The 244,896-nt window shown below is 54.5% G+C and overlaps 10 protein-coding genes, 1 non-coding gene and 1 pseudogene across 12 annotated transcripts; 6 read left to right on the plus strand and 6 right to left on the minus strand.

The window, feature by feature from the left end:
- The first annotated feature begins 7,970 nt into the window (after window positions 1-7,970).
- On the plus strand, window positions 7,971-42,170 carry DTX1 (deltex E3 ubiquitin ligase 1). 2 transcript variants are annotated; one of them, XM_049788803.1, is made up of 10 exons: window positions 7,971-8,127; window positions 8,687-9,580; window positions 26,184-26,865; window positions 37,437-37,498; window positions 37,834-37,995; window positions 38,203-38,264; window positions 38,609-38,767; window positions 38,851-39,027; window positions 39,125-39,214; window positions 40,933-42,170. In XM_049788803.1, the coding sequence occupies exons 2-10, from the start codon at window positions 9,322-9,324 to the stop codon at window positions 41,158-41,160; spliced, it is 1,881 nt and encodes a 626-aa protein (XP_049644760.1). In that variant the 5' UTR covers window positions 7,971-8,127; window positions 8,687-9,321; the 3' UTR covers window positions 41,161-42,170. The 2 variants fall into 2 exon arrangements, with proteins under 2 accessions (XP_049644760.1, XP_049644761.1); XM_049788804.1 differs by having other exon boundaries at window positions 38,866-39,027.
- Window positions 42,171-44,339: 2,169 nt separating this feature from the next.
- RASAL1 (RAS protein activator like 1) lies at window positions 44,340-70,564 on the minus strand. The gene is made up of 22 exons (XM_049787772.1): window positions 70,485-70,564; window positions 67,068-67,124; window positions 64,597-64,710; window positions 64,424-64,485; window positions 60,274-60,403; window positions 58,139-58,220; window positions 57,925-58,056; window positions 56,311-56,393; window positions 56,080-56,197; window positions 55,794-55,947; window positions 55,408-55,472; window positions 55,218-55,330; window positions 54,239-54,431; window positions 52,775-52,777; window positions 50,026-50,163; window positions 49,225-49,369; window positions 48,199-48,371; window positions 47,057-47,194; window positions 46,825-46,960; window positions 45,183-45,303; window positions 44,674-44,738; window positions 44,340-44,485 (listed from the first exon to the last, which is right to left on the minus strand). The coding sequence occupies exons 1-22, from the start codon at window positions 70,547-70,549 to the stop codon at window positions 44,340-44,342; spliced, it is 2,433 nt and encodes an 810-aa protein (XP_049643729.1). The 5' UTR covers window positions 70,550-70,564.
- Window positions 70,565-81,172: 10,608 nt separating this feature from the next.
- Window positions 81,173-87,202, plus strand: CFAP73 (cilia and flagella associated protein 73). The gene is made up of 7 exons (XM_049787773.1): window positions 81,173-81,351; window positions 81,820-81,934; window positions 82,876-82,980; window positions 83,743-83,943; window positions 84,459-84,705; window positions 85,801-85,961; window positions 87,113-87,202. The coding sequence occupies exons 1-7, from the start codon at window positions 81,173-81,175 to the stop codon at window positions 87,188-87,190; spliced, it is 1,086 nt and encodes a 361-aa protein (XP_049643730.1). The 3' UTR covers window positions 87,191-87,202.
- Window positions 87,203-87,865: 663 nt separating this feature from the next.
- DDX54 (DEAD-box helicase 54) lies at window positions 87,866-103,356 on the minus strand. Its single transcript, XM_049788777.1, has 20 exons — window positions 103,174-103,356; window positions 100,439-100,568; window positions 100,156-100,226; window positions 99,193-99,381; window positions 99,026-99,075; window positions 98,201-98,242; window positions 97,965-98,060; window positions 96,569-96,690; window positions 96,422-96,483; window positions 96,200-96,331; window positions 94,824-95,034; window positions 92,711-92,845; window positions 91,900-92,127; window positions 91,735-91,808; window positions 90,947-91,186; window positions 90,692-90,834; window positions 90,487-90,600; window positions 89,912-90,016; window positions 89,576-89,688; window positions 87,866-88,398 (listed from the first exon to the last, which is right to left on the minus strand). The coding sequence occupies exons 1-20, from the start codon at window positions 103,354-103,356 to the stop codon at window positions 88,166-88,168; spliced, it is 2,673 nt and encodes an 890-aa protein (XP_049644734.1). The 3' UTR covers window positions 87,866-88,165.
- A 1,017-nt stretch (window positions 103,357-104,373) lies between these two features.
- Window positions 104,374-108,779, plus strand: RITA1 (RBPJ interacting and tubulin associated 1; the record flags this gene model as incomplete). Its single annotated transcript, XM_049787774.1, has 3 exons — window positions 104,374-104,556; window positions 105,316-105,638; window positions 107,995-108,779. Coding segments are annotated over 3 exons (987 nt in total), but the record flags the coding sequence as incomplete, so codon positions are not given.
- A 628-nt stretch (window positions 108,780-109,407) lies between these two features.
- Window positions 109,408-113,900, minus strand: IQCD (IQ motif containing D). Its single transcript, XM_049787775.1, has 4 exons — window positions 113,093-113,900; window positions 111,477-111,710; window positions 111,214-111,285; window positions 109,408-109,848 (listed from the first exon to the last, which is right to left on the minus strand). The coding sequence occupies exons 1-4, from the start codon at window positions 113,822-113,824 to the stop codon at window positions 109,408-109,410; spliced, it is 1,479 nt and encodes a 492-aa protein (XP_049643732.1). The 5' UTR covers window positions 113,825-113,900.
- A 17,814-nt stretch (window positions 113,901-131,714) lies between these two features.
- TPCN1 (two pore segment channel 1) lies at window positions 131,715-170,263 on the plus strand. The gene is made up of 28 exons (XM_049788781.1): window positions 131,715-131,811; window positions 135,460-135,693; window positions 152,140-152,267; window positions 153,546-153,722; window positions 154,146-154,259; window positions 154,894-155,024; window positions 155,358-155,446; window positions 157,413-157,447; window positions 157,699-157,757; window positions 157,874-157,973; window positions 160,000-160,116; window positions 160,357-160,481; window positions 161,747-161,795; window positions 162,163-162,226; window positions 162,822-162,866; window positions 163,524-163,580; window positions 163,836-163,889; window positions 164,299-164,371; window positions 164,637-164,744; window positions 165,304-165,375; window positions 165,603-165,692; window positions 165,964-166,079; window positions 166,442-166,488; window positions 166,587-166,655; window positions 166,745-166,829; window positions 168,320-168,456; window positions 168,552-168,632; window positions 169,678-170,263. The coding sequence occupies exons 2-28, from the start codon at window positions 135,588-135,590 to the stop codon at window positions 169,786-169,788; spliced, it is 2,439 nt and encodes an 812-aa protein (XP_049644738.1). The 5' UTR covers window positions 131,715-131,811; window positions 135,460-135,587; the 3' UTR covers window positions 169,789-170,263.
- A 1,193-nt stretch (window positions 170,264-171,456) lies between these two features.
- SLC8B1 (solute carrier family 8 member B1) lies at window positions 171,457-184,716 on the minus strand. Its single transcript, XM_049788901.1, has 16 exons — window positions 184,520-184,716; window positions 182,840-183,035; window positions 181,233-181,385; window positions 181,080-181,132; window positions 180,373-180,429; window positions 180,182-180,288; window positions 179,934-180,101; window positions 179,611-179,718; window positions 176,295-176,357; window positions 176,064-176,194; window positions 175,795-175,936; window positions 175,232-175,353; window positions 174,894-175,047; window positions 173,912-173,992; window positions 173,599-173,663; window positions 171,457-171,943 (listed from the first exon to the last, which is right to left on the minus strand). The coding sequence occupies exons 2-16, from the start codon at window positions 182,987-182,989 to the stop codon at window positions 171,746-171,748; spliced, it is 1,752 nt and encodes a 583-aa protein (XP_049644858.1). The 5' UTR covers window positions 182,990-183,035; window positions 184,520-184,716; the 3' UTR covers window positions 171,457-171,745.
- Window positions 184,717-192,465: 7,749 nt separating this feature from the next.
- Window positions 192,466-205,097, plus strand: PLBD2 (phospholipase B domain containing 2). Its single transcript, XM_049788811.1, has 12 exons — window positions 192,466-192,764; window positions 195,271-195,364; window positions 196,477-196,635; window positions 198,096-198,196; window positions 198,304-198,518; window positions 201,086-201,183; window positions 202,770-202,930; window positions 203,217-203,312; window positions 203,445-203,516; window positions 203,974-204,126; window positions 204,377-204,539; window positions 204,654-205,097. The coding sequence occupies exons 1-12, from the start codon at window positions 192,472-192,474 to the stop codon at window positions 204,819-204,821; spliced, it is 1,773 nt and encodes a 590-aa protein (XP_049644768.1). The 5' UTR covers window positions 192,466-192,471; the 3' UTR covers window positions 204,822-205,097.
- Window positions 205,098-206,891: 1,794 nt separating this feature from the next.
- LOC126030691 (L-serine dehydratase/L-threonine deaminase) lies at window positions 206,892-211,852 on the minus strand. The gene is made up of 7 exons (XM_049788904.1): window positions 211,686-211,852; window positions 211,401-211,440; window positions 211,105-211,244; window positions 210,934-211,025; window positions 210,340-210,567; window positions 208,159-208,283; window positions 206,892-207,445 (listed from the first exon to the last, which is right to left on the minus strand). Exons 1-7 carry the CDS (start codon window positions 211,839-211,841, stop codon window positions 207,237-207,239), a joined length of 990 nt encoding a protein of 329 aa, XP_049644861.1. The 5' UTR covers window positions 211,842-211,852; the 3' UTR covers window positions 206,892-207,236.
- Window positions 211,853-220,092: 8,240 nt separating this feature from the next.
- LOC126031648 (U6 spliceosomal RNA) lies at window positions 220,093-220,199 on the minus strand. The gene has a single exon (XR_007503480.1). It is a non-coding gene; the product is annotated as a U6 spliceosomal RNA (small nuclear RNA).
- A 5,789-nt stretch (window positions 220,200-225,988) lies between these two features.
- LOC126030694 (serine dehydratase-like) lies at window positions 225,989-237,212 on the plus strand (annotated as a pseudogene).
- Window positions 237,213-244,896: the final 7,684 nt, after the last annotated feature.

The raw sequence follows: 244,896 nt of genomic DNA on the forward strand, positions 1-244,896 counted from the left end.
TCTGGATTACTAGATCTCCACCCTCCAGGTTTGGGGGAATGGGTTTGAATAAAGAAAGGAGTCTACCTTTGGGTGCGAGAGAGGCAGCACATGGCAGAGAGAGCTGACTCCAATGAATATCTTTCTGACTGCTTATTATTATTTCTCCTCCGCTACCCTGCTTCATTAAACCCGTCCACCAAAGGGGTTAGAAACACAGTACTTGGGGTGAGCTCATTCAACTCGTGGATTTATATTTTTATTTTACATCATATCATTGTAGGGATCAATCAGAGTAGCAATAGTCACGGAATCAGAAAGTTCAGCCAGTGCTGGGATGGGAACTGGGGGTCAATGGGTACTGTTTAATGAGGGAGTGAGGGAGGAGAGAGTTTTGCAAAGAAAAAAAAAATCCTGCAGGTTGGTTGAATGACAGTGAATCAACTCAACATCACAGAACTGGACCCTAGAGGATGGTTAAGATGGAACATTCGGGGGCCAGAGAGATAGCACAGCAGTAGGGCATTTGCCTTGCACTCAGCCAATCCAGGATGGACAAATCCCGGCATCCCATATGGTCCCCTGAGCCTGCTAGGAGCGATTTCTGAGTGCAGAGTCAGGAGAAACTACTGATCCAAAAAAAAAAAAAAGAAGAAGAAGAAAAGAAAAGGGGTCGGTGAGATGGTGCTAGAGGTAAGGTGTCTGCCTTGCAAGCGCTAGCCAAGGTAGGACCGCGGTTCTATTCCCCCGGCATTCCATATGGTCCCCGCAAGCCAGGGGCAATTTCTGAGCGCTTAGCCAGGAGTAACCCCTGAGCATCAAATGGGTGTGGACCAAAAAACCAAAAGAGAAAAAGAAAGAAAGAAAGAAGAAAGAAAGAAAGAAAGAAAGAAAGAAAGAAAGAAAGAAAGAAAGAAAGAAAGAAAGAAAGAAAGAAAGAAAGAAAAGAAAAAGAAAGAAAGAAAGAAGAAAAGAAAGAAAGAGAAGAAAGAAAAAAAGAAAGAAAGAAAGAAAGAAAGAAAGAAAGAAAGAAAGAAAGAGAAGAAAGAAAGAAAAGAAAGAAAGAAAGAAAGAAAGAAAAGAAAGAAGAAAGAAAGAAAAAGAAAGAAAGAAAGAAAGAAAGAAAGAAAAGAAGAAAGAAAGAAAGAAAGAAGAAAGAAAGAAAGAAAGAGGGCCGGGCGGTGGCGCTAAAGGTTAAGGTGCCTGCCTTGCCTGCGCTAGCCTTGGACGGACCGCGGTTCGATCCCCCGGTGTCCCATATGGTCCCCCAAGCCAGGAGCAACTTCTGAGCACATAGCCAGGAGTAACCCCTGAGCATTACCGGGTGTGGCCCAAAAAACCAAAAAAAAAAAAGAAAGAAAGAAAAGAAAGAAAGAAAGAAAAGTAAGGAAGAGTGATAGCACAGTGGTAGGGCGTTTACCTTTCACATGGCTGACCCAGGATGGACTTGGGTTTGATCCCTGGCGTCCCACTGGTCCCCCAAAGCCAGGAGCTATTTCTTTTTTTTTTTTTTTTTTTTTTTTTTTTGGTTTTTGGGCCACACCCGGTAATGCTCAGGGGTTACTCCTGGCTATGTGCTCAGAAGTTGCTCCTGGCTTGGGGGACCATATGGGACACAGGGGGATCGAACCACGGTTCGTCCAAGGCTAGCGCAGGCAAGGCAGGCACCTTACCTTTAGCGCCACCGCCCGGCTCCAACCAGGAGCTATTTCTAAGCACATAGTCAGGAGTAACCCCTGAGCGTCACCGGGTATGGCCCCAAAACAAACAAACAAGCAATAAATTAATTAAATTAAAAAGGCAGGAAAACGGGGCCGGGAAGGTGGCGCTAGAGGTAAGGTGTCTGCCTTACAAGCGTGCCAAGGAACGGACCGACCGCGGTTCGATCCCCCGGCGTCCCATATGGTCCCCCCAAGCCAGGGGCGATTTCTGAGCACATAGCCAGGAGTAACCCCTGAGAGTCAAACGGATGTGGCCCAAAAACCAAAAAAAAAAAAAAAAAAAAAAGGCAGGAAAACAAGTTACTAGGAAATCCTTCCAAAGCACAGGAAATAGCCCCAAATGACCACTGGGGGGCGGTGCACGCATGCTTTCTTCTTCCTTCACTAGTCCCTAAATTTGGGGAGCTGGAGGGGCGGTTTCCCTGGGCTATCGGGTCCTGCATGAGGGGCATCCGCAGCGCTTAGCAGACCCCCTGCCCCAGTCTCCAGATCACCCCAGGTCTGGGAACAAGAGAGAGAGCAAGGACAACTCCCCCCCACAGTACCAGAGAAAACTTACTCCAGGCCAAGGATTTATTTGGGGGGAAGGTGTCTGGGTCACACCTGGAGGTGATAAGAGGTCACTCCTGGCCCTTCATTCAAGAATCGCTCCTGGCTGGCTTGGGGAACCATATGAGATGCCGGGGATCGAACTTGAGTCGGTCCCAGGTCAGTCGCATGCAAAGCAAACGCCCTAGCCGCTGTGCTATCTCTCCAGCCTAGGCTAAGGGTTTAAGCTCAAGCAGATCTACTTGTCTTCACGAGCATCATGACCTCCCTGGGCCTCAGTTTCCCCATCTTTGTAGTCTGTAGCAGCCTGGGCGGCTCAGAAAGAGATGAATAATCTGGACCCAGGAGACAGTTCTAGAGCTAGAATGCCTTCCTTGCAGACGTGAAGCCTTGAGTCTGATCCCCAGAGCTGCCCACATGCTGCATATTCTGAGGCCCCTGAGGCCACTAAAGAGGGTGCTACCCCTAGGGGTATGTATGTAAGCACCATGTCACCCCATTATCTCACCAACCAGAAAGTGTGTGAAACCCATCACAGCAGCACAGAGAAAGGAAGATGGGACTTTCCTACATGGCAGCTCTGGAGACTGAGCACAGCTTTGCATGTGGGAGGCCCAGGCTGGATCCCCAATACCACAGGGACACACACACACACACACACACACACACACACACACACACACACACACACTCCCCAAGCACCACCTGGAGCAATGCCCAAAGCTGAGAGTCACCCCCAGCACCTCCAAATGAGGCCCTGAACCCCTAAAAATAAAATGTAAAAGTCCCTGGTGCCTGTGGAAACCAGTAACTGGTATCCTTCCCCAGCTACCCTCAGTACCCCTACTGTTCTCTGTACCCCACAGGCAAATTCTGCACAAAGTCTGCTTCACAGATATACAGAGTAAGAAACAGACCCTAACGGGGGGGGGGGGGGGAGGGCTCTTCTCGCCCCTAGATACCCAAGCCCCGCACAAATCCTGCTAAATCTGCCCCTAAACCCTGCACCCTCAGAGTCAGGCATTTCCCCAAAACCAGCATGGGATCTGTCATGCCCCCTCATTCTCAGTCAGCAACAAAACTTTCCACCTCAGCCACAGTTCCCGGGACCTTCTCTGGCTCCACAGAACCTAGGCCTGCCCCCATGCCTCCCAGACAAGTGTTCTAAAAACCTCTTTCCCCTCCAGCTGAGCAGAACGAGGTCAGCAAAGCTTTCATTTGCAGCTCCTCCAGGGGGCGCTGTGGTGCTGTCTGCCTCAGGGCTGTGTCCCAGGCAGGCCCCAGTCTAGATGGTCTTCGAGCCACTCACCCTGTCTAGGGACCCCTCAGAAAAGCTTCCACATTTCCATCTCCCACTGCTGGCCCCAGAAAGCCCTGCCCAGGGAAGGGAGTACAATAGGTGCTCAATAAAGTCTAGCTACTTTCAGGTTCTTGCAGAGGCAAATCTGTCATTCTGTCCCCCCAGATCTCCCCAAGGCTCTCAAGATTAAAGGCCCAAAGTCCGGCCAGAACTCACAAGGGCTCCCACAGTCACCTTCCACATGCCCACTCCACGCTCAGGGGCCATTCCGTCTCCTCTCTATTGTTTTATCCTGCCCCCAGACCTTTCTTTGCATGTGCTTTTTCCTTGCCTAGATGCTGCTTCTCCTACCCACTGAGTCATGTAAAGATGGTGAGTCCCTTAGGAAGTGTAGAAATGTCCCCCCTAGGAGAGAAACTCCCTGTCTCCTGAGACCTGGTGGGACCCCTGAAGAGGCCCTCAGCTCCTCCAGGGGTCCTGCAGAATTCTCTGGTCTATGTGACACTTGGGTCCATGTCTCCCTCTCCCACTAGACTCAGTACAAGACAACAAGAATCACAACACTTTCCTTTTCATGGTACCATGGCTCAGAGCACAAATTCTGGCACAGTGGCATGGCTGAATTTTTATGGATAAATGGATGATGAAAAGATAGATAGGTAGATGGATGGATGGTTGGTGGATGGATGACAGATGGATGGGTGGGTGGGTGTGTGAATAGGTGGATAAATGGATGGATAACAGATGGATGGATGGATGGATGGATGGATTGATGGGTAGATAGATGATGGATGAATGATGGATAGGTAGGTGATGAATGGATGATGGATAGATGATGGATGGGTATATGGATGAATAGATGGATGGATGGTTGGGTAGGTGGATGACAGATGGATAGGTGGGTAGATTGATGGGTGGGTGGATGGATGGATGATAGGTGGGTGGGTGGATAGATGGGTAAATGGATAATGATGGATGAATAGATGAATAGATAGGTGAGTGGACAGGGGTGGATGGATGGGTGGATGGTGAGAGGGACAGAAGAAGGTAAGAAGAGAAGAAGAAAAAACTTATTGGTACATGAATGTACATATAAAAAGATAGAAATGGATGAATGAATGTATGGTGGATGGGTGGATGACTAGAGGGGTGGGTAGATGGATAGGTGGGAGGGTGGATGAATGGTAGTGCATAGATGGATGAATAAATGATGGTGGGTAGGTGACAAATGGGTGGATAGATGGGTGGAAAAATGAATGGATGAGTGGGTAGCTGGGAGGGTCAGATGGAAAGAGGAAGTACCTACTTTGATGAATTACAGAAGATAAGGAGAGGGATGAATAGATGATAATGGATGGGTGAATGGATGGATGCTGAGTGGATAGATGGAGATAGACAGATGGATAAATATGTAGATGAATGGATGAATAAATTAAGATGTGTGGGTGGATGTTTGAGTAGTTGGACTGTAGATGGTTGCATGGGTGGATGGATGAGGGATAAGAGAACAAATAAAATGAGTTCATCTAGTTCCACTTTTCCCTGTCACCCAATGGTTCTCAAGAAGGTCCTGGCCTATGCTCTCAAGAGCATCAACAACTGTTTTGAAGTGAAGCAAACCCTGGGCTCAATTTCTTTCTGGTGGTGATGCTATATTTTAACTGAGACCACTGAGGATCACAACACTGAGAAAATCTGTGTGACCCTCACGTGCAGCTTAAATCCATGTGTCCAGTCTCAGAGATCTCAAAAATTATCAGCATCATTTTCCATGTCTCATGAGTTGGATTTTACTGGACTAACAACCTCAGCCAGTCTCATGGCCACACAGGAACAAGACAGGAACATATGCAGAGAGAAACACGGGGTGCTATCTCTCAGACTATCAGATTTACATGCAAACTCAGGAAACAAAGTTCATGATGGATTGATTTTTATCTTATTGGTTTTCCACTGAGGCATTTCCCTAGTGCATTGTAGTTTCCTTGAAGGTTAAATTTCCTCCCTCTCCTGGAATTCCTTTCTTCCAGTATACTTGGGCGCAAACCCTGGTGCCTCCATATTAGCCTGACACAGTTAACAGGACCCATAAAAGTCCCACTTTTGGATGTGTTCATTAGTGACTGAGCAGACAGAGACAGTGTGATGGTAGAGGAAGTTCAGAAGGGCTTATAATTCAAACCCCAGCCCTGACACCTACTCCCTGTGGGATCATGGGCAAGTTACTTAACCTATTTGTAAAGTGAAGCTGGCCAGCCAGATGGATGGATGGATCAACGGATTGTGGGTGGATGGATGGATGGAGGGATGAAAAATGGGTGGATGGTTAGAATTATGGATGGTTAGATGGATGATGGTGGACAGTGATTGAATCAGCAAAATGAGAGATGAATGGTCAGACGGATGAATTGGTTGATGGATATCTGGGTATAGAGTTGAAGGATGGCTGGCATGACAAGTGGTTAGATGGATGACAGGTGAGTGGATGGTCAGTGGATAGCTGGGTGGATGGATGGTGGATAGATAGATGGAAAATGACAGTTGGAATGATGGATGGTTAGATCATGGATGGATGGATAATTGGATGGGTGAATTGATCAATGGACAGATTGTGAGTGGATGGGGGCAATTGTGAAAAACAATATTTTGTAAGTGACTTTGTAAGGTCCCTAACAGAAACTCCAAACAAATGATGACCATTATAGTGTGATATGTAGCAGCCATACCAAACAAAGACGAATAAGACCAAGTCTCTGACCTCATGAATGTCTTATTCTCATGGAAACAGAGTTGTTGACATAGTTAATTGTGATACAGGCGTCACAGCAAGACAAATGGGAAGGAACATAGGCAAAAGATAAGTTCAGGGAAGTCTTTCTGGAGGAAGGACCATATAGGGAGACCCGAAATAGCATTAGACAGTACCAGGAATATAGTTCTGCATCAACAGAGCATGTGATTTGCTTAGATAAGACCTGAGAATTGATCCCTGGCACCTGTGTAATAAATAATAATTAGATTTATACAATCTAGAAATTTGGAATCTTCTTAACTTGCTGGGAAATTCCCATATGCTCCCAAGACCTCCTTCTGGAACCTTTTTGTGGACACTGGCTCTGAATCTCTCAGCTCACAGCCTCCCCTGAAAAGAATCTGCAGAAAGTCAGCAGTCGCCTCCCCAGAAAAATACCCAAAATCATAACTTTGTCTGCACTGGGGAAGGAAAATCAGCTAGACATTGCTGAGAGTTGCCATCACAGGGGCCACCATCACTGGAGGCTGCCGTCTTGGGGGGGGGGGGTCACCATGATTCTGGAAGACCAGCCCTCTCTGCCATGGTCTTTGCCTATGCAGGCAACAACAGACCTCACTGACTCATTCTAGAAAGTTCTTCAGGCCTGTCTCCAGAACATAGAGGGATGGGAGGGAGTGGTCACTGCAGCTGACTGGGGAATTAGAGCAATTCTGGGAAAAGGCCTCTGGGCAGCCTGGCCCTGACCTCCCAGAGTTTATCTCAGCTGCCCTGGCCTGGAGAACATGGTGTGTCTCTGCTCGGGGCAGGCCCCCACTTGCTGGCCAGGTTGAAGTTCCCAGAAGTATCTTTCATCTCCCCCAAACTAAAGGCCCACAAACCTTGGGTATCTGTGGTGCTTTCCAAGTCTGTGTGTGTGTGTCTTCAGTTGCCACCAGTCAGCTGGAGGAGAGGGACCCCTGGGTGCCTCAGCACCTACCTTGTCCAGGCCCCTCTCCCATCAGTGAGCACCCACTGTCCCCCCATCAGAAGCACTGAGTCTCCCCGTTAGTGAAACCCACTCACCCACTGTCCCGTCCCCCACCCCAATCAGTGAACACTGTTTGCAGCAATAGGGGAGTCAGAGTTCTGTCCTCCCCACATGATCCCCGCCTCCAGGTCTGCTCCAGTCCTCACTCACTGCCCTGGGAAGAGGGGTGAGTGAGCTGTGCCAGTGATGTCTGGGCTGGTCAGCTGGGTCCTGAGGCCCAAGAAAGGGTGTTGATTATAAGCTGCAAGGTGGTGCCTGGCATGCTTCCAAACTGCTGTGTGACCTAAGGGACCATTTCTTGGTCTCTCTGGGCCTCAATCTTTCCTCTGCTCCCCAGCCCTCCTCTGCCCGCCCCCCACTAGTCCACAATGGGAGTGGACAGCCGGCTGCTGTCTGTCAACCCTCAGCAAACGTTTACTGAGCACCTACTGAGTGCCAGGCCAGACCTGGACTCGGGGGTGGGTGCGGGACCGTAGCAATCCGTGCGCCCTGGCCACTCCGCTGAGGGGTTCCCAGGCGGGTGCAGGGAGGATCTGGGGCGCCGGGGACCCGCGTGTCGGCAGCGCCAGCGCCTCGGAGGGCCCATCTGTCTCCTCCCCTTCCTCCCTCCCTCCCCGCGCCCTCCTCCTTCCCCCGCCGAGCGCGGCCGCGGCCGCCTCCCACCCGCGGGAGCCGCGCGTCCGTCGGTCGGTCGGTCGGTCTGTCTGCGCGCCGGCGACACCGCTGGGTGACACCCACCCGGGGGAGCCGAGGACGCGGGGTGACAGCGGGGAAAGAAGAAGGAGGCGGAGAAGCGGTGAGGCAGGCGGGACCCCAAAACCCCGGCTCCGGCTCCGGTGGGCTGCGGGCCCGGCCCGGGGACCCGCGCGCGCTTTGGGGAGGTCTGGCCGGGGACGCAGGGCGGGAGGGCAGGCTGCACCCCCAAAGGCGCGAGGTGGCACCCACTCCCCACTCGGGGCTTCGCCTCTCTGGGGGAGGGAGACTCGACCCCAGACTCCAGGGCCCCTGGGCCTCTCCAAGGCGCAGCCACCACCCCGCGCACCCCCGCGCGCAACGCATCCATCCCCGCGCGCCCTGCACCCCCGGGCCTTGGTGCGGGCCCCGCGGGCTGGAGAGCGCCCGGTGGCTGAGATGGGGGTGCAGTGAGCCCGAAGGGGAGGCTGGGGACCTCGGGGGCTCGGTACTCTGTTGCACCGGCCCCAGGGAACGGCAGCCCCGCGACCCCCGCCAACCCCCCTGGCTGCCACCCCCCAGTGGCTCCCCATTGTTCTCCAAATCTCGCTCTCCCGGGAACGGGGGAGGGGTGCTGCGCTCTCCTCTTAAAGGGGCCCTCTCCCCTGCTTGTCTCCACGCAGGTCGCGAACACGAGTGGGGTGGGGCGTGCCCACGGCCCCCGCCCCTCTCGGCACCCCCGCCGGGGCGCAGAGCCGCAAACCTCGCGCGCCAGAGGCCCCGGGGTCCGCGCCGCACCCCTCCCCTCCCCTTGGCCTTCTGCAGCCACCCAGGCCCTCCAGAACCTGGTGGAACCCGGCCCCCCGCGGCAGGGCCCAGGGCCAGCCCCATTGGGCCCGAGGAGCCGTCGGGGGTGGGGACGATTGTCGCCCCTGGAAGCCGACTAGGCGCAAGGTCTGGAACGCAGCGGGGGCACCCGGGGCGCAGGGCTGCCACCGGCGCAGAGAGCCGCAGCAGCGTGGCCTGAAAGGAGGACAGGAGCCAGCGGAGACTGAGGCCAGGGGGACCCCACTGCTGTCCTGATTAGGGACCCCAGCAGTGCACCGGCTGCACATCTGCTCACCTCTCCATTCTGAGACTTAGCTGCCAGACCCAGGAGCCTGCTTGGAAGGAGTGGAAGGAGGCCACGCTGTCCTCGGACCCTGGTGACAAGGGCCCAGGACCTGCCCTCCCTTCCTCCAGCCACCAGGCCCAGAAGCCACCACCGCCGCTGGGCCCTTCTCGGAAGGCTGCGCTGGCCCCTGAGGCCTCAGCGACTATGTCTCGGCCTGGCCAGGGCGTGATGGTGCCGGGGAGCGGCCTGGGCTTCCCCCCGCAGAACGTGGCCCGCGTGGTGGTGTGGGAGTGGCTCAACGAGCACAGCCGCTGGCGGCCCTACACGGCCACCGTGTGTCACCACATCGAGAACGTGCTCAAGGAGGACGCGCGCGGCTCCGTGGTCCTGGGGCAGGTGGACACCCAGCTTGTGCCCTACATAATCGACCTGCAGTCCATGCACCAGTTCCGCCAGGACACCGGTGAGTCTCTGCCTGGCTGGCCCGGAGAGCCCAGTGGGGTGAATCTGGTGCCACCTCTGGGGCCAGTGGCAGCATCTCCGAGGGCCTCTGTAGGCTCCTCTGTGCCAGGGGCTGAATCTATGTCATACAAGCTCCAGAAACTGGGTACACAGAGCCTGTTGGGCAGTGGCCCTCTCCCCATCCCCAGGAGGGCAGAAGGCGACTTTTGTCCCCAAAGTTGGCGGCGCTGGGTTTGTTCCTAGCAAACCCATTAGGCGGGTGGAGAAGTCGAGGGTGCTGATCTGGAGGGGCTATGGACTCAGCTCCTCGTGCTAGAGCCCAGGCCCTGATCTGGGTTCTGGCTGGGTGAGGTGTGGGTGGGGACAGCGGAGGACGGAGGAGACTGTTGGTTGACATGGCGGTATTGACTGGATGGTGAAGGCGATGCTGGTGGCCAGGGCAGAGTTGCTGAAGGCCATGGGGGAGTGTGTTCGGGAGAAGGTGCTGCTGAGAGGTGTGGTGGCTGTGTGGCTGCCAATGATAGTGACACAGAACAGTGGGGTCCCTCCCTGCAGTTCTAGATCCCCGTGGGGGCCATGTAGAGTTGATCTTGCCCAGTGGCTTCAGGGAGAAACGCATAGGGTGATGCCAAGTGCAACCTAAACCACTTAAGCGGGTCTCCTGCAGATTCCACCCCAGAACCAGCTGCGAGGTGAGGAGGGACAGTCCCTCTGAACCCCCAGGACAGCCTTGAGATGGTGGACGCCTACCTGGCCTCCAGCTCCCTGTACATACGTGGCTATTGAATTTTACATTCATGGAAATCACGTAAAGCGGACCTCCGTGCGTCTCGGCATCCCTTGCCACCTTGTTTTTTGGTTTTTGGGCCACACTCGGTGATGCTCAGGGGTTACTCCTGGCTATGTGCTCAGAAGTCGCTCCTGGCTTGGGGGACCATATGGGATGCTGGGGGATCGAACCTCGGTTCATCCTAGGCTAGCGCTGGCAAGGCAGACACCTTACTTCTAGCGCCACCACACTGGCCTCAAAAATAGCTCCTGGAAGGCACGGGGGACCATATGGGACAATGGGATCGAACCAACCACCTTAGGTCCTGGATCGGCTGCTTGCAAGGCAAACGCCACTGTGCTATCTCTCCAGCCCCTCGCCACCTTGTAAAGCTCACCTGTGACTCCAGGTGAAGGTGCTTGGCTTCAGCCGACCTTGCTGCCATGACAGAAGCTTCTGGAGGGTGGCACCATGCCAGAGCTTTGCATGACTCCCATGGAGAGGTCCCGGGATCAGGAAACACAAGCAAGTCAATCCCACAAGTCTCTCAAAGTCTTTTCTGGCCTCGTGCATATAGGATGGTCATGCATAAACTTCCTGTGGGGCCAGGCCAAAGGAGGGGACATATGTGTCCTCGGTAGAGGTCTAGCCTCTCTCTCTCTCTCTCTCTCTCTCTCTCTCTCTCTCTCTCTCTCTCTCTCTCTCTCTCGCTCTCTCTCTCTCTCTCCTCTCTCTTCTCTCTTCCCTCTCTCTCCTCTCTTTCTCTCTCTCTCTCTCTTCTCTCTCTCTCCTCTCTCTCTCTCTCTGTCACACACACACACACACACACACACACACACACACACACACACACCTCATCAGCTGTAAATCTCAGAATCAAAAACCAGCCATTCAGGGATGGGCATCGATGTGGTTTCTAAACACAGATCCCAAAATCTGGGGGGTAGCATTTGTCAGGCAGTGGTGCTGCTATGCTAAGGCCCTGTGCTCTGCAAAACCAGAGTTCCCACAAGTTTACCGGGCCAGAGAGAGAGAGAGTACAGCAGCAGGGTGGGCGCTTGCCTTGCATGCAGCTAACCCGGGTTCAAACCCTGGCATCCCATATGGTCTTTCCCAACCCTGCCTGGAGTGATTTCTGAGGGCAGAACACTCACTGCCAGCTGTGACCCCAAAATCAACATCAAAAACACTGGGACCAGAGTGATAGCACAGCGGTAGGGCGTTTACAGGTGGCCAGCCCAGGGTAGATCTGGGTTCGATTCCTGGCATCCCACACGGTTCCCGAAGCTGCCAGGAGCAATTTCTGAGTATAGAGCCAGAAGTAACCCCTGAGCACCGCCGTTGTGGCCCAAAAACAAAAAATAAAAAACCAACGAGAGTCCCTCCAAGTTCCCTAAGTTTGGGTGAATGTCAGGGAAGGGACCCGCCAGCCACAGAAAGGAACTTTCTTTTTTCTTTTTTCTTTTTTTTTTTTTTGGGGGGGGGTCACACCCGCAGTGCTCTTGGCTCCACGCTCAAAAATCGCTCCTGGCAGGCTCGGGGAATGCTGGGATTCGAACCACCGTCTTTCTGCATGAAAGGCAAATGCCTTACCTTCATGCTATCTCTCTGGCCCAGAAAGGACCTTTCTTCTTTTATGTGGAGATAGGGGGGCACAACAAGGTCCCTCTGGAGGTTTGAGACCCTACCCCAATCCCACCTTCTCCCTGGTCCTTCTTTTTTTTTTTTTTTTTTTTTGTTTGGTTTTTGGGCCACACCTGGCGGTGCTCAGGGGTTACTCCTGGCTGTCTGCTCAGAAATAGCTCCTGGCAGGCACGGGGGACCGTATGGGACACCGGGATTCGAACCAACCACCTTTGGTCCTGGATCGGCTGCTTGCAAGGCAAATGCCGATGCGCTATCTCTCCAGGCCCTCCCTGGTCCTTCTTAAGTATGACCTCCCCAGGCAGCCCTAGCTCTCTGTCTGGGGTGGATGTGTGATGAAGACACCAGGCAGGAGCCCTGACTTGGGGTCCTCACTCCCAACAGCTTCCGCCTCTGCCCTGACCCCTTCCCCGAGAATCACTCCACACCTTTCTCTGTTTGCAGGAAAAGGGAAAAAAACACCCAATTCCTCAGCTGGGCCACTGGGAGCTGGCCAGGACCCCCCAGCGAGAGGGCGGCCTGGAAACCCGAGTGCTGGCCCAAGCCCCAGATGTCCGGAAGGCTTCAGAGGGAGGGGCTCACTCAGACCCAGTCCCAGAACTGCCAGAGAGGGGCCCCTAGGGGACTGGGGGGGGCAATACAAGGGGAAGCAAAGGAGGTACCTCAGGTTGTGCTCACACCTCTCCAGGCCTCAGTTTCCTTTCCTGGGAGATCAGTCTGTGGTCTGGCATGTTATGACAATGGACGAAGGAGACATGGAGGAAGCCCCAAATCTCCGTCTCTCTCTCTCTCTCTCTCTCTCTCTCTCTCTCTCTCTCTCTCTCTCTCTCTCTCTCTCTCTCTCTCTCTCTCCCTCTCTCTCTCTCACTCTCTCTCTCCCTCTCTCCCTCTCCCCCACCCACCCCCACCCACAGTAAAACATTATGAAGCTGTAAAACCAAAAGTTCGCGTCTATATACTGAAACGAACACAGCTTCTACCAAGATAATCCTCTTTGCAAAAATCTTGCTAAACTCATTGAACCTGAACCCTAAGCTGGGGGGAGGCAACCATGTGCCCCCCTGTACTTGCACTTTCACTAGGCACCTGCAGGCTTTCTAATTGACCCCCCCCCCCCAATAGCTGTTTCAGCTGCCTCTTGTACGGCTTAGCCACAGGATGCACTTTGGCAGCATGTAAATTGCTGGACGGGACATCTTCCAACATAACTCGCCCGGGAGGATGAAATTTGAATTTCCTGTCGTTTTTCACAGGTCACGAATGACTGTATTGGGGCTCAGCCATTTCAAAATGCCCAAAGCTTCCTCTGCTGGTGAGCTGTGTGTGAATTCAGCTCAAGGGGCCGGTTCTTTCCCTTCCGTCTGAGTGGGTCGGTGCACACACTGGCAGGCGGGCTCTGCATTCCTTGACCTCTGTGCTCCGGCCTCTCTCTTGCAGCTGGGCAGGGGGAGGACAGGCAGGCAGGTGGAGCAGGGGGGGCACGAGGGGTGAGGGCTGCTGTTTATTCAGGCTGTGCCCCTTCACCTCTCCTGCGGGTGGTTTGCATGGCTACCCCATGGGGGCAGGGCCCTCTGTGAAGCCCAGAAGCTGAAAAAGCAGCACATCGTGTGCCCTGTGTCCTCTGAGTCCTCCCAGTGCTTCGTATTGGGCCGAGATGCCTGTAGGCATGCCTGGGGTAGGAGCAGGCAGTCATGGAAAGAAACGGAGTCTCTCTCTCCCCCTGTCCTCGCACTGAGGGGAGCAGCTTGCATGCCACGAGCTCTGTCCTCTATTTTTCCCTTCACTCCAGCTGCCCTGACTGCGTGCAGGATTTCAGGCATGGGGAACCATAGGGGCCCCCAGAAGCAGGGCAAGCTGCTGCGCCCCCACCCCGGCCCAGGTAGGCCACAAGTAGTGGGGGCAGGGCTGGACCTATTTTCTGTTCCCTCGTGATAGCCCCACAGGCTGGAGGGTCATGTGGTTGCTGCTTGTTGAGGGGAGAAGCATGGGGAGAAGCACGGAACCCCTGAGTGCATTGAACCCAGCCTCTACAGCAGGCCAGTCACGGGGCTTGAGGCCGGCCCCTCGGGCCACTTCTAGGCTCTTGGTGGGAGCTGCTCATGGTTCTGCTGTTGGTCAAGCACAGGCTTTGCTTACAGGAGCCCTGGGTTCGATCCCCAGCTCCCCTGCATCTCCAAACCCCATCCAGAGTGACCCCCCCCCACTCCAGTTGGAAGGACCAATGAGCACAACACAGTGTGTCCCCAAAATCCAAACCAAGATTTTTACCTGCACTCACCTGGAGGGCATCCACGGCAGGCTCCTCTCTGGGAGTTTCCAAGCAGGACAGGACCCCCTGTGAAGTCAAGCTCAGAGTTCAGAGAAGTTGATTCAGTGGCCAACTTGGAGCCTCTGCCCCAAAGGCCCGAGACATTCTGAGTCTTGGATCTTGTTTATTTTGGGGGCTATACCTGGGGGTGCTCAGGACTTTGCACTGGCTCTGTATTCAAGGATCCCTCAGGTTTGGGGTGGGGGGGCATTGGGGTGTTGTGGATTGAACCAGAGTCAGCCAACATGCAAAGCAAGCACCCTCCCTGCTGTCCTATCGCTCCAGCCTCTGAGCTGGATGTTTGGATTCTGCAAAACATAAATGAAAATCAGTCCCAGCTGGGAGGGACCGCAGGAAAGGCACCAAGAATGCGGCCTGCGTGGGAAAGAGACTCGAAGGCCTTACACCGGGCTCCTTTGGCTGGAAGAAAGGGCAGTGCAGGGCTGGAGCGGTAGCACAGCGGCAGGGCGTTTGCCTTGCACGCAGCTGACCCAGGACTAACTCGGGTTCAATCCCCCGCATCCCATATGATATCCCAAGCCAGGAGTAATTTCTGAGCGCCGAGCCAGGAGTAACCCCTGAGTGCCACCGACTGTGGCCCCCCAAAAAAGGGGGGGCAGTGCACTGTCGAACAGGGAGGACTTCTGGAGGAAGGGACCTCCTTAGGCAGCAAGGCTCAGACAAAACACACAAGCAAGCAGTGGGCAGAACACTTGGAGCCGGGGTTGGGGGGACAGCAAGAGAGGCAGACCCAGAGCTTGGGTGGCAAAACACAGCCATCCTTGGCTGGGCAGGGAGGCAGGGCTGCAGGGGGAGCGGCTGGGCCAGGCCACCAGCTGGCACTCTTTAACGGCCAGGCCCCTGGGGAGTCAGTCCCAGAGGCCAGGTGGAGGCTGCGGCTGGCCTGACTGCTCAGAGGATCAGAAATGGGCAACTACAGGCCCAACTGGGAGACATCAGGCCAGGGAATCTGTGCCCAGGAGCTGCGCCCTCCTGCCCCTCCTTTCCTGTGTCCCCCCACCCCCATCTTTTCAGGGGAGACCCCGGTTGGCTAATCTAGAAGCAGGAAGGCTGAGAGGGGAGGTGGGAAGCCAGAATGGGTGGTGACAGACAAGGTGGAAGAGCAGGGACCTTAAGGGAGGGGTAGGAGGCACTGCAGGTAGTGGAGTGAGGAGGGCAGGGTGCCCCCAGGACAGTCCAGGCCCCACAGATGCCACCTACAACCAGACGTAGGCACTGAGCGTGTGCCCGAGACCCAGCACTGGCTCCTTTCTGCAGTTGTCTGTGATATACAAGCCCCCTTTGGAGCCTCAGTTTCCCCCTCTGGGTTACAACCCAGCAGCTCCTTTTTTGGGGAGTGGGTGGGAGAGGTGACGGCTGAGATGCAAGTGGCTGAGAAGCAAGATGTGAGACTAGCCCTGACTCAGTATGTGTGTGTGTGTGTGGGGGGGGGGGGGAGGATGGTGCAGGACCTGCCAGACGTTGTCCCCGCCCTCTCCCTGCACCCTGTGGCCCTGTCCTTGCAAAGCCACTCCAGAGAGCTAGCGCCTTTCCCTCCCTTGTGCCCTGGAGCTGCTCCAGGCTGCCACCTCTCCACCTGCGCGGCAATCACTGGCTGTTGCTGTCACTGTCCTGGCAGGCCGGTGGCAGGTCCAGGAGGGTCTGGCCCTGGGCCCAGGCACTGCACAGCCTGAAATGCAGAACAAAGGACGACGCGATCTGAGGGGCCGTGTCTCCCCTCTGCCAGATGGGCTCGCTCACCAAGCCTTTGTCCCTGCCCCCCCCAGCAAGTGGGTGCCAAGGGAAGTGAGGGTTCACCTGACTGACACCATCATCCCCCACACACACACCCAATGGCCTCTCCTGGGGGGGGAAAGACGCTTCCTTTGTGCCAGTGAGCTGCCCCCAGAGTATCTCTCAGAGCCAGCAGCTGTGGGTCCAACTCTGCCTCCTTATCCCTTCTCTGGGGCCGGGGTGCCCTGTCTCCCCATCAGACAGAGGCTGGAAGTCCAGATGTTCACAGGTAGCAAGCCTGTGCAGTGGGTGAGATGCAAGAAAGTTAGTGCTCTGCAGTGCTCTGTACACACTTGGGGCTCCATAAGTGAACAAAAGCTTTTCTGCTAGACCGGGACTCACTTTGGTGAGGACAGTTCTTATGGCCCATCTTTGGCTATTTGGGGGAGGTTTGATTTTCGGGGGAACCTCCATCCAGCAATGCTCAGGGGAACAAATGGGATGCTGGGAATTGAACCTGGGTTGACTGCTCTCAAGTCAAGTGCCCTCCCCGATGTACTGTTTTTGGCCCCAGTTTTGGGAGATTTGAAATGCAGATTTGCCGAAGTTCACCCTTATAAATGTTGCTCATTCATACATTTGTTTGGGGACCACATGTACAAGAGCTCAAAGACAACTTGCAATTCTGTGCTCAGGGTTGCTCCTAGCAGTGTTTGGGCTTTGGTTTTGGTTTTTGTTTATGGGTCATACCCAGTGGCGCTCAGGGGTTACTCCTGGCTCTGTGCTTAGAAACCGCTCCTGGCTGGCTTGGGGGACCATACGGGATGCCGAGATTCGAACCACAGTCTGTCTTGAATCAGCTATGTGCAAGGAAAACTCCCTACCTCTGTGTTATCTCTCCGGCCCTCCCAGCAGTGTTTGGAGAAGCATGTGATATTGGAGATTAAACTCAGAGCACCCACAAGCAAAGCAGTCCTTTGAGCCATCCCCTCTATTATTTGGGGGACATGGGAGCCCTCCAAAGCAGTCTTGGGAACCAGGACTGTCCAGCAATGCTCTGGGGACAGTGTAGTGTCACAGGCGGGACAGGGGGAAGAAGCCAGCAAGGCCAACACCTGGACCTCTGTGCTATCTCCCCCAGCCCTCAATATTATTATTGGGGTAGGGAGACACCCTTGCAGTGCTCAGGGCTTACTTTCGGCTCTGCATTCAGGAATCACACCTGGCAATGTTTGGGAAACCATATGCCATGAAACCTGGGTCCATGGAGGCAAACACCCTTCCTGCTGTGCTATTGATCCGACCCCGTATTTATTTATTTTTTTAAGACAGTGTGCACCTGAACAAATCTTTCCACCACCATTTTTTCCCCCTCCAGCCCATCATCTGTGACATTCCACTAGGCTCAGCCTGGTGCCCTCAGCTACTCACCTCTGCATGCCTGCAGCCAGCCTTTGCCAAGTTCCTTTCTCTGCGCTGCCAGCTTGGGCGAAGGTGTTAAGATGGCTGAGAGCCAGCTCTGGCGCTGGGAGGTTCTCAGGCTGGAGACATCACGCACACACACACATACACAGATGTCGCACATGTTTGCACACACACATGTGCTGTGCTGTGCACACATCGCCACCCTGCGTGAGTCCTGGGCTGCATGGGGAAGGGGAGCCCAGGTGCGGAGAGCCCACCAAAGATGCCAGAGAAAACAGAACTTGGGCTGAGCTCAGAGATGGCTGAACCAAGACTCTGGGCCAGGAGGAGACGAGGTAGGGTGAGATGGTGGGTCTGGCACTGCCCAGGCACGGAGCTGGAACCGGGTGGCCCCCCAAAAGAGGACAGATTCCAACAGTCCCCTCAGGAGAGAATAGGAGCTGTGTAACTTTAGGCCAATCACTTCCCCTCTGTGTTCTGCCACTGAGGTAAAGCCACTGTGGCACATGCCCTGCCCTCAGCAGGCTTTTGCGTTTAGGAGCTCCAGGATTGGATTGCATCCATGTCATGGGGAGGAGTAGGAGCTCGGAGACGGAAGGTCAGTTCTCCAAGGTCATATCGGGTCTCAGGAGATGGAGGAGACAGAGCCAGTGAACTCCTCGCCCATGCACCCCCCCCAGACCCCAATCTCAAGCTTCCATGCCTAGGATCTGATCCTGCAAATAAGAGGACTCAAGGGGGCCTGGCACCCCTTTCTCCAGCCCAGAAAGTAGGACACAGATACACACACACACACACACCAGCACCTCCAGGGCAAAACTGTTTGGGAACCAGCTCATAGCTGGTCACCTGTCTCAGTGCTGGCCTGGCAGTCACCCCCCACTACCTTCCCGACAGGCCTGGGGTCCCCCATAGGCCTCCACCTCTGCATGCTCCTGCTGGCCACAGACTCTGGGGAGCCCAGGCCGCCTTCCAACATGCAGGAACCACTAATGGCTGAGGCTTCACTTGAGGAGCCCCCCGGGAGAGTTTGGGGGAAACTGAACACGGAGGTTATCGATCGCAGAGGGGAGGGGGCATGTAGGCCACACTGCCAGCCTCAACCACACTTCCATGCCTTCCCAAGGGCCTCAGTTTCTCCAGCTGCCCGTGAGGCTTATCAGTTGTGGCACTCAGAAACCCTCAGATTGGGAAGGGGTCACACGGGCCCCGGAAGGCCTTGGCAATGTAGAGCAGCATACCCAGTGGGCTGATCACTGATGCCGTTGGCAGGGGTCCATTTTCCCTGAAGATAGCAGGGATGGAGGCGGTGGCAGAAGGTACGAGAATTGTCTGGGTTTGGTGGAAGTGCCAGTCCTGTCCCTTCCTCGCTGAGAAACCTGGTGCCTCAGTGTCCCCGTCCCGAGCATAGGCACAGAGCTACCACAGGAAGAGACGGGATCCAGGCCAAGGTGAGGGGACAGGTCCAGCAGGCTCCAGGCTCTTGCACTCTGCATCCCCTCACCTCCAAATAGGGTGCATGGGGTGACCCCAGGTCACAGGAGGACCTGTGAGTGAGAAAAGTTCTTCCACGAAGGCTGTGGGCAGATGAGGGTTCAGTCAAGTTACCCCGGGGCCCTGGCACCCCTCACCCCCACTCTGGACACTCAAGCCTGATCCAGTCACGCGACTCAGCCACAACCTGGCTCCAGCTGACAGGAAGTCCCATGATCGTCTCCCACGCTGCCCCCCTTTCCTTCAGGGTTTAGGTACCCCCAACTGAGATTGGCTTTGCCGATCTCAGAGAGAGGGTCCTTGCAGAGCGCAGGGCCTGGCCAGACCAAAGGGAGACCCCTCTAGAGGCTGAACAGCACATAGGGAAACTCGGCCACCCACCCCTTCTCCAAGGATTCAACTTCTTCATGAAGCCACATCAAAAAAAAAAAAATCTGTGGACTGTGATGCCCACATTCCTGCCTCCTTCCAGAGACAGCAGATTAAGACCATGGTGAGGGGCAGTAACCTCACTTTGAGAAAAAAAAAACAAAAACAAAAAAAAACAGGTAGTGAGTTTCCCATCACTGGAGGCATCCTAGGACAGGTCACTCTGAGGCTGAGTTTGAACCCTTAGTCAGTCCTTCCTGTGAATGGAGCCTCATGCCCAGCCTTCTGCCTCTGCCCTTTGGGGTTTCACTTCTCCAGGCCTCAGTTCCTCCATCTACAAACTGGGTATACATAACTCAGCCCCCACCTTCAGGCAACAGCTGAGGAAGGATTAAATGAGTCAGAGTGAGGGGTACACCGAGTGCAGCCGACCTTGGCATCCCGGGCCCCGCTGCTCTGCCTTCCTGTCTGCCTATCCTCGCTCTGCTCTGTCGCTCCCTCTTCCCTCCTGGGCTTTGTTTGAATCAGGCCACAGCGACCCTTCTGCTTCTCTCTCCCCTCTCTAACTTCCCCATACGCCTGCCTCTGTGTGACCCAGGCATGAACCCATCACCCCTACACCCTATTTCAGCCCCCCACCGATTCAGCGGCCATTTGTCCAGAATCCCCATCTCTCCATTCAAGCTAGATCCAAAATCAGAATTTTGCAATCAAATATTCTTTTTTTTGTTGTTGTTATTTTTTTGGGGGGTCACACCTGGTGGAGCTCAGGGGTTACTCCTGTCTGCACTCAGAAATCGCCCCTGGCAGGCTCAGGGGACCATATGGGATGCTGGGAAACGAACCGGGGTCAGTGCTGTGTTGGCCACATGCAAGTCAAACGCCCTACTGCTGTACTATCTTTCTGACCTGCAATCAAATATTCTTAAGGAGGGGCCGGAGAGATAGCATGGAGATAAGGTGTTTGCCTTGCATGCAGAAGGTTAGTGGTTCAAATCCCAGCATCCCATATGGTCCCCCAAGCCTGCCAGGAGTAATTTCTGAGCATAGAGCCAGGAGTAGCCCCTAAGCACTGCCGGGTGTGACCCAAAAACAAAAAACAAAAAAACTTAAAGAATGGAAACATGGGGCTGGTGGCGGCATGGGGAGGGGGGGTATAAAAAAATAAACCGGGGGCCGGAGAGATAGCATGGAGGTAAGGCGTTTGCCTTTCATGCAGAAGGTCATCAGTTCAAATCCCGGCGTCCCATATGGTCCCCCGTGCCTGCCAGGAGCAATTTCTGAGCATGGAGCCAGGAATAACCCCTGAGCACCGCCGGGTGTGACCCAAAAACTAAAAAAAAAATAAATAAATAAAAAATAAACGGGCCCCAAGATGGTCCCTGCTGGACAGTCTCCCGAGACCAGGGACTCACTCAGCTGCTCCCAGCCAGCACCGTAGGGTGCCTGAGATCCCCTAGGGTGCCAGCTGCCAAGGACACCCGCCCAGTGAGATGCAAGAGAGCTGAGACGCCTCCCCAGAAGGCCCCGCTCCCAGCCCTGTCTTAGAGCCATTGTTCTAGCCGCAAATCCAGGCCAAGGCCACAGAGCCCCGAGAAGGAGCGTTTCCGCCCAGCTCCTAGGAAATCTCCAGATCTGAGCCCAGTTGGGTCACCCGGGAACCAGCGGCCCCACTCGGCCTGGTCCTCTGCCAGTGTGAGCTGAGCCTTGGGCCGGGCCGGGCGGGGATAACAGCCGTTGTCCTAATTACTTCGGCTCTCCAGGTTCCAATCTCGTTTGAAAAGGACTCCAGGGACGAAGCCTTTAATAACTACCAGTAAACAGGCAGGAAAATCGATTCCTGGGAGAGCGCCTGGAGAGGGAGGTCGGTCGGGGCTGTGGGCTCCGGCCCTGCCAGGAGGCGCTTCCAGCATCCTTTGCTGCAACATTGGCCAGAGATGCTGATCTCTGGCACCCTGTCCTGCCACTCTGCTGCCCCCGAGTCCCACCTCAGGCCCGCTCCTTTCATTTCAGCAGCACATCTGACAATACAGATGTGGGTCTGAGCTGGTCCTCCTCCCCTTGGAAGTCGTTAATCAACGAGGGAGAGCAAGTGAGGTGATGGCAGTGTAGGAGCAGAAAATAAATAAATTTTGTCTCATATAGTAGCAGCATGAAAAAGTACTTCCTGGAGGAGGTGGGGGACGTGTAGGGTTTTGCTGGGTGAATAGGAGTTTGTCATGCATGGATAGCCTGGGAAAGGGTAATCGTGGGTGACATGTTATAATAACAGCTGTCTTGGTTAGCGTTTCTTGAGGACATACTATAACTGGGTGTCTCTGCTAAACACCTCTGAGATGCTCTGTTTTGCTTTGCCCCATTGCAATTCTCCGGGGCAGGTACTAATTTTCCCTTTTATGGATAAGGACACAGTCTCTGTATGGAACCGGGCTTTGCAGATGGTCTGTGAGCCTGTGAGGCTTCTGAGCTGTTTTTTTCTTTTTCTTTTTCTTTTTCTTTTTGTGGGGCAAAGGGCCATATCCATGGTTTTCAGGGAACATTCCTGACTGTCCTCAGAAGAGACCCCTGGCAGGGCCAGAGTGATAGCAGAGAAGGAGGGCACTTGCCTTGCATGTAGTCAATCTGGGTTTGATCTCCAGCACCCTACATGGTCCCTGAGCACTGCCAGAAGTAACTCCTGAGGGGCCAGAGCAGTGGCACAAGCGGTAAGGCATCTGCCTTGCCCCCTTGCTAACCTAGGATGGACTGCAGTTTGATGCCCCAGTGTCCCATATGGTCCCCCAAGCCAGGAGCGATTTCTGAGCGAATAGCCAGGAGTAACCCCTGAGCGTCACCGGGTGTGGCCTTAAAACAAAAACAACAAAAAAGAAGTAACTCCTGAGTCCAGAGCCCTGAGTACTGCTGGGTATATCCCGCCCACCCCCCCAAAAAAAAAGAGATGACCCCAGCAGTGTTTGGGGTACTCTATGTGATGTTGAAACTGGCATCAATATGTTATAAAACAAACACCTTAACCCTGTTCTGTCTTTCTGGCCTGAGATGGGTTTTGTTGTTGTTGTTGATATTGTTGTTTGGTTTTGGGGCCACACCCAGCGGCACTCAGGAGTTATTCCTGACTCTGTACTCAGAAATCGTTCCTGGCAGGCTTGGGGGACTATATGGGATGCTGGGAATTGAACCCGGGTTCGTCCCAGGTTGGCCACATGCAAAGCAAACCCTCTGCCGCAAAACAACTCAGGACTTTGAGTTTCACACACTTAGGCCAGGACCCTCTCCTAGAAGACTGCATGCCCTCCAAGGCCAGTTGGGGCTGGTGATAGCTTCAGGGCTGAAGTCCTACCTGACAGTGTGAGGCCTCGTATTGCATCCTTCGGCATCTCCTGCTCCTAAACCTACCTTCAGAATCCTGATGGGCCCAACACTGCAAGGTCTGAACCTTGAACCTTTCTGCCCATAAAGCTGAGCCAAGTCTTCCTGGAAGAGGTCCCCAGGCCCTCGTGCACTACTGGGGAGACAAGCCGCCCTGAAATAAAAAAAAACAAGTTCCCTTTCCCACCAGATAACACCATGTCCGAACTTGACTCAGCACATTGACTGGCCTGGCGTTGGTTTTTAGTGTGAATTCTGGGGTACATACAGGCTGTTGATGGGGAGCAGGGGTAAGGCTCCTGGGATTCCCATGGGGAGCAGCCAGGGATTGGTTCTTTGACCCCCTGAAAGAACCCAGAGGGGCCTATGGATCCAGGTGATGGAGTGAACCTTGGCAGGCACAGGTGGAAGTACCTGGATGCCCCCATCCCAGGCATCAATGCCAGTGACACTGCAGGAACCCTCCCCGATGTATGCCAGTGCTATGCCAGGTGCCAGGCAAGCTCCCTGAGCTCTGGGTGTCCACCATAGGTGAGGAGAAGGGGGAAGGAGAGCAGAGCCCATTAGAGCCAGGGCGGGCCCTAGGGAAGAGGCCCTGGTGTGCAAGAGGCCCTAAGTTTGATCCCTACACTAAAAACAGATTTTCCTAGGGGTCAGAGTGATAACACAATGGTAGGGCATTTGCCTTGCATGCTTCTGACCTGGGACGGACGCGAGTTTGATCCCCAGCATCCCAATGGTCCCCTGAGCCTGCCAGGAGTGATTTCTGAGCTTAGAGCCAGGAGTAACCCCTGAGTGACCCAAAAAACAAAAACAAAGATTTTTCTCTCTAATACACCCTGATTGCCAGAAAGGATGCCAAAGGCAGAGAAAGGATGGGGGGGGGGGGTTGCTTGCTGGAAGCATCTGGAAAATTCTCCCCCAAAAAGGAGTGATGGAAGAGAGGCCTTGAAAGAAGGGAGAGGAGAGGCTCAGAATGAAATACTCTTATCTGAGAGAGGCTTAGTTGTCCCAGCCTGAGGCAGAGCCAATGCCAAGAGCTTGGGATGTTTGGGAACCAGCGAGGAGGCAGAGGCCTGATTGGAGTGAATTGGGGATTTTGCTGACAAGGGGGTGTCCTGGGCACTGGGAGGACCTGGAGCAGAAGGATGTGGTCTGTTATGCAGCGAAAGGATCCTGGGCTGCCTGGGGGTGAGGGTAGATAGAGCGAAAGGGTCCAGTCAGAAGAGGTACGTGGCTAGACAGGCGGAGACAGTGAACGTAGGTAGGAGGGAAGAGACAGAGGTTCAGGGGCCTAAACGGTGGTGCAGTGCAAGGGCGTTTGTCTTGCATGTGGCTAACCCAGGACAAACCCCGGTTCTATTCCCGGCATCCCATATGGTCCCCAGAGCCTGCCAGGAGCAATTTCTGAGTGCAGAGCCAGGAGGAACCCTTGAGCGCCACTATATGTGACCCAAATACCAAAACAAACAAACAAACAAATAAATAAATAAATAAATAAATAAATAAATAAATAAATAAATAAATAAATAAATAAATAAATAAATAAATAAATAAAAAGACAGGATTCTTCCTAATTGTACTTAACTCCTTACTGGGACATTTCTTCTTGAGCTCATTTTGGAGGTGAAAAATCAAAGCTAGGAAGTATAAAACTTCTAGCTAGAGGAGCAGGCAGATAGGGCCCCCCCAAATGAACTCTGTGCCTCCAGTCCTGGATCCTGCCACTGCACTCTATGACTGCCAGGAGAGGCGGGGGTGGGGGGGAGAAAATGGGGGTGCTAGCCAGTTCCTCCTACCTAGAGAGATAGACCAGGGTGTTTTGGTGGGCACAGACACTGCAGAGTGAAACATGCCACAGAGGCAGCAAGGAAGCAAACATACCAGCCAAAGTGCTAAGAACTCGGAGAAGGCCTGTGACCAGATCTTACTTACTTTTCCTCCTTCCGGTCTCCTGTGCCTGGGGCTCACTCTTGGAGATTCCCAGCACCCTGAGGAGCCCTGAGTCTCACAGGCCTTGCCTTCCTGTCCACCCACTGGGTTGTCCTGCGGCTTTGATGCTCACTTCTTCTGGTTTGGGCTGTGTTTAGCGATGCTCTTTTTGAGCGAGCGTTCAGCAAGGAACCATCCAAAGGCGCAGGCCGCCAGCACATGTTCGTTAGGGAAGGAACAAGCAAGGAACAGATGAATGGAAAAACAAATACGGGACGGAGGAATGGACCCATGTGCAGATGCAAAGAAAGGGGAGGGATCCGTCCCTGAACCCCCAGACGCATCAAGGTCTGAGACAGTGTCTCACCCAGATGTTAGGAAGAGCTAAGGTGCATTTACTGGGCCTGGGTAGGGAAGATGGCAGGAGTTGGGTGGCAGTGAGTGACATTTCAGAGGGAGGACACAGAAAAGAGGAAGCAGTGACCTAGAAGAGAATAGCTGGAGAGAAGAGAGCAGGGAAGGGGTGTGGAGGGCCGAATATATTGTACAGGGCAGGAGAAATGAGGGCGCAGATTGGGAGGAGAAAAAAGACTAGAACAAAAAAGTAGGGGCCTGCGTGATAACACAGTGGTAGAGCATTTGCCTTGCATGCTGTTGATCTAGGATGGACCAAGTTTGATTCCCGGCATCCCATATGGTCTTCCAAGACTGCCAGGAGCCATTTCTGAACACAAAGCCAGGAGTAACCCCTGAGCACAGCTGGGTATAGCCCACCCCCCCCCCAAAAGAACAAAACCACGTAGCCTGCTGGTTGTAAGCAAGCATGAAGGAATGATGAGTGAATGAATTAATTAATTAAAAGCAAAGGCAGGAATGACTGACTAAGGAAGGAAGAATTATGAGGATGAATGTGCCATGGATGGATGGATGAGTGGGTGGGTGGGTGGATGGCCAGATAGATGATGGACTGAAGATGAACGGGTGGGTGTATAAACAAAGAAAGGGTGACAAACTAATGAAGGCCTGACTGCAAACTGCCTCCCCACCCAAACATCCCTCTGTCAGTCCCTGCCCTTCCTTCAGGATGAACACTCCTGTACTCTCCTTCCTTGACCTCAAAGACCCTTTCTTGGGGCCGGAGAGATAGCATGGAGGTAAGGCGTTTGCCTTTCATGCAGAAGGTCATCGGTTCAAATCCCGGCGTCCCATATGGTCCCCCGTGCCTGCCAGGAGCAATTTCTGAGTATGGAGCCAGGAATAACCCCTGAGCACTGCCGGGTGTGACCCAAAAATCACAAAAAAAAAAAAAAAAAAAAAAAGACCCTTTCTTAACTCAAAGGGGCGTCTTGGGTGGGGGGACTTGCCTGTCCTGTCCATCTGCTTGGACAACACGTCTGCTTTGCAGGCCTACCTGGCCTGCCTCACCCTTCCAACAGACTGACCCTGGCAGTCTGTCCCTTCTCCAGAGGGCGCATGGGAATGAATGGGGTGGTGGGGTGGACAGGTCAACCTGTCCCCTGGTCCTCTGATCCCCTGACCGCTCCCTCCTGCTGTGCATAGGTACCATGAGGCCAGTTCGGCGCAACTTCTACGACCCATCGTCGGCGCCCGGCAAGGGCATCGTGTGGGAGTGGGAGAACGATGCGGGAGCGTGGACAGCCTACGACATGGACATCTGCATCACTATCCAGAACGCCTACGAGAAGCAGCACCCGTGGCTGGACCTGTCGTCGCTGGGCTTCTGCTACCTCATCTACTTCAACAGCATGTCCCAGATGAACCGCCAGACCCGCCGGCGCCGCCGCCTGCGCCGCCGCCTGGACCTCGCCTACCCACTCACGGTGGGCACCATCCCCAAGTCCCAGTCCTGGCCCGTGGGTGCCAGCTCGGGCCAGCCCTGCTCCTGCCAGCAGTGCCTGCTGGTCAACAGCACCCGGGCGGCCTCCAACGCCATCCTGGCCTCCCAGCGCCGCAAGGCCACTCTGCCACCTCCACCACCGCCTCCGGGAGGACCTCCGGGGGTGCCCCCCACCGTGCGCCCCAGCGCCACCTTCGCGGGCCCCGCGCTCTGGGCCACCTCACCTGCCATCAATGGCACCACCGAGCCCGGGCCCGGTCCTGGAGCGCCTCCGAGGAGCCCCAGTGCCCCTAACAGTGCGCCCACCCCAGGACAGAACAACCTCAACCGACCCGGACCCCAGCGCACCACCAGTGTGGGCACACGCGCAGCTGTCCCGCCTGGGTAAGAGGGGACCCACCCGGGAAGGTGGGCACAGGAGGTAGCCCATGGGACTGGGAATGGGTGACGAGGACCAGACCAAGCAACAACAGCTCCATCAGCATCTATTAAGTGTTCCCCACTTTTTGGAAGGAGCTTTATTCTGGGTCACACATGGCGAGGCTCAAGGGATATTCCTGGCACTGGGCTTGGGGGACCATAGTGGGTTCTGGGGATCCATTCTGGTTGGCCATTTGCAAGGCAAGAGCCCTATCTCCTTGGACTCTTGCTGCAGCCCCTATTGAATGTTTTACATTTGTGCTTCCTCCTGGCTCTGCTCTCAGAAATCGTTCCTGGCAGGCTTGGGGGACCATATGGGATGCTGGGGATCGAGCCCAGGTCTGCCACATGCAAGGCAAATGCCCTGCTGCTGTGGGATAGAGCAATTACAGTGGATATTTTGGGAGCAGAAAGTCCCAGTTCTGCACAGAACTGTTCCATCAATCATGGGGACAATTTCATCCAGCATAGATTGCCATAGGGAAGGTTGGGTATCTTCTAGGGACACCCCTGGATATGGCAGGGATGGGAGCCTGTGTATAGCATTTTTGTATCTACGCATGGTTGCTGGGGAAGGTTTAGTCCAGCTAACTCCAGAGTAAGGTGATACCAGAACAGCCACCAACACTTGGGGTGCATCTTACAGTTTCTATTTGACTCAGTTTGGCAGCCACACTGGCTATGCTCAGGGCTTCCTCCTGCTCTCTCTCTCTCTCTCTCTCTCTCTCTCTCTCTCTCTCTCTCTCTCTCTCTCTCTCTCTCCTCTCTCTCCTCTCTCTTAGGGCTCCCCTCCTGCTGCTTGGAGATTGAATTGGGGTCAGCTGCATGCAAGGCAAGCGCCCTCCCTGCTTTGCTGTCTCCCTGGTCCCTCTCTGTGATTTTCAGATTCAGCTCTAGGGATGCCTGGGGTCACCCCAGAAAGGGACAAGAAGAAGGGAGAAGGGAGTGCAAGAGAGTCAGCTATTTTGTTTTGTTTTGTTGTTTTGGTTTGGTTTGTTTGGGGCCACACCCAGCAGTGCTCAAGAGTCACTCTTGGCTCTGCATTCAGAAATCACTACCAGCAGTGCTTGGGGGACCATATGAGATGCTGAAGATCAAACTCAGAGCAGTCTTGTGCAAGGCAAGGCCCTACCTCCTGTGCTATGGCTCTGCGCCCGAGAGCCAGCCTTTTTAATATGAACAGAACACCCTTTAAGAGGCTTCTTAGAGGGGATAGGGAGCCCCATTGCAGCAGTGCTCTGGGGTGTCCTGGTTCTGCGCTCTGATACTGGGTAGTATCAGGGATCTAATCTGATCCTTCAATGGGCAAAGCCTGCTCTCAGCCTGCACAATCTTAAGGGCCCAAGTTTCTTTCAAGGATGGGTTTTCCCTATGGGGTTGTATTAAGGAGAGGAAGTTCAGAATTTGCAGCGTCCAGATTTGGTGAACCCCGTTAGGTGAACAGGGGACAGGAAGCAAAGCTTGGCTCTCCAAGGCTGTGATAGCTGTCATGCTGGGACCCAGAGACTAGACTACCAAAGTCACCCACCCTAACCTTCCCTTTCATGAGGGAAACTGAGGCCTGAGGCAGGGGGGAATGTGGGCCACCTCCAGTTTGCCTTGTCTCATTAGGAATCTTGATTGTGTGGCACTAAGTCATCCCTCGGCCATTTCTAAGCTGGGACATCTGGAGCAAGTCTGTCCCCCTTGGTGGGGACCCAACTTGTCACCCGTCCAACTGCAGGAGACCCCATGTGCCTCTGAACCCACATATATAGCACCACGTTCCACTAACTCAGGTTCTTGGGAGGAGGGTTGGGAATGGAGCTGGGAGAGCTGGAATTTTCCAGGGGAAGGAGAGAGGTCCTATGCCCCCTCCCCGCAGGGCCCCTTCCCCTCCCGGAGCTCACAGGCAGGCCCCGAGCCAAGGGACAGGACACCTGAGGTTGGGGGACTCTCCTGTCTCACTATTTGGGGTGTCATTTGGACTCCATAGAGAGGTTGGTTCAGAAAAGGAGGTCTAGGCCCCAAATGACCAGGAAAGAATTTGGAGAAACGGGAATGCTCTGGGGAAATCTCTGGAGCACAGTTCTAGAACCTTCTCTCAGAACTTCTATTATTGTAGCGCATGCATGGATGATGAAATCAGTGCTGGAAGCAGAAATTTCTTGGAACGGGATGGGATGGGCTGGAATGGACAGGCGGGAACGGAGGAGCAAACATTGGCAGGTGGTGTCGTGGGAACTGGGGGGCTGAGAGAGGAGCTCTGTGACCTCTGAACTCAGTTTTTTTCCACCTGTATGAAGTGATTGTCCCATCAAATCCGGGAAAGTCCCGTATTCGGGCAGCCTGGGAACAAGAGCATGGCCAAACTGTCTCCAGGCTCCCCAGGGATGCGGGTGCCAGATTTTTACAAGGGGGGCAGACCTGCAGGCAGGCTGATAGACAGACAGCTTGTGAATGGGTAATGGGGTACAGAGGCTGAAAGGAGAACAGTGTGGGGAGGTGGGGGAACAAAGTGCCTTGGCCCTGGGGGAAGGTCAGGGTGAAGACAGAACAGGGTTCCAAGGACAAGGTGCTATGGGGGTGCTTGAGGTAGTGTAGGGGGAGGGGACACATGGCCCCTCTCACTGCTCATACCCCCACCTACTCCCCACACAGCTGCTTCTGACCATGGGTCCAGGCAGAGGCAAGGGAATAGGGTTCCCTCACCCCTCCCCAGCTGCAAAGACCCCACTTTGTCTCACCTCCACAGAAACATCCCCCCTAGACTTCTAAGGAGCCTTGAAACAGTCAGTCCCTTGGTGGGGACTAGCTTCATTCCAGGGGGGAGGTGCCTGGCTGGGTTAGGGGCAAGAGGGATGGGGTGACCCACCCTGACTCTGACAGCTGGTTTGGGAGCAGAGCCTAGAGGGCAGGTGGTGGGTTTTGTGGAGTCAGGGAATACCCCAAGTACAGCTCGACCTGTCCCCCTTGTTCCCTTGTGGGTCCCCCTGCTTTCTTCTGTCTGTTGTGACCAGTGAGGGTCCCCCTGAGCTTAGAGATGGTGCCTTGTTATGTTCTCAATGGCTTCCCCTTTGCTCTAGGTGGCCAGGGGGACAGGAGGAATGGAGCCTCTGCCCAGCTGTGTGCTCAGGCTCTGTGCTCAGGGAACCATATGGAATGTGGATGGTCGAATCCACATTGGCCACTTGCAAAGCAAGAGTTTTAGACCCTGAACTCTCCTCCAGTCCCTCAATGTCCATCGGCCGGACCTAACCGCTCACCTCCTTTTACCCCACTTGCCTCTCCATAGCCGTGAGGACTATGGTGGTCCAGAACAGGCGAATATGGGACCTGGCTCAGCCGCCCAGCCTGTATCTGCAGTTGTCACCTCCTCAACTCTGTCCCTGTCTCTCAGCCTCCCTGTCCCTATTCCCGGCTCTGTCCCTGGTTCTGTCCCTATCTCTTTCTTCTTTCTCTCTTGTAGCCCTCCATCCCTTCCCTGTGCCTTCTCTCTCTCTCTCTCTCTCTCTCTCTCTCTCTCTCTCTCTCTCTCTCTCTCTCTCTCTCTCTCTCTCTCTCTCTCTCTCTCTCCCAAACAGCCCTCAAAATCCTAGAAACAATCCTTTGCCGGCTGGGCAAACTGGAGGACGTGAGGAATAGAACTTGACTTCCCTAACCTCAGTTTCCCCATCTACCATGCCGGGCCACACCCACTAGCAGTCACTGGTGCAGAGAGGGTTGTGCTAGGAAGAAGTGGACTCTTCAGAGAGTGTTTCCCTCTGATCTGCAGCACTCCAGCCCATAGGAGAGGCCACAGAGGTGCCAACATGCCCGAGCTCACAGCCTGGGCACCAGCATAAGCCACCCTGTGATACATCTCCGGGGCCCCAAGATCCAGCCTGATTCCTACAGGTGCTCAGCAGGTGGGAGGGGCAGTCCTGCAAAGACTGAGCTGGGTGCTTTACCCTCTAAGCTTCCCACCTGCCCCGCTAATCCCTGGGACCTGGTGACGAGGTCAGACGTCCCAAGCTACACCCTCCACCCACCCTAGCTGGCCAAGTGCACGCCCAGGTCACGGCCCAGATGCCTGCGTGTCTGCAGAATCCCTGACACCCACGTCCCACTTCCTGACCACCAGGTGCAATCTTTTTTTTTTTTTTTTTGGTTTTTGGTTTTTGGGTCACACCCGGCGGTGCTCAGGGGTTATCCTGGCTGTCTGCTCAGAAATAGCTCCTGGCAGGCACGGGGGACCATATGGGACACCGGGATTCGAACCAACCACCTTTGGTCCTGGATCGGCTGCTTGCAAGGCAAACGCCGCTGTGCTATCTCTCCGGGCCCACCGGGTGCAATCTTGGTACTGACAGGCTCACTACACCTTCTGGGATGCCTGGCCCCTTCCCCTGGTCTGCAGCTGCTCTTCCTGCCCTGAGAGTGTTAACCCTTCTCTGTCCTCTCCCACATCTGCTGCTGCTGGATTTTTTCTGTTGTTATTTTTTGTTTTGTTTTTGTTTTGTTTTGTTTTTCACCTTCTCTTCAGCCTAAACAGTTTCTCAGTCAAGTAATCTGTTTCTATGAAGCCACAATTGTGTGCTAGGCATCGGTGAGGGGATGGCAGGGAGCCCCAAAGACAGAGTCTGCCCTTTGCCCTTGCCACCCACTCTGCCCCAGCCCACCTTCTTGCCCCAGACAGACACGAAGGAAATAGAAGCAAATCCCATCTGTGGCTTCAGAGGGGACCCAAACGGAGAAGAAAGTAGGGCTCGGGCTCCATTATTTACAGACAGGAGGGGTGAGAAGGCCTCAGAGAGGCCCAGGACAAGGAGAAGGGCTGGACACAGCCCCAGTGGGGAGCAGAGCCCAGGGCAGGAGGCAGAAGATTTCATCTCCTTCTGGGTCTCCAGAACCCAAACTGCGCCTATGCACTCTCCCTGCGGGGACTTTCCTTCTCAGGCTTCTTCATAGCTGCGATTTTATCTTGTAGGGTGGATTTTATCTTGTAGGGTGGATGGGTTTGGGGATCACACCTGGAGGTGCGCAGGCTCTGCCACTTTGGCTTAGTAGTTAGAGAAACTTGTGGTGCCGGGGATTGAACCAGGGCCCTGATCTTTGGTCACCTCCTCGCCCATCTAGGTGATTTCAGGTTTGCCCCATCTGGTCTGCTAGTCTATTTAAAGACCCCCAAAACTGGCCGATGGCGAGCAGATGTCCCTCTTCCTCCCCGCCTTTCCTGACCAAGCCCCTGTGTCACCAAGGGCGCCAGAGTTACCTGCCCACAAGGTCAGACCCAGCCTTTGAAGCACTTCCTGCCTGTCTCTGGGGGTGGGGCTGCATTCTCCTGAGGGCCCTGGGAAAGTGGGGGTGCTGGCCTGCCCACAATGGGGGGAAGTGGGAGAACAACAAGCCCTGAAAGACAACCAGCTCTCTGCATGCCTCTCTGGGGACCTTGCACCCCAGGCAGAGGTGACGATCCCTTTAGACTAAGAAGTAACCTTTTGACCGACAGGTGGGAGCACTGGAGCAGGGAGCAAGCACCCCTGAGAGCAGCTCCTGGGGTCTGTGGGGTTTGTGAAATGGGGTGAGGGAGAAGAGTCCCCCCCTTGCTGTATCCTCTCCAGAATCTGCAGGGAAATTCAGGCCCCATTGGGCACTGAGCAGGCTGGAGCTGAACCCTCAAGAGCCTGCTGCCCACTTCCTGCTCCCCAAAACCTGCTTATCCCTTCTGCCCCTTCTCACCCGAAGGGACCACAGTGACTGAGGCTGGAGCTGCCTTGATTTCTCAGGGGGTGCTAAAGAGGTGCCAGGTGGCTGAAGTGGTGTGTCTTCCTTGGTGCCTGAGACCTGCTGGGCCTCGTGGGATCAGGGAAACAGGGTGCAGTTTGCCCTCCTGACTCCCTAGGGCCCCTGTGGCCTAGACCGAGGCTGGCATGTATGCCCCCTCATGGCACTTTGAGCAGCCCACCCTGGGCTGCATCAACTGCATACGCAGGTCCAAGGCTTTGGGGCACTGAGGACTGGGAGGCTACTTTGGCCCCCCCAGAACCCCACAGCGGGCACCTGCTGATCCAGAAGCTCCCACCCCTGGTGCCAGCTGCACCATAACCAGCCAGGCGACCTGCGTGAAGACACTTACCCTCTCTGGACTTGGGTCCCATCCCCTGCCAACTCTTGGCAAATAAACCTCTCCTCTCCATCTTGGCTGGAAAGAAGAGTTGAGGGTCCTACCCCTGCACAGGGGTGAGGGGTGAAGGGATTGAGGGGTGATGCCCTGTTCTGGCTTTGCTAGGGTGGGGGGACACTGGTGTTAAGGGACCCTGGAGTGGGGGCTCTGCAGAGACCTCAAATGCCAACCCTGTATGAGCTTCCTTCTCTATCTTGGCAATCACACAGCTGCTCGAACCCTGCTCTAGGGCTCCCAGGCTGGAGAGAAACAACAACTCTCAGCAGAGCTTGAGCTCCTGAGGCTCTCAGAGATCTGTATGGCCCCTTGGGAAAAGGGGGGTTCTTTGAATTCTCCCCAGGGAGACATATTAGGCTGAGCACACAGGGTAGTGTGGCTGGAGAAGAGACAGGTGAACTGGCCGGGGAGGATTTGGTGGCCTGTACTCCTGGATGGGAAAGGGCAGGAAACAGTGGGAGGGACACCAACCCCAAAACCCTCCCCACATCCTCTCTGCCACCAGAGAAGGGAATGTATTTTGGGCGACCCTCTGAGAAAAGGTATTCATTCAGGCTTTCCACAGGGGACCCTGAGCATGCTCACTTTAGGATAATCATTGGTAGAGAATCTTGGGGGACAAGAGGGGCAGCAGAGTTTTCTCTGTGACATTTGCCTGCATGCTATGAGGTGACATTTCAGCTAAAATGGCTCTGGAGCAGGGGGAGTGATCCTCAGGGCTTGATAAGTGCAGGAGTCTTGAGTGGGAACTCGGGCTTCTCAAGAGCAAAGTGGGGATACAGCAGTTATAGCAGGTAAGGACCTTGCCTTACATGCAACTGACTCAATCCACCTGGGTTCGATCCACGGCATCCCCTGTGATCCCTTGAGCACCGCTAGGAATGATTCCTGAGCACAGAGCCGGGAGTCACCCCTGAGCATTGCCAGGTGTGGCCCCAAAACAAACAAGAACAACATGGCAGGAAGTTCCTGGGTCAACTAGGGGAGATTTTAGGAGCAAGACCGAACATGCAAATGGCCTGGGGTGGACCTGCAACTTGAGTTTCAGGTGCTGGGATGAGCTCTGGGGAAACTGAGTCCTCCTAAGGGACAGGCAGAGACTGGCTTTCTCCCGCAGTGGAAAAAAGTCAAGCTTGACGGGGTCAGAGGGAAACAGGGATCTGATACAGGGGTGAGGCCAGCACAGCACTGCCACCCAAGCCTGTCCCGGAGCAACAAGACGTGCATCTGAACAGAGCAGTTGACAAGGGGCCCTCAGCCCCATTGCAAGGACCAGGAGGCCCCGTGAAAGCCAGGCCGAGAGAGGAAGAGGGAGACAAAGAGGGCCACCCCACTTCCGGGAGGTTTGCGGCCAGGCACCCCGGTACAAGGAGGAGGATGCGCTCAGTCACGAGGAAGCAGTGCCCCCACATCAAAGGGGGCCTGGTGGCTCCCACGCTCGGGCCTCGTGGGAAGCCTGCTCCCCTGTGTTCTCGCAGGGGACCTGTGCATTAAGAAGGGCTGAGGCCGCTTCGGGACTGTCCCTCCGCTCACTGGCAGGGAAATGAAAAAACAATGCTTTGTCACGCCCCACTGCTCTCCCCCCCAGCTTAGAAACCAGACACATTTGTGACTTGGGATTCTGTGGTTTATCAGGAGCATCAGGGCAGCTGAGAGCCAAAACTTTCTCCCTCTCTGTTCACACCCCTACTCACACCCCTAATTCCCAGGCCAAGGGCTCTCAGCATGATGAGCATTGGAAACTAGACCCAATGTGGGGCTTTGGTTTTTGGTTTTTGGGTTACACCTGGTGGCTTTCAGGGGTTAGTTCTGGCTACCTGGTGGCTTTCAGAGGTTACTTCTGGCTCTGCGCTCAGAAATCGCCCCTGGCAGGCTCAGGGGACCATGTGGAATGCTGGGAATTGAACCACCACCTGAGGGGTCCTAGGTCGGCCGCATACAAGGCAAATGCCCCAGCGCTGTGCGATCTCTCCAACCCCTGATGTGGGGCTCTAAATAATCTCGGGGACAGCCTCTGGCCTTAACGAGGCGGCTGCTCTGTGTTGGAGTGTGCTGTGATGGATGTGTCATGTCTGCCACCGGAGGAGCTTGGGAGTAGGGGTTTGCTTGCTGAAGAGTTTTTCTTTCCACCCACTTTGCAGGCATCCAGGAAGAGAAGCGAGGACAGGAAAGACATTCTCTTCTCAAAAGGCAGAAGGGAAGGAGAGATGCGGGGGAGACCTAGACGGATTGAGGGCCTCTCAGCAGCACGTCTACCCTGGAAGTGTTTGGAGGGACAGGGCAGGAGAAGGGAGACATTGGAGGGTCATTCAGGAGTGGTGACAGAGGGTGTTGGTACCCCAAGACCAGGCTGATCATCACTCGGAGGATTGTCACACGTATGAAAAGGGAGATAGTCCCACAGGAGCACACATCAGGACACTTCCACACACAATGCTGCACCAGACTATGAGCTCTTAGAATTTGCCCATAGGGGGCTGAAGCAATAGCACAGTGGTGGGGCATTTGACTTGCACTTAGCCAACCCTAGACGGACCTTGGTTCGATTCCCAGCATCCCATATGGTCTCCTGAGCCTGCCAGGAGCAATTTTTGAGTGCAAAGCCAGGAGTAACCCCTGAGCGCCGATGGGTGTGATCCAACCCCCCACCCCACAAAAAAAGAATCCACCCATGGCCTTCTTCACTACAGATGGAGAAACTGAGCCAGATCTTGGTTCCATGCCTTCCTGTTGTACCCCCAGAAGTCCAGTGACCCCATATTTGCCTCACCCCATAATCCAACCCCAGCAGATCTGTTGGGACTCAGGGTGCTGAGCAGAGGGGCTGCATTCCTTGCAGGAACATGGGCAAGAAGGGTTCTGAATCACTGAGTCTTCTATGGCCCTAAGTGAGCCTTGATGGGTTGATGGGCATTTTTGTGTCTTCATGGGTATGCTCATGAGTGGCCCATGCCCTGGTACATGGATGTGCTCGTGTGCAGTTCATGTGCAGGCTATGTGCAGTAGCCAGGATGGGTTCCTGCAGGCTGTGGTGCTGGGTGCTTTTGTGGGAGATGGGTTTCCTCCCCAAACTTACTCTCTGCTCCCCCACAGCAGCCATATTCTGGCAGAGGAGCCCGAGCCAGGGTTCCCCTCTCTGCCAGGACCAGTTTCTAACCCATTTGAGCGTCTTTGAGTGTGTATTTGTGAATCTCTGCAGCATGTTTTGTCCCTGGGATCTGTGAGTTTTCATGCAAATATCTGTGGTGTGGCCCCTAACACACGTGTTGTCTGTGTGTATGGGGCTGAGTCCTCCTGGCTGTGTGTGTGCCCACTCCTCTATGCACACACATGTTTGGGGAAAGGGAGATGTGTCTCTCCTGATTGTTCTCACTAGAACATCCTTCCAGGGTCCCAGGCCCATCTACAGCAAACACACAGGTCCTTCCACATAGCCAGCTGGAATTCCAGAAACCTGAGCAGGCCCCTGGACAGGTCACATCAGGCTTCCCCAGTCAGCCCTACTGACAGCCCCCATCAACACCACCTCATGACCCTGATTCTTTAGGCCTGGAAGCTCACACAGCTCATGTCACAGAGCTTCCAGGGATGGCCTGAGCCTAGCGCGCCCGTCCTGGCATAACTCCTTTCCAAGAGGGAGAGAAGAAACGCTGCGGTTTTGTGAGCCGAAGAGCAGCAGGGCGTGAGGGCCCTCTGCCAGCCCCACATGCTGACAGTCACGCTAAGGCCATGGAGTCTCTCCCAGGCCCTGGGAACCATGTGGTCCTTGTGTGGAATTTCCCAAAGTCTCACAGTCAGCAGAAGGTGCCAGCAGATCCCCACTTTACAGATGGGAAAGAGGCATGATGGGGTGGCCTTGTTACCCTGCCAGTTCGGCTGAGCTGAGATGTGAGAACAGTTTTGGCTGAATCCCCAAACCAGAGGACTTCGGGGAAGGCTACTAGGGGTCCATTTTTCGAAGACCTGGGTCTTAGGAAAACCTGGCTTTCCCTTACTTCGTGCTTGCATTCTTTCACAGAACTATCATCACCTAAATATGTTTGCCATGTGGATTTCCGAGAAACCCAGAGAAGTGTTTCATCATTATTCCATCCCTGATTACTTTCCCAGAACCTCTTCTGAGGTTCAGAGCCCCATGGCTTTGGGGTACGAGGATGGTGAAATCACTGATGTTTGGGCTCCCGGCCAGTGGCCAGTGATAGGGAACAGCTGGACACTCAGTGAAGTGGTCAGCCAAGGAGCAGGGAAGGGTTGGGCCTGGGGATCCATCCAGCTTCCGCAACCAGAAACAAACATGCATCATTATTTACCCAGAAGGCCAAACAGGACACCCTTAAACTCCTAGAGAGCTGGAGTCCAGCTACTGCCTTTTTCTCCTCTCCCCTCCCTTCAGGGTCCCTGCACTCCCCGTGAAGAACTTGAACGGCACTGGGCCCGTCCATCCAGCCCTGGCAGGTGAGATGGGGCTCAAGACCCTGCAGAAAGCTAGAACTCCAGGAATCAGCACTATTTCTGGACCCCGTGACCTCATGAACCCCTTGATGAAAATAGTGGGTGGCCAGGACATGGGATGGGATGAGCCATCGAAGGCAAACCATTGGGCTTCAAGATAAGTGTTGAGTAGGAGGGACCCAAGGAAAACACTCCTTTACCATTGTACCAGGACATGGGTGGGCGAGGCCCTAAGGGGCAGACCACTGGGTGAGTAGGGCTGAGTGAAAGGACATGTGTTGGGGTGGTTGAGGCCTAGAGGAACCCCACTCCTAACTGCCCTCTTCATATACACCCAGGGATGACTGGGATCCTGCTATGTGCTGCTGGCCTGCCTGTATGCCTGACTCGGGCCCCCAAGCCCATCCTGCACCCGCCGCCTGTCAGCAAGAGCGACGTGAAGCCGGTGCCTGGCGTGCCCGGGGTGTGCCGAAAGACCAAGAAGAAGCACCTGAAGAAGAGTAGGGTTCCGCTCCCCAGCCTGACACCCACCCCCAGTTGACCTGACAGCTTGGCTAGCAACCCACCCCCTTCATCCCTTCACTTGGATTTGTTCTTAGGCTTCCATCACTTCCCTCCCTATGGCATCCCACCTCCAGCACCACAGTTCCCTCACCCTGTAAACCTGCCCTGCCCTGAGCCCAGCCACCCCAATTGTGCCCCTACAGGTAAGAACCCCGAGGATGTGGTGCGGAGGTACACACACAAAGTGAAGAGCCCACCGGATGAGGTGAGCTTCAGGGAGGGCGCCCAAGTCTTCCTCTGCCTGGGCTGAAGCGCTGCTCCCCCATTTGCCCCTGGCTTCTGGCTGCCTCCCTTCATGGGAGAACCTAGCTGTCAGTCACAGATGCTTGGCAGAACTGCCTTGCACCTGTAGTCTCACTGCTGCACGGCTCTGCAGGCCTCAATGCCTCTCCTGGGGATCCCAAGTCAGCATCTGGGGTGTCTAGGATACTGAAAACTAGGGGTATTATTTCCTTTGATGAGTGGACACCAGAGGGTGGGATGGGGGTGCTGCGCTCTCTGGGCGGTTCCAGTGCTTCCCGGCCTTGGGTCTCCCCTCTGCACCCCCAGGACTGCACCATCTGCATGGAGCGGCTGGTCACGGCCTCCGGCTATGAGGGCGTGCTGCGGCACAAGGGCATGCGGCCGGAGCTGGTGGGTCGCCTGGGCCGCTGCGGCCATGTGTACCACCTGCTGTGCCTTCTGGCAATGTACTCCAACGGTAACAAGGTGGGCTGCGAGGGGCGCCGGAAGGGGAACAGGCAGGGGTGGCGGGTGGGCAGGGGTGGGACGCTGGGGGCCCTCACTGCCAGCCCTCCCCACCCCAGGATGGCAGCCTGCAGTGCCCCACCTGCAAGGCCATCTACGGAGAGAAGACGGGCACCCAGCCGCCTGGGAAGATGGCATTCCATCTCATCCCACACTCGTTGCCCGGCTTTGCCGATACCCAGACCATCCGCATCGTCTATGACATCCCCACAGGCATCCAGGTGGGCGCTCCTGACCCCAAACCCCAGTGAGCCTTTAGGTCCCCACCTAAATCCCCACATGCCTGTGACTCAAGCCCCCTGCTCTGCCTCTGCACAGGGCCCAGAACATCCTAACCCGGGCAAGAAGTTCACCGCAAGAGGGTTCCCGCGTCATTGCTACCTGCCCAACAATGAGAAAGGCCGGAAGGTGGGTGCCACTCAGCAAGGTGATAAGGGTGTGGACTTCTGCCACTGGCCCCCTATCACTCCTCTTCCTCCCCGGTCCAGGCCCTGCTGAGAGGCGGGTCTCCTGCCAAGGCACAGATAAGCTGGTCATTGCATGCAGTCAGAGTGGGCAAGGAACTCCCCCAGGTCACAGAGCTAGTGAGTGCACAGAGCCCAGGTTGGAGTCCCTGCCAGCCAAGTTTGCCACCACCATGCTAGAGAGTTTGCTTTCTTTTCTGCTTTCCCATGAAAAGCCAAAAACTCCTGTTTAGGGGGCAAAGTTGTAGCACAGCAGTAGTGTATTTGCCTTGCATGCTGCTAACCTGGCACGGACACAGGTTTGATCCCCGGCAACCTGTATGGTCCCCTGAGCCTGCCAGGAGCAACTTCTGAGTGCAGAGCCAGGAGTAACCACTGAGTGCCACTGCCGGGTGTAGCCCAAAAACGAGAGAGAGAGAGAGAGAGAGAGAGAGAGAGAGAGAGAGAGAGAGAGAGAGAGAGAGACCAGCGCGATAGCATAGTGATAGGGCTTTGGCCTTGCACACAGTCGACACAGGACAGACCTGGATTCAATTCCCGGCATCCCATAGGGTCCCTCAAGTCTGCTAGAAGCAATTTCTGAGTGCAAAGCCAGGAGTAACCCCTGAGCACTGCCAGGTGTGGCTCTAAAACACAAAAATATAAACTCCCATTTAAGGGTAAAATCACCAGGTTTTTGAATCTCACCAAACCAGCCCAGGGCGATCAGTTGGGACCCCACAAGAAACAGACAGAGGACTTGGAATGGGGTTTTCATTTTTCGGTTTTTGGCCCACACCCAGTGCAGAGCCAGGGATAACCTGGGTGTGCCAGAAAAATAGAGGGAGGGAGGGAGGGAGGGAGGGAGGGAGGGAGGGAGGGAGGGAGGGAGGGAGGGAGAAGGAAGGAAGGAAGGAAGGAAGGAAGGAAGGAAGGAAGGAAGGAAGGAAGGAAGGAAGGAAGGAAGGAAGGAAGGAAGGAAGGAAGGAAGGAAGGAAGGAAGGAAGGAAGGAAGGAAGGAAGGAGAAAGAGAAAGAAAGAGAGAAAGAAAGAAAGAAAGAAAGAAAGAAAGAAAGAAAGAAAGAAAGAAAGAAAGAAAGAAAGAAAGAAAGAAAGAAAGAAAGAAGGGAGGGAGGGAGGGAGGGAGGGAGGGAGGGAGGGAGGGGAGAGAAGGAAGGAAGGAAGGAAGGAAGGAAGGAAGGAAGGAAGGAAGGAAGGAAGGAAGAAAGAAAGAAAGAAAGAAAGAAAGAAAGAAAGAAAGAAAGAAAGAAAGAAAGAAAGAAAGAAAGAAAGAAAGAAAGAAAGAAAGAAAGAAAGAAAGAAAGAAAGAAAGAAAGAAAGGGAAAGGAAAGGAAAGGAAAGGAAAGGAAAGGAAAGGAAAGGAAAGGAAAGGAAAGGAAAGAAAAGAAAAGAAAAGAAAAGAAAAGAAAAGAAAAGAAAAGAAAAGAAAAGAATCACTCCTGGCAGGTTATATGGGATGCTGGTATGGGATGCTGGGGATCAAACCTGGGGCAGCACTTGCAAGGCAAGTGCCCTACCTGCTGTGCTATAGCTCTGGGGGGGGGGGGGAGATATGGGGAAGTACAGGGCCTGGCCCCTCAGGCCTCTCAGCTTCAGGAGGCCCCTGGAGGGAGACAGAACCCAAAAAACTGGCCCGGCAGCCCATGTCCCCATCCACTGCAGGTGCTGCGGCTGCTTATCACCGCCTGGGAGCGGAGACTCATCTTCACCATCGGCACGTCCAACACCACGGGGGAGTCGGACACCGTGGTGTGGAACGAGATCCATCACAAGACCGAGTTTGGCTCCAACCTCACGGGCCACGGCTACCCGGACGCCAGCTACCTGGACAACGTGCTGGCCGAGCTCACGGCCCAGGGCGTGTCCGAGGCTGTGGGGACCAAGGCCTGATCCCCAGGGTGCCCACGTCCCCTCCTGCTTTGCCCCTGATGCGCGGAGCACTGCGCCTCCTTCTGCCAGGTGTGTCCTGGTGCCCGGGTTGTGTGCTGGGAAGGAGCCTGCCTGGGAAGTGGCTGGTGGCCGGATGGGTGACAGGCGGCCAGGGTGCCCAGCAGCTCTGCCCAGAGCTCCGGAGAAGGTGAAGAGAGAGTATCGAGTACCTAGTACCGGAAGCCACCACGAAGGCATTCCCACCCACCCTTGGGTCCTGATGAACACATGCACGCGTACCCAACGTGCCTCTATTTGCCCCCAAAACTGGGGGGAGACAGAAAGACCCTGCAAATCCCCAATGGTGGATTTCCATCAGCGTCCTTGCACCGGCTGGCCTCTGTAGCAGCAGAATTCAGGTCAAATGCTTCGGAGCCAGTGGGGGAGCCCAAAACGGGGGGGTGCACCTGGAAGCTTCCATCCTCCATCTCTACCAGCTACTGAGGGGCATTTGTGGGCGCTTGGGGGGGTGAGTGCCCACCAGAGCATCCAGCAGCTTTGCAAAAGGGGTGGGCCAGGGAGAGGGAGACCCACTCCCTCTGGACCCCCAATTCTCTTATTTTTGTGCTTGTCTCTTTCTCCTTTTGGGACCTGGATCTTTTTCCCCCCTTCTTTCATTCCAGGCCTTATGTCTGTCCCAGATCAAGGCAGAGTCCTCTGTGCCAACCTATCCCCTTTTTCCCCCATGTCCCCATCCATCCAGGAGGCCTGACTGAGGCCAGAGGGGTTAAGAGCATAACAGGCAGGAAAGAGTCCTTGCCCTGGGAGTGGGCTGTGGGGTGGCTGACCGGCTAGGCCAACCAGGGGCCTGTTGCCCAGGCAACACACCAGCTCCGCCTCTGTTGATTGGCTGCTGCGGGTGGATGTCAGCCAAGATTTAAAGGCAAGCCAGCGCCAGGGACTGCTCTTTTGAAAACCTACCATTCCCACTGAGGTTGGTGAATAAACGGCCTTTCTCCTCCTCACCCATATATACATATATATATATATATATATTTATAATATATATTATTTTTTTACCTGCTAAGATGCAGAGAAGAGTTAGGGACTGGAGAAAGTGGGGAACCTTCATTCTGCACCAATGACAAGCTTGGCCATCAAAGGAAGCCAGGTCACTGGGCCCTCTCCACTTTGGGCAAGTGGAGATGGAGATGTAGGCACCCCCATCATTCTCTGCTGCTGGAAAAGACGGTGGTGTTGGAGGCCAAAACCGAGGCAGACCTCTTAAACCTAGTGTGTCTTCAAGAGGGCAGAGGCAGAAAGTGATTTGCAGGCCTGGGCACAAGGCAGAGAGCAATGTGGACCCTGGGAGACCAACAAGGAGGGAACTCAGCTTAGAACTGGGCCCTTGGGAGAGTCTGGGAGGCACTGGGGTCGCTTCAGCAGGCCCATTCCATCTACAAACAAGAGAAACTGGCCCCAAAGAAGCTGCAAGAAACCAACCTCTTAACATCGCTGCAGCATCCCTGGATACGGCGGCACGGCGCCCCCTACCGACCATTTGCAGAATGGCGCCTCTTCGTTCTAGGCCCACTTTGTTTTCAGCCAGGCTGGGAAGGTGGGTTCCAGTTGGGGTCCCACTCACCACCCTAGTCACACAAAACCTTGGTCTCAAAGGGTCAGGTCAAACCAGAGCCCTCGGAGGTCCTTCCAATTTACCGCTTGGAGTTTCCGAACATTCTACCCTCCCAAATTCCTTCTTAGACAACGCTGTCGCCTCAATTTCTCATCTACAAAATCGCCACACACACACACTCATAATCGTTCAAAGTTTGTGTTCACATATAAACCTCCTGAAGATTGGGTTAAAATGTGCAGATTCCAGGAATTGGAAAGATGGTGCAGTGGGTAGGGGACTCGCCTTGCACACAAGCCTGGGTTCAGTCCCCAGCACCCCCATAGGTATCCCTGAGCCCTGAGTACCAACTGGAGTAAACCCCGAGCACAAAGAATGGAGCCCAAATTGCTCCTGAGTGCTGGTTCCAGGACCAAAGAGAGAGAGCTCAATGGGTCAAGCACAGGCTTTGGATGCAAGAAATATGAGACATGGCTTCCATCCCTGGCAGAAGACTGTCCCCCTGAGAACCACCAGGCTGTGTCCCCAAAACAACAAATATTGAGTCCTGAGCAGGCAAGACCCCACAGACTAGTATAGACCTTGTCTGAGAGAGGCCTGGATTCAGGGGCAAACTCAGGACACAGAATCAGGACTAGCCCCTGAGAACTGCTAGGTGTGGCTCCAAAACCAAAAAGGGGGAAAAGAAGGAAGACATTAATTCATGTGTGACTTTCCCTGCCATTCTGATGCAGGTGGGTCCTGGGCATCTATTTCTAGAAGATACCACTGGTTGGGGTGGTCGGGAGGTCATAGGCTGACCTTTCAACCCTGCTCCCCAAAGGCACGCTTTGGAAGGCAATTTGAAAACCACACGGGGCCAGAGAGATAGCACAGCGGTAGGGCTTCTGCCTTGCATGCAGCCGTTCCAGGACAGACAGTGGTTCAAATCCCGGCATCCCATATGGTCCCCTGAGCATCACCGGTTGTGACCCACACCCCCAAAAAAGAAAACCACACATCTCTCACTCTTTGTTTTATACAGGGGAGACAGGCCCAGCAAGCGGGGAAGGCTTCTGGCCTACATAAGGCCCTTCAAAATCCAAAAATCTGGGTGTGGCCTCCTGGACTCCCAGCCTCAGTTCTTCCTATTGGTGTCCGATTTCTTTCACCAGAGGTTTGTGGCAGGGCCCAGAAGACATGAGAACAGAAAGGGCTGGGCCAGTTTAGTGTCTGGGGAAATACCACAACCACATGAGGAATGCAGATACTGCTGTATCCAGCTGCTCCAGACCAGGCCGACCATGTGGGTAGGAGTTGAGGCCTATCCAGAGAGACAGAGACCTTAGGCTGAGCCCAATGGGTCGGGCGCCTTATTCCATCCGCTCTGGGGTGCCTCGGTCCAGACCCTCTGCTTGGGAGTGGAGCCAGCAAGCTTCCAAGTTCTGGGGGGCGCGTCCAGGACCCTAGAAACCTCCGGATCTCCATATCTGCAGCCTCCATAGTGCTCTGCACGCCCACCCGATGACTCATACGCCCGCACGAGGGTCATCTGCTCCTTCTTCCGAGCTAACTCCAGCAGTGCTCAGGACCCCAAGAAGCTGAGGGTCGCCGTCACTCGTTCCTGTTCCCGTTGCTGAAATTCCTCATGGGCTCGATCCAGGTCTGCAAGTACCTCTAGCAGGCGGGCGGCCGCCTCTCTCTGCCTGCCCAGGGCATCAGGGTGGGCCCCTGGGAGGGAAGGAGAATCTAATGAGCTCAGCCATGCCAGTCTCATACCCCAAATGCAGCGAGCATGGCCCCCAACAATTGCTCAGCTGTACAAGGATGGAGGGAGGAAGACGGGGAGGACAGGGGAGAGGGGCAAGGGAAGGAGAGAGGGAAGGGAGAGTGGGGAGGGGAGGGGAGCCCACACACACCCTGGTCCTCGCCAGGTTCCGAGTCCTCCCGGTTCTCCAGGCTGGGATCCGCCAGGAACTTCATCCTGGAAGTTGAGAGGGAGAAAAATTTCCTCTGCTCTTACTGGTGACAATCAGAGTTAATGCGGTCCCCCGGCGGTCACTGCGGCCTTTCCTCTGTGCCCACAAACACTTCTTCTAGGGCTGTTTCCATGTCTGAGGGCATTTAACGATCACACACACACACACACACACACACACACACACACACACAAATAAAGCAGCCTTGTTAGCTAACTCCACTGAATAGAGAGCTAGTGACGCAGAGAGGGATGGCAATTGCCCCAAGGCTTCACAGCAAAGCTGGCATTCCGTCGGGCTGAATGCAACGACCTGTAGCATCTCCCAGGACCCACAGGACCACCCTGGAGCTACTGTCCCAGGATACTAGAGATGCGACCATCCCCGAATCCCACCCAGGTCCCAGCTCACCCACGAGGTTTCCCGCCCCAGACCCGGGGGACACCCACCTGAGCTGGTCGCGCCCCAGGAGCAGCTGCCGATAAACCATCTGGGTCTCCGCGTCCGGGTCCAGGGGGTCACTCCAGTCTCCCAGCGTGACGGCCGAGTGCGTGCGGCTGCACCCAGCCGCTGGACAGCACAGGGTGTGCGTGACTCCCGTGGTCGTGGCTGTCACCCAGCCTGCCTCTTATGCACAAAAGTGCCCTCGGAGCCTGCCAGCCCTGCAAGGTTTGCTGCCACCCCGAGCCCCTTCTCCTGCCAGGTCGCTCCTCCAGCCCTCCCCACCTCACCTCCGCTCTGCCTAAGACCCTCTTCCTGACCCCGTCCCTGCCTCCCCTTGTGCCAAGGTTTGAGTCTCCTCCTTCTCAAATCACATTTGAGCACCACCTCCCCCAGGAAGCCCTCCTTACACGTGTCCCCCCCCCCCACACACACACACACAAGGACTGAATCTGAGGCATCTGGAGTCCAAGATCCCTCCTCCGGCACCTAGAACCCTGAATTATCATCATCTCTTTCTCACTCGTTTTTCCTGAGAGTGAACTGATGTCTGGCTGGGCATCAATAGCCCCCCTGGACCATAGTAGGTGCTTAAAAAAAACAGAATAGGGCTAGGGATGCGGCTCAGCGATAAGATGCCTGCCACTCACCTCCAACACTAATAATAATAATAATAATAATAATAATAATACAACAATAACAATAAATAATTCAGGTGGAATAGGTACACCGAGCTAGGCACTGTGTGGATCTACCTACTTAACTCTCCCCACACCTCCCACCGTCCAGGATCACCCTCGTTTCACAGTTGAAGAAACAGAGACCAGAGAGATTCAGGAACTCGTCTACCCTTGCACAGCCAGACTGGGCAGGGGTCGCATAGCCCCGATTGATTGACAGGCGGGAGGGCGGGGCTTACTCAGTCCTGATTGACAGCGGGGGCGGGACTGACAGCCTCAACTGGCATACGGGAGGGCGGGACCGACTCAGACGTGATTGACAGGTGGGAGGGGCCGAGTTAGCCCTGATTGTCCGAGAGGGCGGGGCTAGCTCAGCCTTAATTGGCATACGGGGCGGGATCTACTCAGCCCTGACTGGCCGGAGGAAGGGCGGGGCCGACTCAGCCCTGATTGACAGGTGGGCGGGCGGGGCCTACTTGGTCCTGACAGGTGGGAGGGAGGCCGACTTAGCCCTGATTGACAGCCGAGCGGGCGGAGCCAACTAAGCCTTCATTGGCATACGGAGGGGGGGGGCCGGCTCCGCCTTAACTGGCAGGAGGGCGGGGCCTACTGAGCCCTGATTGACAGAGGAGGCGGGGCTAACAGCCTCAAAAGCATGCAGAAGGGCGGAGTCTATTTAGTCCTGATTGACATGGCAAGAGGGCGGGGGCTGTTTAGCCCTGGTTGACAGGAGGGGCGGGGCCCACTGAGCTCTGATTGACAGCGGGGCGGAACTGACAGCCTTAATAGGCTGCGGAAGGGCGGGGCCTACTCCTCTGCCTTGATTGGTAGCAGGGCGGGACTGATTTAGCCTGCCTAATTAGGCCTGCGGGAGGGCGGGGCCGGGTCCTCAACCCTGATTGACCGGAGGGCGTGGCACGTTCGGCCCCGCTGATTGGCCGGCGGACGGTAGGGGCGTGCCCTTGCTCACCCGCACGGTCGGCCCGGAGGCAGCAGGTCCAGCGCGCCGCGCGGAAGGCGCCGGGGTGGCAGGCGGCCAGCTTGGCCGGGTTGGGGGCGCTGGCCTTGCGCAGCGCCGACAGCCACTGGTTGAGCTCGTTCACGTTCTGCGGGGCGGCGGGGGCCGGGGGTGTGTGGAGGCTCACGGTGAGGCCCGGGGGTGCGGAGGGGACGTGCGCCCCCAGCCCCCCGGCACTGCCCACCTTGCACTGCAGGTAGACGGTGCGCAGCGTCCCCGCGCCGTCCCGCGTCACCACCTGCATCACGTGCGGCAGCTGGAAGGCGCCCGCGTCCACGCGCTCCACGGCGCAGATGTCGCCCACCGGGATGGAGCACCGCGTCTGCGGGGAGGGAGGGCGGAGCGGGGCCTCGCACCCTGCACCGGGGCCTGGCCTGGGCCATCCGAGGGGTTCCCCCCACCCCGGGCCCGGGGTACACCCTGGAGTCCCTGGAGCACCAGGATGACCAGCAGGCCCGGGTCACGCCACACCCCTGGGCCTTAGCAAATTTCGAGACTCCAGCACTGGGCCCTCCTAACCTCAGGGTGGGGAAACTGAGGCCAGAGGCCCCAGAGCTATGGGGCCCCGAGAGCTAGCACGGAGGGAGATAGGGCGTTTGCCTTGCATGAGAAGGACGGTGATTCGAATGCCGGCATCCCATAGGGGACCCCCCCCCCCGCCCCCGAGCCTGCCAGGAACAGTTTCTGAGCGTAGGTCCAGGAGTAGCCCCTGAGTGCCGCCGGGTGTGGCCCCAAAACAAAACAAAACAAAAAGAACAAAACAAAACAAAAACAAAAACATGCCTCCAACCCTTCTTACTATTTCTCAGCCTCCTGACCCAGTCTTATGCCATGGGACAGTCTGTGGGCATAGGGGCAGGGAGTGGGCATCAGAGGGGTGGTAAGCCTTGAACAAATGCATATTCTTTTTTAGTTAACTTTATGTATTGATTGATTGAGTGATTGGTTTTGGGCCACACCCAATGCCGCTCAGGGGTCACTCCTGGCTCTGCACTCAGAAATCGCCCCTGGCAGGCTGGGAAACCATATGAGACGTCGGGAATCAAACTGGGTCCCTCCCAGGTCAGCCACATGCAAGGCAAATACCCTACCACTGTGCTATCTCTCCGGGCCCCAACAAATGTATATGCTAAAGGACGTTGGATGGTGGCTCTGGGTCCAAAGACACCTGTCACTGGTCTGGGTTATATCAGCCCCAAAGCTAGAGAAGGACTTCAAGGGGCACTGTACTTGCTCCAGAGCTGTGGGGATTTGCCCCATGCTGGGCTTCAGTCTCCCCTGCATAGAGTGGCTTGATGAGGAAATCACCATGGGAAGGGCACGCACCTGCCACTCCGGACTTTTGGAATAGGACAAGGTCTCCCCACTGAGCCAGAAGTAGCGTTTCTTGAAGGCGAAGCGTGCAGTCAGGCTGGTGGCTTCGTCCCTGCGCTTGAGTAGGGGACCTTCCCGGAGGATCACCGAGGCAGGCACCACAGTGCGGGCAGGGGTCCCAGCCTCTGAGAGTTGGGAGAGGAGACAGTGAACCCACAAGCCCCCACATAGGGGCCTAGGAACCAGTGTGAGTCTCTGCTTCTCTAGTGACCCATTTCCTGGTTGTAACCCTGGAGGTCATCATGGAGGAAAGCCCGAGGCTCTCGCTGAGACAGTGGGGAAGGCACTCAGCAGAAAGGAGTCCACCCCATGAGTCAATATCTGGGTGCAGCCAGGGTGCTCTGGATTAGAGTCAGACATGGGCTCCCACGCAGCCCAGAGACTGCACACCTCCGTGAGGTAGGAACTTTCCTGCAACTCAGGTGGTACCAATTACTCCATGCCCAGTACTCCATTCCCTTGTGATCCGGACTCCTCACCTGCTCCCCCTAAACTCGTCCCACCTAAGCTTCACAAGTTCAAGTCAAAGGCTTTGTACTGACCTCCTGCACCTTCAATGCCACCAACCCCAGGACTTTTGCATCTGCTGACCTCCTGGATCCTGGCCCTTCCTGGTGATCTTACCAGCTCCCACCCCCACTCACCCAACACACAGCACTCTGATTGGCTGGTTCCTCTAGATCCCACCCACTACCTTAGCTGTTCTCCTACCATGCACCCACTGAGATTGGTTGATCCCCTAACCATCCATTCTCTACATGAACAAGCATTTCTTGGGCTTCGTAACTGCTGTTCCCCCAGTGCCTGGAAAGCACTCTTTCCTTCCTTCCTTCCTTCCTTCCTTCCTTCCTTCCTTCCTTCCTTCCTTCTTTCCTCCCTCCCTCCCTCCCTCCCTCCCTCCCTCCCTCCTTCCTTCCTTCCTTCTATCCTGTCCTGGGAGTGGTGGGACAAGAGCAGGTTTCCAGGCCCTGGACTCACCTTGTTCGCCAACTACGTCCACCAGCTGGTCCAGGAAGTCCCGCACACGTGCAATACTCTGCAGCAGGAAGGGGTGCAGGGGGGCCATCCACAGCTCCTTGCCCTGGCCCAGCTGCTGGCCCAGATTGCCAATGTTCTGCACTGCCTGGAGGGAGGAGTCGGAGGTGGGTGAGGCCGGGACAGGAGAGGGAGGAGGGAGTGCTTTGAAGGTACCTGCTTTGGGCCCTCCCCATGGCTGAGCTCACACCCCAGGGTCCTCACTCTGTTTCCTCCCCACTCAAGGTCCTTTTGGTGAACCTTGTGTTGTTTTATTGTTTTTGTTTTTGTTTTTCAGTTTTGGGCCCACACCCAATGATGCTCAGGGGTTACTCCTGGCTATGCACTCAGAAATCGCCCCTGGTTTGGGGGACCATATGGGACACCAGGGATCGAACCGAAGTCCGTCCTGGGTCAGCCGCATGCAAGGCAAACGCCCTACCGCTGCACCACAGCTCTGGCCCCCTCCTGGTGTCCCTTGTCACAGACACTAGGAAACCCCCCCCCACCCCGATCTTATACATCAAGTCGCCTCCCTCCTCAGAGGCAGCTCTGATCACAGCAGTGGGGATGACTAGCTGCCCTGCCCACTGCCACCATGAATGGCAGCGTGTCCTAAAGAAAGGCCTCCAGATACCAAACAGAAGGTCACACAGTGGTACATGCACACATTGTGTCTTACACACACACACACACACACACACACACACACACACACACACACACACATCCTGCCCTGCCCAGCAGCAGCCTCCCGACTCGCACCTTGGCCAGTAGCAAAAGTGAGCGGCTGGTCTGGGGATCCGCATGCTGGTCCCGCAGGTCAAACAGCTTTGGGGTGAGGATGGCAGGGGCAAAGAACCGCAGGAAAAGGAAGCCGCTGATGGCCAGGTACTTCACATCCTGGGGAAACCGAGGCAGGAAGGACTTACATGCAGCCACCTGGGATGGACCCAGATTCGATCCCCAGCATCCCATATAGTCCCCCCAAGTCTGCCAGGAGCAATTTCTAAGTGCAGAGCCAGGAGTAACCCCTGAGCATTGCCGGGTGTGGGCCCCCCAAAAAAAATAAAGAACAGGTGGGGATGCCCATGAGACCTTTCACCCTGGAGCCTCTGTTTTCCCATCTGGGAAATGGAATAACTCCTTCACGTAGGATCAGATTTAACCAAAGCACCTCTGAGACTTTGCACCCGGCACCATGTTCAGGCTCAAGGCACTGTGTACAGAGGAAGGTGCCCATGGCGGCACAGATGCTCAAAGAAGGGGTGCCTCACCCAGGATCACAGAGCAGAGTGGAGTGGGCCAGGCTCAGACCTAGATCTGTCATTCTGATGCTAGACCACTTCACAGCCATCCTCGGAGAAGCTCCGGCCCCAGCTACTAGCAGAAGCCACAGAGCCCAGAGAGGGACTGTTACTTCTCCAGGGCCACACAGCTTGAACCTTGCTTGTCTAGCCAAATTGCCCCAACCGCAGACACTGGTCCTCCCCCTCCCACTTCCCAGGTGGGAAACTGAGGCACAAAAGCCAGTCCAGATGCCCTGGGCCCTCCCCAGCTGCCCCTCGACACTCCACCAGGGGTCCTCAAACTTTTTAAATAGGGGGCCAGTTCACTGTCCTTCAGACTGTTGGAGGGCCAGATTATAGTAAAAACAAAATTTATGAACAAATTTCTATGCACACTGCATATGTCTTATTTAGAAGTGAAGAAACAAAATGGGAATAAATACAATATGTGGCCCGCGAGCCATAGTTTGAAGACCCCTGCTCCAGACCATCTATGGGCCTCTGTGCCAGTGAGTGCTGGCCAGGATCCAGGAAGGGGTGCCGGGAGGAAGGGTTCGGGCACCCCAATCCTCCCCACCCACCTTTCACAGTCGCCGCTATATTTAGCCAGAATGTGCGGGTGTTTATTTAGACTCATCCTCACACCGAAGACGGGGCTGCCTCCCTAGGTGTCCAACTTCCACAGCCCCTTGGAGGGTCCCACATTCCAAATACCTCCGGACTGAGAATTGGGGTTCAGGGGTGTATTTGGTAGAGGCTCTGCCCCACCCCACCCCACCACACCCCCAGGCTGTATTATCTCCAGAGCTGGGAGCTGGTGCCCCCCTCTTGGTCCTCCCCACACCCAAGCTGTGCCCCACTTAACACCCCTGCCTCCGCCACCGGAGCCACCGGAACAGGTGTGCCTGGCATCATCGTCAGGAATCGAGCCCTGCCCCAGTTTGGCAGTCCCAGCTCTCCCCTCTTCTGGGTTCAAGAGGCTGAGGGCAGAGGGCTTTTAGTCACGCCTGAGTCAAACCTCTCTGGGCCTCAGTTTCCCATCCCCATCTGCAAACAAGAAGTGGGGAAAGGAGTGGCATAAAATCAGGGATCTTCACCCTTTGGGTAGTGGAGGCCTCTCAGTGTTTCTAGGTTCTGGGTCAGACCCATGTCTAGCTTCTGTCACCGAGGTGGTCTGGAGAGGGATTGTCACTCAGGGCCACTTCTATGACAGGTGGCAGAATGTAAATCTCCCCTGAGAGGCTGTGCTGTGGAGTGGGGGAGTTCTGTGCTCAAATGTTTGTTCTGTTTTGTTTTGTTTTTGCTTCGGGGCCATCCCTGGCAGTGCTCTGGGCTTACTCCTGGCTCTGCACTTAGGAATTACTCCTGGCAGGCCCGGGGGACCAGATGGGCTGCCAAGGATCAAGCCTAGGTCAGCTGTGTGTAAAACAAGCCACCTCTCCACCATGCTATCACTCTAGCCCAGTGCTGAAACATTAAGGATGATTTTCAACGAAACCTGGATATTGGTTTGTAAAAAGATTTCTGGGGGTTGAAAAGAAAGGACCATGGTGAAAGCACTTGCCTTGCACTCGCCAACCGTTTCGAATCCCTCATACTACTAGCCCGTTCAGATCTCTACCAGGCCTGAGTCTCTGAAGAAGGGGCAAAAGAACTGGTTTGAAGAGCTAGGGGTCCTGATTCCTGTCTCTGAGCACTGCCAAAAGTGACACCAGAGCACAAAACTAGGAGTAAGCCTGAACAACACCAGGCATGACCTCAAAACAAAAAAGGAGGGGTCAAAGAGATAGCACAGCGGTAGGGCATTTGCCTTGCATGCAGCCAACCCGGGATGGACCTGGATTTGATTCCCAGCACCCTATATGGTCCCCCAGCCTGCCAGGGTTGATTTCTGAATGCAGAGACAGGAGTAGCCCCTAAACACTGCTAGGTATGGCCCCAACCCCCCCCCTCCCCAAAAGGAAATCTCTGAAGCTCTGGCAGCTCTGGCCTCAACTCCAGTGGGCAATCACAACAGCTGTTGAAAGTTGCCCCTTTTTGTTGATAAAGTGAGAAGGCTCTAGTTTGCTACAGTCCCCACCACTTCCGACTGCCTCACTCCTCAATCACTTCATTTTTTTATTCAGCTGCCTGAAGCCTGCAGTACCGTGGTTTCAAACTTTCTTGTCAACCCTGAGCAAGTGGGAATTTGCTTTTTGGCTTTATTTGGGGCACCTGCTGAGCACCTGCTGGGTATACCCCCACCCATCTCAAAGGGGAGTAAGTAAGCATATTCTTGGTTCTCTCTCCCTGGAAGCCAGTTTCCACTGTGTAAAAGGAAGAAAGCAAATATGAAGTGGCGAAGGCTCTGGCTTTCTCCCCAAGATCTTTCCCCAGAGCTTCACGACCCCTGAGTGTGGCTCAGGAGGTTCCAAGAGGAAAAGAACATAAGATCATCAAATTTGGGGCTGGAGAGATAGCACAGCTGGTAGGGTGTTTGCCTTGCTTGCAGCCTACCCAGGACGGATGGTGGTTCGAATCCAGGCATCCAATATGGTCCCCTGAGCCTGCCAGGAGCAATTTCTGAGTGCAGAGCCAGGAGTAACCCCTGAAGCACTGCCAGGTATGACCCAAAAACCAAAAAAAAAAAAAATCATCAAATTTGATATTGAATTAGAAAAATACTGATCTCTACTCCTGGGCAGCCATGAAGACCAGATGGTCTGGGGGACCCGAGCAATAGTACAACAGGGAGGGAGCTGGTCTTGCATGCCATGGACCTGGGTTCGATCCCTGGCACCACAATAGTCCCCTGAGCACCACAATGAGTGATCCCTGGGGCCAGAGGGACAGCACAGCAGTAGGTCAGCCACCTTGTACGTGGCCGACCTGGGTTCAATTCGTGGCAACCATATGGTCCCCTGAGCCTGCCAGGAGCAATTTCTGAGCGCAGAGTCAAGAGTAACCCCTGAGCACAGCTGGGTATGGCTCAAAAAAAAAAAAAAAAAAAGGGGAGTGATCCCTGAGTGCAGAGCCAGGAATAATCCTTGAGCACTGTGGGGTATGATCCCCAAAACAAAACAAAACAAAACAAAACAAAAAGATCTGGTCCGGGGCCTGGAGAGATAGCACAGTGGCGTTTGCCTTGCAAGCAGCCAATCCAGGACCAAAGGTGGTTGGTTCTAATCCCGGTGTCCCATATGGTCTCCCGTGCCTGCCAGGAGCAATTTCTGAGCAGACAGCCAGGAGTAACCCCTGAGCACCGCTGGATGTGACCCAAAAACCAAAAAAAAAAAAAAAAAAAAGATCTGGTCCGTCCATGGGGCTGTGATCAGGCTTTGTCACTACCACCAACATCATGTTCCTTTCTTGTTTGTTTGTTTTGGTTTTTGGGTCACACCCAGCAGCGCATCGCTCAGGGGTTCCTCCTGGCTCTACACTCAGAAACCACTCCTGGCAGGCTCGAGGAACCCTGTCCTTCTGCTGCATGCAAGGCAAACGCCCCTCCACGCTATCTCTCCGGCCCCATCATGTTCCTTTCTTACTATCACAGTGCCTACCTTTGGGTCCAAGGCTGGCAGAAGGCTGTTCCTGGCCTGGCAGGGCATTAAACACTCTGGGCGTTAAACACCACTGGGGTCTGGCCTGGCTCCGTCCACCCTGTGTCACGCTGGCCCATCCCCACCTCCCAAAGGGCACGCCCGACCCACCTTGTGCTCTTCCTGAGGGAAGCGCTTCTCCACGCACTGCTGCAGCTTCTTGAAGACCAAGCGCATGGCGAGTGGGCAGTGCTCCGAGGATTCCACCATGGCGTCCATGAGCGGCCCCAGGTAGCCAGTCAACAGCCCCAGGCTGGCTTCGCGCACCTGCTCCTCCGAGGGGGCACCCTTGAAGGAGACTCTCCTGAGTGGGTCAGGGTGTAGGTCAGAGTCCTGTACCCCCCCCCAACCATCCCCACTGCCCACTCAGCAGTGCACAGAGCAGCCTAACCCTTGATCCCACGCCTCCACCAGCCTCAGGGCCTTGGCATATGCCATCCCCAAGAGGCTCCCTCTCTTCCCTCTAGCCCTGCCCCTGCCACCCCTGCAGTGGCCTTTAGTTCCTCTCCACTGCCATTACCCCCAGACCAAAAGATGGGTTGGGTCCATCTGCTCCCCATGGACAACTCAAGTCTCCAGCCCCTGCCTGGCACACAGGTGCCAATATGCCAGAGAGTGCCCAGGTCTGCCCCCTAAAGGCTCTATCCTCTCCAGAGCCAGGCCCAGCCCTCGCCTCAGAGTCTCCCAGACAGACTTTGCTGGCATTGGGATCTGGGGAGCAGGACCTTCACCCCAGGAACTCCCCTAGATATACCCAGGGGCTGATGCTTGCTCAAGGGGAGAGGGGTAAGGAAGACTCCTCCACGCCACCATGGAAAATGGACAGGCTGTTTAGCAACTCATTAGGGGATCCACTGTGGACCCCACCAGCTCAGACTGGTGATGGGAAACCTCAAAAAGCATCTCAGTGCTTCCTCCAGCCTCACCCTTCACTCAGAAGCATTGGACACAGAGCCCCCACCCCCAATGTGGCAGAGCTCAGGACCTCAGGAGCCCAGTGTCACCAGCTGGGAATGTACTCAAGATAGACACTGCCAACCCAGGTCATGGGAAAGGGGGGTGCAGGGTCCCCCAGGAGCCGACCACTCACCGAGCACGGCTCACGTCCACCTTGCAGGGGTCCAGCTCCACGTATCGCTTCTCCTCAAAGACGCGGGTGACCACGGGCCGCAAGACCTCGTGCAGATAAGGCATGCCCACCAGCTGGGGACGGGGTGTCAGGTGGGCCAGGTTTCTCCCCTCGCTTGCCGGGATCCCACCCCTGACTCCGCCCTGCTCACCTTCATGAATTGCTCCATAGACTTGGAGGCCAGCGAGTTGGAGCGGAAGAGGGTGTTGGGGTCAGCTGGGAGGAGAGAGGAGAGTGTCCACGGAGATTCGGAACCACCCCACCCACAGCAGTGGGGGGTCATGATTCCTCAGAAGTTCCCTCCAGGAGTGTGGGCTATACTCACAGCCCAGAGATGCCTGGAACCACACAGCTTGCAGTAGCAAAGCAATGAAAGGCTTGGATTCGGGAATAAGTGCTCAGGTGGCTGGGGTGTAGGACCCAGGGATTGCCACACACACACACACACACACACACACACACACACACACACACACACACACACACACACACACGCACACTCTCTGTCTTCTCCCCAGCAACCCCAAAATAGCTCACTGGTCCGGGCCACCTCCCTCCGGGTGAGGTAGTCCAGGAAAGGCACGGCCAGGCCTCGGCCCAGAAAGAGCTTCACCAGCTTGGTGGCGAGATCCTGGCGACAATCCCCCAGAGTCAGCTCCTCTAGCACAGCCAGGGGGCTGGCCACGTCCTCCTGCACAGAACAGGGCACAGGGCGCAGGACAGGGTGGGGGGCTGAGCCAGGGGAACAGAGAACCCAGACAGAGCCCCCTCGAAGGCTGAGCTGGGGTCCCAGTCACCCACCCACACACACACACACACATACCTCTGCTGGCCGCAGCACCGACTCCACGAGCAGCTGGAGAAGCGGCTGGTAGTGCTGAGAGGGAAGGACACGGTCCTCAGTGAGACGCACCTTCAGGCGCAGGGCGCCCAGGGTCCCCCTAAAGGGAATCATGTCTGGTCAAGGTTGGGATGACAGGTATGGGCAGGTGTGGGCAGTGTGGGCAGGTGTGATCACCCCATTCCCCACCAAAGCTGGCCTCGCCCCACTCACCGGGTGTCTTCAGTCCCAGGGAAGGGCAGCAGGCGGAACCAGCCCTGGGGCTGTCGCTGCAGGTCTTTCGGGGTGAACTCCACCTGCGGGGATGGAAGGCCACTGAGCCCGGAACAACCCGCCCTCCCAGGGGGGGCTGGAGCAGACACAGGTCTCCTCACTACTGCCATGAGTCCCCGGAGCACCAGACACCCCACCTCTCTACCCCAATACACAGCCGGAGCACCAGACACCCCACCTCTCTACCCCAATACACAGCCGTGGGCCCCTGAGTACCAGCTCTGCCAGGAACCAAAGGACTCCCCAGGGACACTTAGTGAGACATAAGGAAACAGGTTTAAAGAGGTAGTGACCAGCCGAAAGTCACACAGTGGCTAGCCCAGTCTCTGAGGAAGGGGTGTCTCTGGGGCTCTGTTTAGGGGTGCAGTCTTTTAAATTAAGAACCTATTGAGGGGGCCAAAGAGATAGCGCAATGGTAGGGTGTTTGCCTTGCATGCTGCTGACCCAGGATGGACTGGGTTTGATCTCAAGCATCTCATATGGTCCCAGAGCCTGCCAGGAGCGATTTCTGAGTGCAGAGCCAGACACAACCCCTGATCACCGCCGGGTGTGGCCCAAAAACAAAAACAAAAAATGTTCCACTCGAGTGGAAGCCACGCCAGGCCCTACCTGCTCTTCCCTGGTGAGGACAGATCAGGACAGGAGGGAGTACTATTGCCCGGGGTGGCCTCCACGCACTCCCAGCCCTTTTGCTGCTGCTCGGGACTTTTCATGCGAAAGGCTTTGCACAGGCATACTTGGCATTTCCTCTCTGGCACCTTCCAAGGCACAAAACTGCTGGGTCTCTGCTCACTTAGCCCTGAAGCACTGGAGACCCCCCCAGGCTGCTTCTCAGAGTCACTGCCCCCCTGGCAGTCCAGAAGGAAGTGCCCAGGAGCCCAGCGGCACTGGCATCACAGAGTCCCCTCTCTCTGGCACCAAGCCTGCCTCCTTGGGAAAGCAGTGAGAAAAAGCTGCCTGTTCTCAGCCTTGAGGAGCAGGCAGGAGCACCCATGCCCCACTCGCAGGCAAGGAACCTGGGCTGGGAACTGAGCTAGGATTCCGGCTCGGCTGTGTCTTTGCCTGTGGCCCCAGGAGAGTCACTTCCAGGCTCTGCTCCTCCAAAGCTGGTCTATGGACTGGGGGGCAGCAGGGGCGACCCCCATGGGGAAGAGTGAGCGAAAGGGCAGTGTGGGGGTGCGAGGGGAGATCTAAGCCAGGATCAGCATGTGGTGGTTGCCCCTGGCATGTGCTCCCACAGTGAGAACCTTCTATCCTCACCTGCTCTGTGGGACAAGAGGGCACCTGAGGAGGCTTCATAGAAGCAGAAGCAGTGCTTCATAGGAGCACCCACCATGCCCAGCAGGGTTAGGGGAGCATTCGCCATACCTAATGGGGTTAGGGAGCATACACTATGCCTGAACTGACTATGCCCAGTAGGGCTGGAAACACTCATCATGCCCAGCAGGAGTAGGGAGCTCTCACCATATCTAGTGGTGTTGGGGAACACTCGCTATACCCAGCAGAGTATATGGGGGAGCACTACCATAAATAGTGGGGCTGAGGAGGACTCACCATGCCCAGGAAGTCATTCTTGCCCACCATGTCCCAATCCCAAAGCTCCACTCTCAGTGGGGTGGGGCTCCCCGGCAGCTCCCGCAACTCCAGCACCTCGTCCCAGTGCGGGAAGCGCGTCTTCTTGATGATCTGGGGCAGAATGGAGTAAGGGACAAGTCCGTGGTAGGGGCTCCCTGCTCCTCCCGGGGCTTCTCCCTCGCAGCAAACTCACCGACGTCTCCAGGCTCTGGCTGCCCCAGAACACGCGGGCGAAAGGGTCGGAGGTGCCAGAGATATCTCGGGGTGCCAGGTCTCTGGGGTGAACAAGGACGGGGTGGTCAGGGTGACCTGGGCAGGACTTTGGTTTTTCTTTTTGAACCATGCCCGACAGTGCTCAGGGGTTGCTCCTGGTCTGCACTCAGGAATCCTCCCTGGCAGTGCTGGGGGAACTATATGGAGTGCCGGGGATTGAACTTGGGTAAGCCTCCTGCAAGGCAAGAGGCCTCCTTGCTGTGCTATGGCTCCATCCCCCACTCCCAGGAAGGATTTTGTAGGAGGTGCTGGGATTAGTCCAGAGGCTGCCAGTTCCCAAGGCCCAGCATGGCAGCACCCAACAAGGGGCACCCCTCAAAGGACCCCAGATCCAGGAGCTTTCTGCTACCCAGACACCTGAGAGGGTGCCCTCTCAGTGGGGAGTAGGGGACGGGGTAAAATCAGAGTTCAGGGCCCAGCTCTGCCATGTGTGGGTTGGGGAACACTGGGGCCCTTCCCCCTACCCCCAGCCTCAGTTTCCACATCTGGCAAATGGAAGCTGGAACAGACCCACCTGTTGGCAGATGAATAGAGGCACATGCCCCCCACACCTGCCTGAGACCCGGAGAGGCCTGAGGCTCGGACACCCCCCTGGTTGCCGTGACAACCCCAAAGTCTCATCTCCACCAGTTTCCCAGCTCTGGAGGTGCCCCCCCACCAATGTAGGACCACACCCCCCCAAGGCTGCTTCTGCCGCCCGCTCCTCTCCTTCCCCTGCTGGCATGCAAAGCATCCCTGTTTCCTAGGAGCTGGCCCTGTTGCTTAGCGACAACACTCAGTTGTTCCTCTCCAAAGGATCTCTCACAGCCCCACAGCCTGGGGGTGGGGGGCAGCCATGACGACCAGGCAGGTGAGGAACCCCACCCTTGCCGATCTTTGTACCAGCCCCCCTTTCTCCCCTGTTCCGGGGAGGAGAAATCCTGAAAGTCAGGAGAGGAAACAGAGAGGGCAAGATAGGGTTGAAAGGTCACACCGCGGAGAGGTCCAGATCTTCCCCCCCAACTGGGCAAGGAGCAGCCTAAAAGAGGCAGCGGAAGGAGAGAATGACACACATGCCTTCCAAAAGGCAGAAAAACAGACACGAGGACAGAGGAGCAGAAGGGAAGCGTATTTAGGGAGCGGAAGGGGCTAAAGGGCACTTTCATGTGGTAGCTGGTGTGAGGAAAGACAGTTTTCTGGGGAACTGAGCCCCCAAGAACCTTCACCAGGTTTGCTGCATCTACATCTGCTTTCTTTTTTTTGGGGGGGAGCCACACCCGGTGGCACTCAAGGGTTACACCTGGTTCTGCGCTCAGAAATCGCTCCTAGCAGGCTCGGGGGACCATATGAGATGCCGGGGATCAAACCCAGGTCACCTGTGTGCAAGGCAAACGCCCTATCCGCTGTGCTATGGCTCCTGCTTTTCTATTGATGTTCTTCCTCCTGATCAGGGCCTGTGTTCAGGCTTGACCCATCAGAGTCGGAGAAACAGGCACAGAAACGGGCACTGCCCCCCATGAATCAATCCACCCAGGCTCACTGATTAGAAATATCTAGACTTGACAATTTGGGGAAATGCCAGGCCGGTGCTGGATGTCTGCACCCCACATGGAGAGAAAAGTCCACCTGACAATAAAGCTTATCCAAAAGATGCCAGAGTGGTGGCACAAGTGATAGGTAGAGTGCTTGCCTACACGTGCTAACCTAAGACAGACCACAGTTCGATCCCCCGGCGTCCCATATGGTCCCCCAAGCTAGGAGCAATTTCTGAGAGCATGGCCAGGAGTAATCCCTGAGTGTCACCGGGTGTGGCCCAAAAACAAAAACAAAAAAATAGCTTATCCAAAAGACGGCCTATAGGGATTCCTGAGCACCTGATGCAGCTGTATCTGAAGCTGCCCCCTATAGGAGCTGGAACGCTAGGACATTCTGACTTAATCCACCTCTGCATTCAGTTGTTCCTGACTGCTGGGGACACAGCAAGACTTCTGCAGTGGAGGATTTGGTCATGGCAACTGAAAAGGACCCTCAGCTCCCCCTCAGACCATCCCAAAACCACCCCCTTTGTGACACTACCTGGCCTGGAGCACGTGGCAGTGAAGGCAGCGGCCGCAGGCATCCTCCTTGAACTGCAGGGCCAGGTAGATCTCACCTTGCACCTCGGCGTCGGGGTCCACTCGGCTCAGGTTGATCCAGCTGTCGATCCCTGCGGGGGACAGGGGCCAACTGTGGGGGCCGCCTTGAACCAGGCTCAGTGATGACCCTAAACTTCACACACAGCAGTGCATGTGGCATCGCCAGAAGCCAAAAACAAAGACGTGGGCAGCCCGTATTTCACAATGTTCTCTTCCTCCCTTCCCTCCGTTCCCTTCTGTAGTGAGTGTTCCCTTGTCAAACAATTTCACGGTAGCTTTTTATTTTTTAAACTTGATTGATTGTTTGATTGGTTGGTTGGTTGGTATTTGGGCCACACCCAGCAGCTCTCCGGGGTACTCCTGGCTCTGCACTCAGAAATCGCCCCTGGCACGCTCAGGGGACCATATGGGATGCTGGGAAACAAACCCGGGTATCTGACCTTTCTTTCCAGCACAAAAGTACCTGGGTTTTTTTTTTAATTGTTTTATCCAATTTAGCACAGGACTGTTTATGGACTCAACCATTTATGGACTCGAACCCTTCCAGGAATCTTTAAAAGTGCCGAATCCTGGATATTCTGAACCATTTTCTCTACCCAATTAAAAAACATTAAAACATTGCTGAGCCGAAGAGATATAGCACAGCGGTATGGCATTTGCCTTGCATGCCGCCGGCCAGGGATTGACCCGGTTTGATCTCCTGCCATCCCATATGGTCCCCCGAGCCTGCCAGGAGTGATTTCTGAGCACAGAGTAACTTCTGAGCACCACCAGATGTGGCCCAAAAACCAATAAATAAATAAAATAAAAACATTGGAGAGTTCTCCCATGTGGTGCTCAGAAGGCCGGGGGGGGGGGGGCGCAGAGGAGTCCTCAAATCCCTCCTCCCAGCAAAGCTCAGAGGACAGTGTGGAGCTGAGAATAAAATAGAATTTGGCTGCATCCAAGACAAACGCCTTCCCCACCCCCAGTACTTAGTCTCTGGCCAATTAATTTTCTCTCCCCCTTTTTTTCTGTTCTCTCCCAGGACTTCAATTAAATGGATGTTAGACTTCCTGATTGTGTGTGTGTGTGTGTGTGTGTGTGTGTCTGTGTCTGTGTGTGTCTGTGTCTGTGTCTGAACCTACATATTTCTTTCTTGTCTCTTTGCACTAAATCCCAAATAATTATCTCCTATCTCTCCCTTCCCTCATTTTTCCTTTCGCTCAAAATGATCTGCTGAACTCAACTATCTAGTGTCCATTTTTCTTTTTTTTGTTTGTTGTTTTTTGTTTTGTTTTTTTTGGGTCACACCTAGCAGCACTCAGGGGTTATTCCTGACTCTATGCTCAGAAATCGCCTCTGGCAGGCACAGGGGACCATATAGGATGCCGGGATTCGAACCACCATCCTTCGGCATGAAAGGCAAACGCCCTACCTCCATGCTATCTCTCCAGCCCCATGTTCATTTTCCTAATTATACTTAATATCTATAAAAGTTTGATTTGGGGGCCGGGCGGTGGCGCTGGAGGTAAGGTGCCTGCCTTGCCTGCGCTAGCCTAGGACGGACCGCGGTTCGATCCCCCGGCGTCCCATATGGTCCCCCAAGAAGCCAGGAGCAACTTCTGAGCGCATAGCCAGGAGTAACCCCTGAGCGTCACAGGGTGTGGCCCAAAAACCAAAAAAAAAAAAAAAAAAAAAAAAAAAAAAAGTTTGATTTGGATGTTTCCCAAGTGTGTTTCTTTAAGCCGGGCTTTAACTTATTGTTGGGGGGCCGGGCGGTGGCGCTAAAGGTAAGGTGCCTGCCTTGCCTGCGCTAGCCTTGGACGGACCGCGGTTCGATCCCCCGGTGTCCCATATGGTCCCCCAAGCCAGGAGCAACTTCTGAGCACATAGCCAGGAGTAACCCCTGTGCATTACCGGGTGTGGCCCAAAAACCAAAAAACAAAACAAAAAAAAAAAAAAAAAAAAAAAAAACTTATTGTTGGTCCTTTCCTGGGCATTTCTTTTTTTATGTTGTGGGAGGGGGGCCATACCCGGTGATGCTCAGGGGTTACTCCTGGCTATGCACTCAGAAATCGCTTCTGGCTTGGGGACCATATGGAAGGCCAGGAAATCTCTCCGGCCCCTGGTTATTGCTTTTATATTTTTTAAACAAATTTTTTCTTCTTCTCCTCATCTTCTCATCTTCCTCCCCTTCTCCCTTCTCCTTTTCCTCCTTTTTTTATTCTGGTTTTTAATTCACACCCAGCTATGCTCAGAGATTACCCCTGGCAGTGCAAAGCATTATCCCCGGCAAATTACCCCTATGCAGTTGACAGGTATCAAATCTGAGTCACCCCCATGCAGTCAAGTGTATGACTTGCTATTCTATCTCTCAGCCCCACAATTTCATTGTTTTTAAAGCTCTTTATGGGAACTGGAGAGATAGCACAGCAGTAGGGCGTTTGCCTTACATGCAGCCGATTTAGGACGAACGGTGGTCTGAATCCCAGCATTCCATATGCTCTTCCATGCCTGCCAGGAGCGATTCCTGAATGCAAAGCCAGGAAGTAACCCCTGAGCACCACCGGGTGTGGCCCAAAAACAAACAACCAAAAGGAAAAATTAGAAATACAAGAGCACAGCTTTTGCCTTGCACGCAGCCGATTCAAGATGGATGGTAGTTTGAATTCCAGCATCCCATATGGTCTCCCAGCCTGTCAGGAGTGATTTCTGAGTGCAGAGCCAGGAGTAACCCCTGAGCATCACTGGATGTGCCCCCGCCCCAAAAAACAGAAACACAATAGAGAGGATGAGCTTTGAGGAGTTCCAGGGACAGAAGGAGAGAGATTTGCAGTGCCTGCCATGTAATAGGTGTGGGGGGTGGGGTACCAGTTCAAAGCTCCCTGGATGCCCCATCCAAACAGCTCTGTTATGTACAGCAACACCAGGAGTTCCCAGCTGCACTGCAGCCAGCTATGTATGAGCACCACAGAGGGCTCTCTCTCTCTCTCTCTCTCTCTCTCTCTCTCTCTCTCTCTCTCTCTCACACACACACACACACACACACACACACACACACACACACACACACACACACACCAAACACCACGACTGAAAGACCACATGAGCTCCAAAGCCAGGATGTGCAGCCCAGAGCACATGTGAATACCAACTACCAACATGCAGTAGCAGGAAGGAGCAAAGAATGTAAACAGATAAGATTCATTGATTGCTGATAGAACCACGGTCACTCTGTGCCCTCTGACCAGGAACTATGGGCAGGGACCCAGTGTTTCATGAGCAAACTAAATTACAATTTTAAGAACAGAAAGAGCACAGTGAGTAGGGCGCTTGTCTTGAGCATGGCTGAGCCAGGTTTGATTCCTGGCATCCCATGTGGTCCCCAGAGCAACATTAAGAGTGATCCCTGAGCCTAGAGTGAGGAGCAACCCCTGGACACATCCCTGCCGGGTGTTGCCCCAAAGATAAATAAATAAAACTGAAGCTGGAGTGATAGCACAATAGGTAAGGCGCTTGCCTTGCACACCGGCCAACCTGGGTTCACTCCCCAGCATCCCGTACGGCCCCCAGAGCACCATCACTGAGTGCAAAGTTGGGAGTAACCCCTAAGTACTGCTGGGTGTGGCCCACAAACTAATAAATAAATAAACAATACAGGATAACAAAAAACCAGGGTGGGGGTGTGGCTCAAGAGGCCTGGGTTCCATCTCTGATATTTTGGGGAATTCTTGGGGGTAGATTATTGGGGAAAGTTGGGGCACACTCAGTGATGCTCAAGGGTTACTCCTGGATCTGTGCTCAGGAATCACTCTTGGCTGGCTCAGGGACAATATAGGATGCTGGGGATCAAACTCAGATCAGCGAGAGCCTTCCCACTGTGCTATCACTCTGGCCCCTCTCTCCCTGATTTGCAGATCCCCCAACACTGAGCCAGTGGCCCTGAGCAGAGCTGCGTGTGGCCCATGAACAACACTCAGGAATAATTTTCTGCAGAAAATGATATGATCTCTAGGCTCCTCTGTACCTCTCACACCTGCCTGTGCACATCCCCTCAGTCCTGCCCCCCAAACCTCTGCCTAGGGGTTGGGGGCCACACCTGCACTCACCTCGGGGGTCAGCTGTGATGTCCTCCTTGCTCAGCGAGATCTTGCCAATAATGTCATCATGCCTGTAGATGGTATGGTGAGGGTCTGTGTCAGGGTCCCCGTTCCACCCCCAGAAATGAGCGCGGGGCCTGCCTGCTGGAGATGTCCCTAAACCCCTGACCCTTTGCACACACCCCACTGCATCTTCGTCCAGCACGTAGAAGGCCAAATGGTGGAAGTCCTGCGGGAGATGCACCGTGTACTCCTCCCCCCAGAAGGGGGTCAGGCTCCGCCACACTGTCGCTGTCCTGCAAGAGGGCACAAGGGGAAGAGAGTCTGTGGAGACCTGGGGAGCGAGATCAGCCATATTCACTGGGAGAAAGACCACGGGTACCAGGACACATACAGACCAGAGCCAACAGACATCTTCACATGGGGAGCAGGCATGGAGGCACAGTTGGTATGTGATCATGACAGAGACATGATCACAATGATGACAGAGACATGATCACATGTGTTCCTCTCATCCATCCTTCACCAATTTATTCACCCATCCATTTATCACCAACTACTCCAATCCACCCAGTTGAGTCACTCAATCCCCAATTGAGTCATCCATCCATTTATTATCAATTCATCTATCACCAATTGATTTACTCATCAATCCCAATTCATCCACCCATCTGTCACCAATTCATCCATCTACCTATTCCTTTACCATCCAATCAACTACCATCAGCAATTCATCTATTCACCCACCACCAATTGATCCATTGATCCATTTATCACCAATGTATCAATCCATTCTAATCCATCCATCCATCTGCCACCAATTGATCCATCCACCATCATTAAGACATCCATTCATCAGTCTATCACCAACTTATCCATCACCAGTTTACATCCATCCTCCCACCCATGACCATCCATCTATCACCATCTATCATGAATCATCCATGCTTCCAGTCATCATTTATTCATCAACCATCCCCAATTCATCCAGACACCCATTCGTTCATTCTTCACCAACTCATCCACTGACCCATCCGTCCATCTAACTACCCATCCACATCCACCCGGCCATCTACCCAATCTATCCATCTTTTCATTCATTCATGCCACCAACACACACACTATCCCACACCTCAAGAGCTTCTGGAAATGATGAAAAAGGGCACTGAGGCCTCCAGAGTGACCCCTCACCTGGCATTACCCAGGGGAGAGGGCCTATGACAAGACAGCCTTACAGGGACTTGGGTGCAGATAAGTGCAGCTGGGATGGTTCTTTTTTTGGGGGTCGGGGTCTCACCCGGCAGTGCTCAGGGGTTATTCCTGCCTCTATGCTCAGAAATGGCTCCTAGCAGGCTCGGGGGACCATATAGGATGCTGGGATTCGAACCACCATCCTTCTGCATGCAAGGCAAACGTCCTACCTCCATACTATCTCTCCAGCCCGTAGGTTCTTATGAGGATAAGGGGGTGAGGGTAAGGGAATGAGGTTATGGATATAAGGGCTCCAGAAGGCTGAAGTGTCTTGTGCAAAGGCTCTGGGGCAAGAAGGGGCTTAAGGAGTTGGAGGAATGAGAAGGTGCTGGTGGGAAAAGGGATTGCTAAGCAGAGCCCCCCCCCCAGTAGTGGGAGAACCCAAGGGGTTCAAGAACAATGGAGCATCTGTACCCCAAGTCCCTGAAACCCTGTCCTTTCACCACCAGGGGCCAGTCTGCTCTGTCTGAGGAGAGACACCCCTCCTCCGCCTCTGCCCAGTCTCCCTCGTGGGTGAGAGCTGGCCCTGGGCACCTCCTGCACCCCAGTTCTCCACACAGAACTCTCCCTGTATATACGGCCCACTCCACAGGTCCAGACATGGGGAGTCAGCAGCCTGGGGAGGCACAGCTGAGCTGAGCCCCTTCAGACTTGGGCAGGGTCATGGACTACGTTTCAAGGATTTCAGGGTCACGGGGAGGACTCTCCCTGGACGGCTCCCCACCCCACCCCCACCGCACCCCACCCCCCAGCTGGCCCATCTGGACCGGAACCTGCAGTTTGAGCCTCAGCCTCCTGCCGTCTCCATGGGAACGAGGCTTTGGCGCCCGCCCACCACCCCCTCGGCCTGCAGGGGCTGAGTCGCCCTGTCCACTGCACCCCATCGGCGGGAGAGCACACATAGGGTGTGCACGTGTAGAAACATGTGGGCACATTTGACATATGACATGTGTGTTATGCACAGGTACCCACCCGATGTGAGCATGCCCCACCTGTGCCCCTTGACCCTCGCACCTGTCCCCCAAAGCCCCCCAAAAGCTGCATATTCTCCCATACCCTCCCATGCGTGTGCACACATATACTTCACACATGAGTATTACGTAACACTCTTGTTCTTTCAGACACATACGGTCATGCATGTGTGTAAACACATACTCTCATGCCCACAGCGCCCTGCAGGTAGAAATCAGCCCATCCACGGTGGCCAGAGGCACAGGGTGGTGCCCGTTGAGTCAGCCCCCAGCATGGGGGACAGTGTAGGGTGGGGGGGACGTGTTGGCCATTGGTGGGTGGAACAAGGGAGGAGGAGCCCGCCCCCTCAAACTTGGCCAGGAAACTGGCCCAGTAGGCCCCTCATGAGTGAATGTGAGCCTGGGGAGGGCCCCCCCCCAAACCCCCTCACCTGGCCACCACCTCGTCGTCCACCTTGATGATGCAGTAGGGGTCGCTGCTTCCGGACCTGAGGACAGTGGAGAGTCAGGGGACAGTAGGGACAGGGCCTCCCACAGAGCCTGCGGTGGCCCCAAAGCGGACACCATCCCTCCAGCTCTTCTTTCCAGGGCCTCCCTGGGCCAAAGCAGCAAACAGTAAGGTTCCCTCTTCATAATAAGGGTCCCATGCTGCACCCCCCACCAGAGAGAGTCTCACTCGAGCCTAGGCCATGCCTCAGGCCTCCAGGTGCCCTCATCCTATTCCCCAGACCCCCACAGGTCACCCCTGTCTCCCACCCATCCGTTCAGCCTCCAAGTCTTGGCCTCTTGGCATGACTGGTTCCTTTGGGGCCATGATTAGCACAATAGAACCTCCTTAGAGAAGCCGGCCCTGACTGCCACTGCTTGAAGTAAAGTGCCACTGGGATCCTTCCTTACCACCCTTACCATCCCGCTCCCTCTCTCTGGGGTTGTGTATCTGTATCCCTGGATCCCCACAACTTCTGTGGAGGCTTCTGGAAGTGGGTGATGTATGCCCCTCCCCACACCGGTCAGAGTGAAGATTCGAACCCGGTCTTGGGGCTTCAGGGCACCAGCTTAAAACCAACCCCTGCCTTGTCTCCCGTCCCCACATCCCCCTCTGCACCACGCCCTGCCTCTTGCTCCCCCTTTCAGTCTTTCTTAGTCCACATACATCACCAGCTTCTGTGGACGAAAACTCAGGCACCTGCACCCAGCTCTAATCTGATTCCTGAATGGGGCACCCCTGCCTGCTTCCATTCTGGCTCCTTCCCGCAGGGCCCTACCTAGTGCCCTGAGGTCTCCTTTCTCCCTCACCCTTTGTCCCCCTCCTAATTTAAGCCCCTCAAATTCACTCATGTCCTGGATCTCCATGTCCTGGATCTCCCTGGGGGGTGGGTGGTCCTGTCAAATGGCCCGTGCCTCAGTTTCCCCAAGCCCATGGGGATCCATTAACCCTTCTGAAACCCAGGAGCTACAAGTCCCTCTCTGAGTTCTCTCTGGGGCTCCTTTCAGGAGCACCCCCTCAGCTCAAGTCCCCCCACCTGCAGTGAGACCCCAGACACCAGGGGCAGGGAGCCCCCCTCCCATTCTGTGCCCCAGACTGACCCCGGGCCCCCTGGGAGCCCCACTCAGGACGTCAGAACCAGCGCTGACGCACACAGACCCTTATCAGGTCACATCAGTGGCGGGGGGAGGCCCTTCCCACCCTCCTTGGCGCTAGCCAAAGCCCTGCCTGCCTGTCTGGCTGGTGCACGGGTTCGAATCGCAGCCGTGGGGCTGTGTGAACAGAAGTGTAGGGTTGACGAGACAGTACAGGGCAAAGGATTGGCCTTGCACCGCATGTGTGTGTCCCCCACCTTACCCCCCGCGCCTCGCCAGGGGTCACAGCTGAGCACAGAACCCCTGGAAGTAACCCCCAACCATCATTCCACGAGGACTAGTAGGAATAAAATGGAAAAGTGATCTGCTCCGGCCTGAGCTGTTCTTTTTTTTTGGGGGGGGCCCCACACCCGGCGGTGCTCAGGGGTGACTCCTGGCTGTCTGCTCAGAAATAGCTCCTGGCAGGCACGGGGGACCATATGGGACACCGGGATTCGAACCAACCACCTTTGGTCCTGGATCAGCTGCTTGCAAGGCAACGCCACTGTGCTATCTCTCCGGGCCCCAGAGCTGGTCTTTTTATTTTTTATTATTTTGGTTTCCCAGTGATGCTCTGCATTCAGGAATCACTCCTGGTGGTGCTCAGGGGACCATGTAAGATACCAGGAATCGAACCTGGGTCAGCTGCATGCAAGATAAGTGTCTGACTCACAGTGCAACTGTTCCAGCCCAGAGTTAGTGTCTTTAATAACAATAATGAGAGGCTGGAGAGATAGCACAGTGGTAGGGCATTTGCCTTGCACGCAGCTGATCCAGGAAGGACTGTGGTTCGAATCCTGGCATCCCATATGTCCCCTGAGCCTGCCAGGGGCGATTTCTGAGCGCAGAGCCAAGAGCAACCCTTGAGTGCTGCTGGGTGTGACCCAAAAACCAAAAAAATAAAAATAATAATAAAGAGAGCAGATCCTTGAGGGCCAACCCAACTGAATTGTACTGAGGCTTCAGATCCATGATTGAGGGAGGGGTACACATAACTTAGGGACCCCCCCCTGAGTCCCAGAGCCCTCTAAAGGTAGTGGAGGGAAAACTGAGGCTTCAAGGCTTGACCACCCTGGCTCTGATTATGATGCACCCCCATCCAGGACAGGGGATGTTGGATGGGCCCTGCGTGGGGAAGGGGGAGCAGCTGGGAGCTGGGTGGGGGTGGGGCAGCACCTCTCAGGATTCCTTCCAGGATGGAGCCCAGCACCCCAAAACAGTTCCTGAAAGGACCGACCTCCTCCGGCCCCCAGCAGTTCCAAACTCTAACTTGGGGAGGCACCAAGTGGGCATGTTGGAGTGGGGGGCGCTTATCCAGATGTTGTTTGCTCTGCCTGTCCAGACTCTGATTTCAGGGTGCTGCTGAGGATGGGGGAAGTGAACTCTGCTCCAAACAGCTCCCAGACAAAGCTGCAATATTAGGGGTCCCCTGCTCACTCTTGGGGAGAACTAATCCTTCCCTGGGAGAGTCAGTCAGCTAAAAAAATAAGATCCAGCTTCCTCCCAGACATCCAAAGCTCTGGCCCTTGCTGAACCCTGGGCAGAACCCACCAGGCTGCTCTGCCCTCACCTCCCACCCACCCCCCCAAAAAAAGTCAAGATCCTCTCAAGGCCCCCTGGCTGAGGTCCCCACCAGGACCCGCACCTGCACAGGTGCTGCTGGGGTGACAGGCACCCCCTTTGTTGGCTTCAGGCCAGAAACTGGTCACTGCTGACTCAGCCCCGAGGAGGAGGGACTGGTGCCAAGAGGGGGGCTCCCTACCTCACGGGACTGGAAAGGGACAGTGTGGCAGGGGGAGCTAGCCTTCCAAGCACAGTCTGTCTTGCTGGGAAGGGTACCCAACTGGGGAACCCCCAGTTCTGAGCCAAGGGGACCCCGGTCTCCCTCGGGGCAGGCACGGGGGCGGGCAACCGGTGACACCCCCCAATCCCGACCACCAGCTGCTCCTAGGGCACTCAGGGGACAACTGGTGGGGCCCTTAACCGTGGGGGAACCCCTGGATCCCTTAGGGCGCCCCAGCTTGGAGAAGGCACCTCTGGGGAGTCCTTTCCAGCCTCCACTCGGATGCGATCCCCGATCGGGCCTTGGGAGACTCCCCTTTAGGACACTGGGGGGTTGGGGTGGAGTGCTCGCAGGGTGCCTCCTCCGAGCCGGGCAGAGATGGAACCGAGCTCTCTGGACGCTGGCGCCGACCCACCGCCCCAGCGCCCCTGCCCCCGGTACTCACACATCCTTGGCGGGCAGTGCCCGGCCCTCCACCACCCGGACGTTCAGGGAGCTGCTCCTGGCCATGGCACCGAGCCCCAAACTTTCCTCGCCGGGGTGCGCGCCGACTCCGGGGGGCTCCTGGGGTGCGAGGCAGGCGCACCGGGGCGGGGACGCGTCTGCACGGTTCCAGCTGCGATCTGAGCCCGGTGCCCCGGGGGCGAGGCTGCGGGGGGCAGAGACCCGAGTGGATCCCAGGCGGGGACACTCCGATCTACAGGTAGGAGCCGCGCAGAGCGAGCAGGGCAGGGCGCAACGACGCGGAGCGGAGCGCACGGCTGGTCCCGCCAGCTCCCGCGTCCACTCGCGATCTGGGACTCGGGGGTGGGCAGGGGGGCGGGCAGGAGGCGGGCAGGGGCGCCCCACAATCCCGCCTCCTTCGGGGTGCCCTCCTGGCGCGCGCCCTCTGCCGGCACCCCCAGCCCCGTGCGCCCGAGCGTGCCGCGTCGAGTTCGGGGCGCGGCTGGAACGAGCGATCGGGAACCCCGCTCGGGTGCGTGGCTTCGCGGCCCTCCTGCTGGAGCTTTGGGATTTGGCACTGGGGCTCGGGGGACCCCCACGCCCCTTGCTTCCCCGAACCGTCACCCCCACTCGGGCCTGGCACCACCCGTGCCGCCTCCTGCCCAGCCCCGAAGCGCGCTCCGACAATCACGCGCTCTCCTGGGGGATCGGACCGGGCCAAAACCGAATCCCAGGAAGGGCCCCGAACCTCCTTGCCAGCTTCTCCTAGATCCTAACAAAACCCTGATGGTGTGCCCCGCAGCTCCCGTGGCACCGCCTGGCACTGCGGGGAAGGCAGCGGTCGGCCGGTGGGGGAAGGAGGGAACGTTGGCAGCCCAGTCTGCCCGCAAGCGTCTGCCCAGCGGGCAGCTTCTCTGTCCTCCTGGGTGTCAGCCTGCCTGGTAGACCCTGTGTCCCTGAGGCTCTCAGGGGGCCAGAGAGATAGCCCAGGGGACAGGTTGTTTGCCTTGCATGCGGCCTATCCCTGAGTGTGACCCCTAACATCCCATAGGGTCCTCCTGAGCCTGCCAGGAGCAATTTCTGAGTTCAGAGCCAGAAGGAACCCCTGAGCGTCCATGGGCGGGGTCCCAAAATAAAAAATAAAAAAGAAAAGAAGAAAAAAAAAAAAAAAAACCGGTTCAGAGGTTTCCAATCATTCGCTCAGGAATGGGTTTGCCTGATGCCCCATCACCCTTCCTCCCCTACACTGTGTGGCTTTGGCCAAGTGGATCCCTTTGGCCCTTGCTTTGGTGTTTTATTTTTTTCTGTCTGTTCAAAATAGTATCTCGCAGGTTTCGAGAGAATCCCATGAGATTTGGGGAAGCAGTGACTGACACAAAAGCAGCTTTCAAAAGGTGTTTGCAAGGTTCTAAAAGCAGGACCCCGCGTTGCTTGAGGCCCAGGTTCAACCCCCTGAGGAGGACAATGTTTACTAATATGATTACCCGGCTACAGCTTGGCCCCAAATGACACCTTCCCTGGGAAGTCTTCCAGGATCCCCCTCCCCCTTCCTCTTTCCCTCCACTCCTATCAGCTCCAGGGTTGTGGACATTTTGAATTTTCAACAAGATAATGAGCGGAAGGGCCTGGCCCAGGGCAAACACTTGCCGGCACTATTTCTCCCTGGGAGGGAGTTCCAGAGGTTCTTGTTTACCTGTGCTTGACTGGACTCCGCCCCAGTAGGAAGGGTCCAACTCGGGGAACTAACGTCCAGACTGGCAGGGAGAGACAGGACCTGCCCAGCCCTATCCACCTGCCTTCAATTCTCCACCCTGACTCCCACCTGGCTGGCAGGCAGGCAGGCCGGCTGGTAGCGGAGGGCTGGAGACCCCTGCCCACTTTTCTCCTGGCTTTCTTTCTACTAACGGGGGAGACTGCCGACTTAGCAGCCTGGCTCCATCCGTGGGGTGGGGGAGAGCAAATGTGCTGGGGTCAGGCTCAGAATAGAGACAGCCCACCTCACACCCTGCCCCCCCCCAAGAAGTAGTGCTCCTATGGGCATTTTCAGGAGCACTTTTCTGAGATCTCCTGGCCTGGAGTGAAAGGGGTGTGGGGAGGATCAAACAGCCTCTGGGCTTCCAGCCAGTGCCCAAAGCCCCATTCCCGAGCTGAATCCAGAGGACATAAAGTCATGCCAATGAAGAAGAAAAAGAAAAAGAATAGGAGCCAGAGTGGTAGCACAGAGGTAGGGTGTTTGCCTTGCATGCAGCTAGCCTAAGACGAATGTAGGTTCGATCCCCGGCATCCCATATTGTCCCCTGTGCCTGCCAGGAGCGATTTCTGAGCGCAGAGCCAGGAGCAACCCCAGAGTGCTGCCAGGTGTGGCCCAAAAACGAAAAAAAGAAAAAAAAGTTTTAGGGCCAAAGATCACGGAGAGTAAAACACTTTTCTTGCATGTGGCCCAACCCAGCACCATACATGATCCCCCAAGACCCATCAGGAGTGATCCCAAAGCACAGTGCTATTTATTTATAATATTTATGATATTTATAAGATCACTGGAGTGATAGCCTTGCACTCAGCCAACCAGAGCTCGATCTCCGGCATTCCATATAGTCATCCAAGCCTGCCAGGAGTAACCCCCTGATCACCCATGTGTGGCCCCAAAACAAAAGACTACAGCAAAAAGAATGGAGATTTTTAACGGGTGTGGTTCTGCGGTAAAACTCAGGCCTCTGCTGAGAAATGAGAGCATAGCATGAGTGTTAGCCTTGTACCTGGTTCAATTCCCAGTACCCCAGATGGCTCTATGAAGCCCCCTAGGAGTGAGCAGATCTCCTTGAGCAGAACAGGTGCTCAGCTCTGAGCATCGCTGTGTGGCTCAAAATATAAACCCAAACACTTGAATAATAAAATATTTTCACCAACAGCAGAGAGTTTCAGAATCCTGCCTGCCTGTTCCTGAAGCCTGGCATCCATACACCTATCCATCTGGGAGGTCAGCAAGGAACCCCTCCTGGGTCCTGGTTTGCTCACCCATCAACTGAAGGTGAGCGAGCACCCACCTTGAGGATGGGGGTGAGGGCAGAGAGGTGAGATGCTGAGGCTGGGCCCCTCCCTGGATGAACATGGTTGATCTGGATCACCAAGCCCAGTGGAAATCCCAGGCCCGGATGGAAAAGACACCGTTTAGTGGGTAGGGCGGTTCCGGACAGCTGAGCTGCGGGCATCTGGGGACTCATATGCCCGAAGAGAAATCTGATCAGAAGATTGCAGGCTCCAGTCCTTCACCCCGAAGGGCCCCCACTCACTGCCCAGCCCCGCACTGACTGGATCCGGCCTTGCTCCAAGCCACTGGGCCCTGAGGAGCTGAGGGTCTGCATGGAGAAGCCAGTCACCCCAGTGTTCAGACTGGAAACATGGGAGCTGTCCCTGTGGACTCTTTCCAGGCCAGAGAACTGACATCGAGGCAAATAGCCAAGGTTATTGCTTGGGGCAAGGGGAGACCCCACCTGAGAGCATACCCACTCCCGAGTGTCTCTCCAAGTGGTACTCACATCCCCACAGGCTGTCTTTGGCCCCATCAGGCCCTTCTGGCCCTTCTGCAGCCTGTTACGCAGAGACAGACCCTGAAGGAGGTGGGAAGGGTGAAATAAACTCCAGGTGCTGGGGGCCCGAGTTTGGGTGTGACCTAGCACACACTTGCCCAGTCCAATTCCTGGAACCATTTAGGAACCCCTAAATACCACTGAGGTGGGCTGGTACCCTGGAACTACACAGCAAAAGTGGCATTCCACCCTCAGGCTGGCCAACGAGGACCAGGAGGACCCCCAGAGCAGCATTTGGGAGAGACCGTCCTTCCCGAATAAGGTTCAGACAGTGTAACCGTGCATGGAATACGATAATCCCTGTTAAAGGGTGCTCTTGAAGATGAAGGGCAAAAGCCCCTCAAAACCTCAGGGCGGGCCCGGAGAGATAGCATAGTGGCGTTTTGCCTTGCAAGCAGCTTATCCAGGACCTAAGGTGGTTGGTTCGAATCCCGGTGTCCCATATGGTCCCCTGTGCCTGCCAGGAGCTATTTCTGAGCAGACAGCCAGGAGTAATCCCTGAGCACCGCCGGGTGTGGCCCCAAAACCAAAAAAACAAACAAACAAACAAACAAACAAAAAAACCTCAGGGCATAAAAATCCTCAGGCAAGGGGGACAGTATTAGAATTGGTCACATACATAGCCTGACTGTGTGATAAGATGGACTGTGTGTAGAGACAGTTCTTGTACGGATAGACCATGACACTGTCACCTGTGCACACAGACAGACTCAGTGCTGACTCCAAGTAACCAGGGACTCATTCAAACAGCGGAACTGAACCTCCTCCAAACGCATGGGGACCCCCCAGACCCTCCTCGGTTTCCAGCTGGCCCGAGTGACCCCCCACAGTTCTTTTTTTTTTTTTTTTTTTTTTTTTGGTTTTTGGGTCACACCTGGCAGTGCTCAGGGGTTATTCCTGGCTCCAGGCTCAGAAATTGCTCCTGGCAGGCACAGGGGACCATATGGGACACCGGGATTCGAACCGATGACCTCCTGCATGAAAGGCAAACGCCTTACCTCCATGCTATCTCTCCGGCCCCCCCCACAGTTCTTTTCCTTCCCGCCATCACCACCTCACTCTGTCCTTGCTATCACTATCACCAAGTCTGTTTCTCTGCTATCCTTAACATTGTCACCTCCTCACTTTCTTTCTCTGCTGTCACTGCCATTGTCACCTCTCTGTCCTCTGCTGTCACTGTCCCCCCATCTCTGTTCTCTGCTGTTTTCACTGTCACGCTTCCTCTCCCCCTCGTAAATGTCAGGGACAGTCTGATTCACGCAGTGCCGCCCACACTCCTGGCACCCAGACTCGGAACTTGCTGGCATATGGGGTTACCGGCCTGGGCCCCGAGAGCTTTGTTCTCCCTTTTACCTTCACTTCCCTGCCCCATGGCCACAGACACCCTTCTTTGTCAATTCCCCTCCAACACTTCCCCCACTCAACACCTCATCCCCTCCAACACTTCCCCCACTCAACACCTCATCCCAAGGGGACCCCATCTCCAACTCCACAGCCCCTCTCCAGGCCTCAGTTTACCCGCTGGGTCAGAGAAGGGCTGAGGGCCTCGTGGTGGGGTGGGGAGGGTTCAGGGCCACAAAGCCGGTCTGTGCTGGGGCGCTACTAGGGCAGAAAGATTCCGGGCAGGCAGCCACGCGGGAGGGGTGGGCAGGCTCCCCAAATGCGTGCTGTGGGCCTGGCGTCTCCTCTCTCCTGAAACAAGATGTCTGTCTGCCCACACCCCTACTTCCTCCTTCCTCCAAGCACCCGGCCAGTGCCTCCCTGCCTTGGAATGGAGAAGTAGGAAAAGGAAAACTGGTGGAGTGTGGGCTTGTGGCCCAGAGCAAGACCTGCAGAGAAGGGGGGGCCTGGGCCTGGTGGGGCTCAGTCCCCACCTTCCCCAAGGCCCTGGGAACAAAGGCAGATGAAATTGGGGTGTTCTCTGCAGCAATACCCCGTGGGTTTAGGGAGCATCCATCGAGAGGCAAGCTAAAGCCTGTGAGTTGCCTGAGCCTCCGTGCACCCCACCAAGAGAAGCTTCAGGCATGCAGCGATGAGGGACTTTGGTCTCTCTAAACCTATACCAGGTACTTTTTTTTTTTTTTTTTTTTTTTTTTTGGTTTTTGGGCCACACCCGGCGGTGTTCAGGGGTTACTCCTGGCTGTCTGCTCAGAAATAGCTCCTGGCAGGCACGGGGGACCATATGGGACACCGGGGTTCAAACCAACCACCTTTGGTCCTGGATCAGCTGCTTGCAAGGCAAACACCGCTGTGCTATCTCTCCGGGCCCTACCAGGTACTTCTTAACCTGGTGAATTGAGGGAGCTCACCTTATTTATCTCCCTTGCTTCCTGCTTTGTCCCAGCTAGAAGAGCTCTGGTTGTTTCTGGGATCCCCCTCTCCAGCGCCAAGCACCCTGGAACCTACTTCCAGGCCTCCTATTCATTAAAAGTAGGCTGCACGATCCTGCCCTGGGACCCTTGCACGGCCTTTCCCTGGGTTCTCACCACTCCTTCCCGATTCTCACCCTCTTCATCCTTAGGGCTGGGTGAATTCCCTGCTTGGTTCTTGCTCCCCAAAACTTTCCTCCAGATCAGAAACAGGACTTGCAAGAAAGGCCTTACACTCACCTTATCTGGGTTCTATCCCTGCTACCATATATGGTCTTCCAAGCACCTCCAGAAGTGGTCCCTGAGCAGAGTACCACCTGGTGTGGCTTAAAATTACAAACAACAAAAAACAAACAAACAAACCTCTTCTCCCAAAGTATGGTCGGTCCCATCTTTGGGGAGAATTGGAACCCTGTAGTTTCTCCAGTAGCCCCTCAAGTTCTGCCTTTGGCAGAGTTAGGGTTGAATCAACATCTGCAGAAACCTCTGCTTTAGCAAGATAGAGGGGAAGGGGCTCGTCAGCTTCCGGGTGACACGGGAGCATTACGAAACTCCTCTGGATGGGATCATGCCTAGAGGACTTGGCTCTCGGAGCCTTGTGGCCAAGAGGGATAAAGTGATGCCCAAGTGGTCAGTTCAAATCCCCTCAACTCTAAAACACGAACTCTTGCATACAACTGACCCAGTTTGATCCCCAGCATCCCAGCATCCCATATGGTCCCCTGAGCACCACCAGGAGTGATTCCTGAGTGCAGAACCAGGAGAAACCCCTGAGCATTGCCAATTATGGCTCTTCCCCTTCCCCCACAAAAAAAATAAATAAATAAAATAACTACTCCTGGCAGTGCTCGAATGGGGACCATATGGGATGCTGAGGATCAAACCCGGGTCTGTCACATGGTGTAATCCAAGTGCCCTACCCACTGTTCCATCTCTATGCCAAAGAGTGGTACCTGAAATTATTCTCTCAAAGCCAGGACAAGCATTTCACAGTGGCTTTATTCATGAGAGCCCAGAGCAGGAAACGACTCACTTGTCCTTGAACCCAGATGGCTCAGCTGGGCTCCAGCAATATCCTGGAGCGTCCTTATGCCAAAGGCCAGTGACAGATTCAGGTAAGTAAGAAGGCGGCTGGGGCTCAAGAGAATGTGGCAGAGGAAGGAAATGAGCCCATGTCCAAGGGGAGAAACCCAGGGATCCCGGATGCGGATAAAAACCAGCTCCTCCTCCTCCTCACCAAACTCTGCCACAGAGAATAGGTGACCGGCTGCCAGGGGCTTAGGGGGTGGAAGGCTTGGCAGGCAGGCGCCGGTGGTTTAGATGAGCACAGAGCGGCCTTGTGGTATCTTGTATCTTGGCTGTGTGGACACCAGAAACCATGTGATGAAACCACCGAGCTAAGTACACACGTGTGCGTGTGTGCGATTATGAGGGTGGGCGTGTGTGCAAGGCCCAAGGGTGAAGCTGAAGAGAATCTGTGAGTTTTATCTTCTGCCCATGTCCTGGCTGGGAGAGCCAGCTACATGCCTCATAGCCGATAGTGCGGCTGGCAGAATAGGGAGGGACTGGATGTGGGCTTGTGTGTCGAAAGGAGAGTAATTCATCCAGGCTGGAAGGAGTTCAGAGGGAGGCTGCAAGTCTGGAGTGCACAAAGCCAGGCACATACACGCATGCTCACATGTAGGCAAACACACAGAGATTTGTAAAGAGTAAGCCACACAACTCCTTGATTCTTGGATTTTATTTTATTTTTTTTGGTTTTTGGGTCACACCTGGCGGTACTACTCCTGTCTCTGCCCTCAGAAGTTGCTCCTGGCAGGCTCAAGGGATGATATGAGATGCCAGAGATTGAATCCGGATCCGTCCAGGTCTCCGCGTGCAAGGCAAACACTCTACCACTATGCTATCACTTCTGTCCCCTCCCATTATTATTGTTTATTTTAATAAGTGGTAGGGCATTTGCCTTGCAAACGGTAGGCCTGGGTTCGATCCCTAGAATCCCATATAATCCCCCAACCTACCAGGAACGATTTCTGAGAGAGCCGAGCCAGGAATAATCCCTGAGTGCCACCAGGTGTGGTCCCAAAACAAACAAAAATAATAGTTTTAATTTCATTTTTTGTTTATTTTGGGGCCACACCCGGTGATGTTCAGTGCTTACTTCTGGCCTGCTGCATTCAGGAATCACTCCTGGTGATGCTTGGGGGACTATATAGGATGCCAGATATCAAATTCTGGTTGGGTGTACTTAAGACAAGTGCCTTCCCTCTTGTTCTATCTTTTTAGCTTCAGAATTTTTTTTTTTTTTGGTTTTTGGGCCACTCCCGGCGGTGCTCAGGGGTTACTCCTGGCTGTCTGCTCAGAAATAGCTCCTGGCAGGCACGGGGGACCATATGGGACACCGGGATTCGAACCAACCACCTTTGGTCCTGGATCGGCTGCTTGCAAGGCAAACACCGTTGTACTGTCTCACCGGGGCCCAGAATATTTATTTTATTTTATTTATTCATGTTTTAGGTTTTGGGGCCACACTTGGTGGTGCTCAGGGATTCATCTCGGTTCTGCACTCAGGAATTATTCTGGTGGTGATTAGGAATTACTCCTGACTCTGCACTCAGGAATGACTCCTGATGGTGCTTGGGAGACCATATAGGATGTTAGAGTTTGAACCCAGGTCAGTCATGTACAAGATAGATGCCCTACCCACTGTACTATCACCCTAGCCCTAGAGTGACTTTTTAAAAAGTTGACAGCCCCATAGGACCAGTGATAGACCAAGTGAGTAAGGCATATATATGCCTTGCACGCAGCACATACTAACTCCTGAGCACTGCTGGGTATGGCCCAAAAGCCAAAACCAAACAAAACCAACAACCAACCAACAAAAAAGCTGACAGCATCAACTGGCACAGATGGAGCAATCAGAAATACAGGCTCATTAAAACACTCCACCCACTGAAGAAACCAGTTTGCAGGTTCTATACAGTCCAACCTTTTTACCATATGACCCAGCAATTCTGAGCCAAAGGAGAACTTGTACCCAGACAAAAGCCTGCACAAAGAGCCAGAGAGACAAGGTGACAGGCAAGTACGTTGCCTTGCACACAGCAAACCCTGTCTCAATCCCTGGTGTTATCTATGGTCCCCTAAACATTACCAAAAATTAGCCCTGAGCACAGTGGCAGAACTAGTTCCAAGTATTAGCAATGCTGGATGTGGCCCAAAGTCCCACAAAATAAAATTTGTAATAACTAGGGGCCTAAACAATAGCACAGTGGGTAAGGCATTTGTTTGCCTTGCATATGGCCCATCAGGGTTCGATCCCCGCCATCCCTTAAGATCCCCTGAGCCTGCTAGAAATGATTCCTGATCGCAGAACCAGGAGTAACCCCTGTGCTCACAAAAAATTTTTTAAACCTACACAAATACAGTAGTAGGTTATGGAAATTATCCAGAACTAGAAACCCAATGGGAGAGAATAAAGATACAAACCACAGTACACAAGTAAATTGTATCTAGAGATGGAGGACATTGGTGGATTGGTCCAGGTCGCTCCAGGAATCAGTGGCCCTGTTTGTCCTCAGACTTGTACCAGCAGGACTGTGATTGGCCTTGATGTAAATAGTAAAACTATAAAGTCTTTTTTTTTTTTTTTCATTTTTTTTGTTTTGTTTTGGTTTGATTTTGGGCCACACCTGACAGTGCTCAGGGGTTACTCTGGCTATCTGCTCAGAAATAGCTCCTGGCAGGCACGGGGATGCTGAGATTCAAACCAACCACCTTAGGTTCTGGATTGGCTGCTTGCAAGGCAAACGCTGCTGTGCTATCTCTCCAGCCCCTGTAAACAGTCTTTGATCACTGTTTTATTTATTTTTATTTTTGGTTTTTAGGGCCACACTCAGTGGTGCTCAGCAGTTACTCTTGGCTCTGCACTCAGAAATCGCTCCTGGCAGGCTTGGGGGGATCATATGGGATGATGGGGATCGAACCCACGTTGGCCACGTGCAAGGCAAATGCCCTACCACTGTACCATCTCTCTGGTCCCTTGATCGCTGTTTTAAACCAAGAAAAAAGTAGATTGTGTATCTTGTAACGTCCTATCAATTGACATGGAGAGCTAATAAATACAATTGAATAAAAGCATTCAAAGATAGAATACAACTGATATTAGTCTCTAATACAGGTTTAAGAGGGCTTCTGTCATTGAAAGTGAAACAGAACCACAATAGACTTGTAAACGTTGTTCTAGGGTGTGGGAGACCCCAAGAGATAATATAGGGAGGGATTAAGGTGCTTGCTTTGCAGGTGGGAAATCCCAGTTCAATGCCTGGCACCTCTTGGGGGGACTAACCTCAGAGCACTCTGCCAGGAGCAGTCCCAAAGTACTGCCAGATATGACCCTTAAAAAACCAACAACCCCAAACTAAAATATGATGACTCGTTGGAGGCAGATGAGGAGAACCTTGATGTGGGAGATCCTAAATTTGATCTCAGCACTCACAACACCTCCCCTCTCCCCAGGTCTGCATCATCAGCTAGAGCACAGTCTGGGCTGGGGTCCCCCAGGCCCTGAGCCCTGCCAACCCTCCTGAGAAATAATTAAATAAGAAAATAGTGGGTTTTTTTTTCAGATAGGCATTATTAATTCCTCTTATTCTTCCACCCTCCTTCCAGAGCAGATTCCTGGCTCTGCCAGGCAAAGGAATGCTGTGTTGGTGGTTGCCCAGACAACCATGTCTCTGGGCAGAGCAGAAGCTCTAGCTGCCTTCAGGAGCTGGCAGGAAGCTGGCAGCCCTCTCGCCATCAGACCCCCTGGGCACCCTAGGGTGGAACAGCAAATGCTGGGAGCTGGGAGCACGGCAGAGCCCCGGGAGAGAAACTGCCGGCAGGGGCTGCAAGAGAAGCCGCCTGGGTGCGTGGCCAGGAGGACACAGGAGGGCTGGGAGGGTGGAGACAGGCAAGGGCTTAATTGGTCATAGTGAGGGGTTCGTGAGGCTCACAGGCTAGTTAAGGCAATGTGGATCTGGATCAGAGTTCTATAGCACAGTGGGGAAAGGAAATGCCTTGCATGCTGCCAACCCAGGTTCAATTCCTGGCATTCCAGCCAGGATGTCCCTTAAGCCTACCAGGCCTATAGGAGTGAATTCTGAGTGCAGAGTCAAGAGTAGGCCCTGAGCATCACAGGGTGTGACCTCCCCCCCCAAATAAAAAAAAAGACAGTGTGGGTCACTCACTGATCACTAGCTCCTGTCTTCCACTGCAGTTCCCAGCTGGGAAGCCAAGTGGAGCTGTCTCATGTGGCCAATCCAGGTTCTATCAGTATGGGAGCTCTAATAAGGTACTCGAGGTCCCGACTCCTGACTGGTTCTCCCCGTTTAAGTCCCCATAGGAAGCCCCCCAAACCAGATGAAGAACATTTGCCCCCAGTGCTGAGTCTCCTGGAGAAGAGGCAAGAAGTGTTGGACGCAGATCAGGACCTGCAGGAGCAGAAGAAGGTGAGACCCACTGAGACTTTAGGGGACCCCAGACTAGGGGGGTGGGAAATGGTGGCCCCAAGTCTCTCTTTAGTCACAAAGTCAGACAGGCCATTGCACTGCTCTGGTCCTTGGCTTCCTTGTCTGTCAGATGGGGTTAAATGAGATCAAGCTTCCCCCTGACTTCTGCCTTGGGGTTGTCCTGGAAGTCTAGGGGTGTTAGAAGCTGCAAAGGTTCTAGGGGCCGGAGCAGTGGCGTAGCGGTAGGGCGTTTGCCTTGTGACCTAGGACGGACCACATTTCAGTCCCCTAGCATCCCATATGGTCCCCCAAGCCAAGAGCAATTTCTGAGCACATAGCCAGGAGTAACCCTTAGCATCACCGGGTGTGGCCCCAAAACAAACAAACAAAAAAGAAGATACAAAGGTTCAAGACAAGAGTGATAGCACAGTGGGCTTGCACGTGGCCAACTCGGGTTCCCCCCAGCCTGCCAGGAGTGACCCCTAGAGTGCTGCTGGGTGTGGTCCCCAAAACAAAACAAAACAAAACAAAAAGATGTGAAGGTTTGGAGGAGCTGCAGAAGACAAGCTTGAAATAAGCAAGGACTGTGGAGTTAGGAAAGGCTTCCTGGAGGAAGTGGCATCTTCATAGGAAGGCAGGTTTCTCCAATCAATAGGGACAAGACAAGGAGAGAGAAGTGGAGGTACCTACCCACATGAAGGCCAGGATGATATGGTCATGTGTTGGGGAAGTTAGAGGGTCAATCCAGAGAGGGTGTCAACAAGACCCAGGGAAGGTGGGGACTTGGTAGACAGGTGCTGCAAGAGGCCATTTGGGACTGAGGGTGTGGGCATCTGGACAAGTAGAGTAGAGCCCCCAGACAAGACCAGAGGAAGATATTCTACACCAGTAGGTGTTGAGTGAGTTGAAACTCGGTCCTCTCCTCACTGCCCCCTGTGCAGGTGTTCCAGGCCTCCATGGACGCCTTGAAGCAGCGGTGGCAACAGCTGGCACAGAAGGAGCAGGAGCTGAAGGGCTCCTTCATCTGCTTTGACAAGTTCTTGCAAGTACATGGTGGTTGCAGGCCGGAGGTGGGTGGGCAGGGGGACACAACACATCATTCAGCTTTCAGAAGCTTCAGAGTAGGCTCCTGAGTACCAAAGGGATTGGTGGGGGATATGTAGGCACCGCCTGAATCAGTTTTCAAAAAGCGGTTTGGAGGGGCCAGAGATAAAGTACAGCGGAGGGCTTTGCCTTGCTGTACTTCTATCCACCTGGGGTTGATCTCCGGCATCCCATATAATCCCCTGAATCTGCCAGGAATGATCCCTGAGCACAGAACCAGGAGTAAGCCCTGTGTTTCACTGGTGTGGCTAAAAAACAAAATTGAGCCATAGCAATAGCACAGCAGGTAGGGCGTTTGCCTTGGGTTGACCAGGGCTCGGTCCCTGGCATCCCACCCACATGGTCATCTATATGATCATATGATCCTACCAGGAGTAATTTTTGAGCACAGAGCCTGGAGTAACACTGAACACTGCTGGGTGTGACTCAAAACAAAACAAAAAGTTGAGGTTTGAAGGGCAGGAGAGATAGTACAGAGTGTAGGGCACTTGTCTTGCACAAGTCCAACCCGGGTTCGATTCCCAGTAGCCCTGATGGTTCTCCCCAGTCCCCCCAGGAGTGATCCCTGAGTAAGAGCCAGGAGTTATCTAGGAGCATTGCGCCCCAAAACAGGGAGGAGTGAGGTGGCCTTCTATGTGCGATCCTGGTCAGTGGGAATGTTGGGTGGGTCCTGGGTGGTCATTTCTCTTTCTTTTTCTTCCAAGGAAGCCGGGGCCCGGCGCAGTCGAGCTCTTCAGAGAGCAGCTGCCGAGAGGCACCGAGCAGAGTGCCAGGACGCAGAGGTGCAGGGGCTGCGGGCCCAGCTGGCAGAGCTGCAGGAGGAGCGAGCAGGACTGCAGAGCCGGCTTCAGCGCCTGGAGCCCTGTGCTCGCCTTCTGGGCCAAGTGCTGGAGCAGCTGCCCGAGGTGAGGGCCCCAAACAGAGGGGCTGGTGGGACCCTCACCTCCCCGGGGGGAGCACTCCTTGCAGGCCTAGAAGTGTGCTGTATCAGCACCAACCGTAGGCCCCCCTATGCACTTTGGTGGACAGGCCTGTGCCTTGCAACAAGGCAGACCCGAGTTCGATCCCCAGCACCCCATATGGATCCCCCAAGGCTGCCAGGAGTGAGTCCTAAGTGCACAGCCAGGAGTAGGCCCCAAGCACCATCGGGTGCGGTCCCCAAACAAATGAACAAATCGTCACGCTCACGGGTAGAATGGGTGTCTGCTTTGTAGAACGGATGGGAAACTGAGGCCCAGGAAGGCACTAGCCTCTAGGGCCCAGACCTAAGTGGATTGAGACAGTGGCTTCCTGGGGGAAGGGCAGGGCAGACATCAGTCCTTAGGGACAGGGGCTCTACGACACCCCCACTTCACGATGGGGCTCGGAGAGTCCCCCTGACCCTTGACCTCTGACCCCTGGACCTCGCGACCCCACCCAGTTCCAGGACGTCCCCGAGCTGGTGGCGCGCTTCGACGGCCTGGCCGACGCGCAGGCGGAGCTGCAGTTCACCCAGCGCCACCGGCTCGTCCAGCTGGAGGAGGCGCGCGCGCGGCTCCGGCGCCTCCGGGAAGCCGAGCAGGACGAGCGGCTGCGGCAGGGCCAGTGGCGGGCCGAGCTCCTGGAGCGCCTGGAGGCCGCCCGCGAGCGGACGCTGCGCTGGGTCGCGGTCACGCCCCGCCCCTTAGGCTCGAGCACCGCCCCCTGGACTTACGCCCCGCCCCTCGCCCGGCCCTGGACCTATCCCGACTCCCCAACAGGCGTCAGACCACGCCCACGCCCGATACCAGAGTCTGAGCCCCGCCCTTATACTTACGCCCCGCCCCTCTCTTGCCTCTTGACCTATCCTGGGTCCACAACAGGTGTCAAACCACGCCCACTTTCGATACCACCTCGCTGGGCCCCGCCCCCATACAGACAGCCACTGCCACTCCCATTTAGTCCTAGTTCCGCCCCTTACACTTACGCCCCGCCCCTCGCCCGGCCCTGGACCTATCCGGACTCCACAACAGGTGTCCAGCCGCACCCACTTCCGAATGCCAGCCTGATAAGCCCCGCCCCCGCAGAAACATAGCCACGCCCCTAACACAAGCCCCACCCCTTGAACTTATGCCCCGCCCCCTCTCCGCTCCCCGCCCCATCTCTTGACCTGTCCCGACTCCGCAACAGGCAATTAACCACGTCCATTTCCGATACCACTCGCTAAGCCCCACCTCGCAGAGACGTGGCAACGCCCACCCAGTCAAGCCACACCCATACACTCACGCCCCATCTCGATCTGCCCATTCCCACAACGGGATTTGACCACGCCGTGCACTCCGAGGTCACCTCGCTAAACCACGCCCCCACTGGACCGTTGTCCCGCCCCTGACACGCCTATCGAGTCCGAGCCCCGCCCCACTTCTGGGCCTAGGACAGAAGTGCGGCTGCGCGGGAATGGTTCTTTTGAGGGGGTGGGGGGCCAGAGAGAGCACAGCGGTAGGGCGCTTGCCTTGCGAGCAGCCGATCCGGGACGAATGGTGGTTCGATTCCCGGCATCCCATATGGTCCCCCAGGCAGGTCAGCCAGCCAGGAGCGATTTTTGAGCGCAGAGCCAGGAGGAACCCCTTAGTGCCGCCGGGTGTGACTCCCCCCCCAAAAAAAAAATTTTAAAAAGCACTTTTGAGCACAGATCAGAACTTGACACCTGTCTGTCCCCCAGGGGTGCTTCTGTCCGCCTGTCTGGCAGGTAGGTGGACGGGCTGAGCACCTGCTTCCCACTAATCTGGGCCGGGTGGTCCTCCAGGAATCCAAGTGGGCTCAGATCCAGAGCACGGCCGCGGAGAAGACGCTGCTCCTGGGCCGCACCCGGATGGCCGTGCTCAACATGTTCCAGCTGGTGTGCCAGCATTGGAAGCAGACGCCGGCCCTGGACGCCTGCGACACCGAGGGCCAGCTGGAACAGGTGAGCCCCTCTTGACAACCAAGCCCAGGGACCACCAGGGCCTGCCTGGGAGACCCACCTGTGGCTGAGCATGACCCTTGAGAGTCGGAGCTTCCTCCTGACCGCACAGATCTGGGCCCCTCTGCTGCTGTGGGCGGGCTTCTTCTTGGGAGTCCTGGGTTGGCCCTGACCGTCATCTGCAGCGACCCTGAAGACCCGGGAGAGTGCTGGCAGCCCCCCTACATATATGCCCATCTCGCTCTATGATCAAAGCACAAGTGACAAGTATTGATAAGGAGTTGGAGTCTCATGTGACCTCTGACCCCCACGGACAGACCTGGCTCTCCTCTTCAGGGCCAAGACAGTCCTGCCCCTTGTCTCTGCGTGCCAGGCTCACTGCCCTTCCTGTCATTCGGGCTCTAGTGGTGGCCGAACTTGGGACAGACCTGCTCTCCCCACACACCCGACCGTTCCACAGCACCTAGCAGCCATGATTCCAGCCACATACTAGGAAATAGGTCCCTGAAGCTCACCTGTGCCACATTTCCAACTGGGGGGGGGGGGCTCATGGACACCACCATACCCCCCAAAGTGGCCAGAGACCCCGAGAGCCTGGGCAACCCCTGAGGGGGGCACAGGATGGAACACAGAAGTCTCTATCAAGGAACCTTATCCTAACCCTGCCCATGAGCAGTGACATAGGGGGATAATTTGGCCTGCAGGCCCATGGGGCCCACCCCCACTCCATTGCCCTATGGCTTCCACGCACCCTGTCGCCCAGGCGAGGGTCACCAGTGGTGGTGATGCTGTCGCGGATGTGGAAGGAAGGAGTTCCACCAGGCTCAGGTGCTTGGTGGTGGCCCCACGAGAGCATTCAAGTTCAAGTCAATACTCAGTTAATTAAAACCAAATGGGGGAGCTCTCCCGCCCCCCACATGGCGAGGAAGCGAGCAGGTCCTACACCAGCGGAGTGTGGCGGATCCAATTAGGAGGAAAATAAGCAGAGCTGATGTGCGTGGAAAGGCGGATGTAATTAAGAGCCAGGTGAGGTGAGCAGAACCCAGCTGGGGGCCCCCTTCGCTGCCTTATCAGGTTCCCCAAACGCTGCACCTGCTTTGCAACTTCCCACAAGATGGGGAGGGTGCAGGAGGTGATTGGCACGTGTCCCCCAGGTGAGGCTCTTCATCCTGGACCTCAGCGCCATGCTGCGTGGCCTTCACCAGGCCAAGCCCGCCACCCCCACCTCCTAGCACTGACCACGGTGAGTAGGGGGCCAGGGGCCTCCGCAGAGGGGGCCCTTCACGCTAAAGCCTAGGAGACTCTTGGGGCATAGGATGGAAAACGCCCGGGCAGGTGAACTTGGTGAGGGTTAGGGGTGCCAGCACCCCCATCCCAGACCCAGATGATAAGCTGTATTTCCAATTTTGTAGTTAACTTTGGGAGTGAAAAAACACTAGGGTACAGTTTAAACCCAGGTGCTCAGGAAACTTGCTGACCTCATGCCCATGAGGGTCCCAGGCCTCTGCCCAGTGGGGTGGCATTACCCATGTCTGCAAACCCAAGGGTCAGATCATGAGATAAACAATAACTCTGAGGGTCAGTGGCCCCCACTGTGTACTGGTGCTCAATTATAGGATCCGAAGGTATGCTGGGGTCAGATATCTGGGCTCAGGTATGTGGGAACATGAACCCCAACAACCTGAGGGAAATGATGGCACCCTGAACGCAATTCCAGTCCTGACAGGCCACTCAGGGCACAGGGAACTGAACACTGGTCTGAGGGACCAATTGGTCCTCAGAGGCTCATTTCCTTTCCTTTAGGGGACGCGAGGGACCCTGGGGGACTTGCTCAACCCCCAAACTGGGACAAGACACTGCTCCATCCATCAAGGCCCTTTTCCAAGACTACACTGTAGGGGGGCCGCTGTGCTCAACAAGTTTATTAAAAACATTCTACTGGCAGTCAAGGGTCAGACCCATGTGGACAATGACCCCTGAACCCTGAACAGGAAGCAGCAGCAAACCGCCAGCTCGGTCCCGGTCTGCCTGCCAGGCCTCCGCTGGAAAACTCCTACTTCAAGACCCTGCTCAAATATCCTCATCGTAGCAGTTTTTCTGGCCATGTAGGGTTGTTCTTCGAGGACATCGGTCCAGTCCGGTCCAGCACACTTCTGGTGGCACCCCCAGGGCACCTGAGCTGACATCCTTGAAGCCCAGCACCTCCCTTACATCCTCTTCCTCATCTTGCCTTTCTTTGAGGGGGCGCCCCGACCAAAGGCGCCCTTCTTCAGCTCTTGCACCCGGCGTCGATTGCGGGCAGAGAGCTGCTTCAGGCCCCCGCGCTGCAGAAACTGCATTTTCTGGCGGTGGCGTCGCTGCTTCAGGATCTGCTGCTTGGTCTTGAGCTCGGAGCGCACGGGGCCCATGGGGGCCCCTGGAGTTCGGGACTGGGAGGCACCTGCCAGGACACGGGGGCAGGGGTCAGCCTTCAGCCCCACACCATCTCCTCCTCCCACCAGCCTCTGGACCAGTCCCTGAAGCAGAACCCTAGTGGCTGGCACACAGTTGGTGATTAATAAAGTTCTGGCAACCTATGGCGGTGCTCAGTATGTGAGGCCTCCGGCCGGAACTAAAGGAGTTCAAGCCCCAGCAGCGGCTTTTAGGTCCGAGTCAGTCACTGACAACATCTTTTTGTCCTTTCTGGATTCCCAATCATGCCCCTCCCCCCCATACTGGCCCTGATGTGAATGAACCAATGAGAGATGGGCAGGGCTCAGGACAGACTCCCCCAGGAGTGGCCGAGGACCAGAAGCCACTCGGTGTGAAATGCAGCCCCCTTAGGCCAGCCTGGAGACTTGAGGCACAAGAGAGACCCATCCCCGTCCCCTGCTCAGCACAGTCAAGCATTAGGGCAGCAGCCTAAGTGACAGGTCCACTACCCCAGTGGCAGTCCCCCTGCCCTCCCAGGCAGCCAGGGGAAAACCAGGAGTGTGAATACAAGCACGTGGGTATGTGTGTTGAGAGGACCAGACATGGGTGGGACCCGGATGAAGAGGGAGGGCGCAAAAAGAGATCTAAGAAGAGAAACAGAAGGGAGGACAGGGCCAGAGTGAGAGACAGAAAAGCAAACAGACCAAAGAGCAATGCCAAGAGGCAGTTGAAAGCCAAGACAGAAGGAAAGGGAAAGGCAGATGACTGGGGTGAAACTGACAGCATGGGGGGGGCCTGAGCATGGAGGGGCGGTGAAGCCTCACCAAGAAAGAGGGGAGCAGGGAGCAGGCAGTGAGTCTGCGGGACAGGCTCTGACACTGAGGCAGCCAGCAGCTCCTGGGAGGGGGTGACTGGCAGGTGCCAAGAACCCCTTCGTAGGGGTGCCACGAGCCATCCCTTTATGTAGACTGGGCAGTGAGTTTTCTTCCAAAGGTGGTCAGAATCCAGCCTGATCCCCCCAACAGCACAACCAGCTGCGAGGTCCTCCCTGAGCCCACGGGAGGAGGGGGCGCTGTCGACAGCTGGCCCTATATTGACTGCAGTAGAGATGAACCCCACCACAGCTTGGCAAGGTCCCCAGAAGGTGATAGGCACAACTTTCCACACGGGCTTTGGGGGAGACCCGGGGTGGGGAAAATTCTCACCTTGGCCTCGGCCCCACCTCCCACCCCTGCGCTCCGGGGCTCGATGGTTGGAAGGGCCTTCATCCTCCGAATCCCGGTCATTGATCTTCTGTTTCTGCTTCCACTTCTGGTAGCTGGGAAGCCGCGTTAAGAAAGCTGCTGTGTGAGGCTGAGAGATGCCACGGCCGGGGGGCCCACCCTGGCAAATACCCAGTCTGATGGGGCACTGGACATGGCAAGATGGGAGGGGAGGCTGCTCAACTGACCACTGGCTATGCCCTGTCCCCGCCCCCAGTCACAGCCCCACCCACTGGCCCTGGCCCCTCCCATCGGCGATGGCCACGCCCTCCTGGATACAGGTCTCTCTTGTAGGAGCTGCTGATGAAGCGGCCGCTCTCGGTCTTGATCTTCTTCTTGTCCTCCTGTCCCGTCTGTCCCACGAAACGCTTTTTCTTCCGATCCCTGCAGGGCACAGGATGGGGCAGGTTGTGGTGGAGGGAAATTTAGGGATGTAGGGGAACTGGCCTCCCCCCACAATAACCCCATTCCCCCCAATCTTCTCAGTGGATGCTCCCTGCCCACATCACTCCCTTTCCTGGGCCTGGGCATAAGCACCACTCTAGGGGGCTGGGGTGAGGGGTGGCACCCGTGGAGGGTCCCCAGCGCCATCCTGGGGTGAAGCCACATCACTCCTCTGGAACTGGTATCCACAGTGAAGCAATGGGGCACAAGGCCTGGCAGGCAATGGGACCAAAGGCCAGAGCCCCGCTGCTGAGACTCGAAGGCCAAGTGGAAGCAAATGTCCCTGCTGCGTCTGAAAACACTCAGCCAGGACGATCAGGCGGGGGTCAGGGGTCATGGTCTTAGAGCCCACAGCGGGATCCAGGCAGGACAGGGGTCACACACGGTCACGGGTCCCTGAAGTCACTCACCACTTGAGTTGCTGCCGGCCACGGGTGAGGTTCTGGGCTTCATCCCCCATCAGATCTAGGACGGCGCCGGCCGCCTGCTGCTCGAAGGCACCTCCATCACCACAGACGCTCAGGCTACAGAGGCAAGGAGAGGTGAGGGTCAGGGCAGGTGGATGGAGCGATGCCCACCCTCCCTCTGCAGCAGGGCACAGAGCTGGCCACTCACCCCCGCTCGCTGTCGAAGTCCTTGGGCCGGTAGGGCACGTAGAAGTCCTGGTCACGCTGTCCCGCCATCTCCCGGCGCCTCTTAGCTCTGCGGGCAGGTCCAGGTTGTTGCCGCTTCTGGCCCACAACCTCCGTGAAGACATCCTGAGACAGGGAGACCGAGGCAGGCTGACCTCCACAGGTGGGGTGGGGCTAGAGACCCCGGGGGCCTGTGTCCAGCCCTTCCAGCCTCCAGGTTCCCTGCTTTAGGCCGTACCTCCACTCTCTGGCCATCCACCTCCACTCTCAAACCGTCCTCCTCCACTCTCTGACTCTCCTCATCCTCCTCCTTTTGCTGCTGCTCCTCTGGGGCCACCTGCGGCCTGGCTGGGGCCTGGTGCTGCCGCGCCTGCAGGTCTTGCTGGAAGCTGGCAATGGCCTTGCAGTCCCTGCGCCGCTTAGCCCGCATCACCTGGCTACCCGGGTCACGGCTGGAGGCGTTGATCTCGAAGATGGTCTGTGAATGTGTTTGGGGGTCACACCTGGGTCCATCACCCGGAACCCCCAGCCTGGGCACTTTAGAGCTGCACCTCTCAGCCCCAGGGGTGCACAGCAGGCACCCAAGCCCCAAGGCCCCATGGCCAATGACAGGACATTGGTGACGGCACTTGCTTTGCAGATGGCTAACCCGAGTTTGATCCCTGGCATCCTGTGTGCTCCCTAGAGACCACCAGGAGTGATTCCTGAGCACAGAGTCAGTAACAAGCCCTGAGCACTGCTAGCTAGGTGTGGCCCCCAAAAAAAAAAAAAAACAAAAAAAGCAAAACCCAAAAATCCAGACACCGTGGCCAGATCAGCTCAGGCTGGGGGGCGAGGGAGGGGGCAGGAGTAGGGTGAACCTTCCAGAGAGCCTTCCGGAGCCATCCAGAGCCTTTTACCTCCACCCCTCCCCACAACCCTGTTTGCTCCTACTGGGCCCAGGAGCTCAAAGGAGACAGACTGGGGAAGCTGCTCCCGAGGTCCCACAGGCCGTGGGTGAGGGGTGAGCGAGGGGGCCCAACTCACCGACCGGGCACGGTAGCCCCTGATTCTGTCCACCAGCTGTAGCCTCTGCAGCTCCTGCTCCTCACAGCGTGAGCCTGTGGGGGACAGGCAGGGTGTGAAAGTTTGGGTGGGGGGGAGACAGGGCAGTGCTTGATCGTGCCTCTCCCACCACCCCCAAGGACTCACTGAAAAGCGGGTGCAGACCCAGCGCCCCCACGTCCAGCTCCTTGGCCCTCTTGATGGACTCAGGCGAGGGCGCTGGCCTTGAGCGCAAGTACTGGTGCTGCGCGTTGTCAGCCACGCGGCTCAGGCCCCGCAGCTCCAGCGATGCCTCTAGCGAGGTTCGCAGGCCACCGTCCTCGTCGTCCACCACGGTCTGAGGCACCCGGCCCAGCACGCCATCTGCAGGCCCCGCTGCAGGCAGGGGACAGCAGGCCCATCAGAGACCCCGAGCTCTCACACCGCCTTCCTACCTCTGGGCGCTGCACTGACCCGGGAAACCTGAACGGGCCTGGACGTCTGTGCCCGGGGCCTCCTGAGTCCTTTCAGAGGGGCCTGGTCACAATGGGTCCCTCTCCCCTCCCTAAGGGACTTGGGCCACTAGGGCAGAGGCGATGAGGCCTGTGGGAAAGAACGTTTGCCGGACACTCAGCATGGATGGACACACGGACTCAGAATAGATGGACACACAGACCCTGCACAATGGACCCATGAACCCAACCCTAAATGGACCAACACAGACCTTGCAGGGACAGACACATGGACCCTGGAGGCACAAACACATGGAAATGGGGGAGGGAAGAGTTCTCGGAGCCTAGGCTAAACCAGTTCACCCCTGCCTCCCAAATCAGTCACATGCAGGGCCTGGATGGAGCCTGCAAATGAGATGGGGAGGGGGCAGTGCTGTGCGAATCAGAACCCCTGGGAAAGGCCACAGCCTGGCCAGGCCGCCCAGAACCAGAGTTAAACCCTAAGGACCTTTTTTGGGATCACTCACCGGGGAGTGTGTCCTGGGGGCGGGCCAGGGTAAGGCTGCGGCCCAGGAACAGGTGCAAGTCCAGCAGGTAGGGGAGCTCGTCGGGAGCCACGAGGGAGTAGGCGGTGCCACTCCGGCCGGCCCGGGCCACGCGGCCTGTTGGAGGAGGACATGGGACTGGACTCATCATGCTGGCAGGACCAAGGTAGCTGGCTGGGCCCGAAGTGGCGTGCAGGGCAATGCCAGCTCTGCATGGATTAGAGTCGCCACAGCCCCGCGGACCCTCCTGGCTGCAGAGAAGGGCAAGAGCAAGGTTGGCAGGAGCCATCCTGAGACACAAGGACCAGACACCCCAAATATACAAAATCAACTGGTTTAGGAAAAGTGGTAAACTGGCCCGGGGATCCTCTATTCCAGTTAAAAAAAAAATTATTTTTGGTTTGGTTTGAGGCCATGTGTGGAGGTACTCAGGGCTAACTCCAGACTGCACTCAGGAATTACTCCCGGCAGTGCTTAAGGGACCATATGGGATGCCGGGGATCGAAGCTGGGTTGGTCATATGCAAAGCAAGCACCCTCTTGCTGTGCTATCACAATGGCCTTAGGAGTAAAGTTTAACTGGCAAAAGGCCCACTACTCTGTTTGCATGGTTCCCAAGGCTGCAAATGTGCTATAAGAAGAGAGATAAGGACCAGAGTGGTAGCAGAGAAGGGAGGGTGTTTGTCTTCCATGCAGCTGTCAAGACTGGGTTTGAGGGGCCGGAGAGATAGCATGGAGGTAAGGCATTTGCCTTTCATGCAGGAGGTCATCGGTTCGAATCCCGGCATCCCATATGGTCCCCTGTGCCTGCCAGGAGCAATTTCTGAGCCTGGAGCCAGGAATAACCCCTGAGCACTGCCGGGTGTGACCCAAAAACCACAGAAAAAAAAAAAAAAAAAAAAAAAAAAAAGACTGGGTTTGAACCCAAGAACTCTGTATGGTTCCTGAGCCCTGTCAGGAAGAAGCCCCGAGACCACTGGATGTAGCTGAAAAACATGGGTTTTGGGTAAGAGACTGCAACAAACCTCAAACACAGGCCTCTTGTGTGTGGGGGTGTCCCCACCCTCTTCCAGAGTGAGGCTCTGGGGTGAAGGAAAATCCTCGGGATGCACACGGATATGAAGCAGGTGCTGGTGCCAGGCACCATGGGGAGGGATACCACACCCATCAGTGTGGCTGTGTCTGCTTCAGAGACCTCTGCCTGCACATGCCATTTCCCACCTGTGCAAAGTGTTTTGTTCTATTTTTTTTGTTTTGGGGCCACACCTGGCAGCGCTCAGGGGTCACTCCTGGCTCTGCACTCAGAAATCGCTCCTGACAGGCTCGGGGGACCATATGGGATGCCCGGGATCCTACCTGTGTCTGGCCCGGGTCAGCAAGGCAGACACCCTAACCGCTGTGGTATCTCTCCAGCCCTCACCTGTGCATAGTTCTTTCGGGAGCCCTGATATATGCTGCCGAGACATTCCCTGTGGGGGTGCCAGGAACCCTGCCCAGAAATGTGGGGCACGGCAGGCCCTCCCCAGAGCCATGGAAACTGCGGCTAGGGGAGGGCTCCTCACAACCCAGCAAAGAGGAACACACACATGCAAGCAGACACACACACACACACACACACGCAAGCACAAACATGCATGCAGACATGCAGGTGTGCCTCCCTGAGAGCACACCTCTCAGAGCACGAGCGCGCGCGCGCGCACACACACACACACACACACACACACACACACACGCACACGCACACACACGCACGTACGCTGAGGCTGGGACATGTGTCAATCATCAGTGATGGGTGGGGCCACCTAAGGCCCTCCCCCCAGCCCACCACCATGTATGAAGCCTGGAATGCTCAGTAAGGGGAAGAAAAGGGGGGAAGCCTGAGCAGGCAGTGAGTACAGAGATCCTGCCAGCACCCGCACAGAGGGGGCCTATGAATCCTTTCAGGGATCAAAGGGGCCCTCAGAAGGTGCTAGAGGCAGGTTCCAGCTCTGGGCAGGAGGAGGTAGAGAGAATGAGCCAGGATGGGGGTCCAGGGCCAGTCTGAGTGAGCGGCACCCTCTGCCCTGTTTCTGGGGATGGGGCAGTGGGAGCCTCACCCACGCGGTGCAGGAAAAGCTTGCCCTTGGCGGGAAAGCTGTAGTTGACCACGTTGTCCAGAAGGGGGATGTCCAGGCCTCGGGCCGCCAGGTCGGTCACTAACAGCACTGAGCACTTGCCATGCGTGAACTTGGCCAGGTTGATCTTGCGGGCTGTCTGGTCCAGGGCGCTGTAAATATGGGCGCAGCTCACTCCTTGGGTCGTCAGCAGCTGCCGGGAGAGGAGGGGGCCGGTGAGAAGACAGTAACGGTGGGGGACAATGACCCAGAAGTCTGCACCTTGGAGGACAAGTGAATCCTAGCCTGATGGGCTAGGCGGGACAGGCGACGTCATCTACTGTCTCTGCAGGCTGCCTGGTGTCAGAGGGGGTGGCAACAGAAGTGACCCCAATCTATCTCAGTAGGATCCCCCTCAGCCAGCAGAGGTGAACCCCAACCCAGCACGACTCCATCAGCCAGCAGCTGTGTGACCCTGGGCCTGATACCTGACCTCTCTGCCTTCCCTGTGCTCCTCCCCCCCCCCCCCCATCCCACAGTCCCTGAAGCAGAGAATGGCCCAGAACAAACACAGGAAGCTGAGAAGGTGTGAACAGTTTGGGCTCATTTGAGCGTGACCTGCAGCTGTGTGGAGGCGGCCCAAGGACTCCGTGAAACCCAGTGAACTGTGTCCCCAGATACCAGAGCGGGGAAGTGGTGGCGGTGGGGGCTGATTAGAGGATAGGGTGAACAGGGCCGGGGTTGGGCAGGGAACTCCCCTACTTTTTCCTTATGCTTTGGGGGCAAAAGCTGGTGAGGCTCAAGATTTACGCTTGGCTCTGCATTCAGGACTCACTCCTGGCGGCACTTAGGGACCATATGCGGTACAGCAGATCAAACCCTGGTGGGCCAGTGCTGGTCAAGTCAGCGCCCCTTCCACTATCCTGTCACTCCAGCCCTCCTCGACCCCCAATTCTGACCTGGCTGTGGTGGGTTAGGGGCAAACGTGTGGAAAATCCATTAAACTGCTCGTACTGTCCAGCTGATGGCAAACACCGGGTAGGAAGTGGCCAGCAAGTCCATGGAAAATGAAAGGGGGGCCAGGATGGACGAACTTGAAGTATTTTTACTACGTATTTGCGGATTCCATTGGGGTGGGGAGGAAGCAGACCTGGTGGTACTTGGGGGACCACAGGATGCCAGGACTAGAAACTGGACCTTCCCGGTGCAAACCAACCCATGGAATACTCGGCCCCAGCCCTGGCCCTGGTATTATTTACTTCTGATTTCAGAATATTTTCCCAAGAAACAAGGGGCCCGTGTCCTGCTTGCGTGTTTCCCTCTGGTGGCTGCACATGGACCTGCAACGCCAAGCTAGCCCAGATCAGGGGGGGCCCTACCTCGCTGAGGTACTCAGCATGGTGCTTAGTGGCCACAAACACCACGGTCTGGTCCTGGGGGCGCACCACGCCGCGCAGCAGGTGCAGGAGCACAGCGGCCTTGGTGTCCTCTCGAACCAGGAAGAAGGATGTCTGGGGGACAGACAGGGGATCAGTTGGTGCGGCAACCAGGAGAGGCCTGGTCACCGAGTCCGTAGCCAGGGGAGGGCCGGTGCGCCTCACCTTGAGCTGCTCGTTGAGTTTGGTGTCCACATCCAGCCGTATGAGCACGGGCTCCGTGAGGCCTGTGGTGAGCAGGGGAGTCTGTGATGAGGCAGTCCCCCAGACCCCCCCCACCAACCACCCCACCTTTGCCTCCAAGACACTCACCAGCCCGGGCGAACTCCACCAGCAGTTTGGGCAGGGTGGCTGAGAAAAGCACGGTCTGGTGGCCCCCGGGGAGGCGGCCAATGATCTCCTGCAGCTGCTCCGCAAACCCCATTTCGAAGAGCCTGGAAAAGAGGATGGGAGTGAGGGGAGTAATAGCATGGCGGTGAGGCCCTTGCCTTGCCTGCAGTGGACCTGGGTTTGATTCCCAGCATGCAGAGCCAGAGGGAGTAAACCCTGAGCACCACCGAGTATGGCCAAGACAAACAAGAAAAATCCCAAAGCAAAGAGACAAGAGAGGATTGGGAGGAAAGAAGACAGGAAGGGGTACAGATCAGAAAGGTGCCTGGATCCCGGCTCTGCCCCCTAACTTCAACTCTCCTCTCCCCAACATGAAGGGCCCTCCCTACCTTGGCCTCACTCAGCATCACAGCGGCCCTTGCTGGGTGCCAAGTCCGGCTCCAGGAGGCCCACATGCGTCACCCATTAGATTAAGCCTGTGGTTCCCCCCAAGGGTTGGGGGGGGGCATGTTTCACCCCCACTTTACCCTGGGCAGTCACAAGGTTGCCCAGTAGTTTGGGGAAGCTGGTTGGGCGCAGCCTTCCACCTGCAAACTTTCCATCACCTGGAAATCATGAGTTTATGATTCTAATAGTCTTTACTTTTTCACTTTGGGGGCCACTCCTGGTAGTACAGGAGCCCATATGGAGTGCCAGGGATGGAACCTGGGCAAGCACACTCCCTGCCCGATGATGTACGATCTCTCAGGCCTGGGCCCGGAGAGATAGTACAGCGGCGTTTGCCTTGCAAGCAGCTGATCCAGGACCTAAGGTGGTTGGTTCGAATCCCGGTCTCCCATATGGTCCCCCGTGCCTGCCAGGAGCTATTTCTGAGCAGACAGCCAGGAGTAACCCCTGAGCACCGCCGGGTGTGGCCCAAAAACAAACAAAAAAAAACAAACAAAAAACGATCTCTCGGGCCTGTTGCCTCCTTGTCCTCTCAGGACAAGGAGGGGCTCAAAGGCTGATGCAAACACCCCACATCCTATGAGACTTGGGGTTGATCCCAAGGCTTTTTGGAAAAATCAAACCAAAGCAAGACATATGGGAGCGGGGGCCGGAGAGATAGCATGGAGGTTACTAAGGCATTTGCCTTTCATGCAGAAGGACGGTGGTTCGAATCCCGGCATCCCATATGGTCCCCTGTGCCTGCCAGGGGCGATTTCTGAGCATAGACCCAGGAGTAACCCCTGAGCGCTGCTGGATGTGACCCCCCACCCAAAAAAAAAGACGTGTGGGAGCTTCAGAGTCTGGCGGACAATGCTTGGTACAGACCTCGACAGCCCCTCGCCCTGGGGTCTCCTGGCTTTGTGGTATCTAGGCCCGCTGGAAGCCTCACCTGTCAGCCTCGTCAAACACCACATATTCCACACTCTGCAGCTTCAGGCTCATCTCCACGGCCACATGCACCAGACGCCCAGGGGTGGCAATGATTCTGGAAGTGGGGAACGAGGGGTACATGGCCTGGTCACCCAGGGATCAGCACCACCAGCCCAGCCCTCCTCGCTCACCAGTGGCTCAGCTAGGGTGCCGCCTGGCGGGGACCCCAGAGCATGGCCCCAGCCCCACACTCACATGTCGGGGTTCTCATGCAGCGCCGCAAACTGATCCTCCATCCTAGAAGAGGTGGGGGGTTAGCTGAGGTGGAAGCCACCTCTATTTCCCATGACCAGCTGCCCAGGGGAGGCCCCACACATAGCCGGGTCCTCGGTATGGATCTGACAGACCTGATGAAGGCTCTGCCCTGAGCGAGGAGACCCCAAAAGTAAAGGGCTGACCCTATCTATGGACAGGGCCCCAAAGAGCACCCATGGCTGCTTGGGACCACAGCGCCACCTAGTGGCCTGTCCTGGAACTGCCGGCTCCATTGAGAGGCTCTGGACTCAATTATTGGAGGGTCAGACCCTGAACTCCAGTTGTTACCCAGAGCACCCTGGGGACAATTGCGGACGGGGGTGGGGCGGGTTGGGATTCTGGCCAGGTCCAGCCCAGAAAGACTGTTGGACAATCATGTTCAGGAAAAGTGGTTCTCATGTCAGGCAAAGGCACTAAGGGAAGATATGGGGTGGAGGGTGGGAGTGTCAGCTGGGGCAGACACTGCTGTCCATTGTTCAGGAAGATGGACACAGACTGAGCTGCAAAGACCTCTCAGGAGACTGGGACCCTTCCCAGGGTGACACCTGAACTCGGGCAGGGCCAGGAACCAAGTACAGGGTTTGTCCAGGATCCCCTGCCCAGCATCGCACGACCAGGAATGACCCCTTTAGACTGTGGGTGAAGCCACTGGGCAGGTCTGGCACATCACAGGCACCGGGAAGTCAGTCCTGAGCGAGCGGGCAGAGCCTTTGGTCCTCCCCAAAATGCCAAAGCATACGTGGGACCAGATGAGTTCTCACTTACTTGTCTCCACCGAGGATCAGGGCGGTCTTGAGGCCAGTGAACTTGCCCAGCTACAGGGAGAGAAGGAAAAAAAAAGGGATGGGGGAAGAGAGGCCTTACTCAGCCACTGGAACCCCTCTGCTGATTGCTGCCCCTCCCCCCGAGCCATACACACACATATCCCGCACCTCTTTGGTGAACTTCATGGTCTGCAGCGCCAGCTCACGAGTGGGTGAGAGCACCAGGGCACGGGCCCCACTCTGGGCACTTCGGGCCTTGAGCCGCTCGAACATGGGGATGAGGAAGCAGGCGGTCTTGCCACTGCCCGTCCGTGCCATGGCCACCACATCCTTGCCATCCAGGATCAGCGGGATCGTCTGTGGGGGACGGGGTAAAACAAGAGGGGGGTCCTGGGACGAGGGGCCAGCCACACTGTTCCAACCCCTGGCCACAGTCCCTTGGCCTCCCTCCAGGCTCAGACAGCTCACTGCCCACAGCTTGTGCCAGAGCTGGAAGGGCAGGGTCAGGCCTTGCTCCAGAAGCCCAGAGCAGGGCCCAGAGCTCCAGAAGTGGGGGGCTCAGCTTCTTTTTTTTTTTAAACTTTATTGATTGATTGGCTGTTGGGCCATACCCAGCGGTGCTCAGAGGTCACTCCTAGCTCTGTGCTCAGAAATCACCCCCCGGCAGGCTCGGGGGACCATATGGGATGCCGGGAATCAAACCGGGGTCCATGCTGTGTTGGCTGTGTGCAAGGCAAACGCACTACCACTGTGCCATCTCTCCAGCCCCCCACTTTTTTTTTTTTTTTTGGTTTTTGGGCCACACCTGGCATTGCTCAGGGGTTACTCCTGGCTGTCTGCTCAGAAATAGCTCCTGGCAGGCACGGGGGACCTTATGGGACACCGGGATTCGAACCAACCACCTTTGGTCCTGGATCAGCTGCTTGCAAGGCAAACACCGCTGTGCTATCTCTCCGGGGGCCCCCCCCCCCACTTTTTTTAAGACTTGATTGATTGATTGATTGATTGGCTGAGGTCCAGCTTCTAAGCCCAGGCAGTCCCCAAGCACAGAACCAGAACTGCACAGAAGCACCGCCTGCTGCCCTGGGTAGTAGCCAACCGTGATGAAGGAGATCCCAGCCCTGTCCATACCTTCCTCTGGATAGGTGTGGGCACCTTGTAGCCCTTCTTCATGATGCCTTTGAACACAGGGTAGCTCAGGCCTATGGGGACACAGGACAGTTGGGAATGGACAGTGGCAGATGGACCCGCTGTGGATGGACCCGCAACTCCTGCCTGTGTGTCCATCTGTCTGTACCCAAAACTCCTGCCCACCCCTGCCCATTCCCAGCAATTCCTGTCCTCACCCCACTCCTGTAATGTCTGTGCCCATCCCGGCCCCCTCGCCCACAGGACCAGAGACCGCTCCACCTACCCATGGACTGGAAGCCTCCTGACTTCTTCTTCTTCTTGTTCTGGGCCCGCACCATCTCCCGTGTGTCCGGCTCCACGTCCGACGTGCATTCCGAGGAGGGGAAGGCGGGCAGGGGTCGACCGGGCGCCAGCTGGACAAAGGGACAGAGCTGAGTCATCCGACCTCAGGCGGTCTCCCCTCAAACAGACCCTTAAGGCTACAGTGCAGAGCCCCCCTGGGCAGGCCCAGAGGCCAGCCAGCAAGCACTGTCCCCAACTCCGCCGGGGTCCCACTCCAGCCTATCACCGACCCACAGTCAATTTGTGGCAAGGGGTTCAACTCCAGGAACCTGCAAAGCCACAGCTGGGAAACGGGCGTCAAGGGCCTTAGTCTCATTCAAGGGTAGAGTGAAGAGCAGAGGCCGAGAATGGCACCACCGTCACTATTTCAACCACCACTAACCCCACCACCCCATTTTCATCACCCCCATTATCATCACCACCACCATCACCACCAGCCCTATCTTCTGCCCCCTCCACCATCATCATCACCATTATTTTCATCCTGTGCATCCCCACAGCTAGCACTCAAAATCCCAAAGTCAAAATTAAGGTTTTCCAAATTACTTCTCCCTGGGGCCAGAGTTATAGCAGTTGTTAGGGTGTGGTGTTTTGGCCCAGCATATGGTCAACCAGGATTAGAGACTCAGCATCCCATTTGGTCCCTGAGGCTCCAGGAGTTACTCAAGAGCAACACCAGGTGTGGCCTCCCATCAAACCCCCCTCCCCCCTCAAAAAAAGAAACAAGATCCCAACAAATTGTTCCCTCTTTCTTTTGTTGACTGTGCTGGGGATCAAACCCAGGGCACCACAAAGGAAACTAAGTCACACTCCCAGGCCCTAGTCTCCTCTGAAATGTGTGTCCCCATTTCCCGCACCATTCTGACTTTCTTAGGCCTCACCTGCCCTCTGTCCCTCCTCTCTGGGAATGGCCTGTAAGTTCCTAATACCTCCTCTGGAGTGCCTCTCAGACTTCCCACTACCCCCTCGTCTCGGGGGGGACATTTATGAAATGTCAAAGACAAAATCACAGAGACCACAGAAAGCAAGGCTTGCAATAAACTCTATATCCACACACTTGGCCACCCACACGGACTTTGTGAAATGGGCGACATGATGGCGTCCACATCTCAAGGACGGAATGGTGGTTCCGAGGGGTGATGGGAGGCGGGTCATGAGGCTGTCACAGAGACAAGAACCAGAGCCTGGCTCGGGGTCCCTACTCCTTCCATGGGACAGTCCCGCACCCTCACCCTCCATGCACCCAGCACTTTTCACATTTTTGTTGCTTGGTTTGTTTGGGCACAGTGCTCAGGGCTCACTCCTGATGGGTTCCAGGAAGCAAATAAAATGGCAGGGATGGAAATCTGGCCAGCCAGCATGCCAGGTAAGAGACCCTCCTTGCTGTGCTATAAATCTGGCCCCACATTTGCCATTTTTGGTTTTGTTTTGGGATCAACTCTTGTTGATGCTTTAGAAGTTACTCCTGGCTCTGTACTCAAGGGATGGATCACTCCTGGCAGGCTTCAGAGGACCATAAGGCATGCCAGGTGTCAAACCCAGGTGGACCACGTGCAAGACAAGAGCCTTATCTATCTTGCTGGGCCTGTGCTTTTTGCATTTTAGAAGACTGTGCGGAACAACAAAACAAAACAGAGAAGACAGTGACCCGGGATGGCCCCAAAGGCCTGAAAATTTGGTCTTTGCTATGTGTGGGGGAAAGTTTGCCAGCTAGGGCTGGCAGAGAGGCCAGAGAACAGTGGGAGTGGGGTGGAGGGGCTGGGGTTGGCCATCACCTAATCCTTGCACCCCACTACTCCTGGGGATAGGGGTACAGAGGGTGGGTTGGGGGACCACTTCCCACCAAATCCTGGGACCCTGGGGAGCTCCCTCCTTCCATCCTTCCCCCACTTCCCAGCAGGGGGTCTTAATGCTGGGTATGGGAGGGGTCGCTCAACACCTACAGGACCAGTTCCCAGGGGTGGGGTGTCCCTTATAGGGCTCCCACCCAATTCTCAAGCAGTGTCCCACGTGGTCCAGAAGCTCAGGAACCCCCCCCCAAACTCTCAAAGCCGCGCCTCCAGCGCCCGCACTTGCCATTGGACGAGAGCGCACTTATGCCCGCCCCGAAGGCGCCGAGCAGCCAATAAGAAGCGCGCGGATCCTCCCTCCCGCACTTGTGATTGGATGAGAGCGCACTTAAGCCCGCCCCGAGCACGCCGGACAGCCAATAGGAAGCGAGCGGACCTCCCGCACTTGTCACTGAAGGAGACCGCACTTAAGCCCGCCCCAAGCGCTCCAGAAAGCCAATGAGAAGCGAGCGGGGACCCTCCCTCACTTGTGATTGGAGGAAAGAGCACTTAAGCCCGCCCCCGAACGCGCCAAGTAGCCAATGAGAAGCGAGCGGACCCTCCCGTACTTGTCACTGAAGGAGAGCGCACTTAAGCCCGTCCCGAGCGAGCCGGTCAGCCAATGAGAAGCGAGCGGAGACCCTCCCGCACTTGTGATTGGAGGAGAGCGCGCTTAAGCCCGCCCCGAGCCCTCCGGGCAGCCAATGAGAAGCGCGCGGACCCTCGCCAGCGCCCCGGGACCCCCAGACCCTTTAGGGGCGCCCGGCGTCTTGGCGGGGGGGTGCTCCCGACGTCTTCGAGGGGAGGATCCCGGCCTCCCTCCCCGGGCCCCGCCGCGTTCTCCCACCTTGGGCGCGCGGGCGTCGTCCCCCGCGGGCACCTCGAAGTCGCCATCGTCCGAGTCGCTGCCTTGCGCCCGGGGGTCCGCGCCCTGCCGCCGCCGCCGCTGCCCCTTCTTCCTCTTCTTGCTCCACTGCGCCATGGTCGAGCGCCCCCGAGAAGCGCCCGCCGCGCGCCTCTGCGCCGCCATGCGGGCCGGGCCGGGCCAAGAGCGGACGGGGGCGGCGCCCGCGGAATAGTCCATGAGCGCAGGGGGTGCGCTTCGGCTTTGGGGAGCCCCAACCTGCAGAGCCCCGCGCAAGCTCGGCCGGACTGGCTCTCAAGGCCTTTGACACGCATTTAAAACCGCTCTTTGACCCCGAGCTGGGCTTTGGAGGGCTCCTGGAGGGGCTCCGGCCGGGCTCTGCATAGCACGCACCCTCCGCAGGTGGCGCCGAATGGTTCAGTCCGAGGCTGCGCGCGCAAGTCGCTTGCTCTGGGCTGGCTGGCTGGCTGTGCTGGGTTGGGACTAGGGCTGGGGATGGGGCTGGGGTTGGGGCTAGGTGCGGCCTAATGCCCCAGGTAAGGGATATCCCTGGTGCGGGGACTTGTCAAGGGGAGCCTGGCTCGGGCTAGGCAGGGAAGGGGAAGGTTGATGCTGGCTGCAGCCCTGAGCCTACAGCTTTTGCATTGCATTCGGGCAACCTGGGTTCCATCCCAGGCCTTCCATAGGGTCTCCTAAACACCCACCCCTAGGAGGGAGTTCCCCAGGACAGAGCCCAGGAGGTGTAGCACAACCCTGGGCATTGCCAGGTGTGGCCCCAAAACAAAATAAGGGGGCCGGAGAGATGGCATGGATGTAGTTTTTGCCTTGCATGCAGAAGGACGGTGGTTCAAATCCCAGCATCCTGTATGGTCCCCTCCCCCAAGCCTGCCAGGAGCGATTTCTGAGCATAGAGCCAGGAGTAACCCCTGAGCGCTGCCCGGTGTGATCCAAAACCTAATAATAATAATAATAATAATAATAATAATGCTACAGAAAAGGCAGAAAAGGGCTGGAGTGGTACTATAGCAGGGAGGGATTTGCCTTGCATGGGGCTAACTAGTGTTTTTCTTCCCTACATCCTGTCTAGGAACCCCACCTCACCCCCAGCACCACTAGGAGTGATTTCTGGGTGCAAAGAAAAGAGGGGAGTCGAATGAGCCCTCGTTGTCTGTTTCTAACTGATGCTTTTTCCCGCCCCCAGCCTCCTCCCCAATTTCAGCAGCATCAACTGTGACCTGCTCCCTTGAAGGTACCATTTGGTTGAAGTCTCAGTTTTACCATCTGTACAATGGGCCGAATGGACGCCCAGAGACTGGACTGTTGGAAGGGTTAAGGCCACGATGCTTATGGACCCCTTGGAACGAGGTAGGTGGTAGGATCAAGCCCTACTGTCTGATCTGCTCCCCGTTTGTGCACGGGAGTTATTGGTTGGCGCCCTCCTGTCTCCTGCCTCCCACCTTTGTTTTCTGGTTGGTTTCCAGCTTCCATTGTACCTTCACCTTGGCAACCTTCTGTCAATATTTATTGTGCACTCTGGCTGTGCTCTGAATGTAAATGATTTCATTCAGTACTTGTCATTGGCATCTCCCTCTCTCTCTCGTCCCTTTTCTCTGTTCCCCCCCTTCTCTCTCTCTCTCTCTCTCTCTCTCTCTCTCTCTCTCTCTCTCTCTCTCTCTCTCTCTCTCTCTCTGTCTCCCCCCCTCCTCCTCCTTTCTTTCTCTCTTGTCCCTTTTCTCTATTCCTCCCTCCTCTCTCTCCCCCTCTCCTCTCTCTTCACTCCCCACACCTCAGTGGCAGATTAACCAAGTTTCTTACAAGTGGAGCCAGAGCAATAGGGGAAGGTAGTTGCCTTGCAAGCAGCCCACCCAGATTCGATCCCTGGTGTCCTATTTGCCTCCCCAGCCTCTCCAGGAGTGATCTCTAGGCACCTCAGAAGGTAAGCCCTTAGCATAGCTGAGCTTGATCCAAAACAAACACAAAGTTTCTAAAGGGCCAGTGTAGGTTGGCAACTCCCTTCTGTGGCGGGGGACAGATGGAGCTAGGACCCCAGGAACTCCAGCCCCTTCCAAACTCTTGGCCAGCACAGAGCTGACTCTGGGGTGCCCCCCTCATTCATTCCCACAGGAGACTCCAGAAGCAGGGCCTAGTGGGCGCAGCACTCTACTGTGGTTGGAGACCTCGGGCAGCTTGAACACTCCAGTGCAGATGGCTGTTGGGGGGATGAAGGCTCTGCACCCAAGGCCTCGCAGCCGGGCCAAGGCGTCTTACGTGGACGAGACACTGTTTGGAAGCCCAGCAGGTGCCCGGCCCGCTCCGCCAGACTTCGACCCTCCCTGGGTGCAGAAAGCCCCTCGAAGCACAGGAGGGAGCCTGGGAGCATCCCCAATATCCCCTTCCTCCAGGGGCAGCACCCCCAGCATCACCCCTAGGAAGAAGAACAAGTACAGGTAATGCATGGCGGACAATGCTGCTCATGGGCTCTGTCCTCTGAGGACACCCCCCCCCCCCGGGGGGGGGGGATAAAACCAGACCTGTGCTCCTCAGCTGGTGGCATTGGAGAGGAGAGTCCTGTGACATGCATGCAGCACTGGGACTTAGCAGTTCAGGGACCCTGAGCCAGCAGGAGGGAAGCTTGCAGGTCCAAACCCAGCCTAGTATCCCACCCAGACAACCGGCTCAGAGCCGAGCATCGATTTGATCACAGCTCAGTGCTCAGTGCTCGGGTCTCAGCCCTGAAGTGACATGGATGTGATCAATATTTTGAAAAGGTGTCTTGCCTTTTCTGGAATGGGACTTGGCCCAGACTGTTCCAGATCAGAGATAGATGGGTCGGATTGTTTCCATTTACCATCACTTGGAAGCAAGCAGGGATGGGTGGCCATATGGTCCCCCATGGTTTCTTGACAGAGGTTGTTTGCAGATACAGACTGTCCCTTCAGGACAAGGTCACAACAGACCTCAGCCTGGGAGAAGTCCATGCAGAGTTCTGTTTGCACAGGGTGCAAATAAGGCCAGTTGCCAGCAGGGTTGTTTTCTCCTGAGCAGCTCTTAAGTGAAGGCTTCTTAAAGTTCTCGAGAGACCTCTGCTCCGAGACAACCCTGCCTGCTGTCCTCTCAAAGGGGCACTGATTCTTTTGGATTAAGGCCCCACCCTAATGACCTCACTTAACCTAAATTTCCCCTTTATGATTCCACACATGGAATGTTGGGAATAGTTCCCTTCCTGACTGGATTTCGGATTCCTTCTGAGCCTCAAGGCACCAGAGATGAGCCTATAATAGCACAACAAGGAGGGTGCTTGCTTTGCTGGTAGCGAACCTTTGATCCCCAGTATCCCATATGGTCCTCCAAGCCCACAATGGGTAATTTCTTTTTTTTTTTGTTTTTTTTTGTTTTTGGTTTTTGGGTCACACCCAGCAATGCTCAGGCGTTACTCCTGGCTCTGTGCTCAGAAATCGCTTCTGGCTGGCTCGAGGGACCATATGGGATGCCAGGATTCGAACCAATGACCTTTTTTTTTTGTTTTGTTTTTGGGCCACACCCAGCGGTGCTCAGGGGTTACTCCTGGCTGTCTGCTCAGAAATAGCTCCTGGCAGGCACGGTGGACCATATGGGACACCGGGATTCGAACCAACCACCTTTGGTCCTGGATCGGCTGCTTGCAAGGCAAACGCCGCTGTGCTATATCTCCGGGCCCGAACCAATGACCTTTTGCATGCAAGGCAAACCCCCTGCCTCCATGCTATCTCTGGCCCCAATTGGTAATTTCTGAGCACAGAGCCAGGTATAACCCCTGAACATTGCTGAGTGTGGGCCAAAATCAGAAGGCACCAGAGGAGGAGGCTTACCTTGGGAACCTGCCTGTTGGATGAGATAACAGCTGAACTCTAGGAATCTGGAGAGATAGTACACAGTGGGCAAGATGTTTGCTTTGTGGCTGACCAGGGTTTGATCCTGGCATCCTATACATTCCTGAGTACTGCTGGGTATGGTCTAAAAACAAAAAACGGGTTGGAATGATAGCACAGCAGTAGGACCTTTTGTGTTGCATGCAGCTGATCAGGGACAGACCTGGGTTCGATCCCTGGCATCCCATATGGTCCTCCGAGCCTGCCAGGAGCGATTTCTGGGCACAGAGCCAGGAGGAACCCCAGAGCGCTTCTGGGTGTGGCCCAAAAACCAAAAAATAAAAATGAAAACAAAACAAAACCTGGTTCCATCATCACCATCAGGTGGAGAGCAGCAAGCAATGGGGTCCATGGAAGGGCACAGGACAGCAGAAGTTCTGGCTAACAAGGCCTGTGAAAAAAGGGAAGGGCTGGGTTCTAGAAAAGGGATGGTGGGATAGCCAACTAAGGTTTCACTAGATTTCTTGCTTGCAGGTGGCAACATATATCCAGAGAGAGGACAGTGGAGCTCCTGTACTGGGGCTTGAACTGTCTCTGGACTCTCTCTCGGTGTCTGCTATTTCTCCCACACCTGACCAGGCCAGGTGGCTGGAAAAGCAGCCCCTTCCTGCTGAGTTCAGCCAAAGTCCCAAGGCAGGCTCTCATTGGACAGAATAGGTCATGTGGCTGATTCTGAGCCAATCATTATACCCAGGACAATGGACTATGCAAATTGTCTCAGTGCCGGATCTAAGCCCTTGACCTGGAACAGCTGACAGAAAGGGAGCACTGTAGTCCATGGGAGAGCTGTGGGCACAATCCCTGATTGGGGCACAAGGACTTCTATGTAGGTGGCATCAGGAGTGTGGCCAGGTCAAGGTTTGGGGGCTCACTGCATTTCTCTTTCCTTTGCCAGGCTCATCAACCACACGCCCTCTTATTGCGATGAGTCCTTGTTTGGCTCCCGCCCTGCGGTCACCAGTTGCAAGACCCCATGGATGGCCAAGGGGGACGCTGCGAAGCTCCATGCCCTCATCTGGACCCCCCCAGCCACCCCTCAGGGCAGCCACCCGCCCCACCCCAGGGAGAACCCACTGCCCGCAGTTCATCCCATCACTCCCTCTCGGGCAGAGCCCAGGGTGGCATCTGCCCCCAGGCTGGGCTCTCCCTGCCCTTCGGGGAGGGCCCGTTCCCACTCCCTCACTCACCTCAATGGCCATGGGGGGCGGCCCTTGGCACCCCCTGCAAATGGGCCTCGGGGTCCCAAGCCTTCCCCATCCCCGGTGACCTTCCGGACTCCCCTGGTTACTCCCAGGGCTCATTCTGCCAGTGTCTCAGTGCCAGCCACCCCCCGTCAAGGCGGAACCACCCAGAATGCAAAACCCCCTTGGAAATGAGGTCTGAGCCCTCCCCCTGGGGAGGGGGTCAAAGTGGGGTGTGGCCCCACATTCTGACAGACTTGGTGCAAACTGCTCTACACGTGTGGATTTGAGAGCACCCAGTCCTCAAATCACAGGCACTGGTTGTATGGTGCCTGGGGAGCTTCTGGGGAGACCCTGTTCCTTTCCCATCCTGCAGTCTGCACAGCCCCAGGCCCCACTTCCGGCCCAGGAGGTGTTTCCTGCAGAAGCTGGAGGCATCTCGTTTCCCTGTCTAATCAGTGTCTTTATCTTAGGGTATTAAATATATTTACAGACAACAGTGCCCTGAGAGCCACCCATTGCTTTTTTCTGGGATGCAGGTGGTGTTAGGGGTGTGTGTGTGGTTAAGTGACTGGTAGGAGAGACTGACTGGGATCCATTGAGCCTGGCATATCCAGCCAGGACACCTGACCCAAGGGTCCAGCTCTGCCTCTGGGGTCTGGGTCGGAAAGCAGGTCAGCAAGCCCACCCGTGTTTCCCACCTTTGCCACAAAGCAGTACCCAGCTCTTTTGCCAGGTGGAGAGCAGGCCTCATGGCTGGGGTCTGTGGGGTCACCTCTGTTGGGCAGGTGGTCGTCAGCCCGGCCTCCACCCTCTACCCCTCTCTGCAGAAACCGCTTGTGTGCTCACAGTGCCCAGCCAGCAGATCTGGTGTACATGATCTTTTCTGTGTGCGGTGCAACTGAGTTGAACATGGTTTTTATTTATTTTTCTCGTTTTCTCATTTGGACTTTGGGCCACACCCAGCAGTGCTCTGGGCTTAATCGTGGTGGGTTCTGGGGATCAAACCCAAGCCATTCCTTTAGGATCCCTGAAGTTGCCTTTTAACTGAAAGATAGTTAATGTCCCCAGACTCCATTTCTGGGTTCTCTTTGGGGGGGGTGAGCCCCCCCCCCCAAGGTCAGGGCTCATTTCTTGCCCCTGCCCTTCCTCCTCTTGCCCTTGTATTTTTCCTCCTCCCTCTCGCCTTCCCTCTCCTCGTCCCCCCTCTCCTCCAGGCCTCTCTCCTCCAGGAAGGTCTCCTCGGGGCTCAGCTCCTTGAGGCTGCCCATCTTCTTGTTCTTGCGCTTGCTCTTGACTTCCTCCTTGCCCTTGCCCTTGCCCCGCTTCTTCCTCCTGGACTTCATCATGGAGCGGACCAGGTAGCCCTTCCACACGGCCTGGATGAGCGTGGCGGCCCGCACCATGCGCAGCATCTCCTGCTCCGCCTCCATCTTCTTCTTGGAGCTGATCTCGCGCTCCTGCTGGATCTGCGCGAACTCCTCCACCAGCGTGTTGTACCGATCCTGCAGCTCCTGCAGCTGGATCTTCTCCTCCTTGTGGATGCTGTCCAGCTCCTCGAACTCATCCTAGCACAGCAGGGAGGATGTTTTTGGGCCTCGAGTGTGGCCGACCCAGGTTTGATCCCCAGCATCCCATACAGTGCCCGAGCCAGGAGCAATTTCTGAGCGCAGAGTCAGGAGTAACCTCTGAGCACTGCCAAGTATGGCCCAAAAACACATACAGAAGAATGTGCTCTCCTGGAGCGGGGTACTGGGGACCCCACCATGAGTTCCCAGAACCCAAAGCTGACCCTCTAGCCCTTGATCGATCTTGAGCATTTCCCTTCCACCCAGTTTCTCTGGAAGCAAAGTCCTTCCAGAGACCCCTGGACCATGTCAATTGCAGCCTACTTCCTACCACCACCTTGTGCCCAGACAAACCCCAGTCTCCTAAGATCCTTATTGAAGTTCCAGCGGCCAGAGTGAGGCCCCGACTGGCGCTTTTCTGGGCACAGGGCCCCTTCTGTGGCATGCCAGAATCCCTGGCTGAGTTCAGCCACATGCTCCCAAAAAGCAGGATGGCGAGCACCAGGAGAGGGTTCCCCCTCTGCGGACCTCCTGCCACATCCTATGTGGGCTACAAGTACATAAGACTGGGGACCTTCCTACCAACACAGCCCTAAGGCGGGCAGAAATGGGCTCTGAAACACACGGGCACCCAGGAAGGCAGCCAAGAAAAGCTTCGTCAGTGGCCTGCAATGCTGGGGGCGGGACCCCCAATCTCAGCAGGAGCTGATCAAGTAAGGGTGGACAGTGCAGCATGTGGGCACTAGGGGGAGCCAGGGCCAGCAGAGGCCATGGCTGGGACTTATGAGGCTCCTTCCTGCCCAGCCTCGCCCTCCATCTCCTGTGGGACAAACCCTGGGTAGGAAGGTGAGTGAGTGGGGCAGGGGCCACTGCATGCCAGGCTCTGGGGCCTCACTGGGCAGGCCTGGATTGTTTCGAGAAAGGCCAGGAAGAGGGCCAAGGTTGGAGAGCAGGGAGAGCCCAAAGTTGCTTCCTCAGCCCTCAGGCTACCCCCAGCACCACCACACCTTCCAGTGAGCACTGCCAGGCTAGGTGGCTTTGAGTAGCCACAGAGCCCATGGATGGACTGATGAATGAATGGATGGATGATGGATGAATGAGTGTAGGGGTAAACAGGTAGATTGGATGGATGGGTGGGTGGGTGGATGATAGGTGGGTGTGTGGATGGGTGGGTAGATGGATGGGTGAATGGATGGATAGATGGGTGGGTGGGTGGATGGGTGGATGAATGGATGGATGGGTGAATGGGTGGGTGGGTGGATGGGTGAATGGGTGGGTGGATGGGTGGATGAATGGGTGGGTGGATAGACGGACAGATAGTTGGTGGCAGTGGGAAGACACCTCCTCCTGAAGCAGTGAACACACCTGCTTCTCCTCCATGTCCATGTCGTACTTCTGGATCCAGTTCTCGATTTCAGTCTCCACTTTGTATTTTTTCTAAAGGGTGTCACATAGTGGCTGCTCAGGGGTCTGCAGTGGGTGCTCCCACCTGCCCCTTGCTGACTCTGGCCACACCCACTCTGCTCCCCTCCCTTCTAGGGGAGGAAACTGAGGCACCGGAGGGTTCCCAGTCTCTGCGGTTCTGCTCCCGTGCCCAGGCCACCTGCCTCCTCCCCACTCCCCAGCACCTTGCGAAGCGCCTGCTCCACCTCCTGGTTCTCCTGCGTCAGGTTGTGCAGCTGGGAGCGCAGCAGCAGCAGCTCCTGCTGCGTCTTGGCCAGGCGGGCTTGCGAGGCCCGGTAGTCCTGCTTCTGCTGCTTCTCCGCCTCCTGGCGTGTGCGCAGGAGGCTGTTCTCGGAGTATTTAAGCACCTGGTGCAAATGGTTTTTCAACTCCTGGATCACAAAGTTCTCTTTCTCCAACTGTGGGGAGAGGAGGCAGCTCTCATGAAGGGTTCAGAGAGGGAGTCTGGGGGTAAGCACCCACCTAGGCAGGTGGGTGGGCTGGAAGTTCCTCCCAGACCTCCAGCCTTTAGGATGGTATCATCCCGACTTAACTCTGAAGCCCGGTGACATGCATGGCACCACCAGTCCCAGGAGAGCTGGACCGTGCAGCTGTCAAACATGGAGGACCTTGCAGGGTCTGCCACTCACGGGGGCCAGCAAAGCAGTGGGGACCCTCTCTGGTCCCCGGGAGGCACCCCAGACTTCTAGGAGTGGCTTCTCAAGTGGGCACCGACCCCTGCACCTGCCCCTCACCTGCAAAATGGACACAGTGCTGGGCAGGAAGGTGAATACTCAAGGCTAGGCTGCTCTTTATCCCCAGGGTTTCAAGATGGAGGTGGTCCTGGAAGTCTTCCAGGACCGGTTCTTCCAGAGAAACCATAGACAAGAGGGTCCCCAGAAGCATGGCCACAGGCCTGGGTCCCTCAGGTGGCCAGGAAGGGGCCATCCCTTCCTTTTACAGAGAAGAGTTTCCATGAGCTCATTTCCGTTAGAGGTTTCCCTCCCAAGCTACTCAACATGGATGTCTCCTTTGTAGCTTGCCCAACCTATCAGACGCCAGTGCAAAGGGCCATTGTGTGAGTGAACTAGTGTGTCCCCAGAGGGTCATTACCAGGTGAGGGTCATCTCCTTTCTTCCCTTTTTTTTTTTTTGTTTGTTCCTTTGTTTTTGGGCCACACCCAGCAGCACCTAGGGTTCCTCCTGGCTCTGAGCTCAGAAATCGCTCCTGGCAGGCTCAGGAGACCACATGAGATGCTAAGAATGGAACCCAGGTCCAACCTGGCCCTCTCCCTCAGTGCTCTCTGGAGCTCTGGAGTGGCCAGGCCAGGTCCACACACCGGGTCTTCCTTCCCGGAGCCAGGATTGAGAACTGTGGCTGTCTCCATCCAGGAGAGCAGTGTTGGGGCCAGCCCTGACCCGTCATGTATCAGCTGTAGGGCAGGCCTCCATCTGTTTGTGAAAACAGCTCAGTACCTGCCCCCAGACCTGGCCTGGAAAGTTCTGCCTGTCCTCCCTTGCTGGGCTCATTCGTTCCCTCATTCTCCACATCTTAACTTCCAGGTCCTTTGGCTGAAGATTGGTTCTCTTGGGGATGCCCTACACTTACCCTTCATCCTAGTTCTCAAAATCCATCAACTCGGCTCCTCAGTACCTCCCTTCCCCTTCCCTACCACAGACTGCATGCTACTGGCACTCCGGGGAGGGGCTTATTTACAAGACCTGGTTCTCCAGCCAGTGCTCAGAGAAACCAGCTCCACAAAGCTTCATTCTCCCCGTGCCCTTCTACCGCAGACACCCACCTCTGTGTCCCGGGTCTTCATGCTTCCTGACAGTTCCTTTTCCAGCGCGTCTATGATCTCCTGGTTCCTCTTGTTCTGCTTGCTGATGTTGTGGATGAACTGGGTCTTGTCCCGAAGTTCCATGGGGCTGGTGAGGAGCCTCTCAAACAGGAACCCCCGGAGCTGCTTCAGGGCATCGATGAAGGCCTGTGCGCCCGGGCTGCGGCTCAGGGCCTGCGACTCCAGGACTCTGGCCGCCTGGGGGTTGGTGAGCAGGAGTCGGAGGACGTTCCGGGTGGAGTCCCTGACCTGGTCCTGCAGCATGGCCAGGTGGCCCTCCTGCAGCTCAGCGGAGAGGAAGTGCTGGTGGAACAGGCCTGCCTCACGCTCTTGCCCCTCTTCCTCCCGTGCCAGCCCGTCTTCTTGCTCCAGGAAGCGCACCCCGGCCAGAAGGTCCTGGCAGAAACCATCGTGTTCCCTCAGCACCTGCAAGATGTGCTCCTCCAGCAGCCCCTCCAGGGCGTCGAGATGCAATGCGGCAGGCGACAGCAGTGTCGCCCACTCCACCTTCTGGATGGTTTGGTCCAGCACGGCCATGATTCTCTTGGCCTCGATGGTGGTGAGTTTGGTCCTGGAGGGCACCAAGTGCTTGAGCGGGGAGCTCACCTTCTTGGCGGGCTCTGCCAAAAGCCTGAGCTTGTTCAGGTTGGGGCTCTGGTAGAGGGGTGACACGGAGAGACCCTTCAGTGCCATTCTCTGAGCTGTCTTGGGTGGTCACTGAGCACCCCGGGAGATGAAGAAGGAAGGCCTCCTGCTCTTGGGGGTCAGGGGACCCTGAAAAGGAAGAAGGAGAAATGAGCAGAGCCGGGGAGGCCACCCAGTAGCTCTTAGGAGGCCTAAGAGCTGACAATCTTTGCAGCTAAACCTCTCTGGGCGTTTAATTTATTTATTTGGATTTGGAGAGCCACACCTGGTAGTGCTCAGGGATTACAACTGGCTCTGAGTTCAGAGATCACTCCTGGCAGACTCAGGGGACCATATGGGATGCCGGGATTCAAATCTGGGAGAGCCACATTCAAGGCAAATGCCCTACCCACTCCACTATGCTCTGGCCCTCACAAAGCACTTTTAACTTTTGTTGGTGGTGGTGTGGGGGGGACTGGAGTGATAGGACAGCAGGTATGGCACTTGCCTTGCACGCAGTCGACCTGGCTTTGACCTCTGGCACGCCATATAGATCACCCCAAACCTACCAGAAGTGATCCCAAGCTCAGAACTCACAGTTACTCCTGAGCACTGCCAAGTTTGATCCAAGAACAGAAAAAAAGAAAAATAAGGGCCGGAGAGATAGCATGGAGGTAGGGTGTTTGCCTTGCATGTAGGAGGACAGTGGTTCAAATCCCTGCATCCCATATGGTCACCCGAGCCTGCCAGGAGCATTTTCTGAGCGTAGAGCCAGAAATAACCCCTGAGCGCTGCTGGGTGTGACCCAAAACCCAAAAAAAAGTAAAAAAAAGAAAAAAATTATTCTGGGGTGGGGGGTGTTGGGTCACAGCTGGCCATACCTGGCTCACTCCTGCCTCTGCACTCAGAGGTCACTCCTGGTGGGGCACAGTGGTCCTATGTGATTCTTTGGAGACTTGCAAGTCAGCCGTTGGGGTTGACTGATGGAGGGATGGAGGATGAGGTTTTTCCCTTCCAACTCAGAGCATGCGTCTGCCACCCTGTTCAGCCAGCAGTCCTGAGGTGAAGCCTCGGGTAAAAGGCTAGCAGACACTCAGGCTTGTGAAAATTCAGCTTTATTCGAAGGACAAGACTGAAGCCAAAAGCCTCAGCATCAGTTCCAGCCAAAAAGCTCCCCGCCTTCCACAGACCCTTGCTTTTATCCCCCAGAATCAGGTACCACTCAATGGTGGGATCAGGTACCACCCAATGGTGGGAGCAGAATGCCAGGTCACAACCTAGGGTAGGCACAATCACCGATCAGGGTAGGGTCAGTAACATAATAATCCCATTGAAATGTTTACATATACAACAGGAGACCAAACTGAAGTTTTTAGGTTTTTTGTGGAGGGGTCACACTTGGCCATGCTCAGGGGTTACTCCTGGCTTTGCGCTCAGAAATCGCCCCTGGAAGGCTTGGGGGACCATATGGGATGCTCGGAATCGAACCACTGTCTGTCCTGGATCAGCCGCTTGCAAGGCAAATGCCCTACTGCTGTGCGATCTCTCTGGCCACAGAGCAAACTGAAGTCAGCTGCATGCAAGGCAAGTGCCCTCCCCACAGTGGCATGGGTCCGGCCTCCCAAATCACTTGTTGGTTTTGGGACCAGGGTGGGGGGGACCAGGGTGGTTGTAGGTCTTCAGCACAGGTAGGAGTTCTCACAGCATCGAAGTAAGGAATTTGGACACAGAAGAGCCCGTTGCATGGGCCAGGAAGGTGTGAGGCTGAGCAAAGGAACTTGGTGCCACCCAGCAAATGCCAGTGGCCAGAAGCCAGTGGGAAACTCGGGTCATTCAGGGTAAATGGAAGGAAGCACAGCCACTTCCTGTACCATCAGGAGCTATGACATGGCCGGAAATATCAAACTGGAAGTGCTGACTAGAGCTAGGAGGGTGGCTGCCAGCCCTGCCCCTTCTTCTGGCTGACGCCAGTGTCTCCCCTTGGCTAAAGCCAATGGGAAGTCACCTGCCTCAGATCCTGGTTGTGCCACCTGGGGCCCATTCAGAGGCCCAGAGCAGTCTGGGGCATTGGGAGAACTAGGAGGAGTTTGAAAGCTTTGGAAAAGGTACCAGCCTGCCCATGGGCACTGGTTTTTCTGTTTTGATTTTCCACATCGGGGTGGCGAGGACGCTGACTTAGACATACAGTATAAAACCAGATGGTTCTGTTAAATGCAAGGTTACCTCCTGGAACAGAAAAAGGACATTTCGAGGAAAATGCCAGTGGAGATCTTTTTTTTTTTTTTTTTTTTTTTTTTTTTTTTTTTTGGTTTTTGGGCCACACCCGGTGACGCTCAGGGGTTACTCCTGGCTATGCGCTCAGAAGTCGCTCCTGGCTTGGGGGACCATATGGGACGCCGGGGGATCGAACCGCGGTCCGTCTCCTAGGCTAGCGCAGGTAAGGCAGGCACCTTACCTCCAGCGCCACCGCCCGGCCCCATCCAGTGGAGATCTTAATGAAGATCTTAAATGAAGGGCTTGGATGTGGTGCCAGCATTCATCCACTCGTTAGTTTTGACAAACGCTTCCGTAAGGTGTTAACATCATGGGGGGCTGAAGGAAAGGGTACAGAGATTCTGAATCATCTTTGCAAAGGTTCTGTAGTCTACAATGATTCCAGAGTTTTTCTTTTTGAGGAACCACACCCGGCATAGCTCAGGTGTTACTCCTGGTTCTGCACTCAGGGAATCACTCCTGATGATGCTTGAGGGGACCAGGGACTATGTGGGATGCCAAGGATCTGATCTCATGTGCAAGGCAAATGATCTCCCCACAGTACTATGGCTCTAGCTCTGATTCCATAGCTAAAAGCTGGCTGGAGTGGCTTTGGGGCTGGTGCTTAGTTGCAATCTGTGACCAGTACCTGGCAGCCATTGGGCACTCTTAAGAGATCATCCAGCACACCAGAGAAGCAGAGAGGCAGGCAGGAGAAATGAGGACGGCTCTCCTAGGCCAAGAAGGAGGAAGAGATCTCGTCTAGGGGCCGGAGAGATAGCACAGCGGTAGGACGTTTGCCTTACATGCAGCCAATCCAGGATGGTGGTTTGAATCCCGGCATCCCATATGGTCCCCCATGCCTGCCAGGAGCGATTTCTGAGCGCAGAGTGCTCAGAGTAATCCTTGGGCACCGCTGGGTGTGACTCCTTACACCCCCCAAAAAAAGAGAGTGACCTAGACCACAAGCTGGAGCCTCTGGGAGTGGATGTCTCCACCCACTGAGCCCCTCTCACCTCCCAGCCCCCAATCTCTGGAGTTCCTTCAGGCTGTTCCTCAGAACACAGCGTGGGGCTTCCCGGTTCTCTCTGAGGATGAAAGATCGCTGGTCCCTGGCTGGGGATGGATGGAACCTCCCGCTTAATGAAAGCCTTCTCCCCATTGTCCCCCAGAGCTCTCAGGCATCAATCACGGTGCCTGCATCCTTCCGAGAGGGCGGCTGGAAAGGCAACATGATAGGAAATGCTTCCAATTTGCCTTCAGCCAAATTACCTCCGTTGCTGCAAAGGGCAAACTTGTTTTCTTTGATTATGACGACGCCCATTAGTCCTGGGCAGCTCATTTGGGCGAACACGGAGCAGGCAAACCCGGATCCCAGCCATGCATCTGGCGCCCCTGACAAAAACCACGGGCGAGTCTTGTCCCCATGAATTCTAATGGCATCGTTTGCCATCTTTTATTTTTTAATGCCACCAGCCTTAATATTTAAATCCTTTCCAATCCGGTGAAAATTCCTGCCCTAAAAGTGAAGCGATATTGCTAATGGATGGGGACTTTAATTGGATGGTCTCTTTATTTGTCATTAATTCTGTTGATGAACTTTATAAATGGAAATATATCGTTATCATGCAGATTAGACCCCGGCTTCATTCAAATGGGCTTGTTAGATATTTTATTACTTGCACTCTCAGACATTTTTTTTGAAGTTTGAACTAAATTATATTTTCCACCTGGGGTGGGGGTGAGCGGAGGGTGAATCTGAGCACCTACAGCCCCCCTCAAGTCTGACAGTGTAACATGGAGGAATCAAGGGCATTTAAAGAAACTGCTGCAGGGACCAGAGAGATGGCACAGCAGGTAGGGTGTTTGCCTTGCACCTGACCCAGGTTTGATCCCCGATATCCCATGTGGTCCCCAGGCACCACCAGGTGTAATTATTGAGCATCTCTGAGTTGGTCCCAAAACAAAACAAAGCAAAATCAGAACAAGTGAAAAGAAAACTGCTGTGTTTGGGTGGGTCCTATTTTTTCCTCCTTGAAGTCCCGGATGGAACCCTGGGTATCACCCATGCAAGGCCAGTGCTCTTCTGAGCCTTCCCCAGCCCCAGAAATGCTTTTTTTTTTTTTTTTTTGCCTTTTAATTTTTTGTGCCACACCCGGTGGTGCTCAGGGGTTACTCCTCGCTCTGTGCTCAGAAATCACTCCTGGGAGGCTCGGGGAACCATATGGGATGCTGGGGATCAAATCCAGATCGACTGCATGCAAGGCAAATGCCTTTCCCTCTGTGCTATCGCTCCAGCCCCAAGGAATGCTTCTTTCTATGTTGCTCTGTTACTCAATGGGGTTTGGCTGGGTGCTTGAGAGGTTACTCCTAGAATATATATGGGAGACACTCTCTGGAGCCTGACCTCAGCTTTTGAGGCACATCTCTGACCCAAAGAATGCCACTTTATTTGATTTGTTCATTTAGGCTTGGCGGCCATCTCTGCTGATGCTCAGTGGCTATTCCTGATTCTGTGCTCATGGGGCCACTCCCAATAGTGTTGGGGTGTGAGGGGTCCATAGGGTGCTGGGGATGAAACTGGAGCTCTAGCACACAAAGAGCCCATGCTCCAGCCTGCAGAGTTCTCTCTTCAGCCCAGGGGAGGGAGCCACTGTGACATTAGCTACCTAGCGAGCACCTGCTGTGTGGCTCACACTGTTCTGAACCCTTTTCCCTTCCTCCCCCGCATCATGACCTCTCTCTGTGGGTGGCTCAAAAGGGATGGCACAAAGAGGTTCAGCTCTTGAGTGTGAGGACTGACATTTCAGTCTAGGTGCCTGTCCCCGGAGCCTGCACCTTAGAACCACTCTTCTGCCCAGTCTCATGATTTGGGGATTGGCCTTTATGGTGAGCATCATAGTAACCCTCTGATGTTCCCATTTCTGTGTGTGTGTGTGTGTGTGTGTGTGTTGTGCACTCCCTGTTGTTTTCAGAGCTTACTCTTGCTTTTGCCCTCAGGATCATTCCTCGCCTCAATCTGGAGACCATATAGGGTGCCCGGGATGGATTCTGGAGTTGGCTATGGACAGAAGCAACTACCCACTGTATTATCTCTGCAGACCCCAGTCCCATTTCTATCCAAAGAATAGATACCATATATACTCGAGTATAAGCCGATTTTTTTCGGCACAAAATTTGTGCCAAACTTTGCTTATACTCAGGTCATACAGGTTATTTGAGTCCGTGTGCGTGCCCCGAATCAAATGCACGTAGTCTCCGGTTGTCTTCTGCTGTCTGCTGGAGGGAACAGTGCTTCAGCTCAGTCCACAAGTCTTGGCTGAGCTGTCTTCAGCTAACCTCTTGGTGGGCAGCTGAACTGATCTGGATGCCACTGAACTATTTAACCCACAATATTCAATGGCACATTTAATTAAGTGAAAAACCCATTTAAGGGGCTGGAGAGATAGCATGGAGGTAAGGCGCTTGCCTTTCATGCAGAAGGACGGTGGTTCGAATCCCGCCTGCCAGGGGGCGATTTCTGAGCATAGAGCCAGGAGTAACCCCTTAGTGCTGCTGGGTATGACCCAAAAACCAAAAAAAAAAAAAAAAAGTAAGAAAAACTCATTTAAGGCAGTAAACCTGCCTTAATAGATAAATGTTTATGAATCCTGAATCTTTATAATCAGGGGTTTTGGAGTATAAGGATTCAGATTCTTTGTTTGTTTGTTTGTTTGTTTGTTTGTTTTGGGTCACACCCAGCAGCGCCCATGGGTTACTCCTGGCTCCACGCTCAGAAATCGCTCCTGGCAGGCTCGGGGGACCATAGAGGAGGCCGGGATTTGAACAAATGACCATCTGCATGAAAGGCAAACACCGTACCTCCATGCTATCTCTCCGGCTCCCCAGAATTCAGATTTTTGACCATTTATTTACAATGCTTTTCTCTCTTACGCGGTTTATTCACTTTATTAAAGTTGCTATTGAATACTATTGGTTAATGTGGTATGTTAAAAAATGTGATATGTGGGGCCGGAGAGATAGCATGGAGGTAAGGCATTTGCCTTTCATGCAGGAGGTCATTGGTTCGAATCCTGGCGTTTCATATGGTCCCCCGTGCCTGCCAGGAGCAATTTCTGAGCGTGGAGCCAGGAATAACCCCTGAGCACTGCCGGGGGTGACCCAAAAACCACACACACACACAAAAAAGTGATATGTTAATGGTATACAGTATAGCAATTATGTATTGTAAATGTAATCATGTATTTATTTACTTATTTACTGATTCCTCAATTATTCTAATTGTTTTGGGTATATATTTTTATGTTTGAAATTTATCAGTGGCTGCTGCATTTTCCACCTCAGCTTATACTCAAGTCACTAAGTTTCCCAGTTGTTAGGGTAAAATTAGGGAGGGCCAACTTATACTCAAGTATATATGGTATTCAGGATTCAGTTGCCAGCAGTGTACTTAACTACAGAGATGAGTATCTATTAGTTGTCCTATTTTGTCCATTCATGCATGTTTGTCCATCTGTCTATCACCCATCTACCTGTCTCCCTATCCATGTTTTTGCCTGTCAGTTTATACATAGGAAGCTTTCTGCTACCTCACAGTATTCTCACTGATTCCCATGGGAATCAAGATTAAATCAGTTTGCAGTACTCCAACTGTCACCCTATCCCTTTCTCTTCATGTAAGAAAGTGTCTGAGAGAGCAGTGTCTGAGAGTCTGAGGGAATGGGGAGGCCTCCATTATTTAGGACCTCAGCTTCCAGTCACCTCTCACTGATTCTTAGGTTTGTGGATCAATTATTCAAATGCTTTGGAACTTATCAACCTCCTAAGACATCATGAGTCAGACACGGTTTGGCCTGGGTAGCACCACTCGGTGTGGGACAAACTTGATGGGCCAAAAGAGGCCTTCAGCATGGGAAGAGGGGCCATCCTCAGCTCTGCCTAGATCCTGTGAGCTGTTACAGCCCCTGAGCTTTCCGATGGTCCATCCAGAGAACAGAAGCAGAAGGCAGGCTTCCTAACTGACTTGACAAGGCCAGCCTTACTCTACCTCCATCACGAGAAAGGGAAATTGCAGACCAAAGTGTCTCTCATGAACCCAGAGACAAAAGAACTCACCAAAATATTCTCAAATGGGATCCAATCACACATTCACCAAGGGTATAGTTAGGGGGTGTATAGCATAGGCGGATACCCCGAGTTTATCCCTAAATCTCACAGTTTCTGGGGCCAAAGCAATTGCACAGCAGGTAGGGTGTTTGCCTTATACACAGCCAACACAGGTTCGATCTCTGGCATTCCCTATGCTCCCCCAGCACTACTAAGAGTGACTTAATACAGGGCCAGGAGTGACCAGGCATGGCCCCAAACTAAAAATAAATAAATAAATTTGTAAAAAAAATAAAATAAAATAAACCTCACAGCTTCTGAGCACTACCTGGAAGGGCCCTAGGAAACCCCAAGAACCCCTTACATTGAGCAGTGCTGGGCTAAGCACTGCCAGTATGGCATCTATAAGAGAAGAAGGAAGAGAAGGAGAATTATGCACTATGACCAACATTATACTGCACCCAGGATGTAGCCCTGGGATGCAAGTTTGGTTCAACACTCAAAATATAACTAATGCAATCCATCACAAGAGCAAGAGGAAAAACCATATGATTATAACAAATAGGCATAGAGAACACATTTGATACATTCAACCCATTAATGATGAAAATGTACTGGCTGGAGCCATGGTACAGTGAAAAAGTTCACCTGTCTTGCACACAGCCATCCTCGGTTCTTTTTTGTTTGTTTCGGTTTTTGGCTTTTTGGGCCACACTCAGTGACGCTCAGGGGTCACTCCTGGCTTTGTGCTCAGAAATTGCTCCTGGCTTGGGGGACAATATGTGATGCTGGGGATTGAACCCAGATCTGTCCTGGGTCACCTGCAAGGCAAACGCCCTACCACTTTGCTATCCTCTGATCCCCATTCCTAGGTTCTATCCCTGTTACCCTATGTAGTCCCTCACTAAGTCTGCCAGGAAGTGATCTCTGAGCCAGGAGTAAGTCCTGAACACTTCCTGGTGTGGCCAACAGAAAAAGAGATTTAGGGGCTGGAGCTATAGCACAGCGGTAGGGCATTTACCTTTCACAAGGCCAACCTCGGTCAGACTCCAGTCCTGACATCCCATATGGTCCCCTGAGGGGCTGAAGCGACAACACAGTGGTAGAGCGTTTGCCTTACACACTGCTGACCCAGGTTCGATCCCCGGCATCCCGTATGAGCCTCCAAGCCTGCCAGGAGCGATTTCTGAGTGCAGAGTCAGAAATAAGCCCTGAGAGTCACTAGTGTGGCCCCAAAACAAAAACAAACAAAAAAGAGATTTAAAAATTAATATGCTTTTCTTTTTCCAAGTGGTTTGTTTCATTTTCCTAGCACCACTTTTGTTTGTTTTTCTTTGGGGAATTAGTTCTTGGTCTGCCTTCAGGTATGGGCCAATGGTATACCGGGGATCAAACCTCGTCAGCAGCCTACCAGGCAAGCACCCTAAACACTGTGCTCTCTCTCTGGCCCTCCTCAAAGAGTGACTTGGTGCTCAATCTGCTCTGTTCCTGGGGATATTCTGTAAATGGTATTTAATGTGCAAGAGGGACCCAGGGCAGCAGCAGCTAGGCCTGCAGCGGGGAGGGCTGACCATACCGGAAGATGGGAACGCCGCTGGGCTGCACATTTCAGCCTTGCTCCATGCTTTGGGGGCAGTGAGCAATGAGCAGCAACTGTGCTTGGGCTTGGGAGGAAATATGCCCCCAGGAGAGATTTCAAAACTGCTGGTCTTAATGCACAACTGCCTCCCAGCCACGGGGCTCTGGCGGAGGCGCTTGACCTTCTGAGAGTTCCTCTTTCCACAGGGTAAGCCTGCTGCATGGTAAGTGGGTTGCTGGCCTTGGGGCCGGGCTGATTTGGAATTCAAGCCACATGGATCACCACTTCCTGCCTGCGGTGGCTCCCTGCCAGCTGGGCAGACTCTTGGAGCTCTACTTCTGCATCTGTGACCGGGCCGAGAAACCACATCTGACAGAATTGCTGTGTGGGCGACCTCTGGGCCCCAGGGCCCTGTGGAGACGCAATGGCCTAGACTCTGTCCCGCAGTGGCCTTGCCCTCTCTCACCCCCAGTGCCCATGCAGGTTTGTAGCCAGGCAAAGCTGGCAGCCCTGGAAAGCCACGGGGGCTACAGAATCCATAGCAGATCAGGGTGTACTCCTGGCATCGTGGGGAGTTTGGAATAAGCCTGGGAAAATCCCTTAGCTCCCTGGTATGCAGTACCTGTTTCCCCACATCAAGAGGGAGTCAGGTGTGTGTGTGTGTGTGTGTGTGTGTGTGTGAGAGAGAGAGAGAGAGAGAGAGAGAGAGAGAGAGATGATGTGTATGCCTTTATGTTTGTTTGTTTTTGTTTTGGGGCCACACTTGGCAATGCTCAGGGGTTACTCCTGACTCTGCTCTCAAAAATCGCTCCTGGCAGGCTCGGGGGAACCATAGGGATACGGGAATCGAACGGGTGTCTGTCCTGGGTTGGCTGCGTGCAAAGCAAACGCCCTACCGTCGTGCTATCACTCTGATCCGCATAACTCAATTCTTCCTAGTAAACAGAGTGAAGGCCCCAAGAAGAACTTTAGAATAGGGTGTCTCAGCCCCACTTCGTGAGGCAGCTTGAGGGGGCCGGAGATGGATGTAGAGATGCCAGGTCCCAACTCCACAGCTTCAAAGGGTCACACTAGGGCCAGGATTCGGGGAGCAGAATGGGAGAAACACTACACTGGGGTGGAGGGGTGAGCCACAGGGAATGTTGGGGACAGGATTTAGGGAAGGATGCAGCTCGAGTTGGACTATTTCAGTGTTTATCCGAAGGACAAAGCCCGGAAGGGAGGCAGGGGGAGTTTGTTGATGTGAGTATATGCTGATGCTTGCCAAGTCTGAGGTAGGAGCTGTGTGTGCACCCCCTAACCCAGATTTTCAGGGACAGCAGCTTCCTGGGAGGGGCCTCTCTGGGGATGGTACATAGAGGAGATTTCCAGAAAGACCCAGGAGACACACAGATGAGCTAGTGCAGTTAGGTCACAGATAGTGACAAGGCCGGAATGTGGGGACAGCCCTACAGTGGGTCCGCATAAATAGACAGCACAGCTGGGTTGGAGGGATAGCATAGTGGGTAGGGTGTTTGCCTTGCATGGGGCCGACCAAGGTTTGATTCCTGGCATCCCATATGGTCCCCTGCACCTGCCAGGAGTAATTTCTGAGTGCAGAGCCAGGTGTAACCCTTGAGTGCTGCTGGGTATGCCCCCTCCAAAAAAAAAAAAATCAACAACAAAGAAAGAAAGTAGGTGGTACAGGCCTCTTGGCTATTTCTGTGTCTTGGCTCCCTTTCAAGGGGTACACCCTCCTGGTATGTCTCTGGGTCTCCAGCCCCTGGTACCCCCACACTGCTGCAGCTACACTGGGCTTTTCTCAAGTCCCAGGGCCCAGAGATCTGATTGCACCAGCTTCAGAAACCAGCTCCAGCACCTGAACAGGCAATTTCATATCCCGCTGGTCTCCGCTTAGAGGCAGCATCTTGCACAAGAACAAACCAGCAGTCTACGTTCCAGAGACTTTGCCTGCCCAGCTGGAAATCACAGACCATAAAGTCCACTCGTTGCAAGCACAAAACTCAGTGACCTTTTCACAAATGTACAGAGGGGCCCCACATGGCTGCAAACTTTCTAGTCATTCCCCCTCTCCCATGAGTTACTGAGTTTCTGTTTCTCACCACATTAAATTTGGGGGCTGTTCTACATTTATCACCTTTTAATTATTTTCCTCTCAGGGGACTTTGTGGTGCTGGGAGTCAAACCCACCCATGTCTTGACATGTGCTTGACCCCTGTGCTAGCTACTGGCCCCAGGCTTTTTGTTTGTTTGTTTTTAGGTAATACCCAGCATTACTCAGGGGTTACTCCTGGCTCTGCACTCAGAAATTGCTTCTGGCAGGCTCAGAGGACCTAATGGGATGCCGGGATTGGAACCACTGAACCACTGTCTGTCCTAGATCGACTGTGTGTAAGGCAGACGCCATACTGCTGTGTTATCTCTGGCCTTGGCCCCTGGCTTCTGACTTTTGCTCAGCACTGGGGAGTTTCCAGAAGGATGACTCTGCACTCCAGGAGTTTGTGGACTTAACTGGGAGACATTTAGTGGTCAGGACTGGGAGTGAGTGTCCAACTGTGCATTCTGGGCAGGGACCGAGGATACTGATGGCTATTATACTGCACCCAGAACAGCCTTCAGCAACCCCAATTCAGTCCAACCCCAAAGTGTGATAGTTACAGCAGGTAGGGTGCTTGCATTGCCTATCTCCTATGTCCTCTGAGCCCAGCAAGAGTGATTCCTGAGTGTAGATCCAGGAGCTATTCTATTGCACAGCTGAGTGTGGCCCCAAAATTTAAAAACAAAACAAAACAAAAACGGGGTTGAAGAGATAGTACAATAGTTAAGGTGCTTGTTTTGCCCTGAGCACTAACCGGTGAGCCCTGAAATACAGAGCCAGGAGTAGCCCCAGAGCATTGCCAGTTGTGACTCAACCCCTCTCCCCATATCAAAATTGTCAACATGGGAGCCGGAGAGATAGCACAGCAGAAGGGTGTTTGGCTTGTAAGCAGCCCATCCAGGATGGATAGTGGTTTGATCCCCAGCATCCCATATGGTCCCCGTACCTGCCAGGAGCGATTTCTGAGTGCAGAACCAGGAGTAACCCCTGAACGCCGCCAGGTGTGACCCAATTCCCCCCCCCAAAAAAATTTTCCAACGTGTATTTAAAATTATGTACCCACCAGCAATGTATGAATGTTCCAGCTGCTTCATCTATTTGTCAATGTTTGGTAACATAGCTTTTATTTCTGAATGTTTACCTAAGTCTTGTTTATTTTTTAAAATGTATCCTGTTGAGTTCTAAGAGTTCTGAATTATCTGTTGTGGTTTGAATCAGATATGATCAACAAATATTTTCTCCCTGGATATGGCTTATCTTTTCATTTCCTAAAATGAAAATGTCAATGGAAACTCAGTTTTAATTTTAATGAAATTGCATATATATATTTTTTTTGCTGGCTCATGATCTGATTTTACTTCTAAGAACACTTTGCCAAGCCCAGAGTCAGCTTTGTGACCAGATGGCCTCTATTACAACTACTCACTTTGGCTGCTACAGAGCAAAATTTAAGTGTCACAGGCAATATTAAGTAAGAGGGCAGTACGTATCAATAAAGCTTTATTCATAAAAAGAAGTGATGGCTGTGGGGCATCTGAAATGTTCTTTACATGTGCTGTCTTTGTTTCTGACACCAGGGAAACACAAGCCTCATAGAATAAGTGAGGGAAATGTTCCTTCCTCCTCTATTTTCAGAGTTTGTAAAAATTTGATCTTAGACCTTCTTGAGTTAAAGAAGGAGATTCCTATTTGCCCTAGGCTTTTACTTAGAGGGACAATTATTTTTTAATTCAGTTTCATTACCTCCTCTAGATATACTAACATGTTCTTTCTTTTTGTTTTTAGTAATTTGTCTTTCTATAAATATGTTCACTTCCCCTGGATTGTCCTTTGCCATGGAAGTTTTCATAGGTGCTGGAGTAATAGTGCAGCTAGAGAGCTTTTCTTGAGCATAGCCAACCCAGGTTCAATTCCTGATTCCCCATATAGTCCCCTGAGTATCCCCAGAAATAATTCAAAATAAAAACAAAAAAATATTTTCATAATATTCCTTTATAATTCTTTGATGTTTCTGTAATTTTAGGGGATAGAAGTATGCCTAGAAGTGCTCAAGGCTTGTTCCTGGCTCTGTGCTCAGGGATCACCCTTGGTGGGCTCAGAGGACCATAAATGTACCAGGAATCAAACCTGAGTTTTTTGCCTGGAAGACAAATGCCAACCCACTGTATATCGCTCTGGCCCCGTGACTTGAGTAAACGGTGTATTATCCAGTTTTCTGGTTCTAGCTGTAGCAGCATATCATTAAGTCTTGCTTATTTGTTTATTTACTTATTAAGTTTTTGGTCATGACTAGAATGCGCCGGGGTTACTCCTAGTGGTGCTCTGGGGAACATATGGAATGCCAAGGATCAGATCCAGATAGGCTGTATGCAAGGTAAGTGCCCTTTGTGCTGTATTATCTTTCCAGCCCCCAAGTCTTGCTTTTATAAATTCAATCTGACAACTGTGTTTAAAAAAAATTTACTTTTTTGTCTGTGTGATTAAACCCAAGACCTCAAACATGTGAAACATTTGTTTTACCACTGGTTGGTTATTTTAATAGCTTTTTTGGGGTTTGTTTTTGTTTTTGGGACATACCTGGCAGTGCTCAGGGGTTACTCCTGGCTCTATGCTCAGAAATCGCTCCTGGCAGGCTCGGGGGACCATATGCAACGCTGGAATTTGAACCACCAACCTTCTGCATGCAAGGCAAATGCCTTACCTCCATGCTATCTCTCCGGCCCCTATTTTAATAGCTTTGATGCTAAAACAACATTGGTCGCAGGGGCCAGAGAGATAGCATGGAGGTAAAGCGTTTGCCTTGCATGCAGAAAGTTGGTGGTTCGAATCCCGGCATACCATATGGTCCCCTAGGCCTGACAGGAGTGACTTCTGAGCATAGAGCCAGGAGTAATCCCTGAGCGCGGCTGAGTGTGACCCCCCCCCCCAAAAAAAAAGACCGTTTTTATACCCAGACTTAAAGTTTCAACTTGTGGTCCTTGCATGTTCAAAATTTGTTTCTCTGCATATCTCACATTTAAAAGATTTTGTTGAATACTCAAAAATCTTACTTAAAAGCACTAACTATATACTCTGATCCCCCTCCCCACCACACACCATGATATTTGCTTTGCAGTTTTATTTCTTGGGTGTCAGAGAAATAACTTCCTGGACTAAATCTTTATGTCAATTTCCTCCACAAATAGACAATTACTGATGACTTTAGTTCTTTCTTTTTTTTTTTGGGTGGGGGCTACATACTGGCTCTGTGCTCAGAAATTGTTCCTGGCAGGCTCAGTGACCATATGGGATGCCGGGGATCAAACCTGGGTGATCTGTAAGCAAGGCAAATGCCCTACTCACTGTGCTATCACTTTGGCCTACTGCTGCCATAATTTAAGGAAAGTTAAAATCAGAAGGCCGGCTGGACTCCCCCAGTGTGGATGGCTAAGAAGAAAAGACCTCAAAGAGAGGTGCTTCCTTGAAAAGTGAGGGTGGTATTTCTCAAGCTTAGCAATAGTTGCAAATAATAGTTGCAAACAATAGTTGTAAAGATTTATTTGGCCTAATAAGAATCTCCCTGCTGCTTTGCTATGTATGTATATAGTTGCATATTTACCTTTCTATGACTAAATTAGTACACACAAAGGTGGCCTTGATTATATATCACTTTAGCTGGGAAAATCAGCATCAAGAGAAACATAAAAATAACTTTGTAATTCTCAAAGTTAGTCTTTTTTTGTTTGTTTTTGGGCCACACCCAGTGACACTGGGGTTATTCCTGGCTCTGCGTTCAGAAATCGCTCCTGGCTTCGGGGACCATATGGGATGCAGGGGGCGGGGGGGGGGGATCGAACCGAGGTCCGTCCTAGGCTAGTGCATGCAAGGCAGACGCCTTACTGCTTGCACCACTGCTCTGGCCCCTAAAGTTAGTCTTTTAAAAACTATTCTGCTCATTAAGGCCAGAGCAGTGGCACAAGCGGTAAGGCATCTGCCTTGCTTGCACTAGCCTAGGACGGAAAAACTTGCCAATCTTTCAATTTATATCAGAACTGACATCCAAAGTTCAGTCTAGGAGTGAAAAAATTTGAGATGTTAAAATTTGTCCTTGGATACTAGAGAAGCCTCTGGCTCCACTCCTCTCTGTCTTTTTGTTTTTGTTTTTTTTTTTTTTTTGGTTTTTGGGCCACACCCAGTGATGCTCAGGGGTTACTCCTGGCTATGCGCTCAGAAGTCGCTCCTGGCTTGGGGGACCATATGGGACACCGGGGGATCGAACCGCGGTCCGTCCAAGGCTAGTGCTGGCAAGGCAGGCACCTTACCTCTAGCGCCACCGCCCGGCCCCCCCCCTCTGTCTTTTAATTGGAGCTTATCATTCAGAAGATTTGTGACCCACACTAAAGGCCTGTGAATTGTCTATTGTGGAGAAACTTATAGATCAAACAGTTTGTATTAATAAGCTTGTGCTAACAAGAAAGTACTATTTTTTTTTAACCTCACAGGAAAGCCGATGTAGGTGGTCTCTAACGCATAAAATTCATGTTTAAATACATCCCTGTAGCGTTCAATAAAGACACACAATTATGATTCACCCACACAACTGAGTGTATCTCCGTCATTCGCTGAACCATGCACCCACTTTTCTGGGGACCCAGAGAACTTCCTGAAGTGTCCATACAAAAAGGATGTGGCACTGGCCTCCTTGGTATTTTTTTTCTTATTTGTACTTGAAGTGGTGGTATTGGGGATCCAACTGGCATTTGATCAGACAGAGGCTATTCACAGATCTGTGCTCAAGAATAGCCCCTGGTGGTATTTGGGTGGCCATATGTGGTGGCAGTGATGAAATTGAGGTCAGCTGCATGCAAGATAACCCCTGCACTATCTCTCTAGCCACTGAAGTTTCGTTTTTTTGTTTTTGTTTTTGGGTCACACCTGGCAGCACTCAGGGGTTACTCCTGGCTCTACACTCAGAAATCGCCCCTGGCAGGCACGGGGGACCACATGGGATGCCTGGGATTTGAACCACCGTGCTTCCGCATACAAGGCACAAGGCAAACGCCTTATCGCTGTGCTATCTCTCTGGCCACCCTGAAGTTTCTTGAAGCTGTTTTTTTTTTTTTTTTTTTTGGGTCACACCCGGCGGTGCTCAGGGGTTACTCCTGGCTGTCTGCTCAGAAATAGCTCCTGGCAGGCACGGGGGACCATGTGGGACACCGGGATTCGAACCAATCACCTTTGGTCCTGGATCGGCTGCTTGCAAGGCAAACGCCACTGTGCTATCTCTCCGGGCCCTGTTTTTTTTTTTTTAAAGCAGGAAGAATCAGGGTGTTTTAGGAAACTCATCCTCCCAATTACTACTATTTATTGAGCATTTACTATGTCAAGGCTCCAAGCCAAACTCTTTATTGCCTCCTGCCACAAGAAACCTATTGTCTTAAGTAAATCCATTGTAAGCAGAATCACGTTGTAAGGAGCAGCAGAAAGTTCTGAAGTGGACAAGAAGACAAACACCAGTGTCCTCAGAATTAAGTTAAATCAATCACTCAACTGAGATGCCTTTTTTTTTTTTTTTTTTTTTTTTTTGGTTTTTGGGTCACACCCAGCGGCGCTCAGGGCTTACTCCTAAGCTCTATGCTCAGAAATCACTTCTGGCAGGCTCAGGGAATCATATGGGATGTTGAATTCGAACCATTGTCCTTCTGCATGCAAGGCAAACATCTTACCTCCATGCTATCTTTCCGGCCCCTGAATTGCCTTTCATGTCTTTCCTACCCTGGAGGATATAGATATATATGGTGGGCGGGTTTATCCACCATCTTCTCCACATCACCAAATATGTTTGACTTGAATATAGTTGGCTTTGCTGACACTCCTCTTCCCTCGCACACTGCGTACCTGGTCTGATCTGATCTGATCCCTGGCATCCCATATGCACCCACCCACTTGCAGCACAAGCAGGAGTCATTCCCGAGTGCAGAATCAGGGGTAAGCTCTGAGTATCGCCAGATGTGACCCAAAACTAAAAAGAAATAATAATAAAAAATAATAAAATTGTACCAGGAAGATGACAAATGAGAGTGAGAGCACAGACAGGGATGCTCCTGGACCAGACCAGAGAGGTCCAAGCAGGCGGGAGGCAGGAGGTCTACACAGCAGAGGGGACAGGAGAGTAGGGGTCCATGGGTAGAATGGTCTAGGGGAGTCTAATAATTCGGGGGGGGGCATAAGTGGATAAGTGGATCAGAACTGGTTCCACATCTCCCCCTCCATCTCAGCTCCTTCCTATTATTTTTGGTTTTGGGGCTACACCTGGTGACACTTAGGGGTTGGTTACTCCTGGCTCTGCACTCAGAAATTGCTTCTGGCTTGGGGGCTCATATGAGACGCCGGGGGATCGAACCGAGGCCCGTCCAGGGTCAGCCGCGAGCAAGGCAGACGCCCTACCGCCATCCCAGCTGTTTCCCCGTAAGCTGCTTACCGGCTCCCTTGGTCCGCTCAGTATTGACCAGGCAGTACCCGCGTTGCTAGGTGACCAGCTGAAAGGCGGGACTATGATTGATTTCCCTTTCCACCACTCCCTCCCTCTATTCTTTCCATTATTGCCCGCCTCCCGAGATCTGGCCAATCAAAAAGCACCCCCTGCCTACCCTTTCACCAATGGGAAGACCCGAGTCTCCCTAGAGGCTGGGCTGTCCAAATAAGGCGTGGTTGGGAAGGCGGGGAAAACGGGGGCGTGGTTTCTTCGTGTCCCGCCCCTGGGACCAGAATCCTGCCTCGGCAGTGGATGAGAACAGGAAACAGACGTGAGTTTTCACCAATCAACGTTCAGCAGGACTGCTCAGCGAGCCAATAGGCTGCGGCGAAGGGCCGGGTCGGGGCTCGGGACGACAGGCGGCGGCGGATGCGAGCGCTGGCGCAGCTGCGGCGGTGGCGGCAGCGGCGAAGTGGCGGTGGCGCCGGCGGCTGCAGCACAACCTCCGCGATCGGGGCTTTGGCGGCGGCGGCAGCGCCGGGATTCCGGCGCGCGGGCCGGCGCGTGTAAGAATTCAAGGGGTGCGAGGGGCTGGCCTGTCGGCGGGGTCAAGGGTCAGGGGTCAGAGGGTGCAGAGGAGTAAGGGGGCTGCGGTGAGCTCTCGACCCTTGGAAGTGGAATGGAGAGCCTCGGGGGCCCCGAGGGGAGACCCAGCCGAGTTCCTGTCTCACCCCCGGAGGCCCATAGGCTGCTCTGCACCCCCCCATCCTCACCTTGGCCTTTGGGAGTGACCCCCAGGCGGGACCCCAGATCCAGACCCTGAGCTTGTGGAGCAGGACCGAGCACCCCCAACCCCCTCTTAGCTCCCTCGGGGGTCCCCTCAAAGACTCATGCTCGGGTCATGCCACCCCCCTCTTCTGACAGCCTGAACACGGCCCAGACCTCCTGGACCTGTCAGGGTTCTGGGGTGAACCTGTCCTCCTGCAGGGTCACCTAGAGGGAGACACTGAGCCACCTGAGCATTGTCTGTCTGTCCCCGAGACTCAAGAGTCCTGCCCTGGTGACCTTGGGCCAGTGCCTTGCTCCTGCTGGCCCTGCCCGTCCCCCCCCCCCTTCCCCAAATGATGGACTTGAAAGAGTTTGGGAAGGAGTCACAGGACTCCGCATAGGCAGTTGCTCCCACGTTTTAGGTCTAGGCTCCAGTCCTTTGGGGCTGTTATTTCCAGGAGGGCAAGAACCCCTTGGGAAGTGGGGCGCCAAGCTCAGTAGATCATTGCACCTCTGCACATTTGTGTCTCTTGGAGGGTGCAGCTCACCTGTGCCCCTTAAGATGTTTCCAGTTTCTCCCCTCTTCTCTGAGTTGGATCACCAGAAATGTTCCCTGAATGGATGGCTGAATCCCCTGACCCCCATGCATGGAAATAGCACAGTATCCCCCCATCCTACCATGATGATACCTGCAAGACAGTGAAGCCCCTCTCTTTTGGTGGGGATCAAGGGTGGGTAGTTTCCCAGCCTATTTCAGAATAAACACAGGCTAGAGTTAGAAGGTGTGGATGGTCCTAAGAGCAGCAGCTCTCGGCACAAAATGTCCCCTCTGCTCCTGAGTGTTACAAGACACCCAGTTGTCAAGTGAAGTCCCCTTTTGGGACTTCACAGTGTCTGTGAAGGTGTCACGTTGGGCATTTATTTTTTCTTTTCTCTCTCCGCCATTGAGATCCAGAAGCCAAAGCAATCTCCGAGCGGGAGGAAACGATCTAGACAATCTAGAGGAAGTTTGCTGGGCAGAGCCCCGGGTTTAACCCCTTCCCTAGCTGCCGCTGTGCCAGCTTCTTGGGACACACAGGGATGCACCCTCGGGGTGGGGGGGTTGCGTCCTGGGGGTGATTCACCCCAGAAATTAGTTGTCAAGCTGCAGATCAGGGAGTTCGTTTGGAGGCGAGACTGATTGGGAGACCAGAAAGCCATGGCTCTGGGAATTCTCTTGCCACTGAGTTCAAAGGTCCTGTCTTCAGACCTGCTGAGTTTTGCTTTTGCTCTTTTGGGCCTCCTCAGCAGAACTGTGGATAAATAGGAACTGGAACAGGTGGCTTTTGATGTCTTAACTTGGGCCTTCAGGATAGTTTTGGAAAATGCTTCCCCATCCTTATCAGGCAGCAAACTCTGGGAGAGAAGAGTGGCTCAGCCCAGGTGTAGGGACCAGACACCCCAATTCTGCAGAGCAGGCTGCTGCATAGGCTCTGAGCTTTCTTTCCTTTTATTTTGTTTTTGGACCACACCCTGCGATGCTCAGGGCTTGCTCAGGACTGGCTCTGCACTCAACAGTCACTCCTAGCAGTGCTTGGGGAACCATATGGGATGCCAGGGATTAAACCCAGGTTGGCCACGTGCAAGGTAGGCGCCCTCCCTGCTGTACCATCACTTTGGCCCACTCTGAGTTTGCTTTTCTAGCTGTGGGTTTTTGGACAAGTTGCTCCTCCTCTCTGAATCTTGTCTTGACTTTTGAAATTGTAGTCAGCTTGACTCAAAAATCTCTAGGGGAGATCCCTCTAGGTACTTAGTATTCATTGATTTTATTTTTATTTCTTTTTGGCTTTCGGGACACACCTGTCTGTGCTCAGGGATCACTCCTGGTGCACTGGCCTATATTACTATTTTCTTTTATCTTATTTGTGTGTGTGTGTGTGTGTGTGTGTGTGTGTGTGTGTGTGTGGTTTTGGTCACACCCGGCGGTGCTCAGGGGTTACTCCTGGCAGGCTCAAGATGCTGGGAATCAAACCTGGGTCCGTCCCTTGTTGGCTGCATGGAAGGCAAATGCCATACCGCTGTGCTATCAGGCCCCAATATATTACTATTTGAATGTGGGGTTTGGGGTCTCTAAAATCATTTGGGGGCAGATTGGTATTAAGATTGAGGGGCTGGAGAGATAGCATGGAGTTAAGGTGTTTGCCTTTCATGCAGGAGGTCATCAGTTTGAATCCTGGCATCCCATATGGTCCCCCATCCCATATGGTCCCCCGTGCCTGCCAGGAGCAATTTCTGAGCATGGAGCTAGGAATAACCCCTGAGCACTGCTGGGTGTGACCCAAAAACCACACACACACACACACACACACACACACACACACACACACACACACACACACACACACACACACAAAGATTGAACCCAACTCCTTACATATTCAAGGCATGTGAAATTCCCTAAATTCCCTGCTTAGGTCTCTACATTTATTTTTGTTTTGTTTTTTTATCCCACCTGGTTTGGGGGACCACAGAGAGCTGGAGCCTGAACTTCCCACAGACACTAGCTCATTGAGCCATCTCCCCAGCTTCAATATCTCTCAAATCTTAAAGAAAAACTTCTACCACCAGTCAAATATAATGAGGGATAGGTGCCTCACATGTTTGTGATGATCTTTATCTTCAGGCATAATGGTGGGTGGCTGCAAGGGCCCTGTCCTGAGGTTCCCAGGTGTGGTAGTGCCTGAGGAGCCTTGAGAGCTGCCTCAGAGGTGCTAGGCAGTGCCAGGGATGGTCTCAGGCCTTGCATGTTCTGTGTCTGTTTCTGTGCTCTGCCATTCTACCTTTCTCCCAACACCCTCTCCAGCAGTTTTGCAGTGGCCTCTTTACTCCTCTTTATTTGAGTTCCTGTGTCTTCTCATTAACTCTTTGCAAAACAAAGATATAATCCAAATGTCATAAAAGCAACCATTTGAAAACTCCACCCTAGTGTTTTTTTGTTTGTTTTTGGGTCACACCCGGCAGCATTCAGGGTTTACTCCTGACTCTGCGCTCAGATATCGCTACTGGCAGGCAGTGGGGACCATCTGGGTTGCTGGGATTTGAACCACCGTCCATCCTGGGTCAGCTGTGTGCAAGGCAAACACCCTATCGCTGTGCTATCGCAAGTGTTCTTTATTTTTTGTTTTTGGGTCACACTCGGCAGCGCTCAGAGGTTACTCCTGGCTCTGTGCTCAGAAAATGCTCCTGGCAGGCAGTGGGGATCATCTGGGACGCCTGGATTTGAACCGGGGTCTGTCTGGGGTCGGCTACCACTGTTCTATTGCTGTGGCCCCCCAAGTGTTCTTTTCTGTGTCTCCATTAAGGAGATTAAACCATGGGCCCCTCTAATTCGAGAGCATTCTTGCCTGTAGGTGGTAGCAGTTTAATAACTGACCTTTTCTCTTTCTTCCTCCTCCCCACAACCCCAGAAGATGCCTGTGATGGAGACGTGGCCAAGAAGCACCTCTGGGCCAGCAGCTTTGAAAGGAACCTCCGTGGTGCAGCGACTATTTAAAGCCCTGGACATTGCCTCCTGAGGCCCGCGGGGCAGCAGAACATGGCCTCGATCCTGGACGACGACGTGCCCCTCATCCTGACCTTGGATGAGGCTGGCGGCGCCCCGCTGGCTCCCTGCAATGGCCCAGAGGAGCAGCCTCGCAGAAGTAAGAGGGTGCTGACCTGGGCTGGGGTCCCACCTCGGTCGGGACCTTTCCGGGTGGGCCTCGGTGATATGATAGAGGAGGTTGTGCCCTTGTGTCTGTTTGGTGTTTGGGTCACACCCGGTGGCGCACATGGGTTACTCCTGGCTCTGTGCTCAGAAGTCGCTTCTGGGAGGCTCGGGGGACCTGGGATGCCAGGATTCAAACCGGGTGTGTCCTGTGTTGGCTGTGTCAAGGCAAACACCTTACCGTTGTGGTGTTGCTCCGGCCCCCAGTGCCCTTGTGTCTGGCTCCACTTTTGGATCCCAAGTTCTGATTATGGTTCCGGATTCCTCGGATGCTTGGGTGGGTGGGATGAAAGTGGTGCCTTCCAGGGATCCCAGCTAAACCTGTACCTGGGCTTCCCTCCCTTCCTTCAGGGATGCCTGGGGGTGCCCCCTAGTTGTGGCCTTTGTCCCCATCTGAAATGGTTGGCAGGAGTTAACCCCTTCCACTTAGGATTGGGACATGTATTTGCTGTTATCCACTGATTGGAGGTGGGGTCTGGGCCTTTCTTCCTCCAAACTAGAACTCGCTGAGCGAGTAAGAGAACTGCGGGGGGGGGGGGGGAAGAGAACGAGAGAGAGAGAGAGAGAGAGAGAGAGAGAGAGAGAGAGAGAGAGAGAGAAGAGAGAGAAGAGAGAGGAGAGAGAGAGAGACTGGCAAAATGAAAGGGCTTAAAACCCTTTCTGGTGTGTGTGAGAGAGGAGAGACTGTGCTTTAAATGGTTTGAATTTTAAGTGTGCTTCTGGCAGAATGAAAAGCCTTAAAACCCTTTCTGGTTCGTGTCCCGTAGTCATCTGCTTTGTGTGCTAAGGCATCTTGGATCCAGGAGAAGCTTAAAATAACTTGCCTTTCATAGAAGGGCCTCGGACGTGGGGGGAACCAGTGCATTAGGGCCCAGGCTCCAGAGAGACTTGTCTCTTGGTCACAGTGCAGGCATGTGGGTCTAGGAAAGAGTAGTATAGTCTCCCCCATATCCCAGGTCCAGAGACAGTCCAAATCAGATTCATCCCAGAGATACAGGCATCAGCTCTCTCCAAACCGACTTGATAGCAGAGGATTAGAATAAGCCAGTTTCAGTTTTTGTGTTTATTTTATTGTGGGGGGGCTAGGTGGCTATTAGCTCCGGCCTGGGAGAAACCAATGATTTACCAAGTGGGTTCAGGGCTGGAGGCAGGTGAGGTTCTGAAAAGCCCTGAGCTGGCCTGCTAAGGATTAGGTTCTGGCTTATCTGTTCTTTTAACTGAGATTGTTTTGCTGTGAGAGCCCCACAGGATGAGCTTGTCAGAGGCCGCGCCTTCGTCAGAGAGGTTGGGTAACCTGAATGAAATCACACAGCCAGGCTGGGGCTGGGCTGGGCTTAGAAACCAGAAGGGCGACTCCTGAGTTCTTTGTCCCCACTCCTGCCCCTCGGGCCTGAGAGAGGAGAGCGCCCACCTTTGGCATTCACACAGCGTCTAGGGGGAGAGTTGTGGTTGTTTTCTGTATTTATGTTTAGTTTGGGGGTTCCACATCCAGCAGTGCTCTGAGCTCAGGGATCACTCAGGGAGGGAAATTGTCAGGGATCAAACCCAGGTCATCTCTGCAATGTAAGTACCTTACCAGCTGTGCTATCACTGGGCTCTTCTTTTTTGCTTGTTTGTTTTGGAGCCACACCCTGTGGTGCTCAGGGGTTACTCCTGGCTCTTCGTGCAGAAAACGCTCCTGGCAGGCTCGGGGCACCATATGGGATGCCGGGGATTGAACCTGGGTCTATCCTGGGTCAGCCACATATGAGGCAAATGCTCTACTCACTGTTCTTTTTCTCAGGCCCAGTGGGTTGTTTCTTAAGAAAAGCAAAAACTGGGGCCGGAGAGATAATATGGATGTAGGACGTTTGCCTTGCATGCAGAAGGAACGTGGTTTGAATCCTGGCATCCCATATGTTCCCCCGAGTCTGCCAGCAGCGATTTCTGAGCATAGAGCCAGGAGTAACTCCTGAGCGCTGCTGGGTGTGACCCAAAAACCAAAAGGAAAAAGATAAACAGAAACTGGGACCAAGTGACAGCACAGCAGTTAGGGTGTTTGCCTTGCACGTAGCTGACCTGGGTTCAATTCCCGGCATTACATATGGTCCTCTGAACACCTCCAGGAATGACCCCTGAACACAGAGCCTTGAGTAACTCCTGATCTGCTGGGTATGGGCCCCCCCACCCCAAATAAATAAATAAGCAAAACTTTGCCAGAGTCTGGGAAGTGTGCTTGCAGCTCAGAGAGTCTATTAGGGCCCTCTCTCACCTCATCCCTCTGAATATTCAGGGGGGCTCTTGAAACCTGGGTTGGGGAGAAAGGAGAGATCTCTGAGCTGAAGCTACAGGACCGACCTGCTCTGCTTAAGTTCGGGTCCACGAGAGTTAGTGCTTTTGGCTTGTTTGTTCTGCACCTCAGTCGGCAGTGCTCCAGGGCTGCTCCCTGCTGGATATGCCGGGGTCGCTTCCGGGGGTGCTTGAGACCATGTGACTGGGGATCAAGCCCAGGCCTCCCTCCCGTAGGCAAGGCTTTAGCGCATTGAAATGTCTCTACCTGGTTTTCAACCTTTGTATGCTGGCCCGCTGACTCTGACCCACTGTCCTTAAAATTGCGGTTTGTTTCTACCTGTTATACATCGTCATGCTTGGAATTTTACTGCTTACCCAAAGTCTGTCTCGAATGCAAATCTGACTGGGTAATTTCCCCTAGCCCAAGGCCCAGGCACCCCCACCACCAACCCTCATACCTGCCCACCCACAGGACCTGGCGTGCTCCACCCCTTCCTGCTTGACTGCTCATTTCTAACCCCGGCCCACAATGTCCCAGCCTCATGTACCGTGGGAGGTGACCCCCACACTCATAACTGTTGTCTGGGGCCCTAAGGCATTTCCTGGACCCCAAGCGGAAGCCATGACTTGCACGCAGGGCCTGTGGCATCGTGGGCTGAGCAAGAGCTGAGCAGCGCCAGTCTCTCCCTCTGCCCGGGGACGTGGGGTCCTGGGTCCCGAGAATGTACCCTCAAAGGGTGCTTGGGGCACTGTGTGTGGGGGTGACTGAGCTGTCACATGTGCAGACCAAGGAAGGTGCTTGGCTGGCCTCATGGGAGAGTTCTCCCAGTGCACTGAGCCATGGGGGTCCTGAAGCCAGGCCAAGATCTGCATCCAATCTGCCCATTTCTGGCACGGCAGGGGGTGGGCCTGGCAGCTGTGGAGCCTGGCAGCTCAAGCTCTCAGCAGCCTCCCGGAGCGCAAGCATCTGACGCCCTCAGAGTCACTCCCTCGCTTTCCTGGCCCTCAGAGTCACTCCCTCGCTTTCCTGGGGCCATGTTTCCCGGTGAAAATGAGCAGAGCATCGGCCCACTGGACTCCGGCCTCAGCGCTGGCACCCCAGCCTCGGGCTTCCTTGGCCTCCGCCTCGCCTTTAGGGCGCCCTGTCTGCCGTTGCGGGTCCCCCCACTCACAAAGTGCCATCTCTTGCCTCGGTGGGCAGGAAACCTCCGCGTCGCCTGCCAGCAGTGGCAGCTGGGTGCGGGCTGGCGTGCCTGCTGCCTGCACGTCCCTGTCGCCGGAGGGAGGCCTGGATTTGGGTTTGCTGTGAGAGAGGGAGGGAAAGCACGCCACACGAGTGAGTTTCATGAGCCAGAACAGCCTGTGCTGTAGTTGGGGACCTAGAAGGGGGCCCTGGGCACCTCCTTTCTTCTTGCCTTCGAGGAATCAGAAGGGGACTTTGGGCCTGGAGGCCCTGGGCCCACCATTGTGCTCTGGGAACCCCATCACAACCTTACTTCTTAAGCTTCTGGAAGGACTCTCTGTTCTGTTCTCATTGGTTTGAGTTGAGCCCGTGGTGCCAGTGCTGTCTTGGTGAAGGTCTAGAGGTCTGCCTTGTCCCTTCAGGACCTGGACAACCCTCCTCCTGGCTTTTTCTACAGGCCTGGGCAGCTGCTGAGGAAATGCTGGTCCTCAGGATTCCTCAGACGTATTAGGCAGCCAAGAAGGGCCAGGAAGCCGCATGTCACCCCAAGTCTGACTGACAGTGGGATCCCTGATCCAGTGTGGTGTGTCCCCTGCAGAAGTGATGCTCAATGGAAAGAGCAGGGACCGTGACTTAGAATTTTGAGTTGTAGTTTTCGAAGGAAAGTGGGTTTCCCTCTTCATCCTTATCTTTATATTTTTTTATATTAATTAATTTTTTTATTTTTTGGGCCTGGAGAGATAGCACAGTGGTGTTTGCCTTGCAAGCAGCCGATCCAGGACCTAAGGTGGTTGGTTCGAATCCTGGTGTCCCAGATGGTCCCCCGTGCCTGCCAGGAGCTATTTCTTTCTTTTTTTTTTTCTTTTTCTGGTTTTTGGGCCACACCGGCATTGCTCAGGGGTTACTCCTGGCTGTGTGCTCAGAAATAGCTCCTGGCAGGCACGAGGGACCATATGGGACACCGGGATTCGAACCAACCACCTTCGGTCCTGGATCGGCTGCTTGCAAGGCAAACACCGCTGTGCTATCTCTCCAGGCCTGCCAGGAGCTATTTCTGAGCAGACAGCCAGGAGTGACCCCTGAGCACCGCCGGGTGTGGCCCAAAAACCAAAAAAAAAAAAAAAAAAAAAATATATATATATATATATATTTTTTTTTTTTTACTTTTTTGGGGGGGGGTCACACCCGGCAGTGCTCTGGGGTTACTCCTGGCTCTACGCTCAGAAATCGCTCCTGGCAGGGTTGGGGGACCATATGGGATGCTGGGATTCGAACCACTGACCTTCTGCATGCAAGGCAAACGCCTTACCTCCATGCTATCTCTCTGGCCCAAAATTTATTTTATTTATTTGATTTGATTTGATTTTGGTTTTGGGGCCATACCAGGCGGCACTCGGGTCAATCCTGGCTCTCCACTCAGAAATCAAACCTGGGTCAGGTTGGCTGCATGCAAGGCAGCTATCTCTGTGCTATCTCTCTGACCCTTTCTTTTTCATCTTTAACTTTTATTTTGGTTTTTGGTTTTTGGGCCATACTTGGTGACGCTCAGGGGTTACTCCTGGCTCTGCGCTCAGAAATTGCTCCTGGATTGGGGGACCATATGGGACATGGGGGGATCAAATCACGGTCTGGTCCTTCCTAGGTCAGCCAAGTGCAAGGCAAACTACCACTGCTGCTCGGGCCCCAATTTTCATCTTTAGCTTTGCCTCTTCACATATCTCTTTCTCCCAAGGCATGTTTTTGGGTCCTGGATCCTGGGGTTTGTTCCCAATTCCTGCTCGAGTTGTAAAGGCTGTGGGCATGACTGAGTGTTCTCCACAGGGCCAGGCCTGCCCTCATCCCGTGCCTGGCAGGGGGTTGCTGGAGTGCTGGTCCAAAGGTGTCTATACTGCCTTTGGCCAGGGACCCCAGGGATCTGCCCTCAGGGTGGCCCCTCTGTGATTCTGAACATGATCACTTTGTGCCAAAGCAGGGAGGGTATGACCAGAATGGGGCCCTGTCAGGACAGGGCAGGCCACTGGTCACCTCCTCCCCCCATTTCAAGTCCCGGAGCTAAGAATGTTGGCCCGGATGCCAGAGGGTGTGTGCCTGGGATTCCCCCACACCCTTACCCCTGTCTATTTTGTACTTGTCTCCCCCCATGTAGCCTTGCCTCTGCTCGAGGCCCCCATTTGTTCCCTCTGGGGCTCCTACTCCCAGGAAGACTGCCTTTGTCTCCTCTTTTTTGTCTCCTCTCTCCGCAGAGATTAAATCCCAGCTGCCTTCTCTGTTTTATTTTAGCTCTGCCTCAGGGAGGGGGTGGGGTGCCAGTCGGCCCCAGTCAGCCCCTAAAAGAGATTTCCTTTTCTCCCCCCTTCCCCAGACCTGGAGGTGGGTGGAAGCTTCCAGAACATACTTGAGTCTTTGAGGGGCAGGGACCCTCAAAGTCCGGGTCCAACTCTGGGCTTCCCTGGTGCTGGCAAAGCTCTGCCCACTTCCTGAACCCAGACATTCTGGGGCTCCATCGACTGGGCCAGAGGGAGGGGTTCTGAAGTCAAACACCTCAGGAACAGGTCTGGTTAGGAGGGAGCAGCTAGGGAGGTGGCAGGGCTGAGCCCCACACCCTTGAGAGGACCAGAATAGCAGACACTTGCTGGGTTCATCCTAACCAAAGATCAGACAATCAGACAAACAAGCAAACTATGGACAAACATTCCTGCTTGCTTCCGCCCCACCCAACCCAGTCATGGATCACAGGGGCCCTGCCAGGAAGCTTCAGTCCAACCACTTTTTTCTGGCAACCTGGCCTGGCACTTCTGCCCACAGATCACCCCCATATCCAAGTGTGAGGTTGAGGTTACAGAGGAAAAGAGATGCTGGTGCCTGAGCTATTTAGTTCAGTGGCTGACCTTGCCTTGCATGTGGCTGCCCTGAGTGCGATTCCTGGAACTCCATATGGTTCCCCTGACCCTGTGGGAGTAATTCCTGAGTGCAGAGCTAGGAGTAAACCCTAAGTGCGACTGGGTGTGGAATAAGTCCTGAGCACACAGTCGGATGTGTGTGGGGGGAGGGAGGGAGGGAGGGAGGAAGAGAGAGAGAGAGAGAGAGAGAGAGAGAGAGAGAGAGAGAGAGAGAGAGGAGAGAGAGGAGAGAGAGAGAGAGGAGAGAGAGGAAAGAGAAGAGAGAGGGGGGAGAGAGAAAGAGAGTTTTCTTCTCTTTTCCTGTACACAAGCTGGAGGCCCAAGGCCACTCCCGCAGAATCTCTTGTTCTGGGGGTTCTAAGGCCCAGTCCTGCCCCCGACCACTCCCTGGGGGGTGCTGAGCTGGGTGCAGTCTGAGGGCATCTTGATGGCTCTTCCAGCCTGATTTGGGGACTTGGTTGTGGCAGAAGCCCTGGTGGTGTGGTCACCCTCTGGGGGAACATGGTAGAGTCCAGCTTTGATGTATATTTGTCTTTTTTAACCCCGCTTCCTTCCCTTGTTGCTGTTGTGATATCGGGGTGACACACTTGGTTGGGACCCCTCAGCAGTGCCTCCCTTCAGGCCTTTACTCGATTTATGGATGATGCCGATTCAGGGAGGAGCAGGCAAGACTCTCCATCTCGGGTCCCCAAGTCTTGGCCAGCCCAGCCTTGGTCCTATCATGCTCATGTGGATCAGCTTCTGGCATCCCCAAATGTGCTCTGGGCTCCACCTCCCTGCTCCCCAGCCTGGAAGTGGGCCCGGTGGCTGTGAGCCAGTGTCCCTTCTATCCCCTTAAGCCAGCAGCGCTCCCCCAAAGTCACTGTCTCTGCCACCCAACGAAGTGTCTGTGCTTAGGTGGGTGTGTGGGCATGTGTCAGCAGGTGGCACTTGATCCCCAGCATTAACACCCCCCCCTCCCCGCAAGTGCGACTCTTTATCCTCATTTTTCAGATAAGCAACTGTCAGTGCCGAGAAGGCAGACTTGGTTTCTTTCCTGGTGGTGGGTCACCTCTAGAAGCCAGAGCTCACAGAACTCTGCCACCTTGTGCCCAAGCCTGGCCTGGGACCGTTTCAGGAAGGAAACCTTACCCACAGGCCAGCCACCTTGGTCTGCGCCTGACCCACTTCTCAGATGGCAGGAGAGAGAGCCTGTGGGCATTGACTGCCCTGCTCGCTACTGGGCCCCACGCCCCACTCCCAACTGTTGTACCTTTTTATTTTTTGATCTGTTTTTTTTTTTTTTTGGCCACACTCAGCAGGGTTCAGGAATGACTTTTGGCAGGCATGGGGGGTGTGTGTGCCGGGGATCAAACCCAGGTCAGCCACATGCAAGGCAACCGCTGTCGCTCCCTCTGGCCCCTGCACTTTGTTTTATGTATTTGTTTATGGGTCACACCTGGCAGTACTCAGGAGTTACTCCTGACTCTGTGCTCAGGAATCACTCCTGGCAGTGCTCAGGGGACTCTGGGATGCTGGGGATTGAACCCGGGTCACGTACGTACGTGCAAAGCAAAAATCCTCCCTGCTGTGCTATCGCTCTGGCCCCATTCCTTTGCTTTGAACTCTTGCCTCTGTTCCTTTGCTGTACTGCAGGAGTCAGGCCTGGTAACTCAGCCCTGCCACCCCCAAGGGTTTCTTTTCTCCCAGAATCTCCTAGTCGTCCTCGGTAGTCATCAGAACCACTTGCACAAGCCACCTCTCACCTGCAGATTTCTTTGTAGCTGAAGTTCCTGTTCTCTTTTTCCCCCATTAGAGCAGTGTATGTCCTCCTTGCTCAGTTCTCTCTGTCCATGCAGAGGCTCCCTAGCCCTAGTGCGGGGGCTAGTCGATCCCCCCCTTAACTGCATGACACAGGGTTCAGGGGAGGCGCCCTGAAGGGGTGAGTAGCCAGGAGAGCATGTGGAATCAGCTGGAGGGCTGCACGTAGAAGGTGGCCTTGCCTTATCACCAGGACCCACTTGGCTTTTGTAAGGCATGTATCCTCCTGTAAGGACCCTCCCTGTTTATGGATGCTTCATTTTCTCTTGGGGACACTCCCTGCAGGACTAGGCTAGTGGGGAAGTGAGGTCGGGGCCTCCCCAGCTCAATGCCTGGGGCGGGGTTCTTGTTTGGGGTCCGGTGAGTGTTGTGGCCCCAGCTCCTGGCTGTGCTATTTTGATGTCTCAAACGCTGCTGGGGACCGGTGTGCTGGGTGGTATTGGGGGAGAGGTCTTACCCAAGTAGGGATTGTGCCTTTTTTTTTTTTTTTTTTTTTTTTTTTTTGATTTTTGGCCCATACCCAGCGGCACTCGGGTTACTCTTGGCTCTGCACTCCGAACTCACTCCTGGCAGGCTCTGGGGACCATATGGGATGCCAGAGATTGAACCCGGGTTGGCCTTGTACAAGGTAAACGCTCCACCTACTGTGCTATCTCTTTGGTCCTGGATTGTTTTTTCTACCCCCGGCAGGACCATTGATAAATTGGCATAATGGCAAAATCTCCTACTCCCCATAGAAACCCAGTTTTCCCAATGCCTGTCACCCCTTAGCCAGCCCCAGAGTCATCTGGGGTGACAAGATTCGTTTACACATGCTGGACTTTCGGGGTTCTGTGGTCTGCATTGTTCTCTGGGAGTCTGAGAGGGGACCCCCGTGTCTTCCTCCCTCTCCTCATGACTTTGCTGAAATTCCCTCTCTCACGCCTGCTGATGGCTCGGAGCTGCTCCAGACACAGCTGCTCTGGCCCTCACTCCCCTTACTCGGCATTCGCCACAGGCGCCCCATCCACTTGGCAACTCTCCAGGGTCCCCTCTTCTTGTGGGCCTGGTGGCTCGCACATAGCTGATGGCCTCATTACGGGGAATCATAGTTCTTACTACATGCCCCGAGCCCTGCTGGCATTGTTGCTCCAGTGCTGGAGAGGAGACCCTGGCCTGGGTGTGCCAAATTCATGGGCTGGTGGGGAGGGGCTGCTGGCAAATGCTCAGGGTGCTGGGGAACAGTGTCCCCCCTGCCCAGCCAAGCAGAAATCACAAGAGATGAAAATGCCTTTTGACCCCATGCTCATGTGCAGGTGTGTACATGTATGTGTGGTGTGTGTGTGTGTGGCTGCAGAGCGTGCAGCTGCTGTGCCGTGTGTGGTACAGACAGGGCTGCCCATGACTCCAAGACAGAAAACCAAGTCAACACCAGAAACAGAGACAGAATTGCCACTTGGGGGCCAGAGAGATAGCACAGCGGTAGGGCATTTGCCTTGCATGCAGCCAACCCAGGACAGACCTGGGTTTGATTTCCGACGTCCCATATGGTCCCCCGAGCCTGCCAAGAGTGACTTCTGAGTGCAGAGCCAGGAATAACCCCTGAACACAACCGGGTGTGGCCCAAAACCAAAATAAATAAATAAATAAATAAAAAGAATGGCCACCCTTGTTGCTGCTGAGGTGACCTGAGGCAAAGGCTATGTAACCAACCTGGTGGAGGTTCCTGAGGCGCAGTTTCTCCCTGAGACCCGAGGTCTTTTTTTCTTTTTTTTGGTTTTTGGGGTCACAGCCGGCTGTGTTCAGGGGTTACTCCTGGCTCTGTGCTCAGAAATTGCTCCTGGCAGGCTCGGGGACCTTATGGGATGCTGGGGACCGAACCTGTGTCTGTCCTAGGTCAGCCACATGCAAGGCAGACTCCCTACGTTGTGCTATCACTCCGCCCTGAGACTCTGGGTCTTTATTGGGAAGAGAAAGACCACACCCTAGAATAGAGGACAGGTAGACTATGGGATCAATCCAGAGGTCCTTCCAGTCCATGAGTGACAAGCACCAGCAAAGAAAAATCACCCTGAATGGAGTGAAAACCGGTTTCTCCAACATTATCTTGCCCCTTTCCTCCTGCCTGTCCTCCTCCTTCACTGCTCTCTACCCTCCAGCCCTGCGGGGGGGGGGCGGGGGGGGCCCAACCCCCAACCTAGCTCCCCCTGACCCTACCATCCCTTCTTTCCTCCTGCCTTTGGCAGCTCAGGTTTCAGGCTCTCAAGGCCAGTGCAGTTCAGCTCACAGGCTCTGTAGTCACTTCTCCTTTCCTGGAGGTTGGTGCGCATTCTTCGATTGTAGACCCCAGACCAGCTGCGTGGACACTGCAGGGCCTGCCTCCAGGGCCAGCTCACCCACGGGCACCAGGACGAGGAGGCCTGAGCTGGAGGGAAAGTTTCTTTCTCTCTGTCTCTCTCCTTGACCGGGTCCAATTTTCTGTTTGCCACGGCAGAGCTGGCCCCTGTCACCGCCCTCAGACTCTCTCTTAGTGTCCCCTGCTATGTCCCTGTCTGTCCCCTTCTGCACTTTAGCCTGTAGAGGAGGGGAGAGAGAGAGAGGCGACTGCCACTCAGCGAGCAGACCTGCTCTCACTGCTGAAGGCTCCCATGCACCCCTGCCAGTGTGTGAGGAGGAAACTGAGGCACTGGGACTCCCTTTGGGGAAGGAAGGAGAACTGCAGGGACGGGCTGTGAGTTCTGGTGTGGCTGGAAGCAGATGGAGCAGGGCGTGTGTGACCCACAGGGGGTGGCCAGGAGGTGGGGGCCTCTCAGTGGGACCCGGCCCTGTTTTCCTCCCTGTGCTCTCCAAGGGGGTGCGTGGCAGAGCGGCTCTCCTCGCCTGCTCTCCCCGCTTTTATGGTCGGCATATGGAAACTGTTTTTGTTTACTGTGCCGGCTGCTGGCTGTGCTCGGGCGGGCGGAAACCCCGGATTCCCCCCGGGCCTGTTTCCGAGGCGGCCCATGCAGCCGCCAGCTGTTCCGCAGCCCCGTGACATCAGCGTGGAGCAAGCGTCACCATCTGTGCAAACGGGTCACCCTGGTCTGCCTGTCGCTCCCTCCTTCGCGTGGGGAACCCTCTGGCGCTCGCTCAGCCGCTCTGGGTCCATGTGTGGTTGCTATTCCAGGGCCTGTCACTTGCGTCCCTGCTCTTGCCTCCTGCTGGAGCTGCGACCATTTTCTGTGCCCTCCCTGGGCTGGGCCGAGTGCCAGGCTCTGAGGAGCCAGGGAAGGGGCTGGGGAGGGGGCGGGGTGGGGACACACATAAATCTGGAGCCCCGAAAGACACTGTTCAAGGGACGTCTCCCAGGGCAGAACAGAATGTTTCTTCCTGCGACTTTCTCTGAGAGGCAGCGGTGCCCAGAACCTTCTCGGTTGGCTTCTTTTGGCCCTTTGAAGTGTTCCCAAGTGGAGCATTCCTCCTGCGAGAGCAGAGCCGGGAGGAATCATCTGCTCCATGGCCTCCATCCTCCCCCTCTCCAGTGGCTGCTCTTTACCCTCTGGACCAGCTCCAGCTCCGGGCCTCCCTGGAAAGGCGGAAATGCTGAGGTGGGGCCATCCTTCGTCCCTCCCTGACAGCCCCGACACCGAAGCCACCCCATCTCCTGCGGCCTGACCAAAACAGCCTTCCTCAGCTGCGGTCCTATGTGGACTCTGCACAGTCCTGGCCCACCCGCAGAACTGCCTTTTAAGGGGTGCCTGCCCCCTGCCCTCCCTCCTATCCCACTCCCACCTGTGATAGCACAGGGGCGGTAGTGACTGGAGCACCAGGGAAGATGGGGCAGGGGTGGGACTTGCCAAAGCAGAGCCAGTGAACCCCAGGTTTTGTGCTCAACATGCACAGGGCCTAGCATCTCTAGCCTCCACCCCACCTTAGGCCTCTCTGGGCAGGTCTATACCCCCTCAGGGCACTGCCCAAACTGCAGGGTGCCCTAGCCTGGCTTTTTATTTTTTTATTTTTTGGTTTTGGGATCACACTCAGTGGCGCTCAGATGTCACTCCTATCTCTGCACTCAGAAATGGCTCCTGAGGGGCTGGAGAGATGGCAGGAAGGTAAGGCGTTTGCCTTGCCTGCAGAAGGTCGCTGGTTTGAATCCTGGCACCCCATATGGTCCCCCGAGCTTGCTAGGAGCGATTCCTGAGCATAGAGCTAGGAGTAACTCCTGAGGATGCTGAGATTCGAACTGGGGTGCATCCTATGTTGGCCTCGTGCAAGGCAAATACTGGCTTCTGGTCTGGCTTTTCACACACTTGGCCGCTGCCGTGCCTCTCTCCCCATTGATGGGGCCCCTGTTCCTTCACTGTCCTTCCTGTGGAGACCTGGCCATGTCCTGGGACTAGAGAGCGAGTGCCGTGACGTAGAGCCTGGCTAGCACTTCTTAGCCCTGTCATCCGCTTGAGAAGTGGCCGCTGTGCAGAGCAGGGCGGAGCTGACCCAACCCAGCCAGGCTGGATTGTCCCGCTGCCTCCTGTCCTGTGCTGAAAAGGCCCTGGAAGTAAGTACATCTAAAGAACCGGCCACAGTGCCCACCTCTGGGCTCCAGGCTGCACTGCCCAGGCGCCCACTGTCACCCCCAAAAGTCTGTCACCCCCAAAGTGGCTCCAGAGACCCTCCCCTGAGTAGTGTGTCTGGCTGTACCTGAGCCCCAGCTGCCAGCGGGTCTTGCTACCTGAGAAGAGTTGGGGGCCACGGGAAGTGTGTTGCTGTCTCTTTGAAGTTTTCCCCTAAATTGCTTTTTTTTTGTGGGGGGGGGGCTAGTGGAGTGAGGGGATAGTGGTGTTTGGGAGGCCATTAGGCATTGGTTATGAACTGGGGCCCGTGCAAGGGGCTGCACCCCAGCCTGGGAGCAGTGTCCCTGCCTCTATCCTGACAGATCCTCAGACATAGGGGTTCATTTATCTCCCATCCTGCAGGGAATTCGGGGAACAGAGACCAGGACCCTAAGGAGCCCACTGGCCTAGCAGACACCCTGGCTGGGCCTGATGGGCCAAAATATATGAGGGGCAACTGCCCCCTTTTCCTCCAGCATGACCCCTGATCCCCAAACATGTAATTTTAGATTGGGAGAGGTGGGAACAAGGCAGATATAAAATAGGTAATATTGACTTAATTCTGAGCATATCAATAATTGCCTGAACTGCTGGGCCAGAGCAATATAATACAGCAGGAAGGATTTTGTTTGCTTTGCACATCTCTGATGGGGGTTTGATCCCCAGCATCCCAGAGTTTCTGGAGGTCCCCTCATGAGTGATCCTTGAGCTCAGAGCCTGGAGTAAGGCCTAAGCTTGGACCCCACCAGATGTGGCAGGCTTACAGGTTCCTGGGAACAGCTGAATAGTGCAGCACCTGCCTTGCATGCTATCGCCTGGTTTGGATGCCAGCCACGCCCCCCCCCAAGTGTGTGACCATCAGCTGGTTTACATGCAAGCCCCCTCAGTCATAACAGCAACACCGAGAATTCAAGGATATAAGTCCAAAACAGTTTTAAGATCAAAACACACGTTAAAGGGCCAGGGAGATAGCACAGAGGTAGGGCATTTGCCTTGCATGCAGCCAATTCAGGATGGACAGTGGTTCGAATCCCGGCATCCCATATGGTCCCCCAAGCCTGACAGGAGCGATTTCTGAGCGCAGAGTCAGGAGTAACCCCTGAGCACTGCCAGAGGGTGTGACCTAAAAAAAAAAAACAGATAAACAAAAAACCAACCCACAGGTTAAAAGTGAAAGACTGGGGAGGGCTGGAAAAAAATAGTGAAAGACTAGAAAGAGACACTAATAAATTTTTTGGTTTTGTTTTTGGGCCATACCCAGCAGCACTCAGTGTTCTTTGTTCAGGAATCACTCCTGGCAGACTTGGGGGGACTATATGGGATGCCAGGAATCGAATCTGGGTCAGCCACGTGCAAGGCAAACATTCCTACCCATTGTATTATCGCTCCAATAAATAAATAATGTTTATTTATTATAAATATACCCCAATAAATAATCAAAAAAATTTTTTTGTGGTTTTTGGGTCATACCCGGCAGTGCTCAGGGGTTACTCCTGGCTCCAGGCTCAGAAATTGCTCCTGGCAGGCACGGGGGACCATATGGGACCCCGGGATTCGAACCGATGACCTTCTGCATTAAAGGCAAACGCCTTACCTCCATGCTATCTCTCCGGCCCCAGTAATCAAATATTTTTGATAAATAATAAATTATCAAAGGAAATCATGGACTCAGTGGACTGAGAGTGGGCTTTGCATGCAAAAGACCTAGGTTCTGTCTCTGGTACCAAAGGTCCCCCAGGCCCAAAGGCCTGGAGCAGCCCCCAACCACCATTGTAGGACACACACATATAGAAAGAAAAGCTAGTTGGAGTCGTTATGTGAACAACCAGTAGGTTTCACAGCAAAGAAACTTTTACTAACGTTAAAAGAAATTTATTTCTTAATGGTGATGGGGTCAGTTTATCAAGAAAGCATAGAGGTCATGGTCATGTTAATTCTCTAAAAATAGCTTCTTGCTGCTTGTGGGGAAAATCTGCCCACGAGAAGGACAGAAGAAAGGTCCAGAGTAAAAGGCTAGTGGAGTGGGCTCTTGCTTTGCATGTCATTGACCTGGGTTGGCTCCTCGGCGTCTCAAGTGCCTCCCCCCAAGCCCACCTGGCATCTCGGGTGCCTCCCCCCAAACGAATTCCTGAGTGTAGAACCAGTAGTAAACCCTGAGCACCGTAGCCCAAAGAACAATCGAGCAAAAAAAAAAAAAAAATAAGGACAAGAAAAAAACAATGAATTTGCAACTATGCCAAGACCTCAAAACGACTCTTTCAGCAAGTAAATCTGTTGCAGGAGAGAATCCAGTTTCACCGTCTTGTTCTCCTCCCTTGCTGCTGTTGTCATGATGAGCCTTTGGGGACTCATACACCTGGCTGTGTATGTGAATTGCGAATTGCCAATGCCAGGGATGACAGCAGAGCCTCCAATATCTGCCCAGCTCATGCCAGTGCCTGAGGCTTCTGACTCATGGCCTTAAGTTTGAAAGGCCAATGCTCTAGCCCCTGAACTCAATCCTGGCGGCACCCACCGTCCCAACTTTTCAGCAAACTTAGTGGCATGTTAATGACACTTGTAAAAGTCATCAAGATTTGTCCTTCCTGTTTGTTTCTGTCAAGAGAGATTTGAGATCCTTTTGTTTTCTTTTTCTTTTCTTTCTTTTTTTTTTTTTTTTTGGTTTTTGGGTCACACCCGGTAACACTCAGGGGTTACTCCTGGCTATGTGCTCAGAAGTTGCTCCTTGGAGTTACTCCTGGCTATGTGCTCAGAAGTTGCTCCTTGCTTGGGGGACCATATGGGACGCCAGGGGAAAGCTAGCTCAGGCAAAGCAGGCACCTTACCTCTAGCGCCACCGCCCGGCCCGATCCTTCTGTTTTCTTGCGTTCTTAGTTAGGCCCCTTTAGCCCAAAATTTATTTTTTGTTTGTTTGTTTTTGTTTTTTGGGGTCACACCCGGCAGCGCTCAGGGGTTACTCCTGGCTCCACGCTCAGAAATCTCTCCTGGCAGGCTTGGGGGACCATATGTGATGCCAGGATTCGAACCAATGACCTTCTGCATGAAAGACAAACACCTTGCCTCCATGCTATCTCTCCAGCCCAGCCCCAAATTTCTTTCCTTTCTTTCTTTTTTTTTTTTTTTTTTGTGGTTTTTGGGTCACACCCAGTAGTGCTCAGGGGTTACTCCTGGCTCCATGCTCAGAAATTGCTCCTGGCAGGCATGGGGGACCATATGGGACGCCGGGATTCAAACCGATGACCTTCTGCATGAAAGGCAAACGCCTTACCTCCATGCTATCTCTCCAGCCCCAGCCCCAAATTTCTTGAGCTATAAAACACTTTTGCAGGGGGCTGGGGAGATAGCACAGTGGTAGGGCATTTGCCTTGCACACAGCCGACCCAGGATGGGCAGTGGTTCAAATCCCAGCATCCCATATGGTCCCTTGAATCTGCCAGGAGCAATTTCTGAGTGCAGAGCCAGGAGGAACCCCTGAGCACCTCCGGGTGTGACCCCAAACCAAATAAATAAATAAACAAACAAGCACTACACTTGCTGGTCACATTGGGCGGGGGTGGGGGGAAGACCTCTTAAGCCATGGGCCACAGCTGGTGGTGGATGCAGAAGAGCCACTCATGCCACTGTCATTATCTTCAGTGTTGATCCTCCTCTCGCTACAGATGGCGGCACCTGTGATGGCCTCAACTCTGGGACCCCCAGCCTGAGCTCAGGGGGCGAGAGCTCCCCGTCAAGTCCCGTGGGACACAGCTGGGAGATGAGTTACCAAGAGGCAGCCATCTACCTCCAGGTGAGTGCTCGTCTTGGCTGTGCCCATCTTGGCTGTGCCCAGGTTGGGAACCTCAGGGCATCTGTGGGATGAAGGGGGCCAGGCCCTGGGCTCATCCCAGAACCCTGACATTGTTGGCTATTTATTGACTTGGCCTGTCTCACATCCTCTTCCCAAAAAGAGAGCTTGAGAGCAGTCAGTTCTGGGCAAGGAATTCTTGGTGGAGAATTGTGGAGAACAAGTTTCACTTGTTCCTATTCTTGTGATTGTTGCTCTTTGAGGCTTGGTTTTAGGTTTTATTTTATTTTATTTATTACTTATTTTTATTTTGGAGGTGCTCAGGGATTTCTCCGGGCTCCGAACTCGGGTCATTCCTGGCGGTGCTTGGGGGACCATATGGGATGCTTGGGGATAGAACCCAGGTCGGCTGTGTGCTAGGCAAATGCTCTACTCGTTGTGTTATTGCTTTGGCTAGGCAAATGCTCTACTCGTTGTGTTATTGCTTTGGCCCTGTGTCCATAATATTTGGGGGTTGGGGAGACATTCATGTACTAATTATTTTTGGACTTCAGAGGGGATGTAAGAAATGTTCACCTGGGGCTGGAGAGGTGGCGCTAGAGGTAAGGTGTGTCTACCTTGCAAGCGCTAGTGAAGGAAGGACTGCGGTTCGATTCCCCCGGCATCCCATATGGTCCCCCCAAGCCAGGGGCAATTTCTGAGTGCTTAGCCAGGAGTAACCCCTGAGCATCAAACGGGTGTGGCCCAAAAAAAAACCCCCCCCCAAAAAAGAAATGTTCACCTAAGGTATTGAGTACCGGCACTATTGATCTGAAGGATGCTGTGTGGGACTGGAGAACTCGGCAGTTAGTATTTAGAAATGTGCCAACTGGGGATGGAGGAGCTTCACACCAACCTTCTTAGCATCTCCAAGGTGGCCCTGAGGCCCTGAGCACCAGCATATTCTCAGGAACTTGCATTAAAGTGTTGCCCCTGATGCAACAGTTCCCAGGAGTGACCACAGGACCCCAGATCACCCCTTGGGAAGGCCTCCCCCAAAGAGTACAGGTTTGCAATAAGAGAGAGAGAAGTAGGTAGAGCATTTTCCTTGCACGTCATCTCTTATCCTCTCTGGGGGACCTTTCCAGCCGTTAGGGAGGTCGCCTCTCCTGGGATCTCCATCGGCAGACCAGGCTGAGACCCAGGCCAGTGTGCATGGCCCCAGGAAAGTTCCTGTGCCCTTCCTTGTCGCCCCCCACTGCCAGTGAGGGCCCGTCCCCACCTCGGCCTCTGATTCCCCAGGAGGGCGAGAACAACGACAAGTTCGTCACGCACCCCGACAATGCCAAAGCGCTGGCGGCCTACCTCTTCGTGCACAACCACCTCTTCTACCTGATGGAGCTCTCCACGGCGCTGCTGCTGCTGCTGCTCTCGCTGTGCGAGGCGCCCGCCGTGCCCGCCCTGCGCCTGGGCATCTACGTGAGTGCTGGCATGCTGGTGGTAGTGGTGGTGAGATGAGAGGAATGCGGGGATGCATCCTGTCCGGGGTCCCCCGGAGCCTGCTGCTAAGATGCAGCTCAAAGCCCAATAGGCAAGGGGCGTGGCCGCTGCTCGGGTGGGCGTGACATCCTCTCTAGTGGGTGTGGTTATCTGGAGGGCGTGGTCTCTGCTCCGGTGGGCGTGGTCCTTTGGGAGGCGTGGCCTCTGCTTTTGCAGGTGTGGGCCTCAGGGAGGGGCGTGGTTTGTGTTTCCTTGCAGGCATGGTCTCAAGGGTGGGGTGTGGCTTCGGGTCAGAGGGCTGGGCCTATGGTTCTTGTGGGCGTGGCCTCTAGAGAGGGGGCGTGGGCTCTGGGCTCTGGGCTCTGGGACTCAGACCTCCCTCCTCTGCTCGTGCCACCGCAGGTCCACACCACCCTGGAGCTGCTGGCCCTGATGGTGGTGGTGTTCGAGCTCTGCATGAAGCTGCGCTGGTTGGGCCTCCACACCTTCATCCGGCACAAGCGCACCATGGTCAAGGTGAGGGGCTTTGTTGTATAGGAAAACATTTCCGTAAGATTCTTCTTTGCCTGTTGTCCCACCTTGACCTTCCAGGTGGGGGCGCTGTTGAGAGCCGAATAAATAGTTCGGGAGCGAGGTGTTCAGGGGTCTCTTGGCAGAGTTTGCTGACGGGCTCCAGGTGTTTTTTGGAGCTTGCAGCAGGCTGACAAAGGACTCTCTTCGCCCAACCTTTTACCCCTTAACCCTCCTGTCTGTATGGATTATTCGCTACGGATAAATATTACCAAGATCTCCTCCCAAAAGGGGACAAGGGGATGAGAATCAGTTTCTTATTCTGGGTGCTCTTTGAGGACACACAAATAACCAACAAAGGAGTAAACAGGACCCCACAGGTGGGGCCACAGGGCATCTCTGGCACTGCGGCACTAAAGGGACCCTGTTCAGAGGGGCGGTGGCAGATGTCTTCCCCTTCCTGTCTCAGCCGGGCCAGCTTCCATACAGTGGCTCCCTTCTCAGAAGGTTGGGACTCATGGCCAGGTCTATGCAGCTGCGGCCCAGGGCGTGTCCCCACATGAAGCTGTCCCCAGCACATAGCCACTTCTCCCTTGGCTGAGCATGTGGAGTGTGACAGCTGACCCTTCTGCCTCCCCAGACCTCTGTGCTGGCCGTGCAGTTCCTCGAGGCTATCGTAGTGCTGGTCCGACAGACATCTCATGTGCGGGTGACCCGGGCCCTGCGCTGCATTTTCCTGGTGGACTGTCGGTACTGCGGTGGAGTGCGGCGGTAAGGGGGGCACCAGGAGGGTTGGGGTGGGTTGGAGGTCCCATCACCCTGCGAACCCCAGAATCTTAGAGAACACACAATTGGCTTTCACCCTACAGCAGGCAACTCAGCTGGAACACACCCTCCCGCCCCATTATCTCAACAAGTCCCCACCCCCCCACACTCACTGCTAAATGTCCTCACTCACTCCACCAGCACTAGATTTAGATTAGGATTTATCTAAATCCCTTTGACTCCCGGGAGCTGTGAGTTCCATTCCTAGCCTCCCTGGGACTGATCCCAGCTGGTGCCTCATCCCTACTCCCACCCCCAACCAGCTCTCTCCCCCCACAGAAACCTGCGGCAGATCTTCCAGTCCCTGCCACCCTTCATGGACATCCTCCTGCTGCTCTGCTTCTTCATGATCATCTTCGCCATCCTCGGTGAGCACCAACCCCAGCGAGGCCCATAGAAAAACATTGTGGTCAGAGTCTGCAATGACCTTCCAGGGCCAGAGTGAGAGCATAGTGGGCAGGGTGCTTGCCTTGCACACAGTCGACCTGGGTTCGATTCCTGATCCCTGGCATGCCATAGGGTCCTTTGAGCACCTCCAGGAGTAAATTCCCAAGTGTAGAGCCAGTGGGGCCGGAGAGAGCACAGCAGTAATGCATTTCCCTTGCATGCAACCAATCCAGGACAAATAGTGGTTTGAATCCTGGCATCCCAGATGGTCTCCCGAGCCTGCCAGGAGTGATTTCTGAGTGTACACCCAGGAGTAACCCCTGAGCACCACCGAGTGTGTCCCAAAAACCAAAAAAATAAAGAAAGAAAGGACCAATGGGAGAGCCAAGAGTAACACCCTGGGCATCATTGGTTGTGGCAAACCAAAAATAAAAACGCAGACAGAAAACTCCTGAACCCCCCAAGCTGCAGTGGAGAGGCTCCTGAGTCCATGACAAAGCGAAGCACCAGATGCAAGTTTGGGCCTCTCTCTGACCCCATCTCCCCAACAGGCCCCTGACCTGGGGGGCTGGTTGTTCCTCTGCTATTTCCCTCTGTGGTTTTATCTTGCACAGCAAGAACAGCAGGGATCGCAGGCTGGAGAGATAGCAATGGCCGAGGCCCTTGCCTTGAATGCAGCTGACCCTAGTTGGGTCCCCGGCATTGCATGTTCCTCTGACATTATGGGCAGCAGCCCTGAAGGCCCCCAAGTACAGCTGGGGTGGCCCAGATACCCCCAGAACATCACATCCTTAGGCCCTCATGTCATACTGGGGGATCATACTGAATTGGGCCCCTCCAAAAAACAAAACCAGAAAAGTTTAAACCTCTTTAAAGGACTGCAAATGTATGTAGAAGGATGTGTATGTAGAAGGAATGAACACCAGAGTCACTGGCTTTATCGGGAGACCAGGGACAGCGGGTGTGATCTGTGGATGCCTCTGCCCTCCCTGAGATGTGGGCATCTCACACACCCCTTCTGTGGCTCCCTCAGGCACCCACGCAGGCTCTCAGGGCAGGGCCTTGAGGTGATGGCCTTTTTTTGGGGGGTTGGGGTAGAGGCACACATCCTGTGACGTTCAGGAGTTTCTCCTGGCTCTGCACTTAGAAATCATTCCTGGCAAAAAAAAAAAAAAAAAAGAAATCATTCCTGGCAGGCTTGAGGGACTCTGTGGGATGTCAGGGATCGAACCTGGGTTGGCCATATGCAGTCCCAAGTCACAGACTTTTCCGAGAGATTTTCCTTACTGGGGCAGACTCCCACACCCGAGCCAGCTGAGGGGGTGCGATCACTGAGCTCCTCAACAAGGCATTGTGTGGGGCCCTTTAGTGTTGGGACAGTGAGGCTGTACCTGCGCTCTTCTGAGCCGTGGTTCACTCTCCCCCTTCTACCCAAACTGGCAGGGAGTCCACTCTGCTCCTAAGAAGAGCTTCCGGCTCCCATGTTACGGACGTAGCAAGAAAGTCCCTTCCAGGGAGGGAAATACTTGGCCTGCCTGGCACCCAGAAGAGTCCTTCCTGTTGGGTCTCAAAACGCTGAGCCTGGGACTCCGTGGGGTACAGTGAGAGTCATGCAGGGCCCAGTCTGTTCAAGTGGGGAGTCTATGCTCAACTAGGGACTCTATGCTCAAGCGATGGTGGAAGTACCCGGGCACCCTTGTGCCTGGTAGGCTCACGCTGTTCTCCGGGTGCCAAGGGTCCATTCCCCCCCCACCCCCACTTCCCATAGTCTCAGCACCTGGACTTGGGCTCTCTGCTCTCGCCAACCCTCATCCCTGTCATATCCTTGTGGTAATCTGTTGCCGGGGTGGTGCCAGGGGTGGGTTTGGTCCTCAGCCTCTCCAGACTGTGCCCTGCCTCTCAGCCACCCCGAGCCTAACCCTCTTCTGGTCTCCTGCCTGCTTCCAGGTTTCTACCTGTTCTCCTCCAACCCCTCAGACTTGGTAAGTATTTGGCACATCTGGCGGCTTCCTTCTTTGATGACACCCCCTTTCCATCCCAGTGAGGCTGTTTGTGCCTCACTCAGGTGTCTTGGACGCCTGTTCCTACGAGGAGCCCCCACTCAGGACCATGAGGCGCAATCCCCCACCCTGGAGGGATCTGGGGGAGGCGGTGGCAGGGTGTAGGTAGGGAGCCCTGCTGGGTGCCTTGAGGGCAAATGCCCACCCCTTCTCTGCCGCCCCTCCCCCCCCAGTATTTCAGCAGCCTGGAGAACAGCATCGTCAGCCTCTTTGTCCTGCTGACCACGGCCAAGTGAGTGGGCTCAGCCCAGGGGCGCCCCTCTTGCTGAGCCTGTCCCCCACCTGCACCCTGTGTTGGCTCAGTGGGACAGCGGAGGTGAGTAACGCCCTCTACCCCCCACGCCCCAGCTTCCCGGACGTGATGATGCCATCCTACGCCCGCAACCCTTGGTCCTGCATCTTCTTCATCGTGTACCTGTCACTGGAGCTCTATTTCATCATGAACCTGGTGAGACCCTTGCCAGTGAACCCCAACCCACACACACACTCGCCTCGGTGTCTGGACTATGTCGTGTGGGGAGCAGGGGGTGACCTGCAGGTGGGATTGGCACTTGCCAATCAGGTATTGCCTGTGTATGTGTTGCCAGGGCCATGCTCTTATCCAGGTGCAAGCAGTGGCTTCTGGGGACCCCACAGTCTCCTGTAGACACACGTACACCCACCCAGTCTCTCCTGAACACCCTGCAGGCCACAAACAGCTTGCTTTAGGCACAGCATTTAAGGACTTAACTCCCGCCCCTGGGCCCTGCCAGCCCTCCACGTGCCAAGATGCATACATGGCCCTGTGGTCCCTCTCCAGAACCTTCTCTCAGCTTCCCTCCCTCTTCACCTGGGTCAGGCCTGCCTTGTGTGTCTCCACTCAGCAACACACTTCCCACCAAGGAAAAGTTGGCCCCAGGGTGCCCCTCTGACAGGCTGCCACAGATAGACCCTGCCAGTGCCAGTTCATCCTACCACTCACTGCCAGGCAGTGCCAGGACCCGGCACAACGGAGAGGCTGGGAGCTGGTCTTCTGTACCAGCACCCCACTTAGCTGCAGCAGGTGGCCCTGGGCTAAGGAAGTGACCAGCATGTCCCCACCTGGCGTCTCAGCCCTGGAAGAATTTTCCAACCAGATGCCCTTCCTGAAGCCTTTGCCCCTGTGGACATCATCCCAGGCAGGGCTCCCAGCCGGCTGCTGTCAGTGAAGCTCGATAGGCATCGGCTGCGCCCCGTTTGTTTACAGGGCAGCCCTGTTTGGTCTCTGGCAGTTATCAGTGGGCAGGCAGGTGACAGAGGCTATTTGTGGTTTGAGTGTCTGAACTCTTTGTTCACTAGTTCTGTAGGATCAATTGTTGAGCTTGGACCTGTAGCCAGACTGGTGTGAGCATTTGAGGAAGTGGGAAAGACATGGGGTTCCTTTTGGAAAGGAGAGTTTCTGGGGCGAGAGAGATAGCATAGAGGAGACGGTGCTTGCCTTGCATGTGGGCTGAGCCAGGTTCCATCCCCGACACCCCATAGGGTACCTGAGCCCCTGCCAGGATTAGTTTCTGAGTGCTGCTGGGTGTGACCTAAAAATAAGAATCTTGGGGAGGCCAGAGTGATAGCACAGCAGTTGGGCATTTGCCTTGCATGCAGCTGACCTTGGTTTGATTCCTGGCATCCCATAGAGTTCCCCGAGTCTGCTAGGGGTAATTTCTGAGTGCAGAGCCAGGAGTAACCCCTGAGCACAGTGGATGTGGCCCAACCCCCTCCCTCCACCCCCAATGAATCCCGGAAAGAATCCTTTTGCATCTTGACTGCTTCACTTCCCCATGGGCTGCTTTCTGTGCCCAGCCAGTGTCTGTGTCCTCCAAGGCTGTTCCAGGGCACTGCCTATATGAGGTCTTGCCTCCACCTTGGGCTGGTATCTGGGGCCAGACTGGCTCTGTAACCCCTGGGCTAGAGATGGGAGAGGAGGCACCTTACTTTGACCTTTCTTGCTCTGCTCCTGGTGCTGAATCAGGGCACCCCTGCTGTACCTCTTGCACTGCTTCCTTCTCCTCCTCAAGTCACCGTGCCCAGTCAGGGCCATCCTCGGTGGGGACAGGAGAGTGGGGCCACACAGCAACCACATCCACCAGCTGCAGAGAACCGTGTGCAGGTGGCAGCTTTCTCTGTGGGACTTTGGGACCATCCTGAGCTATAGGGGACTGGCCAGAGGGCCTCCCATTTTGGGGTTGTTTTTTGCTTTTGGTTTTTGGGCCATGCCCAGTGGCACTCAGGATTACTCCTGGCTCTGTGCTCAGAAATCGCTCCTGGCAAGCTGACGGGACAATGTGGGGTTCCGGGAATCGAACCTGGGTCTGTCTCAGGTCAGCCACGTGCAAGGCAAATGCCCTACCGTTGTGCCATCACTCGGCCCCCTGGGCCTCCCATTTTGGGGTGGTTCTGCACTCCGGGCTTCCTGTGTCCCTGCCCTGCCAGCAACTGGTGCCTCTGCTCCTCCCTCTCAGCTCCTGGCTGTGGTATTCGACACGTTCAATGACATCGAGAAGCGCAAGTTCAAATCTCTGCTGCTGCATAAGCGCACGGCCATCCAGCATGCCTTCCGGCTGCTCGGCCGTCAGCAGGTGGGCGCAGGGCTGCGGGGGACCTTGGGGGCCCTGGGAGGGGTGTCCCTGCTGCTGCAGAGAGTCCAGCTCTCTGCCTGCTTGCCCCAAAGCACTGCAGGCCAGCAGCTTCAGAAAACGGGTCAAGCCCCAGAATCCAGAGTAACTACCATGGGATGTCAGAGCAGCTGTCCCTGCCCTCCACAGGGGAGGGGTGTGCTACAGGGTCCCTAGCACCCACTGACTTCCCTTCCCGCCCAGAAGCTTGGCGGCATCTCCTATAGGCACTTTGATGGGCTGATGCGCTTCTACAAGCCCCGGATGAGCGCCTGGGAGCGGTACCTGACGTTTAAGACCCTGGACCAGAGTAGCTCTTCCATGCTCAGGTGGGGGGCCCACTCAGGTTGGGGGTTCTTAGCTAGTGGATGCTCGGGTGGGAAGTGGGGAAAGCAGAGGCCTATCCACAGGGTGGGGTGGCCAGAGGAAATGATCAAAGAGTAGGAGAGAGGCTTGGGAAGCCAAGGGAGCTGAGTGAACTTGGGGGGACCCCGACTTTGTCCTCCCAGGGCTATAGATGCCAACACTGGAGTGGCTGGGGTTCTTTTTTTTCACTTTTTGTTGTTGTTGTTGTTCTTGGATTACACCTGACAGCACTCAGGGTTACTCTTGGCTCTGTGCTCAGAAATCGCTCTGGGCAGGTTTGGGGATCATATGGGATGCCAGGATTTGAACTACCATCCATCCTGAATTGGCTGCATGCAAGGCAAACGCCCTACCGCTGTGCTATCTCTTCAACCCTGGAGTGGGGGATTCCTTTTTTATGGGAGAAAGGTTTGCACCATACTCCACGATGATCAGGGCTCACTCCCAGCTCTACACTCAGGAATCACTCCACGGGGGATCAGGGGACCCTGTGGGATGCCGGGGAAGGAATTTGGGTCAGCTCTGTGTGCAAGGCAAGCACCCGCCCTGCTGTGCTGTCGCTCTTAGCCTCCTCAGGACAATAGTTTGATCACGTGGCCAAAGTCCAGGTCTGATCCAGTTCAAGCTGGCCTGCTCATGAGCCGCTGTGGCCCAAGTTGCCCTTTCAGCCATGCATGCATTTACTCTCATGCATGCAGACCAGCAGGGTACATGCAGTGAGACACAGCCACACATGCAGTCACAGCCAACACATGCAACAGGCATGACACAGACATGTACATACAACTTGGCACAGCCTCCAGAGCCTCCCTTCCCTGCTTATCTGGGTGGTAGATGACCCTCTTATTTTTTTGTTTTTGTTTTTTGGGCCACACCCGGCAGTGCTCAGGGGTTTCTCCTGGCTCTGGGCTCAGAAATTGCTTCCAGCAGGCTTGGGGGACCATATGGGATGCTGGGAATTGAACCCAAGTCTGTCCTTAGCCACATGCAAGGCAAACTTCCTGCCACATTGCTATAGCTACAGCCCGTTCTTTTTCTCTTGAAAGCAGCGGTATCCAGCTGTAGGGACACACACAAGTGAGTGTGGACTCCCAGTTCTGGGACCATGCGGCTCTCTGAAGGGGTCTCTGCACCCCCAGATTGATGTTATTCAGCTGCAGTTCTGGGGGCTTGGAGATCTGGTTCCGACCCAAAGGTCTGCCTGACCCTTTCATATTGCTTCTGACAGCTTGAAGGACTTTTACGATATCTATGAAGTGGCTGCCTTGAAGTGGAAGGTGAGGATGGATGGGGGGGGGGGGGCAGAGGGAACGTAGCTAGCTTTGTGGGGTGAGACTGTGGGGCAGTTTTTGCCCTGTTTTGGAGGGAAACTCAGCCCCAACTGAAGTTCAAGACTTGTATGTGTGAGGGTCCCAGGAGCCCCAATGGCTCCGCCACTCAGACCCCATTAGTCACTCGGGACATCAGGCAGATGTGGGACCTGCCCAAGATCTGTGTCCCTGGAAACGGCATGACTTTGATCCCCGATGATCCCGTTGTCCCCCACTTACATGGGAGCCAGAAGCAGAGCTGGGGCCCCTGGGTGCCAGGCGCGGTTCTTAGCCCCAATCTCAGACCCTCCCTCCCCGGCCCTGCTCGCTGCAGGCCAAGAAAAATCGAGAGCACTGGTTCGACGAGCTTCCGAGGACTGCCTTCCTCATCTTTAAAGGTGAGAATCACTCGGGGCACAGGGAGGGTTCAGGACCCTTGTAGGGGTGCTGGGAGGCTGTGCCCTGGGAGGCAGGGAGGCTGTGATCACTCCAACAAGGTAGTGAAGGAGTGGCCGGAAGGAAAGTAGCAGCTTAAAAGCCAAAGACTGTTCATTTTATAGAAAATATACAGGGGCCGGAGAGATAGCATGGATGTAGGGCATTTGCCTTGCATGCAGAAGGACTGTGGTTTGAATCCCAGCATTCCATATGGTCCCCCGAGCCTGCCAGGAGCGATTTCTGAGCTTAGAGCCAGGAGTAACCCCTGAACACTGCTGGGTGTGACCCAGAAAACAAATAAATAAAATAAAATGAAAATATGCAAAGATGGGACCAGAGTGATAGTACAGTGATTAGGGCACTTGCCTCGCACTCAGCTGACTCAAGTTCGATCCCAGGCATCCCATATGTTCCCCTGAATACTGCCAGGAGTAATTCCTGAGTGCAGAGCCAGGAGAAATCCCTGAGCACCACTGGATATGACCCTAAAACAGAACAAAACAAGTTTGTTCTGGCCGGGACAACTCTGGCTTCACCTTTCCTCTCTGCATGCAGGTATCAACATCCTTGTGAAGTCCAAGGCCTTCCAGTACTTCATGTGTGAGTCCAAGTTCTGCACCCCTCTCTTGCCATGGTTGATGGTCCCGCTCAGGGGTTGGAGCAGGTGGGGGGTTCTGCTGAACCCCCTATGATCCATCAACCAGGCTTGGGGGTTCCCCCTCCACTATAAAGCGTCACTGGTGTGTGTCAGCTAAATAACTGCAGAGGCTACCTGCTTTCCCCAGCTAACAGCATGTCCTGGGGACACCCCCCCCCCCCCGTTTTGACCGCACAGGCAGGTGCTCTTTCTTCTCAAAGTGGGTCCCCCGGAAGCTGCATAGTTGACACAGCATCCCCTTGTGGTAGATGGAGCTATTTCAGGGGTTTGGCTGTCACCTAAGTGAGTAGCTTCCGGCATGCCAGGCTCCTTTCCTGTGTCTTGGGCACGGGTCCAAGGGCTAAGCACCGAGTACTTTGGCAGTGCTACGAGGCGGATTCTCTAGTGGGGTATCAGCATTTCCAGGGCTGGGCCCCGAGGCACGCCTCGCTCTCAGAGCTGCTCAGGTCCCGTGTCGGGCTGGAGGAGAGGTGGGCTGTGGTCCAGCGCTGTTTCTGTGGTGCCACCGGGCCCGAGCCTGGGCCCGCCCTACTCTCCATGGCTCACAACCTGCCATCTATACTCTGACCTCACACCGCTGCTTTTCCCGCCCCCTGCAGACTTGGTGGTGGCGGTGAATGGCGTGTGGATCCTGGTGGAGGCCTTCATGCTGAAAGGTGAGTCCCCACTTGGGGCCGGAGCGGTGGTACTAGAGGTAAGGTGTCTGCCTTGCCGGCACTAGCCTAGGATGAACCTCGGTTTGATCCCCTGGTATCCCATATGGTTCCCCAAGCCAGGAGCGATTCCTGAGCGCATAGCCAGGAGTAACCCCTGAGCATCACCAGGTGTGGCCCAAAAAACAAAACAAAATAATAGAAAGATGAGTCCCCTAGTTGTTTGGCCCCACTGAGCAGCCGTCCCCTCTCCTGCAGGTGGACACTTTTTCTCTGAGCACGTGCCCTGGAGCTACCTTGTCTTCCTCACAAGTAAGTGTCCGTGTCTGGAGCAAAGACTCCCCCAAACCCACACATGCCTGGAGCAGAAGTGGTTGGTGCCCTCCTGTCCCCATAAAGTCTCTGATCCGTGGCCCATGCCTTGTCCTCCTGGATTGTCTGTCCTGCATCTCTGCCACCTCCCTGTCCCCCTCTCGGGACTAAGTCTGTACCAATGCCATCCCAAATGCTTTCTGCAGCATCTCGTGGCCCCCTTTGAGGTGCCTTGATGGACACTACCCAGGCATTCAGGGCGTGGGGCATGGTAGTATTTCTCTTCCATGCCCATCGCTCCTGCTTACCAGCTCTGCCCCACCACCTTTGGTCCCCTCCTCTTCCTGTGAGCTGGGCAGGTGTGGGGGCGGCTGGGTCCGGGCTATTGCCAGTTCCCTCCTCTTTGCAGTCTACGGGGTGGAGCTGTTCCTCAAGGTTGCCGGCCTGGGCCCTGTGGAGTACCTGTCCTCGGGATGGAACCTGTGAGTGCCAGGCCTCGTTCCTCCGTAACTTCTTCTGGGTCAGGGGTCATGGGTGGGTGTTTGGTTCATTCAACTGGTGCAAGAAAGTCCTTTGAGGAGGTGTCCAGGGCATTGCAGCCCTGAATATCAGACCTCTGACACTGGTCTGACTTCTGACCTGTAAGCCCTGCTAGGGTTCCCTTGGGGGCCCCTGGAAGGAAACAGATAGGAATCCACAGGGCAGGAGGGAGACAGGCACAATCAATAATGGCTTTTCCCCACCCAGGTTTGACTTCTTCGTCACGGCCTTCGCCTTCCTGGGGCTGCTGACTCTGGCCTTCAACATGGAGCCCTTTTACTTCATCGTGATCCTTCGTCCCCTCCAGCTGCTGAGGTGACAGCATGGCAGGGGGAGGCGGTACAGCCACTGGGGGCTTATCCCACCCTCTGCTTGGCTACACCTGGCCTGATAATCAGCAGCTGAGTGTCCCTGTCCTCTGAGACTGGAAGGGAGTTTCTGGGAACATTTCTGGGAGTGGAAGGAATCAGCCTCGAGGGCTCGCAGGGTTCTCCCCAAGAACCTGGCTGCAGCCTTGATGGGCCTCCTGGGAGAGTGGATTGAGGGCTTTGCCTGGGCACCTGCGGGCGTGATGGTGCTGATGGTGGTGGTGGTGGTGGCGGTGGCGGCAAAGTTGGCTATGATGACTGATCACAGCAATGTCCCATCAGCAGATGTAGCTCACTCCCATTCCTGGCGGGACAGATGAGCTGTCACCTCCTGCCCCCCAGTCTGACTGTCCCTTCAGGCGCCCAACCCCTGCCCTGGCACTGCCAGCAGCCTCCAGCTGTGTGAGTCTCAGTGCAGGCCAGACCCAGCTCCCAAGGATGATGGGTTGTCCTGAGGAGGCCCCGGCCACCCCAGCCGCGTGTGACCTGCGTGTCCCCACCCACAGGCTTTTCAAGCTGAAGAAGCGCTACCGCAATGTGCTGGACACCATGTTCGAGCTGCTGCCGCGCATGGCCAGGTACGACTGTCCCGCCCCACGGACGCCGGGCAAAGCCGGGCAGGGCAGGGCACTGTGGCATGACATCACTTTGCCCACTGACCAGCTACTCAAGAGGGAAGGGAGGGCAGGTTCAGCCTTGGCTGTGTCTGAAGCGGAGGAGCTGACCAGTGGGAGGTTCCGGAGGGGTGTGCCCTGGGCCCTCTCCTCCCCCCCACCCCCCGTCACCTCTTCATTCTTCCCCACAGCCTAGGCCTCACCCTGCTCATCTTTTATTACTCCTTCGCCATCGTGGGCATGGAATTCTTCTGTGGTATCCTGTACCCCAACTGCTGCAAGTGAGCACATGCCAGGGACCCCAGCATATACCCAGCCGTGCCCCAGGTTCCTAGCCCTGCCACACCCAAGAACCCCAACTCTGCCCTGGCAGTTCCCCTGGGGCCCAGCTCCGCTCAGCCACACCCTGAGACTCCCCTCCAACTCTGCCGGGCCACGCCCCAGGACCCGTCCAGGGACCCGGCAGGTCACAGCTGTCCTGGGTGGCCCCTAAATGGCTTCTGCTCTGCCTCCCATGGGACCCCTGTGACCCCGAGCACCACGTCTCCTCAGCACGAGCACAGTGGCCAACGCCTACCGCCGACTGAACCACACGGTGGGGAATGAGACGCAGGTGGAGGACGGATTCTACTATCTCAACAACTTCGACCACCTCCTCAACAGCTTCGGTGGGCATTGCCCCTCCCGCTTTGATGCCGTGGTCTTCCCCCTGTGTCCTAGGGCAGCCCCAGAGCTTTTGTGTGGCTGGGAGGGGCGCAACGACTGTTCGGGACTCCACCCAGCCTACCCCAGTGACTTATATAGCCACTCACAACCCTAGTTCTGCACCTAGAGCTTCGCCCAGCCCTGCCTATCACGTGGGAGAACAGGCATTGGGGTGGCGGGGAGCACAGAGGGTCAGTCATGGATCCATCCTCCCAAATGCCCTGTCCAGCAAGCAGAGGGGGGGTGCTGGCATGGGGATGGGGGCACGGAGGAAGAAGAGGGTCTTATCTCACTGCACCTTCCTGTCCCCCTCCGCCCTTCCCAGTGACCCTGTTTGAGCTCACGGTTGTCAACAACTGGTATATCATCATGGTGAGGAGTGTGACACAGGGAGGGGGCACAGCATGGTGGGGGCAGTGGAGGGGATGGCCGAAGGTGTGGGGCCACTCACTGTCTGCTCCCTGCCTCAGGAGGGTGTCACCTCTCAGACGTCCCACTGGAGTCGCCTCTACTTCATGACCTTCTACATCGTGACCATGGTCGGCATGAGCGCCCCCTTCTGCCCTGCCCCCCTCCCCACTGCCCCTAGGGCTGGGGGCCTCACTGCTGACCCCTCCTGGCCCCCCAGGTGGTGATGACCATCATCGTTGCCTTCATCCTCGAGGCCTTTGTCTTCCGGATGAACTATAGTCGCAAGAACAAGGACTCTGAAGGTCTGCAGTGGGGCCCGGGAGGGGCTGCAGTTCCACCTTCTGTTTACTCAGCTCTCTGCCCAGTTTTCTTGCCCTTCTATCTGTTCTGGCTCTGTGCCGATTTGCTTTTCTTTTTGGCTTCTTTCTAGATCTCTATTTGCCCAGAAATTTTTTTTGTGGGGGAGCCCACACCTGGTGGAGCTCAAGGGTTACTCCTGGTTCAGTGCTCAGAAATCACTCCCAGCAGGCTCATTTGGAATGCTGGGGATCAAACCCTGGTTGGCCACATGGAAGGCATACTCCCTATCTGTCTATCTGCTGTGCTATCATTCTGGCCCCTGCCTGGATTTGTGTGTGTGTGTGTGTGTGTGTGTGTGTGTGTGTGTGTGTGTTTGGGCCACACCTGGCAGCGCTCAGGGCTTCCGCCTGGCTACACTCAGATATCACTCCTGGCAGGCTCAGGGAACCCTGTGGGATGCCGGGGATCGAACCCAGGTTGGCTACGTGCAAGGCAAATGCCCTACCTGCTGTGTCCTCTCCTATAAAATTTTTTAAGATAAACAATCCATATCAGGGCCGGAGTGGGGCTTTTGGGTCTGATGAGTTCCTATGTAGACTGGCTTGTCAACTTCCCAGATATCCTGGGTGCCCATCTAGGGTACAGTGGGGGTGATGTGGGTGGGGCCAAGTTCAGTGGACAGTGAAGCCAGGATTGGGTGGCTGAAGCTGGGATCTGGAGTGGGAGGACTGGGGAGCCCAGCAGTGGACTGGCCAATTGGCCTGGCAGGCAGAGTGGCCAGGCTGGAGAAAGTGGGTGGCCATGTCAGACACGGACTCAGGATCCAGCCGAATTCAGGTTTGGGGCAGATCAGTGTGACATCTCGTGACCCTGCCACACGACTGTCAGCCAGTGGGGAAGTTGTCTATCTTGCTTGTGGCCACCTCAGGTTGGATCCCCATTATGGTCCCCCAAGCACTGAGCTCAGAGCCAGGAGTGACCTGAATATCACCAAGATGTAGCCAAAAACCCCAAAAATCAACGTCCATATCGGGATGTGACTCATGTGTCTGGTCCACGTGGGGTCTGGGTGTTGGCTCCTTGACACTGAATGAGAGCAGAGTGACAGAGTTCCCGAAAGAGCCCCAAGTGGAGACCATTGGGCAGGCTCAGTCCACGGTAGCATGTCCCCTCGTTCCCTTTGTTCTGGCCTCTGTGCTGCTCACGTAGCAGGACTCTTGTCTGCTGCTGCCATTCCAAACCCAGCTTTCTACACCCCACCCCTTCCGCTGTTCTGAAAACGCCCCAATGGACCATGCTGTTGCTGTCACCTTTGAACTCCCCAGACACCCCCTAACGCGTCCCCACTGCTGTTGCTTGTGTGTGTGCTCAGATCTCAGGGCCTCCTTGGCACCCGGATGGAGTGACCTCACTGGAGGTGGAAAGGGCATGGGTGGGAGGCTGTGCAGGACTGGAACAGGAAACTGAGGCCCGGCCTTGCTTGTCCCCGCAGTGGACGGCGGGATCACCCTGGAGAAGGAGCTGTCCAAGGCCGAGCTGCTGGCCATCCTGGAGCTGTACCGGACTCGGGGAGCCGCCTCAGACGTCTCTCGGCTGCTCAAGCTCCTCTCCCAGATGGAGCGATATGAGGTGAGGGGCCAGGGGCCGAGTGACCCAGGGCAGGACAAGGTGCAGAGCTGGCACTGTGGGCACCCACAGCCTGTCCCCTCAACACCCCTTGACAGCAAAACGCCCTGGTGTTTCTGGGACGGAGATCCAGGACAAAAAGTGACCTGAGCCTCAAGATGTACCAGGAAGAGATCCAGGTAGGCATGTCCTGTTCTGTGACAGGCAGGGAGCAGGTGAGGGGGCCAGAGGCTTTGGGGGGACCTGTGGAATCTTCTCTCGATTATCTCGGCTTAGCTAGGACCCTTGACTTTTGGCCCTTTAGCTGCCAGGCACCGACAATTCTGGGCCCTCAGTCTCAAGTCTCAGTTCCAGCTCAACCTCCCCCCCACTCCACTGTTGAGTGTTTTTCTTTTTTGCTTCTGGGCCTCAGCCAACAGTGTTCAGGGGTGCCTCCCAGCTCAGGGGACGAGGGACTGAATCTGATCCATCACGTGCTCAGTGATGATTTGTGTGCATGGCATGGTTTTCAGCTCCACGATTCCCTGAATGTGTGATGATAGGAAAAGAATGAGGTGGGAGTGGGTTGGGGAGCCACTAGAGCGATAGTATAAAGAGGGGGGCACATTTGACTCGTATGCATCCAACCCGGGTTTGGTCCCCGGCACCCTGAGCCCACCAGGAGTAAGCCCTGAGTATGGTTGGGTGTGTCCCCCAAACAATTACAAATGAGTGAGGCTGTGGAGCTCATGGTTGACTTTTTTTATTGTTTTTCTTCTTTTTGGGGGGAGGGTGGAATATCCCTGGCAGTGCTCAGGGATAACTCCTAGTGATGGTCAGGACCAGATGTGGGGCCAAGCAGGGTTGGCTGTGCATAAGGCACATGCCTTACCCCCTGTGCACCCCCCCTTTTTAGAATCTAAAATTGAGGCCATATCCACTATTTTGGGGGGCTGGGGCTATGCCTACAGGGCAGGCCTGATTTGGTATTCAGGGGCCACTTGCCCCATCTTCCCCCCATGCCCATGGAAGGCCCAAGAAAGACTGCACATGCCAGGCAGGTGTCACCCTAATGCCGACCCCATCCCTATTTCTCAAGATGCTTTTCCAGCTTCCGGGAGGCTGCAAGGTGGGGTCGGCTCAGCTAACCCTCTACTACCTGCACCCCTGTCCTCCCAGAAGCAGTTGGGGTGCTATGGGGCTCAGGGCCAAGGTGGCCCCTTTGAGGATGCTGTCCTACCCTAGGAGTGGTACGAGGAGCATGCCCGCAAGCAGGAGGAGCAGCAGCGGCTGCTCGGCGGCCACCCCGCCATCCAGCAGCCCCCCGGCCGGCCACGCTCACGCACCATCACCTAATGAAGAACCAGCGCCGGCTTGGACCGCTCTGCACCCCGTGCGCCCCATCTCTGGAATCCAGGGGGTCCAGTGGGCAACGTGTGCCCCCTCTCCGGGTATCAGCCCAGGCCATACCCGCCCGCCCCACTTTTGCAGGGGCCTTCCAGCTCTTGCTTCAGGGACACAACCACTGTGGAAGGGGAGAGGGCAGGTCCTTGGGCAGTTCCCGCTCAAGCGATGCTGCAAACTGTGGCACAAACTGTGGCAGCCCAGGGGTGTCAGTCTGTGCCCAGCTGCTCTCAGGCCTCCTCACCAACACTTTCCTCTGAGCCCTCACTGCGACCCACATTGGTGACGGGAGGGCTGGGCCACCTCACCTGGGTTCAGGGTGGTGGGTATGGGCGCTCTAAGTGCCCCAAGCCTCTCACTAGTTGAGGTCGAGGGAACCCTTCGCTGATTCTCAGCGTAGTGGTGGCAGAAATGGGACCAGGGTGAAGGGGCAGCAGCCTGCCCAGCTTCCCGGGGGCTACCCCAACTCTGAAGCTGCCGTTTGGGGAGATGAGTGGCAGGGCCCCCCCCAAGTTCTCCCCCCTAGCAAGGCAGTTCCCAGGACACAGCACTCAGCTAGCTCCCTGGATCCTGCTAAGAGGGCCTGAAGACGAGCCGAGCATTCTAAAGCACAGCCCTTTGGGGAAACTGAGGCAATGAACCAGAGGGAATCAGGAGCTGGCGGTTTGACTGGAGCCTCAGACCCTCTTCTGCCCCCCCCCCCAAGACAAGGATCTTCGTATTTGCACACTTAGTGCCTTTTAGCTTCTGTGTGGTGACACGGGCATTCGGAAGCAGGAGGGAGGCCAAGGTAGGCTTTGCGCTTTGGGGGGCCCCACGGGAGTGGGGTGGGCCTAGGAAAAGCCCGCTTCAAACAGGGACTGACGATGCCCATGTACTGGCTGGCACACTCGATGCCCGCAGGGCAGTGAGTTGGCATCGCCTTCACCTCCCACACTGTCGTCTCCCGGCGCCACCGGCATGTCCTCTGGGCACTGCCCCTACCCGGCTTGGGGGCCCTCGCCAGGCCTCCTCTTCGCTTCCCCCACCCCAGCCTTATTCCTCAGCACGTGACTATCATTCTGTGCCGGGCCCGCACGACTGTTTGTTATCGAGAAAACCCAGCATCTGATGGAGCCCAGCACAATAATAAAGGAGCCTCAGCTTTGGAAAAGTGGCCTGTGCCTTTTGATTCCATGGAGGGAGGGCAGGTGGGGAGGAAAGCAAGCTCTGGACCCAGCTATGCCAGCACCCTCCTACCCCAGCAAAGGGAGACAGGGCACCTCGTCGGGGAAAAGGCAGGTGTGGTCCAAGGCAGGCAGCAGCGGTGCGGGGAAGCAGGCCTGAGCCCCCTGAGTGCAGGTACTGGGACCTCAACCCAGCTCCCCTGAGGTAGGAAAGTGAAACGGAATTCTGCTGCCAGCTGGAAGCTTCACACAGGGAGGGTTGGCTCCAGCCAGTGAGCACCTCTCCCTTGGAGGCAGTGCCACTGGCCTGCATGCCACCTGGCCACTCAGAGCCATGAGTGCAGTTAAGAGTCACGTGCCCATGCCGTGCCAGTTTCTTGTGGCTGCAGAATCCACAAGGCCGCGAGCATTTAGTGGCTCCGGGGGCGCCCCTTAAGCTGCTCTCTTCCCTGGGGCTGCTGGCATCATCCGGGACCTGCTGAGCTGAGAGATGCAACTGGTGGTTGGCCATGAAAGCACACGGGGGTGTCTTCCAACACTGCCCAATTCCTTTCCCTCTGGCCTGGAGACAATGCCGCTTTCAAGTTATTTCCACCACGAAGAAGAGTCTGCAGGGCCCCAGGAATCCAGCTGAGCTCCTGTCTTGCATGTCGGGCAGCTGATGCCCTCGCTTGGCTGATTCTAGAATGTTCAGCAGCCACTTAGTTGCATGCAGTGGCACATCCTGGCCACCAGGGCGGTGGTCACACGGACTTCAGGTGAATCACCCCGAACTCGGTGAGCAGCGCCACCATCAGGAAGCATGCGTAGAAGAGCAGCAGGCAGGAGCCGTAGATGCGGTTCAGCTGGAAGCGCCGGAGGGGCACGGCCAGGAGGGAGTAGACGAGGCTGAGGCCCAGGGCGCCAGCCAGCACCCACACCAACAGGCCTTCGGGCTGCAGCTGCAGGGGGAGAGAGCAGCTTACGGGGCGCCCGGGAGCCAAACTGCCCACCTGGGGCTCCCAGAAGTCTTCCCATTCCGAATGAAGTCTTAAGTCTGTATATATAGTTTATTTGGCAGCAGAACCAGCGGTGCTCAGGTTTCTGTGGCTCTGCGCTCAGGAATTATTCCTGGCAGTGCTCAGGGGACCCTATGAGGTGCTGGGGATCAAACCCATGTCAGCCGTGTGCAACACTGAAGCCCTACCCTCTGCACTATCTCTCTGTGACTGGATGCAGATGTTAAATTCTGCCCTAGATAACAAGGTCATAAAGGTGATTCCCACATCTTGATTGACAGTGGGCGGGCAGGCAGGTGAGTGCTGATACACACGTGCTCACACACAGACACACAGACACACACACACACAGACACACAGACACACAGACACACACACACACACACACACACACACACACACACACACACGGGTTAAGCACAGCCTCAAAAACCAGCCTAGAGATAGCAGCAGGTGAAGTAGCAGTATGTCTGCCTTGCAGGTGACAGTCTGATCCTCAGCATCCCATAGGTCCCCTGAGCATTGTCAGGAGTGATTCCTGAGCAGAGCCAGGAGCAAGCCATGAGTACTGCTGGGCGTGCCCCCTCCCCAAGAAACCAAGAACTGTAGGGGGGGGGGGAGCTTTGTTCCTTGACTAAGCCATCCAGTAGCTCCTGCCCCCTAAATCTCTCAGCAGTCTCCCTCATTGAACTTAAAACCACCTGCAGCCTAAACCCAGTTTCTCTGAATACAAATGCTCCTGGGTGAAGGAGGCAATTCTGGTTTTTAGTGTTGTTTTGTTGTTGTTGTTGTTGTTGTTGTTGTTGTTTGGACCACCCCCAGCAATGCTCAGTTGTTCCTCCTGGCTCTGCACTCAGAAATTGCTCCTGGCAGGCTTGGGGGACCATATGGGATGCCGGGTATCAAACCCAGGTCTGTCCCAGGTTGGTTGCATGATGCAAAACAAACGTCTTACGCCCCCAACACACACACAGTGGCAGTTTCAAGAGCCAGAAAGGTTAACAATCTGACTTAACTCCTGGCTGTGGCTTTTCTCCCTGATTTTGACAGACTTTCGGCTGTATATTTTTGGACTATTTATCCTTTTCTCTCCTTTCTCTCTCCCCACCCCCACTTTGGGCCCAAGATTTTGTTATAGACCTCCCCCCAGCTTTTCTATTACAAAAGGCTCAAAGTACCTTCTCAGGTCCCCTGCAGACCCAGCAGCGAGGGTCCCTCTCTGGCAGCTGGCCCTGGCACCTGGGGCACCTGGGTCTCCCCTACCTATCTCCCTCACCCCGAAAAATACCCAGAGGATGTCCTCCCGTCAGCACAGTTTGTGCTCAGTGGCAGAGCCTGTTCTTTCCTTGCCTCCTGCATTATCTCCCGAAAATGCGGGGGGGGTGGGGGGGCAAGGGTATTGCCCCATTTCAAAGAAGACAAAACTGAGGTTGGAAGGAAGAGCCATGGGACCCCAATCCTAGGCCCTCCTGCCCTTTCCTGGGAGCTGGGAATGGGGTGGCTCGTGGTACGGCCTCTGTTTAAGCCTCTCCCGATGGAATCAGTGAGTACTGGGGTATGTACGGATCAGGCAGGGAGTCTGGGGTGCTACCACTCACCTTCACCTCCGGGATACCCTGGGATATCTGCAGCAGGCAGCCCAGGCCCACGCCCACCAGCATGTCTGCAGCTGCTCAGGAAGTGCCACAGCAAGGCCTCGAATCCCCCGTAGCCACCTCTGTCACCCCACCACCAGGGGAGGAAACTAATGGGGGAGAGCCACCCGGCTGTCCTGATCTCTGCACACCCCCAAAGGCACCTCGCTATGAAGGTCCACCCTGTGGAGATGGAGGGGGGGTTGGGGAGCATGGATGCCATGAGGACCCAGAAAGGAATCCGCCTGCATCCCAGGCCCTCAGCCCTGAAGGATACTGAAGATGATGCCACCGAAGCAAGCGGCAAAGGCCATCCTCGCGTAGCCTTGGCGTGCCAGCGTGAAGTCTGAGAAGACGTCTGTGAGAAAGGGGGTGTTATGGCAGAGGCAGCGACACCCCTCACCCCTGCGGGACACCCTTTACCTCCACCCCTGCGTATTATTTTTGGGGGAGCCATACCCTGTAGTGTTCAGAGATTATTCCTGACTCTGCTTTTAGGAATAATCTCTGGCAGCCTCAGAGGGCCATAAGGGATGCTGGGGATTGAACCTAGGTCAAGCACATGAAGGCAAGTGACCTCCTCTCCACTGTGCTATCCTCTGACCCCCACACCACTTCGACAGACAGGGTGATGGCCCAGGGCGTGGCCTCCCCAACAATCCCTGCCTTACTCCCGTGGGCCCCCAACAGGAAATGTGGTAGGTGTGATGTCCCATGGAAGTCCAGTCCCTCTCTGCTAATTAGACTAAAATACCAATAAAGGGGCCTTATTGGGTGTGATAGCAGAGGTAGGGCATTTGCCTTGCATGCTGCTGACCCGGGATGGACCTGGGTGTGATCCCTGGCATCCCATATGCTCCCCCAAGCTTACCAGGAGCAATTTCTGAGTGCAGAGCCAGGAGTAGCCCCTGAGTGCAGTTGGGTGTGCCTCACCCCCCAAAAATAAATAAGTAAAACAAAATGCCAACAAGAAGGGTGATCCACCCCCTTGGCTGGACTGTCATGTTCCGTGTACAACCTGGCCAACCACACTACAGTTGTAGCAGAGAAGGGAGTATGTGTGGGCTCCCAGGGGCTCCATGTCCTGTCTGAACTCAGGGAGCCACCTGAGTTCGGGGGGTGGGGAAGAGGCTGAGGGGGGCCATAGTCTGTGGTGCAAGGGGTGGTACAAGTCTGTGATGCAAGCTATCCCCCAGAATCCCCCACTGATAGTTATGCCAACACAGTGAGGCCTGACACCCCGTCTGTCCCCAAGTCACCTCCGATGCTGTTGCCCCAGGCCAGCAGCGTGAGGCCCAGGACGGTGTTGCTGAGCCGGAAGACGACACCCACTGCCCTCAAGATGTTGACCACCTCAGTGGCTGCCGCATTGATCCACAGCGCACTGGTGAGGAACCCGAGGAAGGCCCAGAGCTGGGGAGGAAGGGGCATTTCAGGGTGAGTAGGCTGGGCTGGGCCTGGGGTGGCCCCAAGTGTGGGTTGTTGACCCATCTCCCTGTTGTAGGCCATATGTCCCCACAATAGGGCAGGACAGAACAGGGTATATACTTGGGAGCCCCGTGTCCTTTGTCCCAGCTCAGAGAGCCCTGAATCTTACCCAGTGAAACCTGGGAGGTTCATTGTTGGATGTGGCAAAGAATGTCACTGCAGCCAGGAATGTCCCCAGTATCACTACCACGGCCCAGACGGGAACCAGGCCCCCGATCTCGTAGATGCCATCTGTGGGTGGGACAAACAAGCAGACAAAGGTGACCACTGGCTTCCGCCACCTCCACCTGGAGGCCACCCAACATGACCAACTATTGAAGAGCTGGTGACAAAGCCCAAGGGCTGCTGAGGAGAAGTCACAGGACTGGATTAGCCACCAAGGTGGCCCCCAGGGCTGAAGCAAGCACGGGAATTCTGTATCTACCCCCGGGCTGTCCCCCACCAAGAAGGGAAGTGTGGGGACCTGGGGCGATAGCACAACAGAGAGGGCATTCAGGGTTCGATCCTTAGCATCCCACATGGTTCTGACCCTGCCAGGAGTAAAACCTGAGCAGAATCAGGTGTAAGCCCTGAGCACTGCTGAGTGTGGCCCAAAAACCAAAACCAAAACCAAAAAAGAAAGAAAGGGAAATGCAATGTGGGGAGGAGGGAGTGGATGTTAGGAGCACTCACAAGCCCCTGAGCGCAGGGTGAGGACCATAACCAGGGGGCTGAAGATCAGGTGCAGGCAGTTGAGGGGCCGCTTCCAGTTCCGGTCATCCTTGTCAGGGTCCACCACAGGGACAGTGAGGAGCAGCAGGAACTCCACGGGGAGCTATTGGCCGTGCAGGGGGGAGGGACAGAGGTCACGAGCCGCCCTCGCAACTCGCATTCTGGTCCCAATCCAGTGCCCCCTCTCAGCCTGCAGTCAGGGGTGGGACCTCCCAAGGTCCTGCCAATACCTTGAACACTTTGCGCACCCTCCAGGAGGTGGACTTGTTCCTCCATGTCCTGTTGTCCAGGGGGTTGAGGCCCCGTGCCAGGACGCGCCCCGTGGGCTCCTGGTAGAAGAGGAGGGGCTGGTACTCTTCACCTGTGTACATGGGGGTGGGGACAGGTGTCCAGGGCGGGCTCGATCTCAAGGGAACCCCCGGCTCCTGGATTCCACCGGGTAGGCTCAGCCCCGGACTCACCATAGTAGTCAGAGCTGCTGATGGTGGAAGTCACCAGGTTCTCCTCAGCCTCTGACAGCAGCTCTGTAGGACAGTGGGTGTGTCAGGGGGTGGGGTAGCCCATACAAGGTAGGCTTGGGGGGGTTCATATGTGCTTTTGAGGTTTCCCAGTGGCCCCCGGCATGCTCAGGAGCCCCTTCCAGGGAGAGGAAGGCACCAGATCTGCTTACCCCCACTTGGCTTCCTTCTCTGTGGGAAATTTCTTGGGGGTTCTCCAGAGCAGAGCCCAGGAGAAGGGGGTGGGATACTCCAGGGAAAAGGGCTGAGCTTGAGCCAGGAGGGGTCTTGGCCTCTCTACAACTCACTTTCCCCCTTTGTCCTAGCCTGATGGGTTTATCTTGGGTCTAGAAGGGTCTACAGGGATGACAAGAGCTAAACTCTAAAGGTCCAGTGGACAAAGCTTATTAAGGAGTAAACTCCCAGCAGACTTCCTGTAGAGGGTGGGGTGCCACTGGCATACATGCCAAGGTGCTGGGGATAAGGGAGGAAATTAAAGCCTGGTCCTACCAGCTGGAATTCACAGGCGAACAGGAGGCAGATTGTAAGTTCTAGGGGCGTGGGCAATAGCACAGTGTTTGCCTTCCACAAGGCCGACCCAGATTCGATCTCTGGCATCCCATATGGTCCCCTGAGCTTGCCAGGAGTGATTTCTAAGCACAGATCCCTGAGCACTACTAGGTGTTGCCAAAAAAAAAAAAAAAAAATCCAAATAAATAAAAGAAAATTAAGTTTGGGGCCAGAGAGATAGCACAGCAGCGTTTGCTTTGCAAGCAGCCGATCCAGGACCAAAGGTGGTTGGTTCGAATCCCGGTGTCCCATATGGTCCCCCGTGCCTGCCAGGAGCTATTTCTGAGCAGATATCCAGGAGTATTGCCAGGTGTGGCCCCCCCCCCAAAAAAAAAAACAAAAAAAAAAAAAAAGAGAAAGGAAAATTAAGTTCCAGAATGAGGAGAAAAAAAGTTACAGGGGTTTGAGTAGTGGAGACTCCAGAGGAGAAGGACTTTATAAAGGTCCCTTCTAGCTGAGCCCAGAACTGTTTTCAAAAGATAAGATTGGCCCAGAGAAGTGGGGGACCCTTTGCACCTCAGGGGTGCTGAATTGAGGAACTGAAATGTCTGGAGAAGGAAGCTGAGACCAGCACAAACCACATGAGGCCAGCGCGGCGTCTCAGACCCAAAGGCCACAGAACCAGACTGGTGGAGAGTGGGGAGTTCTGGGGCCATGGCAGCCCTGTGGTGGAGGTGAGCCGAAGGGGACGGGGACAGGGGACAGGGGACAGGTCAGGGGGAAAAGCACCGCTCAGTGCCCCAAGCGGCCGTGTCAGGGACAGAGACAAGCCCATGGGATCACATCTGCGTCTTTCCATGTGTGGCCAAACTTAGCAGCACTATCTCTGCTGGGTTTAGGGGAGACTAGGGGCAACGCGGTCAGGTTTGTGCCCAGCCTTGGGGTGCAGCTGGGACCTAACTCAAGGCTCAGCCACTGAGACCTGTAGCCCTCTCCACCAGGCTTCTCCAGGGTACAGGATCTCACACCAACCCCAATTCTCGCTGCCAAAGCAATTAGAGAGCAGGGGGGGGGGGGGGCATTTACTTTGCACACGGATAACCTGGGTTTTGATCACCAGCATCCCATATAGTCCCCTGAGCATTGCCAGAGGTGATTCCTGAGTGCAGAACCAGGAGTAAGCTCTGAGCATTCTCGGGTGTGGCTCCTCCCCCAAAATAAAACCCAACAACAAAATAACCCAACCACATTCTGTGTAGAAGGTGGTTTAGGGGGGCTGGAGAGATAGCATGGAGGTAAGGCGTTTGCCTTTCATGCAAGAGGTCATCGGTTCGAATCCCAGCGTCCCATATGGTCCCCCGTGCCTGCCAGGAGCAATTTCTGAGCATGGAGCCAGGAGTAACCCTGAGCACTGCCGGGTGTGACCCAAAAACCACAAAAAAAAAAAAAAAAAAAAAAAAAAAAAGAAGGTGGTTTAGGGGCACCTCTGGGGCTGGGACAGGGCTGGAGACCTGGTCCTGCCCTCTCCAGTCTGGCCCGGGGCCCCTGTCATTGCGGAATCTGCTTCTTGCTAGAGGCCCATCCTGCAGATGAAACCAGGCCTGTGACGTGGTCAAAGGTGTGCGGGCCACACACTCCGGTGCATGAGTCTGCAGGGGCGTGAAGGTATCTGCATATGTGAAGTGTTTAATGTCTATGACGTGTGCTGTGTGCAGTGTCTACTAATGGGCCCATCTGCGAGTGTCTGTGTGTCTATGTTGCCTGTCTTTTACTATATGATCATACATGTAACTACACACGGCGTTCATGGGCATGATACATGACTGACTATATATTCATATGTGTAACTGTACATAGGTGTTCTGAGTGTTCGTGGGCATGGCAGACATGTGACTAGATGAGCATGCAAATGAACATACATGATGTGTGTTATGTGTGCCCGTGGGCATAGCAGATATATAACTATGATCATGCATGCAACTGTATATGGTACATTTAACCTGTGCTTGTGGGCATGGCAGACACATGACTAGATGAGCATACATGTAACTACACATATGTTACATGTGCTCAAGGGCATGGCAGGTGCATAACTATGAGCAAACATGTAACCGTATATGTCTTGCATGTACTTGTGGCACGGCAGACACGTGCATATATGAACATGTTTGTACCTTTGTACCTTTACAAGTGTGTTACTTGTGTGCTCAATGTGTCCATGACACGCATATCTGTGCATCCTGGTATCTTTTTTTTTTTTTTTGGTTTTTGGGCCACACCCAGTGGTGCTCAGGGGTTATTCCTGGCTGTTTGCTCAGAAATAGCTCCTGGCAGGCACGGGGGACCATATGGGACACTGGGATTCGAACCAACCACCTTTGGTCCTGGATCGGCTGCTTGCAAGGCATACGCCTCTGTGCTATCTCTCCGGGCCCGCATCCTGGTATCTAAGCTATGCATATCCATATCATGTGCTAGTTGGCACAGGGAGATCTGCTTTCTGTTTGTGGGTCCCACCTGGCTCTGTGCTCAGGATTTACTCCTAGTGAGCTCGGGTGACCCTAAAAGGGATGGCGGGGGTCAAACCCGAATCAGCCGCATGAAAGCCCTCCCCATGGTACTATCTCTCCGGCCTCCATGGGGCAGGCATCTGCTTTCTCTGCAGGCAAGGCAAGTGGGGACTGCCCTGGGGATGGCCCGGCCAGAGCTCGGTGGGGAATATGTGAGCGGGCAGGGAGAGGGCACCTGTGAGGGCTACGGAGGGCCTTACCTGGAGTCCCTGCCATAGAATTGGGCAGCGACTGCCTCCGCTGCCAACGGTAGACCCAGGTGCAGAGAACCACGGTGAGCACATAAAAGACGTACAGGCCCAGGCAGCCTGCATGAAACAGGGACGTGGGCATCACTGGGGCTGGAGCTGGTGTATGGCCTTGCAGAGAGGCATGACCCAGGGACCCCCCAGTGAGAGCTCAGAGCAGTGGTGGTAGGGGCTCCCTTGGGTGCTCACTTCCCAGGCAGAACCCCAAAACCTCAGACTCCTGGGCCCTTCCTGCCTCTCCCCGGACCCTGCTCCCCATCTCCCTTGCACCTCACCCAGGGCCCAGAACAGCGTGACCCTGCCCAGGTAGCAGGCGGTAAAGGTGAGGAACACGGCCACCATGTAGAAGGACACGTCGCGGAGGAAGGGCCGGGAGGCTGCCTGGAAGGGGCGCAGGATGGCGATGCCACCCGCCACCACCGTGGTGACCAGCACGCCGGCTCCTGCAGGAGAGGGGCCGGGTCAGCAGGCTGCCCCACATCCGCTGACACCCCTGAATCCCCGCCCCCCCTGCCATGCCTACCGAACAGCGACCCCACAGCCAGGCCTGCTGTGCGCGGGTCCGAGAAGGCCACCAGTGCACTGAAGATATCGGGGGCTCCGTTCCCGAAGGCCAGGAAGGTGACGCCATGGGGAGGCGAGTTAAGGGGGGATCAGGCTGGATATGCCCCCCCCTCAGCCACCCTCCAGTAGTCCTCAAGAACAAAGGATACTGCCACATTGTGGGACAGTTTGAGGCTGGTGCAGATGGCCGACAGGTTAGGGCAGAAACTGAGAAAGACAGCACGGGGCTCACAGCCGGTCCTGCACATGTTCCCACACAGGTTCCATCCCGGCACCCCACAGAGTTCCCCGAGCCTACCAGGAGTAGTCCCTGAGCACAGAGCCAGGAGTAAGTCCTGAGCACCACATGGTGTGATACAGAAACCAAAATGAAAAACTAGGGAGGGGCCGTCGAGGTGGCGCTAGAGGTAAGGTGTCTGCCTTGCAAGCGCTATCCAAGGTAGGACCGCGGTTCGATCCCCCGGCGTCCCATATGGTCCCCCCAAGCCAGGGGCAATTTCTGAGCTTAGCCAGGAGTAACCCCTGAGCATCAAAAGGGTGTGGCCAGAAAAAAAAAAAAAAAGAAAGAAAAACTCGGGAGAGGGCCAGAGCAATACACAATGGTAGGGTGTTTGCCTTGCATGTGGCCGACCCAACCCTGGCATCCCATTGGGTCCCCCGAGCCTTCCAGGAGCAATTTCTGAGCTCAGAGCCAGAAGTAATCCCTGAGCACCGTCAGGTGTGGCCCAACCCCCCAACAAAGAAAGAAAAACTAGGGATAAAGGCAAACTGAGCATCTCCGGGGGTGTCAGAAACACAAACACTAAAGACTTTGCTTCCCCACCCTGCATTGAAAAGGAGCCCGAAGGTCAACTTACAACTTGGCTGCAGTGACCCCGAGGATCAGAAACAGGTAGAGAAGCCACAAGGCCTGTGGGGGTGGGTGTTAGGAGAAGGGCATGAGGCTGGACCCGGGCTCTGTCCCTCCCTCCTAGCCCCACGACCCCCCAGAACCCCAGTCTGGGCCTCACGTAAAGGACGATGGCGAGGGGGAGCAGGTGAGGGGGGAAGAAGCAGAAGATTCCGCCTAAGTAGTCCAGGTATCCCTGGGGGCCGCTGCAGTCGGGGTTGGTGTGGATGAAGTGACAGCGGTCAGACACGTTCAAGTCACACACGAGGCGGCACTGTGGGGGACAGAGAAACGCCATGCAGCTGGCTGGCTCCCTTCTGCTGGGGCCAAGGGCACCTTCAGAGGTTTTTTTAATTTTGTTTTGTTTTTTATGGTTTTTAGGTCACACCCGGCAGCTCTCAGGGGTTACTCCTGGCTCTACGCTCAGAAATAACTCCTGACAGGCTGGGGAGACCATATGGGATGCTGGGATTCGAACCAATGACCTTCTGCATGAAAGGCAAACACCTTACCTCCATGCTATCTCTCAGGCCCCTTTATGCTTATGTTTATTTTTATTTTGGTGTTTGGGTCACACCCGGCAGTGCTCAGGGGTTACTCCTGGCTCTATGCTCAGAAATCACCCCTGGCAGGCTCCGGGGACCATATGGGATGCTGGGATTCGAACCACCGTTTGTCCTGGTTCCGCCGTGTGCTAGGCAAAGGCCCCGCCGGCCCTGTTTGTTTGTTCTCTCTTTTTTTTTCTTTTTTGTGGGCTTAACTCCTGACTCTGTTCAGGGGTCCTTCCCTCCTCTCTTCTATGTCTCTTTTTCATGCCTCATCCTCAGAGATCCCTCCTGCTGGCTCCCTGCACCCTGAGCTCACCCCGACTCCCTCCCATCTGCCACTGTGCCCCCCTGCACCTAATCTATTCACTGCACCCCATTCACTGTGTCTCCCACACTGCAAATCCCTCCACAATGCTCTGTCTCCTGCTGTGGCCTCTTGGGAGGTCTCCCTGCACACCTCTTCTTTTCAGCCTTTCTTCCTAGAGTGTCAGTGCGAATCAGCTTGGGGCACATGATCCCAAAAGAAATTTCACCTCCCAGCTTCAGCCCAGAGGCCTTTCCTAACCCGACCATCCATCCATCCCTACCCATCCAGCCTCACCTCTTACCTGCTCCCCTTACAGCCAGCCCTCCCGGCAGACAAGCAGACAAGTATGTATTCACAACGTTCCTGCCTTTGGGCCATTCACCCACAAATCTCAGCCCAGCTTCCCGGGCTCTAAGGTCACAGGTCAGCAAAATCAGTATTCACCAGCCAATCTCAAAGAACTGGAAATACTCCCTCTCCTCTCCCGGCTATCCCCAGATCAGATCCCACTTACAAGTCACTTGCTTATCACCTGCTGAAGCATGCAGGACACATTTCCTTGTTTTCTGTCCACAGGCCAGGGGGCTCTGCCTAACTGGTTCCCTGCTAGCCAGGTTTCACTCACTGTCTGACACACAGTAGCTGCTCAATAAATGCTTGTTGGCTAGAGTGATAGCACAGCAGGAACCCAGGTTCAATCCCCTGCATTCCATGTGATCCCCTGAGCCCACCAGGAGTGAATCCTGAGTGCAGAGCCAGCAGTAAACCCTGAGCACCGCCAGGTGAGAAACCAAAACAAAACAAAAAAACAAAAACAAAAATTTCTGATGGGCTGAAAACATCCATTCCAACTCACACCAGCCAGACACTTACATCTCCCATAGGGTTCGGGCTCTCCTGGGTGACCGGAAACCACACGCCAGTGTGGGTTCTTGGAGTCAGGCCTGTGGCCCTGGACACTGTCTCTGCCATCGTCAAGAGAAGCCCCAGCAGACTCGGCCCCTGAGTAGTCATCAACCCCATGGAGTCTGGCCCTTGCTTCCCCTTCCGAAGTTTCAACTCCAAGAGCCTGTGGGGTGGAAGTGAGGAGAGTAAAGTCACTTACAGTCAGGCCCTCGAACCCTCTCCCGAAGGTGCTACTGAGACCTGAGACCAGAGATCCATTCGGTCCAGCTGTTTTGTTTGGAGGCCACACCCAGAGGTGTGTGCAGGGCTTGAGACCCACCTTTAGGATGTTTTGTTTGTTTGTTTTTTGTTTTGGGGCCACAACCGGGGGTGGTGCTCAGGAGTTAATCCTGGCAGGCTCGGGGAACCATATGGGATGCTAGAGATGGAACCTGGGTCTGTCCCTATCATTGTGCTATTGCTCTCGCCTGCACCCTCAGAATGGAGTCAGGATCCCTCCAGTCTCACTCAATTCACAGAGGAGCTGAGGTTTTGCTTCAAGAACCCCCAAAAAGTCTCGGTGAAAAGGCAGAACAGGGGCTCGGAGAGATAGCACAGCAGTGTTTGCCTTACAAGCAGCCGATCCAGGACCTAAGGTGGTTGGTTCGAATCCCGGTGTCCCAGGAGTAACCCCTGAGCACCACTGGGTGTGGCCCAAAAACCAAAAAAAAAAAAGAAAAGAAAAGGCAGAACACCCTCACACCCATGAAGAGATAGTACCAGATTAGTACTTGTCTCGCAGGCAGTGAACCTCAATTTAATCCTAGGCACTGCCTCCAGGGAGCAATACCTGAGCACCACTGGGTGTGACCCAATACCCCCCTAACACACCCCAAAATAAGACTACCAGGACTCCACTGAGATTCTCACCCACAAATTTCTGCTTCCAAAAACCTACTGGCTGAGAAAAAATACAGGAAGTGAGCAGTGGAAGGGCCCGTTAGCCCTCCAAGCCAGCAGCTAACTCTTGGGACTCACTGAACAAGGGAGGTGCAGCACTGTGATCCCCACTTCATGGGGGAGGGAGGGCACACACAGAAACTTACTCTCAGCCTCGGGGACAAATCTGTACAAGTGACCAGGTCACCTTTCACCGGTCCCCAACCTGCCCCAGATCCCTGGACAAGGTCAAAAAACCAGCCAACTACCTTCCTTGGAGGGAGGAGGGAATGAGGGCCCCTAAAAGGAAGCGAACTGCTCCCAGTCCTGTGGCTAGAAAGAACTAGTCCTGAAGGCTGGAGAGAGAGCACAGAGGCAGGGCGTTTGCCTTGCACGCTGCCAACCCAGAATGGACCAGGGGTTCGATCCCCCGACATCCTATATGGGTCCCCAGAGCCTGCCAGGAGCAGCTTCTGAGTGCAGAGCCAGGAGTAACCACTGAGCACTGCTGGGTGTGACCCAAAAAGCCAAAAAACAAACAACCAAAACTAGAAAGATCTGGTCCCTTGTTTTCCTCCTAAACAAACCAAAAACAGACAAACAAAACACCCGAAGTCCTCCCCAAGCTCCTTCGCCCTCGGGTGCTCGCTGCTGTGCTGGCCTGGGCTGACTTGGGGGGTCGGGGAGGAGCCCCAGGACCCGGGCCAGGCCGCCCCACCCGTGTCTCACCTGCCGGCTCTCCCAACGACGGCGGGCGCCCCACGGCCCCCATCGGGACCCCACGACTGCGGTGGAAAAGTTGTAGCTCCAGGGGAAGGGTTGTGTCCTCCCCTCCGGCTGGGTCTCGAACCTGCGACCTCGCCCACCCACCCGTAGCGGCCACCTCCGCTCCGGGAGTGCTACAAGGTTCAGCGTCCGGGTTTGGCCCCGGCTCACCCCCGAAGGCCACGCCCACCGACACGCCCAAACCACGCCTCTTAAAGGAGCCGCCGCCCAGGGATATGTCAAACTCCCTGCCAGTCCTGTCTCTAATTTGATTATTTATTTTTTTTAGTTTGATTATTTATTTTTATTTTATTATTATTTATTGTTATTTTTTATTTCTTTATTATATATTTATTTGTATTATTTATTATTTATTAGTATATATTTATTATTATTTATTGTTATTTAATTATTTATGATTATTTAATTATTTAGGGTTTGTGGGGGGGGTTTGGGGGGGTGTCCACCCGCCTGTGCTCAAGAGTTACTCCTGACGGTGATCGGGGCCCCTAAAGGATGCCTGAGATTGAATCCTGGTTGCCTTGTACAAGGCCCTCCCCTCCTGTACTATTTTGCTTTACCCCCTCTTGTTTTTATTTTTGTTTGTTTGGGGTTTTTAAAAATATCTTTAAGGGGTCAGAGAGATAGCATGGAGGTAAGGCGTTTGCCTTGCATGCAGAAGGACGGTGATTCGAATCCTGACACCCCATATGGTCCCCAGAGCCTGCAAGGAGCGATTTCTTTTGTTTTTGTTTTTGTTTTTGGGTCACACCCAGCGGTGCTCAGGGGTTACTCCTGGCTGTCTGCTCAGAAATAGCTCCTGGCCATGGGGGACCATATGGGACACTGAGATTCGAACCAACCATCTTTGGTCCTGGAGCGGCTCTTGCAAGGCAAACACCGCTGTGCTATCTCTCCGGGCCCAAGGAGCGATTTCTGAGCGTAGAGTCAGGAGTAACCCCTGAGCAACGCCGGGTGTGACCCAAAAACCAAAATAAATAAATAATGAAAAATATTTATTTAAGCACCAGGATTACAAACATGTTTGTGGGTGGGTTTTAGTTATAAAAAAAAGAACACCCCCCATTCACCATGCAACCTTCCCACCACTAAGGCCCCCCATCTCCCTCCTTCCCACTCCTTACCTGTATTCAAGTCAGGCATTCCATTTCTCTCTCTCACTATCATGGTCATAATAGTTGTCAGTGTAGTTTTTTCTCTAACTGAACTCTAACTGAACTGCACCTTGGTGGTGCTCGGCGCTCACTCCTACTGTGCTCAAGGATCTCTCCTGGCCAGAATCTGGGGGTGCTGGAGATGGAATCCGGTTGACCGCCTGCAAAGGGGAGAGTCCTCCCCGCTGTGCTCCAGCTCTCCACCCCGCCTAGCTTAGCCTAGCGGCACTAACACCCAGGTGGTGAAACTAGTTGGGTCATTTCATGAAAGGCAGCAAGAAGGGGGAGAAAGGTGAACCCTGACTGTTCTCTGGGAAGATGGGATGGGCCTGGAGTTCCAGGGCATGAAAATGTTCTCCAGTAGATCAGAGGGTCAATGGGGCACGCCCTGGATGTCCTTCCTGCAAGGTGCTGGGGAAACATGGGATGTCACGAATGGGACCTGGGTGAGCCGCTGTGCTCTGCTATCTCCCAACCCCTGGAACACACCTTCCTGACTTCATCCCCCTCCTCCGGCTCTGGACCTTGGTGCTCCCCATTCCTCTGCTTTGGAGCCCTTTCCTGGTTGCTGGCTCTTCTCTTCCACCTAACATGCTTTCTGTTTGGTTTGCTTCTGTGGACCCCAACAGAGGCGCTCAGGCCTCACTCCTGGCTCTGTTAAGAAATAGCTCCTGGGCCCGGAGAGATAGCACAGCGGCGTTTGCCTTGCAAGCAGCCAATCCAGGACCAAAGGTGGTTGGTTCGAATCCCGATGTCCCATATGGTCCCCCGTGCCTGCCAGGAGCTATTTCTGAGCAGACAGCCAGGAGTAACCCCTGAGCACCACCGGGTGTGGCCCAAAAACCAAAAAAAAAAAAAAGAAATAGCTCCTGGGGCCAAGAGATGGCACAGCAGTGTTTGCCTTGCAAGCAGCCGATTCAGGACCTAAGGTGGTTGGTTCAAATCTCGGCATCCCATATGGTCCCCTGCTAGGCGCTATTTCTGAGCAGATAGCCGGGAATAAGACCTGAACATCGCCGGGTGTGGCCCAAACCCCCCCACCCCTCAAAAAGAAATCGCTCCTGGCTCCGGTGACCATATGGGATACCAAGGATCAAACCTGTGTCAGTCCTGAATCAGCCGTATGCAAGGCAAACCTCCTACCACTGTGCTACCACTTGGGTCCCCTAACATGCTTTCTGTTTGGTTTGGTTCAATGGACCCCACCAGAGGTACTCAGGGCTCACTCCTGATGATGCTTAGGGGACCACATGGGATCCTGGGGATCAAACCCAAGTTGGCTTCATGCAAGGCAAGTGCTCTACCTTCTTTACTATCACTCTGACAACCCCCCCCCACACCTGACAAGTTCTTAACCAGATGCCAGGCCAACTTCAAGTATACACCCCCTCCCCACCTCCTCCCATGCCTCCCTTCCTCCCACTACTTTGAGCAGCTGAGCAATAACTTGAGGTACCCAGTTTGGAAGCTCCAAGCATCGAAATTTTGGGGGCCTGTGTGAGTCCCTGATTCTCAGTTTCCTTCCTTGTAAAATATGGTAAATATGTAAAAATGGTAACACTGCTGATCAATGGGCCGGAGGTAGGCTCTGTTCCCAGGAATCCTACAATGTAGCCACTTGGGACTGACTTGTCAGTTCTCCTACAGTGGGGGGGTACGACATCCCTCCCAATGCTCCCAGATCATGCTGCCCGTGGCCTGGGGTGCAACTGGTAATGTGTGCCAGGGGCAAACTGAACCCACTTCCCATCAGCTGATACACCACCACCTGCTGTTTGGGGGAAGTGGCTCTAGTGCTGAGTTCAAGGCCAAAGTTCTCCTTCCCTTAGGGGCCTCAACCCTGGTACTCAGGGCCCAGCAGCAAGTAGAGTCTCCCTAAACTTACTTAGGGTTAGGCAGGGGGATAGGTTTGGGAGAACCTTGATTTGAGGGAAGGGAGCAAGAAGAATGGTTGCTGAAGACTGAGAAGGAATTTGGGACTTGGCCCCTGGCTCCCCCATACTTTGCCCTGGAGAGCTGGGGCCTTTGCCCCAGTCTGGTGACATGCTGACGTCAGAACAAAAGCCCAAACTTCCTCATCTTTTTTTTTTTTTTTTGATTTTTGTTTTTAATTGTAGGAGCTTGGAATATTCTAAATTTTGAAGAGCAAAAAATTCCTTAGCTCCTTTGTAATGAAATTGTCATTCCTCAGATGAACTTGTGTTTAGATATAGTTATTTATTTATTTCTTTTATTTATTATTAATTATTATTATTATTATTATTGTTGTTTATTGGGCCACACCTGGCAACTCTCAGGGGTTACTCCTGACTCAGCACTCAGAAATTGCCCTGGGGGAACGGGGGAAGGGGTCGGAGAGATAGTACAGCTGTAGGGCCTTTGCCCTGCACACAGCCAACCCAGGACAGACTTGGGTTCGATTCTGGGTATCCTTTTTTTTTTTTTTTGATTCTGGGTATCCTATATGGTCCCCCAAGTCTGCCAGGAGCAATTTCTGAGTGCAGAGCCAGGAGTAACCTCTGAGTGCCACCAGGGGTGGTGATGCTGGGGATCAAACCTGGGTCCATCCTGGGTTGTCTGTGTGCGAGGCAAATGCCCTACCACTGTGCTATCACTCTGGTCCCTGTTTATTTCTTTTAGAGTGAAATATATCATAACTAAATTTCTGTAAACTCATTTTATATTTTAATTTATTTTTATTTTTTAAAGCCAGTCAAATTGAGCATTTGCATTTTTTATTTTTATTATTATTATTATTATTATTATTATTATTATTATTATTATTATTATTATTATCTTTTTTTTGGTTTTGGTTTTTGGTTTTGGGCGCTCAGGGGTTACTCATGACTATATGCTCAGAAATAGCTCCTGGCAGGCACGGGGGACCATATGGGACACCGGGATTCGAACCAACCACCTTAGGTTCTGGATCAGCTGCTTGCAAGGCAAACACCGCTGTGCTATCTCTCCGGGCCCGCATTTTTTATTTTATTTATTTATTTATTTATTTTTGGTTTTTGGGCCACACCCGGCATTGCTCAGGGGTTACTCCTGGCTGTCTGCTCAGAAATAGCTCCTGGCAGGCACGGGGGGACCATATGGGACACTGGGATTCGAACCAACAATCTTTGGTGCTGGATCGGCTGCTTGCAAGGCAAACGCCGCTGTGCTATCTCTCCGGGCCCGCATTTTTTATTTTTAAGCTATTTTATTGACTTCCTCATCTAATGACCTTGTCATTTTCCCTTTAACTTCTATTTTGGTTTGTTTTTGTGCCATGGCTGGTTGTGCTTAGGGTTTACTCCTGGCTCTGTGCTCAGGGGACCTTATGTGATGCCAGGAGTTGAACCTGTTGCCTCCACCTTATCAGGTGCCATGGTGAGGGAGGGAGCCTTGCAAATAAAGTGTGATGGGATCAGTCCTGACAAAAGCCAGAACAGGCAGCATAGATCAGGATTCCCAGGTCTCAGCACTGTCCTCAATAAATGATGAAGTTCAGGGAGCTGGCATAAAGTGGTAGGACAAAAGGAGAGGAACCCATTCCTCAGGCTTCCCTAGTGCCTGCCTCCACCCCCCAAAAGCTCTGGATGAGCTCAGGATCCCAGACGTATAAGCAGTTATCAGTCCTTTTCAAATGGGACTCAGAGATGGGCAATCACTTTTCCAAGATCACACAGCCAGTAAGTGATGAAGCTGGGATTTGAGCTCAGGATTGTCCAAATCTACATTTCTGGCTCAAGAGAAAGCGGATTCCAATAGAACAGCCCAGGGTGGGGCGGGCACTTGGATCATATCCCAGTGGGTTCCCTGAAATTCTCATTACAGTGACCTCAGCCAAATGCAGTAAGCTCAGAGGGTTTCCATGCAGAGAGGTGCCAAGGGCTGCCAAGTCCATTGACAGTGAGTTGAGACATCACTTTGAGGCACTTAAAAAATAAGTGAGTTGTATCTGGGCTCTTGTCTAAGAGAAGCGTGTACAGAGGCACTTAAATGACGATAAGGGTCCTTCCCTCAGGGGAAAGAACTTGGGTGGGCAAGTCAGCCCTCATCCGTGTGTGTGAGAGGCAGGGGAGCAAAACCACCATTGCAGGTGCTGGACACAGGTATCTTGGGAAGCACTTTTCTACCAGAGGGCGACCCCCTGGTGGTAGCCACAAAGGGTTGTGCCTGGCTCTGTGGGAGTAGAACTAATTCTGGGACCAGTGCAAGTGTCTGCTCAGTTTCCTCATCTATAAAATGGGAACACTAAGAGTGGAGTCTTCTGGGGCCAGACCAATGGTACAGCCGGGCCAGTGTTTACCTTGCACGTGGCTGACCTGGGTTTAATCCCCTACATCCCATTTGATCCACTGAGCACTGCCAAGAGTGATTCTTGAGTGCAGAGTCAGGAGCAACCTCTGAGCACTGCTGGGTGCGAGGATTTCTGAGGCCACTGGAAAGAAATAAATTGTTATTAATAAATAAATTGTTTTTTTTTTTGGTTTTTGGGTCACACCCGGCAGTGCTCAGGGATTACTCCTGGCTGTCTGCTCAGAAATAGCTCCTGGCAGGCACGGGGGACCATATGGGACACCGGGATTCGAACCAACCACCTTTGGTCCTGGATCGGCTGCTTGCAAGGCAAACACCGCTGTGCTATCTCTCCGGGCCCAAATTGTTATTTTTTTTTTGTGTGGTTTTTGGGCCTCACCCGGCGGTGCTCAGGGGTTACTCCTGGCTGTCTGCTCAGAAATAGCTCCTGGCAGGCACGGGGGACCATATGGGACACCAGGATTCGAACCAACCACCTTTGGTCCTGGATTAGCTGCTTGCAAGGCAAACACCGCTGTGCTATCTCTCCGGGCCCTGTTATTTTGTTTTTGCAGTGCCAGAGATCAAACCCAGGGCTTCATACATGTGTAGGGAACAATTTGAGTAAAGGTTCTGTGCCAAATATCAATATTAAATATATAGCAAGTTTCCTGAGTGTGTGATGAAATCTGGCTACATAGAATAAGTCTTTTCGTTTCAAAATACATTCCCCGGGTATTAAGGGTGACCTGCCATACTATTTTCAACTAATTCCCAAACTGTTGAGAAACATTTTATATATGTACTCACACACATATGAAAATAAATGAAAAGTTACAAAATTGTAGTAGCTAATGCTGGGCAGGCATATGGATATTTACTCGTCCATTCTTGTAATATTTCTTAAAGCTTTAAAAGTTAAAAATAAGAAGTTGGGGGTCCGGAGAGATAGCGCAAGAGACAGCGCAGCGGCGTTTGCCTTGCAAGCAGTAATCCAGGACCAAAAGTGGTTGGTTCGAATCCTGGTGTCCCATATGGTCCCCCATGCCTGCCAGGAGCTATTTCTGAGCAGACAGCCAGGAGTAACCCCTGAGCACTGCCGGGTGTGGCCCAAAAACAAAAACAAAAACAAAAAAAAAGAAGTTGGGGGCTAGAGAGATAGTTTAACAGAAATGGAGTAGTTTGCCTTGCATACTGGCTGATGGGCTTCACTTTCTGGCATCCCATATGGTCACCCAAACCCCTCCAGGAGTAATTCCTGAGTGTAGAGTCAGGAGTAAACCCTGAGCACTGACTGATGTGGTCCAAAAGCCAAAAGCCAAAAGCCAAAAGCCAAAAGCCAAAAAAACAACAACTGGGGGGGGTGTGCATTTGTGTAATGGCCTTATTTGCCTAGTACAGTGCTTCTTAATTATTTTTTGTCATGCCCCCCTAGGAAGAAGAAAGCATTTTTCGCGCCCCCCCGCGCGACTGTAAATAGTATCTCTATTAAACAAAACTTTAACCTGCAAAACAAAAATATATAAAATAATTTGAGCTGATTTTTTAAATCAGAGGTGATGTCTGGATGAATGGCTTCAATGAGCACGTTTTGCAATGCATAGCTTTTTGAAGCGGGGTTTGAAGCAGGACACAGCAACTCTCAGCTCCAGAGACATACAGAGACATAAACACGGAGCTTAGCTTGTTATGACAGTGTTTGCAGAGGTCAAACGCGCCCCCCCTTTACGGAGCCCCATTATTTGAGAAGCTCTGGCCTAGTAGCAACGAGCTGTCTAGGCCCCTTTAAGGAAGGCCCTGCCCCTACCCTTAAGGCGACCCACCCCCGCACCAAAATACGCACAAGCCCCGCCCACAGCTCCGGGCCCCACCTCCTAGCCTCGGCGAACTAGAAAGCCCCGCCCACAACAGAAAGACCACGCCCACACCCGCCCCTGCTCCGCCCAAAGATCTGCCCTGGCCCCATCCGCGCCTTCGCGCCCGCGACGAATGCCCCGCCCACCCGAAAGACCTCTCTGAAGCCCCGCCCCGCGTCCCACCTCCCAACCTCGAAGCGAGAGCAAGCCCCGCCCCGGCGAGACCCCAACCTCGCCCACATCGGAACTCCTCTCTCACGCCCCGCCCGCGCCCCACTTCCCAGCCTCGAAGTGCGACCAAAGCTCCGCCCACCCGGAAGACAGCTCTCAAGCTCCGCCCCGCGCTCCACCTCCCAACCTCGGAGAGCGAGCAAGCCCTCCCAGGCGTCCTCTAAGCCCCGCCCACCCTGAAGACCGCTCTCAAGCCCCGCCCCTCGTCCCCACCTCCCAACCTATGAGCGCGGGCAAGCCCCGCCCCCGCGCTCCCTAAGCCCCACCCACCCGAACGCTAGCGCTCCAGCGCCGCCCCTCCAGCGTTTGGTCCCGCCCCCGCCGTGGCGTCGCGCGGTCACGTGATCCGGTGGGCGCCGTCGCGATGGCTCCGCTGCTCGGCTCCGAGCCTGGCCGCCCCGTCTTGCCGCTGTCTCTATGGCGGGCGCTGGCGCTGTGGCTGGCCCTGGCGCTGGCCGTGCTGGCGGCGTGGTCCCCGAGCGTCCTGGCGATCCCCTCCCCGAAGCCCGACTGGGGCGGCCGCGGGCACTCGGCCGACGCGCCCGTGCTGCGCTCCGTGGTTCTCGACCCCGGGACGGGGCAACTGCAGGTGCTGCAGGGCCTCCACCCGGACGCCGTGGCCTGGGCCAGCCTCAGCAACGCCATCCAGCAGACCGGGTGAGGACCGGGCCGTGGGGCCGTGGGACTCGAACTCGGCACCCCCGCCAGGGTGTGCGGGAGGAGGCGCCCTGGAGGCAGGGGGAAAAAGTTCCCTCCTAGCCCCTGCTTGTGGAGTTCAGGGGGTGCTCCCGACCCTTCGCCTCCCTTGCCAAAAAGTTGGGAAGCTGGAGGGCGACTCCCAGAGACTTCATCCCCATCTCCAGGGCTGGCCCCTGTCTTTCTCTGTTCTTTCTGAACCCCTGGGAGTTTAGTCTTAGGCGCTGACACCCCCCCCCCCCCAGTTCCTTGATTCATCTGGGGGGGTCCGACCTGTGGCCAGGAGGCTGGGTGGCTGGGTGGGTAGGTGGGAGGGTGGGGTTTCTCCCCAGGCCTCCCACCAGCCCCTTTTTCCTTCGTCCAGTCCTCCCTCACTTACCTGGTTCTCTTGGAGATAAGCAGGACAGGAGGGTCCTGTTTAATGGGGAGCACAGTTGAGCAAAAGAGGGGGTCCCCTTTAGTGGGGGGTACAGAGGGAGGGCCCAGCCGTTGCCTATAAGTTTTGTCAGCAGGCCCGGATCCAGGCTGTGTTTGAGAATCTTCAGGACGCCCCCTACCCCATCCCTTTTCCCTTATTTCAAACTTCATTGCCCCCACCCGACATGGGCTTGCCCGACTCATCTTGCTGACACGCACCCCTGTCTGCAGGTGTTGGCTAGTGGGGACACCCCCATACGTGTGATTTTTATGGCACTTGAGGGATGATCACATCTGATGGAGGCTGGGAAGAAGGCCTTTTTTGTAGGCCTGGGACCTAGGGGCAGAGGCTACACCAGGGAGGATTCCAGGGAGAGGGGGGAAACATGCTGGGCTGGGGTCTATGTAGGGAACCGTGATTCTGTGCTCCATGTCCTCGAATGTGCTGACTCACATCTGTGTTTGGCCCAGGCTGTGACTAATCTCTACCCTGTAGGGAAAACTGCTAGTGGAGAGGCTCAGTCGAAGGTGGTGGTAGTTGTCTGGCCACGCCTGGAACATCAGTTAGGGAAAGAGTTGGAGAAAGCTTCCTGAATTGTTTCAGAGCCCACCCCTCTGCTGTGTGATCTTGGGCAGGTCACTTTCCCCTCTCTTTATCTCTTGCTTCCCTAAAGGGTTCTTGGAGGGAACTTCCCAGAAGAGTTTTCAGAAGTCCCGCCTACATTCACAGCTGGAAGAGCAGGTGTGCTGGGACCTGTTTTACAGCTGGGGAAACAGGCCTCTGCTGTGAGCCCAGGGCTCTTCCACCTCTCTTGCTTTCTCCTTTTTCTGTTTTGGCCTCTTCCTGACCCGAATACTCCCCTCCCCGGTACCTGTAGGGCGATGGTGGAGGGAAGGCTGTGGGCCCTGGGGAAATGTCACTCCAGAGACAGATCTGGTGCAAGGAGGCATTTGGGAGTTGCCCCACCATCCTCTTGACAAAATCTCTGATGTGTGTGTGTGTGTGTGTGTGTGTGGGGGGGGTGACAGACTGTCAGAGTGTTTGAAGGCTGGAGGCCAGGATTTTACTTATCATTTATTTTGAGTTTGGGGGGACACATCTGGAGGAGTGTTCAGATCTCCTAACTCTACTCAGCTCACTGCTAGTGGTTCTTTGGGGACCATATGTAGTGCGGGGACCAAACCTGGGTTGGCCACCTGCAAGGCATTCACCCTCTCCTCTTTGCTATTGCTCTGGCCCTGGAAGTTAGAATTTGGGGGGGAAGGCTTTGGTTTTTGGGCCACACTCAGCAATACTCAGGGTTTACTACTCATTCTGCGGTACTCAGGGGGATCATATGGAGTGCCAGGGATCAGCCCGGATCCGCCATGTGCAAGGCCTACACCCTATATTTATACTATATCTTCGACCCCAGAGAGCAGGATTTTAATAAAATAAAATTTATTTTATTAACTCAAGGGTTACTCTTGGCTCTGTGCCCAGAAATCACTCCTGCCAGGCTCAGGGGACCATATGGGATGCCAGGGATCAAACCTGTGTCTGGCCTGGGTTGGTAGCTTGTAAGGCAAACACCCTACTACTGTGCTATCATTCCAGCCCCGAGATCAGGAATCAGGATTTTAATGTGTCTGGTCTTGGTGTCCTTCCTTTCTACTCCTGGAGACCTGGGCTGCCCCCTCTGAATCCTCCCTGAATCCTCTCTGCCCCTCATGTCTGCTATAATCTGACACCAGGCTTGGAGACAGGGTGTCCTGGAGTTGGTTTGTGGAGAGGGGAGAAGCCATTGGTGTGGGTGGGGTGACATCAGCTAGCTCTGGCCTCAAGTCCTACAGCCTTCTTCCCACCCACTTTCCTGAACCCTTACATGGGGGAGGAAGTGAAGCCCCCACAAGAAGGGATCGTCCCACTCAGGACACAGCCCAGCCCACTTTCTCCAAGCAGGTGCAGTGCAGTAAATGACATCCACAGACGAAAGGGTTTGCTAGACAAGACCCCCAGCTAGGTGGGGTGGGGTACGGCTGCTCTGTGATTCACCTGCTCACCCCCCAGATGGGCCCAGCTGGAGGTGCACACGAATGGACACTTCAATGACAGCCTGCAGGCCTATGCTGCGGGCGTGGCGGAGGCTTCAGTGTCCCAGGAAGTAAGTGAGCACTCTGCATTCCAAGGTCTGTGTGGGGTGGGAGGAAAAGGCATGCCCACATTTGTCCCCAACCCGCCTCCCCTAGGAGCTGGAAGGCAGTACATGGGTGTCAGGCTTTGTCGCTGGCACCACCTTGGCCTCTAGTCCCACTTCAAGTGACCCTTGAGCACTGAACAGGGAGTAGCTGAAGGCCCCCCCCCCCCAAATAATAAGTAGAGCATTAATTATGTTTTCTTCTGGGAGGTAGGGGAAACCATACCTACTGGTACTCCGGGTTTACTCTTGTTTTGTTTTTTTGTTTTTTTGTTTTTTTGTTTTTTGTTTTTTGGGCACACCCAGCGGTGCTCAGGGGTTACTCCTGGCTGTCTGCTCAGAAATAGCTCCTGGCAGGCACAGGGGACCATATGGGACACCGGGATTCGAACCAACCACCTTTGGTCCTGGATCGGCTGCTTGCAAGGCAAACGCCACTGTGCTATCTTTCCGGGCCCTCCGGGTTTACTCTTGACTCTCCACTCGGGGATCGCTCCTGATGGGGCTCGGGACTATGTGGGATGTTGGGGATTGACTCTAGGTTGGCTGCATTTAAGACAAGCACTCTGCCCACTGCGCTATCTCTCTGGCCCCTAATGATTTTATTTTAAATGTGCTGAGGGTTTTCTCCCCCTCTCTACATTCCTTCCAGTAGAAACTGTTGCAGAAAAATTAATAAACAGATCCAGTGCATTTGGGTGGGGATGGAGCTCATGACTTGTATATGTCTCCAGGTTCCACTTTAAGCACCCCCCCCCCCCCAATTACACTAGGCACAATTTGATGCAGGAGAAAAGTTTGTTGCACATTCTAGGTTGTAAAGCAAAACACAGAGTGAATAGTCTGAGCTGTGATCCTATCCTGTCCCCAACCATGTCCCCAGCACCTGGCCCACACTCTGGCATAGGACAGGCAGAGTGGAAGGCTGCCCAGAGAGGGCAGCATCTTTTGAGCTGGAGGAATAAGGGGCGCACCTGGCATGGGGGGAACCACCACAGGAGGTGGCATCTTTCAAGCTGGAGGGACGAGGGGCGCACCTGGCGTGGGAGGAACCACCTCCCACATTGCCCGCCCTACAGCTTATCTACATGCACTGGATGAACACGGTGGTGAACTACTGTGGCCCCTTCGAGTACGAAGTCGATTACTGTGAGAAGCTCAAGAGCTTCCTTGAAACCAACCTGGCGTGGATGCAGGAGATGATGGCCTTGGAAAAGGACTCAGTTTATTGGCACCAGGTGGGAGTGGCAGCAGTGCTGGGGTGGGGAGGGAGTGTTTGCTTGTGACCCGCCTGGTTGTGCTCTACTCTCCTCTCTGCCAGCTCCAGTTTGTGTCTGTCATTCGCACCATTGTCCGCTTTGTACCTACCCATCTACCACTCTTCCACCATCTACCTTTGCCCCATCCACCCATGCACCCACTATCCAGCTATCCTACCCTACTCTACCTGTTTTCCACCATTCTCTGTTCTTCCATACCTTATCACCCATGAATCCATCCACCCACCACCCACTCATCCATTGATCCATCCATCCATCCATCCATCCATCCATCCATCCGTCGTCCGTCCATCTATCCATTCATCCGTCCATCATTCCATCCATCCATCATCCATCCATCCATCCATCCATCCATCCATCCATCCATCCACCCACCCACATTCATCCACCCATCCATTCACCCATCCACTCATCTACCCACTCACCCATCCATCTACCCACCCACTCATCTATTCACTCACTCACCAACCCACCCACTCTGTCTATCCATCCATCCATCCATCCATCCATCCATCCATCCATCCATCCATCCATCCATCCAACCTTCCACCCATCCATTCATGCATCCATCCATCTACGCACCCATCCATTCATCCATCTACCCACTCACCCACTCTGTCCATCCATTCACCCACCACCCACTCTGTCCATCCATCCATCCATCCACTTACTGTCTACCCATCCAATTCACCTATCCGTCCGTCCGTCCGTCCATCCATCCATCCATCCCTCCTTCCTGTCCATCCTATTCATTTATTCCCATATCCTCTCTCCATCCATTACTTATCCATCTTTCCAAGCCATCCATTCATCCATCTATTCCTTCATCTATCTGCCCACCCATCTACCCACAATCCTTTTTCTACCCACAATCCATCCACCCATCATTCATCCTTCTACCCACCATCTGTCCATCATCTATCCTTCACCATCAATCCTTCCACCATCCATTCTTCCTTTCTTCATCCCTTGATTAAGTGTATGGCAGGCACAGTCCAAGGCCCCATGGGAATATGGTGGCAGATAATGGACACTCTTTGAACACAAAGGGGCCAAGGGGAGAAGTCCAGGCTCAAGGCAGGTGCTCTGAGGCAGCCAGCAGCGCAGCAGTCAGGGACTAAAGTTCACACCAAGAATGGTCAACAGTGGCAGGCCTGGAGGCTTTCAGAAGGAGGCAGCATTGAGCTGGGCCATTAAACGGGGATGATTTGGGGCCTGCCCCATGGGCACCCAAAGCTGAGGGATTGCAGGTAGGAGGGTGCTTATCATGGAGAGGTGGAGAAAGTGGGAGTCAGGCAGCTGGAGACTAAGCATGCATCTGGGTCCTCCCTGGTCTGTTTACCCTGGCTGGAACCCATACTGGTATGGGGGAGTCATATGGCCTGTGATGGGCCCCACCCCTGTCTCTCGGCCCCTAGGTTCGACTTATCCTTCTGCAGCTGAAGGGTCTGGAGGACAGCTATGAAGGCAGCGTGAACTTCCCCATCAGGCAGTTTTCCCTCAAGCCACTGGGCTTCCTGTGAGTGGTCCTGACTTGGCAGAGGACAGTGGGGGAGTCAGAGGTGCTCAGCCTGGTCGCCTTGGTGGGGGCCCCTGTGCTGACCTGCCTGTACCCGTCCTCCCCAGCCTGCTGCAGCTTGCCGGGGACCTGGAGGACTTGGAGCTGGCCCTGAACAAGACCAGGGCCAGGCATGTGCTGGGCTCAGGCTCCTGCTCTGCTCTCATCAAGCTACTGCCGGACTATGAGGAACTGCTGGTGGCCCACAACACCTGGAGCTCATATCAGAACATGCTCCGCGTTGTTAAGAAATACCAGTTCTCCTTCCGGCAAGGCATCCATGGTACGCTGGGAGTGAGTCCACCATATCTTCAAAGGGTTTTTCTGCTATGCCTGGGAGGAGGCCTGGGGCCTATTCCGGCCATTTTTTGCCAGCAGAACCAGATGTTCCATTGAAGGGTTTCAGAGGAGGCTGCAGGGCCACTTGGTGCTGCTTCTGGGGTTTAAGTCAGCCAGGCTTGCTACAGAATGTCAGAAAATTCTGGGCCAGAATAATTGTATAGCAGGGAGTGTTTTTTTGCTTTTTTTTTTTTCCTTTGAGCCATATTCGGTGCTCAGGGGTTACTCCTGGCTCTGTGCTCAGGAATCACTCCTGATGCGGCTTGGGAACCCTGTGGGATGCCAGGGATTGAACCCGGATCAGCCACATGCAAGGCAAGAACCCTTCCTGATATACCATCGCTCCCCTCCGTTCCCCTTGGTTTTTTTTTTTTTTTTTTTGAGGGGGCACACCTGGTGACTCAGGAGTTACTCCTGGCTAGTGCTCAGAAATCGCTCCTGACTTGGGGGACCATATGGAACACTAGGGGATCGGACCAAGGTCTGTCCTAGGTTAGCACATGAAAGGCAAATGCCCTACCACTTGTGCCACCGCTCCAGCCCCCTTGGGAGGTTTTCTTGTCTTGCATGCAGCTGACCCAAGTTCAAACCCTGACACTCGATTGTGGTCCCTGGAGACCCACTCCTGGAGTGATCCCTGAGCACAGAGCCAGGAGTAACCCCTGAGCATCGCCAGATGTGACCTCTCCACCACCAAAAAAAATTAGTTAGAATGTGTAGTCGAAGGATCAGGAGATAGTACAGGAGGCAAGGGAGTTACCCCCTGTGTACAGCCAACCCAAGTTCGATCCCTGGCATTGTACAAGTCCCTGAGTAGAGCCAGGACTCGCCCCAGCATGAAAGGCCTTTATAGGGCCCGGAGAGATAGCACAGCGGCGTTTGCCTTGCGAGCAGCCGATCCAGGACCAAAGGTGGTTGGTTCGAATCTCGGTGTCCCATATGGTCCCCCGTGCCTGCCAGGAGCTATTTCTGAGCAGACAGCCAGGAGTAACCCCTGAGCAATGCCGGGTGTGCCCCCCCCCAAAAAAAAACAAACAAAAAGGCCTTTATAGTCTGACCCTGTCCCTACTGTTGAGGAACTGCCAGCCCTGTTGGTTGTTCCTGTGTTGCTTCAGCTCTTTGTGATTTTGCTGTGCTTATTTTATTTTATTTCATTTTTGTTGTTGTTTTTTGGCAATACCTGACGGCGCTCAGGTTACTCCTGGCTCTGCGCTCAGAAATCGCTCTTTGCAGGGGCCAGAGCGGTGGTGCAAGTTGTAAGGCTTTTGCCTTGCCCACACTAGCCTAGGACGGATCGAGGTTCTATCACCTAGCGTCTCATATGGTCCCCAAGCCAGAAGCGATTTTTGAGCACATAGCCAGGAGTAACCCCTGAGCGTCACCAGGTGTGCCCCCCCCTTAAAAAAATAAAAAATAGGGCCGGGCGGTGGCGCTAAAGGTAAGGTGCGCCTGCCTTTCTTGCGCTAGCCTTGGACGGACCGCGGTTCGATCCCCCGGTGTCCCATATGGTCCCCCAAGCCAGGAGCAACTTCTGAGCACATAGCCAGGAGTAACCCCTGAGCGTTACCGGGTGTGGCCCAAAAAAAAAAAAAATAGGGCCCTGAGAGATAACACAGCGGTGTTTGCCTTGCAAGCAGCCGATCCAGGACCTAAGGTGGTTGGTTCGAATCCCAGTGTCCCATATGGTTCCCATGCCTGCCGGGAGCTATTTCTGAGCAGACAGCCAGGAGTAACCCCTGAGCACTGTCGGGTGTGGCCCAAAACCAAAAAATAAATAAAAAATAAATCTCTCCTGGCAGGCTCGGGGGACCACGTGGAATTAAACCTGGGAATCAAACCTGGGTCGGTGTCAAGTCAGCCAGCCGCATGTGAGGCAAATCCCCTACTGCTGTGCTCTCTCTCCAGCCATGAGCTTTTTTTCCTTTTGGTTTTTGAGCCACGCCTGGTGATGCTCGGGTTACCCTTTGGCTCTGTGCGCAGTATTGACTCCTGGATGGCTCAGGATGCTGGGATGGAACTAGGCTCAACTGCATTTAAAGCAAGCACCCTCCCGCCTGGTACTATCACTCTAGACCCTGCTGTGTGAATTTTCCTGTCATTAGCATAAATGATCTTGGGTTCACCTTCTCCAGGTGCCGTCCCCTGTCTCCTGAATTCCCTTTCCCCCTGATATATGCTGGGCTGGTTGTGTGAGCCTGGTTGTAGGTTTCCTGCTTGCCTGTGATCTTGTAGCTGGAGCACTGAATGATTAGTCCCCCTCTTGCCAATTAGGAAACTAAGGCTTGGGCTAGAACGATAACACAGTAGCAGTACATTTGCCTTGCACACGGCTGACCTGGGTTCGATCCCCAGCATCCCATATGGTCTCCCCCCAAAAAAGAAACTAAGGCTCAGAGAGACTTAGTAAGCTGCAGGGGTCCAGCTGCAGGGCTGGTCCATCCCTCTGGGGTGAGGGTCAGGGGTCTCCTACAGGCTTGCCTAACCACACCCCTCCCTGCTCTGTCTCCCCAGAGAACTCTGCCCCTATTCCCGGCAACAAGCTGGTCTTTTCGTCCTACCCGGGGGTCCTCTTCTCCTGCGATGACTTCTACATTATAGAGAGCAAGCTGGTGAGTTGGACTGTGGGGGGCTGTTTCATGCAAATCCCTGAGACCCACCAAAGTCCACTCCTGGCCCAGCCCCTTTTGCTGCCTCCCAGTTGTGCCCAGAAGCTGCAGGCTGGGCCCTGGGTGGGTCCTCTGGACCTGGGCAGTCTGGTTCTGACTTCTGCCCATGGGCCAGGCCCACCCTGAGCTGGGTCTTTCTCCTGCTGCCTCCTGCCCGCCGTCTGCCCCCACTTCTGGAGAAATGCTCCGGACAGTGTTGTTTTGATCGGCTTTCCTGGCCAGGGTCCAGACTTGCATAGAAATCAGTTCCTGGGCCCAGACCCGCCATTGCCAGGGTAACTCAGGCCTGAGAGAAACCATTGCCGGGGACAAAGACCTGGTGAGAGGCGGCCAGGCTGGGCCTGGGAGCAGGCCTGCTTTTCTGTTTTAGGGCACTGTTTCAGGGCACTCAAGAGTCAGGTGTGGTTCTGTCCATGGAAGGGGAGGCTGGACAGAGCTGGAGTGACAGGTCCCCTTCTCCTGCAGATAGGACAGGAGGCCTTCTCAGGAGAATGCTTATTTGTTGTGGTAGTTTTTGCTTTTGGGGCACCCCGGCTCTGCACTCAGCAAGCACTCTTGGTGATGCTTGGAGAACCATATGGCATGCCAGGAACTAAACCTAGGTTGGCCACGTGCAAGACAAGTGCCCTCCCTATCTGGCCCCAGGAGAATGTTTATTCAGCCCAACGTAAGGCCATTGGCGGTATTACTGCATATCCTGGAGCCATCACAGAAGCAAACACAGCCTCTGCCTCCTAGTTCACTAACACGCTAACACGCAGCAGCTGGCTGGTGTGGGGTGTCAGCACCTCCCAGAAAGTGGGTGTGGGGGCCACTGGTTTTGTTTTGTTTTGTTGTTGTTTTTTTGGGCCACACCTGGCGGCGCTCAGGGGTTATTCCTGGCTGTCTGCTCAGAAATAGCTCCTGGCAGGCACAGGGGACCATATGGGACACCGGGAATCGAACCAACCACCTTTGGTCCTGGGTCGGCTGCTTGCAAGGCAAACGCCGCTGTGCTATCTCTCCAGGCCTGGCCACTGGTTTTTGAGGGGCAAGAAAGGGCCTTAGCTGGTTGCTACTGACCTCACCATGTGTACCCCCACTGGCATGGAGGAGGAGCCACTGTCAGTGACCCCTCAGCCTACTCCTCCAGCACCCTGAGCAAATGGGAACTCCCGGTCTCTAAGATGGGCTGCTCTCAGGGGCTTTCAAGGCCCTGTGGGTGGGAGATCTGGAAGGTCAGATTCCAGACAGATGTGATTCCTTGTGTAGGTGTGACTCCTGGTGCAGTGTGTGTGGTGTGACTTCTAGTACAGGTGTGACTACTGACTGATAACTCTTGGTGCAGGTGTGACGCCAGACTGGTGATTCTTGGTGTAAATGTGACTCCTGGTGCAGGTGATAAGTGTGACTCCATACAGGTGTGACTCCTGCAGGTGTGACTCTAGCACAGGTGTGACTTCTGGCACAAGTATGAGCTGGAGTCTTTGGGACACGTCGCTCCCTCCTGGCATGTGCCCTGCAGTGAGTCCAGTGGCCCCCTCCCTCAGGTGGCCCTGGAGACGACCATCGGCAACAGGAACCCCAAGCTGTGGCAGTTCGTGTACCCCAAGGGCTCAGTGCTGGAGTGGCTGCGTAGTATGGTGGCCAATCGCCTGGCCCTGAATGGGCCCTCCTGGGCGAACGTCTTCAAGAAGTTCAACAGTGGCACGTGAGTGGCCCTGCCACGCTCTCACGGCCCGAAGCGCCTCCCCCTGGGGAGGGGTCTCCGAGGATGGCCAGGAGAACCTGGGGGCTACGGGAGGGTGAGGGCTATGTGGAGGGACCTCAAGGAGCCAGAGCTGTGGCACTAGGGTGCCTGGGGTCTAGGCGGCGGCCAGAAGCGCTGATCCCTGACAGGAGTGGGAGCCACCTGTAAGCTTACAGGTGAAGATTTGAGGTGACGTTGGAAGCCTTGCTGTCTCTGTATGTGCTCCACTTCCTCCCTTCCTCACCAGGTACAACAACCAGTGGATGATCGTGGACTATGGTGCCTTCACTCCCGGCAAGTTTAAAAAACAGAGCGGATTGCTCACTGTCCTGGAGCAGCTCCCGTGAGTAGGACGGGAAAATGGTCCCAGAGGTCTTCCTTTATGAGGGGCCTCCAGTCTGAGGCTGGATGCAGAGGGCCACCGTCCCTCATTCAGTAGCAGGTGCCCATATGGTGCCCTCTGCTCCCACCACAGGGGCATGGTGCTGGTGGAGGACAAGACCTTGGAACTCTACAACAATACGTACTGGGCCAGCTACAACATCCCGTACGTCTTTTCCCTCCCCGGTGAATCCCTGCCCCATTAGATGCACCCTCTGATAGTTTGGGGGGTGCAGCTCTGGCTTTTAGGCCAGCTCTTGCACCCTCCCCAGTTAGCTCTTACAGCCTGCCCAGCTTTACACGCTGTCTGGTCGGGGCCTTTTCACTTGTCCCCCACTGCCTCTACCCCTGATGGCCAGGACTTCTGTCCCTGTCCCTGGAGGGGGGGGGCAAAGTCCTGAGCACCTGGCTTCTTCCAGGCCCCGTAGCTGGGCAAGGAGGGAGGTTGGCTTGGAAATGCACCGGACCCCCAGAACTCAAGTGTGGCACTCCCTGACCCTGGCCTTTGACTGCTGACCCCTGACACCACCCCGAACCATGCTCCAAGCTCAAACCAGATGTGATGTGCCCCAGCCAGGGCAGGTGAGGCCTGAGGAATGGGAGTGACCCCCACTTCCTGGCAGGTCCTTTGAAGCTGTGTTCAATGCCAGTGGGCTGCCAAGCCTCGTGGCCCAGTACGGGGACTGGTTCTCCTACACCCGGAACCCCCGTGCCCGAATCTTCCGTCGCGACCACTCCCTAGTTCGTGATGTGCCCTCCATGTTCCGGCTCATGAGGTAATGCCCCAAGACTGGTGGGGTCTCCTGCATCACCCCTATCTACGGGTTCCCTCCATCTCATGAGGTCCCCTGTCTGCACCTGAGGTTCTGCTGGCCCCTGGGTCTAGGGGGTCTAAGGCTCCTTCTGTTGCCCACTTTAGGAAACAGACAAACTGCCTGGATGGACTGAGGCAGGGGCCAATGGGTGGGGTCTCGGGGTCTTGGTCACTTGCTGCTCTGTGACACACGGCTCCCACCCCAATGCCAGGTACAATGACTTCCTCCATGACCCCCTGTCACTCTGTGACAACTGCAGCCCCAAGCCGAACGCCGAGAACGCCATCTCAGCCCGCTCGGACCTCAATTCACCCAACGGCTCCTACCCCTTTCAAGCCCTGCAGATGCGCTCCCACGGGGGCATCGACACCAAGGTGGCACTGGCAAGCCTGGGCAAGAGGCAGGGTGTGGGGACCCGGGGGTTAGAATTAGGGTGGGCTCTGGGAGCCCGGCGGTCACTGAGCCTCCTGCTCCGGCCTGGCCCCCAGGTGACGAGCTTGGGCCTGGCCAAGGACCTACGGATGGTGGCAGTCAGCGGCCCCACGTGGGACCAGGTGCCCCCCTTCGAGTGGAGCACCTCAGCCTTCAGTCATCTGCTGCACATGGGCCAGCCCGACCTCTGGAAGTTCCTGCCTGTCGAGATCGGGTGGGACTGAGCCAGTGGCCCTTGGCTACTCAGCCCTACAGAACTCACCTGGCCCCTCCAGGGCCCCTTTAAGCACTTCAGCTTAGTCCCGCCCCAGCTCCACTCAGGACTGCCCAGCCTGCCTTAGCCCCACCCCTTGGGTGGAACCTTTCCATCTTTGCCCCATCCCTGCCTCTTCTGCCCCTTTGCTCCCCTGGCATGGGTTTGCCCTTGGCCTGTCCTGCTCTGCCCTGCTGGCCCCGAGGTCTGCCAGGTTCACCCTGCTCAGGGCTGCCTCACGGACAGGCACGGAACACAAAGGGGTCAGAACCGACGCCCCCAAATGGGTGAGTGCTCCCCCTGTCTCTCCCTTCTGTTTCTTCATCTCTCCCTCTCTCCTTCCTTCTCCCCTGGCTTCTGTCTTTCCCACCTCAGGACCCCAATTCTCATGCTGTTCCTCTTCTAAGAGCTCAAGAGGTTGGGGCCGAAGAGGCCTGGTCCTCTCTGCTGGGGGGACTTGTCCTCGTTTCTCCTATGGGGGACTTTATCTCTCCCCTAGGGACTCAAATTTGTCTCTCCTCAGAGAATTCGTCCTTGCCTCTGTCCCCTCTCCTCATTCCTGTCGTGGTTTGTGAGTGTGAGAGTGAGTGGGTGAGTGAGTGAGTTAGTGTGTGTGTGTGTGTGTGTGTGTGTGTGTGTGTGTGTGTGTGTGTGTGGTCTCACTCCTCCCAGCCTCAACTCCTCTCTGGTTAAACAGGAGCCCCCCACCGTTACCCTACCCCACGGGCAGCTTCCTTAAGGACAAGAACTTGAAAACGAATAACCAAAGCTTCCAGCACCTGGTGTTTGGGGGTCCTAAGTGGCCTCCTCTTCCTGGGGGTAGATCGGAGTGTCTGACCCAGTCTCCAGCCTCATGCCCTCTAGCCCCCAGTATAGACCTGCCCCTGGCCTCAGGGCAGTGCCCACAGCTCTCTGCTGTAGGAACTAAGTTGCAGACTGTGCCACCATTAAATAAGAGGCCATAACTTTGTGCTGTGCTTTTTGGGTCAGAGGTGAAGGGAGGCTGGCACCTTTTCCCTGGGGCATGGGTTTTGCTTATCCACCGTGTACCTGTGCATCTGCCTGTCCAGCCATCTATCACCCACCTGTCACCTACCTACAGCCATCCTTTACCCCTGAGGTGCATGCACCCACCCAGTGTCATTCACCCAGTTAGCCATGCGCCTTCCATCTATCCATCCACATCCTTCTATCATTTACTCATGCATATATTGTGTATCCACCCACTCATCCATCCAGCTTTCCACCATTTATCACTCATGCACCTTTATCAACACAACTACCCAGCCATGTTTAGCCCATCCAACTAACCATCCACCTGTCCATCTAATCAACCATCTCTCAATCTGTCCACACATCCATCCAATCATCCATCTATTCATCCATCTGTCCATCCAAACATCCATCTATCTGTCCATTCACCTATCCATCCAACAGTCCATCAGCCTGTCCATTCACCCATTCAACCATACATCAGTCCAGTTCTCCATTCACACACCAAACAACCATTGTTACCCACCATCATCATTTACCCACTCAGTCTTATATCTTCCATTCATTCTTTCATAATTTATCATCCATGCACCTTCTATCCATGCAACCATTCATCCATCCAACCATCACTTCACCTAACCATCATCGATCCACCAATCATCCATACAATCAATCATCATCCAATTTTCTATTCATCTAATCATCATCATCATCATCATCCATCCATCCATCCATCATGTTTTCATCTATCCAACTCTCCATCCACCCATTCAACCATCCATCCATATCTTCATCCTTCTAGCCAAATATCTCTGTATCATCCAGCTTTCTGTCCATTCACATTGTCTTCCTTTTCTCCAGTTGTTGGGTGCCTACTTTTTTTTCTGGTTCTTGTACTAGAGTTTTTTTCGTTGTTATTTTGGAATACACTGGTGGTATTTGGGTTGGGGCACTCACTGCTTATACTGGAGCAGGAGGGTGAGGAGAGTACCTTGGGGTGGGGGGGTGCTGGCAGAAAGAACCCAAGCATCTCATTGCATAAATACATTTTTTTTGGTCAGTGAAAAAGTTTGCACATTAGAAAAATGAGTGGAGGTGGGAGGTGGGCTTTCTGGGGGAACGGACAAAGGAGTCCGGCCCTGTCCACTTCACTGAGGGGAGGGAGGCAGCCGCTATCATCTCATCCGGGTCCCTCTCTGAGCCCCACTCTGATCTGAGCACCTGGATGCGGAGGCCGCCTGAGCAGGGCTACAGGACAGTCTTGGGTTGGTCACAGAGTTCTGAGTGCAGCCAGCTGCTGATCTTCCGGCTCTGGCGTGGAGAGCATGGTGGCCCTTGATGGGCGAGTGGGGACGAGGAGGTGAAAGGCCCAGTGCCAGGGCAGGGTGGGGGCTCACTTGGCCGGCCGGTTGCTCATGCCGAGCTGCTCCTTGAGGGTCTGCAGCTGGGCCAGGCTGATGTTGCTGCCGCCGCAGACAATGATCACCAGCGAGGACAGCGGTGTCCGCAGCTTACCCTGGCCCTGCAGCTTCTGCACCACACGGCTGTACACGGCCGCCAATGCTGCGCCACACGCAGGCTCCACTAGAATCTTCTCATCGTCTGCGTGAAGAGGGGCTCAGTGAGCGGCCCACCGATGTCACAGGCTGGTATTTTTTTTGGGTGGGGGGGCCCACCTGGTGATGCTCAGGGGTTACTCCTGGCTATGTGCTCAGAAATCACTCCTGGCTTGGGGGACCATATGGGATATCGAACCGTGGTCCGTCCTAGGTCAGCCGCGTGCAAGGCAATTGCTCTACCGCTGTGCCACCGCACCGGCCCCGAAGGCTGGTCTTTTGCTAAAGATGGCCCCACACCCACTGTCCCCTGGGATCTTCCTGTCAGGAAAGACTCAAGCCCCCTCTGATCAGAGGGAGAGAAATAATTTTGTTTTTTTTTTGGGGGGGGGCATACACGATAGTGCTCAGGGGTTACTCCTGGCTTTGTGCTCAGAAATTGCTCCTGCTAGGCTCGGGGGGCCATACGGGATGCTGGGGATTGAACCTGTTCCATCCTAGATTGACCACATGCAAAGCAAATACCCTACCACTGTGCTTTCTCTCCAGCCTCTCGCAGCCGATTAAGTACTCAGTTACTATGTTTGGTGGGGTTTGTTTTTTCTTCTTTCGGGGTCATACCCAGCACTCCCATTAGCACACCTGTTCCTTCACTGCTGGGATGCATATTACTGGTCCCCATGTGCTGAAGGGTAGTTTTGGGGGCTGAGCAGGGTGGAAACCTCGCCTCACACAGTGCAGATGGGGCCCAGCACCTACCCACGAACTTCTCGATGGCGGCCACAGCCTCCTGGTCTGAGATGGTCTCAGAGAAAATGGGGTGTTCCCGGAATAGTTTCAGGGCCTGAGCCCCCACTGTCTTCACGCCCAGGGCCTTGGCAACACTGGGACCGGAGCCAGAAGGATCGAGGGACAAGAAGGGAGGAGGAGAAGGGTCAGTGCGGGCGAACCTGGGGTGGTCCAGGCAGGGGCCGGGGTGTGTGTGTGTCTCCTGTAGCCCAGATCTGCTGATCTGTGGGCGAACAGCCCCCTATGGCTGCTCAGCTTGGAGTCCAAAACCAAAGCCACAGCAGGGCTCACATCAGAACAGCATTATCAGAATCCTCCCGGGCTGAACCCTTCCCTCAGCTCGGGCCCCTTGCATGTCCCTCAAGGCACAGGACTAGCAATCTGGGTCCAGGGAAACTCAAAGAATCCGCCCAGAGGGCTCCCAGAACAGTCACTGTTTTTCCTGTTTTGTTTTGGAAGCTCAGTGCTTACTCTTGGCTCTGTACTCAGGAGTCACACCTGATGGTGCTCAGGGAACCATATGGGATGCGGGGTGGTTGAACCGGGGTCAGCTGTGTTTAAGGCAAATATGCTCCCGCTGTGCTGTTGCTCCAGCCCTTGCCTCTAAATTTTGCTATTTTTCTACTTAATATGCAAAGGTTTGAGGGCCTCTGTTTTAGATTCTTAGTCTTCACATCATTTCTCTATGTTGTGATAAATGGAACAAAAAAACTTTTAATAACTTTACAGACTAAAAATTGGACAAATTAAAAACTTTAAATTGGGGCCTGGAGAGATAGCACAGCGGCGTTTGCCTTGCGAGCAGCCGATCCAGGACCAAAGGTGGTTGGTTCGAATCCCGGTGTCCCATATGGTCCCCCGTGCCTGCCAGGAGCTATTTCTGAGCAGACAGCCAGGAGTAACCTCTGAGCACCACCGGGTGTGGCCCAAAAAACAAACAAACAAAACAAAAAACAAAACAAAAAAAAACGACTTTAAATTGGACAAATAGAATGATTTTTTTCTACACAACCAGAGAAACTTCTCTAGTCACATACTATAGAAATGATCCCTGAGGGGCCGGTGTGGTGGTGCTAGAGGTAAGGTTCTGCCTTGCCAGCACTAGCCTAGGACGGACCGCGGTTTGATCCCCCCCATGTGGTCCCCCAAGCCAGGAGCGACTTCTGAGCGCATAGCCAGGAGTAACCCCTGAGCGTCACCAGGTGTGTCCCAAAAACCAAAAAAAAAAAAAAAGAAATGATCCCTGAAAGTATAGTCTTCATATTGAATGAAAAAAAAATTTGTTTTTGGCTCGGTCACACGTGGCACCGCTTAGGGGCTACTCCTGGCTCTATGCTCAGAAAATGCACCCGCCAGGCAGGCACAGGGGATCATATAGGATGCCGGGATTAGAACTACCGTCCTTCGTGCAAGGCAAATGCCTTACCTCCATGCTATCTCTCCGGCCCCTAAATAGAATGATTTTTAAGTCTTAGGGCCAGAGTACAGCTGATAGAGCATTTGCCAGCACGTGGTTGACCGGTGTTCAAATTTCAGAATCTCACATGGTCAGGAGTGAAGATTCCTGAGCACAGAGCCAGATGTAACCCCCTCAGTGCCACTGGGTGTGGCCCAAAACTCAAGAACAAACCAAACCAGAACGAAGGTTTCTTTTTTTGTTCGTTTTTTTGGCCACACCCAGCAGTGCTCAGGGGGGTTACTCCTGGCTATCTGCTCAGAAATAGCTCCTGGCAGGCACGGGGGACCCTATGGGATGCCGGGATTCAAACCAATCACCTTAGGTCCTGGGTTGACTGCTTGCATAGCTAACACTGCTGTGCTATCTCTCCAGCCCAACGAAGGTTTCTTAAACCTCGTCTATGGCACACTATTCTTATAACATGGACACCCAAATCCTAATGGAGCCCCGTCTGTCAAGGGTCTGTTCTGGGATGGCACCTCGGAAGACAGGTGGGGGTGCCCAGTTGGTGGATGGGGGCAGTCCCTGAAGACCCAGTGCAGGAACCATCCCACCTCTCTCGTCCAGAAACGGCGCTGAGCCCTACCCCCATCCCAGACTTTATCCCAGCTACACCCCTCATGGGCTGGGTGGCCCACCCCCTCATGAAGTGGGGGACACCCCTAGGTTCTGAAGCCCCCCCAAATGCTCACCTGGTGATCTGTGGCAGGGTGACTAGCTTGCCGGCCGAGGTGGCTGCATGGTAGCTGTGGGCCCCGACGGTCTCCATGGCGATGACAGGCACGTCCCCCCAGCCCACCTCCTGCAGCCCCTGGACCACCCCACACAGCATCCCTCCGCCGCCCACCGACAGCACGATGGCACCCGGCTTGGCACTCAGCGTCTCTTTGAGCTCCTTGACGATGGTGGTGTGGCCTTCCCTGCATGGGGTGGGGTTGGTGAGCGGTCAGGGTAGGGCACCCATCCAAGCAGCCCCCCATCTTTATTTTTTATTTTTCAACTATTTATTGATTGACTTTTTGGACCACACCCAGCGGTGCCCAGGGGTTGCTCCTGGCTCTGCACTCAGAAATCACCCTGGCAAGCTGAGGTACTGTATGGGATGCAGGGAATTGAAGCGGATTCTTCCCGTGTCAGCCACATGAAAGACAAATGCCCCACCACTGTGCTATTTCTCTGACCCCTGCTCCCCCATTCTGACCCATCCAGCTATATTTCCCAGGGAGGGCCCATGCCGCTGCTCTGGTGTCTGCCTGCCTGCGTACCCCTGGGTGGGCCCCACATACCAGATGAGGGGGTCGTCAAACGGAGGGACATACACCCAGCCCGGGTTGTTCTTTGCCAAAGCCTTGGCCAGCTCGAAGGCCTCGTCCAGGGTCTGCAGGGCAGTGCAGGTGTGAGTAAGGGGGAGGTACGGGGCCCCCTGCCCGGCCCCCTCCCACCCCTAGGCCACTCACCTCCCCCACCACCTTGACCGTGGCGCCCTCATTCTTGAGCCGCTCGATGGTGAGGGCCGGGGTGGTGCTGGGCACCACGATGGTAGATGGGATGCCCAACTTCCTGGCAGCATAGGCAGCCGCCATGCCTGCATTGCCAGCTGTGAAGGTGCCAGGGATTTAGTGCCAGGTGTCTAGGAACTGAAGCCCGACCACCTTTGGGGTTCCGAATTACCCCTCCCCGACCCCATGGAACTGTGACCCAGAGAGGGATTGGGTCTGGCCCTGAGACACACAGCAGAGGATCAGTCACCTACCGGAAGAACAGACGAAGTGTTCACAGCCTTGCTCAGCCCACTGCGGAGACACGAGGACAGGAGTCAGGCCCAGTAATGCCCCTAATCATGCCCACTGCCACCTGCTGCTGGCCATTGGGGCCTGCCCTGTCCCCACAGAGTCTGGATTTGGGGAAGATGAGGAGAGGGTGGGAAGTGGTCTCTCCTTGGCTGCAGGAAGCACATCTGGGGGCCTGGGGACAGGAAGGGGAACAGGGGTGCTGGCTGTCCTAGAGCCCCCTTGCCCTGTCCCTCGGTACCCCCCACCTTTTTGCAGAGGTTCCCGATGCCCCGGATCTTGAAGGAACCCGAGGGCTGTGAACTGTCCATCTTGAGGTAGACGCTGGTGCCGGCCATTTTGGACAAGGGCATGCTGTCCCGGACAGGCGATTTCACGTGTAGCGGTTCCGAGAAGGAGGTCATAGCTGCAGGCAGCAGGAAGTGTTTCCGAGGGTCAGGAGAGCTGGTGTGTGTGTGTGTGTGTGTGTGTGTGTGTGTGTGTGTGTGTGTGTGTGTGTGTGTGTGTGTGTGTGTGACAGACTGTGTGTGGCCTCTTTTTAGGACATCATGGCCTCCACACTCAGACACAAATACTAGGGGCTGGAGCAATAACAGCAATAACACAGTAGTGTCTTGCACGCAACTGACCCAGGACCGACCCAGGCTGACCAACCCAGGCTCAATCTCCAGCATCTCTTATGTCCCCAGAGCCTGCCAGGAGTAATACCTAAGCGCAGAGCCAGGAGTAACCCCTGAGTGCCACAGGGTGTGGCCCACAAACACCAACCAACAAAAAAACATCAGACACAAATACAAGTCCAGGGACTGGCATCCAGACACACCTGCACATGGGGGTCCCATACCCCCTGCTGGGAGGTTGCAGTACTGAAGGCGCTTTTGCGGGTACAAACTAAGACCCAGACGGGGCAGCAGGAACAATCTCTTGTCTCCCAAGTCCTAGGCCATAGCTAAACTGGCCACATGGCCCTGTAGTGGGACATCTCGGGGACACACTGAAGAAGCTGGCATCAGATCCCGAGGGTGCCCTTTCTAGGTGTTCCCACGACTAGGTCACATTTGCAAACAATTTTTATTTTTTGCAAACACTTAATTTTGTTTGGGGGTGGGGGCTCATACCTGGCCATGCTCAGGGGGTCCCACTTATGGTTCCTGCTCCAGGGAATCACAGGTGGTAGTTCCCGGGTCAGCCACGTGCCAGGAAAGCACCTCTGTTCACCCTGTCTTATGGCTCCAGCTCCGAAGAGTACTTCATGCTGGGTGGGTGGGTTCTCTCTGCCCCTCTCCTGGGAGGTCCCTTGGGTGCACTGGGGGTGGGAGGCTCTGAGGATGGAACTCGCTTACCTGAAGGTGTTGAGCAGAGCAGGCAAATGATAATGGGGCAGAGCGGCCAGGGATGGATCCACAGACAGACTTGGACAAGAAAGGGTGGGTGGCCCGCTGGACTGTCCTCTCAACACTCTGGGTGCCAGTTCTGGCGCTTTATTCCTTGGGCGTCCAGGGGCAGCCAATGGGATTTCAGGGCTGGACACACCCCCATCGGGCCACACCCCCTGGCCCCGGATCCATGGGGGTTCTGGGGAGGGGGGGTGCTGGGAACCCAGGGCTTCCTTCTGCTGCTTCCTTTTCTCTTCCGAGAAATGTCCCATTGCAGCTTCCCAAGCATTGTTAGGGGCTGGTTCCGCTGCAAATCGTCAACACTGCTTAGTTACCTAGAAAAGCAGTTGGGGGTGTTTCCCAGGAGGGAGAACTAGGTTTTTTGTTTGTTTGTTTGTTTGTTTTTGGACCACACCCGGTGGGGCTCAAGGGTTTCTCCTGGCTCTGGGGCTCAGAAATTGCTCCTGGCAGGCTCTAGGGACCATATGGGATGCTGGGCCTGCTTCGTGCCAGGCACTTTACCCACTGTGCTTATTGCTCTGGCCCTGGACTTGGGGGTGGGTGGGTGAGTTGAAACTCCAATCCAATGATCCAACTGCAAACTGCAACGCCACGCCCATCCTTCTGTGACCATTTGGTATTTGGGGAAGAAAGAGCCTGGGCCAGTCAGGGTTCAAATCCTTTCTGACCCTGGCCTCTGAGAACCTTTGTTTGCTCACCCTTAAAATAAGGTGTGAGGGGCTGGAGCCATAGCACAGAGGCAGGGTGTTTGCCTTGCATGTAGCTGACCCAGGATGAACCTGGGTTCAATCCCTGGCATCCGATATAGTCCCTGAGCCTGCCAGGAGCGATATCTAAGTGCAGAGCCAGGAGAAACCCGAGTGTATCAGGGTGTGGCCCAAAACTTAAAAATAAATAAATAAAATGGGGTGTGAGTCACTCCCAGAGCCCCCCTCTCACATCCTGTAAGCGACAGCATGGACAGTTGCGTCCGAGAGTCAGGGCACAAAAAGGAACGAGTGGGTCATATAGGTGTGGCAGTCAGCTTCAGGGCAGCTCAAGGTTAAAGGGGCTGACCCTTGACCCTTGTCCCACGTCTCCTCCTTCCTGTCCAACTGTCGTGTGCAAGGGCCTGGCTGTGTACTGGGAGTGCTGTATGTATTCCTATGTACACACACACACACACACACACACACACACACACACACACACGTCAGGCTGCCTATTTTTTCCTCCACAAAGCTCTCTTGTCCCGTTGGTGAGGACAAGAATATCGATGAGAGAGGGAGTGTGGGCAAAGGCACAGACAACTTGTGCCTTTCTCTGGGACAAACTGTCCCCTTCAACGACTTCACAGAGGCAACAGCAGGTCGGACGGGCAGCTCCAGGTGGGAGAATGTGGGTGACTTGGGCATTGTGAAACGATGTGGTCACAGCCTCCCTCCTGCACCCCTGAGATAGTGCAAGGCCTCGGCTGCACCCACGTGCTTCCCACATGGGCTCCACTTGGTCCTCAGACCGGCAGGTGTGTGAATGCTGACCGTCTGTCACAGCTGAGAGAGCAGTACAGAGGCTGGGACGGTGCCCGGGATCTCCCTGGGAGTTTATTATTTTGTTTTTGTTTATGGGCCACACCTGGCTCTGCACTCAGGAATCTTGCCTGGCAGGCTCAAGGAACCATATGGGATACTGGGGATCGAACCCAGGTCAGCTGCGTGCAAAGCAAATGCCCTATCTCTGTGATATCACTCCGGCCCTTCCTGGGAGTTTAAGGGGAATGTGTGTGTTCCTGGATTCAGCCAGGGCTGCCCTAAGGGTCGGGTCTGGTGGGTTGGGTCCAGGGGAGGATGGCCCAGCTCTCTCTCTCTCTCTCTCTCTCTCTCTCTCTCTCTCTCTCTCTCTCTCTCTCCCCCTCCCCCCCCCTCCCTCCCTCCCTCCCTCCCTCCCTTCCTCCCTCCCCAGCCTCTTAGGGGTTACTCCTGAATCTGCACTCAAATGCTCCTGGGCTGGAGAGATAGCATGGAGGTAGGGCATTTGCCTTGTATGCAGGACGGTGGTTAGAATCCCGGCATTCCATATGGTCCCCTGAGCTTGCCATGAATGATTTCTGAGCATAGAGCCAGGAATAGCTCCTGAGTGCTGCCGGGTGTGACCCAAAAACCAAAAAAAAAAAAAAAAAAAAAAAAAGAAACCTGGGAGGCTTGGGGGACCATATGGAATGCCGGAATTTGAACCACCGTTTGTCCTGGATCGGCTGAGTGCAAGGCAAACACCCTACCGCTGTGCTATCTCTCTGACCCCCCATAGGTACTCCTTATTTAGGCTGGCAGCTCTCTCCCCAACAGTACCAACCAGGGCCATGGCAGAGCAATGCGATGCAAATACCACTACTGTTAAGGGCCAGAGCCAGGGTACAGTGGGGAGGGTGCTTGCCTTGCACACAGCCAACTCAGGTTTGTTCCCCAGCGTCCTCTAGCCCCCACCTCCGCAAGTCTTGCCAGGTATAATTCCTGAGCACAGAGCCAGGAATAGTTCCTGAGCATCTTTGGGTGTGGCCCCCAAATATAACTGAAAAGAGAAACATCAGCCCTGTGAGAAGGAGGAGGAGCGAAGGCTAAGCAAGGGCCGAAGCGATAGCATAGCGGTAAGGCATTTGCCTTGTATGCAGCCAACTTGGGATGAACCCGGTTCGATCCCCAGCATCCCATATGGTCCCCTGAGCCTACCAGGAGTGATTTCTGAGCACAGAGCCAGGAATAACCTCTGAGTGCTGCCAGGTGTGACCCCAAACCCAAAAACAAAAGGCTAAGCAGGTATGTGTCCTTTCCTCTGGCCATGTGCTTTTATGGTCTGTGGTTTAGTTTGGGGGCCACACCCAGCAATGCTTAGGGGCTCCTCCTGGTGCGCTGTTCTAAGAATCACTCCCAAGGGAGTTGTGGGACCAGGCAGTGCTGGGAAGGGAACCTCAGGCCTCACACATGCAAGGCAAATGCTATATACAAAGCCACATCCCCTGGGAAAATGTTTCCAAAAAGAAGCTGCATTCAAGAAGACTTCATGGGGCCGGAATGGCGGTGCGTATGGATCCCCCGGCGTCCCACATGGTCCCCCAAGCCAGGAGCAATTTCTGAGCGCCAGGAAACACCCCTGAACATCACCGGGTGTGACCCAAAAACAAAACAAAACAAAAAAAAGAGTTCACTGTCAGGAGTCACCCTTTAATAGTGTATAACTCAAAACACTTATCTCTTTCTTCCACTGAAATGCTACACCCATTCCCTGTACCCTCCCAGGCCCTGGCACCTCTAAATCTGTTCCCGCCTGTCCATGGAACCCCTCATACACTGCCCTTCCAGGAAGGCTTTAACTTTGGAGAAGAATCTTGGTCTGGGGCTGGACCATGGGACAGAGGAAAGGACACTGGTCTTGCATGCAGCCAACTCAAGTTTGATCCCTGTTGTCCTCAAGCACTGCTAGGAGTGATCCCTGAGTGATCGCCTGAGAGCCAGGTGATGAGACTCCTGAGCATGACTGGGTGTGCCACCTCCTGCAAAAGAAGGTCCTGTCTGATGGGAGGGTCGGTCAGATGGTGGTTTGTGATTTAATCTCCAGCTGATGTCTCTCACAGCCTGACAGCCCGACAGAAGATTGTGGGCTTTTTTTTTTCTTTGTGGATCACACCTGGTGGCACTCAGGGCTTACTCCTGGTTCTGCATTCAGAAATCGCTCCTGGCAGGCTTGGGGACCATATAGGTCCTATATTATATTATATTATATCTATATTATAGGATGCCGGGTCTGTCTAGATCGACAGCATGCAAGGCAAATACCCTACCACTGTACTATCACTCTGGCCCCCACAGCTTTGTTTTTTCACAAATCTAAGCATAGGGGTTTGTGCAGGAAAATTATTCAGCCCATGGTGGGAACCCAGATCTCATAGGGCAAGAGGCGTCCCTAAAATCACTCAAAGTCACTCTGGGGAGGGACTAATAGAGCAAAACCAGGAAAGCATGCCAGTCCCGGGGAGGTGTCCTGCCCAGTCAACTGTACTAACCTCATGGCCATCGATTCATCCAAAACACTAAATTCCAGAGTGCCAGTGCCATGCTTTGCCGTGAAGGTGCTGTGTGACATTTAACTCATCGCTGCACCTCTCTGAATTTCTGTCCCTGTCAGATTTCAGCATCTATCTGAAATGATAGTGATGAAGGTTTAAGGACCTGATTGGTGACACATTAGACAAGCAGGTTTCAGTTGTTAGTGACCATGTGCTACGGGGCGTCCATGCTTTTTTTTTGGGGGGGGGTTTGGGCCACACCTGGTGACACTCAAGGGTTACTCCTGGCTATGCACTCAGAAATTGCTCTTGGCTTGGGGACCATATGGGACACCGGGGGATCGAACCAAGGTCCGTCCTAAGTTAATGTGTTCTAGGCAAACGCCCTACCACTTGTGCCACCGCTCTGGCCCCCATTCTTTTTCTTTATTTTTGGGGGAGGGTCCACAACCGTCGGTGCTCAGGGGTTAGTCCTGGTTCTGCACTCATAAATTGCTCCTGGCAGGCACAGGGGACCATATGGGATGCCGGGATTCAAACCATTGTCCATCCTAGATTGACTGTGTGCAAGGCAAACACCATACTGCTGTGCTATCTCTCTGGCCCTGGGGTGTCCATTCTTACGGGGGGTGGGGAGAGGGGACTAGAGAAAAATAAAAGTTGCTTTCCCCATTTAACAGATGGGCCCTCTGAGGCAGGAGGGCAGCGGCCGAACCGGGAATCTGAGAGCCGGGGCTGAAACCCAGCCATGGAGTCTCAGCTTGGCCACCTCCTCCACGTTTTCCGATGCGATTACATCACCGCTTCCCCAGGAGCCTCTGGGCAGACCGGCATGTCCTTGGCCGGGCAGGGCAGGTGGGAATCCTGACGGTTGTTTTCACAGCTCAGCCCGAAGAACTGGCAGCTCCCGTGTCTGTTTGTGTTTGCTGGCGTCGACGGCCAGCCCTAGCTCCTGATTCGCTCTGGGCTCTTCTCTGCCTCCCTTGCCCCTTGGTCCCAGTTGAAAGGACACCGGCTCTGGCACCTTGAGGCAGGCACCTCGCTGCCCTCGGCCTCAGTTTTCGGTCCCAGAAAATGGGGGTGATGAGGCCTATGGTTGTTGAGACTGGGTGGATTGGGGTTGGGTGTAGAGAAAAGATGTAAACAATAACCCTGATGTACAGCTGTGATTTTATTTATTTATTTATTTATTTATTTATTTATTTATTTATTTATTCATTCATTCATTCATTCATTCATTTATTCATTCATTTTGGGGCCATACCCAGCGGTGCTCAGGGGTTACTCCTGGCTCTGCGCTCAAATATAGCTTCTGGCAGGCTTGGGAACCATATGGGATGCCGGGGATTGAACCTGGGTCCGTTCAGGTTGGCCACATGCAAGGCAAATGCCCTACCACTGTGCTATCACTCTGGATCCCCTCTTAGTTGATCCTAAGGCGAAGCCTGGCCTTAGATGGGGCTGGAATGATAGATCTTGGAGGGCATTTGCCTTGCAGGCTGCCAACTCAGATTCGAACCCCAATATCCCACATGATCTTTTGAGCCTGCCACAATTAATTTCTGAGCGCAGATCCAGGAGTAACCCCTGAGTGCCACCAGTTGTGGCCCAAACACAAAGAAACAAAAAAGACTGACCTAGATGGGGACCCCCTGGCCACTCTGGGTCTCCCCTTGGTGAGAACTATCACGGATGGAGCAGACCAGGGCCAAAAGGCCAATGGGACTGTGTGTTTCCTGCAGAGTCTATGGAAAATCGAGATCTCTGAGTGTAGGGGTGAGACTCCCAGCAGCTGTGTGCCTCCATTACTTCAGCTTCCAACACAGGCAGGAAGCTTTCCCTTCTCCAGGCTTGTTAGAACTGGGGGGCCGGGGCCGCGTGGGTGGGAGATGGCAATCCCTGTTAGTGTGTGCCACCTTCCCAGTGTGTCCCTCCTCATTCCTGTTCCTGAGCCTGGGCTCTGGGTTTCTTGTTCTCAAGTACCCAGACAGGCTGTGGCTGAATTTTTTTGTTTCTTTTTTGGGGGTTGGGGGAGGCACACTGAAGAGCACCCAAGCCAGTGCTCAGGGGTTAACCCTTTCTCAGAATTACTTAGGGCTCTGAGCTCTTGAGTGTTTGGGGGGACCATATGGGGTGCTAGGAAATAGACCTGAGTCCTGAATCAGTCATGGACCATAACAAGAAGTGGGCCTGGGGCTTTCCTGATCTCTCCCCTCTCTCTTACTCTTTCATCTCTCTTTTTTATTTTTTTATGGTTTTTCGGGCCACACCCTTTAGATGCTGAGGGGTTACTCCTGGCTAAGCGCTCAGAAATTGCCCCTGGCTTGGGGGGACCATATGGGATGCCGGGGGATGGAACTGTGATCCTTCCGTGGCTAGCGCTTGCAAGGCAGACACCTTACCTCTAGCGCCACCTCACTGGCCCCTCATCTCTCTTTCTCTTTCTCTCTCTCATCTCTTTCTCTTTATTTCTTTTTTTTTTATTTTTTTAATTTTTTTTTTGGGCCACACCCGGCGGTGCTCAGGGGTTACTCCTGGCTGTCTGCTCAGAAATAGCTCCTGGCAGGCACGGGGGACCATATGGGACACCGGGATTCGAACCAACCACCTTTGGTCCTGGATCGGCTGCTTGCAAGGCAAATGCCGCTGTGCTATCTCTCCGGGCCCTCTCTTTATTTCTTACTCTGTCTCTCTCTGTCTGTCTCTGTCTCTCTTCTCTCTCTCTCTCTTTTTTTGATTTTTGGGTCAGACCCGACTGTGCTCAGGGTACACTCCTGGCTCTGTGCTCAGGCTTGGGGGACCACATGGGATGCCAGGACTTGAACCACCATCCTTCTGCGTGCAAGGCAAACGTCATGTTATCTCTCCAGCCTCTTACTCTGTCTCTTTATCTCTCTTTCTCTCTCATCTCTCTTCCTCTTTCTCTTCCTCTTTCATCTCTCTTTCTCTCCCTTATCTCTTTCTCTCTCATCTCTCTTTCTCACTTCCTCTTTTTCTCATCTCTCTTACTTTCTCCTCTGTCTCTATCTCTCTCTGTCTCTCTCTCTCTTACTCTCCATCTCTTTCTCTTTATTTCTCTTCCTCTTTCTCTCATCTCTTTCTATCTCTTACTCTGTCTCTCTCTCACATCTCTCTCTTCCTCTTTCTTCCTCCATCTCTCTTTTTTCATTTTAAATTTTTTCTTTATTTAAACATCTTGATTACATATATGATTGTGATAAAAACATGGAATGCTTCACGAATTTGTGTATCAGTCTTGCGCAGGGGCCGTGCTAATCTTCTCTGTATCATTCCAATTTTAGTATATGTGCTGCTGAAGCAAGCACTCGATCTCTCTTTCTTACTCTATCTTTCTCATCTCCTCATTTACTCTCTCTCACTCTCTCATCTCTTACTTTCTCTCTCTCCTGTTTCTGTCTCTCTCTGCCTCTCTTACTCTCTCATCTCTTTCTCTTATCTCTTACTCTTTCTCATCTTTCTTTATCTCTTACTGTCTCTTTGTCTCATCTCTTCCTCGATCTCTCATCTCTCTTACTCTATCTCTTTCTCATCTCTTTCTCACTTACTCTTTCTGATCTCTCTGCCTCTCTCTCTCCTCTGTCTCTCTCTGTCTCTGTCTCTCTGTCTCTCTCTGTCTCTGTCTCTCTGTCTCTCTCTGTCTCTCTCTGTCTCTCTCTGTCTCTCTCTGTCTCTGTCTCTCTCTCTCTCTCTGTCTCTCTCTCTCTCTCTCTCTCTCTCTCTGTCTCTCTCTCCACTAGACATTACAGGCTTTTTCCTCCTGAGTGGTGGGGCCAGAGGGTCTGGCACAGAGGCCGAGTGGGGTAGGAGGGATCCGGCTTCTGGCCCACAACCAGTCAGTCCCTCCCGGCCTCTGCCCTGGGTCCTGGTGAGGTGACTGAGCAGCATCTCATGCAGCCTCAAACACCTCCAAACTCCCCTCCCTGGAACCCCTTCTCTTCACACCTTGAGAGCTGGGGTACACTTCTGCAGCTCTACCTCTAGGGGGCGTGAGCTCTGGCCTTGCTGATGGGACTCATCCCTTCCCTGTAATCTGCCATGGTGGGGATGGGGGTGGGGGTCTGCTTGGCATGTGAGGTGCTGCTGGGAGGGATCTCACGAGCCATCCCACCCCTGAAAGCTCTTTTCCACCCAGTGGCCAGGACCCCGGGGACACTCCTGCTGGGACCACTAGGGACACCCCAGCACTTGGGTTTCAAGGTTCTCCAGAGCTGCACCGGGTGAAGTTCTGGGCCTGGAAGATTCTGGGTACCAGACATGGGTCCTCCAAACTCAGACTCACCCTGACCTCCGAGCAACTTCCCTGTTCAGTCCTCAGTGATTCAGTGGCAATTCTGACTCATGTGGACCAGAACAGTCCCAGGGTCCGATCCTCCCCCTGCAGCCTCAGTTTCCCCATTTGCCAGCCCTTCTGGCTCAGATTGTGCCTGTGAAAATGTTGCATATTTGTGCAGAAAAAGGGAGAAATCTGGGGCTGGGAGATGGTGCTAAGGAACACCACCACAGCCTCAGGCCCTTGCACTGAAGCCTTCGCTTATTGGGCAGAGAAGTGCTGGGGTGGGGGTCCTCAGTCCTTCCGAGTGCTGTTTGGGAAATAGGTGGAAGGCGTTAGGGAGAGGTGGGACCTGGGGCCCGGCAGGACAAGGCAGCTCTGGCCCAAAATTTCTGCCCCCAGTGACAGGTTGGGAGCCTGTGACTTGTGCAGCAAAGGACCAGGCCTACAGGCTCACTCATTAGCTAGGTTGGTGGGACCCCCAATTTCGACAGTGCACCTCCATTTAGGAGAACCGGGTGCTGGAGGTGGGGGCCTGTTTGATGGGGGTTCCGGCTCTCAGGCCTGAGACAAGGATGGTGCAATGAAGCTTAATGAACAACTGGGGCGCCTGGCCAGGACCCTGGTGTTTGGCATCTGGAGGTGTCAGGGACAGCAGCTGGCTGACGAGGATGTCAGGGCAGGGATGGGTCAGTGACCCTGTTTCCCCAATTCCTCTATCGGCTTTCTCCTCCAAGGGGACCTGGGCGCTGCTGTGTGACGTGAGGAGAGGGACTGACCTTGTCTAGCTGAGTGAAAGCTTAAGGTCCCCCCACCCAGGCACCACCCCTGTTTGGAACAGAGGCTGTTCTGTGTCCTGACTTCGGGTGTACGCACTTCACTTCACAGACTTTTTGGTCTTATCTAGTAATTTTGACAATGAGCTGTTTTGTAGTTGGACTCCCTAAGAATGAGGACCTGTGTCTGTCTCTCTTTCCTTTTGAATTTATCACCTGATTCCTCACATTCTCTTTGTATTTTGTAAATAATGTGGGGTCGAAGAGATAGCACAGCGGTAAGGCGTTTGCCTTCGATGCAGAAGGACGGTGGTTCGAATCCCGGCATCCCCTATGGTCCCAGGAGCGATTTCTGAGCATAGAGCCAGGAGTAACTGCCTGAGCGCTGCCGGGTGTGACCCAAAAACGAAAAAAAAAAAAAAAAGTGTTAAAAATTTTGCTTCTGGGCCCGGAGAGATAGCACAGCCGCGTTTGCCTTGCAAGCAGCTGATCCAGGACCAAAGGTGGTTGGTTCGAATCCCGGTGTCCCATATGGTCCCCCGTGCCTGCCGGGTGTGGCCCAAAAACCAAAAAAAAAAAATTTGCTTCTAAAACCCCCCCCCCCACCAAATCCTCGAGGTTGAGCCATACATCAGACCTCCGAGTATCCATATGTCCATCCTGGGTGCTCCGGGCCTGGCCCCCCTCATTGAGGAGTGATGCCTCAGAGCGCCCTTGGTCAACACTTTCCCTCCTCTTATCCCTGCCTGTGGGGGACACGGCTGGACTTTGGGGATTGTTTTTTTGTTTTTGTTTTTGTTTTCAGGTCACACCGGTCAGCACTCAGGGGTTACTCCTGGCTCTACACTCAGGAATCACTACTGGCAAGCTCAGGGGATCCTATGGGATGTATGAGGCAGGGAGTCCCTTGGCATCAAGGGTTCAAGTGGCTCCACATTCTCTGGCCCTTGTCTGAAACTGCCAGCCCTGGTTGGCCAAAAATTGCCAGGAGGAGGGACTGGAGCAATAGAGCAATAGCGCAGTGGAGAGGGCGTTTGCCTTGCATGTGGCTGCCCCGGGTTTAGTTCCTGGCATTTTTTATTTAAAGTAAAGTTGTGAGTTTATTGCATTTGTAACAAAATGACCTTGACCCTGGGCCCAGCCTGCTGTACAGTCTCTGCTTGTCTTGTTTCTAGCTGGTTCCCTAACTGCATTAAATAGAACTAGTATTTCTTGAAATACTTTTGATTTTTTTTGTTTTGTTTTTGGTTTTTGGGCCACACCTGGCGGTGCTCAGGGGTTACTCCTGGCTGTCTGCTCAGAAATAGCTCCTGGCAGGCATGGGGGACCATATGGGACACCGGGATTCGAACCAACCACCTTTGGTCCTGGATCGGCTGCTTGCAAGGCAAATGCCGCTGTGCTATCTCTCCGGGCCCAATACTTTTGATTTTTGACAGAGAAACAGAACATTAGTATACAACTTTCTTCTTCTTATTTTTTTAGTGTACAACTTTCACAAAATAAATCAGCAATAAAAACAGTGGGAAGAATAACGAGGAATAGCAACAACACTTAAAAACAAGACATTACAAAATAAATTAAAAATGCATTAGAGGGCCCGGAGAGATAGCACAGCGGCTTTTGCCTTGCAAGCAGCCAATCCAGGACCAAAGGTGGTTGGTTCGAATCCCGGCATCCCATATGGTCCCCCGTGCCTGCCAGGAGCTATTTCTGAGCAGACAGCCAGGAGTAACCCCTGAGCACCGCTGGGTGTGGCCCAAAAACCAAAAACCAAAACCAAACCAAAACAAAACAAAACAAACAAACAAAAAAAAAGCATTAGAAAGTGGTTGAGGGGGCCGGAGAGATAGCATGGAGGTAAGGCGTTTGCCTTTCATGCAAAAGGTCATTGGTTCGAATCCCAGCATCTCATATGCTCCCCTGTGCCTGCTAGGGGCGATTTCTAGCATAGAGCCAGGAGTAACCCCTGAGCACTGCCGGATGGGACCCAAAAACCAAAATAAAAAAATTTTTCAATTCATACTCAAGTCCCTCAGGCCCCACCAGAAGTGATTCCTGAGTACAGAGCCAAAAGTAAGTAAGCCCTGAGTGCCACCGGGTGTGGCCCCGAAAACAAACAAAATTGCCCTGCCAGGAGGACTCCTGGGCCTCTAAACGGCACAGAAAGTGCTCGAACCCCTTTCCTCTCTTTGTGTCATTGCTCTGAGACACCATGGAGGCATCCTGGAACCCCAGACTCCGGTTTCAGGCATGTACAACAGCAAGGGAAGAATGCATGACTGTGTCCACAGTAGCACATGCCTGCGGAATCAGGGCAGCTCAGCCAGGCAAGCAATTCAGCCTCGTGCTTGGTCCCAGCCCAGGTCAAGTGGCAAGGCCTCCTCCTCCAGGAAGCCTCCTGTATCTGCCCCCCAGCTGCTCCTGGTGATGAGGCAGATGCTCATCGAGCGAGGGCCACCTCAGGGCACAAACTGGATCGTGCCACCTCTGTGCCCGGTATCCCTTTTGTGGCAAACAGGACGCCTGATGGGGAGGGTGAATGTTTAATGAGACACCTAGGATCTGGCCAAGCAACCAGCTGACCTAAGCAGCTGCGGTTAATGGTCAACCTAAGAGGTCACATGGCCGGTCCCTGAGCCCTCCCTGCCTGTCCCCAGACCCGAGGCTCAGGCTCGCTCCGCTTTGCCCCCTGAGATGGTGAAAAAATGGTGGTTTTGGATCTTCCTGATTCTTGAACCATCCCTGGCTTCCCAGGATCCCTGGGTGAGGTCCTGGGCAACCCCTGGACTCTGCCCTCCGTCCCCTTTTTCAGTCCCAGCCTGCCTGCCACCCTCAGGCTCCTTGCGCAGTTTCACGGGACATTTCTTCGTTCCTGGAACGTACCTTGTTTTTCCACTGCAGACCTTTGCTCCTCCAGTGCCTGGTTCTTGGCTCAGCTCAGTCCCCTCCTCCAGGCAGCCCTCTGGGCCCTGGGCCACTCTCCCAGCTGAGAGCTGAGGCTCTTCAGAGACCCATGAGGATGAATAAATAAATAAATGCTCTGTCATTCTTTTGAATAGTAGAGGATTGTTTGGCAGACTCCAGTTGGACCTGGGGAGAAGTCTTTTTTCAAAGGTGTGATGCCCGTGGTCCTCCTCCAAGATTGCTCATCTTAGGACCAAGATGGCCCCAGAGTGGTCCTGGAAATATGGGCAGGTATTGGGGGAAGAATACTGGGAACATCTGTGCCATGGAAGAGGGAGTTCTCCCCTAAGAAGACAAACATTTTGTTCACAAAGACATTTGCTATCCTCTGCTTATTTCACCACTGTTGACAAGGAGGGCATTTGTCTCGCACGCAGCTGACCTGGGTTTGATCCCCGGCATCCCATATGGTCCCCTGAGCACTGCCAGGAGTAATTCCTGAGCAGAGAAGCCAAGAGTATCCCCTGAGCACTACCAGGTGTGGTCCCAAAACAAAAACAAAAACAAACTGAAAAAAATAAGAGGCCAGATAGATAGTACAGCAGGTAAGACATTTGCCTGGCACACGATTTGTACAGCAGACCTGGGTTTGATCCCCAGCATCTTATATGGTTCCCCAAGCACAGTCAGAGTGATCTCTGAGTGCAGAGTAAGTCCTGAGCACCGCTGGGTGTGGCTCTCCCCAAATTAAGATAAAAAAAGAAAAAAGGATTTAGGGGGGCTGGAGTGAGAGCAGTAGGGCATTTGCCTTGCACATGGTCCACCTGGGATGGACCCAGGTTCGATTCCTGCTATTCCATATGGTTCTCTGAGCCTGTCAGGAGTGATTTCTGAGCAGGATCCAGGAGTAACCCCTGAGAGCTACTGGGTGTGGTCCCAATCCCCTCAACCAAAAAAGAAAAGAAGATTTAGGGTAAGAGGTCAAGGGTGGCCTGGGCTAAGCAGGTGATCTTTGTGAGCCTCAGTTTCTCAGTCTATCAAATGGGCTAGCACTGGGCATTGCCAGACTAATAGGCCATTTTCCTCCTGCAGGGAGCTGTCCCTTTAACATGGGGAGGGGCCTGAGTGCCAGAAAGCTTGGCAGGGCTGTACTGGTGGCTGGTGGGCAACAGACTGAGCCCCAACTGGCCTGGAGACTGTTGGGCACAAAGGTAAGTGGGGCTGGGGGCTCCGAGAGGGGTTTTGGGCTCTAGGCAGGGCTGCTGAGGACTCTGTATGCTTGTGAGTGTGGCTGAGTCTGGAAGGTTCTGGGACAAAGTCCAGGGAATGGAAGCCTGGGATATGGCTGAAACCCTCCCAGGAATATCGATCCTACTGGGGTGCTCTGTGGCTTCCCGCCTGAGTCCTGAGAGTGGGTCTTGGGGTGCAGGGCAGGCCCACCTGATGCAGGACCAGCTGGGCCCTCCCTGGGGCATCTTGGGTGGTCTGTGCAGAGCAGTCTGAAGGAGCAGGAAGCTGGGAAGAGAGGGGGAACTTGCTGCAGTCAGAGACCCCAATAAACTGGGTCCCCCAGAAAACTGAGAAGGGCAAGTGTGGCTCTGAACTGGGTTTGTTCCCCGAATTTCTCCAAACCAAACCACCCACAAACAGAAGTGCAGGAGAAGGCCCTGCAAGGGGGCAAAAATTGGTCCAGGTCTGGGGTGCTGAAAACATAGGCCTGGCCTGCCTCTTCCTGGGGGGGTCATAAAAAGCACCCTAAATGGTCTCACACATTATGGGCTTCATGACTGAGCCCCAGGCTCCCCTGTGCCCGCTGACCTTCCAAGGCTCTTGGGGGCGCATTGTATAACCTCTTGTATAACCAAAGAATTCTAGGTGACTGGGGATAGGCCAGGGCACTTGGCAACAAAGAATGAAGTTACCTGGTCAGCCCTGGGTCATGGTGGTGGCTGAGGAAAGATCGAGAAGGGAGCAGAGGTCTGAGTGGGAATCCTGGCCGGGTCTTCTCCCGCTTGGTGACCTTGGACTCCCTCCTTTGTCAGTTATAACTGGAGCCCAGGCTCCAAATCGAGGATCTGGTGAGATGCGGGTCTGGAAGCAAAAGTTGATGCAGGAAATAATCCACACAGTGAAAAGATACAAGGACGGATTCAGAGAACCTAACAATTGGTGATAGTACAAAGTGATAGCACAGCGGTAGTTTGCCTTGCACATGGCCGAACAGGGTTCGATCCCCGGCATCCCATATAGTCCCAAAAGCCTGCCAGGAGCAACTTCTGAACAAAGAGCCAGGAGTAATCCCTGAGCACTGTGGCAAAACAAAACAAAACAAATAAACAAACAAAAAGGAAATTTAGCCAGGAATCCCACCTTCTGCTCCTAGGAAGGAAAGCAGGGTCAGAGTGGTAGCACAGTGGTAGGGCATTTGCCTTGAATATGGTTGAATATGGACCAAGGGCAGACCCAGATTTGATCTCTGGCATCCCATATGGTCCCCCAAGCCAGGAGTAACCCCTGAGTGCCGCTGGGAGTGCCCCCCCAAAGAAGAAAAATAACTTACTGGAGGAAGCCCGAAGAATGAGTCCTTGCCTTCCTCAGACTCCTGCTTTTTTTTTTTTTTTTTTTGGTCACACACGGCAGGCTCAGGGGACCATATGGGATGCCGGGATTCGAACCAATGACCTTCTGCATGAAAGGCAAACACCTTACCTCCGTGCCATCTCTCCGGCCCCTGACTCCTGCTTTTATTGACAAGAACCAGGCCATGCCATAGCATGGGAGAGTAATGAGGGAATAATCCAATAATCCCATAGGGTAGAGTATAAATATTAGGGTGGGATTAGTAACCCAACAGTTGGTGGCATGGAAGTGATAACAGGACCTTGGTGGTGTTTGGGAGGGTTAGCAGAGAAGGGCCAACTCAGCTCTTATCAAATCTTGCTCAAATCCAGCAACCATGAGAAACTTCTAGGCAGTGGGTTCAGAGCAAAACCACTGCAGGAAGGGCATTTGCCTTGCACGCCATTGATCTAAATTCAATCCCCGGCACCTCGTATGGTGCCTCTGAGCACTGCCAGGAGTGATTCCTGAGTGCAGAGCCAGGGATAACCCCTGAGCATTGCCAGGTGTTGCTCCAAAACCAATCCCCCTCCCAGTTTTGCAGAAGAAATAACCTGGTGTTGGTGGATCCTCACATGGTCTCTCCTAACAGATCTCAGCTTTCAGAGATTTATGCCCCCTCCCTCAGAAGCATTTTCTGCCTCTGTCCCCAAACCTGGTCCCCTTCTTCTTGAGATTTCCTGATGCCCCCTGATGCCAGGTCTCCTCTCTTAGGGACTTCTCCCTATTGCTGTTTTTTTTTTTTAACTTTATTGATTGATTGTTGAGCCACACCCAGTCGTGCTTAGGGGTTATTCCTGGCTCTGCGCTCAGAAATCACCCCTGGCAGGCTGGAGGTTACCATATGGGATGCCGGAATTGAACCGGGTTCCTCCCGGGTTCCTCCCGGATTGGCTGCATGCAAAGCAAATGCCCTACTGCTGTGCTCTCTCTCTGGCCTCTGCTGATTGTTTTGTCTGTGTTGTTGCTGTTAAATGCTGGTTTACCCTGGGACTGTCAGTCAGTTCCAGGAATTGGCATCTGTCATGTGTACTGGGGTTCCTGGCACATGGGGGACCCCAGGAACCTAAGATCAAAGGCAGTGTGTCGGGAGCCCCGTGAGACACGAAGATACTGCCAGGACTTCATTTATACCTGAGGCACATAATAGGGGACTCAGAGCCCAAGAGGTGACTGGATGGGCTGGAGGCCTCGAGCTCGATCCCCAGCAGGACAGGGTCCTCTGAACCAGTTGGAAGTGAGAAGTGAGCACTGAGCTGGTAGCACAGAAGCTCCCAAGCACTGCTGCCACTCTCCACACCCCCACTAGGGACTCAAACAAAGAGGAACAATTATTCCTGCTAGTCTCTGTGCAAACCTGTGTGCTGGCCACCTTGTCACGGGAGGAAAATTGCATATATATATATATTGCTTTTTGGGCCACACCCAGCGGCACTCAGAATTACTCCTGGCTCTGCGCTCAGAAGTCGCTCCTGGCAGGCTCAGGGGACTATATGGGATGCCAGGAATCAAACCCGGGTTCGTCCTGGGTCGGCCACGTGCAAGGCAAACTCCCTACCGCTGTGCTGTCTTTCTGGCCCCTGCACAGAGAGGTTGAGACACTTGCTTAGGTCACTCAGCAAGACACGTTGGTCTGACTGACCTCAACAGTGAAAGTGTGTGTGTGTGTGTGTGTGTGTGTGTGTGTGTGTGTGTGTGTGTGTCTGGGACTAAGGAGACACCCAGGCTTGGAGGGGGGTACAGGATTTGACTGACCCCACAGTTGCTCTCCCCTAATGCCATGCTCAGTTGGCGCAGGGCCCTTAGGTGAAGCTGGTGGAGGTCGCAGGGCCGTTCTGCCAAGTGCATAGATGAGACCCAGGGACGCGGCCAGTCTGAGAATTGTGGTGCCTGGCGGGGTGCAGCGCACCCTAGTGGCCTATTGGGGATTTGCGTTTGGGTGGCCCCAGCCAGAGGCAGAATTGCACATTTTTTCTATTTCTAGTTTTTCTCCTTTCTCTTGCCTTTCGCCTCTCATCTCACTCTTTTTTTTTTTATTTTTTGGTTTTTTGGGCCACACCCGGCGGTGGCTCAGGGGGTCACGCCTGGCTGTTTTCTCAGAAATAGCTCCTGGCAGGCACGGGAGACCATATATGGGACACCGGGATTCGAACCAACCACCTTTGGTCCTGGATCGGCTGCTTGCAAGGCAAATGCCGCTGTGCTATCTCTCCGGGCCCTCTCATCTCATTCTTACCAGTTAGTTCACACACTCACCTACTCACCCACTTGTCCACCCACCCACTTATTCTTTTTGTTTTGTTTTGTTTTGTTTTGGAGCCACACCAAGTGGCGCTTGGGGGTTACTCATAGCTCTGCACTCAGAAATAGCCCGTGGCAGACTTGGGGGACCATATGGGATGCCAGAAATTAAACTCGAGTCTGTCCCAGGTCAGCCGTGTGCAAGGCAAACGTCTTACTGCTGTGCTGTCTCTTCAGGCCGCAGTAATAACATTTAATAATAAATTTATTTTAATTTATTTTTGGTTTTTGGGCCACACTCGGTGATGCTCAAGGGTTACTCCTGGCTCTGCACTCAGAAATCACTCCTGGCTTGGGGGATGATGTGGGACATTGAGGATCTAACCCAGGTCTGCCCTGGGTTGGCCGTGTGCAAGGCAAATGCCCTATTGCTGTGCTATCACTCTACCCCCAAATTTTATCTTATTTTATTTTTTGTTTTTGGGCCACGTTTCAGGGGTTCCTCCTGGCTCTGTGCTCAGAAATCACTCCTGGCAGGCTCAGGTGGACCATATGGAATGCCGGGAATCGAACCTGGTCCATCCCGAGTTGTCCGTGAGCAAGGCAAACACTCTACCTCTGTGCTATCTCTCTGCCCCCCCCCCCACTTATTTATATTCACTCACTAGCAGGCATCAAACCTGGGCTAGCTACATGTAAGGTTGGTGCCAGGGGACACTGACCGCTCAGCCAAGGACCCTTTGCCCAGACCTTCTTGTCCAAAGGGAAGTTGAGGAAGGACCAAAGAGAACCAGGCACCTGCCAGAGTCTCCACTTAGCCTTGAGGGGCCACAGGGAGGGCTTCTGCTCCCTTCTGCTGCCTCCTGCGGGGCTCACCCAGGGCTCTGGGCCTGGCCTGACCCCCTTTTCTGCAGATCTCGAGGTGATAGCTGCCATGGGGGATGGCCGGGCTGATCACTTCCACGTGTGCACGCCACTGTTGGAGAGCTGGGCACTGTCCCAGCTCCTGGGCACCAAGGTCTACCTCAAGTGTGAAAACGTGCAGCCAGCCGGCTCCTTTAAGATCCGTGGCATTGGACACTACTGCCAGCAGGTGAGGGTGTGTGGGCAGAGGGATGAGTTTTACGGGAGGGAGGGGAAGGGGGGCAAGAAGTGAGGCTGGACAGAGAGAAGGGCTGGGGCTGAAGGGAGAAAAGAAATTGCACAGGAGAAGTGGAGGACAGGAGAGATGAAGTAAAGGAGTCCAGGAGGGCAGAAGGAAGACTAGAGGCTGGAGATATAGCACAGCAATAGGGCATTTGCCTTGGGTGCAGCAGATTCAGGATGGACAGTTGTTCAAATCCCGGCATCCCAGATGGTCCCCAGTGCTTTCTAGGAATGATTTCTGAGTGCAGAGCCAGAAGTAACCCCTAAGCGCTGCTGGGTGTGACCCAAAAACAAAAACAAAAGAAAAACAAAACAAAAAGGGAAGACTGGATAGAGGTACAGCAGGGAGACCAGAAGGACAGATGGAAGAGGGAACTACAGACAGGGCATGGTGGAGGAGCACTGGAGAGGGATGTGGGGGTCTGACTTTGAACAGACCTTCAGGACCCCTGGATGGGCCCCAATCCCAATTTTTCTCTTCCCAGGTGGCCAAGAAGGGCTACAGACACTTGGTGTGCTCCTCAGGTGACTCAGGGATTCAATGTCCTCAGGAATGGAAGGTGGGGGGTGTGGAGGATTAGCAGACTGGGGATGCAGTGACTCCAGGGCCCAGTATCCCTCAAAGTCTCATCAAAGTCCACTCCTCTTTCTACCCACCAAGACTCAGGAAAAAGGGTCAGAAACTTAATTCACAGGTATCTGTTGAGTGAATTGATGTCTGCATGAAGTCATCCTATTTGGAGATAAGTGAATATTAGGCATGGCTGGATCCAGGAACTCACCTGCTTCTCCCCCCACCCCTTTTCTTTTTGTTTTGGGCCACACTTGCAGTGCCTCAGGTTAGTCCTGGCTCTCGTGCTCAGAAATCGCCTCCTGGGGGCCAGAGAGATAGCATGGAAGTTAGGGCATTTGCCTTGCATGCAGGAAGGGACAGTTGTTTGAGTCCCGCATTCCATATGGTCCCCCTGAGCCTGCCAGGAGCAATTTCTGAGCGTAGAGCCAGGAGTGACCCCTAAGCGCTGCCGGGTGGGACCGAAAACCCTCCAAAAAATCACTCCTGGCAGTCTCAGGGAACCATATGGGATGCTAAGTATCAAACCCAAGTCAGTCCTGGGTGGGCAGCTTGCAAGGCAAGTGCCCTACCACTGCGCTATCTCTCTGGCTCCTCTCCCCTTCTTTGGAAATTTCCCATTAACTTTTAGACAGGCACCACAGTAGCAAGTGTGGTCCAGAAGTCCAGGCATGCCTGCCCTCCATTCTGCAGTTCTCCCTATACACAGAGCACCTTTCCAGGACTGACTGGGCTTTGTGTGGGCATGAGCTGGACCCTACAGCTAGGCACCAATCTGGCAGTTCAGTATTTAATTGATTCAAATCTTTTATTTGGTGGGGGGAAATCACACCCAGTGGTGCTCAGGTGTTACTCTTGGCTCTGCACTCACAAATTGCTACCTAGCAGACTACCAGGGGACCATATGGGATGTTGGGAATCGAACCTGGGTCAGCGGCATGCAAGGCAAAAGCCCTCTCACTGTGCTATCGCTCCGGCCCCTGATTGGTTCGTTCTTTTTTTTTTTTTTTTTTTTTGGTTTTTGGGCCACACCCTGTGACGCTCAGGGGTTACTCACTGGCTATGCGCTCAGAAGTTGCTCCTGGCTTCTTGGGGGACCATATGGGACGCCGGGGGGATCGAAACCCGTGGTCCGTCCTAGGCTAGCGCAGGCAAGGCAGCGCACATACCTCCAGCGCCACCGCGCCCGGCCCCGATTGGTTCGTTTCTTGACCATGTATCCACTCTGGGTCGTCAGGGGAAAGAATGAACCCCCAAGGGCGTGGGAAAAGCATGTCAAGTCCCCTAACCCTCCTGCTGCCACAACACAGGGGGCAATGCGGCATCGCAGCGGCTTACTCTGCCAGGAAGCTGGGCCTCCCGGCTACCATTGTGCTCCCGGAGGGCTCCTCCCCCGCAAGTGGTGAAGCGGCTGCAGGGAGAGGGGGCAGAGGTGTGCAGCTGGCTGGGAAGGTAAGGAGAATTGGGGGGTTCACCACTCCTTCCCCTCCTCCCCTCCCCCATTCAATCCCTCCCCATCTTACCTACCCCTCCCTCAACCTCGGTCCTTATAACCCCTCACCTCTAAAATTGGTTGGTGGGCACAGAACCCAACAGCTGAGCCCACTGCACAGCAGGGAAGGGAATGCTGCCATCTCTTAGCTGGAAGCTGGCATAGCCTCAGCTTTTTAGCCCTGGAGCTTCTGCCCTCCTCCTGCATCAGCCATGCAGACAGATGAGGGTGTTTGTGTCCCCAAGGGGCCCACGAGGGTCTCTTCAAGCTCCTGATTCGATGCAGGTATGGGATGAGGCCAATGAGAAGGCACAGGAGATGGCACAGCAGGATGGCTGGGTGCATGTGCCCCCCTTCGACCACCCGCTGATATGGTGCGTGTCCCACTGCCCGCTGATTCAAGCTGCACTACTGGGATTGATCTGGGAGGAGAAGGGACAGATTCTGGGGTCCAGCCCCCCCCCCCCCCATGTGAAGTGTACTATGCAAAGCTCCATGGAGCCTCTCCTGGTCAGGCAGCTTGGCAGGAGCAGACGTTGGCACATCCACTGAACCCAAAGCCTCAAGGGTGGGGCCAAGTGGCAGGACAGTGGGAGGGCGGGCACTTACCTTGCACGCAGCAGACCCTGGTTCGATCTCCGGCATCTCATATGATGCCCTGAGCACTGCCAGGGTGATCCCTGAGTGCAGAGCCAGGAGGAAGCCCTGAGCACAGCCAGGTATGACCACCAAACTAAATAAACCAGAACTTCAAGAGTCTCTTGCTCGAGAGCTGAGTGGAGAGGGTGGCACCAAGAGAGAGCCCAAGACCTGTCAGGGTCATGGGCAGAAGTGGCAGGTCATGAGGGCCACTGGGCACCAGAGACACACACATACATTGACTTTGCTCCCTTGGCAGAGCCTCAGAAACTGATGGATGAGATGAATGAACAGGAAAATGTGTTGGGCTATAGCACAGTGGTAGGCATTACCTGCACGTGAGGGACCTGAGTTTGATCCCCGACATCCCATATGGTCCCCTGAACCTGCCAGGAGTGTTTCTGAGCATAGAGCCAGTAGTAACACCTAAGTGCCACTGAGTGTGGCCTAAAAACAAACAAACAAACAAACAAACAAAAAAAGAAAAAAATGGGTGAATGTGTGAGGTAGGAGAGATTGCAGGGAGGAGTCGAGATGAAGTGGGATTCAGCTGCCTTTGAGGTCCCCTCAAATTCCACTCCTCCCTCCCCTCCCAGGAAGGTCATGCCAGCCTGGTGCGGGAGCTGAAGGAAGCCCTGTGTGCCCCACCAGGGGCTCTTGGTGCTGGCAGTGGGGGGTGGGGGTCTCCTGGCAGGCGTGGCAGTCGGCTGGAGGAGGTCGGCTGGCAGCAGGTGCCCCTCATCGCCATGGAGACCCAAGGGGCCAACTGCTTCCACGCGGCCGGTCCAGGCGGGCAAGCTGGTCACTCTCCCTAACATCACCAGTAGGCACTGGCTGGGTCCCTGCCCGGGGTATCCCCAGTCCCAATAGTGGAGGTGGGGCGGCTAAGTGGTTTCCTTCTCGAACCCCGGGGGACACTCCAAGAGGCTGTGCTCGCTTCTCCCCCTTCATCCAACCACCTTCTCCTGCCCCGTGTTCAGCGCTCAGCAGAGAGCAGAGGCTAGGTGGAGCCATGGCACAGTGGAAGGGCACTTGCCATGCACAACAGCAGCTGGACCTGGGTTCAAACCCAGCAGCCCATAGGGTCCCCCTAAGCACTGCAAAATCCAGGAAAAAAAACAAAGAAAAGAAAAGGAAGCAGAATCAACTGATAATCAAAGGAAAACAAAAGTCACCTTAACTCAGATTGTACCCTCTGGGGGCTGGGATGGCCTGCTTAAAGGGTTGGGGTGCCAACTTTGCACTGCAGGAGCCCTAGGCTACATCCCCTGACTCCTGAGCGCTGCAGGAAATGAAGAGCCAGGAGAAGCCATTGGCATCACCAGGTGTGGCCCAAAGGAAAAAAACAAGTAGTGGCCAGGAGAGATAGTATAGTGGGTAGGGCATTTGCCTTGCACACAGTTTGATCCCAGTTTGATCTCTGGCATCCCATAAGGTCCCCTGTAGCCCCACCAGGAGTGATTCCCTGAGTGCAGAGCCAAGAATCAGCCTTGAGCACCACCCAGTAGTGGCCCCCAACTAAAACACACTCCAAGCCCCCAGTACTCTGCAGACAAGTAGTAGCCCTGAGGACATAGTTAGTGATGCTCGACTCCGGCCCCCAGATCTGGGAGAGGAAGGCAGGGACTGCACATTCTGGGGGACTCCAGTAACACACCCGACAGGAAAGACACTCAGTCCTGAGCCTTTGTGCGGCAGTGCTGTGGGGGCACCTGCCTGCTTCCTTGGGGCTTGTGGGGATCTGACCCCGGCCTCATCCCCACAGCCCTGTGTCACCCACCCTCTCGCCTTGTCCCTGCAGTTGTGGCCAAGTGCCGGGGAGCCTAAGACGGTGGCGGCTGGGTGCTCTGGCGTGCACTAAAAGGTTCTAGATCCTCTCCGAGGTGGTGACAGACACCACAGGCTGTGAGTGCCGTGCAGCGGTTCCTAGGTGAGCACCAACTGCCCGCCCATCGGGTAAGAACCCCCTCACCCCAAGAGCCCTGGATTCTTCCGTGAGAAGATGTTCTTCCTCGTCTAGGTTCTTAGGGTCCTACTGGGCTGGAGGTTTCGTTCTCTAGCAACAGGGCAAAGGTGGAAGGGGTGCAGGTCTGGCTGTCTCATGCCCTCCAGACTTTAATTTCTTGAACCTCTGACTGCCCGTCCAAGCTCAGGTCTCTGTCAGTTCCCTGGGACTCAACTGCTCAGTCATCACTCCAATGTTGGGAAGCCTCCATGCTCCATGTCCTACCCTATCAGCCCCCCAACCGAGCTTGTAGACTTCCTTTACACTCCCACATCCTGCTCACAATAGCCTGGGCTTATTGCAGCCTCAGGATGTGACCTCCATGGGGGGGAGGAGTGGTGCTTTAGGTTTACTTTGGGGTTCTAAGAATCTACTTGGCACAGAACTTGCAGGGTGAAGGCTCAATAGATAGGTAGGGAATTAGAGATGAGTGAATGGAAACATGTTATGATGGATGAATGGGTGGACAGATAGATATGTGGAGGCATGGTTGGATGGACAGATGAATTGATGGACAGATGGATGGACAAATGGATGAATGGATAAATAGATGGATGGAGATGGACAGGTAGATTGATGGACAGATGGATAGATAGATGGATGGATAAGATGGTGGATGGACAGATAGACAGATGGCCAGATGGATGGATGGATGAGAACAATGAATGAATGGATGAATAGACAGATGGATGGATTGATGGATGGAATGGACAGATGAGATAGACAGGTAGATGGATAGATGGTGGATGGACAGATAGACAGGTGGGTCAGAATGGATGGATGGACAGATGAATGGATGGATAAATAGATAGATGGATGGATGAATGCATGAATGGATGGACAAGATAGGGTGGGCAGATTGGGTGGGTGCATAGATGAACAGATAAGATGGATGAATGCAATGAATGGATTGGACAGATGGATGGACAGCTGGATGAATGGACAGATGGGTGGATGAATGGATGAACAGAGAGCTGGATGGATGGCAGATGGACAGATGAATGGATGGACAGACAGCTGGATGGGTAGACAGATGCATGTATGGACAGATGGATGGATGGATGAATGCATGGATAGGCAGATGGATAGACAGATGGATGAATGGATTGATGGGTAGATAGCGTGGGTGGGAGGATTGATATAATTGGTGGGTGGATGAATGACTGGGTGGCTGCTGGATCAGCTGGGTGGGGTGCACAGTGTGAGTGTGGGTGGACCAGACAGGCAGAATGTGTCCTGATGAGCTCTCATGTCTCTCCTGCCCTGGCACACCCATCCCTCACCCTTCAGATGATGAACGGATGCTGGTGGAACCTGCCTGTGGAGCGGCACTAGCCGCCGTCCTACTCGGGTGTCCTGGGGGAGCTCCCAGGCTGAGGGCCACCTGCCCTCCTCCCTGGCCCTCCGTCGTCGTCATTGTGTGTGGCGGCAACAGCATTAGCAGCCGAGATCTGCAGGAACTGCAAGTCCAGCTGGGCCAGAAATGAAGTCCCCAAGAAGTTACTGGACACCCCCCTATAGGTGGCAGAGGGTTCTCTGTGTCAGCAACTGGCAGGGACCACAGCCCTGTGCCTTTGAACTGACCACCTCCTTCAGGAAGGCCCCCAGATTGATTCCCTGGGCTTTCCTTGACCAATAAATCTTTTCTGAGCTGAAGTTACCAATAGTTTTTTTCTTCCACCTCCAAAACTCACAAAAAGCAGTTCTGGGACAAAAGTGATGTCACGCCAGTCACACAGCTAGCCAGGACCAAATGCGGGTCTGTAAGGGACTGTGCCAGGTGAAGCCTCCCCTGGGAAGCTGCCAGGAACAGAGGGAGGCTAGTCACATGTCAGACCCAGATTATCAGGACCTGTCCCTGTTATAAGCCAGAAAACTCCTCGAGAATATTTTCCTTTTTTCTTCTTTCTTTCTTTCTTTCTTTCTTCTTCTTTCTTTCTTTCTTTCTTTTCTTTCTTTCTTTCTTTCTTTCTTTCTTTCTTTTCTTTCTTTCTTTCTTTCTTCTTTCTCTTCTTTCTTTCTTTCTTTCTTCTTTCTTTCCTTTTCTTTTCTTTCTTTCTTTCTTTCTTTCTTCCTTCCTTCCTTCCTTCTTCCTTCTTCCTTCCTTCCTTCCTTCCTTCCTTCCTTCCTTCTCTTTCCTTCCTTCCTTCCTTTCTCTTTCTTTCTTTCTCTTCTCTTTCTTCTTTCTTTCTTTCTTTTCTTTCTTTCTTTCTTTCTTTCTTTCTTTCTTTCTTTCTTTCTTTCTTTCTTTCTTTTCTTTCTTTCTTTCTTTCTTTCTTTCTTTCTTTCTTTCTTTCTTCTTCTTTCTTTCTTTCTTTCTTTCTCTTTCTTTCTTTCTTTCTTTCTTTCTTTCTCTTTCTTTCTTTCTTTCTCTTTCTTCCCTCCCCTCCCTCCCTCCCTCCCTCCCTCCCCCTCCCTTCCTTCCTTTTCCTTCCTTCTTTTTCCTTCCTCCCTCCCTCCCTCCCTCCCTTCCTTCCTTTTCCTTCCTTCTTTTTCCTTCCTCCCTCCATCCCTCCCTCCCTCCCTCCTTCCTTCCTTCCTTCCAGTCCTTCCTTCCTTCCTTCTTCCTTCCTCTCCTTCCTTCCTTCCTTCCTTCTTTCCCTTCCTTCCTTCCTCCTTCCTTCCTTACTTCCTTCCTTCCTTCCTTCCTTCCTTCTTCCTTCCTTCCTTCCTTCCTTCCTTCCTTCCTTCTTCCTTCCTTCCTTCCTTCCTTCTTTTCTCTGTCACACCTGGCAGCATTCAGGGGTTACTCCTGGCTCTATGCTCAGAAATCGCTCCTGGCAGGCTCGGGGAACCATATGGGATGCCCAGGGTTGAACCCGTGTTGGATACATGCGAGGAAAACGCCCTACCTGCTGTGCCATCACTCTGGTCCTATTTAAGAATCTCTATTTAAGGCACGAAGAGATGGAAATGACGATGACCATCCTGATTCCACTAAGGGGGAAACAGGCCCCGGGAGTTTCAGCAGCTGGGATGTGGTTCAGTCAGGAGCAGAACTAGTGAATTCATTTTATGCCACCGGAGGGCAGCAACGTGTCTCCGAAGGGGCCGCCCAGCTGCAGAGTGGGGTGAGGGGAGGGCTGGGCCCGGTGCCCTAGGCTGACCCCCTGGGAACCGGCAGCTGCTGGGCGTCCTGGGCTGCTGGCACCTCCATATAATAGGCCCTCTCACCTGCTGGGCTCCAGGGCAGCACCCACGGGAGAAGAGCACTGGATGTGGGGAAAGGAGGGGTATAGAGCCCCTGGGAATCTGTGGGAGGACTCCAGCTGGTGGAGTTAGAGAGCACTGGAGAGGGGAGCAGTGGGTTCTCAGCGGGGGTGCTGGGAAGGGAACTGGGCTGCTCTGTCTGTCCAGGCTCTGTCGGTACCAGATGGGCCTGTTCTTTGCGCGAGGGGGACCCTGATTCCCTCCTGAAGCTGCAGAGGCTCAGGATTGACTCCAGGCTCTGTGCTCGGGGCTCACTTCTGGCTCTGTCCTCAGGGTGCTACTGAGCCTGAAGTCATGGGTCAGAGCACTTGAAAGGAGCCTTTGGCCAATCCGAGAGGGATCTCTGGGAGGAAGTGGGGGGTCTGTAAACTAAAAACACAGGAGTGAGGAGACCTTAGGTGAAGGCTCCAAGTGGGGTGGGGTGGGGCCTGTGCCCAGGGCTGCAAAGCAAGCTGGAGGCTTAAGCGGTGGAGGAGGGGCTGAGACCTGTGTCCTGACAGGCCCACACCCGGGTGTGCGTCTGCATGTATGCATACTTGTGAGTGAGTGTGAAACACGCCTTTCTGTATTTTTCCAGGCAGTGCTGGAAGTCCCTGCAGTCTGCCTTGGAGCTGGGGGTCCAGCCGATGCTCAGGGGCTACAGAGCCTCCATAGCAAGGAAGGTTGGGCCAGCATGGGCCAGTGAGGGATTGCTGGCACTGTACCAACTGGATAGTTCCTGCCTGCTCTGTCTGAAGGATCAACTTACTCACTGCAGGTCACTATGGCGAAATCTCTTGTTGCTTTGATTTTTTTGGCCACACCTGGCAGTGCTCAGGGTTATTTCCTGGCTCTGCTCAGGAAACACTCTTGGTGGGCTCAGGGGACCATATGGAATATAGGAGAGGAAGCTCGGTTGGCAGCATGCAAGGCAAACACCCTACCCACTGTGCTATCACTTCGGCTCCAGTTATCTTGTTACTTTCTTTCTTTCTTTCTTTCTTTCTTTACTTTCTTTCTTTCTTTCTTTCTTTCTTTTCTTTCATTTCTTTCTTTCTTCTCTTTCTTTTCTTTCTTTCTTTCTTTTCTTTCTTTTCTTTCTTTCTTTCTTTCTTTTCTTTCTTTCTTTTCTTTCTTTCTCTTTCTTTCTTCTTTCTTTCTTTCTTTCTTTCTTTTCTTTCTTTCTTTCTTTCTTTTCTTCTCTTTTTCCTTTTTCTTTTTTTGGTTTTTTGGGCCACACCCGTGGTGATCAGGGGTTACTCCTGGCTGTCTGCTCAGAAATAGCTCTTAGCAGGCACAGGGGACCACATGGGACACCAGGATTCGAACCAACCATCTTAGGTCCTGGATCGGCTGCTTGCAAGGCAAACACCGCTGTGCTATCTCTCCGGGCCCATTTATCTTATTTCTAGAGGGGCCACACCAGTCAGAGATCTGCAGTCAACCCAGGTAGGTTGACTCAGGGGGACACTCAGAAGGCAGGTGCTAGGGTCCCAGGTGGGGCTTCCTGTCTTTTCTCCAATCACCACCTCATCTTTTAGCCAGCTTTTTTTGTTTGTTTGTTTGTTTTGGGGCCACACCCGGTGATGCTCAGAGGTTACTCCTGGCTTTGCACTCAGACTTGGCAGGCTCTGGGACCATATGGGATGCCAGGAATTGAACCCAGCTCTGTCCTGGGTCACCCATGTGCAAAACACAAACACCCTACGGCTGTGCTATCGTTCTGGACCCTGCTTCTTTTTTTTTTTTTTTTTTTTTTTTTTTTTGTGGTTTTTGGGTCACACCCAGCAGTGCTCAGGGGTTACTCCTGGCTCCATGCTCAGAAATTGCTCCTGGCAGGCACGGGGGACCATATGGGACGCCGGGATTTGAACCAATGACCTTCTGCATGAAAGGCAAACGCCTTACCTCCATGCTATCTCTCCGGCCCCTTTTTTTTTTTTTTTTTTTGATTTTTGGTTTTTGGGTCACACCCAGCAGTGCTCAGGGGCTACTCCTGGCTCTACATTCAGAAATCACTCCTGGCAGGCTAGGGGGACTTATGGGATGCTGGAATTCGAACCACCGTCCTTCTGCATGCCTTGCCTTCATGCTATTTCTCCATCCCCATCCTGCTTCTTAATCTCTTAGAGGGTCCATAAAAGAGCTCTCAAGGAAGGAGATTGGGGGAGGGAGGAAGCGAGTGCTGCAGGTGCAAAGGCCCTGGGGCCACAGGAGAGGGTAAGGGGAGTGGAGCTGGAAGGTCAGAGCGAGAAGGAGGTGAGCAGAGGAAGGAGTTTAGAGAACCTTGGGGAACTCCCCACTAACTCATCCTCCTCCCTCCTGCCCCAGACTTCTTGGTGAAGCTGATCCCCCCAAACCTGTTGGCTCTGTAGAAGAAACTCTCAGAAGAGACCCCCTCATGCCAAGTGGGTGCATCCTACAGCTGGGGGTCCTGGCTCATTCCTCACAACCATGTGGCCCTACGATTGCTGTGGTGGGGGTCCCCCATGTCCAGGGACACCTGACATTATGCCTCGCTGTGTGTTGGTTCCACCCAATCTCAGACTGATAAAGAGGCGATAGGACAAGCCCCCATTTTGAGGAGACCAGGCTGGAGTCAGGCCCTTTATTCGACCCCCCACTTCTCACACACACACACACACCTCTGAGTTCTCCCTTCACAGATCTCTTGCCAAGAAGCCTTATCTCATAGTGGGAGCAATAAGGCAGGGGTGAAGGCTCTTGTCTTGCACACAGCTGAGCCGGGTTCGATCCCTGGCATCCCATCTGGTCCCCACAGCCCTGCCAGGAGTGATCCCTGAGCAGAGAGCCAGGAGGAAGCCCTCAGCAGCACTGATGTGGCCCCCCTAAAAGAACCCCAACCTGGGCCTCTGCCACTGGATCCCCACATCACCCGTGCCCACTACCTCCCCCAGTGTTGTACTTTGAAAACTCCCCGCCCCCAAATGTCACAGGCAGGCTTGTCCCACCATCCATACTCCCCGATAAATCCTGCAGGCCGGGCAACCCCAGGAGAGGTTTTCTGGAGCCAGGAACCCCATAAATCACACACTGCCACTCGGGGTGGGCAATATCTTATGTAAAAAGGTGTTTCCCGGCAGTGCCACAGGCTGGAGAATCCTATTACCAGCCGCCCCATTAATTATAAAGAGTCAAGTCGACCCTTTGCTGCGATTTTTTATCTTAAGTCCAAAAACTGATTACCTTCACCGAGCCTGCCCCTTTCCCAAACCCTCCCCAAACCCCGCAGAATAAAGCAAATGTTTGAAGAACAAATATCCAAGTTTCTGCTTTTAGCGGAGCACCAGCCTGGAGAGCCGGGACCAGAGAAAGTCTTACGACCCCCCCCCCCCCCCCCCCCTTTAAGAAAAAGCTGCTGGAGGCTGGAAAGATAGCATGGAGATAAGGCGTTTGCCTCTCATGCAGAAAGTTGGTGGTTCAAATCCCGGCATCCCATATGGTCCCCTGAGCCTGCCAGGAGTGATTTCTGAGCATAGAGCCAAGGAGTAACCCCTGAGCACTGCCAGGTGTGACCCCCCCCAAAAAAAAAAAAAAAGAAAAGAAAAAGAAAAAGCTGCTGGAGCTGGAGCAATAGTATAGCAGCGAGGATGCTTGTCTTGTGTGTAGCCAACCTGGATTCGATCCCCAGCATTTCATATGGTCCCCGAGCCCGCCAGGAGTGATTCCTGAGCACAGAGCCAGGAGTAGCCATTGAATGCTGCTGGGCGTGATCCCCAAACCAAACCAAACAACTAGCCTCTAGGCCACTGTGTACACCCTTCCCTTCTCCTCCTTAAGACTGTGGCTCTGGGCTCACAATGGTCTTATCTGCACCAAAAGAGGGGTCACTGATGAGGAAAACAAGACAAAGGATTTGTGGTGCAACCTTTACACAGGAACAGGAAAGTGAACAGAGATTCTGGGTGAATAAAACAGTGACATGTGGGGTCGGAGTGATAGCACAGCAGGGAGGGCATTTGCCTTGCACACAGCTGACCCAGGACAGACCCAGGATCAATCCCAGGCATCCCGTATGGTCTCCTGAGTCTGCCCAGAAGCAATTTCTGAGTGCAGAGCCAGGAATAACCCTCAGCACGGCCGAGTGTGGCCCCAAAACAAAATAAACAAAAATACTCCACCCAAACCCCTCCCCCAAAAAACCATGAGTGACATGTTAAAATGAAATAGGGAGATTCGCTTTTCAGGTGCATAGTGGCCTGCCTCCAACTTCAGACTGTACAAAAGGCTGCAGGAAAGAGAGACAGTACCGTGTACAGGACACTTACCTTGCGCAGGTTAACCCAGGTTTGATCCTCGGCATCCCATATGGTCCCCCGAGCCTGCCAGGAGTGATTTCTGAGCAGTAGAGCTAGGAGTAACCTCTTAGCACTGCCAAATATGACCCAAAGACAAACAAACAAACAAAAATGTGTGTGAATTGTTCTTCATGGGTTGTTTTCTTTCTCAAAATACCATTTACTATCACATCTACTTACTGGATGTTTGGTCTTTTCCTCTTAAATTTGTACCCTAGGCCAGTCAGTCCCTTGTCTCCTCCCCAGGTGGTTCCTCTCCCCACCCCGTCTCCAATATTCAACTATTCTGTCTCCATCACCTCATGCAATCATTGCACGCACATTGTCTTCCTAGGCTGGTCTTGCCAGCCAGTAAAGCATTGGCTGTAAAGCCACAGAGATGGTTCAGTGGGTGGAAAACTTGTTTTGCAGGATTTTTGTTTGTTTTGGATTTGGAGCCATCCATACCCAGTGGCACACTGAGGTATCTCTCCTGACAGTCTCAGAGATCATAAGGGATACTGGGGACTGAAACTGGGTCTACTGCATACAAAGCAATCTCCTTCCCCATTGTATACTTGTTCTGGCCCCAATAGCATTTCATGCTTATTTTGGGGGCCTCCACTCCTCCTACTGTTCTTCTGTTGTTTCCATCACAGACTAACCTGACATTCTTTCTTCACCTGCTGTGTGCTGGACCCACTCCTGCCTTCCCAGGACCTATCACTTTCAGGCAGACTGCACAGATATGAAAAGAATATTCTGGAAAGTGACCCACTATATCTGTGGCCTAATAGTCTACAAAGGGGGTCGGTCTGTGTTTTTTCTTTTCTTTTTTTTGTTTTTTTGGGTCACACCAAGCAGCGCTCAGGGGTTACTCCTGGCTCTACGCTCAGAAATCGCCCCTGGCCAGGCTCAGGGGACCATATGGGATGCCGGGATTCAAACTACCGTCCTTCTGCATGAAAGGCAAATGCCTTACCTCCATGCTATATCTCCGACCCCCTTTCTTCTCTTTTTTAATGTGCTCAGAATTTCTTCAAAGAAGAAATAATGATGGTAGCACATAATAAGGACAGTAGCCAAGACAGGTCTTTGTTGCTGCTATTGTGTGTTGTGTTATATGACAGCATGGTGTTGCAGTGGACCGTTAAGTAATGGTTATTAATTGTATTAATATTAATTTTTCTTGTTTTGGGGTCACATCTGGCAGTGCTCAGGGGTTACTCCTGGCTTTGTGCTCAGAAATCACATCTAGCAGACTCGGGGGACCATATGGGATGCCGAGATTCAAACCACCTTCTGTCCTGGATTGGCTGTGTGCAAGGCAAATGCCCTGCCACTGTGCTATCTCTTCAGCCCCCAATATTAATGGTATTCATTGTATTAATTCATTATGAATTCAACCATGGTTTACTCCTTCTGACCTGGAGCTTTTGACTTGTGATTGAGATTTTTGGTTGGTTGGTTTTGTCTTGGGGACACATCTGGCAGTGTTTAGGGCTCATTTCCGACGGTGTTTGAGGAACTTTTGGAATGTCAGGGATAGAACCTGGGTTGGCTGCAAACACTTTATGTGTTTTTTTTTTTTCTCTCTCTCTGATACCCCGTGGGGCCCCAGGGGCCTAAGGGCCTTGTGCAGCCATGCACGGTCCTCTGTAAGGGGCTGACAGCCCAGCCATGCAGGGCTGCCAGGGCCCATAACCGCCAGGGACAGTATCTGGTGGTGCGGGGATTGAACTCAGGCTTCATCCAAACCATCTTCGGGGGACCCTTGTGCCCTGTTTAACTTACAGTGACTCTGGAAGTTGGGCATTTGAGAGAGAGAGAGAGAGAGAGAGAGAGGAGA

This window comes from Suncus etruscus, chromosome 15 (assembly GCF_024139225.1).
Source record: "Suncus etruscus isolate mSunEtr1 chromosome 15, mSunEtr1.pri.cur, whole genome shotgun sequence".
NCBI lineage: Eukaryota > Metazoa > Chordata > Mammalia > Eulipotyphla > Soricidae > Suncus > Suncus etruscus.

Coding starts and splice junctions, on each gene's coding strand:
- DTX1 (XM_049788803.1), top strand. CDS start 9,322: ATGTCTCGGCCTGGCCAGGGCGTGATGGTGCCGGGGAGCGGCCTGGGC. Junction 37,499..37,833: donor CGTCCATCCAGCCCTGGCAG/GTGAGATGGGGC, acceptor ATATACACCCAG/GGATGACTGGGATCCTGCTA. Junction 39,028..39,124: donor ACATCCCCACAGGCATCCAG/GTGGGCGCTCCT, acceptor GCCTCTGCACAG/GGCCCAGAACATCCTAACCC.
- RASAL1 (XM_049787772.1), bottom strand. CDS start 70,549: ATGGCCAGGAGCAGCTCCCTGAACGTCCGGGTGGTGGAGGGCCGGGCA. Junction 55,331..55,407: donor CTATGGAGCAATTCATGAAG/GTGAGCAGGGCG, acceptor CCCCGTCCCCAG/CTGGTGGGCATGCCTTATCT. Junction 45,304..46,824: donor CCTCCGGGCCGACCGTGCGG/GTGAGCAAGGGC, acceptor TGTGCTGTCCAG/CGGCTGGGTGCAGCCGCACG.
- CFAP73 (XM_049787773.1), top strand. CDS start 81,173: ATGTCTCTGGGCAGAGCAGAAGCTCTAGCTGCCTTCAGGAGCTGGCAG. Junction 81,352..81,819: donor CTGCAAGAGAAGCCGCCTGG/GTGCGTGGCCAG, acceptor TCCCCGTTTAAG/TCCCCATAGGAAGCCCCCCA. Junction 83,944..84,458: donor TGCTGGAGCAGCTGCCCGAG/GTGAGGGCCCCA, acceptor GACCCCACCCAG/TTCCAGGACGTCCCCGAGCT.
- DDX54 (XM_049788777.1), bottom strand. CDS start 103,356: ATGGCGGCGCAGAGGCGCGCGGCGGGCGCTTCTCGGGGGCGCTCGACC. Junction 99,076..99,192: donor CCATGAAGTTCACCAAAGAG/GTGCGGGATATG, acceptor CTCTCCCTGTAG/CTGGGCAAGTTCACTGGCCT. Junction 90,601..90,691: donor GACTTCGACAGCGAGCGGGG/GTGAGTGGCCAG, acceptor TTGCCTCTGTAG/CCTGAGCGTCTGTGGTGATG.
- IQCD (XM_049787775.1), bottom strand. CDS start 113,824: ATGGCACTGAAGGGTCTCTCCGTGTCACCCCTCTACCAGAGCCCCAAC. Junction 111,711..113,092: donor TGAAGACCCGGGACACAGAG/GTGGGTGTCTGC, acceptor CTCTCCCCACAG/TTGGAGAAAGAGAACTTTGT. Junction 111,286..111,476: donor TGGAGCAGGCGCTTCGCAAG/GTGCTGGGGAGT, acceptor GACACCCTTTAG/AAAAAATACAAAGTGGAGAC.
- TPCN1 (XM_049788781.1), top strand. CDS start 135,588: ATGGCCTCGATCCTGGACGACGACGTGCCCCTCATCCTGACCTTGGAT. Junction 162,227..162,821: donor TGCCTTCCTCATCTTTAAAG/GTGAGAATCACT, acceptor CTCTGCATGCAG/GTATCAACATCCTTGTGAAG. Junction 166,830..168,319: donor CAAGAACAAGGACTCTGAAG/GTCTGCAGTGGG, acceptor TTGTCCCCGCAG/TGGACGGCGGGATCACCCTG.
- SLC8B1 (XM_049788901.1), bottom strand. CDS start 182,989: ATGGGGTTGATGACTACTCAGGGGCCGAGTCTGCTGGGGCTTCTCTTG. Junction 181,133..181,232: donor CCCTCGCCATCGTCCTTTAC/GTGAGGCCCAGA, acceptor CCACCCCCACAG/GCCTTGTGGCTTCTCTACCT. Junction 180,102..180,181: donor GGCTGTGGGGTCGCTGTTCG/GTAGGCATGGCA, acceptor CCTCTCCTGCAG/GAGCCGGCGTGCTGGTCACC.
- PLBD2 (XM_049788811.1), top strand. CDS start 192,472: ATGGCTCCGCTGCTCGGCTCCGAGCCTGGCCGCCCCGTCTTGCCGCTG. Junction 195,365..196,476: donor AGGCTTCAGTGTCCCAGGAA/GTAAGTGAGCAC, acceptor CCCGCCCTACAG/CTTATCTACATGCACTGGAT. Junction 204,127..204,376: donor TCCATGTTCCGGCTCATGAG/GTAATGCCCCAA, acceptor CCCCAATGCCAG/GTACAATGACTTCCTCCATG.
- LOC126030691 (XM_049788904.1), bottom strand. CDS start 211,841: ATGACCTCCTTCTCGGAACCGCTACACGTGAAATCGCCTGTCCGGGAC. Junction 210,568..210,933: donor TTTGACGACCCCCTCATCTG/GTATGTGGGGCC, acceptor CACCCCATGCAG/GGAAGGCCACACCACCATCG. Junction 208,284..210,339: donor ACCCTGCCACAGATCACCAG/GTGAGCATTTGG, acceptor CTCCGGTCCCAG/TGTTGCCAAGGCCCTGGGCG.